This window comes from Bubalus kerabau, chromosome 16 (assembly GCF_029407905.1).
Source record: "Bubalus kerabau isolate K-KA32 ecotype Philippines breed swamp buffalo chromosome 16, PCC_UOA_SB_1v2, whole genome shotgun sequence".
Classification (NCBI taxonomy): Eukaryota; Metazoa; Chordata; class Mammalia; order Artiodactyla; family Bovidae; genus Bubalus; species Bubalus kerabau.
The window spans coordinates 76496065-76715459 of record NC_073639.1 but is presented as its reverse complement, the minus strand read 5'-3'; the positions used below and the strand labels follow the sequence as shown (position 1 = coordinate 76715459).

Here is a 219395-nt window from a genome sequence, read left to right as displayed (position 1 = left end):
CACGACGAAGGAGCAGCACAGTCCTGGCGTGGGGCACGTGGGGCTGGCCGTGGGGGACGGGCAGGCGCAGCTGAAGGGTGTGGTGGGGAGGTCCCAGCTGGGCTTAACCAGCTCAGCTCAAACTAGACGCAGCTGACTCCAGACGCCTAGAAAACAACTCGGGCAAGCTCCTTGTTCAGGCTCCATGGCACCTGGAGGACTCGCACGTCTTAAGCCCACGTGGCTCCGTGTTGGCTGGTGGGACGAACTTGGCTGACTACCTGTGGGCTCAGGTCTCCATCCCGACTCAAGGGTGACAGATATTTCAGTATCGGGTGAAATGCCGACCATTGGCCAAGACTGATTTTTACCCTGTTAATAAACTATCTTTGGGCTTCCCTGCTGGCTCGGCAGTAAAGAATCCGCCTGCCAATGCAGGAGATGCCGATGCAGGGATCACAGGTTCAATCCCCGATCCAGGAAGATCCCACATGCCGTGGAGCAAGTAAGCGCGTGCACCACGAGCCCCGAGCCTGCGCCCTGAGCCTGCGCTTCTCAGCAGGAGACGCCAGGGCAGCGACAGGCAGGTGGAGAAGACCCGGGCAGCAGCCCCCACCGCCAGGAATAGAGAGAGACACTTCCGGAAACGCACGGGAACCTACAATTGTCTCCATAAAATGTAAATGATAAATAGGTCAACAAACTACCTCTATGAGCCTAGTTTGCTAAGTCTCTGGAAAACCGCTGCCGAATGCTGAACTGAGCAAACCCCTCGGCAGCCCCAGAAATGGCTGCGGGTTTGTTTCCTTGTGGAGATGCAGCTGGACTGTGAATAGGTTTTCAATCACCCCATCGTCTTTGTGTTTCTGGGATAAACCCCGTTCGGCAGCGGTGCGCTAACGTTTAGGGTGTGTGGACTGGGGGTGCCGCCAGCCGGGCTGCCCAGCGGTGAGCCCCAGACATCACTCTGGCTTCTCGGGGAAACAAGCGCTGAGACCGGCTTTGGTCGTGCTCCAGAGTGGGAGGGGCCTGAGCTCAGCTTCGCCTGCAGGGCCGGTCTCCTGCTCACTCAAAAACAGAACAAGAAATGAAGAATGAAGTGGGGTGGGGGCCAGGACGGAACCCATGAGGACCCCCTGATATACGCACCGGATTTCTAGGTGATGAGTCCTGTTCTGAAGTATTAAAATGACAGACACGTTACTTCTGTAATCGGCAGAAAAAGCAATTTCCACCTTGAGTGATAAACTGCAGGGCCATAGGTTTTCCCACGGCTCGGGAGTGACACTCTCCTTCCTTCGTATCCAGAGCCAGGAGTGACAGACGGTGGGAGCAGGAGGGCAGCAGCCAGGCCGCCTCCACGCGCCCCTTGATGGTTTGGTGGAGGGTGCCACAGGCAGACCGGAAGGTGACAGGCGGGCAGCGGGCCTGTCCCGGGGAGTGGCGGGCCCCTCCCTGAGCCTGAGATGAGCCACGGCATCTGGGTGCTAGTCAGGGTCAGAGCAAGGCGATAAGAAGCCTGCGTTCAGGCTGGGAGTGGGGAGTTGGGGCCAGGGCGCTGGTTAAGGGAGATGCGTTACACCAGATGTGAAGAGAAGGGGTGATGATCCCCCGACTTTCTCTAGTGAACAGTCCAATGTGGCCTAGTTTTCAACCGAGAAAGGATGAATGGCATCTTGTGGTGCACTGCTGTGACCTGAACCGGTGTCGGGTAAGGCCTGGTCCCAACAGCCACAGTGGCCCCAGCAGGCGGTGACCCACTGGCCGGAGTTCTGTTGTCACTATTGCCCTGATACCTTCCACAGAGTCCTCATTCCTGCAGCCGCCAGCCTCCACTCACAGCCGCATCCGTGTCATACAGTACTTATGATAAAATACAGAAAGCTGTGACGTCACTTTGCCGACAAAGCTCTGTATAGTCAAAGCTCCGGTTTTCCAGTGGTCATGTATGGATGTGAGAGTTGGACCACAAAGAAGACTGACCACCAAAGAATGGATGCTTTTGAACTGTGGTGTTGGAGAAGACTCTTGAGAGTCCCTTGGACTGCAAGGAGATCAAACCAGCCCATTCTAAAGGAGATCAGTCCTGGGTGTTCATTAGAAGGACTGATGCTGAAGCTGAAGATCCAATATTTTGGCCATCTGATGCGAAGAGCCAACTCATTGGAAAAGACTCTGATGTTGGGAAAGATTGAGGACAGGAGGAGAAGGGGATGAAAGGGGATGAAATGGTTGGATGGCATCACCGACTCGATGGACATGAGTTTGAGCAAGCTCTGGGAGTTGGTGATGGACAGGGAGGCCAGCGTACTGCAGTCCATGGGGTTGCAAAGAGTCAGACACAACTGAGCAACTCAAACAGCAACAGATAACATCAATTTTACAGGTTTTTTTTTCTTCTTCTATTTTTTCTACGTGGCTCGCAGGATCTTAGTTCCCTCACCAGGGATCACGATGGAACTGCCTCCCCTGCATTGCATGGCGGATTCTTAACCACTGGACCACCAGGGATTTTTTAAGCTACAAAAATTCCGCATTTGATTGCAAGGGGCGACGCACTCCCTGCCTATGCCGGCGGTACCTGGAGGGCAGAGTGGGTGGACACCCCGGGGCACGCGGCGGGCGCGGCCTCCGCCTGTGCGGGTGGACACGGTCTCCAGGAGGTCTCTGGGGAGGTAACCATAGCAGCGGCTGTGCAGGCCCCGCCCCCGGCCCGGCTGGGCTCGGGCCCCGCCCCCGCCTCAGGCCCCGCCCCAGGTGCTGCCGAGGTCCCCCCGCTAGATGGCGACACCGCCTCGCGGGCGCGCGTCCGGGCGCGGATCCCGCCCTCGCGCGCGCGCCCACCGATCCGCGGGCTGCAGGGCACCTCCTCCGAGAGCCCCCTACCCGGTCCCAGCCCCCAGCCCCCCGCCCCCGGGAAGGCGCGTCAGACGAGGAGACGCCGCGCCCTCCTCCGGGAGGTGCGCGAAGGACACGCGAGCAACCAAAGCGAGCGCCTGAACGCGCGGGCAGGGGCGCAGCGAGCGCCTGGGGCCCGGAGCCGGTCTAGCTCGGCGACCTTCCGGAAAAGGCGCGACTGTGGGGTCAGGGTTAGGGTTAGGGTTAATCCCGGGGAGACAGGCAGGGCTGAAGAGCGGGAGAAGGAAGGGTTTTAGGGCCCTGGACCGTGTTACAGCGGTGGACACGGGTCATCGCTCATTTGCCCATAGCGTATACATCAGTGACCCCGATGGGAACCACGGGCTCTGCGGGATGCTGGCCCGTCGCTACAGGCCCACCAGTGGTAACAAATGTCCCGCTTGGGGGGACGATTTTGATAGTCAGGGTCAAGGGGGAGGAGGTATATGGGAACTCTCTGTCCCTTCTGCTTAATTTTGCTGTGAACCTAAAACTGCTCTAAAAAAATAAAAACTATTTTTTTAGAAAAGTAATTCAAGGTGAGGAGGAAAAAAACTCTGAAAAATGGGTCATGGGAATATGAAGTGGGTTCTGGCTCAATGAAAACTGTAGGATGAAGGCCAAGCTTTGTTTTTCTGTTAAAGCAGGTTCTACCAAGCAGCTTTGACTTCGCAACACGTGCAGCAGGACTCTGGGGTTAACCCAGCAGGGGCCGCTCTTGCCCGTGCACCCCCAAAGTCCTGACCCAACCCAGCCATGTGTTTCCAAGGCTCCCAGACCACCAGCTGCCTCAGGTCCAGTATTCAGCCCAGGTCACAGCTCACCCGGTGAGGCCCTGACCTCCTGACTTCCTTTTCTTTTTCTTTTTTTTGGTGTGGTAAAAGACACACAGCAGGGACTTCACCATCCTAACCCTTTTTAAGTGCATAGCTCAGTAATATTAAGTACACTGCCATGGTTGTGTAGCGGTCAGCACCAGCCATCCTGATAACCCTTCCATCTTGTAAAACCAAAACTCCGTCCCCACGAAAGGCTAAGTGCCCATCCCCCCCTCCCCCAGCCCCTGGCCGCCCCCCCCCTTTCTGTCCCTCTTCGAATCTATTGTAAATACCTCACGTAAGCGGAAGTATATAGTATGTGTTCTTTTGTGATGAGCTGATTTCATTTTCATTTAGCGTGATGCCTTCAGAGTTCACCCTTGTATTATGTGTCAGAATTTCTTTCCTTTTTAAGACTGAGTAATATCCCATTGCATGAATGGACCTTCCTTTGCTATCCATTCATCTGTCGATGGACACGTGGGTCGTTTCAGCATCTTCACTAATGTGAAACTAACCTCTTGACTGACCCAGGTGACTCGGCCCTGTAGCTGGACTCATCCGCCGATGCCCTCACTCACCACGACTGTCCCCATGAGGACCCAGGGTACCTGCCCCACTGGACCCATCGATGTCTCCTCCACCCAGACTCTCTCTTGCAAACCCACACGCCCTCCTGCTTGTCCTCCAAGGGGGCCGCAACCTCTGCAGACACCCTCGCCTGTCTCTCAGACCTCTGCTCTCCTAACCCCACCCGCCAGCTTCACTGCCCTCTTGGGGGGCCCTGCATTCTGTGAGCCCCCCCAAAGGGACCGACCGCTGGGTGTGTTAGGGGCGCCCCTGCCCGTGTCATAGCCTCTCTGTGGCCTTAAGGAGACCTTGGCACCCACGTGGCTTTTTCCATCTGTGGCCACCTCAAACCATCTTCCTAGCAGCTACCAGCTCAATAGATTTAAGCTCAAAACAGACACACAGACAAACAGGCAAAATGGACAGACCATGAAACCAAAAGAAGCAGACACCGGAAATCGAGTCCTCCAAAAAGATCAAATTCTTCCTGTGCTCCCAACAGACGAGGCCCTGGCGCACAGGCCCCGGGGGCTCCCTGGGGCTAACATTAGCTCCCAGGTGCTACCCGGAGGAGTGACCGGGACCCAAAGACAAGGGTCGGGGCTGCAGGACCGCATGGGGAGATGTACTAGACAGTCGGCGAGTGGTTTTATTCCCGCGATGGCGGCAGGAGGAACATTTGCTAACAAGGAATGTCGACCAGGAGAGGTAGCAGCTGGCATTTTCTAGAGCTGGGTGATTGAGGGAGTTGCGAGAACGGACGAGGGGTCTGGCGCGTGCCAGGACAACTTGGCCTTTCAGGATCGGGCTCTGGGCCGATCGCAGTGGGGTGCGACCTTCGACACAGATAAATTCAGCAGTATCGTCCTGTGTCCACCTCCTGGCGTGTAGTGGGCTGAGCGCTTTGGGTACTCCTGTGCGCCTGCGGGGTGTGTGTGTGTGCGTGTGTGCGTGTGTTGCAGGGTCTGTGTCTCTCCCAACACTTCTCTGAGCTGGGGGCTGTTGCGTGCCGCACGCCCGTGCCGCCTCCGTGTCCCGCGCCTGGTGGCACCGCTCAGTCTCTCTGCTGGTCTGGTGGGTAGGTGCAGGTGCGTTTCAGTGCATGTGTCTGTGTGAACGTGTGTGTACACTCGTGTGTGCACGCATGTGCGTGTGTAGCTCAGCCTCCGTGTGGCGTGTGCTCCGGCTAAGGCCTTCTCCAGTCCCACATTCCTCCCGCTCCTTTGTGCTCTGTGCTACAGAAAATATTTGCGTTTCCACGACTCATAATTTTTCCTCCTCAATCGCTACCAGATGTGGGTCCTGTGGTCCCCGTCCCCATGGCAACGGAGGTTCCAGCAGCCGCGGTTCCCTTTTGTGGCGCCTGCCTGCAGGCCCGTGAGGGGGGAGTGGGTGTCGGGCTGGGGGGAGCGGTTCCCGGCAGCTCCCTCCCCAGGCTGCTACCTAGGCCGTCCTGGGGGCTTCCTGGCCCGGGTGCCCCAGGCCACAGCATCTGCCCCCAGGGCGCCCGGTGGCAGGGCTGCTGCAGGAAGCGCTAGAGGCGCCCCTGCTCCATGAGGCGCCGACACAGAGGGGCTCCTGAAATTCAGGGTCTCCGATGCCCAGAGGCTCCGGGGCAGGCCTGGTGGATGTGAGATATGGGGCCCAAGCCCTCTGGTCGCCTCACACCGTGCTGATCCAGGCCAGGGAGTGTTTTATCTGCTGGAGCAGGGGTTGGGGGGTTGGGGAACAACAGGGTGGGCACAGTGAGTGGGGGTGCCCAGCCACTGCTGCCCGACCCACCGCCCTGCCCTCCACCATCCTCCTTGGTCAGTGCCCTGCCCTCGCCGGGCCTCTGCCCCTTCTAGCCAACATTAAGGCTGTGTTCTTCGCCTGGCAGCCAGCATGGCCTGGTGCCGAAAGGAAGGGATGAGGCTGTGGCCAGGCGCGGGGCCATGGCTGGGAGGGTGCCCGGCTGGCTCGAGGGAAGCCACATGCCCAGGGACCGGGAGCCCGCCTTCCACGTGCGGCCCGACCAGGCCAGAGGCGGGGACCACGGCCACAGGAGCCACGCCAGATATCCACCCGTACCATGAGGCGTCTCCACTCAGCTGGCTCGGCCCCTGCACAGGTCACCGACGTGGACCTCCAGGTGGCATCCGGCCAGAGGACCCGAGACTCGCTGGGGGACACCTGAGCCGCCAGCACTGGGCGCACTCCGGCCGGTCCAGGGTCCGCAGGACGGGTGTGGGGAGCTGATGGGCGCGTCTTGGCCGAATCTCCTGACAGAAAGAGCTGGCAGCGGGGGGTGAGGAAGAGGCCTGCCAGGCAGAGGCGGGCGATGGAGGAGCCCAGGTGGGCGGGGCCAGCGCACACCTAGAGAGGTGAGGTTCTGGAGCTCAGGAAGGTCACTTGCAAGGCCCTCCTGAGGGCCACAAGCCCTGAAGACACGGAATACGGGGCCGCAGAAAGAAGGGCAGGCCAGAGAGGGGCCCAGCCGGGGCCAGGCAGTGGGGAGCTGCCTCCAGGCTGCTGCCCCTTCCCCCCAGCTCCCGCGTGCTGCCCCCTCCCCCCAGCTCCCGCGGCCAGCAAGGCTGGCGGCTGAGCCTTTCCGGCTGAGGACAGGGAGCCCATTGAGACGGACAGCGGGGCTCTGTGCACTGCCAGACGTGGCCCAGCTGGAGGCTGTGCCCCTGGCCTGCTGCCCCCTGGCCCCAGCCTCTGACCCGCCCCAGACACACCAAAGAGCTCGGGGCCCCAAGCGTACAGCAGTGGCCGGTGGGGAAGGTGCAGGGCAGGGGTAGCCACACACCAGCTCCTTCCTCGTAACCACCCTATCTGTTCCTGCCCGCCTGCCCGGCACCACCAGCAAGGGGGTGGGCTGAGTGGGTGCCCAACACATTGGATAAAAAGATCAAGGCTGGGCAGACGGACAGGACGCACTTCCCACGTGGTCCTGGGGGACCACACCTGTGCTCCCAGATGCCACTTGGGTCACGGGGTGCCAGGTCTCTTGGGGTGAAGTCCTTGTCAGAGGCCCAGCAGAGAGGAAGCAGGCAGACCATGGTGGGGGGGGAGGCACTTTATTCGGAAAGCTTTGGCCGAGCCCCTGCCAAGAGGAGCCCATCCTGGGGCCCCCGGGGGTGGGGGGTGGGAGCAGCCCTGCCGGGGGCCTATAAATACATCTCCTCAGGCCACTGGAGTCGCCCCTCGGATTCCCAGGCATGTGGGGTGCTGGGAGGCCATCAAAACCAGCTCGACAGCGGAGGGGGCTGGGAAGGACTGGTGGGGGACAGCCAAGCCCCCTGAGGAGCAGAGACCAGCCCTCCTCCCCAGGCTCCTATCAACCAGAGGCCCTGGGGCTCAGCCAGTGGAAGGAGCCTCTGGCCAGGGTCACAGGGAGGGAGCCTGCAGCCAGAGGCGCCAGGCCTTGACCGGAGAGGCATCCAGGGTGGAAGTGCTTCTGGCCCCAGCCAGTGAGAAGGCGGCCCAGCCAAGGCACTCTGGGCCAGTGGGAGGTGTTCTCTAGACAGAGCCCTCCTGCCCCTGGCCTTGGAGAGCCCGGCGGGCAGACAGGAGCCCTCCCCAGGGAGGCCGTGGGAAGGGAGGGGTCAGCGAAGCGCCTGTCAGGCCTCAGCCACCGGGATGTGGCTTCCTGCCGCAGCGAGCACGGTCCTGTCCAGGAGGGCCGCAGGGCCTGAACCAGCGAGACGCAGCCTCCCGCCCGGCGGCTCCAGACTGGGGCCCCCGCGGGAGACGCGGGGGCGCGAGGCGCGGGGTGCCAAGCAGCGCTGCTAAGCGGGGAAGTTGCAGGCCCATGGGGCGCCTTTACTACAGCGTGGGCGCGCCCGCCCTGCCCGGCTCGCCCGCCAGCTCCCGGCTCTTCTTGCGGGGCGGCTTCTGGATGGGGGTTTTCTTTCGAGGGGTGTCGGATCCGGGCGTGCCGGCTGCCGCCTTTTCGGGCCCCAGGGCCTCGGGCGCGGGGGGCGCGCGGGCCGGAGAGGAGGGAGGCGCGGAGCGCTTGGCCTTTTGCGGAGGCGCCGGCTTCTCTCGGGGGCCCTGCATGCCCGGGGGCCCCTCGGCGCGGCCCAGGCTGCGAGTCTTGTCGCGCAGCTCGGCGGCCAGCATGGAGGCGGCCTCGGGCGCGCTGCGCGGGGGCCCGCCAGAGTCCGTGGGCTCTGGGAGGCCCGGGCCTCGGCCCCGAGCCCGAGCCCGAGGCGGGGAGGGTGCCCCGAGGGCCGGCCCCTCCTCCGCCAGCCCGGGGGGCCGCGCCGACGTGTCGCTGGGCGTCCGTTTCCTCTTGCTGGGGCTGGGAGCGGCCTCGGGGCCCGCGGGTGGAGGCGAGGGCGCAGGGGCGGCGGCGGCGGCGGCGGCGGCCCCGGCACCCTGCTTGCCATGGATCCAGGACACCTTGGGTTTGGTGGCGGGGTCGGGTGGTGGCGGCTTCCGACGCTCGGGCGATGGCGAAAGCGACAGGCCTCGGGCCTCGTCTCGGACCCGGGCCGGCCGGGCCTCGCGCCGGGCCACGCGCGCATACAGCGCCCCTCCGGGCCCGTCGCCGCTGGACGCCGATCGCTCGCTGTCGGAGGACGGGGGGAGGGGCGCCGCCTCCTCCGCGGGCGTGGTCACCGGCGCCGCGGCTGGGGCCTCCGAATCCCGGCTCTCGGCAGCCGCCTCTGACCAGGGAAGAGCGGGCCGGTCACCGCCCGCGGGAAAAGCTTGGCCCTCCAGCTTCCAGGCGCAAGCCACCGCCGGCGCCCCCCTCCCGTCCTCTTCCCGCCCTGCTGGTGCTCACGAGTCCTGGCATCCAGACGGGCCTGGCATGCTCCCCGCGCTGACCGCAGACTTGGAGCCCCTGGGCAAGACAAGGGGCTCCTTCCTGGGCCACCGCCCCTCGGCCTCGAACCTCTCCCGCACCCCATTCCTGGCCTCGGGGCCACCATGACCACATCTGACCCTCTATTCCTTATCCTTCCTTAAGAGCAATCAAGACTCAGGCTCACCTGGTCACCTGCCCAGAGTCATTCATGGGGACAGTAGCAGGAGGAGAGGGGCCAGAAGCCCAGAGAGTGAGCCTGCTTCCTGACCTTTGTGAGTCAAGGCTTCCCGTCAAAGTGTGCCTCCAGACCCTGAAGACTCCCTTTCCTGTCTCCTCTTGCCAGCTCCTCCCCCAGCCCAGAAACTTCTCTCTGCCTGGTGTCCCCAGCTGTGAACCCAGCCCTGGCTACCTCCCCAGACCCCCAGCCGAGTCTGGTGCTGGGCAGCCTTAGCTGTATGTCCCCCACCCCCAGCTAACAGCATCACCTGCCCTTCCGCCCTGTCCCTCCGAGCAGAGATCTTTTCAGCGAGAACCCTTTGCTGGGTCAGAGCGAGAGGGGTCCTCACCCCAAGGAGACGAACTCACCCTCATGGGGTACGCAGTACACGGGGCCTTCGTCCGTGGTATCGAAGGAGGAGAAGGAGGCCCGGGAGGACCATGATGGTGAGGGCTGCTCCAGCCCCGAGGGCGGCTCCAGGAAGCTGCAGTTGAGCGTGTTGTCCAGGTCGTGATGGGCCACTGGGGAGGAGGGAGGCACAGCTGTCAGGGGCCCTGCCTTGCCCCAGCCGGGGCCCTCACCAGCCCTCCTGCCACAGTGAGGTAGGGACCCAACCAGCCGTACCCCCAAGACTCTAAGCAGGACAGGCAACTCAACAGGCCTCTCCCAGCAGCCAGGGAGCTGACCGAGGTCAGGCCGAAAGTTACGAAGAGAGGGAGCACCTGGCTGGGAGACACCATCAGGCCCCCCAGGCCATGCTTCAGATCCCGCCCTGCGGCAGTTTCTGAGAGCAAATGCGCAGTGGAGAGGCCACCCTTTGGCTCAGCCCACCTCAGCAGGCTGCCACCCCCAGGCACAGCCTCCACAGATGTAGACCCTGCCAACAGGGAATCCCAGAGGCTGGCCAGCCTGTCCCCCTTGCACAAACAGGAGGTGGGCTCCAGCCCCTACACCGTGTCCATAGACCCCGCCATGCTGAGTGGGCCCAGCGTGGCTTTTCTCAGCTGTCTCCACCTTTACCTCCCAGGAGACTTCATCACCTCGTCCCCTTCATCTTTGGAAACAAGTGGGAAAGACACAGAGAGCTTCCACCCCGGTGTGAATCAGTGCAGACAGAGAAGAGAAAACGGCATGCCCTGCAACCCAGAAGCTGACCCGTCCTGACAGCGGTGGGGGCCCAGGGGTCAGCCTGCCCCCTTTCCAGGGAAGACCCTGGGCACTGCCAGAAGTCTGGGCCGGGGACGGGGGCTTCTTGCGGCAGGGCATTCCCACGCACAGGTCCCGCGTCCACCTGCGGTTCCGCACCAGAACAGACGGTGCGTTCACTCCCGCAGACTGCTGGGCGACGGGACGTCCAGGCCACCATCCCTGCCTTCCTCCCAGGCTCCCCCGTATCCGCGAGCCCTCTTTCCTCGCCCTGGGCGCACCTCCCCTCGCCCCTCCCATGGACAATCAAGGCCCCGCCATTCCTATACTGACCCGGTCACGCCCACTTCCCGCAGCCGCCTGCGTCGGGAGTGTTCCCCGGTCATCCTTACCTACGACCTTGGGCAGCTTCTGCCTGCGGAGCGGGATCCGGGGTAGCTTCATGCTAATACGACTGAAGCGTCCGCACAGGCGCTGCGGCGCCTTCTTCCTCCCCAGCGAGAGCTCCCTGCGGGGGCGGGGCCTCAGCGAAGGGGGCGGGACCGTGCCTTGGCCGGAGGGGCGGGGCAATTCAGCGGGTGCCCACCCATGGGGCGGGGCCGGCGGCGGGGCCTACAGTGGACGCGGGGAAAGGGGCGGGGCCACCGGGCGGGGCGGGGCGGGGCGGCAAGCGGGGCCTGAGCTAACCCGGGCCGGGGCCCACAGTGAACGCGGCCCCTCGGGGCGGGGCCTGAGCGAAGGGGCGGGGCCGGGAAAGGCGCACCTAGCCGCAGACCCAGCGCGACGCGCGCCAGGCTAGGGCCCGGCCGCGAAGCCTCACCCGCGCGCTGGGTCCTTGCCGCGGCAGGCGCAGCAGCAGCCGAGCAGCGAGAGCAGCAGGCCGAGGAGCAGGGCGAGCAGCGCCCCGGCGCCCATCACGCCCTTGCGCTGATTGGTCTCTGTGGGGAGCGCCCGATCAGAGCGGCGGCCAGCGACCGCCGCGCCCCCGCCCGGTGGCCCCTACCCACTCACCCAGGCGGCAGGCACCGGTAACCGGGTCGCACGAGTCTTCGTGGCAGCTGCAGGCCTGGGCGCAGTCCACGCCGTGGAGCCCGGGCGGGCATGTCAGGTTACAGCTGCGGGAGCGCGAGGTCAGGGAGGCGGGCGGGGTCTGGGGGCGCCGCCGAGCTGCTGTCCGAGACGCCTCCAGCGCTCGACCCCGCGGCCGGCCAGCCCCGCGTTCCCTGGCTCCACTCTCTAGGGACTGCGGCCAACCCCACCTCCAGCACGTCCTGGGCGATCAGTGTTTTGGAAATGCATAGGTGCACTCCAGCGCCGGGGAGTCTGGGGGCCCGGCCGAGATCACTGGCCGCGGTGCCCACTTCGGGGGCTGACTCTTCTGTACAGGGAAGAGAGGCTGCCGGACCAGACCCGTGGGTGTACGTGGAGGTCCCTGCTCACTTCATATCATCAGCTCAGGGGAGCCCACTGACCACAGGCTGACCTGGCCGCCAGATCCGGCTTGAACGCCGGCTCCACACCAGGGCAGGAAACTGCCCCCCAAGAGCCCCTGGTCGCTCCCTAGCTGGCTGAGGGCCAAGCCTGGGTCCCACCTGGTCGCCAATACAGCAGCACCTGGGGTCTGGCTGGAGCCCTGTGCCGGATACTGACTCCTCAGACCTCTCGTCCCCGGGCACTCACTGGGGCCCATGGACGCCCGGGCTGCAGAGGCATCGTCCGGACTGGAAGTCGCAGTGGCCGCTCCCGCAGTCGGCACACACGAACGCGCAGTCCTCGCCGTATGTGCCATTGCTGCACTTGGTCTCACACCTCGGAACGCGGGGAGGGGGCGTCAGTGGAAGCAGGGCCAACGACCCTGAAGCCCACAGAGCCCAACGCGGAGGGCGGTCGGGGGAGGGGGGGCGGCGGGGGGCTGCGTGTCTGGGGCGCACGCAGGTCGCTCACCGGTCGCCGATCCAGCCCGCGTTGCAGCGCGTGCACTTGCCGGTCACGTGGTTGCAGGCGTGCCCGTCGCGACACGGCGGGCATCGGCGGCCGCAGCCCTCGCCGTAGAAGCCGGCGGCGCACGGCTGGTCGCATTTGGTGCCGTTCCAGCCGGGCTCGCACGTCAGGCAGCGGCCCTCGGCCACGGTGCACGGCTGCTGACCCTTGCACTGGCCGCATCTGGGGAAGGGACGGGAGGCTAGGCGGGGCCCGGGCCGGCTCACTCCCGCCCCCTCGGCGGCCTGTCCCTCCCTCCCCTCCCTGGGCGGGGCCCGCGCTTACCGGCGGCGGCAGCCCAGGCCGTAGAAGCCGGCGGGGCACGGCTCCCGGCAGTACTTGCCCCTGTAGCCGGGCTCGCACGCGCACGTGCCGTCCACCGGGTGGCAGCGGCCGCGGAAGCACTGGCAATAACGTTCGCAGCGCGCGCCGAACGTGCGCTCCCGGCACTGGCAGCGGCCGCTCTGCTGCTCGCACGGCGACGTGTTGCAGGCGCACTGATTGTTGCAGCTGCGGCCCCACCAGCCCGTGTGGCACAGGCACGCGCCCGTCTGCGGGTCGCAGCGCGACGTGGCGCTGCAGTAGCACGCGCTGGCGCACTGCGGGCCCCACCAGCCGGGCTCGCAGCGACACGCGCCGCTCCGCGGGTGGCACGCGCCGTGCTGGCACTGGCACGCATGCTCGCAGCGTGCGCCCCAGCGCCTCGCGTGACAGGTACACTGGCCCGTCACGTCCTCGCACTGCCCGTGCGGGTGGCAGACGCACAGCTCTTTGCAGTCGGGACCCCAGAACTGGCGCGGGCACTCTGCAGGAGTGGAGACCGGGGCAGGCCCAGGCGCTGGCGAGAGAGCCTGCCAGCTTCCCGCCCGGCGCCCCGCCCCCGAACCAGGCCCCGCCCACTCGCCGCTCCGCCTCCCGGCCAGGCCCCGCCCCTCTGGGACCCTGCCCGCCCCGCTCCGCTCTCACTGGTGTCGCAGTTGGCCCCGAAGTAGCCGTGGCGGCAGCGGCACTCGCCAGGTCGCACGCACACCTCGTTCTCCGAGCACGTGGAGTTGCCTTCGCACACAGCTGCGGACGAGACGGGCCGAGGTGTCCCCAGTCCAGCCGCCGCACTTGTCTCCTCCTCTCTGTGCACCCCCGCCCCCGAACCGGCCCCGATCCCAGGGTGACCCACTCACCGATCCCACACTCGTCCCCCTGCTGCCTCCAGCCGGCGCAGCACGTGAGCTCCTGGGAGCTGCAGGCAGAGAGACTGGCGCCTGAGTCTGAGCCCCTCGCGCTGGGACCCCCCCCCCCCAGCAATCCCCACCCTCCCCTCGGCAGGTGGTTATCGAAGGCGCTGCTATAGGTTCGGGGGACTCGAGTAAGTCACAAATTTCAGCCATCCAGAGCAAACCCTGGGAGGCGGCAGAGCGCAGACAACCCCCAAGAACTCCACAGTTCCCTCTACTTGGGGGTCTTGCCTCTCCTGATCTGTGCCCTCTTCCCCCATCCGCTGGGCCTGAGAAGAGACCCCAGGCGTCTGAGGAGGGGCAGTGGTGAGGTGGGGGTGGGGCAAAAGTCTCTGGGCCTCTAGGACTTGCTCCAGTGAGGTAGCCTAGGGCACCCCGGGGTGGGGCGGAGTCTGGCCCGATGGGTGTCAAGGGCTCAGACCCAGACAGTGCCAGGACTGGCTGGGTCAGGCAGCACATCAGGATGCCCTGTTGGGGCTGAGACAGGCAGCCTCTGAGCGAGGTGGACTTGGTGAGGGGTCTGCTCGGGCAGGGGACACCCAGGGAGTCTGTCCAGGTGAGGAAAGTGCAAGTGAGGGCTGCAGAGCACCAGGGCGAGACTCGGGCTAGAGGAAGGCCACACTGGAATGTCCTCTCTGTGCAATTTCATGAAACCTCAACTTGATTTGGCTTTTCCAAGGAACAGTAGGAGATAAGAACTTCCTAAGTGCCCCATGTTGGGGTGGTGCAGCCTCCGAGCCCTGGCATGATAGGGTGGGCAGACACAGAGGTTCGGTGGCCCTGCCCAAGTGAAGCCATGGCCCCTGGCGAGGGTCATGAGGGCTGAGGTGGGGTGTGCCCACACTGCGGGCAAAGGAGGTCGAGAAGGGACAGACACTCAGAATGCAGGTCTGTGGAGTCTCAGATCCTAAAGTCACACGGCCTCCGTCCAACCTGAGAGCAAAGGAGAGGGTCTTGGGGAGGATGGGAACCCAGAACTGGCCATGTGTTGGTGGAGGATGTGGGAGGGGCCTGATGGCCCTGGTGGGTGGGGTGTCAGGGAAAGGAAAGTTGAGCTGCCCCTTAGCAGGCCCCTCAGAAGATGCCCTCCATGTTCCCAGCTTGAGATGATCACTAAACCCCAGGTGGCACCCAGGACCCCAAGGGAATCCCCTCTCCCGGAAAGGGCTGGATTCTCCTTTGGGCCAAAGATATGGGACCTGGGGAACAAGACCCATAAAACCCCAAACTTCAAGGAATGGGCCAGCTTATTTTCCACAAATGAAACTGGAAACCAGAGACAGGAACACTCAGCAGGGCTGGCTTTTCCTGACTCCCAGCGTCCCCACCCACCCAGCCCAGCCCTGCCCTGGGGCTCCAAGGAGCCCATCTGCGGGGAGACCCATCATCCCCTGCCTCTTCTGCCAGCCTGAGCCCAGGACACTGGATGGAGAGCCTCTGGAGCTGGTCCTTCTGCAGGCGACCCCACCAGAATGGCCTGCTGGGACAGCCTGGGAATACTGCCCACCTTCCGTCCCGGATGGCCTGGCCTCCTCGCTCTGTGACCAGCTTGGGAGCCTGGCCTTAGGGCCACAGGAAGGTGCATCGGATGTCTGGGTCTACCACTTGTTGTGTGACCTTGGGCACAGAACTTAACCTCTCTGAGCACCAGCCGCTATATCTGTACAATGGGTCCCCATAGGTTTGGCAGGAGGATTAACAGAGTGAGATGTCTCCAGCTTTTGGCACCAAAAAAAAAAAAGTCACCCCCCCAAAAAAAAGAAGTCACCCAGGAAATTTCCTGGTAGCTCAGCTGGTAAAGAATTTGCCTGCCGTGCAGGAGACCCCGGCTCAATTCCTGGGTTGGGAAGATCCCCTGAAGGAGGGCATAGCATCCCACACTAGTATTCTTGCCCGGAGAATCCCATGGACAGAGGAGCCTGGCGGGCTGCAGTCCATGGGGTCACAAAGAGTCAGACACGACTGAGCAACTAAGCACAGCTCAAGAACTCACCCAAGGCTGCTGTGTGCACTTCAGCCCATGCTGAATAGGCTCCAGAAAGCTCCCCCAGGGTGGCTGGCACCCAGGCCCCACCCAACAGAGCTAAAAACCCCACCCGCTGGCGGGACAGAGCCCATGTAGAGGACGAGCCTGTGGGACCTCTCCTCCTAAGACGGGAGGCAGAAAAGGCTGGGATGGGCTAGCAGCCCGGCTGCCTCAGATCTAATGCAAGTCAGAGGTCAAGAGAGAGGGCCGGGGACAGGGCAGCTCTGATGCTCGGGCGGGACCCTGTTAGTCCAGGCCCCGCAGCAAGCAGGCGGTGCCCCGCCACAGAGCGCGGTCCCTGTATCTGGAGCTGTGCTGATTCAGACCTCGATCTTGAACCCACCCAAGTGCACTGCCCACTCACTGTGCCAGTGTCTGTCTGGCATAGTGTCTGTGCCAGTGCCCTCTGCCCCCACACCCCCTGGGACTCCACGACGGCCCGGCTCTCCTCCCACCCCGCTATGGGCACCCCCTCCTCTGCGCCCCCTGCTCTGTCCACTCTGGCTCCCTCATGAGGCTCCCCAAGTCCCAGCAAGACACCGGCAATGCCTTGGAGGCCTCCTCCGCGTAAGCCCCCACCCCAAGTTGACTCTATCTCAGGGTAAGGCCTGTCTTTCCAGGCTGAGAGGCTGGGACCCCGTGCCCTCCCAGAGACAATGCACAGAGAAACATCTGGCTAGACTTTCCAAAGTGGATCCAGGAGACAGGCCACTTGTCCCCTGCCCCCCCACCCCCCGCCACCTCATCCTGCCTGCTTCTCTCCCACCTTCTGTCCTCCTGCCCCAGGGTTTCCGGGGCCTCAGTCTTCTCAGGAGCAGGCAGAGCTCCGGTGGTCTCTCCTCCACCATCCCCGTCCAAGCCACCTGGGCCCCTTCCGCACTTCCAGCAGGCCCTCAGCAGGCAGGGCCTGCCCCCGACACCGCCGGGCTCTGCTCCGGGCTCCTCTCCCCCGGCCTCTCTCACTCATCACCTCCGGTTGGGTCTCCCCGCTGAATACCTCCTCCCTAGCTCTTGCCAGATGTCAGATGACTTGTGGTAAGTCTCCCCCCCACACACATGCACACACGCGCGCACACACACGCATGCACACACACATGCATGCGCACACATGGGACAGCTGTGCCCTGGCACTGCCAGGTCAGCACACAGAAAGTCTCTGGGGTTTTACTGACAGAGCTGCTCCCCTCCGTGGTCCTCCTGCCTCCAGGCAGAGGCAACAGCTAGTGGAGCTTTGAAAGGCCCAGCCTTGGGAAGGTCATGGAAGAGATGGTCCAGACCCTGGGGAGGGAGGCGGGGCCCCCAGTGGCGGTGGTTCCTGTTAACCAGCTCCACACGGGACCAGGGCCATCCCCTCTCCCTCCCCTTCACGAGGCGGGTGCACCCCCGACCCTATTTGTCAGGAGCAGAGTCCAGCCCGAAGACCTTAAGCGATGTGCCCGAGGCCACTCGGATGCGGAGGCCTGGGGATCTGAAACCCAGCCCAGGCTCCCGGCAACTGGAACGGGCCATCCAATGGGGAGGTCCGGGGAGGGGGAGCGCGGCCAGCTGGCCCTCGGGTCCCCCCGGTAAGGACCCCCACGGGGAAGGAGGGCTGAAGCGAGGCACAGGCCGGCGGCGATCGCGCCCTCCCCCCTCCAGGCAGCCCCGCCCGCCGCCGCCGCCGCATTCCTGGGGCCGGGGAGGCCCGGGAGGCCCGGGAGGCGGCGGCGGCGTCGATGTGAAGCAGATGGCGGGCCAGGCCGGCCCCCGCCCCGGAGGCGGGGCTGGCAGCGGGGAGGGGTCTGCGCGCCTCGGGATGCGAGCTCGGAAACCCCGCGCGGCCCCTCACAGCCCCTTGTCTGCGGCGACCGCCCTGCCCCCGGACGCGGCCTCCCTGGGCCCTGCGGCCCCGGGCGCCCCGACTGCCGGGGGCCGGTGGCCGCCTCTCCAGCCGCCTGCCCGGCGCCTCCCTCCCGCGCCAGAGCACCCGCACACGCCGGCTCCCCGCCCCCGCACGGAGATGCCCTTGACCTCGCAGTGGCCCCTGACAGGCCGACCGGGCCCCCCGACCCCGGCGCCACCCCCGGCTTCTGGCCCGCGCTCTTGGTCCTCCGTGCGCGGTCCTGGGCCCCGGTTCCCCGGCCCCCACAAGTCCTGTCCTCGCCCGGCCCACACGGGCTTCCCCAGCCGGCTCCTGGGGCACCCGCATCCTCCCTGGGTCCGCATCCTCCCGAGGCCGGCGCCCGCCCTTGTCCTGTTCCCGCTCCCGGCCCACTCTGAGCGCAGGCTCCTCGACGCCCTGCTCCGTGACCACCCTCTTCCCACCCACGTCCGCTCTTCCCAAGACGCCAATCTGTGCTTCCCACTAGCCTGAGACCTCCCCGGCTCCCCCCGCGCAGGGAGGAGGCCGCCGCGGGACTCTCGGCCTCCCTCCCTCCCGGCCCCGGCCACACTCTTCTGCCCGGGCCCTGGCACATGCCCTGCCACGGGCTCGGAATGCGCTTCCCGTCTTTTTACGGCCCTTCCAACCCGGCCCAAGGGTCCTTCTTTTCTGGGTGTGAAATCTCGGGCCCCGTGTGTCTGCCCTCCCGGCGCCCGCTGCCCTCCGCTCTCCTCTCTCCCGGGGTATCCTCGGACGCACCGTCGTGGCCCGGCGCCCGGGCTCGGCCTGGAGCGGAGCCGGCGTCGGGGAGGGCCGCACGAGGGGCCCGCGCGTTCGGCGCAGGGCAGTCCCCGGCGCCCCCTCCCCTGTCTCGGCCCCGGGCGTCCCCTCCGGCCCCCTCCCCCAGCCCGGCCGGCTCCTACCCGGGTGCGCGGCACACGTTGCGGCCGCGCGGGCTCAGCTCCTGGGGCGCCGCGGGGCCGGGCAGCAGCCAGAGCAGCAGCAGCAGCAGCGACGGCCCCCCGGCTCCCCGGCGCCGCGCCGGCCCGGCCCCCCGGGGCCCTGCGCCCTCCATGCGGCGCGGGGCAGGCGCGGGGCGGGCGCGGGCGCGGGTGCGGCCGCTGCGAGAGCGGCCGGAAGCGGAGTGCACGGCCGGGCGGGGGGCGGCAGGAGGGGCGCCGGGCCGGGCAGGAAATTCCACATCGGCTCCCTGATCCCGGGCCAGCCGCGGCCGGCCAGGCGGCAGCGCCCGCCCCGCGCGCCAGACCCCACCCTCCGGCCGCGCCACCGCCCCTCCGCGCGGCCCCCGCCCCCAGGCGGCCGCGCGCAAACTTGGGGCGAACTTGGAAGGGGCCTGCCGGCGGAATCCCCGGCCGCCGCGCCTTTCCCTCCCTCCCCAGACACCCACCCGAGAAGCGGCCCCTGCGCGCTCCCGACGAGGCCCGGCCCCGGGGCGGCGGGAAGAGGGTGGTCGCCAGGCGCTGCGCACCAAAGCCCCCTGGCCAGCGGCGCCTCGGGACCGCAGGTCAAGGCCTCAAGCCGGCCTCTGCTCCCGCGGCGAGGCCCTCCCGCGCCCGGCGATGCGGTCAGCGCCTTCCGAACGGGCACAGTCAAAGCCTGCAGAGACGGCGGCGCCCGATGCTTGAGGCCTTGGATAGGCTGGGTATGGACCAGAGGCCTGGGCGCAGGGGCCCCCGTAGGGACAGACGGGAGCACTGCCCGCAGTAGAACGGCCCCGGGCCGGCTCTGAGAGATCCTGGAGGTAAAGGCAGGTGGCAGAGGCTGCAGGGGCAGCGGTGGGGACAGTCGGGGATGCATCCCCAGCCTGCAAGCCCTTGTCAAGGTGAGAAGGTGCGCGAGGGGCCTGGGAGAGGGATTCTGCTTGAGAGGCCGTTGGTCCCAGAGGGAAAGATCCAGAAGGTGGAGCCAGGCCCAGAGGCCCAAGGCTCCTAAATCCAGAGTGGGGCAGGGGCCGCAGAGAAAGGGTGTGTGTGGGGCCTGGGGACCTGGAGGAAGAGGAGAGCAGAGGGGTCAGGCCTAGCTCCAGGCCCGAGGAGTGGGGAGGGGGGCAGGCCTAGGGAGGAGAGGGCAGGGGGGCAGCCAGCTCCCAGCAGAGCTGGGCTGGGCCTCTGGGGACCTTAGAGCCGGAGGCAGGACCAGGGTAGGGGGTGGGCTATGTGCGGGCTCCCCGAGGAGGGCTCCTGCCTGTCATATGGGGGTCCATCAGGGAGGAGGGGGCCTGGTCAAAGGCCCTGAGAGGCCCGAGGCTGTGGGCACTGCTGGGCTGGCAACAGACAGGGTGGGAGGGAGCCCCGGGGGTTTGGGGCCCCCTCCGTCAGCCCCGCTGGTGCAGGATGGGGGCAGCCGTGGGCAGGGTGGCGGGGAAGTCGCACTCGTGTGGTCACGAACGCAAACACTTCTCTGGGGCAAGTCAACAGGCCAACCACTTCCGGGCAGCCCTGCAGGCCATGGCCGGATCTCCCAGGGCCCCGGCCCCTCCCACGGAACCCCTGTTGGCCGCCCTCTAGGGCGGCCAGCCGAGGTCCGTGCGGCCGCTCTGTCGGCCCTGCTCCTGGCTCTAGAGGCGTCGTCCAGCTGGACTGGGTTCACGGACGGGAACCTCAGACGCCATCACCTCCCTGCCGCCTCCAGCCCGAGCTCCTTCAGGCCCCAGCTCTGTGACGGGCACCTCAGGACTGTCTGAATGCGACTCTCTACCCGCCCCTGGCCGTGTGCCACCTGTGTCTGCTGCCCACAGGACAGGACCGTCCCCAGCCTTGTCTCAGGCCCACCTCGTGCCTGCTGGTGAGTTTCCCGGCCCCACACATGCCCCCGCCGGGAGCCTGGGTACAGGCGGAGTGGGGGACTGTCCGTCTGCCTGGCCTGTGCCAGGTGGATACCAAAATGAGGACGCGCCCATACGACTGGCCAGCACCCAGGCCAGGTGGAGGCTCCCGGAGGAGGCCGACTTTGAAGGGAGAGGGTGCTCTGGAGGCTCGAGTGCAGCCGGAGAGCCTGCCCAGCTGGCAAGGGCTGCTGGGCTGGCTGCTGGCCGTGGGCCAATGCTGCGCTGGTCCGCGGCAGGGCCCGGCTGCGGCCCAGGTCTTAGGAACCCTTCTGGGGCTCATGCCTAACCTGCCCCATGCCCTGGGGGCCTCACAGACCCCCCTCCATCCCCTGCGGATCAGAGGCCTCTCGCAAAGCCAGGCCTTGGTGCCTGGCTGGGGAGACAGCTGCGGCAGGCCCGGACACTCTGAGGGGGGGGAGGTGGACGTCTTAGCCCTTCTCCTTCACAGAAACCTCCGAGGTCTGTAGGGCTTGTGACCCTGGCCTGCAGGGTGGTGGCAGAGACAGATACGGGGGTTCCCATTCCGAGCTCATGGTCCCACACCTCACCCTTGGGAGACAGAGGATGACCCTGGAGAAGTGGCCGTCCTGTCCCATGGGAAAGGACCACCAGGGTCAACGCCGGGCTCGCTGCCTGAAGTGTTAAGCACGTGATGTCATGTGGGGTGAGGCGCAGGGACAGAGGCAAAGACCCAGAGCAGTGGGGTTCTGCAGGGGTGGGTAAAAGGACCCCATAGGAGCAGACGGTGTTCTGCTGCAGGCTGGACAGTGCGGAAAATGGCGTTGGAACCCCCACCTGCGGGTCCCACCCACTCAGGAGGGTCTTTGAAGCTTACCTGGAGGAAATGCAGAGGTCCCTCCACACGACGCGCTCAGACGTAGGAGACAGGCACCCCCCCGAGGCTCTCCCCCCTCCCTCCCCAGGTGCTGGGCTTTCCTTGGCGCCAAGACGGCCACTGGAACGTTGGTTCACAGGAGAGGTTCGCAGCGGGAGATGCTCCAGCCAGGGTCAGCAGACAGGGACAGGTGTCCTGGTGACACCGTCCAGCCGGGGATGGGCTCCCCCCCAGAAGCCACGCCCCCGGAGCTGAGAGTGGAAGTGAGGCCCAGGCCAAAGGAGAGCAACGCGCCTCGTGGGAGGTGCTTTATTTCATTATTAACAACATGGGGCGGGAAGGCCTGGCTGAAAGACCCTGTTATCACAACCAGCCTCGGGCCCCTGGCTGGCTCTCTGCTCCCACTCCCATCCCAGGAGCTGCTGGGCTGGTGATGGGCCCAGCTTGCACCATTCCTGCCCACGGGAGGGGGGGTGTGCCCTGGGCCCCTTGCGGGGGCCCATCCCCAACTCCCTTGAGAGAAGGCGCCCTCTCAGCCCAACAGGGACTGGGACAGCGGGTGGTGCGCCGGTCTCCAGCCACGTCTGCTGAGGAGGAGAGGGCCTGGGGACTTTCAGGGGACCAAGCCCTTCCCAAAGGGTTCCTGCCACAGGTCTGCGAGCCCCCAAAACACCTGCCTACCTGCGGATGGGCGGGGTGGGGGACGCCTGGGATCTCCCCCCCCACTCCTGGGACCCTAGTCCTCGCTGGAGTTGTCGAACTCCTCCCAGTCAGACACACTCATCACCTCGGACGCAAAGTCCGGGTCGGCCTGGCTGCGGTCAGGGGTCCCCCGGGGTGGCTCGAGCAGCAGGGACCGCGGCAGGGTGAGCACGCAGGCGGCCAGGCCTGAGATGGAGTTGTCCAGCTGCGGCCCCTCCTCCCAGGTGTCCTTGCCCGCGTCATAGATGTGCACGTAGCCCGTGCGGCTGCCTCGGTTGTGTGAGCGGCCGCCCAGCACGTAGATCCTGCTGTCGAGCACAGCGATGCCCGGCTCCCCGTGCCCGGCTGGGAGCGGGCAGACGGAGGACCACTGCCCAGATCTGCAGCTGTAGCAGGCCACCTGCAAGGCAAGGTGCGGGCTCTCAGGGAGCTGGGGGACCCCCAGAGGGCAGGCTCCGACCGGCTGCCGCCCTGCGCCACCTCCCTACCCCCTCAGTCGGCCTGTGGCCCCAGGCCTGTGGGTGTCTCCCCTTTGGCCTGGGGGTGCTGGCTCACTCCCCTCCACCGCTGAAGCTGAAACTCAGAAGCCAAGCGCACAGAGCACTGGGGAAGATGCAGATAAAAAGAAGAGACGGGCTTACTGAGTCGTGATGACCATCAACATTCTCTTGGGAAGTACCTGGCGGTCCAGTGGTAAGGACTCGCACTTTCCCTGCTGGGACCCCCAGGTTCAATCCCTGGTCAGGGAGCTAAGATCCCACAAGACACGCGGTGTGGCCAAAAAAGAGAAAAAAAAAATCATCGTCTTCAAAGCTACCCTAAATAGTAAACGTGGGAACCAGGGGAAATGTCCAACCTACTAGTGATCCAAGAATTGCAAAACAACCTCAGGAACAAACCATCAGCTGCTAACGAGCGGCCACTGGGGAAGAAAAGGCGCCGGCCGGGCGCCCACCTGGCCAGTCAGGGCGGCAACGTGCACAGCTGCGCCGAGCCACGCAGACGCCAGGGCTGCCCCTCCTGCTGCAAGGAGGCCTGGCCGCTGGGGGCCCAAGCCGGCCTCTGCGGGCGGGTAAGCGCAGGGACATGGACACGGGCAGACGGGCGACCCTGGATCTTCGTGGGACCCCTAATTGCACAGCCCTTGGAAGCAGCAGGGGATGTGTGAAGGCCCAAGATGGGAGGGGAGCTGCCGGCTTGGAAGAGGAAGGGGCCCGAGCAGCCAGCCCAGAGGCTTCCAGAAGCCAATAAGGGCTTCAGCTCACAGCGGCGAGGAGCAGGACCTGGCCCTACGGCAGGGGCTGAGCTCTGCTGACACCCCGGGAGACAGGACGCTGACCCTCCCTGGGCTCCGCTGAGGAAACACCCCTGGACTGTCGAGCCACAGGCTGTCAGCACACGCTCCTGCGGGTTTATGTCCCCGCGTTTGTGGCGGTCTGTCCCAGCTGCAACAGGAAATGAAACGCTGGAGCCTCGTGGCTCTCAGCGCTGGAGTGTCCCATCCGGGAACATCCAGCTAGGTGGGCTGAGGGCCAGGGAACCTGCATTCCTGCTGAGTTCTCTCCTGATGTGGGTACTGCTGGCCCGGGAGCCACATTTCGAGGACCACGGCTCTCACCTCAGGAGATGACCCAAGATACCCGAAGAGCTCCACGGAGAAAGTGCTGCTTCGAATGTTACCTGAAACGGCCACCACTTGGCCAACCCCAGCATCAGCGGTCTGATAGACTCTGCACAGCCACTGGGTGGGGTGGGGCGGCCCTCAAACGAGAGGGCACACCCACAGGCGCCAGGAGCCGGGCCGGGTGGGTGGACGTGCAGGAGGTCTAGCACTCCAAGCCAGGGGCCAGGTTTCAGGAATTCTTGTCCCCTTTCTCCATTTTCCCAGAGTTCTGCAATGTGGTTATACTAACTTTATAATTAAAGCTTTTACTAATAGTGGAGACAGGTGACACTCTTTTCTGTGACACCCTAGTGGTAGACACGTGCCATTTGTCTCAACCCCGAGTGTGCACCCCCAGAAGTGACCCCAGGCCAGCGAGTTATCCGCTGTAAGGACGCCACCCTGTGGTGGGGGTGCCAACTGCGGGGAGGCGGTGGGCGCGGGGGGGCCACGGGAAACCTAGCTGCTCCGTTCGGCTCTAGGAAACTAGGAAACAGGCACGTGCCCCGCGCCTCCCCCGCACCCCGCTTACCGCCGTGGCCGGCCCCTCACCTGGTGCACGTCTCTCCGGTAGCCCGCGTCATTGTTGCTGCCCCCGATCACGTACAGCTTGTCCAGGAGGGTGGCCATGCCGTGCCAGGCCCGCCGCACCGGGCCGTCGGCCAGCGTGTGCCAGGTGTCGCTCCCCGGCTCGTAGCAGTGGGTCTCCTTCAGGTAGTCCTCCCCGCGGCGGCCGCAGGTGACGTACATCTTCCCGTCCAGCGTGGCGCCCGCGTGGGCGTACACCTGCGGCCGGAGCACCGGCGTGTGCGCGCGCACCAGGAGGCCAGGGGCCCGCCGCGAGGACCCCGACTCCTCCTCGCCGTCTGCCTGCATTCTCCCTGGACGCCCCCTCCGGTCCCCCACCTTCCCCACGGAAGATGATTCCAGGGCCCAGAGGCGATGCTGCGCTTCCCCGAGGGGAGCCGCAACCCCTCTTTCCAAACCGCCGCCCCCCGCAAGCAGACATCTGCACGGGACCCAGAGGAAACCATCAGAGCCCCATCTTCACAGAGGCCTCCCGACCCCCATCCCCGCCAACCCTCCAGGCCTGTTATCAGCTCCTTTTTCTGCTCCGATATGATCCTCCGATTTTAAATATGGTGAATCACACCGCTTAAATTTCAAGTATGGAACCAGTCTTTGTCATCGACTCTGGTCATGAATTTCTTTTGGAAGGAGAGGGGAACTCCCTAATATTAGTTACGAATATTCGCATGTGACTGTGCATGACACACTTGCTCTTTTTGGGGGAGAGGCTGCTGTCTTGTATGGTTTTGGTATCACTTTAATAATCACTTCCTAAGGTGAGATGAGAAGTATTCTCCCTCTTCCATTTGCTGGAAAAAAAGAATCGGTATTTTCTTTAAAAGTTCGGTAAAATTCTCCAGTTAAACTACCTGGGCCTGGACGTCATTTCCTTACCAGGCTCAGGGCCATTCAAATGGTCTGCTTAGTTCCGTGGGGGTTCTAGCTCCTGTTTCTGAGGAACTGGTGTGTTTCACCTCCTTCTGACGGGTTTTAGTAATGCATCCCCCTCCCCCCAGCGCTCTTGATACTTTCAACTGAATTGTTTCTGCTTTCTTCCTCAGGCTTCCTAGAGGTTTGTCCATTTCATTGATCTTGTGAAGACCTGGTTGTTTCAGTGATTTTTCTCTAAGTTTTTCCTTCAACTTTGTTGATTTCTGCTCTGGTGTTTATTCTGTCGCTTCTTCTGCTTGCTTTGGGTTCACTCTGCTCTTATTTTTCTAGATTCTTGAGGGATGAGTTTAGATTACTCATTTGAGATTTTTTTTTCTTCCCTAATGAATGCTTTCAGTGCTACAAATTTCCCTCTCAGCACAGCTTCAGCTGGCATGCCACAAAACTCGACATGTTCTTTTCATTTCCAGTCGGATCAAGGTCCCCAGATCCCTTGCTGGGTTGTCATCTATCTCAACCTTTTGAGTTTTCCAAGATGTACACACACATCCAGAGTTCCAGGTAGTACTGAGCAAGAGGAAGAGGGAAGGACCCTGAGACAGGTGGGAGGTGGGCCCGCCCTGCCATGGGCCCTGTGGAAATCCCGAGGGCCCCTGCAGGGGCTGTACGACCAAGTCTGCAGACCCGCGGCCCCCTGGCCTGGCAGTGTCCCCGAGCCGATCAGAGCTAACCCCGGCCAGCACGGCCCTGCACTCACACATCTCCATCTCCGGTCTGGCCTCCCAAAGCCTGGCTGCCAACCGGCTGTGCCCGGCGGCTCACGTCTGTCATGTCCCTCATGTCCCTCCCACAGCCCACGCCTGGACCACCCACGGGACAGAGCCTGTTCCCTCTCTACACGCGCACTCCCCTTGCTCCGCCTCCTCCTCCCAGCCTGGAAGGTTCTTTCTGTTTCTCCCAATGGCTGCCACCTTTCCTGGACGTGGTCTCACGGACACCTCCCCGCCCCCACACACAGTCCAGCGAGGCCCTCATTGAGCACCGCTGGGCTCGCCCCGAGTCCCTTCCCGAATCTGCGCAGTGACCGAGAGCGCTCTCTCCCGCTAGGCTCGGTCACTGCCACCACTGGATGCCCAGAGCTGCTGAAGGAATAGACCAAAGTGAGGCGCCTTGGCCGCCGGGGAGAAGCGCCGGCTGAAGGCCGAGGCTGCCCCTCCGTGGCCAGGCTGAGAAGCACAGCCTCCCGTCCAGACAAAGAGCCCCTGGAGCCCCTCCCCCCTCCCCTCCGCGGGAGATGGAGTCCGCCAGCGTCCGCTGCTCTCAAGGACCCCGGTCTCTCCCCAGCACAATATGCCCCCTTCTCCTGAACAGGCAGGGAATGCTCTCCAGAAGGGCTTCCTCCCCAAAGTGGCCGAGGAGCGCGGGGCGTGCTTCCCCGTCCTGGGAGGAGCCCTGGGGGGAAGTCCTGGCCTTCTGTGGGGTCACACAGGCTGTGGAGGGGAGCTGGGGGGGGCTGGGCAAGGTGGGGGCAGTGGAGAGGGAGAAGGGGGAGGGGAGGGGAAGGGGGGAGGGGAGGGGAAGCGGGAGGGGAGGGGAGGGGAGGAACAGGGTCAGGGAGGGGAGGGCCCAGGGGCGGGGAGGGGCGCGGAGGGGCGGGGAGGGGAAGGGTCAGGAGGCAGCGTGCCCATCTGGCCAAGGCCTCAGGCAGGACACTGCCATCCTTCCTCTGCTCTGTCCGGTGCCCAGAGGTGCTCACAGACGCTGCGACCCGGGGTGCAGCACAGACCAGCAAGGGCCCCTCTTGCCCTGAGGTCCTGTGTCTGGTTTGGGGGCCAGGGTCTCAGCACCCAAGTCCTTAAGCTCAGAGAGCCACCCCTTTCAAGCATCACCTCTGTAAGATTAACAGGTTATCATGTTCAAGCTAGAACAAAACAAGGTACTGTGCAGGACACACGATTTACAGAAACACAAACAGGAAAAACAGCACTTCTGAAATGTTTCTGGCTTCGTGAAGGGCCTGCCCTCTGGGAGGTCTGAGGCTGTGGGGTCCTGCCTCTCCCGTCCCTCCTGTGCCCCTCTGGACACAGCCCGGCTCACCTCAGTGGAGCCAAGGGGCAGGCAAGGGGAAGGCTTCCGTCCACTGAACTGTAGGGTTACAGCAGCTGCCGGGGGCCAAGGTGAGGAGACCCAGAAGGGGGTGAAACTCGGGAAGGGGCCTCTCCCAACGCCTCTGGGAGCCCCCACCCAAGCTCAGGGCACAGCTCGTGGAGACAAGAGGGCTCTTGTCCTGGGCCTGGCCTGGCCTCCACTCTGTGAACCTGGGAGGGGTCCCTCGGGGGGCTTCCTTACCTCCCTCTTGAGCGGGGCCACGTAGGCCCAGGAGTTGGTGGCGGGGTCGTAGCGCTCCACGGCAGTCAGATCGTTGTGGTAGTCGCGGCCCGCCACCGCATAAATGTAGCCGCCCACGACGCACACGCACAGGTCCGCGTGCTCCTGCTGCAGCGGCTGGATCTGGAACCAGCGGTTGTGCCTCGGGTCGTACCTTGTGGGACAGGGAAGAGCACGTTCGCAGGCCCGTCCCCCAGCACGCCCCCACAGCCTGGAGGGCACAGCTTCCAGACCCTCGCTGACCGCCCCAAGCTGCCCGGTGGCTGTTCCTACAGCACCTCCGTCTCACCGCCTCCCCCCACGCTCCCCACGGCTCTGGCTCGGGGAGGCCCCCGATTATGGTCTCTCGACTGGACACCTGGGCACAACGGCCTCCAGCCAGACACCCCATTTTTAGCCTTTGCCCCAAACACAAGTGAAATGCACTCGGCAGTTGCTTCTTCCCGCCGCGGCCCCTCCCTGCCAGCCAGGAAGACCACATAGAGCCGGGTTGAGTGAATCTGGGCCTCAGCTTTGTTCGCTCGGCTCCGCGCCCAGTGGGGTGATGCTGCCTGCCGAGAGACGCTACCACGAGGGGCCGCGGGGTCGACACGTGTGATGAGGCCCTTAAAGCACTGTGGCCCCCGTCTGTGGTCCTGCGCCCCAGGGAGCCTGGCTCGGGGCAGGTCACACTCGGGCTGCTTAGGAAAGACCAGGCCGAGTGAGGCTGTCAGTGGTGGAGCCCGTCACTCACGGAGTGGACAGCACGGCCCTTGGTGCTGGCACCAGGGCCTCCTTCCGCTGCAAGTCAGTAACAGGCCAAAGGGGGCAGAGCGGCTGTCAGCCTGCGCCCGGGGAGAAGGGCGGGGCCTCGGGGGGGGAGGGCGGGGCCTCGGGGGAGGGCGGGGCCTCGGAGGGAGGGCGGGGCCTCGGGGGGGAGGGCGGGGCCTCGGAAGGGAGGGCCCCTGGTGGCCGCCTTTGAAAACTGAGCTGCCATTGAGAACTGGCCCTGCCAGGTGGAGGCCCAGCCGGGGAGGGTGGGGGGCGAAGGCATAAGGCATGGTTTCCTCTTTTCTGAACTGAGTACCCACTTCCCATCTAACCACAGAGTGTGCCAAGCTCTGGATCTCCCCTGGGTCCTGGGGCAGGGACAGCAGGGGAGGCTGAGGGCCGCTGTGGCTGTCTCCTCCTGGCCCGGGGTCCGTGCGCCGGGTGTGGCTGGCCAGACCTGCCCCTGAGCAAGGTTGGCACCAGCTCACAGCTGCCTGAGGCAGCCAGCAACCTGTGTCTGCCCTGCCGCCTGTCCACTTGTACGGGGGGGAAGCTTCCCAGAGGCCCCAGATGCAGAAACCAGCCTGGAAGCCTCCAGGAGCAGAGGCCGGGGGGCCTGCCCCACTTCCCCTGCTCTGGCCCAAAGGAACAGGCTCGGAAGATCCCAGCCTCACAGACAAAAAGCACAGCCTGCTCCGGACCTTGCGCCCAGCACACGGCTGACAGCAGAGCTGGCGGTGAAGGGACTTGGCCTGATGCGGAGGGGCTTGTGGGCCTGCCCTGCCCCCAGGCTGAGGACTGTGTGCTGGGCGAGCAGGGTGACAGGCAGCCACCTTCCAAGGAGGCTGTGCAGCTAGGAGAGTGGAGCTAAGGGCACAGGAGAGGGAAGCCGGGCCGGGCTGCAAGGGCAGAGGGTGCCAGGGCGGCTGTGCTCCCAGACCCAGACCCCACCTTCCTGCCACGGCACTCTCTGCAGCCCCGCACCCGCCAGATGGTGGGGGTGCCTGGGGGGTGGGGCGTGGGTTTCCCAGGAGAGGAGACAAGAGTGGGAAGATCCAACGCCACGGGGAGCCCCCGGCCCGGGGCCCCTACCTCCAGCAGCGGGACTCAGCGCGGAAGCCCTGCACGTTGTTGTCCCCTCCGATCAGGTACACGAAGTTGTTGAGCACCGCGATGCCCTGGTTGGACATGCGGGGCGCCAGGGATGCGGTGAAGTGCTTCCACTCTCCCAGCAGTGGGTTCAGGTACTTGGCCTGGTCGCTGAGGACGGTGGACGGCGTGGAGTGGATGCCCCCGAAGCCCACGACGCACTGGAAGTCCGAGCGCAGCTCGGTCTGCGGGCCCTGCAGGCTGGGCTGCAGGCTCTCATTCCGGTGGTACATGAGGGCTTCGGCCACGGTGTCCCTCAGTGGGCTGGGCTCCAGCTTGTCGTGCAGCCGCTGCAGGACCTCGGCCTCCATGAGGGGGAAGCGCACGGTCTCCAGGAGCTTGGGCGGCTCGTGCAGCGGGAGCCGGTCGGCCTGCACCTGCTCCGGCGGGTAGTGGTAGAGCAGGGCGCCCTCGTACACCTCCGTCTCGCAGGACACCTCCAGGCGGTTGCTGCTCAGGAGGGCGTAGACCTTCTCCAGGGGCAGCTGGCGGTACTTGTCAGTCCGCGAGAAGGCCACGAAGTTCTTGAGGATGTAGGCGTCTAGCTGCTCGGTCAGGCGGCTCAGGTCGAAGAGCTCGGCCAGCCGGTAGACATCGAGGATGTTGTCCTCGTCCACCCAGGGCGTGAGGAAGTCACAGCAGAAGTGGATGATCTCCGGGATCTGTGGACAGAGCGGGCCGTCAAGCCCAGGCCAGGTGTCCGGGCCTGGTACCCCCATCCCTGGGGCACCTCGGAGGGCCAGCACGTGGGGGACAAGCCACCAATGGTCACTGGCAACACCCACAAACAGGAGGCGGTGGGCTGCGCACTTGGAAGCATCACACCCGGCAAGACTCGCTTTAGAATCAACACTGCAGAGAAACGCAGCGAGTTAAACCCAAAACAGAGCCAGGTGGCAGGGGTGAAGGGAGGGCTCCCCACCTCAGGCCGGAGCCTCACCTGAAGCTGGCAGGCGGCGACCAGTGTCTCCTGGACGTTGCTCAGGCTGAGCTCCAGCTCGGACGTGTAGATGAAGTGCAGGATCTGGCACATGGCGTTGTAGGACACGCCATGGATCAGGACCTCCTCCTGCTCCATCTCCTTCAGCCCCCCAGCGAACATGCCCCTGCGCAGGGAAGACGGGGCACGGCTGGGTGACGCCCACGGGGCTGCCGGAGGGGCAGGCCGAGGCTGGCTCGTACCCTGAGCTGTCCCAGAGGCGCCCACAACTCCTGACCAAGCTTGGGACCATTCTGGAAACCTCCATCTCACACAGCCTAGGACCTGCACGTGTGCCCCCGGGCGCGGGGCCAGCGGGCTTTCTGCTGCGTCCACCCATGTGATTCCCGGGGCTCAGCGGGAGAGATGAACGGGAAACAGCCAACGGCCTCCGCTCAGCACCCCTGCCCCTGCGGCTACTCAGCACCAAGACCCGGTCACGGGGCCGACTCCACAATGAAGCCAAGCGGAAGACCCCCAAGCACGGAGCTAAAGCCGGAGGATGACAGAGGACAGGGCATTGCCGGGTGTGGAATCGCTGTCAAGGACTGAGACGGGGTGTCTGCTGGAGGAGCGGCCAGCCCAAGGGGCCCCTCCCTGAGGAGGCCGTGCAGGCAGCGGGCGCCCAGGCCCAGGGCAAGGATGACCCTGCAGGCTGGCCGCTGTAGGGGAGGGAGCCTGGGCCACATGCTGCTAGGCAGGGTCAGGTCTGGACGGACACCAGGAAACGGAGGCGCCGTTGGGGAACTGATCCCAGGTTTGACCTAGGGACCTCAGACTCCAAGCTCCATGGGGCAGGGTGGAGAGGCTGCAGCAGGGGCAGGAGGCCCAGCAGGCCTGGGGATCCGGAGGGGAGACCCGATCTGGGGCTGACCAAGGGCAGCCGGGACCCAGGGGCAAGAGGGCAGCAGGAGCCCGCCCCAGCCCCTACAGAGCGGGCACCTTTTAACGTCCCGGCTGCGGGGTCAGTCAGGGGCTAGAGGTGGCGGCGGTGGTCAGGGAAGCCTTGGGGCTGAAACGGGACAGCCGCACGCTGCCAGAGTGGCCACGTTCCATTTCAACACACGCACACATGCAGACTCACAAGACTGAGAGGATATGAAAGGGTGCAAGGCTCCGTCCGCCCTCAGCTCCAGCCCCCAGCTGCCCTCCCAGGGCGGCACCATCCCGAGGCAGGGCCCACACCTGGATCCGCACCCAGCTTCGCCTTCACAGGGCATCTTGGAAACAGCCTGGATTATCAGCACCCACAGGGCTGCCCCTGGGCAAAGGTGCCAAAGGACGCAGCCACGCACACTGGGGTCCCCCGGGTTCCTTCTCGTCTCCCGTCATTTTACCCAACAGGCGGCTCTGCCCCAGGAGCTGGTGGGAACGCCAGGACCAGCTCCAGGAGGGCCACTGCTGGGTCAAAGGGTTCCGCGTGCTCGCGCCTGGTGCCTCCGCCACAGCCTGTCACGAAGCCCCACCGGGGGCGGGGGGCCTGCCCTGGACACCCCTAGAAGCAGAGGGAGAGGACGCTGGCTCCAGCCGCCAGGGGGCGAGGGAGAAACCTGGTAGCGGACGGACGGACAGAGGCTTGGGTCGCGGGTTCAGCAGCTGTTTTCCCTTTCTCTTCCAAAGAGTGCAGGTGCTTCGCCCACTTCCTTTTAGACTCTTATCTTGTCAACTTAAAGAAGTTGGAGCCTCTGTGCATCACTGGTGTGAATGTAAATTAGTGCAGCTGCTGCGGAAGACAGTTTGGGGGTTCCTCAAGACATAACAAACAGAATTACAGAATGTTCCAGCAATTCCGCGTCTGAGTGCGTACTCCACAGAACTGAAAGCAGGGCCTCCGAGAGACTTCTGCGCCCCATGCTCACAGCAGCTTTCCTCACGAGAGCCAAGAGATGGGAACAACCGGTGTCCGTCGACAAAACAGGCAAACTGCAGGGCAACAAACCGGAGCGTAATTCAGCCTTGCAAAGGAGGACGACCTGACACCCCCAAGCCCGGAGGAGCCTTGGGGACACGACGTTCGGCCAAAGCAGCAAGTCTTCAAGGACAAGTTTTGCCTGATTCCATTCATGTGAGGTCCCGAGAGCAGTCGTGGAGACAGAAGCACAAGGTGGCCATACAAGGCGGCTGCCTGGGCTGGGAGGAGAGCCATGGGAACTGTTTCACAGCTACAGGACCCTTTTCACAACATGGAATGGTTCCGGAGATTGCACCAGAGTGGATGTAATGAGCACTACTGAGCTGCACGCTGAAAATGCTCACAGTGGTCAAGCTTTAGGTTTTCTAGAAATCACAATTTAAAAAAAAGAGAGAGACATGTTCACCAAGTGTCCAGCAGGCAGGGAATGACCACGTAAGTGGAGGACACAGACAGCACGCTTGCGAGTCCCGCGGACGCAAGAGATCCAAGCAGTCCATCCTCAAGGAGATCAGCCCTCAGTATTCACTCCAAGGACTGATGCTGAAGCTCCAATACTTTGGCCACCTGATGTGAAGAAGTGACTCATCGGAAAAGACCCTGATGCTGGGAAAGGTTGAAGTCGGGAGGACAAGGGGACGACAGGGGATAATATGGCATCACTGACTCGATGCGCATGAGTTTGAGCAAGCTCCGGGACTTGGTGATGGACAGGAGGCCTGGCATGCTGCTGTCCACAGGGTCACCAAGAGTCGGACATGCCTGACAACGGGCAGCACAGACCACAAAGAGACTGCGGGCTCTGCCCGCCGCCGGGAGGCCCCAACCAGACAGCACCGGGCACCACTGGCTGCCTCAGCCCTGAGGAGGCGGGGAGCTCCCTCCAGCCCAGACACCTCCTCCACACGCTTGAGACCAGGTGTGTCCCGGAATCCAAACGTTTCAGCCGGAGAAAACTCTTATCTGCCACACGTATGATGTCGCAACCCTCCATGGGAGCCTAAAACCAACACCTCGAATCCAAGCACCTCAGTATTTCCCAACCAAAAGTATAACAAAAATAAAGAAGTCTCATCTCAGTTCAGGACAGTTTGCATGGTTTAATGAATTTGTGACAAACTTTAGATTTACAAACAAACTGGGGTAAAGCAGAAGAACCCAACTCTCCCCTTCCTCTCAGAGACCAGCTGTCTAGACAGATGGGACAGCTCTCCACCAACAAAGCAGCTCTGGGGGACCTCCGGAGGGTAGGGCCGAGGGTTAGCGACACCCTGGAACCCAACAAAGCAAAACAGAGCAGCTGCGAGGATCAGCGGTTTGGGGCTGAGAAGTCTGAGACGGGCTTCGCAGGAGCCACCGTGTGGAGGCTGAAGATTGGGTGAGTGCGGGGTGGGGGGCAGGGGCACAGCTGCGCGCGCCACGGTTTCCCATCCAGACAGCGACTCAGCGGCGGGCATGGGCGCTGGACACGACTCCGCGCCCCTCGCCTGTCTAGAGAGGCCCATGCACCGGCTCAGGCTGGTAAGCGCCTTGCATCAGAGAGGCTCCCTAACAGGGACCAGCTGCCCTTCTGCGAGCAAGGCCCAGGGACGGGGGTCTGTTGCCCGAGGAGCCCAGGCCTCACGGAGGGTTTCACACTCTGATTCATGAATAACTCAGCTTCCCGTGTTGGCTGATGCCACAGAGCAGACCAGGGGGCTGTCAGCCCCAGCTGCACGTCGCCGAGAGCCTGGCAGACACCCCACAGGATGTCCCCTGTGGGCCCAGCTATGGGCCCACAGACTCCAAAGGCCTTCGCTTCACCCTCGCTCGCATCAGAGACCTTCCCCAGTCTCAATGCGTCATTTCAACCTGAGTTAATAAGCGAAATGAATAATAAAGAAAAAAACCCGCTGAAGCTTGGGAATCATCATTTCACACGTGTTTATCAGAGATAAGTCTGAGCTTTCCCTGGTCCCAGGGGGGGAGGGTGTCAGCCTGCACAGTGACCAGGCCGGAGAAGAGAATGCCTCGCAGCAGAAGCCCGCCCAGGGCCAGCTGCCAAGGGCCGAGAACGGCTCCTGGAGGACGCGGGAGACACAGGAGGCCTCCCTCCCGCAGGCAGGAGAGGCGGCGCCCGCCCCCGGCCTGCAGGAAAAGGGCCGTGACTGGGACAGACGGCCGATGTGGGGAGAAGAGTTCCATGTGGAGGGCTTTCGAGGGTGCGGCCAGGAGGCCCTGAGCCCGGGGGGACCCCAGTGCCGGACCTTCTGGGCTCTGAGGCCTCCCTGAGGGGGCTCCTGGCCACCCTGTCCCGCCTGCTGCCCGGGATCTCAAAGCTTGTGAAGAGTGAACGCCCATGAACCAAAGGGACGCTGCTGTCCCTGGACACACCTGCCCCAAGGCGCCAGCCACCACTGGGTCGCCCTCTCCATACCCTCCTTCCGGAGAACAGGCTGCACTTACACCATAAAGAAACATTTTGCTCCTTAGCTTCTAAACTCCAAAGACGAGAACTACAGCCAAGCCTTGAAGAGACAAGGACCCGACGGGATGGAGCCGGAGCAAAGGGTCTCAGGCCCAGAGCCCTGTTCACCGTGGCGGCAGGGGGGCCGCCCCTCGCCGGGTCAGGTCGGGGTGGAGGCATCCGCTCTGCCCAGTGTGCCCGGTGCCGGGCACGCCTCACGCAGGAGACTGAGAAACTCAGGGGGTCACAGCACCTGCGGTATGAGGAGGCGTGAGTGGGAGGCGGCCGGCCGGGTAAGCGTGTGAACGCGGCTGTGTGGACAATGTGCGTGCAGTGCTGGCCGCCCGCCTCGGTCCTCATGGGAGTCCCCAGAGGAGCCGGGGTGCGAGTGGGCTTCCTGACAGTGTTATAAGAACAGTGCGTGGGGCTGAGATGAAGGCACAAAGCCTTGTAAGGTCTTGAAAAAGGTGGTGGTTACAGAGGCAGTGAGAGCCAGTGTGGCCCAGTGGGAACAACAGGCGTCCAGCTCTTTGGAACACTCTTCTTCTCAACATTTCCACGGGCCTGAACGTTCTTTAAAATGAAATGACGGGGAGCCAGAGTAAAGTAGAAAGAAAATCTGTACCACACCAAGATACTGTCACTTACTGCTGGAAAATTCATTCTGGAAAATACAGTATCGGACACCACCTTTCAAACAAGAACAGAGAACGCGCGCCTACTGACCGGAAGTAGTCGCAGGAGGCGGCCAGCAGGATGCGGTGGGCCTCGAGCTGCTTCCCCTCCACCACCAGGACCACATCGAAGAGGATGCCGCTGTCCCGCAGGGCCAGCAGCCCCCGGAGCAGCGCCTGGGAGTGCTGGGCGCTCCGGTAGGTGCTGCTGACGCAGTGCGGGTGGGAGGGCTGCGTGGGCAACTTGCAGAGACGGGCGAACTCCTGCTCTTCCGCCATCCTGACCACCGCTCCCGACCTCAGCTCCGCGGCTGTCAGCTGGCAAGACATGGGGCGAGCGTTGAGCCCGGGGGGCCGCGCAGGGCTGGCTGCGCTGCTCTGGGGCCTCCCTCGGGTTCACCGGTGCTTTCCCCGGAGGTTCAAGCCTCTAGCACCCTCTTCCCTACCACGGTCCAGACTTGAGGCCTCCTTCCTCCCCACCTGTGTTCCTTCACAACTAAGACCCTCCTTCCCATTTCATCTCCTTTAGCGTCGCTGTGAGACAGAAGGTTCTAGAGATGGACCAACCCATGGGAACCCAGCCGGTGGACCCCCTGTGTGGTGAACCTCAGCGTGAGGCCCCTCAGCCAAGGAAAGGGGACTAAAGACAGCCAGTCCCTCGGGGCATTCTAAAATCCCCAGAGGACAAACACAAGGACCAGCACAGACCAGTTCTCAAGGGCTCTTCCTCTCTCCTATTGCGAAAGAACACTGGGTTCCCAACGCAGGAATGGACGCAAAAGAAAAAAAAAAAGACACCAGGGGCCTCCTAGAAGATCCCGTGATTAGAACTCCATGCTTCCACTGGAAGGAGGGTGGGACAGAGCCCTGGTCGGGGAACTAAGATCCTGAATGCTGAGCCAACCAGAAGTGACTGGGGACAGCTTGCTGCTTCCGTCAAGGGGCAGCCAGTCTGTCCTGCACCAAGCTGGGGGATCAAGCTGTGCACCCTCCAGGACACAGGACCGCCAGCCAGTGGGCCACGTGCTACAGGCCACGAACATCTGCCTTCCCCACCTCACGTTCCTCCACGATCCCCTCCCCTAATGTGCTGCTTCTTCAACCCCCTAGTGGACCTTTGAAAGAAAAAATGAGGAAGAGATTCTACTACAAACAATAAAGTATATGATGAAGCTTAAATTTCCTTCCCACTTAGGTCCCCAACCAGATTATCTCTTGGAGGCCAAGTACTCTATTTCCCCCACCCTTCCGCGCAGCATTGATGCATTTGCAGGCAAAGCTGTAAAACTGAATTCCCCCGTTTTAGTTTAGTTACACCTTCACCTTACACCCCTCCCACAGTCCACTGTATGGGTAATCCTACTTTATTTAACCAGTCCTTTTCAGAGGGATGTTTGGGTTTCCGTCAATTGTTTGCTGGTGCTGAGTTTTGCACTGAAAATCAGAGATGTGCAGTGTCTGTGGCCGCTAAGTGAGGAGCATTTACTGGATACAGAGCTGCTGGTTATCTTAGTTTGACTGAGTAGAGGACCTTTCAATAAATACTGCCAAAGTGCCTTCCATAGAGGGTGTACCAGTTTATTCTCCCACCAGCAAAGTGAGAGAACCAGATTCCAATCAGTGTGTAGGACACCAATAGCGTTTCTTTTTAATCTTTGCTGACTTAACAGATTAAAAAAACAGCATTTTACAGGGTAACTTTGTTTTGGTAACTGACGAAATTTCAAAAAATAAGAAAGTGGAATGCGGCACATCCTTTAGGACTGCCTTCCCAAGCCTGTTTTTCTGAAATAAAGTTTGTTTACCCTGGGAGCTCACTTTCTGGCACCTTCAGCGAAGCCCTTCCTTAGACTCAGTATACCCTCAACCCGTAACGATCCCGGTCATCACGAGCAAGGCCCTGTGTGCAGTCCTGCGCGGGAGGAGAAAGGAGGCTTCATGCCCCAAGCAGGTACAAACTCAAGGACGCTAACACGCATTTCCGTAAACTCATGGATGACAGGGTCGGAACATCTCTTCAGAAATGTCCGACGACACCCTTTACTGAGGAGGCACCCCACTCCTCTGCAGGGCCCCAGTCAGCGTCTGCACGAGGCAAGGTCTGCAACAAAGGGAAAGGGGGGTCCCAGTCCCCGGGGCGGACGGGTGAAGCGCTCCGGGGCGTCGCGGCCGCGGGGCAGGGAGGCGCCCGGGAACAAGGCGCTGGGCCCGCGGCGGGCAGAGAGGCGGCCGGCCCTCGGGGCCGAGGCGTCGCGCTGACAGCATGGCCTCCAGCGCTGTCCGGTTCCATCCGCGCTGCGCGTGCGGGCCGACGCGGGCGGGCCGGGGTCCAAGGTCGCGTCGGGGGAGACGGCGTCCAATCGGCGCCTGTGGCAGGGCAGCCAGCGAAGCGCCAGGAGGCGGCCCCGAAAGACGCGGGGGGCGACAGGCCCGCCCGGGGCCCGCTCGTCGGCGCCCCCGTGGCCCGCCGCGCCCGGGGGTCCCGCCCGCCGCCCCCGCCACGTCAGGCTGCGGCTCGCCTCAGGCCGCCGCCCCCTCTCCGCCTCAGTATGCTCCGGGCCGGCGCCCCCGCCTGCCCGCGACAGCGCCCGCGCGTCCGCTCCGTGCCCGGGGTCCGAACCCGGCCCCGCGCACCGAAACGCCCGCCGGCCCGCGACCGTCGCTCACCTGGCGCCGCCGCAAGCTGAGGCCGCACTCGCGGGGGCGGGGCAGGGAGGGGCGGGGGCCTCGGGCGTCACGTGGTCACGCCGCGCAGGCGCCGTGACGACGCGGGGCGGGGGGCGGGGGGCGGGGCCGGGGCTGAGGAGGGGCGGGGCCACGGCTTGGCCGGGGTTCCGGACAGAGGCGGAGGGCCCGGGCTGCCGAGTCTCCGCGCGGTTCTCGGTTTCCTACCTCCTCTCCCGGCGCGGCAGACCCAGCAAAGAATGAGGACGTGAAGAAATGCGTCTGGCAAGGGGTGGTGCCCTGTAAATCCGTTCTCTCCTTCTTCCCCTCTGTCCGTCCCCCGAGGTCCCCTGAGTCGCCCGCCGCCTGCTGGATGCTGGCGGGGACATAATCACCGCCAGTGTGAACAGGTGTTTTCCTGTTTACCGAGATTCTAGAGTCAATCTAGGAAGTCAAGAAATACCTGGCGTAACAGGCAAACTTGGCCTTGGAGTATAAAATGAAGCAGGGCAAAGGCTAGTACAGTTTTGCCAAGAGAACGCCCTGGTCATAGCAAACACCCTCTTCCAGCAACACAAGAGAAGACTCTACACATGGACATCACCAGATGGTCAATACCGAAATCAGATTGATTATATTCTTTGCAGCCAAACATGGAGAAGCTCTATACAGTCAGCAAAAACAAGACCAGGAGCTGACTGTGGCTCAGATCATGAACTCCTTGTTGCCAAATTCTGACTTAAATTGAAGAAAGTAGGGAAACCACTAGACCATTCAGGTATGACCTAAATCAAATCCCTTATGATTATACAGTGGAAGTTACAAATGGATATAAGGGAATAGATCTGACAAATAGAGTGCCTGCTGAACTATGGATGGAGGTTCGTGACATTGTACAAGAGGCAGGGATCAAGACCATCCCCAAGAAAAAGAAATGCAAAAAGGCAAAATGGTTGTCTGAGGAGGCCTTACAAATAGCTATGAAAAGAAGAGAAGTGAAAAGCAAAGGAGAAAAGAAAATATATACCCGTTTGAATGCAGAGTTTCAAAGACTATAAGGGAGAGATAAGAAAGCCTTCCTCAGTGATCAATGCAAAGAAATAGAGGAAAACAATAGAATGGGAAAGACTAGAGATCTCTTCAAGAAAATTAGAGATACCAAGGGAACATTCATGCAGAGATGGGCTCAATAAAGGACAAAAATGGTATGGACCTAACAGAAGCAGAAGATATTAAGAAGAGGTGGCAAGAATACACAGAGAAACTATACAAAAAAGATCTTCACAATCCAGATAATCACGATAGTGTGATCATTCACTTAGAGCCAAACATCCTGGAATGAGAAATCAAGTGGGTCTTAGGAAGCATCATTACAAACAAAGCTAGTGGAGGTGATGGAATTCCAGCTTAGCTATTTCAAATCCTGAAAGATGATGCTGTGAAAGTGCTGCACTCAATATGCCAGCAAATTTGGAAAACTCAGCAGTGGCCACAGGACTGGAAAAGGTCAGTTTTCATTCCAATCCCAAAGAAGGGGAATGCAAAAGAATGCTCAAACTACCACACAATTGCACGCATCTCACACTCTAGCAAATTAATGCTCAAAATTCTTCAAGCCAGACTTCAACAGTATGTGAACCGTGAATTTCCAGATGTTCAAGCTAGATTTAGAGAAGGCAGAGAAACCAGAGATCAAATTGCCAACATCCATTGCATCATTAAAAAAGCAAGAGAGTTCCAGAAAAACATCTACTTCTGCTTTATTGACTATGCCAAAGCCTTTAACTGTATGGATCACAATAAACTGTGGAAAATTCTTAAAGAGATGGAAATACCAGACTACCTGACCTGCCTCTTGAGAAACCTGTATGCAGGTCAGGAAGGAACAGTTAGAACTGAACATGGAACAACAGACTGGTTCCAAATAGGAAAAGGAGTACGTCAAGGCTGTATATTGTCACCCTGCTTATTTAACTTCTATGCAGAGTACATTGTGAGAAACGCTGGGCTGGAAGAAACACAAGCTGAAATCAAGATTGCTGGGAGAAATATCAATAACCTCAGATATGCAGATGACACCACTTTTATGGCAGAAAGTGAAGAGGAACTTAAGAACCTCTTGATGAAAGTGAAAGAGGAGAGTGAAAAAGTTGGCTTAAAACTCAACATTCAGAGAATGAAGATCATGGCATCTGGTCCCATCACTTCATGGCAAAGAGATGGAGAAACAGTGGAAACAGTGTCAGACTTTATTTTTTGGGGCTCCAAAATCACTGCAGATGGTGACTGCAGCCATGAAATTGAAAGACACTTGCTCTTTGGAAGAAAAGTTATGACCAACCTAGACAGCATATTAAAAAGCAGAGACGTTACTTTGCTAACAAAGGTCCGTCTAGTCAAAGCTATGGTTTTTCTAGTAGTCATGTATGGATGTGAGAGTTGGGAGTATAAAGAAAGCTGATCGCCAAAGAATTGATGCTTTTGAACAGTGGTGTTGGAGAAGACTCTTGAGAGTCCCTTGGACTGCAAGGAGATCAAACCAGTCAACCCTAAAGGAAATCAGTCCTGAATATTCATTGGAAGGACTGATGCTGAAGCTGAAGCTCCAATACTTTGGCCACCTGATACGAAGAAGTGACTCATTGGAAAAGACCCTGATGCTGGGAAAGATTGAAGGCAGGAAGAGAAGGGGGACGACAGAGGATAAGATGGTTGGATGGCATCACCAACTCAATGGACATGAGTTTGAGCAAGCTCTAGGATTTGGTGATGGACAGGGAGGCCTGGCGTGCTGCATTCCATGGGGTTGCAAAGAGTTGGACACGACTGAGCGACTGAAGTGAACTGAGAGTAAATCTGCTTGCCAGCCTGCAGCCGGGTCCCCGCACTCCAACCAGAGGCTCCTGTGTTCCTTTTTCTCCGCCACCCCGCAGAGGACCCCATCCTGCGAGGCTCAAGGGCAAAGGCCGTGTCTGGAGGATGGAGAACTCTGAGGGGAGGACACAGCTGGGATAGCTCAAGGTTGAAAAGATTGGGGTGGGGGGGTGGGCAACTGTGGATGAGGGAGAAAGTAAGCCGAGAAGCACTGTCCTGGCCATGCACCCCACTGTGTGAGGCTCCAAACAAGACGAGTAGACAGGGCCCTCCCAGGAGCCGACATTCTCAGTGGGAGAGGCCATCAGGAGGACTTTTGGGAGGTGGTGGCCACACAGCTGTGTACCAGATGAGGACTTTGTGGGGAGCAGAGACAGCATGCCAGTTTGAAGACTGTGTCCGCAGATCCAGTCTAGCAAGTGATCGACCGGCCACCAGGAATTTCTAAGCATGAAAGGAAACTTGGAGACCAGACCTGGCCCTCCAGCCTGGGTCAGCCTCGGCAGGCAGATGCCAGCTCATGTTGCAGAGACTGGCCTGGAGGGGCAGCAGGGAAGCGGTGGCCTCAGGGGGGCAAGAAGCAAGTTCAGAGGGCAGTGTTGGCCGGAAACCTGGGGAGGAGGCAGGTTCCCCAGTACCTGTAGAGGGGAGTGATGCGTGAGGAAGGGTCAGCCCAAGTCATGGTGGGGGACAGCCGAGCTCCCCTCATCACAAAGAGACCAGAGCAGGAGCAGGTTTAGGGAAAGACAAGGCCCTCCAGGGGCCCAGGATGGTAAGGAGGCCGCAGATGTCCAGCTGAGAGCCTTTCTGGGGGAGTCATGCCCTTCTGGAGGTGGTACACCGAGCCACAACAGGGATGGGGAAAGGAAGGTGAGCGGAGTGCAGAGCACACTGGTTTTCCAAGGGCACCCAGAGGGGTAGGGAGGGGGTGACCGCAGAGGCCCAATGGGGCTGGAAGAGGGAGTCCTCTCCCGAGGGTGGCAGCAGCCAGCCTGCAGTGACTGAGCTGTGAAAGGAGGAGACAGGCCTCTGGTGGTTCTACAGAAGAAGAGAGAGGCTGGAGGAGGACACCTCCCGGGTAGGAGAGAGGAGCCGGCGGGTGGGGAGTGGTAGGGTGAGTGAGGACAGGAGGCCCGGAGCAAGGCGGGGGCGCTGTCCGGGGACTGTGGGGAGAGAACACGCCCCCGTCTTCTCTGAGCTGGAGGGACCGTTATCTGAAAATACAGCCGGCTCGAGTCAGTGGTCCCCGCCACAGAACGTCCGCAGGAGAGGAGGGGCAGAACAGGGGAGGCCTCAGGGAGGGGCGGGCAAGATAACCTGGTGTCCTCCCAGAGACGTGTCAGCTGCCAAGCTATCCCTCTGTTCCCCGAGGGTCCGAGCTCTGTCTGCTCCTCCATGGCTGCACTTCTGCAAGGAGAACAGGGCTGGCGATCAGCAGAGAAAGAACAAGAGGGGGGAGGTGAAGGAGAGAGAGGCCAGGAACACAGACCCTAGGTAGCAGGCTAGTGTAGGCTGAAGTCTCCGCCCAGCGGAAAGGACCTTAAAGGAGAGCGCCACCGTGCTTGTCTGCAGAGCAGTTTGATCAGAGCCATCCTAAACAAGCGAAAAACAGTTGAGACTGGCGAAGACATTGGCAGCAAGTGGCGAAGAGTCTATGAAAAAATTCATCCAGGGAATCCCCTGGAGGCCCAGAGGTTAGGACGTGGTGATTTCACTGGCCAGGAAATTAACGATCCCGCAAGCTGCACGACACAGCCAAAAATAAAAATTTTTAAGCACAAAACAATAAGAAATGATATTGAGTCCATTAAATAAGTGGAAACGAATGTGAGCAGTTAACACTCAAAAGAGGACAAAAACCAGAGAATTCCCTGGAGGTCCAGTGGTTACGACGCCTGGCTTCCAATGCAGGGGGGGCAGTCTCCACCCCTGACTATTAACAGGGCAACAAAGTCCTGGCGCCCCGCAGTCAGGGAAGCCCATGCTCCAAGGGGGACAAGCCCATGTGCCACAACGAAGACCTGACCAAATAAATAAATGGGTATTTTAAAATATATACATCAGAGAAAGTAAAAACAGACCTGCAAATGACGACATACATCAGTGAATGCATTTGTAACGTAACTGAAAATAATTATTCAGAATGCATCAGGAAGTTTCTTTCCCGGCTATTTCTTTGCTCTCGGCTGACCTAGGTCTTGCTCACTGCACAGGCTTTTCTCCAGTTGCGGCGAGCCGGGGCCGCTCTCCGGCTGTGCTGCGGGGCCTCCTCACTGCGCTGGCTTCTCCTGTTGCTGTCCTCTGGGGGACGCAGGCTTTAGCAGCGATGGCGATGGGCTCAGTTGCCCCTCTGCACGTGGGATCTTCCCGGATCCAAACTGGTGTCTCCTACGTTGGCAGGTGGACCTTTAAGCACTCCAGGGACTTTTTTTTTTAAATAAGAACTTTTAAAAGTTAATAATTAGAAAGTCAACCAACCTGAAAAATGATAAAGGGTCTTTACTGGAAGCTCATAGAAGAGGAAGTCCCAGCGGGTATAAACAAAGGAAGTCGAGGTCAGTGACAGTAATACTCAGGAAATGCAAATGTTACCCCTCGCTTTCCCACGCTGGTAAAGAAAATATTATTCTGACACCTGTTGAACAGTAAGAAAGACTATTCAGGAAGACTACTGCCGTCCTTGGGGGCTCTCAGTGGGGAAGGGCTCCGGTTCACCTCTGAGTACAGCAAAGACAGCTAGGGCCAGAGTGAGGGGTTGCTGGCTGGAAGGTTACTACGTGAGATGTCAAGGGTAAGGGCATTCTTGCTGCCCTGGCCTAACGGGATCATCCAGGGTGGGGAATGAGAAACTTTATCAGGTATCAGGGCTGGGTGTACTCCTGGAACCGGTCAGGCAAAGAGCTTCATCTAGGCTAGGCAGCTGGGAACAGGACCCGTGCCAAATGTGCCACTCAGAGTGGTTTGCAAACATGCCTGCAGGGACTTCCCCGGTGGTCCAGTGCCAAACAGTCCACTTCCCAGGGCAAGTGATGCCGCTGAGTGGAGAACTGAGCTCTCACATGGTCAGCGAGGCCCCAGTGGCCCACAGCTAGGACCCGAGGTGGCCAGATACATAGATTTTAATTCGTTTCAAAAAAAAAAAATGCCTGGAAGATCTTGACTCTCCTCCCACCAAGGGGTGAATCCCAATCTTTCTTCCTGTCCTTGAACGTGGCCTGGACTTCACGACTGGTTCTAAGGGACAGAATGAGACATAAGGGAAGTGAGTGATGGTAAAAGGCCTCAAGCCTGGCGTCTGGCTCTGTCTCTGCTCCGTGAGCACCACCCCCCCAACCCCCTCGTAAAGACACTCAGGCAGCCCTGCGGAGAGGCCTGTGTGGACCCCAGACCTCCATCAAAACCGGCCCCCACTAGCCTGCCAGGAGCCAGCTGTCTGGCAATCAGACCCTCCAGCCCAGCCAGGCCGTCTGAGCACGGTGATCCTCGGCGTCCCACAGCTGTTTGGAACCTCACGAGACACTGAGCCAGGGGCTTCCCTCTGGTCCAGTGGCTAAGACTCTGTGCTCCCAATGCAGGGAGCCCAGGTTCGATCCCTGGTCAGAGAACTAGATCTTGCATGCCCCAGCCTAGACCCAGCACAGCCAAATTTAAAAACGAGAGAGAGAGAAAGAGAAAAGAAAAGAAAAAGTCGGAGCCAGAACCCAGCTCAGCCTCTGCTGAATTCCTGGCCCATGGCGGGATGGAGACAATGGATGTTTATGATTGTCATTTTCAGCCACTTGGCTGTGCTGTAACTTGTTACACAGCGTTACATAACTGATACCTAGACCTATTGGTATCAGCTATCGACGTTTAAATAAAGGCACAGCGGCTCTCTGCAAAGCAGCAATGCCAGTTCTGGGTATCAGAGGAACACCCCAGATGAAAGCAAGACAGCGTATGGAGGGTATTCACCACAGCAGGCATGTCTTCAGTTGTGAAAAAGCAGAACCAAAGTGGAAGCGAGACAGGAGGGAAGGGGGCAGGGTAAAACCATGACAAGAATGATACAGCCGTTGAGGATACGACATTAACTGGTTAGAACCAAGTAGGTCCAAGTGGCAAAAGATCTGACTGCCAGTGGATCTTTAGTCTCATTATCTGCTTGTTATAACCGGTTAGCTAACTGACACAGCACTGAGGCCAGGACAGTTCCCAGGCCAATCATAAAAGGCCAGAAAGTAGACAGTAGTCTAATTCCTGGAAATCCCTACCCTTTCACCTGGAGGCCAAGTGTGCTACAGTCCTGGGGGTCGCAAAGAATCAGACACAACTGAGCAACTGAACTGAACTGAACTGAACCCCTTCCCCAGAGGAATTGAAATAACACTCCCACTTAGCCACTGAAATTTGTTGTTGTTGTTCAGTCGCTAGATTGTGTCCAATTCTGCCGCTCAGCATGCCAGGCTTCCCTGTCCTTCATCATTTTCTGGAGCTTGCTCAAACTCAAGTCCATTGAGTGGGTGATGCCATCCAACCATCTCATCCTCTGTCGTCCCCTTCTCCTCCTGTCTTCAGTCTTTCCCAGCATCAGGGTCTTTTCCAGTGAGTCAGCTCTTTGCATCAGGTGGCCAAAGTATTGGAGCTTCAGCTTCAGCATCAGTCCTTCCAAGACTGTTCAGGGTTGATGTCCTTTAAGATGGACTGGTTTGATCTCCTCGCAGTCCAAGGGACTCTGAAGAGTCTTCTCCAACGCCGCAGTTCAAAAGCATCAATTCTTCTGGGCTCAGCCTTCTTTATGGTTCAACTCTCACATCCACGCATGACCACTGGAGACACCACAGCTTTGACTGGACCAGCCAAGTGACGTCTCTGCTTTTCAATATGCTATTTAGCTTGTCACCCAACCTGTGAAAACGAAACACCCCGCAACCCAGGGCCACCTCACTTTCTGAGAGGGACGTGTTCTGCCCACGGAACCTGTTTGTCTGTACACAAACTGGCTTTCACTCTCCTGTGGCTCACTCCTGGATTCTTTCCTGTGTGAGGCCCAGGCTTCTCACTTGGCAGCTCGTCCCAGGGACTCACCTGATTTCTGGGACATGACCATCCACTCACACATGTCCCTTCTCTGGCAACATGTGTCCATAAATAAACTGGTTTGGTACCTGATCTGAAGCAGGTAATTTAGAGGCTGTGATGTAGCAATGACTCTTTTTTTTTTTAAACCGAGTGACCAGGGATACAACCCAGGCCCCAGCAGCAAAGGTACCAAGTCCCAACCAAGGGGCCACCAGGGAATTCCCAATAATAATGTCTTAACTTCACCAAATAGCCAAGTAATCCCGCTTCCCAACTGTTCTCTACATGTCCTTCCTTACTGAATTTTGAAATTTATTGGCATCAAGGTTCAAACAAGGTCCTGGCATTGCAGACAAGTGGGGTACCTCTGTCTGGTCTTCCCAGGTGTGCTAGTGGTAAGGAATCCTCTTGCTACTGCAGGAGACATAAGAGATGTGGGTCGGGAAGATCCCCTGGAGAAGGAAATGGCAACCCACTCCAGTATTCTTGCCTGGAGAATCCCATGGACAGAGGAGCCTGGGGGCTACAGTCCATGGGGACGCAAAGAGTCGGATACGACTGAAGCGACTTAGGATGGGGCACCTCTGAAGTCTATCTTTGTTTATCTGGGTTCCCCTTCACTTGTATTTTTCTTTTTCTTCTTCTTCTTCCTTTTCTTTTTTTTTTAGATAGAAAGTAGATTTATTCGGATTCAGAGAGAAGCACGCCACACAGACAGGTGCGGTCTGTCATTGGGGGAGGCTGTGGCAGCCTGTATTTTTCTTCTTGTTGAGGAAACTGGACCCTTTGTTTTGTAGCCTCACCCTACCTGGCTTTGCAATTCGTAATGTGACAATCACTGCTGGGTACACGACGTGCTTGGGAAAAAAGGTAAAAAAAACCTGTAAAGATTATGTGATATACTCTTAGGGAGAACTGTGCTCAAGAGAGAGCTGGGCACCGTCTGGACCACACTTTTCTGGGCTATCAGATTTCCTTGCCATTGAATGAGTTTACAACGCTGTACATTACAGATGATCACAGTGCAGAATAATTCTTGTCCCTAGATGTGCAAATTCTGCCAGATGGGGGGAGAGCCCATTGATTTCTCTCACTCGCTGTGGGAGAGGTCAGTCTTGTCTATATTTGCATATTCATTTTGAAACGGAGCAGGACCCTGTGGTCCTTGCTCCCCTCCGCCAACCACACACCATGTCGTACACCAGGCTTTTGTCTGAAGAGAACCTTAGTCAAAGAGTGAGTTTAATCAGATAAATGAGAAATGCAGAAACGAAGGCGAACAGTCAAAAGAGACCAAATGATAATACTGTAGTCACTAAGCATAGTCAAGGACCTTTAGCTCTTTCTCAAGGACTGTAGATAATATTCTGAGCCATATCCTGTGAGCTGTCTTACTAAAACCCCAGGTGGAAGAAGTTAACTCCATGATGACCAGACTGTACCCACGACCCAAGCTGCCACAGTTCCTAGAACTGGCCTCAAGGAAATGGTAACAAACTGACCCTGGAACTGAAGATTAACTGGACCTAAAACAATCAAGATGATGCCGGTCAGACTGCCGATGTCCAGTTTGAAGATGACTGTCAGAGCTGACTGCTGCTTCCTGCATGTGGGCCCTGCGTGCACCCCGCTACACTCGTGTCTATAAAAGCTCTTGCCCCACTGGCTGGCCGGGGCTGGGATGGGGGCTGGGGAGTCTGCCTTTGGATAGATGTCTCCACCCTCCCCTGCCAGTTGCCAGCATTTAAAGTAAAGCACATCTTCCTTTCCATCAGCAGGGCCTGCTTATTGGCTTTTGAGCAGTGAGCAGCTGGACCCACACACATCCCAACTAACAATTTCAATACTCCTGAATATTAAACAGCTGCTAAGAAGTTACCAGCTTTCTCATCAATGAGTTAATGAGAGTTGTGGTTTTACCTTTTCCAAAAAATGTTTTAAATTAATTTAAAAAATTAAAAAAATTAATTAACGTATTTTTGGCTGGATCTTCATTGCTGAGCACGGGCTTTCTCCAGCTGTGGCACATGGCTTCCAGATTACGTGGGCTCAGTAGTTGTGGCGCCTGGGTTTAAATGCCCTGTGGCATAGGGGGGAATCTTAGTTCCCCAACCAGGGACCGAACCCACGTCCCCCACATTGAAAGGTGGATCCTTAACCACTGGACCACAGGGAAGTCCCTGAAACCACCTTCTTTTCATCAAGATCACACACCTGCTCTCAGGATGTAATGAAGCTCAAGTTACTTACGTGTCATCACAGAAAGAATTCAGTGAGAGACAAATCGATAGGTGAGAAGCAGGTTTATTTAGAGAGAAACACTCCATGGAAAGAGTGCAGGCCATCTCAGAAGGCGAGAGTCTCCTGCGTTGGTGGGCGGGCTCTTTACCACTGAGCCAGCAAGGAAGCCAAAAAAAAAGCGACTGTACTCCAATAAAAAATAAAGTTTCTACTGTGTTGCTTTTAGAAGCAACAACTGCCCGCCACCTCCACACTCATAAATGATTGCAGGCTCCAAGACAAACACAGAAGAGGAGTTGCATCTGGCAAGTGCTGGCGTGGACATGAGACAGGAGAGAAGGGCACAGGGTGCAACCTTTAAAAGAACAACATAGCCCTTGAGGACAGGACAAAAACTAGTTAGAATTGCCAACGTCCAAGAAGGTAGAAGATTCGACTTCCAGTGGACCTGGGCCTCATTACGCACCCATTGTAATATAATAGCATCTAAATGATGTGCTCACAGGTGCTGAGATTGTTCTGAGGCTGACAGTTCAGTTCAGTTAAGTCGCTCAGTCATGTCCGACTCTTTGTGACCCTATGAACTGCAGCACGCCAGGCTTCCCTGTCCATCACCAACTCCTGGAAGTTACTCGAATTCATGTCCATTGAGTCTGTGATGCCATTCAACCATCCCATCCTCTGTCGTCCCCTTCTCCTCCTCTCCCTGAGGCTGACATCTAAGGCCAAAAAGTGGGTGGTGGCTTGGTTTCCGGAAATCCCCACCCAATCTCCAAAATAGTTGGAATAACCCTCCCATTCATTTGTCTATGAAATTACCCAGCCCTTAAGAAACCACCACATATTTTGGGACTGCTATATTTTATCTATGGAAAGTGTTTCTTTCTAAATAAATCCACTTCTTACCTGTCACTTTGTCTCTTGCTGAATTCCTCCTGCCCAGAGACATAAAGAACCTTAGCTTCATTAAATCCTGAGACCAGGTGTGCAATTCCAATTAAAAGACAGTGGGTTCGAGTCTCTCTAAGGGCTTCCCTAATGCGGGAGACCTGGGTTCGATCCCTGGATCGGGAAGATCCTCTGGAGAAGGAAATGGCAATCCATTCCAGCACTCTTGCCTGGAAAATCCCATGGACAGAGGAGCCTGATAGGCTACAGTCCATGGGGTCGCAAAGAGTCGGACTCGACTGAGCGACTTCACTTTCACTTCAAGTCTCAGTTTGGATTTTGGCCAGGTCCAGTCCCCTATCCGAGGTGTACGGTTTCAGGAGGGGCAGGCCAGCACCAGAGTGAGGAGGGGGACTAGAGGGGTCCCTGTGCAAGGCTGGAAGGGGAGGGCCAGAGCCCCCAGGAGGGTGTGCAAGGCTTTGTAGAGGGAAGCTTCCAGCTCCTGCCTCCTGCAGGGCCCAGCATGGTATCCACCAAATGTGTGGCCAGTGACAGGGTCCAGCTATGGCAAGGTGGTCTCGGGAACCAGCAGAGTAGAGGTTTGGCCCAGCACCTCGGGTGGCTTGGGAAAGGATCCTGCCTCTGGTCAGTTTCAGCTTCCTTTGCCGTTTCCCCGCTAGAGTCCATTCAGGACCTACCTTCCTGTCTCTCCCACTCTCTCCCTGAGGCCAGGAGGTCTGTGGCCATCTCTGCCTCTCTTTCCCTAGTCACCATCCAGACTCTAACCAAGTTGTCATCACCTCTGGACCCCAGATAAACAGATAAGTAGAAATAAAAGTCTGGAGCAAACACCAAAGGGGACAGCACTTAAGTTTATCTTGATAAATTCTTGACAATGTTCTGAGCCTCTTTGTCACAGAGAGCGACAGTACGGACTGGAAAAAAAGTCACTGAATTGGAGATATACAATATACATAACCAGTATTTAATTCATGAATCACTTGGTTTATTGAACACAATTAGCACACAACACGGGTTAGTTGAAGCACACTTTAAAAGTGAGCTATATGATATGTGTATTAGATGTCAGTTTTATTAAATGTGCAAGAGGGACAGAGACAGGGCAATGAACCATTCCAGTCAGCCTGAGGGTGGCCAAGACATGGGCTTTGGGAGCTAAAACTGGGAAGTCCTAGGCGAACCAGCACAAGTTGATCACCGCAAGGACAGAATTTTTTTGTTGACCTGGACACTTGTGGGATCCTAGATCCCCACCAGCAGTCAAACCTGCGCTCTGTCAAGTGAAAGCTTAGAGTCCCAATAGCTGGCCTGGCAGCGAATTCCCAGGACAGAATTTTTAAAAATTATTTTTGAAAGAATGAGAGCAAAAAAGTTTGAAGATGTGACCAGCTGTTCATCACTGCAAGACGTGAAAGCTGAGGACAAGAGGGGGCCCTCTGGGGAAACTGCTCATTGCCTCCTCTCCCAATCCTGTCCCCTACTCCTGCCTGGGGCTCAGGGACACAGAGTGGACACAGCCCCTTCTGGGCCCGGCGCTTAGTAGGCATCGGTAGGTGTCAGTTCATGCTCCATGAAGCCCATCTTAGCCTTCGTGGACCACTTGGGTGCAGGATTTTTGTCACCTGCTTTCCCTCCCCAGGGGCACAGACAAAGCCCCATAGGATCAATCTGGCAGAGATTTCATCCTCCTAAGAGTATCCTCAGGCTTCACCCCCGGGTCCATTCCCGCCTGCCTCCAGCTCCCCCTGCCTCCTCCACTCGGCACATTTGTGTGGCTTTCGTGGGCATCTGGACTGTGTTCTTCACGGACAGCGCTGTTGGGCCAGATGGGAAAGCCTGTGCTGAAAAATGAGCAGTGTGGTTTGGGTTCCTCACATTCCCAAGCCCTAGAAAACAGAGCCATTGGTGGGATATGAAATTCCAAAAGTCTCACGGAGAGAACCAGGGTCTGGTCCGTCTTGGGATGCGGCCGCAGGAAGGGCCGAGCAGATGCTGAAAAATCTTTGATAAACAGTGTCTCCAAAGCATCCGCTCAGATAGCGTGCGGCTTCGCGCCGCCTCCCGGATTGGTGCGGACGCCCTGGGCTCACGGGACCTGCACACAGTAGGGCCACAGGCCAAGCAGGTGAGCCGGAGAGCGGCGGGCTGTGGGGCGCCCGCGGACTCCATTTCCCACAAGCCCGCGCGCGCGCACCCCCCCCCCCCATTTCCCACAATCCCCTCTCCTCTTCCGGCGCGGCCGAGGCGCCGCCGACGGCTTCCGGGTTTGGGCCTGGCTCCGCGACTGAGGCGGCGGCGGCGGCGGAGTGGGGCACGGGAGGTGGGAGCGGGGCACCGGCATGGACGTTTCGGGGCAGGAGACCGACTGGCGGAGCGCCGCCTTCCGGCAGAAGCTGGTTAGCCAAATGTGAGTAGGGGCCGGGGCGGCGGCGCGACCCCCGCCCTCCTCCTCAGCCCCCTCCCCAGCTCTCCTCGCGGCGGGGGGCGGCGCGGCCGGACGGCGGGGTCCAGGGCGCCGGGCCGCGGAGGGGACCGGACCGCGGCCCTCGCCGCCCCCCCCCTCCTCTCCGGGCCGCCGGCTCGCCTTCCTGGGCCGAACTCCTGCAGCGGGCGAGCCCCGGCTTCTGAGTCATCGTCCTGAGCTTTCGCGTTCGCCCTTCGTGTGCTCCGGAGGCGGCGGCCTTCCCCCGCTCCGCGCCCCACTGCGGCCGGAGGAGCCCGGGGCCGCCCGTGGCAACGTCCACAGCGCTGGGCGCCTCGCGCTTCCTCCTCGGAGAAGCGCCTGAGGACGGGAGGCGCGGTGGGGGCGAGAGTCTGCGGGGCACCCCCTCCCCGCCGCGGGCTTCGCCGGAGGGCGACAGGAAGAGGCCGTCAGGAAGCGACCTTCGGTCGGCAGTGGGCGTGAAGAGCTGGGGTTGTTTGCCTCCTGCCCGGTCTCAGCTGCTGACCCCTCGAGGCTTAGGGGCTGCCTGGCGCCCGGGGACTTGGCGCGCCGAGCTCCCGCTTTTCCGCAGTGGCCGCTCGCGGGTTTACTGCTTTCTGCTAGGGCTTGCGGGGCCGGCGGGGATCAGCCCCCGCCCCCGGGGGCCGCGCCGCCGCCTCGGGGCGCAGTTACAGCGCCGGCTTTCTCCTACCGGATTGACAGTTCGCTTGAGCAGGCCAGGAGCAGCCTTGGGGAGTAGGCGACGCAGAAATCGAGCCCCAGAAAGACGAGTCGGAGTGGGAAGGGCCGTCACCGCCAGCTGAGGCTTGGAGAGAGTGAGCCCCCACCGCACAGCGGGGTGGTACTCGTGCTAGGCTGAGTCGTGGAGTTTCAGGAGACGATCGTGCAGCGAGGGCGAACGGGGGCGGCCAGTTAGTGGTGGAAGTGCAGCGCTGGGGAGGTGAGCCTCTGTTTGGCACGGGGCCTGCCTGGAGGTGCTGAGATGCCAGAGTTGGGAAGATCCCTCGATTTCCCCACCCTCTCACCCCAGGCGGATCAAGAACAGAGAGAGGCCAGGAAGGCCATTCCGAGAGTTCTGAGCTCTTGGGGGTCTGGGGACCTGTCGTTTTTCATGCTTGAATTCCCCCCTGCTAGAGCCCTGTCTTTCTCATCGCTCCATAAAATCGTTGAGGAGTGACCTAGTCAGGCAAGCGCTTATAAAGGCCTGCAGGAGACAGTGCTGGAAACTGAAAGAGGAAGACGATCCCAGGGAAAGAGGAGAGCGAGTGCGGTGGATGGCTCTTGCTGACTAACTGGATGGAGGGGGTGGGGTGCAACCCTGTGGAAGGAAGGAAGTGGGGGAAGGCAGGGAAGCCGGCAGTCCAGGGCAGGCAGTGGGGACTGCCGTGGAATGGTCTGGGACGGTTCTGCCCACGTTGCAGACTCAGTGCAGTCTTGAGGCTTGGTCCATATCTGGGCTACTGTAAGAAAGGCCCCCAGGTCAGAGATTTCTCTTGGAGGAAGCCTGGAGTTTGAAGACGGGAGGAATGAATTGTCCCCGAAGGAAGTGGGGCAGGTAGGGGCGTGTCTGAGGGCTGGTGGCCACTAAAGAGGACAGAATGAGTGCTCCTTGAATCAGCCTTCTGCTTCCAGAGAACCTGCGTCCCTTTTTTTTTTTTTTTTTTTTTTTGCCAGATTGGTGCTTAGATATTACTGTTCTGTTGCTGCCTACAATTCGTTTTGTTTAAAAACAACCGAAGTGTATGATTACCCAGCAGTTTCTGTAGCTCAGAGGTCTCAGTGGGCTCAGCTGAGTCTTCTCCCCAGGGTCTCCCAGGGCTGAAATCAAGATGTTGGCAGGTGCCTTTCCTCCTGGAGGCTCTGGGGGTAGAATTTGCTTTCAGGCTGCTTCAGGTTGTTGACAGTTCAGTTCCACACAGCTGGAGGCCTGAGGCGAAATCGGTCGTCACTGGCTGTTAGCCTTGCCAGGGTCAGTCTGTCTTTGTTCCCGGGGGCTGGCTCCATTCCCTCCCACACCCACATGCCCAGCTCCAGCAAGGGTGGGCTCTTCTGCCTCATCCAGAAAAAAATAATTCTCTGCTAGTGGCTCAGAGTAGATTGAGCTTGCCAGGATAATCCAGGATGTTGTCCCCACTTTGAAGTCAATGCCTTGATTAGATCTGGAGAGGCCCTTCTGCCTCGCCTGTGGGTGTGTTCAGGGTTAGGGCCTGGGCACGGTGGGGAGCCCAGGATGAGCAGTTTCGGAAGCTGTCTGCCTCACTCGTGTTGGTGTTCTCAGTTCTCAGATTTTCTGTTTTCTCTCCAGGTTTCACTTTGAAAGCTGTGATTCTTGGTGCCTTGGTTGATGGTGTTCACAGAGTTACAAAAGAAAGGTCAGGACACCTGGCATATTGTTAGTTCTGACTTTCTATAGTGTTTATGCTGGCACTTAAAGTTGGCTGTCTTGGGAAATGGTTTGTTAGTTTGTTGGGTTATTTTTTGGCCCCTGCCACAGGGCATGCAGGATCTTAGTTCCCCAACCAGGGATTGAACCTGTGCTCCCCGCAGTGGAAACCTGGAGTCTTAGCACCTGGACCTCTGGGGTGGTCCCTTGGGAAATGTTTTGAGCCAAAGTAATTTATAGTTGAATGAGGAAAACCAAGTGGACAACTGGGATGTCGCAGAGGGAGGGGAGCACGTGAGCACAGCGCCCTGCCCTCACCCAGCTCTGAGTCGCTCTGGAGAAAACGTGCTCGGAGCATGGGCTGAAGAAGCAGCTCCCGACTCCACTGCGGAAAGCAGCGTTAGTGGGGCTTGTCCAGAGGCCTTGCAGGGACGCCGGGGCAGCCTCTCCTTAGCTCCCACTCCCCGACTTCTGCCTCCCCTCGCTCCCCACTGCCCTGCTGACAACGCCTCAGTGACTGTCCTCAGCGTCAGGACAGAGCTCCAGATGGCCCGGCCTGGCCTCGCCACCTCTCTTGAACCCCCGCTCTTGTCCAGCCTCTCTGGTCTTTCAGCTTCTTGCTCATTCCAAATTCTTTCTTTGTGCTTTCCCTTTAAACAATGTTTCATGGAGTATTTAAAGAATTCCACAACGGGTCGATTCCCCCCGCTGTATTCCTGACTAGCTGCTTCTCTTTATTGATAGGTCTGCTTCAATATCAGATTCTCCAGGTCCTGCCCACCCTGCCTAGAGTGGGTCACGCCTGTAATGTAGCTCTGGCCCTTTGAGTCTCCCGCAAGACTCTGATCCTGTGACAGTGATGCCTGTCGTGTGAAGCGCTTGCTGGTGCAGGAGCAGCGTCGTCCTGGGGGCTGTGTGAGCCGCTGTCTCAACCACTGGCCTGGGCGACCGGCTCAGGTCACTTCAGCACGCACTCTGAAGCTTGGGAGCCCATACTTTCTCCACGTGTCAGCTGAGTGACCTTGGGCACGTCACCTTTCTGCTCATCTCCTCTCGAAGGCAGGAGTCCAGTCTGTCTCACAGGGCTGGCGGGAGGGGAACGGAGGGCTGGGGACTCTCAGTGGTATGTCGCCTGTGGCCCCCACCCCGGGCCCTGGCAGGAGGAGGGGCCAGTGAAGGTGGGGAGGGGGCCGATGGCGCTTACTGGAGCCTCTGGGGAGCGCAGCTGTGAAACTCTCGGTGGGCTCAGATGCGCTGCTTGTGGAGCACCTGCTTTCCCTGCAGGACCGCAAGAGCAGCCCCCCAGGGCCCCCCAGCTGGCCTTCGTGGGCCTTAGACCTGCCTCCTGGGGTCGGTGGGTGAGTGTTGCGCACGCGTGTCCGGTCTGTTGGCTTCTGGAGAACAGGCATGTGTGAGAAGTGAGCAGCGCTGTGAATGTGAGAAAGGGCTGCCTGAAGCATCTCCAGAGACTCGTCTTGAGTTTTGTATTGATCCTCCCACCCTTGAGTACAGCAGGTTGCACCTCAGGCGTGGAGTGATGGACATCCGCTGGGCTGACAGATCCCCGGGAGGAGACAGGGCTGGGGGAGGGCAGCCCTGGTCAGGGCTCCAGTGGGGGGCCAGGGTCAGGGAGGGCGTGCGGAGGGGAGGCACGGGTCGGGAGGCAGCAACAGGGCAGCCACCTCTTCTGCCGCAAGGGACGTGGGGATCCAGGTCTGCAACCCGGGAGGTGCAGAGACCTCAGCCTAGACCGGAAGGAGCGTGCCGAGAGCTGTTCCCCAGAAACAAAACAAGCACAGAAGCCGAAGAGAACAACCAGACAGCAATTGGAAGGGTCTGGAGAGGTCTTCAGGAGGAAGGGAGCGTCCTGAAGCTTGCGCGTCTGGAGCCTGCCTGTGGCTTGTGGTCCCTTCTTTGGGCAGAAACCGCTGAGTCTTGGCTGATGCTTTTCCTGGCTTGGCCCACAGGCCGCAGCAGCCCTGGGCCTCCGTGGTGTGACTGGCCTTGTTCTCCAGCGCGGAGGTTGCTGAGACCCTCACTTTCTTCCTGGCCAGGTGTCATCCACGTGGCTGGGCTGGTGTCTGGGTACAGCCCACTACAGAATGTCTGCGCCTGAGGCCAGGGGCCCTGTTTGGTCACCGTAAGTCCCAGTGAAACAGCCAGAACGTGCTTGGTGAGACGCTGACTTCAGGGTCCTGAGCCTTGGCTCTGCTCCCCTAGACCAGGAGTGAGAGTGGCTGAGGGGACAGGAGCCCTCCGTCACCCCCTCCCTCACCCAGGGTTTTCTCAAGGCAGCTGAAACAGGGGGCATCCCTGCCGCAGTAGTTGGCCTGTTGGCTCACGCACTGGCTCGAGGCAAGCTGCCTTTCCGTCTGAAAGAGTGGTCGCGTCTCTGGGGAAACTGGGGCATGGCAGTTGGCCCACGCCAGGTGCGCCGAGAGCGCTTCGGTGGAGCCACTGCCAGTGGGCAGCCTGTTGGCAGTTTTAGCCACTCCCCTTGGGTCACTGGGTCCCACGGGGTGGCTGACACAGCACCACGAGCCCCGCTGACCTTTGGCCTCACAGGCTGTAGCTCTCACATGGCTTCCTGGCTGGAAATCGTCCAGCTGTTGGTGCCATTCCTGACCTGGTGGCTGTGGCTGGTCCAGGACCCTACGTGGGCATTCTAGGGTGGGAAGGACAGTGACCACTTCGTGGTCACTTCGTGAAGGGCAAGGGGTACTTGCCCCAGAAGAGTATCTCTGAGGGCAGTGATGTCGGTTATGAACCCTAAAGGTCAATTTTTAAAGGAATTCTGATGGCTTTTTAAAAATTCAGAATGGATCATAGAACCGAGTAGTCTAAAGACCCCGCCACACCTGTGTGTTCAGCACTGGGCTTCAAGTGGTCAGCTCTCGCCTCACGGACTCCACCCTCTGTCCCCAGTCACTCTGACACCCGGAATGTTTGGGTGGCAGCCGGTGGACTCAGCTCCGTGCCGGGATTCCTCCTCCACAGTCTGTGCCTGCCTGCCTGCCACCCCTACCGTGCCGGGCTGCCCCAGACCCTCACGGGCGCCCAGCTGTGGACCTGGCTGACGCTTCCTGCTCGCTTCCCTGGCTCAGCACCAGGCCCCGTGCCCCTCGCCCTCCCAGTCGCCCCCCCCCCCCCCGCCCCGGCGCTCTGTGACTGCCTCACCCACAGTTTGCATCTGGGTTGTTGAATGCTTGGCAGCCCTGCTCTGAGCCCCTCCAGGCAGGAGCATCGCGAGCATTCTCAAGTCACAGTTGCTTCCTGCCTCTCCAGGGGTGACCGTGGGTCACCCGGATGGGTGCTCATCTCAGAGTCTGAGAAAGTCACAGCACCACGCATGCGGAATGCAGGCAGGCTGGCGTCCGCACGAGCCGTGGACGTCAGGTGCCGGCTGAGTGTAAGTCGTTACCTTCGGCTGGTTGTCTGAGTGATTTTAATTTTCTTTGTAATTTGTACACGTGGGTACTGTGTAGTTTAATAGTCAACATGTATTTGTTTGCAATCAGAAATCTTTTGAAGGAGAGGTAGACCCCGTGTGCAGGGAGGAGGAGGAGGGCCGCAGTCTCCTCCAGCTGCTGTGAGGTGGCGAGTCGCCCCGTGCTCTGAGTCGGGTGGGCAGCCTCCTTTGCCTGGCCCGGTGCCAGCACAGCCGTCTGAAGGCGGTTCTGCCCTCCCCACCCCTGCTGAGAGGCTTCTGCTTTCCATCTGAAGCTGCCCATTCAGGTTCCCTCCCCACCTCTGCCCCCATGCAGCGGGAGAGCCCCCGCCAGACTCCCCTGCTCCATGCCTCTGGCTGCAGTCATTTCTCCTCTTCCCTGTCGGAGGTCTGGCATCATCCCCACTCCTGACCCCTGGTGGCTCCGCCCACAGTGCTCCTGCTTCCTCCTGAGCTTGTTGGACTCTGATTGGATACATCCTGGCATGAACAGAACAGGTGAACTCTCTTGCGGTTTGACACTCGTGGGTACTTGCTTTGCCTTGCCAGCTGTGTTAGAAGTTTGTGGGGAGCAGGACCTGGTCATACCTCTGCATCGTGTGCACCCGCAGGTGCCTCGTCTCAGGTGAGGGACGTTGGGCGGCTGCATGAGGTGTGTGGAAAGCAGTGTGGAGCCGTGTAGACAGGGGAGTCCAGGCTGTTCCTGGATGCTTCTGCTTAGCAGATAAGCCAAGGAATACCTGGTCTAGGAGACGGGAGGGTAGTTAGCAGCCCAGGCGTGGTTCCCTCGAAACCACAATCCAGAGGGTGGGGGGGCGTGCCCTCCACTTTCATAAGAAGCTCTGCCCGTGAGGACGCCTGGTGGTCTCTTGCTTGGCCCTGTCACTGCCGGGGTGCGAGTCCGCCCCTGGTTGGGGGTCCCTCAAGCTGTGGGGTGGCACCAAAGGCAAACAAGAAGGCGCGCCTCGCTGGCCCAGCGGGGCCGGTCGGTTATGGAGCCGCCTGAATGAGTTGTGTGGGCCTGTCGGTAACGGAGTCTCCAGGCGCAGTAACGCGCTTGGCACAGCGCGTGCTTGGGGAAGACGCTTGAACTTGTTTTTGAGGCTGTTTGTGACGGCAGAGCACTCGGGCGTGTCCTCTCTCTGCTTGCCAGTCCTCAGCGGGCTCTGCTCTGACTTGGTGATGAGCAGCGGGTGCTCCTCCTGACCTGGGGACCAGGGTAAGGGCCAGGGCAGGGTGTGACCCAGTCGCCTCTGCTCAGCCCCTCGGCATCCAGGCCGGGCAGGGCAGGCAGGGGCAGAAGGTGCTGCCCGGGGCGCCTGCTCTCCGAAGCCTGTCCGGACTCCGGGGCTGGGGCAGTGCTCGCCTCATCCCTGCTGACCCGTCCTCCCCTCTTTCCAGCTTTCTCTCCGTCCTCATCAGAGGTGTGGTGCGAGGAAGTGCTCTGGCCGCCTCTGTTGTCAAGTGGAGAAAGGCCCTGTGGGCCGCCGGGGGCCCTTCACAGCCATCGGGTACGGAGAGTCACCCCAGGGAGGACTCGGGGACCCCTGCCCAGGGCTGAGGTTCATTTGGGCACTAAAGCTGAGGGTGGGGCTGGGGCCCAGGGCCCTCCCCAGACTCCTATCATGTGTGTTTGTGTTGAAGTAAGGCCCACCCGCCGCCCAGGCTGCGTCCTGGACAGGCGGCACCCTGTGCTTCAGCTGGTGCGGAACTGGCCCCGCTTTCCTGACTTCCCGGCCACGAACCCCACGCTGTGCACCCCTGGGTCTGGGCTCCACTGAGTGTCACGTGCGCGATACTCGTCCTCGTGTATGGCAGGCGCTTCTTTCTGCCGTTGCTCCGTGGCGCGGCACCATCCCCTGTAACACAACCCCGCCCCCGGGCGGCTTGGCCCTGGCTCCTGGGTGCAGGCTGGCTCTCTGGACTCTGCCTCCAGGTCTGGCCTTCGGATTCTTAGCGCCAGCTGGGGGTTTTCCCAGGTGGCTCCAGTGGCGGTTTCCGAGGAGCGGAGGGAGAGGATATGGGAGCGGGAAGCCCGTCCCAGCAGCGGTGGCCCGTCTTCAGCTCCTGTTTCAGTCAGTGGGGCTGGTGGGCACAGCCCTTCATTCTGTTCAGATAACATTGCAGATGATTTCAGAGCAGCAGAGTGTTTGTCATGCTCTCTCTGCCCAGAGGTGGCTGTTGCTGACATTTTGATCTCTCTCCTTCAGCACTGTTTCTTTGGGCATATGACGTGATGTGTATGCATTTTAAACATGCCAGCACACACACAGCCCCGTGCTTTTGAAGTGGATGATACTCTGAGTTCAGTTTGATTGGTGGCTTTCTCACGACCACAGTCCATGCCTGGGGACTCTGGCTGGGACTTGTGTGTCCGTGGTTCCAGTTCTCACAAGGCTAGACACAGTGGTTCCAAATCGGAAAAGGAGTACGTCAGGGCTGTATGTTGTCACCCTGCTTAGTTAACTTATATGCAGAGTACATCATGCAAAATGCTGAACTAGATGAAGCACAAGCTGGCATCAAGATTGCTGGGAGAAATAGCAATAACCTCAGACATGCGGATGACACCACCCTTATGGCAGAAAGTGAGGAGGAACTTAAGAGCCTCTTGATGAAAGTGAAAGACAGTGGAAAGGCTGGTTTAAAACTCAACATTCAAAAAACTAAGATCATGGCATCCGGTCCCATCACTTAATGGCAAATAGATGGGGAAACAATGGAAACAGTGTCAGACTTTATTTTCTTGGGCTCCAAAATCACTGCAGATGGTGACTGCAGCCATGAAATTAAAACATGCTTCTCCTTGGAAGAAAAGCTATGACCAACCTAGACAGCATATTAAAAAGCAGAGACATTGCCGACAGAGGTCCGTCTAGTCAAGGCTGTGGTTTTTCCAGTGGTCATGTATGGATGTGAGGGTTGGACCATAAAGAAAGCTGAATGCTGAAGAATTGATGCTTTTGAACTGTGGTGTTGGAGAAGACTCTTGAGAGTCCCTTGGACTGCAGGGAGATCCAACCAGTTCATCCTAAAGGAGATCAGTCCTGAATGTTCATTGGAAGTATTGATGCTGAAACTCCAGTACTTTGGCCACCTGATGGGAAGAATTGACTCATTGGAAAACACCCTGATGCTGGGAAAGATTGAAGGTGGGAGGAGAAGGGGGCGACAGAGGATGAGATGGTTGGAGGGCATCACCAACTCGGTGGACATGAGTTTAAGTAAACTCTGGGAGTTGGTGATGGACAGGGACGCCTGGTGTGCTGCTGTCCAGGGGGTCACAAAGAATCGGAGATGACTGAGCCACTGAACTGAACTGAGACACGGCAAGCCTTCTGGTCTGTCTGGGTGGGGAGGGACTGGACCGACTTCTGGTTACTAGAGCAGGTTTTCTGAGGGTTCGTACTTCCCCCGTCCCAGAGGCCCAGGCTCTCTCGGCCACATGGTTGCTCCCTGTGTAAGGGCCCGGAGGACCCCACTGCAGGACGCTGTTGGATGTGAGCCTTCTTCAGTCATCTCTGCAATGTCTTCCTGTGTGCTTGAAATGACCCTATTTGTCTGTCTGGGTGAAGTAGAAAAGGATACTTTATTACCTTGCCAGGCAGAGGGGGCCAGAGTGTGCTCCTGCCTTAAAAGCTGTGTGTCCCCGCCTCCCCGCCGGGAGAGTCTGGTGAGGTTAGAACACTGGTTCTAAGGGCAAGGAGGTCCAGCCAGTCCATCCTAGAGGAGATCGGCCCTGGGTGTTCTTTGGAAGGAATGATGCTAAAGCTGAAACTACAGTACTTTGGCCACCTCATGCGAAGAGCTGACTCATTGGAAAAGACTCTGATGCTGGGAGGGATTGGGGGCAGTAGGAGAAGGGGACGACAGAGGATGAGATGGCTGGATGGCATCACCGACTCGATGGACGTGAGTCTGGGTGAACTCCGGGAGTTGGTGATGGACAGGGAGGCCTGGCGTGCTGATATTCATGGGGTCACAAAGAGTTGGACACGACTGAGCGACTGAACTGAAGGGTGGGGTCTCTGACAGGATGAGGGTGTGAGCAGGCTTGCACCAGATGAGATGACCCTTTTATTTCCTATCTTGTTCAAAGTCCCATGAGGACTTCTCCAACCCTTCACAGAAGTAGGGATCATGGGAGTGCGGTCTCCCCACTACTTGGAGAGCTCACATCATGGGACCAGCGTTTCCCCTCCCTCTCCCTGTCCCTCCTCCCCTGGACCATTTTCAGTCACATCCCAGATACTGTGTGATTCTCACTGCCCAAATCAAGTGTGGATCTCTGGAAGACATGGCTTTGCTCCTCTTGAACACTTCACAAGTCCTGTGAGATAAGCACTTTCGTAAGCTCTTGGCTTGACACAGACCATCCTTACTGGGTGGTTGCCCCGGGGTGGCTGGGACGTACTCAGGGCTGGAACCTGGGGAGCCACCATGGTCCCAGGCCTGGAGCCCCGGGTCAGTGCATGGATGAGTCAGACGTGCGGAATGGAGAGGGTGATGAAGCTTGTGTGGCTCCTCGAGCTCAAATAAGACACATCTTCCCAAGAGCAGCAGTAGCTTCTTTAGGTCTGGTTCTTTCACTGAGCCTCATCCACCTATGAGAAATCTTTCCAGCAGAAACTGGAGAGCTCCGTCAGACCAACAGGGACGTGAGGAGAAAACAGGGAGTCGAGGTTTGGGATGTAGTTTGAGACAGGCTCCCAGCTGCTGTGAGGGCGGGCAGGCATCCTCCAGGCCGGGAGCGTCTGCTCGCAGCTGGTGACTAAGCCAGCTGCGTCTCGTCGTCTCCTGCTGCCAGCGCAGCCCCCTGGGTGCTGGGCCGCACCGGCACGAGTGGTCTCTCCCGCAGGGGGTGCTGTGCGCCGGGCCCTCTCTGGTTGGCACCTCTGACCACACTGGCCGAGGGCTGCGGCCTCAGTGGCCTCTCGGTGCCACGGGGCTGCCTGTCCTTCCCCACCTCGCTCTGGCGGCCTCGGGGCGAGGCCCTCTCAGGGCTGGTGTCCCGCAGGGCCCTGCTGTCGGGGTTCTTGCTCCCTGGAGGCTTCCTCCTCTTGGGCTCAGTGTCTCGGTCCAGCAGCCTCCAGGAAGGGCTCCGGGGAGGCACATCCGTCCCGGTGCACGCGGCCTCCTCGGTGGAGGGGCTCCCCGGGGACTGAGCCGCCCGTCCCGCTGCTGCTTGGGCCCAGGTTGGGAGCCTCTCCTCTCGGAGAGCTTCAGGGCAGCGCGCCTCGCTGCCCAGCTCAGGGCGGCACTGCAAGGAATGCGCCTCCGCTTGCTCCCCGGGGCTCCGTTCCCACCGCTCCGGGTGCGCCTTTCCCCAGGCCCCTACAGCTTTGGCCCTCTTCTTGTCTCTCTCTCCTGTTTCGTGGCTCTGGCCTGCCCTGCGGGAGACATCTTCAGTTTTACCTCTGACCTTTCCCTGCTAACATCTAATAAACTTTGATTTGTAAGAACTTTGTTTTTTTCTTGCCAATGTGACTTTTCTGGTTTTACAGTGTCCTGTTCTTGTTAAATGGATGTGATGTCTTATCTGTTACACTTGGATAATAAAGGTAGTTTCTTGGTGTTTTCTTCTTCCTGCTGAGCTTCTCCAGGGGATCTTGATCTGCCGTGGTAGGTGTGTGGGAGCCCGTGGTCAGCTGCTCACTCTTACAGGGGTCTGTGAGGCAAGTGGAAATTAACCCTGCAGATTCCGTCCCTCTTTCCAGCCTGGGTTTTCAGCTCTTATTTAATTTTACTTTTATTTAAGCGAGGATATTGCAGGGAGTGTGTGTGTTTGGATCATGACTTGGGCTAGCGCCTCCCCCTGCGCGAGGCTGCGCTCCTCTGCAGGCGGGCTCCTCCCCCGAGAGCCGCAGTGCACGCTGGCGCCTGTGTACATGTGCGCTTACTCACTTTTCATTCTGGCTGGTCCCTTCTCCTCCTCCTCTCCACAAAGGTTCACGATTTTTAAAGAATTCTCTGCTTAAGAGAGTACAGCACTCGAAGGGACGAACCAAAGAAAGTTTAGGTCTGTTCTGACTTGACAGTGTGAACCCTGTAGATGTGTGAGTCGGACACAGCACGTTCCCTCTCGGGGCCAGTGCGGTGACTCCTCTCCTCTCTGGAGGCAGGCTCCCGGGCTTCCTTGGCGCCCGATGGCATTTAGGGAGGGCGGACAGTTCTCTGCTGTGCTGGCCCGAGCCGTGCTTCACCAGTCAGCTCCCCGGGCTGTGCTGCGGGTGTGGGGAGCGCGCCCTCGGGCCCTGGCACCCCTCCTTGGACGTCAGGGCAGGGCTTGAACTTCTCTCTCTGATGGGTGGCTGATAAAAATGTGGGAGGAATCTCTTCCGTTGAGGCAGTTCCGAGTGCAGGTTGGAATAGAATTTCCAGACACAGAGCCCCGTATGGGACACCAAATGCTGGGGCAGTCCAAGCGCAGGTAGGAAAAGGATTTCCAGACCTCGAGCACTTCATACGGCAGAACAAAGAGCAGAAGTAACACGGGCACCGTGAGTGCAGTGGGCCGAGAACTCCTGACGGGAGTTTTCCTCTCAAGGGAGAGTCGACAGTTTTCCTGAGTTAACGCCAACTTTTGTAGCCTCAGAACAGAGAAAGTTCCTGCTGGAGGCGGGCGTGATCCTTCCTGCTGGGAGGCGGGCGTGACGTGGGCAGTTGTGGAGCTACAGGGTGCTCACTGGAGTGGGCCTCTGTACCTGCTGGGGAGTCAGGGAGCTTGCTAGTGATGATCAGGGAGGAGGGGGCTTGTGACGATGGGTACGAAGGGGCTCAGGCAGCTTCGGCGTGACCTGGGTTCCGGGCTCCGCTTCTGGGGCCTTGGTGCAAGGCCTCGCCCCTGGGGTCTTGGGGGCAGGCCTCAGCATCCTCCACCTGGCGAGTGCTTCCCACTCTGTGCTGTGTGTGCTGGTGGTGTGCTTCAGAGAGCTTGCCCCTTCCGCTGCGGGCGTGCCACGTCCCCTCTCGTCCTCCACGCAGCTGCGATTTGGATCTTATGCTGGGTGCGGGGTCAGCCGCCAGCCGCAGGCTTCTGTCTTGCAGTGGCTGAAAAAAAGCCTGCACACACAGGCAGCGCTTGGCCAGGTAGCCTGGGAGTGGGGCAGGGCTGCAGAAACCTCCACCCCCGGGAGGTCCGTTGGCCGACGGTGTCATGGTTCCCAAGTTGGGCAAGTTTCCTTTGGGGGCATGAAAGCCTTTGGGTGGGCGGAGGGCATCCGGTCCCCCTGAGGCCAGGAGCTTCACCACGGGCCCCAGAGGGAGGGGTGGGGTGCTGGGAACTCGGCCCCCGTCACACCTGGGGAGGCCACCTTGAGGAGGGGGTGTCAGGACAGAGGAGCGTGGGTGGGAGGTTCCGGCTTCCTTCACACCCTGTGCTTCCTGTGCCTGTGTGCCTGACGGTGCTCCTCCTGTAACCTCAGCGCGGCCCCATGAGCTGGCACGGTCCCGTCCGCCCTCTGCAGGAGGGATGCACAGGGACCTGGAGGTGGTGCCCTGCACAGGGTCACCGGTGGGGGTCTGGGAGGCCAGGGCCCGTGGCCTGAGCACACATCCAGCTCATGTGCAGGCACAGCCGCCCAGGGGCACACAGCGGGCATCCACCTTCTGCTGCAGATGCCAGCGTTGGGGGCGAGGGCTGGACACTGACGGAGTGGAGTTCCCCACTGTGGAGGCCTGGAGGCGGAGGCCACCGCAGAACGGCCCGGGCGTGGTGAGACGTGGGGTGAGAACTGAGCTGAGAAAAGGAGGCCCCCAGGTGTCTCTTCTGGGTGGTGGTGGGCACAGTGCCCAGGCTGCAGGGGTGTGTGTCCCTGCAGGTGGGTTCTGGCCTCCGGCTGGGGGACTCGGGGGCCCGGGTGATGGGTCAGGTCTGGACCAGAGACGAGTGGAGCTCTGCCTGGGCAGAGGGGCGGCCCCCCAGTCCCCCGAGGATGGGTCTGCTCAGTCACCTCTGTCTGAGGTGCTTGGGGTCTCAGAGCCCACTTGTGTGTGGAGCCTGCCCGCGCGCTCTCCCGGCCTGCCGGGGTCTGGCCTTGTGGTCCCGCTGCCTTCCTGTCACCTCTTTCTGAGCCTGGTTGCGTGTCTCTGGTGCGTGGGTCTCCTCCACTCTGGCTGCCTCTCCAGCAGGAACCTGTTGCTGCCTCTGGGCCCGGCGCAGGCTCGGGGAAGCAGGCAGGAGGTGGGAACCCTGACCTCACGTGGAGTGAGTTGCCGGGCAGTGGGGTGGCTCTGTGGCCGTTTACTCTTCTTCACGTGTTAGCACAGATCTGTGTCGGCGTTTAGCACCCTTCCCGGGATGTCTTCCGGTTCGGCAGCTGTGGCCCTGCAGCCCCGCACACTGGCGGTGCCCAGCTGTGGGCGTGTCTGCAGCTGCCAGAAGCCCACGGGACCTGCTGGACCAGGCTTGTCGGATTCCATTGTGGGGGTGAGGGGTTCTTTATCAGCGAGCCCAGCTCTGGGGAGAAAGGCGGGGAGACCCATCCTGCAGGGAAGAAGGTGGCCTGTGAGCAGGGGCCCTGGCGCCCCCTCCTTTCTAACAGGTGCGCACCTGTCCTTGCTGTGTGGGGCTGCGGGGTGTGTCCTGCCACCCAGAGAGGCTCCAGCGTAGCCGTGCACACAGCTGTCGCCTTGCAGGGCGTCGCGTGATGGACACCTGGCTCCGATTCGGTCTCTTGCTGTGTGTGCGTTGGCATCTGTGAGGTCGGCATCTGCCTTGAGCTGGAGGTTGATGAGGTCGGGCTCATGTCCTTGGTCCCCCTGGGAGGACCTGCGTGTGGGAACTTTGCCTTGGGGGGACCAAGGTGAATGGCATGGCGCCTCAGTTCTGCACGGGTCCCCGTGCTCTTGGTGCCGGAATTGGGAGGGGACGCGGGTGTCTGCGGGGCAGGGATTGGAGGCAGCTGCCACTGTGCCATCGACTGTGCTGGTGGTGAGCAGCCCTGGGCTGGCCCCACTGCCCGCCTGAGCCAGGCGGCTGCTCCCTGCCAGGGTGACCGCCCTTCACGGCCCTGCAGCCTTCTCCTGCGCTCCGCTGCCTTTCCTCGCTGTCCTGAGGGCCCCTCCCTCCGTGGCTGCCCTGGGCCTCAGCCAGGTGTGAGGGCGCTGGCCAGGGAGCCTGTGTCAACGTCTCTCCTCCTTTGTATTCCAGCGAAGATGCCATGAGGAAGGCTGGCGTGGCCCACAGCAAATCCAGCAAGGACATGGAGAGCCACGTGTTCCTGAAGGCCAAGACCCGGGTAAGCCCTAGGGACGGTGCGTGGGGGCAGGTGCCAGGCCGCGGGGACAGAGTGGCCGCTCACTGCTGGGTGCTGTCTGTGGGACAGCTGTGGGAGGGCAGTGCATGGGCACCCAGGCTGGCCTGTTGGCACCGTGTCCGTGCCCAGCTCCTGTGAGTCCTGTAGGGTGCTGTTGGGCCTTGGCGGCTCCTGTGGACAGTGCCCCAAGGCAGAAACACTCTGTCCTCAGGCTCAGGCCTGCCCAGGGGTCGGGCCCCGGCAGGTGGGCCCAGAAGGGCTCGCGCCCCTTCTCAGTGATGCAGGAGATGCTCAACGGAGGGCGCAGCCGTGGCGCGGGCGGGACGGGCCACTCCTCTGTGACCTCTCACGGGAATGGGGCTGGCTGGGCGCCACGCGACCCCTCCTGTCATCGTGCGCTCCCCGGGGGCACAGCTGCTGGTCGCAGTGAAGCGGGACACACACACAGAAGGCACTTGTCTGGCCGCCTGGCTCCGCCGAGCGCCTGGCGCCTGAGCGCAGGGCTGCAGCTCTGGGAGCCTCTGTGTCGAGAGTCCAAAGCAGACGGCATTTACGGTCGGGTACTGGTGTGGGTGAACCGGCTGTCGAGACGCACAGAGCTCCGTCGGGGAACCTGGAGCTTGTCTGAGTGTTTAGATGAGGTAAATACTTGCTGAAACGGGAAGGCAGAGCTGACTGGCCTGGGCTTGATCAGCACACACATGTGTGTGTTAGTGAGCACGTGTAGGTGGAGGCTGAGCTGCCCGTGCACGGAGGATGGTAAGCATTTCTTCTTTTATAGCAGCCGTATCGAGCTCTGATTCATACATGGTACGATTCACCCAGGAAAGTCTGTGGTGCAGCCGTCTTTAGGGCTTCTCAGACTTGTGCAACCATCACCGTGATGTGTTTCAGAGGAGTTTCTTTTCTTTCTTTTCCTTTTTTTGATGGCACCGCTTGGCTTGTGGGATGTCACTTCCCTGACCTGGCAGTGAAAGCCCAGAATCCTGACCACTGGGCCCCAGGGGTCTCGCTAGGGCATTTCCTCAGGAAACTCTGTGCCCATTAGCCGCACTCCCCATCCTCCTCAGCCCTAGGCAGCCACCTGCCTGCTCCCTGTTGCTATCGATTTGCCTATCCTGTACTTTTCATAAGAATGCAAGCGTGAAATGCATGCTTCTGTGGCGTCTTAGTAACACATTCTCAGTGTTCATCCACGAGCCGTGTTGTGGCATGCATTCCACTCCTTTTTATTGTCGAATGATGTTCCCCTGCACGCATGTGCCACGTTTCCTTTATCCATCCATCATTGTCAAAGCTATGGTTTTTCCAGTGGTCGTGTATGGATGTGAGAGTTGGACCATAAAGAAGGCTGAGCGCCGAAGAATGGATGCTTTTAAACTGTGGTTTTGGAGAAGGCTCTTGAGAGTCCCTTGGACTGCAAGGAGACCCAACCAGTCAGTTGTAAAGGAAGTCAGTCCTGAGTATTCATTGGAAGGACTGATGCTGAAGCTCCAATACTCTGGCTACCTGATGCGAAGAGCTGACTCATTAGAAAAGACCTTGATGCTGGGAAAGATTGAAGGAGGGCGGAGAAGGGGACAACAGGAGGAGATGGTTGGATGGCATCACTGACTCAGCGCACGTGAGTTTGAGTAAACCCCGGGAGATGGTGAAGGACAGGGGAGTCCATGGGGTCGCAAAGAGTCAGACACAGCTGAGCAACAGTAAATCCATCAGTTGATGTACATCTGGACTGTTTCTGCTTTCTGGCTATTACAGTAACGCTAGTCTGAACATTTATGTGCCAGCTTGCCTGGGGACGTATGTTTTCATTTCTCTTTGGTATATACCTGGGTAAGAAGTTGCTGGATCAGGTGGTAGTTCTGTTTAACCTTTTGAGGAATTGCCAAATTGTTTTCAAAGCAGCTGCACCATTTTACATTCTCGCTGGGGGTGTATTTTGTTCCAGTTTCTCCACTCCTCATCAGCACTTGTTACTGTGTTATTGTAGCCTTCACGGTGAGTGTGAAGTGGTGCCTCGTTGTGGCTTTTAAACATGAATTAATTCCTGGCCGTGCTGGGCCTTCGCTGCTGCTGCCGCCTCTCCTTCGGTGTGGCGAGTCCGGGCGCTCTCTGGCTGTCGTGTGCAGGCCTCTCATCGCGGTGGAGCCTGGGCTCGTGAGCGCGTGGGCTTCAGTGCATGTGGCTCACGGGTTCCAGAGCTCAGGCCCAGTGGTTGCGGCGGCAGGCTTCGCTGCCCTGGGACACCTAGGATCTTAGACCGGGGATGGAACCCGTGTCGCCTGCCCTGGCAGGCATGTTCTTAACCACTGAACCACCAGGTAGCCCCTTCATTGTGGTTTTGATTTGCATTCCCAGATGGCTTACTATGTTTATTGGTCATTTGTATATCATCTTTAGAGAAATGTTTGTTCAGACCCTTTGTCCGTTTTAAAGTTGAGTCATTAGTGTTTCTGTTGAAGAGCTCTTCAAGTTTTGGAGGCGCGTCTCATGTTGAGTGTGTAACGTGCTGGTGTTTGGGGGTGCGATGAGAGCCTTGTGGGGCTTCCTGGACCGTCTCCTTTGGAAGCGCTCCCGTTGCTGTCCAGCACAGGTGGCCGCCTGTTGCTATCTGAGCAGCTGCCCCGAGCCGTGGCCTGGAGCGGCCGTGGTGTGTGTCCTGACTCTGGGTCGGGCGGGGGCGGGGTGGAGTAAACGCCCCTTGCAAGGCCGGGAAGTAGGCACAGCTGCGTGCCCCAGGATGCAGCTGGGGTGGCTCGGGCACACAGCGCCCAGGGGGCTTGCCCAGGCGGTCTCCCACCCGGGGGCCTGCGGTCAGAGCCTGCCATCTTTCCTTCACTTCCTCCCATCTCGCAAAGCAAAAGACATCCAAACACCCAGTTTAACTCTTAACACCTGAATTCCAGCAGGTGGGTCTGCTTGCTGCCTCAGAGAGACTGAGGGAAGCAGAAGCCACAGTGCCCGGGGGTGTGTGGTCGCAGCTGGTGCACTCTGAAGACCGGGGGTGGCCGGGGCGCCAGCCTCAGCGCTGCATGTGTGAAGGGGCTCATCACAGCTGCGTGCGTTGCTGATGTTTGCTTATCGTTTGGTGGTTTATTTATTTTTGTTTTTTTTGAAGTTCAGTAACTTTATTGGACCATCAGCAGTTCTCATCCACCACAGATTTTTGAAAGTGGTGACAGGCACGTAGGTAACCAGCCTGGAGAACTTGTTCGGTGGGTCTCCACCACGTTTTCTGGACAGCTGCACACGGATCGGTGTGGGGCGCTCCGCTCCCCTTTGGCCCACAGCTCTGTTGAGTCTGGTGCTGATACACACGTCAGGGGATCCCCCCCTTCATGGTGAATTTCCTGGTTTCTTGGCGTGCCCCAGGGGCATGCTTCTTGAAATCCACTCCATGGGTGCACTTGTGAATGTTAATAGTGTTTTCTCTGGCTGCCACCTCGTTGATGGCAGACCACCCTTCTTTGTGGGAGTTTTTAGATGAGGCTTGTATGTTAAGCACAGCCCAGCTCTCATGCATGGTGTATAGTCCTGTGCACAAGTAGCGTGTGTCTCTGGTTTGAAGCGTGAGTTCCCATGGCGGGGGCCAAGGTGAAACCCAGGCACCAGAGAGGCCAAGAGCGGTGGACTTGGGAGGCAGCCTGGAGGCTTGTCAGAGGTGGGCCGGGGTGCACAGACGCCCCTCAGGGGCACGTGCAGGGGCGCGGCCTGGGAGAGGGGCGGCGTGCGCACGGCTGACGGGCAGGCCCCGCCTTCTCCAGCCCTGCTTGTGGACCCACAAGCCCGCAGTCAGCCTTTGACTGAACCTGAAGACGTCTTCTGCTGTCCTTGTTTGATCAGGGACAGTTATTGGAGGAGAAAAGGACAACTGTGTACATTGAAAACTGCAAACGGCATGAAAAGATCAGCATTTTCCTCGGAGCAGCTGCTGAGACCTGCTAGAAAGGCCTGGGTGTGGCCAGTGGGTGGCAGGGCCAGAGCCTGCCTCCTGCCCTCTGCTGTCTGGGGTGCCGGCCGGGCCTCCTGCTGCACCCTCCCCGCATCGGCAGGCTTGCTAGGTGCTCGCCGCGGTTTTCGGTGGCTCTGTTTCCATGCTGAGAGGGTGCTTTACAAACACTCCGTGCAGTCCCTGGGACTGTCTCCACTTCAGCCGTGAAGAACTGGGGTGTGGGCCAAGCGGCGTGGGGGACCGGCTTGCTGGCTTTCTCCATTTGAACTTAGGACTCAGTTTAAACTGGGTAAGGAGCCGCTGTCGCTTGTTACGCTGATCGTTCTTTGTACGTCTGAAATATTTTACGCTGTCTAAAGGTAAGATGTGAAATTATGTGAACGGCAACACGACACTTGGCAGAGGCCTGGCTGGGAGCACTGGCCCTGGGGCCTGCGCTGCGCGCTAACGCGGTTTCAGCACAGGAGGAGAGCCCGCACACAGACTTGGTGGAAGCTGCCAGACTGCCCCGCGAGCTCCAGGGCCTGTCCTAGCCGAGCCTGGGAGGGGAGCAGCTGCGTTACTGCGTGGTGATACTGAAGTGGGAACCCAGCCGCGCACCGCCCACAGACGTTAACTCAAAAGGGATGGAACATCTAAGAGGTAAACTGCGAAAGCCCTAGATGCAGGCATGAGTCTTTGTGACCTCGGGCTGGGCAGTGGCTCCTCACACAGCACCCAGCACAGGCGGCACAGCCTCATCAGAGCTGCAGGCTGCAAGCGGACGCGGCGTGTGTGCCTGAGTGCCTCTGGAAACACCACAGCATTGCTAATTGTCTGTACTCCAGTGCAGAATAAAAAAGATTAAAGTCAAAGAAACGTAAAAGCTATTGTGTATCGAAGGACACCGAAGAGGGTAGAGAGGCCTGTGAAGTGGGAGGAAGCACCTGGGAACCATGTATCCAAAGAGGGACTGGAGCCCGCAGTGCATAAAGAACCACAGCTCCACAACAAGAGGCTAAACACCCAACTCAGACGCGGGTGAGGAACGTGGATAGACGCTTCTCTAGAGAAGACAGTCTGATGGCCAAGAAGCTGTGAAAAGATGGCCAGCGTGCCTCGTCATTAGGGAAAAGCAAATCCAAACCACCGTGAACTGAGGCTGCACGTTCGTGGCAGCGGCAATAAAAACGGGTGAACGCTGCCTCTTCACCTGAGGAGCGCTGTGAGAAGTGGGGACCGTCGGGTGTTGCTGGAAGGAGGTCACACTGGCGGCCCTCAGAAGTCAAGCAGGCGCCCCGTGCGCGCAGAGCATGCGCGCAGGTACTGGCAGCACCGCTCACTGCAGCCAGAAATTGGGGCCCACGCGCTGCCTGACCCGTGCGGGCCAGGGTGCGGGCTGGCCACAGGATGGGCTGTGCGGCGGGGTGAAGCATGAACGGGTGGTCCAGCACGGCTGGACCTTGGAAGCATCACGCTGAGTGCAGGGTTGCAGCCGCCAGAGGGCACGCATTGTGCGAGGCGTCAGTATAAAGTGCCCGGAGCAGGCCAGTCTAGAGAGACAGGGTGTTTGCTTCCTGTAGCTTCTGGACAGGTTCCCACACACGGCGGACTCTAGGCTCGTGACTTTGGCTGCAGGGCTCAAGGCTGTCCCCTGGTGGTCATGTTTGCAGCCAGGACTTGATCGGTTTGACCTGTTTGACCTGTTTGCTGCATGTAGACTCTGGGAGCCTGACAGCCTTTTAAAACGTTGCCCTGTCTTCTCTTTTGGCCCAAGCTGACAGGGCTCTGCTGCATGACCTTTGTGGGCCGTGTGTGTGACAGAGCCCCACAGACAGGGCGTCCCCATAGGCCTTTCATCCCCGGTCCCGGCATCTGTGAGCTGACCAGAGGATTCCTCGCGTGCCCCGTCTCCTCGGCCCTGGCAGTCTGTCCAGCCACACCCTCAGCCTTCTCTCCAGAGCACGCACAGTGAACCTCCTGGTTTGCATGTTGGTTTTTGGTGTCTTGGGCAGCCTGGGAATTTTCCAAACCAGGCCCAGGTTCCTTTACGCTCGGCCTTTGTCCCCTGGGTTTCTTTCTTCCCTCTCGCGTCTCTCTGTAGGCCAGCCAGCCCTCCCCCACTCTGTTCACTGCCTCTCGGGTCTGCCTGTCCCACGGCCCGCGGCCCGTGCAGCTAGATGTTCGCCCAGGGGATCCACCTTCCCTGCCGCCCACGCAGCTAGACGTTTGCCCAGGGTGGCAGGGCTTCTCCCTGCTTTCGTTTCCGGTCACGCATTCTGCTTTCCCCCGAGCCCTCCCCAGAAGTACCTGTAACATTTGCCTCTCTCCCAGCGTCCTGTTTCTGATGCCATCTGTGTTCTCGAAGACAACGTGAGCTTTTTCAGCAGCTCCTTCAGTTCCTCTGTGTCCTCAGTGACAGACTGCTTACCACCGTGTTCCCGCCAACAACCTTCCGTGGCCTGGCTCGGTCCTGCCTGCCCCGTGTTTCTTGTGGCCTGGGTGTTGGGCCAGGGGAGCACAGCAGGCAGGGGTCTTGTTAGCAAGAGTACTGGGAGGTGGTGCCTATCGTTGTGTATGTTGTATGTATTTCTGGGTGTCTTGGTATTCCCACAAGGCCACAGTTGGTCAGGAGTTGGGACAGGGACAGCCTGACTTTTTATCAAGTATCCCGTCCACTGACAGCTAACGATCCCATCGTTTTACTGGGCACTGCAAACTGGTGATCATCCTGAATCCCGGCTTTTCTTCTACATTTATTAGGTGGAGTTTTCTTGCCAAGAAATGCTTTCTTTCATCCACTAGGGCTTCTTGGTTGCCTGAAACACAGCCTCTGGGGACTCTCAGGAACCCCTTCCTGTGGAATGGTGGCCCGGGGGTGGAGTGCGGCCGCTCCTCTGCTGCGGTCGTGTCGTGGGCCCCACTGCTGCCCGCAGGCACGCCCCTGCTCCTGGGGCCCCTGTCACGACCCCTAGTCTTTGGTGGCAGGGTCAGCTGTTGCTCTGAGGAGCCCTTGTTCCTGTGGAGGGTAAAATGGTCCTGGCGGCTGGCAGTGTGGGCCTGAGGCTGCTCACTGCTTCTGCGCCTGTTGTGGGAGTCCTGAGGAGGCCTATGGTTTTGAAACGGCAGCAATCTCAAAACCCCGTAATTTCACATTGATATTTCCAGCTACAGGGTTTTGCTTCATTTGAAGCGTGTGTCTGCCCTCCAGTGCGCCTCTCTGGCCTTGTGGTGGCGTTGGCACAACCACTCTTGAAAGGGCTCCAGGGTGAGCAGGGCAGTGTCGCGCTATAGTATTGGCAGCAATGCCAGATGCGGCGACGTGTGGGGTCTTCACAGCTGATGTGTCCTCAACGTGTACCCCTTTCTCTGAGGATGTGTTTGCTTTTTGTTTTTAAGATGATTGGTCTGAAAAACCTTTTCCACGTGATTCGACACCAACTTGTGCCCACTAATGTGTTGGGTTGATTTTCCATGTTTAAAACTTGAACGTGTTCTTTTGTTGTGGCTTTGTCTTCAGTGTGGTAAAAGATGTATATACTTCCAATGTGAAAGCTGGGTAACAAGGGAGTAGGTCTCCTTTCCAGCCCACTTCCTGGTATCTCTGGGGTTTAATTGTTGATTTGCAGCCTTTCCTGTGCAGATATAAAGCAAACACGTGTCTTCGGATTGCCTGAGCCTTACACGGAAGTTCTGACGGTGGAGCATCTCGTGTGTAGCCTTGGGCATTGCACCTGCAGCCTGAGTGTCCTGCTTCTGCCTCCACTTGGTGAGGGGAGGTGTCCTCCTCCCTGGCAGAGATGTGGACGGGCTGCAGGCCGTGTGGGAGCTGCAGGAAGCCACGCTGTGCATCCCTGTCCTCTGTGCCCTGTGGCCCCGCCCCCAGCCCGCTGGCAGCCCGCCCCCCAGGCGTGGGGGACGTGGGTGGGTCTGTGGGTGTGGCTGCGCTGTGCCCGGCCACACCCAGAGCGAGGACGGGGCAAGGGCGGGGGGCTGCGCCTTTTCGCCTTTTCGACGCTGCCCTAGGAAGGGCGCCTTGGAGCAGAAGTGGGCCCGTAACCCGTGTGTCTGCTTGGGGGCCCGGAACTGCCCACCCTGGGGAGGCCAGTCTGTACGGGGGGTCAGGCAGCCGCCCTGGGGGCTGGAGGGGTGGCCCGTCGGCCCGCGAGGGCTTGACCCACAGGCGCGCTCCATGCCGGCCGCACCCTGTGCCCCCTTCTCCCGTCGGGCGGTCGCTCCCCCCTCTGTCCCCTCAGGTCCCCAGAGCCTCCGTGGCCCTAGCCGTGGGCAGCCTCAGTGGGCGCGGACCGCGGTGCCCTCTGCCCACCTGGCTCCAGGCACTCGGTCCTGGCTCTGTGCCAGGGGCTTTGGGGATACACGCCTGGGCCTCCTACTGGTGGCTTTATTTTTACCTGAAGTATGGTTGATTCACACGTGGTTTTTGTCTCTAAGCAAAGTGACTCAGTTACGCACACGTCCGTTCTCCCCGTGTCCGTCTCCGTTACCGTGGCCACAGAGCGTTTAGCACAGCTGCTGGGCTGCGTGCCTCGTTCACACTGTCACAGAGCGCCTGCTGAGCCCTGTCTCCCGGGCCATCCCTTCCCCACCCCCACCCCCTGGCAACCACAGGTCTGTCTGTGGTATGTCTGTGAGTCTGTTTCTACTTCATAGATTAGTTCCTCTGTCATATTTTGGATTCTAGATATAAATGATAGCATATGGGATTTGTTTTTCTCTGTCTGACTTAACTTAGCTCAGTGTGGTCGCCTCTGGGTCCATCCGTGTTGCTGTAGACGGCGCGGTTTCCTCCTCTTCTGGGCTGGCCGTCTGTTGTGTGTGCACCGTGTCCCCTGTGCCGCTCCTCTGCTGATGGGCACTCGGCTGCTCCCCCGTCCTGGCTGCCGTGCACGGTGCTGGTGTGAGTGCCGGGTCGTGCATCTGGTCGAGTCCTGCTCTCCTCTGGCTGTCCAGGGTGGGACTTCTGGGTCGAGTCCTGCTCTCCTCTGGCTGTCCGGGGCGGGACTCCTGGGTCGAATCGTAGTCCTGTTTTTAGTTTTTTTTGAGGACCCTCCACACTGTTCTCCGTGGTAGCTGCACCAGTGTGCGTTCCCATCAGCAGGGTAAGAGGGCTCCCTTTTCTCCACACCCTCTCCAGCATTTGTTGTTTGTGGATTTTTTAATGAACTGGTTGCTTTGTAACCGGCTTCATCTTGATTTGGAAGTAGAAAAAGCTCAGCAGATCCTTTTGAGGTTTCTCCGACCCAGAAGTTGGCCTTACAGAGTCAGCTCTCGACCTGGCCGGCTCCCCGTCCCCGTCTCCTCGCCTTGGCCACCTTGTTTCTGAGCTTCCTTTAGCCCCCACTTTCCTTGCTCCCCACTCGCCACCCTGCTGCCTTTCAGGGGCCAGCCTGCTCAGGTGATTTGGGGACTTCTTTCCTCCCAGAAATTGAGGGGCATCAGGAGGGGGCGTGTTGAGCACCCCTTCCTCGCATCCCACCCCTCACTACCTGCCCTGTGGCCTCCTGGGCCTTTCCCCCCTTTTCCTCTGGTTCCCCAGCTGAGGGCACGCTGTGGCGGTTTGAGACGGATGAGGGCTGGCGTGGTTAGAAGGTGAGTTGTGTGTCGAGTCCTCCGAGACCCCCTTGGCGTGTCGCTTGAGGGCCGTTCCCCGTGCCCTGCGGTGGGTGCCCGTGACTTAGGAGGGGCTTGAGAGAGCAGGCGGGCCGAAGCTCTGCCCTCTGTCTGCCTCGCGGGGTGGTTCAGCTTCTCCGAAAGAAGAGTTTCCTTACAAACATCCCTTTGTTGCCCCCAGGACAAGCTCACAGTAGTGATTTCCCGGAACGCCCAGGAGTGAGTGTCCTTGGTTACAAAGAGGACAGTCCGTGGAAGGCAGGCCCTGCTGGGCAGACGCAGGAACCAGGATTGCCGTGGGCAGGGGCCTTCACCTGCCTCCCTGAGTGGCGCCGCACCCTCTCCCCGACCTTGCAGTGAATTCCGGGGGGGAGGGGGGGCGGGGGCCACCCAGATTTGCATGTAAACGCCGCGTCGGCAGCTCAACAGCAGCAGGCGTGGGAAAAGCGGAAGTGCTTCTCCAAACAGAGCCGAGACTGGAGCGGCCGGCCCTCCCGGGCCTGCTTCCGAGGTGCCCTGTGACGCTGGGCAGGCCCCGCTGCGGAAGGGGGGCTGTCTGAGGCACCCCCCACCCTTGCAGGGTTTACAGCGGGCTGGAGGAGCAGCGGCTTCTGTTGTCTGGGTACCTTCCTGGTTTCTCTTTCTGTCTGCCTTTCTCTGGCCTGCCAAGCTCTGCCGGCCTCTCCCGAGGGATGGATTCCAGAGGAGGCCGAGCTGGATGGATGGACAGACGGCTCAGTCGCCTTCTCTGCCCCCGGGAGGACCTCAGAGGGGCTGGGGTGGGAAGGGGCGTCACTCGCCTCACTTCAGCTCTGAGCTTCAACTGCTTCCTGTTTTTACTTTCAGGACGAATACCTTTCTCTGGTGGCCAGGCTCATTATTCATTTTCGAGATATCCGTAAGTAAAACGTCACATCTCTGGGTGGTGTGGTCACCGTGGGAGGGCTGTTTGGACAATGCCAGCTTTCTGGGAGCTTCTTCACGGCTTTGCACTTGGTCCCGTGTTTCCCAGCCTCCCAGAGCTTCAGCCTGGACCCTGCTGGTGTGGCCCAAGGGAGGTGTTAGTGTCCGGGGGTCTGTGCTGGACTGCTCTCATTGCCTGTCTGTTTGATCTCCCCTCTTCAAGGACTGCTGCTTTGATCTCTAGGCGGTTCCTAAATGCGCAGAGTCCACCCTGGAACACACACTTCTTTCCCTGATATCTGGGGTTTTTTTCTTTGACCCACGGAGGCTGGACCTAACCGTGTTCCCGTCAGGCTGGACGCTTCTGGGGCCAGCTTCCTCAGCACCGCCCGCGTCCTGCCCTGGTGAGGCCTGGCCTGCATCCTGGCTCCTCTCGGGGCCGCTCCAGGCTTCCAGCCACAGTGCCTCCTGCCAGCCCGCCATGTGCGTCCGCAGGAGGCAGCACCTCGCACACAGCCCTGTGGGGCGGCTGCGGCTCCCCCGTCCCTCACCTCAGACGCAGGGAGACGCCAGGGCCCCGAGTCCCTGCAGGGCCCCTGCGTCCTCCCGCACTGACTTCTTAGGCTGACTTCGCTCTCTTTGCCATGCTTGGGGCCGTCCCGTGGTGTTTGGAACAAGAGGAGCCACCGCCAGAAGACTGGGGCCTGAGCTGTCTGTCCTGACAAGGGCTCAGCCTGACGGGCTGCAGGGCCCACTTGGGAGCTGGCCCCGGCACTTCCCTTTTCGGGGGCGCCCACGGCGGCCTCGCCCTGGGGGAGGGTGGAGCTGCTGCAGCCGCTCCCCGCCAGTGCCAGGGCGGGCTGGATCCAGCTTCTAAGCAGGCTTGGACAGACTCAGTTTCCTCATCCAGAAGACGCGATGCCGCCCCAGAGCGGGCTGGAAACAGGGCTCTCAGCCCCCGGCCACCCTCAGCCTCCCGTGTGTCAGCGCTGCCGGGGGCGGGGCACACACGTGCACATGTGTTCACACGCAGACGCTGAGGCCCCGAAGTGTGTTTTGTCTAGTTTCTAGGCAGAGTCGGGTCAGTGTTAGAAAACGAGCTCTGGGCAAATGCTCACTGCACTGACTTAGCGTGGAAATACGTGATTATATAAAACTGCTTACTTTGGTTTATTTTTTCTTCCTTTTAACATAGATAACAAGAAATCTCAAGCATCTGTCAGTGGTAAGAGTTTATTCTTTCTGAAGTTTTTCCCCACCTCGGCGTGGGCGGCAGGGCCGGGATGCTGGGAGCTGTGGGCGGGGTTGCTCTGTGCTGGGAGGAGCAGGTTCCCAGAGGGACGCCAGCCCCCACCCGGCCTCCCCCAACCTCGACGCCGGCGGCAGCGCCCCCGTCCCATCCCTCCCGGCAGACGCCCGTGGCGGCTGGGGCTCGTCTAGGCCGGGGAGCCCCCAGGCGCTAAGTGGTGTGCATGGCGGCGCTTTCAGTGCGGTCGTCTCTGGGAGCGTTTGCTAGAGAATAGCTGTGAATTCACCTTAAGTTACAAAGTTTCTTTGCAAGCTGAGTTGTCATTATTAATTTTATTTTTTAATTGCAAGGTTTTATCACACGGCAGCCCTGTTGATTTAGCCCAGGTCTCCCTGAGCAAGCTGCCAGTGAAGGGGTTTAGCTGACCCCAGGGCCCCAGGCGGGAGTAGCCGGGGGGTGCTGGGGGTGGCAGGGGGCAGGCCGGGGTCAGTGCGCCCGGCCAGAGGGCGTCTGGGTTCTGGTGTTGGACGAGCACCCTGGGGCGCTGGGTTCTGTGGCAGGGTGCTGGCCGGGCCGCTCCACCTGTGGGTGGCCATGGGCTGCTGTGACCGGGCCTCGGCTCCCCCCTAGGTACTGGTTGCTGGCCCAGCATCGCAGGCCTTCCCGCACTTGTTCTCGGGGCTCTTTGCCGAGAGCTGCTCCTCCGTGGGGTCCTGCCCAGGCTTAGCAGAGGTGGGCTTCTGGTGCGCATGGGACTTGTCCCCTCTCTGGGGGGAGACTGGCCCCCAGGCCCTGCTGACTGCAGAAGGGCCCTTGACCCCGTTTTCTCTGGGTGTGCCGCTGTGTCTCGCCCCTGGGAGGGGCCTCCATCCAAGAGTGACGGAGCCCCACGGGCTGGCTCGCCCCAGTTCCAGGCCTGCTGTGGGCTGGGCTCCTACCTGGAGGGGCCCCGGCCACTCAGCGTTTGGGGCACTGAGGGCATCAAGCCTGAGGTGGGAGGAAGTGTGGACTCAGGAAGGCTTCCTGGCCCACGAGCCTGGACCGGGTTGGGGGGCACTGCCCTGAGACACACGCCCTGTACCCCGCAGACCCCATGAATGCGCTGCAGAGCCTGACGGGCGGGCCCGCCGCGGGAGCCGCCGGCCTCGGCCTTCCTACTCGGGGCCCGGGCCAGGCCCTGGGTGGGATGGGCGGCCTGGGGGCCATGGGCCAGCCAATGCCGCTGTCGGGGCAGCCGCCTCCGGGCACCTCTGGGATGGCCCCCCACAACATGGCTGTCGTGTCCACGGCCGCTCCGCAGAGTGAGTACATGGGTGGAGCAGGGGACACCCAGCCTCTGCCTCCGGAGGGTGGGGAGGGCGGGTGGGCAGCCTGGGACCCCAGCCCTGGGGCCGTGCTCTGTCTCAGGGCTCCTCCACCCCACCCCCTCCGGGGGCAGCGGTCTGCTCCAGGACCGGTCCGGCCCCAGGCCTCGGAGGGCGGGGAGAGGGGCTGCACTGTGCTCCTGGCGCCTCTGGGAGTTGCAGAGGAACCGAGCCCGCGTGCCTCCCCCCGCTCCCACCGTAACACCCTGGCCGTGTCACCAGAGCCTCCGCAGGGCCGTGCACTCAGGCCGACTGCACTCACGTGGCCAGTCTCAGGTGCACTCTGGGCGTGCACATGTGTGGCTCGGGGAGGTCTCGTCAGGTGTGGAAGGGAGTCAGCACGCGGAGCCTCCCCTCCAGCCGGCCGTCCTGGCGTCGCCCTTCAGCCCTGAGCCGGGCAGCCGCTCGTCTGTTATTAGCCTCAGTAATCTCTTGCAAGTGTTGCATCAATGGGATCGTGCGATATTTATGTTTTTGAGACTGGCTTTTTCACTTGGCATAGTGCCCTTAGAGCCTCCAGGTTGTGCCTGTCATTCCTCCCTTCTCACTGCTGAGGAAGGTTCTGGGGCCGCGGTCCATTCATTCCCTCAGCCTTGGAGGACAGGCGGGTTGTTTCTGTTTAGGCTGTTAAACTAAAGCCAGTGTGAGCGCTCGCGTACGGGGTGCTCTGTGCCCGCGTGTTTGGCCTCGAGGCCCTCCCGGGAACCCCGTGAGCAGGGCCGCCGTGGCCCCGGTGCGCAGTTCTCTGCCCGTGTCCTCGGTCAGGTCCCCTCACTTCTCCGAGGCCGGCCGCACCCTCACGCCCCCAGCCACCCCCACCCCCAGAGCTTCGTTTTTTCTCCTTACTGAGTCCTGCCTTGTGACACCTGGCTCCCTGCTCGGCTCTTCATCTTGAGCTCCACGTTCCCTCTCGTCAGCACAGGCGCACACGGGGGCTTTCAGAAGGCTGCTCTGCCTCCTTTTCGTGTACTACTCTGGTATACGATTGAATTTCTCTTTATCACGAACTTAGATTTTATAATAAAACACAGTTTTGAATTGGATGAGCTTAGGGTGAGCTGCAGTCTCACTCCCGAGACTGTCGGCCCAGCAGGGAAGTGCTGGTGCCAGCCTGCACCCTCCCTGGCCCGACCTTGGCCACGTCCTGTGTCGGCCCCTGAGGGGCCCGGAGGCCGTTCTGTGGCCTCTGCCCTCGTGTCTCACTGCTGCCCCCGCAGAACCCCCTGTGGCCTCTGGGGCCTGGTCTGCCTGAGGCAGGTGTGTGCCCGAGGGCACTTGCCACCCTTTTTCACACCTCCGAGTGCTGCCGTGGAATTCAGGCTGCTCAGGCCCTAGTGCCATGCCCCCGAGCGTAGGCCCTGGGTCCAAGGTTTGACCAGGGCACCCAAAGGCAGTCCAGAGCCCACTAGGCACCTCCCGGTGGCCTGGGTTAGTGACAGGAAACACCCTGCGACTGTGGGTGAGGCTGGGCTTTTAAACTCTGCGTATTTTTGTTCCTTGAAGAGTTTTATGTTGTGTGTTTGAGACCAACTTTAAAAATCAGCGCTGTTTCTGGCTTTTGGGAATATGGGTGTCTAGGAGCCCTGGCCCCGGATGACTGGGTCCTGGGTGGCCTGTGTTTGGGCTGCGGGGTCCGTCCATGCAGGATGGGTATGGCGCCCTTGGCATCCCCAGCTGTGCTGCAGAGAGGGCTGGACTGGAGGGGAGTCTCCAGGGCAGGCCTGTGGGAATTGCAGATCCAGGTCAGGCGGCGTGCGCGGTCAGCAGGCTTGGAGGGAAGCAGGCTCACCTCCCGGAGGAGCAGAGACAGTAACGAGCTGTGGAGATCTCCAGGGCTGTAGCTTTGTTAGGTGTCAACGCAGGTGCGGAAGGAGGTGGGGTCTGGACTCCCGAGGGGATGAGCGGTGTGACAGTGTGTCGGCAGTGGCCGAGCAGAGGTGACCCGTAAGCACAGAGAGCCTGGAGACGTGAGAGTGACTGGGAGAGGAAGGGGGTGAATACACAGGTTGGTTACAGCCGGAGAAAGAGCTCGTGGACCGGAAGCTGCATTTGAAGGCGTTACCCAGGATGGCGCCTAGAGCACAGGCCTTGGGAGCAGGAGGCTGAGAAGTGGGGGCTGAAGTCAGAAGCGCGGCTGGCATCACAGGGCAGCCCAGAGCAGGGGGCGAGGGGGTGGCGGCCGGGGAGCCCGGGGCTCCACGCAGGTTCCACGGGCACCACACCCCAGCCAACCCGTGCGCCACAGGACACCAGAGGCCAGAAGGCAGTCTTGACAGCCGTCTGTCAAGGTGGGAGCGCTCGGCAGACTCAGGGATGGAGTCACAAGCCCCTTGGGGTGTTAGCGCCCCAGGTGCAGAGCCGCCAGCAGAGCCAAGGAGGCCTCCCTGGAAGGGGGGTGAACACACAGGCATGCTTGCTTTCCCTCACCACCGTCTCTGACCTCTCAGACCATCCTTCCCAAGACACCAGGTCTAAACGGGAGAAGCAGCATCCTCTACACAAGGGCATCCACAGGCGTGAGCTAGGCCCGCGGCTCTCGGCGGCGCTGCCCCTGAGGGCTGTCCGCAGCGCGGGGCGGGTGGGCTGCCACAGCTCGTGCGGGCAGGCTCCTGGCGTCCGACGGGCAGAGACCAGAGGTGGTGCTGGGTGTCTTCCGTGTCCGGGGCGGCCCCCAGCACAGCGTGCTCTGGCCCCGTGTCAGGAGGGGCACGGCTGGGCATCCTTTCTGTAAACAGAGATTGCTTCTGTGCCACGGTCCTCGGAGCTGCCCTCCACAGGTCCCCGGTCTGTGATAGATCGCTGCATCCGGAGCCCAGCGTGGGTGCCTCCTGTAGCCGGGGAGACAGATGCAGAGCAGCAGAGCCGGGGCCCCTGTCGGGCTCCCGAGGCTGCGCCCCGGCCGCTTTTTTGCCCTGCCTCTTCCCGCAGGCCCGCTCTGTGAGCGTCAGACAGGCACCGAGCCAAGCTGAGTCAGCAACGGGGGGCAGCACAGGCCCAGGTCTGTCGTGTGCATGGAAAAACCTCCTTTAAAAAATATTTAGAGAGGAGTCCAAGGTCCTCATATTTAGGGAAGAGGTTTAAATATGGATAAACTTTATACTTTTTAAAATTAACAGTATAATAATTGTAAGAGTCGTTGCTAAAACAATGGAAGTAGTTTGTCAATTCCATATCAATAGGAAAAACTGGAATGAGATGGACACTACAAAAACCCAGACAACATATAAAAATCAACCCAAGCATCCGACAAAATAGAATTCAGAAGAGGAAGAGAATATATATGTCAGTTATATGTCAGTAAAGCTGAAAGAGAGACTTAGAAGGGGAAAGGCAGACATGGATAAGTTGAAAACTATAGGTAATCGCTGTGAATGTGAAGAGAGAGGCTTTCCTGCTGAGGCTGGATGGAAACGAGAGGGGAGGGTACAGCTCCTTAATCCCGACAGGAGACCCCTGAGATACACGCTGCAGAAGACTTCAGACAAAGATGTGGTGGGCCAGTCTCCTCCCAGAGAGTTAACCAGGCAAAAGTGATCCACTGGGAGAACCGAAGGGTGTGGTGGGAAGCGTGCTTAGGACGGGGTCTGCGTGGCCGTGCTCCACACGCCGACACTTTCAGCCGTGCCTGCTGTGTGCTTCATCCAGCATTCACAGTGGCCGTGTCCCTAGAGACGGGCTCACCTTGGCAGCTGCTGAAGGCTGGCACGAGCGCCTGTGGTGTCGGAGCTGCGCCAGGTCGTGACCACGGGGGTGGCCAAACCTCGCCTGGGGAGAAAACAGTGCAGAGCTTAAACTGGACGCTCAGAAGGGCACACATCTTCCTGCGTTAGGATATTGCGGTTTCACACAGTGCCACTGTTGCAGGAAATGGGACAAAGGGACAAAGTGTCTGTGCTCCTCCTCTTCATCTTTACTGAAGTACATATAGTTCACGTTGGGCTTCCTAGGTCGCTCAGTGGTAAAGAATCTGCCTGTCAAGCAGGAGACGCAGGTTCCACCCCCTGGAGCAGTAAGTGGCGACCCACTCCAGTGTTCTTCCCTGGAGAATCCCATAGACAGAGGAGCCTGGAGGGCTACGGTCCATGGGGTCACAAGAGAGTCAGATGGGACTTAGTGACTAAAGAACAACAAAGTTCATGTACCCTTTTTTGCGCACTGGGAGTACAGTGTTCAGGAGATTCATGAAGATTCATGGCTTCAAATTTGAAACATTTTTATCACCTGAAAAGAGACTGCGTCACTGAAAATCTTGTGAATGACTATTCCTTTTTACTTTTTTGGCTGTGCCATGCATCGCGTGGGATCTTACTTCCCCAACCAGAGATCAGACCCACATCCCTTGCAGGAGAAGTGCAGTGTCTTAACCACTGGACCAGGGATGTGTCTGACTGGTGGTTTTTATCAGCATTATTTTTAACCACCATAAAGTGGACACAACCCAGATGTCCATCAGCTGATGGATAGGTAACACAAAATGTGGAGAACCCATATAGTGGAGTACTGTTTGGCCCCAAAGAGAAAGGGAATACGGATCTGAGGCACAGCGTGGGTGAACCTCATAAATGCAGCGCTGAGGGAAAGGAGCCGGTCACAAAAGGCCCCAGTTGTGTCCAGAGCCGGGGGCTCCATCGAGGCAGGAAGCAGATAGGTGGTGCCATACTGGGCCTCCTGGTTGGTGTGTTCCCTCCTGCCCCTTCGTTACGGTAGAGTGGATCCAGTTCCTACAGGGTGAATCCAGTTACTACAGAGTAGATTGGGTTCCTGTAGAGTGGATCAGGTTTCTGTCGACTGGATCACAGTTACTGTGGAGTGGATCAGGTTCCTGTAGAGTGGATCACAGTTACTGAGGAGTGGATTGGGTCCCTGTAGAGTGGATCATAGTTACTGAGGAGTGGATCGGGTTCCTATAGAGTGGGTCAGTTATTTTGGAGTGGATCAGGTTCGTGTAGAGTGGATCACAGTTACTGAGGAATGGATCGGGTCCCTGTAGAGTGGATCAGTTATTTTGGAGTGGATCAGGTTCGTGTAGAGTGGATCACAGTTACTGAGGAATGGATCGGGTCCCTGTAGAGTGGATCACAGTTACTGAGGAGTGGATTGGGTTCCTGTAGAGTGGATCATTGGTTTTGGAGTGGATCATGTTCGTGCAGAGTGGATCACAGTTACTGAGGAATGGATCGGGTCCCTGTAGAGTGGTTCAGTTGTTTTGGAATGGATCAGGTTCATGTAGAGTGGATCACAGTTACTGAGGAGTGGATCGGGTTCCTGTAGAGTGGATCAGTTATTTTGGAGTGGATCAGGTTCCTGTAGAGTGGATTACAGTTACTGAGGAATGGATCGGGTCCCTGTAGAGTGAATCAGTTACTGTGGAGTGGATCAGGTCCCTGTGGAGTGGATCAGGTCCCTCTAGACTGGATCACAGTTACTGAGGAGTGGATCGGGTTCCTGTAGAGTGGATCAGTTGTTTTGGAGTGGATCAGGTTCCTGTAGAGCGGATCACAGTTACTGAGGAGCGGATCAGGTTCCTGTAGAGTGGATCACAGTTACTGAGGAGTGGATCGGGTTCCTGTAGAGTGGATCACAGTTATTGTGGAGTGGATCGGGCCCCTGTAGAGTGGATCACAGTTACTGAGGAGTGGATTGGGTTCCTGTGGAGTGGATCAGTTATTTTGGAGTGGATCAGGTTCCTGTAGAGTGGATCACAGTTACTGAGGAGTGAATCTGGTCCCTGTAGAGTGGATCATTGGTTTTGGAGTGGATCAGGTTCCTTTAGAGTGGATCACAGTTACTGAGGAGTGGATCAGGTTCCTGTAGAGTGGATCAGTTATTTTGGAGTGGATCAGGTTCCTGTAGAGTGGATCACAGTTACTGAGGAGTGGATCGGGTCCCTGTAGAGTGGATCACAGTTACTGTGGAGTGGATTGGGTCCCTGTAGAGTGGATCAGTTGTTTTGGAGTGGACTGGGTCCCTGTAGAGTGGATCACTAGCTTTGTTCATAGTGATGCTTTCTAAGGCCCACTTGACTTCACATTCCAAGATGTCTGGCTCTAGGTCACTACGAACAAAGCTAGTGGAGGTGATGGAATTCCAGTTGAGCTCTTTCAAATCCTGAAAGATGATGCTGTGAAAGTGCTGCACTCAATATGCCAGCAAATTTGGAAAACTCAGTAGTGGCCACAGGACTGGAAAAGGTCAGTTTTCATTCCAATCCCGAAGAAAGGCAATGCCAAAGAATGCTCAAATTACGCACAGTTGCACTCATCTCACACGCTAGTAAAGTAATGTTCAAAATTCTCCAAGCCAGGCTTTAGCAATATGTGAACTGTGAACTTCCTGATGTTAAATCTGGTTTTAGAAAAGGCAGAGGAACCAGAGATCAAATTGCCAACATCTGCTGGATCATGGAAAAAGCAAGAGAGTTCCAGAAAAACATCTATTTCTGCTTTATTGACTATGCCAAAGCCATTGACTGTGTAGATCACAATAAACTGTGGAAAATTCTGCAAGAGATGGGAATACCAGACCACCTGACCTGCCTCTTGAGAAATCTGTATGCAGGTCAGGAAGCAACAGTTAGAACTGGACATGGAACAACAGACTGGTTCCAAATAGGAAAAGGAGTACGTCAAGGCTGTATATTGTCACCCTGCTTATTTAACTTCTATGCAGAGTACATCATAAGAAATGCTGGACTGGAAGAAACACAAGCTGGAATCAAGATTGCCGGGAGAAATATCAATAACCTCAGATATGCAGATGACACCACCCTTATGGCAGAAAGTGAAGAGGAACTCAAAAGCCTCTTGATGAAAGTGAAAGTGGAGAGTGAAAAAGTCGGCTTAAAGCTCAACATTCAGAAAACGAAGATCATGGCATCCGGTCCCATCACTTCATGGGAAATAGATGGGGAAACAGTGGAAACAGTGTCAGACTTTATTTTTTTTGGGCTCCAAAATCACTGCAGATGGTGACTGCAGCCATGAAATTAAAAGACGCTTACTCCTTGGAAGGGAAGTTATGACCAACCTAGATACCATATTGAAAAGCAGAGACATTACTTTGCCAGCGAAGGTCCTTCTAGTCAAGGCTATGGTTTTTCCAGTGGTCATGTATGGATGTGAGAGTTGGACTGTGAAGAAGGCTGAGCGCCAAAGAATTGATGCCTTTGAACTGTGGTGTTGGAGAAGACTCTTGAGAGTCCCTTGGACTGCAAGGACATCCAACCAGTCCATTCTGAAGGAGATCAGCTCTGGGATTTCTTTGGAAGGAATGATGCTAAAGCTGAAACTCCAGTACTTTGGCCACCTCATGCAGAAGAGTTGACTCATTGGAAAAGTCTCTGATGCTGGGAGGGATTGGGGGCAGGAGAAGAAGGGGGCGACAGAGGATGAGATGGCTGGATGGCATCACCGACTCGATGGACGTGAGTCTGGGTGAACTCCGGGAGTTGGTGATGGACAGGGAGGCCTGGCGTGCTGATATTCACGGGGTCACAAAGAGTTGGACACGACTGAGCGACTGAACTGAACCGAAGAGTGGATCACAGTTACTGAGGAGTGGATCGGGTCCCTGTAGAGTGGATTACAGTTACTGAGGAATGGATCGGGTCCCTGTAGAGTGGATCAGTTGTTTTGGAGTGGATCAGGTTCCTGTAGAGTGGATCACACTTACTGAGGAGTGGATCGGGTTCCTGTAGAGTGGATCACAGTTACTGAGGAGTGGATTGGGTCCCTGTAGAGTGAATAACAGTTACTGTGGAGTGGATCGGGTCCCTGTAGAGTGGATCACAGTTACTGAGGAGTAGATCAGGTCCCTGTAGAGTGGATCAGTTGTTTTGGAGTGGATCAGGTTCCTGTAGAGCGGATCACAGTTACTGAGGAGTGGATCGGGTTCCTGTAGAGTGGATCACAGTTATTGTGGAGTGGATCGGGCCCCTGTAGAGTGGATCACAGTTACTGAGGAGTGGATTGGGTTCCTGTGGAGTGGATCAGTTATTTTGGAGTGGATCAGGTTCCTGTAGAGTGGATCACAGTTACTGAGGAGTGAATCTGGTCCCTGTAGAGTGGATCATTGGTTTTGGAGTGGATCAGGTTCCTTTAGAGTGGATCACAGTTACTGAGGAGTGGATCAGGTTCCTGTAGAGTGGATCAGTTATTTTGGAGTGGATCAGGTTCCTGTAGAGTAGATCACAGTTACTGAGGAGTGGATCGGGTCCCTGTAGAGTGGATCACAGTTACTGTGGAGTGGATTGGGTCCCTGTAGAGTGGATCAGTTGTTTTGGAGTGGACTGGGTCCCTGTAGAGTGGATCACTAGCTTTGTTCATAGTGATGCTTTCTAAGGCCCACTTGACTTCACATTCCAAGATGTCTGGCTTTAGGTCACTACAAACAAAGCTAGTGGAGGTGATGGAATTCCAGTTGAGCTCTTTCAAATCCTGAAAGATGATGCTGTGAAAGTGCTGCACTCAATATGCCAGCAAATTTGGAAAACTCAGTAGTGGCCACAGGACTGGAAAAGGTCAGTTTTCATTCCAATCCCGAAGAAAGGCAATGCCAAAGAATGCTCAAATTACGCACAGTTGCACTCATCTCACACGCTAGTAAAGTAATGTTCAAAATTCTCCAAGCCAGGCTTTAGCAATATGTGAACTGTGAACTTCCTGATGTTCAAGCTGGTTTTAGAAAAGGCAGAGGAACCAGAGATCAAATTGCCAACATCTGCTGGATCATGGAAAAAGCAAGAGAGTTCCAGAAAAACATCTATTTCTGCTTTATTGACTATGCCAAAGCCATTGACTGTGTGGATCACAATAAACTGTGGAAAATTCTGCAAGAGATGGGAATACCAGACCACCTGACCTGCCTCTTGAGAAATCTGTATGCAGGTCAGGAAGCAACAGTTAGAACTGGACATGGAACAACAGACTGGTTCCAAATAGGAAAAGGAGTACGTCAAGGCTGTATATTGTCACCCTGCTTATTTAACTTCTATGCAGAGTACATCATAAGAAATGCTGGACTAGAAGAAACACAAGCTGGAATCAAGATTGCCGGGAGAAATATCAATAACTTCAGATATGCAGATGACACCACCTTTATGGCAGAAAGTGAAGAGGAACTCAAAAGCCTCTTGATGAAAGTGAAAGTGGAGAGTGAAAAAGTCGGCTTAAAGCTCAACATTCAGAAAACGAAGATCATGGCATCCGGTCCCATCACTTCATGGGAAATAGATGGGGAAACAGTGGAAACAGTGTCAGACTTTATTTTTTTGGGCTCCAAAATCACTGCAGATGGTGACTGCAGCCATGAAATTAAAAGACGCTTACTCCTTGGACGGAAAGTTATGTCCAACCTAGATAGCATATTCAAAAGCAGAGGCATTACTTTGCCAACAAAGGTTCGTCTAGTCAAGGCTATGGTTTTTCCTGTGGTCATGTATGGATGTGAGAGTTGGACTGTGAAGAAGGCTGAGCGCCAAAGAATTGATGCCTTTGAACTGTGGTGTTGGAGAAGACTCTTGAGAGTCCCTTGGACTGCAAGGACATCCAACCAGTCCATTCTGAAGGAGATCAGCTCTGGGATTTCTTTGGAAGGAATGATGCTAAAGCTGAAACTCCAGTACTTTGGCCACCTCATGCAGAAGAGTTGATTCATTGGAAAAGTCTCTGATGCTGGGAGGGATTGGGGGCAGGAGAAGAAGGGGGCGACAGAGGATGAGATGGCTGGATGGCATCACCGACTCGATGGACGTGAGTCTGGGTGAACTCCGGGAGTTGGTGATGGACAGGGAGGCCTGGCGTGCTGATATTCACGGGGTCACAAAGAGTTGGACACGACTGAGCGACTGAACTGAACTGAGAGTGGATCACAGTTACTGAGGAGTGGATCGGGTCCCTGTAGAGTGGATCAGTTGTTTTGGAGTGGATTGGGTCCCTGTAGAGTGGATCACGGTTACTGAGGAGTGGATCGGGTCCCTGTAGAGTGGATCAGTTGTTTTGGAGTGGATCGGGTTCCTGTAGAGCGGATCACAGTTACTGAGGAGTGGATCAGGTCCCTCTAGAGTGGATCAGTTGTTTTGGAGTGGATCAGGTCCCTGTAGGGTGGATCACGGTTACTGAGGAGTGGATCGGGTCCCTGTAGAGTGGATCACAGTTACTGAGGAGTGGATCGGGTCCCTGTAGAGTGGATCACAGTTACTGAGGAGTGGATCGGGTCCCTGTAGAGTGGATCACGGTTACTGAGGAGTGGATCGGGTCCCTGTAGAGTGGATTAGTTGTTTTGGAGTGGATCGGGTCCCTGTAGAGTGGATCAGTTGATTTGGAGTGGATCGGGTTCCTATAGAGCGGATCACAATTACTGAGGAGTGGATCAGGTCCCTCTAGAGTGGATCAGTTGTTTTGGAGTGGATCAGGTCCCTGTAGGGTGGATCACGGTTACTGAGGAGTGGATCGGGTCCCTGTAGAGTGGATCACAGTTACTGAGGAGTGGATCGGGTCCCTGTAGAGTGGATCACGGTTACTGAGGAGTGGATCGGGTCCCTGTAGAGTGGATCACGGTTACTGAGGAGTGGATCGGGTCCCTGTAGAGTGGATCACGGTTAATGAGGAGTGGATCGGGTCCCTGTAGAGTGGATCACGGTTAATGAGGAGTGGATCGGGTCCCTGTAGAGTGGATCACGGTTACTGAGGAGTGGATCGGGTCCCTGTAGGGTGGATCACGGTTACTGAGGAGTGGATCGGGTCCCTGTAGGGTGGATCACGATTACTGAGGAGTGGATCGGGTCCCTGTAGGGTGGATCACGGTTACTGAGGAGTGGATCGGGTCCCTGTAGAGTGGATCACGGTTACTGAGGAGTGGAACGGGTCCCTGTAGGGTGGATCACGGTTACTGAGGAGTGGATCGGGTCCCTGTAGGGTGGATCACGATTACTGAGGAGTGGATCGGGTCCCTGTAGAGTGGATCACGGTTACTGAGGAGTGGATCGGGTCCCTGTAGGGTGGACTGCAGTTACTGTAGAGTGGGTGTTGGTGCTGAGTCCTGGCCTTGGCACCCGTCCCTCCCGTGCTGGCGGGGGTGCGCCTGCCCCAGCTGCACCCGGGACAAGCGCCGCACCCGTCTGTCTCCAGCCCAGCTGCAGCTCCAGCAGGTGGCGCTGCAGCAGCAGCAGCAGCAGCAGTTCCAGGCGCAGCAGCAGGTGGCGCTGCAGCAGCAGCAGCAGCAGCAGCAGTTTCAGGCGCAGCAGAGCGCCATGCAGCAGCAGTTCCAGGCGGCCGTGCAGCAGCAGCAGCAGCTCCAGCAGCAGCAGCACCTGATCAAGCTGCACCAGCAGAACCAGCAGCAGGTGCCAGCCTCGCGCCCCCGAGCCCGGGTGGGGAGCAGCCAGGGCCAGGGCGGGGGGCTCCCGGATGCAGGCGGCCACGGTGAGGCGACCCTCGACGGGAAGGCTGGCTGGGGCCGCGGGTCCTCTGAGCATGTCCAGGCCTTCTGTCCGCCCTGACCCTGAGAGCTCTGGTGTCTGGACGCCACACTAGTCGTCCCACTAGGGTGGCCGTGTCATAGGAAAAGCTCTTCTCTCGCACGTGGTCTCAGTCAGTGTCCTGACGGGCTAAGCGTGTCCCGCTCCCGCCTGTTGTAGGCTGGGGGAGGGAAGCCCCAAAGGACCCACCCTTGGCCACCTGCTCCCGGCCTGGGCTTGCGCCTCCTTTACCACGGCCCCTCTCCTGCGCTGACAGGGTATCTTCAGGCCCATCTCTCGCCCTCATCCTGAAGCTGGCCCTGTGCCCACTTTCGGGGCCACACAGGCACCCCTGGAAGCACCTCCCGAGGTCTGTGGTCGGCCAAGCGTTGCCCAGCTTCTCTGGGGCTGTACCTACACCTGACCCCTTACCACGCCCTGTGGACCCTTCCCTGGACCCTGCCTTTGTCCCCTCAGGCCTCGGACGGGCCAGCGTCCGTGGCCAGGGCCCTGTGACGCTGGGAGTTCCTCTGCCCCCGGGAGCGCTGCTGGGCCAGGCCACAAGCTGACGGGGTTGCTTATTCTGCCGCAGATGCAGCAGCAGCAGCTGCAGCGCATGGCACAGCTGCAACTGCAGCAGCAGCAGCAGGCCCTCCAGGCCCCGCCGCCCATGCAGCAGCCGGCGCTGCAGCAGCCCCCGCCCCCGCCCTCGCAGGCCCTGCCTCAGCAGCTGCAGCCCCCGCAGCACCACCAGGCCCCGCCGCAGCCCCCGCCGCAGTCACAGCCGCAGCCTTTGGTGTCGCAGGCTCCGGCCCTCCCGGGGCAGATGCTGTACACCCAGCCGCAGCTGAAGCTGGTGAGTAGCCGGAGTTACGCGGCCGGGGCCCTTCTCCCGGTGTCCCCAGGGCTGTGGATGGCAGGCCCTCTTCCAGCGTCAGGACTCACCCTGGCTCCCCCGCCCCGGCCCCCACGTGCCACTCAGCAAAGGAGCGTGCGTCCCACCAGCTGCCGTACCCCGTGGCAATGCCCTTCCTGCCAGGAGGCACCTTGTCGTCCAAGCAGCCTGGCTGATTTGGTGGAGGCCAAGGGCATCGTGAGGTTGTAGGTGAGAAGGTGGATGGCAGCACCTGAGTTCTCACTGCGGCGGAGGCATGCCACCTGCCCGGCCCACGACCACTCGGGCTTCTGTCCTGAGCAGAGGTCGTGACAGTGTTTTTGAGGAAGGCGTAAGATATTATCTTGCCATGCACCTGCCATGCACGTGCAAAAACAGATCCGTGTCTGTAAGTGGGGACACCACAGGGTTAGGGTTAGGGTTAGGCACCGTGCCCGTCGGGGCGTCTGCTGTGTCAGGGGCCGTCTTAACGTGTTTTTCGGCTCGCTCTTGCTTTTTGTCCTTTTCTCTTCGCCCTTCGCTGGGTGAGGTGGTGCACAGTGCACCTGAACCATGAGGTGGACGACGCGGAGGCCCCCAGGCGCAGGCCGCAGGGCTGGCGTCCTGAGCAGGGGCCCGTCAGCAGGAGCCCGCTGGCCTAGGTGCTTCCAAGCAGTCGGGGCTGCGAGCAGGGCTCTCGTGGGCCGTCAGCGCCCTGGGCGTGCCGCAGCAGCGGGTGCAGGTGGCTGTGCGGTGGCCCATTGGGGCAGACTTCTCATTAGAGTCAGGGAGGCAGGGCTCCGCTCTACCGACTCAGAGCCAGGCTGCATGCACACTGCCAGTGAGCCCCAGGTGAGAGTCGACTGGTAGCGGACGTTAGCCGGGTAAGCGGCAGGAGCCCCTCCTTGGCCGGACGCAAGGGCGCCCCGGCCCTGGCCTGGTGGCTGCAGGTCACTCCTCCTCCCTCCGCAGGTCCGGGCTCCGATGGTCGTCCAGCAGCCGCAGGTGCAGCCCCAGGTCCCGCCGCAGACAGCAGTGCCCACGGCCCAGGCCTCGCAGATAGTGGGTCCCGGAGTCCAGGTGAGGGCCCTGCGCCAAGGCTCTGGGGGCATTACCAGTGCCCGTCACCTGTGGACAGCAGGCTTCTGGCTGGATCGGGCCGGTCCCGGGGTCCTCGGGGCAGCTCCGCCGGCATGTCTGGGTTTGAGCTGCACAGGGCACGTGCCATGCTCACCCCACACTGCCCCAGGTCTTCCCTCTTGCCTCCTTCCCCAGCGTGCGATGGGGTGGGGGGCGGGGGCAGCGTGGTCTCTTCGCGCCTCAGCTCTGAGCATGGAGCCGGGTGCCGTTGCTCCAGAGACCAGGAGGTGTCCTCCAGCAGTCAGCCCTGACTTCCAGGACTCACCCCTGGGTGCCCACCCCCTGCACATCAATGTCGATGGATGGAAGGGCCTCCCGGCCTTGCCCAGTAGCGGCCACAGTCTCCTTGGTGTCTGGGGTGGGTGGGGGGCCAGGCCTTGTGACTTCTCCACATGCCCCCTTGCCCCCCAGCCTGCGTCCAGTCCTGGTCTTGGTTCTTCTTGTCTCCTGCCCGCAGCGGCTCAGGAGGGCGTTGACTCAGCAGGTGTGCCGTGGTGAGACCCATGGGCCCACGGGCTTCTGCCCCCGCTGTGGCCATGTCAGCTGAGTGCTGTGTCTGGGCAGGGATGCCGTGTGTCCCTTAGCGTCCAGCCTGGCCCTGTGGCTCGAGTCCGGGGGAGCATGCTGATGGGGTTCCCACAGCCTTTGGAGGGGCTGTGTAACCACCCCCCCTCCTCCTCGGCTCACCCACACATGACCTTGTGTGAAGCTGACTGCCAGCATCACCTCTGCAGCCAGGGCAGGACTGCAGGCCCCGTGTGCCGGCATCGGCCACTTCCTCTGCCACCACTCTGTCCCGGCCTCGTCCATAGGCCTCCTGGGGCTCCCTGCTCTCAGGGTGTGCTCCGTTCCCCTTCCCAGTGGTCACGCTGCCTTCACTTCTGCTGGAGTTTGGTGCAGCCTGCGTGGCACTCGGTCATTTCGAGGGGGGCGTGGATTTGTGACCTGTCCCAGCAGAGTGCAGAGAGCTGATGGCAGAGCTGAGGCGGGGAAGTGGGGTGCAGCAGTGGGGAGGGGCGGGGTCGCCCCTCCTCCCGCAGGGTTTGGAGTTGTGAGGACTGGCCTTCGGGATAGGGGCGTGCCCACAGCCTGCCTGCGATGGAGGCCAGCCTGGGCATCTACGCCCAGGGCTCCCAGGTCTGCCCCCCGGGTAGGGCACTCATGGGGCCTGGGGCCTGGTGGGCTGGCCTCGCTGCACGCTGGTCTAGCAGCGGTGGGTGTGAGAAGACCCCTGGGGGAATCTCTGCTTCCTCAGCCCTTCTTTGCAGCCTCGGTGGTAGCAGTGCACAAGACAGAGACAGGTCTGACCCAACACGAGGAGGTCAGCGTGGGTGGGGGAGGAGGGGCCGAGGGGGCAGGCAGGAAGCCTGGGTGGGGAGCCCGCTTGGCGGCTTTTCTTTCCTCCTCACGTTTCAGCAAAAGTCAGGCTCTCCTGGACTCAGTCCCCAGGTCCACGTCGCCGCTCGTGGCTGTGGACCTTTCCTCTGGAGCGGGTCCTCCCGGCTTCAGTCCCCGTCTGGTTCTCGGGTCTGGAGGGTTTCACTGTTAGCAGTAGTGGGTGGTGCTTCTCGGAGTGACTCCGGGGCACTTAGGGCCTCGGTCGTACCAGCCCCGGCTGGAGCCTGGGACCCAGGTGTCTGAGGACAACCGGGCACCCATCTGAACGCCTGGCTCCGGCGGTAACTCCAGCGAGGAGAGCGTCCTGGGGGCCGCGGACTAGGACACAGGCGCAGACCGCCCCGCCCCTCCGCCAGCCCCGCCCCTCCGCCAGCCCCGCCCCTCCGCCAGCCCCGCCCCTCCGCCAGCCCCGCCCCTCCGCCAGCCCCGCCCCTCCGCCAGCCCCGCCCCTCCGCCAGCCCCGCCCCTCCGCCAGCCCCGCCCCTCCGCCAGCCCCGCCCCTCCGCCAGCCCCGCCCCTCCGCCAGCCCCGCCCCTCCGCCAGCTCCGCCTGCGGGGCGGGTGTTTAGATTCCCAGGCATCAGGCTACCTCCTGGAGCCTGCCTGGGTGGGCTTCGTTTCGTTTCATTCTAACGGTTTTGAGCGCAGGCAGGCTCTCCAGGGACCAGCCTAGGGCCTCAGGCCCCAGACTGAGAGCTCTCATCAGGGCAAGCCAGGCCAGCCTTGATGCCTCCAGGGGTGCAGTTGACGAGGAGGGGGCTGTCAGCTCGTGCTGGGATGCGGTGGGCAGTGGGAGGCTGCAGTCGTCCAGGGAAGGGTGGGCAGAGGCGGAGGGGCCTGGGCCAGGCCGTGCTGGGGGAGCGGGCGGGGAGGGTGGCCTCGGGCAGCCTGGTGAGGTCTGGGCTCCTGTGAGCGCTCCTCCGTCTTCCCTGACTCAACAGCCACCAGGCAGAGTGGCCCTCGGCCGGCATTCGCGGCGCCAGGTGAAGAGTGCAGGCCAGGCCTGCAGAGTGTGGCGGGCGGGCTGGAGGGCGGCTGGGAGCTGCCTCCAGGGAGATGCTCGGCACACAGGAGGTGGCCGCAGTGTTCCGGACGTCCTGAGCGAAGCCAGCAGGGCCTGCGGAAGCGTCCTGTGCGGTGAGGGGCCAGGCTCTGTGCACTCTGCAGGCTCTGCGCGAGGCCGCTCTGGGGGCCCATTCCAGCGCCTGGTGGGCCGCTGTCTGCCCGGCCGGGACTAGCACGTGTCTGGGCAGAAAGTGGTCTGCACATGCTTGCGTTCCTAGTCCTGGGTGTGTGACCGCCTCCGTCGGTGTTCACAGACAGACGTGGAGGCGTCTTAGTGGGAGAGTGGGGCGGGAACCCGCTGCCTCCGCGTGGCAAGGGCTGCAGGGAGAGGGTGACCCTGAGCGCTCTGTGCTCTCCGCTCACGGCAGGGGTTGCTCGGCTGCCAGACGGCAGCTCTGGCCTGGGCACTGACAAGGGAGACGCAGGGCGACAGCATGGCACAGCCCCCGCGCTGCCCTGCCGCCCAGCTTGTCCTTGGGGCCCAAGGGGTCACGGAGGCTTTGGGAGGTCAGCCCACTCACCACTGTCCATGGTCCTCGCTGGCCTCCCCTGCCCCCAGGCTCCCACATGCACAAGGCAGGGGCCTGGCACGTCGTGTCCCCTCAGAAGTCTGTGCTGGCCCAGGGCCAGCAGTCCAGCCCCGCTGCCAGCACGCGGGGCCGTGCGTGGCGGGGCGCACTGCGTGGGTGCTTGAGAGGCGGCGGCAGAGGGGCCGCGGGGTGCGCGGGGTGGCTCAGCAGGCACGCCCTCCCCGCAGGTCAGCCAGAGCGGCCTCACCGTGCTGTCGTCGCCGTCGCCGGGCCAGCAAGTGCACACCCCGCAGTCGATGCCGCCTCCCCCGCAGCCGTCCCCGCAGCCTGGCCCGCCCAGCTCGCAGCCCAACTCCAACGTCAGGTAGGCCCAGCCCACCCACCCCTCCAGCCCGGCCCCGCCCCGCCCCGCCCCCTGCCCGGCTCACCTGCCTCCTCTCTGCCAGCTCCGGCCCCGCCCCGTCCCCCAGCAGCTTCCTGCCCAGCCCCTCGCCACAGCCTTCCCAGAGCCCAGTGACGGCGCGCACCCCGCAGAACTTCAGCGTCCCCTCCCCAGGACCACTGAACACCCCCGGTAAGTGGGGCGCGGGTCGGGCACAGCCACGCCCTCCACGGGCCGGGCTACGCTCACCAGGCCGTGTCCTGCAGTGAACCCCAGCTCTGTCATGAGCCCCGCGGGCTCCAGCCAGGCCGAGGAGCAGCAGTACCTGGACAAGCTGAAGCAGCTGTCCAAGTACATCGAGCCGCTGCGCCGCATGATCAACAAGATCGACAAGAACGAAGGTGGGCCCGCGGGCGGGGCGGGGCGGGGAGGGCGGGGCGGGGCGGGAACCCCGGCCCGTCTGAGGGTCCGCTTCTTCCCCAGACAGGAAAAAGGACCTGAGTAAGATGAAGAGCCTGCTGGACATCCTGACGGACCCCTCCAAGCGGTGAGCCTTGGCGCCCAGCCTGTGGGGACACGGCTGCTCCCATTACTCACAGAGGGTCCCACCCCGTGGCACTAAGGCCCCCTCGCTGGCCTGGCCCCCGACGTGTGGGTGGCCTTGGGCTGGAGACGGGGCCAGTGCCCACGTGCGCAGAGAGGGCGCTGAGCTCACAGGCGCTGGCCGTGGGAGGGACCGGACCATCTGAGAGGGGCTCGAAGGCAGGGCCACGCCCTCACGTCCCTTGCTTCTCCCACGGGCCATGGAGCTGCTGAGGCCAGAGCTCAGCCAGCACCCCCCTGCAGGTGGCCTGGCCTGGGACCCTGCCCTTTCTTGGGGCCTTTGGCTCAGGCTAGGCCCCTTTCTGGAACATCCTCCCTGTTCTGCTCACCTGGGCAGAACGCTGGGCACTGAGGGGCCCTGTGGGAGGTGGACGGCCCTCGGGTCTCAGCGTCATCGGGTGGGGCCAGGGGCCTGGCCTGCATCGTCCCTTGGCCCGTCACGGTGTGCCTTGTCCTGGGCGCGGGGCCGCTCTGCCTCAGACTCTGGGCCTGGGAGCAGTGTGTGGGCTGGCGGGCTCCTGGGCGTGGTGCCGGTGGCCCAGGCCTCAGCCCGCTCCGTCCAGAGGAGGCCAGACTGTCCGTGGCTGGGCAGAGACCTGGGAGCTCTCGGCTCCCCGCCCCCCACACGGAGGGCCAGCCCCGTCGTCCTCCCTCAGGTGCCCGCTGAAGACGCTGCAGAAATGTGAGATCGCCCTGGAGAAGCTTAAGAACGACATGGCGGTGGTGAGTGGGCTGCTGTGCCTGGCGCTGTTCGTAGGGTCGTGGGCATCCCTGGTGGTCAGGGATCACCACGGTCTAACCACGAGCTGGAGCCTGCAGTCTGAGGGGGCGGGGGCCATACCCAGTGCAGTGGGGTGAGGTGAGGATGCGGTGGGAAGCCTCTGGCTGCAGCTCATAGTGCACGGCTCTTGTGGCCCACGGGTCTGGCCGGGCCGCCATGGAGTGTCTGGGCCACTGTGGAGTGTCCGGGCCCGCCCGCCCTGTCTGTGGTGTGGAGCTTGTGGGGAAGCCAGGAAGGCCGTCTGGGCGAGGACGAGGGCCGGGGTCCACGAATGGGCTGCTGACCCCACCGTCCTGCCGCAGCCCACGCCCCCGCCGCCCCCAGTGCCCCCCACCAAGCAGCAGTACCTGTGCCAGCCGCTTCTGGATGCTGTTCTGGCCAACATCCGCTCACCCGTCTTCAACCACTCCCTGTACCGCACGTTCGTGCCGGCCATGACGGCCATCCATGGCCCGCCCATCACGTGCGTACCCACGGGGCTTGGTGGGCGGCCGGGCGAGGCCGTGGCCCGGCCAGGGGGTCAGCATGGCTGCCTCCTCCAGGGCCCCGGTGGTGTCCACCCGAAAGCGGAAGTTTGAAGAGGATGAACGGCAGAGCATCCCCAACGTGCTCCAGGGGGAGGTGGCGCGGCTGGACCCCAAGTTCCTGGTGAACTTAGATCCTTCGCACTGCAGCAACAATGGCGCCGTCCACCTGATATGCAAGCTGGGTGAGCGCTGGGCCTGGGTTGGCGGCCCGCCCGCTCGCCCGGCCCCGCCCGCTCGCCCGGCCCCGCCCGCTCGCCCGGCCCCGCCCGCTCGCCCGGCCCCGCCCTCCTGGGATCTGCCCGCTGTCTTTTGGGCCCACACGCGAGAGCATGCGCACTTGCCTGGGGGCCGGCCCTGAGCCTGCCTGCTCTCATCCCCGCCCCCCACCCCCGGGGATGGAAGCCCCCTCCCTCCTGTCCAGCTGCAGCTCCGCGTCTCTGAGGAGACGGGAAGCGCGGGAGTCAGCGCCTGGGCTCCGCACTGGCCTCTGCAGGGCCTCCAGGCCTGGTGAGCACTGCCGGGTCACGGGTGCCGCCTCGTGTGTTGCAGATGACAAGGATCTCCCCAGCGTGCCGCCGCTGGAGCTCAGCGTGCCCGCCGACTACCCCGCCCAGAGCCCGCTGTGGATCAATCGGCAGTGGCAATACGGTGGGTGACTGGGGGGCAGGCACCCGGCATTCCTCCACGAGCCCCCACCCTCCTGCCCTCTTCGTTGGTGGATGGAGCAGGTGGCCGCGCAGGCCTGCGGGGAGGGGAGGCTCCCTGCCCACCAGAGCCCTGCAGTGCTGAGCAGCCGGCTCAGGGCTGAGGCTGGCCCAGCAGCCCCGTGGGTCTCTGTGAGGCTCCTGAGGACCCATCTGGAGGACAGGCCCCGAGAGCGCCCCATTGGTGGAGATGTTCCTCCCCGGGCTTAGGGCTGGCCTGTAGAGGACCAGGCCCTGAGGGCGGTCCCCAGTCCAGCTGTCCGCTGGTGTACGGGAGCTGGCACCCAGGCCCCGGGCTGGGGAGGGCAGCGGGGTCCTGGCAGAGGCTCACGGCTGCCCTCTCTGCAGACGCCAACCCCTTCCTGCAGTCCGTGCACCAGTGCATGGCCTCGCGGCTGCTGCAGCTCCCTGACAAGCACTCGGTCACGGCCCTGCTCAACACCTGGGCCCAGAGCGTCCACCAGGCCTGCCTCTCAGCCGCATAGCCGCACCGCCGCTGCATGTCCGGCTTCCGCCCTCCAGGGGCCACGGGGCAGCTGGCAGCCTCCTCGGCCCTGTGTCGGACGTTCACAATGCTGGCTTCTTTAGAGAGCCTGGACCTTGGTTAGCTCTTCTGCTTTCCCTCTGCCTTGGGACCAGCTACACGCTTCCACGCGTGGAGAGGCCCCGGCCACACCCCGGCCCTGCGTTTGTGGGCTGCTGTCCCCTGCAGGGCCCATGTCTACTTGGCACCGTGGGGTCCTGCGTGAGCCCTGTATGTGTGTGCCGGAAAGCCTTCACTCGTTTCCCAGGGGGCGTGCAGGGCATAGGAGGCCTTGAAGATGCACGCAGAGCTCCCTGGCCACGATTCAGGCTCAGGGCGGCCACGGGGTGCCCCGGGGTCAGGCGCTGGCTGCAGGGCCCTGCCACCACCAGGGCCTCACACCTCGCCACCCCCTCCCGCCAGGCCTGGAGCCCGCTTGGGTCAGGACGCTGTTCTTGGACCTGGCATTCTGAGAGACTGAGGGCTCCTACCGGGGCGTTGGCCAGCTGGCCCTCGCTGATGAGAGGTTCCCTCTTTTTGTATGTGCATTACCGTGTCTTCTGTGGTTCTTATAATAAATTTATTATTCCTGTGTTTGTCATGAATTTGTCACTGTGTCCCCCCACCGCCCCCCCCCCCAGCCGTGAGCCCGGGGTCCTCTGTCCAGTGTGGGGCGCTGTCGGGGCGGAGCGAGGTCCCCTACTGTGGAGGGGGGACGCCCAGACTCCGTGGGGCTGGGAGGACTGTCCTGCCAGGCAGGGGTCCGAGCCGAAGCTGTCAGTCTGGCAGACAAGGGTGTCCTGCGGCCATTGCCGGGCAGGCCAGCATCCCAGGGAGGACCTTGCCCCGCGGCCATGGCCCCGGCCCTCAGTGGAGGAAGGTGGGCCGGGCAGGGCCGCTCACCAGCTGTCTGTGCCGGTGCACGCAGGACGGTGTCTCGCTCAGGTGCCTGGAAGGCAGCCCCCTGCGCCCTGGGAGGAGCATGCGGGCAGTGTCTGAGCTTGTGTTCTTCCAGGGCAGCGCCAGGTCCTGGCAGGCGGGCTGACTCCTGGCAGGCCCCGCCCACCGCCAGGCGCAGAGCCGGGTGAGGGATGAGGCTCGCGACTGGGAGAAACAAACTTTATTTCCAGTCTTCAACAGGTAGGCTCACGCTCATTTCATAACACATGCATGAGAACGCAGAATAGCGAAATATTGAGGAAGAAAATAAACAGTTCGCAGCCCCGAGACCACGTGCGGTATCCACCATGGGCCTGGTTGATAGGAAGTTGGCTTGGCTTAGGAGTGCGGGGGGTCCGTGGGGCGCAGTCCCGCAGGGTGGTGGCCAGCACAGCACTCAGAGCACAGAGCGGTGCGGCCGCCGGCCCTGCACGGCCTGCAGCCGCCGCTGCCGCTCCGCAAAGCTGGTCTTGAGGCTCTGCTTCAGCGCCGGCAGGATGGCGCGCTCCGCCACGGGCGCCCGGCTCAGGATCAGGCTGGGGGACAGCGGGGGTCACCGCAGGCGCCCTCCCCGCCCCGCAGCCCCCGGGTGCAGAGGCGGCCCGCCTCCCATCCCGGCAGGACTCACCATTTCTTAGAGATGCCCTTGGCGGTGACCTTGGGGAGCTGCGTGGCTCCCAAGTGCAGGGCCTCCTGGTCTCTGGAGAAGGGAGTCGGCCGTGAGCCCCAGATGAGCGGGCCCAACTGTGCCCCTGCAGCCTCCGGGCACACCTACCTTGGGGAGCTGGGCCCAGCCTCCTCGGGGCCGGCCCTGGGCCTCTGGCTCCCTTCCAGGAGTGACTTAAGGTGCTGCAGCTGAAGGCAGGCAGGAGAGGCGCACTGGGTGGGCCGGTGGGGCCCTGGGGCACCCCTCCCCTCACCCCCCTCCCTTTCTCCGCCCCCCCCCACCTCCTGTGCCTGCAGGAGGTTGGCATTCCACAGCTGCCGGATGACGACCTCACACTGCTGTAGCGTGGCGGGCTTGCGCAGGTGCAGGGGCAGGCCCACCGAGGGGGGCGCCTCTGGCACCTGCCTGCCCTTGTGCTGGCTGCCCACCGCCCAAGGGGGCACTGCGTTAGCGCTGTCTGCTGCTTCGTCCCTGGAACAGTCATGAGAGCCGCCAGGGTGGGGGTGGGGGCAGCCTGCCGTGGGCGGTCTCAGCGGCTCTCGGCGGCACCTGCTCCGCATGGGGAGGGGGCGTCCCCGCAGCCTGGCGCCCTTCTGTGCCCGGCATCAAGTGGGGGTCCCAGCCCACCCCGTCCTCCCCTTGCAGCACACACTGAGGGGCGGCTGTGGTCTGAGCTGCCTGGCTGTCCTCAGTGCTGACTGCAAGCCTGGGGTCCAGCATGGGGTGCAGAGAAGCAGGGGCGGGCCCACTGGCCCAGTGGACAGCAGGCGAGCCCCAGGGTGGCCCTGCCCTGGTGTGCCGACCCCGTGCCCTCCAGAGCCCAGCACGGTTCCTGGGGGAGCCCCAACCAGACTCAGGGTTCTCTGGGTGAAAAGCAAGCTAATCTGGAGGCCTGGACGCTTTGCTTCTGTGTTTGAAAGCATGCTGTAGGGGCTGCTGCCAGCCCCTCCTGCAGATTCAGGTCAGTTCGGGGGGCCCACTGGATCCCGGGGAGGGGAAAAGGCAGTGCCCACTGGGTGGGCGAGCCCAGCCTTCAGGAGCTTGCTTCCCGCTGGAGGCTGTTTGAAAGGGTGACGCCATGGGCGGGTTCCAGGCTGTGAACCTGCTGAGTGCACCCGTCCCTCGGGCACAGGGAGCCTTACTTGACAAGCCCCTGCACCCCGAGGGCCTTGTCCACCCTGCCGCCGTGAAGCAGGGTGGCGACTGAGGTCTCCTCCTCCAGGTCGGGCTTCTGGGGGACTTCAGCTTTCCAGTCTTGCTTCTTAGAGGACCAGGGCTGGGGCCTTGCCTTGCCCTGAGAGCCGGCTGCAGGTCAGACCCAGACGGGGCCTTGTCACTGGGCGTCAGTGGGCCACGTGCGCCCGCGGGGCCCCGCCAGTCCCTCGGTAAAGGGGACATGGGAACGGCGTCCTTCTGGGCGGGGTGCTGGGAGGCAGAGAGGCAGGGCGGGGCGAAGCCCGTGGGGGCCTGAACGTCCTGAAGGGGCCGCAGTGCTGAAGGCCAGCTGCCCCATTAGCTGAAGCAGGGAGAGAGCCCTACACGCCCTGCAGAGTGTCCTGTGGGCCTCAGCAGAGCTCGGGGCTGGGGTGGGGGGGGTGGTTGGCCAGCAGCCGTTCCCTGACTGAGCCCATTTTGGGCAAAATGAAAGTGAAGGCAAGATCTGGGCCCAGCCCGCACGAAGCCTGGAGCGTCAGAGGCACCATCAGGCAGGGCGGCTCTCGAGGCCCTCACTCGGCTCCGCGTCGGGCCCCCCACCTGCGTCCCGCCTGCTCCGAGGGCTGAGGGGAGCAGGCGGAGGACCCCCGGGCTCCTGGGTCCCACGTTCTACCGCCTCACACCCCACACTGACGGTCTTGCCGCCAGCCAGCCCTCTGACCTGTCCCCTGGCCTCAGCTCCCTCTTGGGGTTTCAGCTCACAGGCCCCTGGGGACCCTCCTGGGTCCCTTCAGCATCTCCTTAACCCCCGAGTCCACGGGGCCTGGCTGAGGTGCCCCCCTGAGGACCACCGTGGGCGCTCGGTGTGCTGCTCAGCACCCCACACCCGCATCATGCCCGCGGCGCCTGAGGCGCCCTGCTCTACCCCGACCCCGAGCACAGAGGCGTTAGCGCACTCACCCGACACTGTCGTGTTCGAGACGGACTTGTTGGACTGAACGCTGGAGCTCGACGTGCTGCCTGTGGGGCACGCAGGGTCAGCCCACGGTGTCAGGGCCACGCTCCCGTCCCACCCGTTCCTGTGCCCTCTCCACATTTGAGCGAGGCCGCCCCAGACCCTGCCAGTCCCGGAGGGAGCCATGGAAGGGGGCTGCGGGTGGAACCGGGGCCCTGAGTGGGAGCACGGCCTCTCCCCAGGTCCCCTCAGGGCCCTCCAGCACTGCGTGCCCACATCAGCAGTTGGCGGCTATGGGGCCCTGCCAGAGAAGGGTCCCTGCCACCCCACCCTCTGCGTGCCTCCCAGGAAGAGCGCCCTGGGGGCCTTCGAGGCTGGCACCGCTCACCACTCAGACCACCTCCTGATGTAGACCTGGCCTCAGCAGTAGGAGGGGAGGGGAGCCCTGGGTGAGGCTGGGGGACAGGCAAGGTGAGTGGGCTGCAGATGAGGCCGTGGGTGGTTGCCGTGGAGACAGTGGGGTGGCCCGAGGCCTCAGGGACCAGAGCTGGGGCTGTGCTGGGCCGGCCCGTGTTTCAGGGGACGAACGTCTGAGGCGGCAGCGCAAGTGGACGAGCCTCTGGGAGAGTGAGGCTGGGGTCCGTGGGGGCGCGAGGTCGGAGACTGCGTCTCATTCTTCTGTCCACGGCCCCTGCTGTGCTCTGGGGCACAGTCACCCAGCCTGTAGCTGGGAGTCGTCCATGTGTCTGGGCCCCGTCCCCCTGGGCTAATCTGGGGGCTGCTCTTGAGGGCAGGCGCTTTGCACGAGGTACCTGTGGGCCTCAGCCTTACCTTTCTTCTGTGGTTTCTGGTTCATGATGAGCTTGTAGTGGAGATCTGAAAGCAAGCACAGGCTCTGCTTGGGGCCACTCTGAGAGACACAGCTTGGCTGCCCCTGGCCCAGGCCTCCCTGCTGAGCCCCTGAGGAGCCCTGCCCCGTGGACCCAGCCATGGCACCCTCGGGTGGGCTCGGGGTGCCCCTGGCTGCTCCCTGAGCCCCTCCCTGTATCCGTGACGTCTGCGGGGCACCCTCTGCTGGGTGGGCCCAGACTCCAGGGGGGACAGAGCGAGTCAGGTGGCAGGGATCCATCTGGGTGCTTGGCTTGGGAAAATCCATCGACCTGCCTGCGCGGACTCGGGGCGGGGGGTAGTGGGGGCGATGTTTCACTTCGACAAAAGTTTTTCAAAGGAGGCGGCCGGGTTTCCGTTGGGGGTGGTGCGGCGGGCCTGGGGCCTGGGTGGGGGAGTCCCGCGAGGCCGCCTCCCGAGGTGGGCCCGCCGCCCACCTCACCCTTGTTCTCCCGCTTCAGGTGCTCGATCTCCTCGTGGAGCTTGACCAGCGTCTCCGAGTGCTGCTGCTGCAGGAACTGCACGCTCCTCTCCAAGTCCAGCACCCGCTTCTGAGCCTCGTTGAGCCCGAGCGCCGCGCCGTGCTGCGCGGGCTGGGGGACCGCCGGCAGGCGCTGGCGCAGGCGCGACGTGCCCCGGGAGCTCAGGATCCCCGAGCTGCGGGGCCGCTGCCCGGCCGCCACCCCCGTCGCGCTCATGTAGCCGCTGCCGCTGCACGCCCACTCGGTGGCCCGGCTGCCGCGGCCTGGCGTGGCGTCGCCATGGAAACTGGGGGCGCGCGCGCGGCGGGGCGGGCCTTGCTTGGGGGCGGGGCGCCTGGGCGGGGCTTCGGCGGGCCTTGCTTGGGGGCGGGGCGCATGGGCGGGGCTTCGGCGGGCCTTGCTTGGGGGCGGGGCGCCTGGGCGGGGCTTCGGCGGGCCTTGCTTGGGGGCGGGGCGCATGGGCGGGGCTTCGGCGGGGCTGGCTGGGGGCGGGGCCTGGGTGAGACCCTTGACTTCCGGGCGGGTGTCCCGGCCCCGCCCCAGTGGGGTAGCTCGCAATGACACAGGCCGTCCCTTATTTCAGAAAGTTGAAGAGGAACTAAAGAGCCTCTTGAAGGAGAAAGAGGAGAATGAAAAAGTTGGCTTAAAATTCAAAAGGCTAAGATCATGGCATCCAGTCCCGTCACTTCCATGGCAAATAGATGAGGAAAAAGTGGAAACAGTGGCAGACTTTATTTTCTGGGGCTCCAAAACCACTGCGGACTGTGACTCCAGCCATGAAATTAAAGGACTGCTGCTCCTGGAATCAAAGCTATGACAAACCTAGACAGCATACTAAACAGCAGAGACATTATTTTGCTGACAAAGGTGCATAGGGTCAAAGCTATGGTTTTTTCCCGTAGTCATGTATGGATATGAGAGTTGGACCATGAAGAAAGCTGAGCACCAATGAATAGATGCTTTTGAACAGAAGGTGCCGAAAAAGATTCTTGAGAGTCCCTTGGATTGCAAGGAGATCCAACCAGTCAATCCTAAAGGAAATCAACCTTGAATCTTTACTGGAAGTACGGAAGCTGAAGCTGCAATACTCTGGCCACCTGATTCAAAGAGCCAACTCATAGGAAAAGACCCTGATGCTGGGAAAGATTGAAGGCAGGAGGAGAAGGGGGCAACAGAGGATGAAATGGTTGGAGGGCATCACCGACTCGATAGACATGAGTTTGAGCGAGCTCTGGGAGCTGGTGATGGACAGGGAGGCCTGGCGTGCTGCAGTCCATGGGGTCGCAAAGAGTGGACACAACTGAGCGACTGAACAGCACCATTCCTCTGACAAACCATGGAGACTCATCCTCCTTTCCAGGTCTTAATTTAGTTTTGTTCACTGGTTGTGTTTTAATAGTTCATGTTTTAAATAGCTGATACGGTTACAGAATGATACTTTAGATGACACAATTTTGTCTCAAAAATCGAAAAGTAGAATTTCCACGTCCAGTCATCGCAGACCCCTGTGCTTTATGAAGTGTGAACAAAACACATGAAACAGCTGTCCGCAGGCTCCAGAGAAGAACAAAAATCAAACAGAATCTGCAAAAAGGCAGTGCTTGAAGAGCCGTTTTCTCCTGAGGGCTCCTGATCAGCGAGGCCAGAGCAGAAGGCCGCCAGCTTATTGGCTGGAGAGGGTGATGGGTGAAAACTGAGGGGTGCTGGAGAGTTTGGAGCTATGAACTCCCTTCGAGTGCGTGGCTGGCCTGAAATGCAGAAGGTCCCAGGGCAGGACACAGCCAGAGGCCAAAATGGCCAACTCCAGGGGAGACCATGTTTGGAAACAGAGATGCTTTCAGAGAAGACAGAGAAGTTTTTCATTTAAACTCCAAAAGAGTCCCAGCTTGGAAATAAAGGCAGAACTTCAGAAATAAGAGATTTGCATGAAGAGTAAGGACAAAGTCAAACTTCATCTGCCCCTATAAAATGTAAGCCCAGCCTCCACAAGTCCTTGTAGTCTTCCAGTAACTCAACTGCCCAGAGAACAAAAGTCAGAACCCCTCAGAGGAGGAGAGCAGAACCCAGAGTCCCATTGCCACATGACCTGTGATGTCAGAGGTACACTAGTAAAGCCCAGACGTGGTGGGGTCAAGGGGGAGGATTCAGATCCAGTCGACAGAAGCAGATCACAAGCAATTCTAGACAACGGAATTTACAGCAACGTGGTGGCGGCGGTGGCTTACTTGGTCAGTCGTGTCCGACTCTTTGGGGCCCAAATATATACAGAAAAGTACTGTATAATACATGTTTAAAATCTGCAGAAAAAGATAGTTATGGTGATTGAAACCATGGAGAATTTTAAAAACAATTGGGGGGAAATATATATATATATATACACACATATATATTTGTATATATATATATATATATATATATTCTGGTTTTCTGGCCCGCATGCAAGGGACTTGGTTGTCATCCTTTTCACCAACACAAAAAGAGCTGAACAAACTGAGAATCACCAACTGTTCTTAGATCCATCAGAGCACTGAGGTGGGCAAACCGCTGCCCTGTTTTGGAGACAGACGGGCACAGAGAACCACAACTTCACTGTAGCAGAGACCTGCGCAAGAGCAGTGCCAGGTGGGGGCGGGCAGGACAGTCTAAGGTGTAGTTGATGAATTGCTGATCTGGCTCAGTGTGAACAAGGGTGAGAGTTAAAAAAAAAAGGCGGGGGTGGGGGGTGGGGGAGGAGAAGCCTCCAATCTTAAGGGACTCCCAGTACTCCTATTGGAGAAGGCAACGGCAGCCCACTCCAGTGTTCTTGCCTGGAGAATCCTGGGGACGGCGGAGCCTGGTGGGCTGCCGTCTATGGGGTTGCACAGAGTCGGACACGACTGGCGCGACTCAGCAGCAGCAGCAGGGGTGCTCCTGTTGGGTTCTTGCGGGGAAAAGTGGGTGCGGTGGGCCAAGGGCACTCGGTCAGGCTTGCAGGCAGCTACCCATCAGCCAGGCGGAAGTACGTCCTCCTGGGTAGAAAGGATTCAAACAAGACAGACGCCCCCGCGTCCACCCGCCCCTGCCCTGAGCGGGGCGTGGCCGCCGCCCAGGCCGCCTCTGTGCTCACTACTCACGCTGACGCCTGTGGGTCTGGCTCATTGTCCGCTGTGACTTGGAGCTGGTTTTCTGTAACGGGGTCGTGGCAGACGCACTGCTTTGCACCTTGGTTTTTGTTTTCACCGCAGGTCTTGGTGTTCCAGGGAGCCGTCAGTTCCTGTCTTTTTTGTTCTGTAAACTCTGTCTGGCTGTGCTGGGTCTCAGTTGTGTCATTGGAAGCTCAGAGTCTTGGCTCTGGACCACCATGACATCCCCTTGGTGTTTTGTGTTTTTTTTTTTTTGCTACACAACGGTGTCTGGGCTCTTCCTATGTCTGCTCTCCTGGGCCATCCTAACCCTCCTGGGCAAAGTGAAGGACAAGCTGGCTGTGCCAGCGACCGTGCAGGCCAGGGCTGTGCGGTGCAGGAGGCGGCTGTGCCCGCTGCAGCCCCGTGAGATGAGCTTCGGTTAAGAGGGAGAGAACGTGCTCACTCAGGGCCGGCCAGGAAGACAGACTTGGCTTCCGTTCATCATCCTGGCGATTCGTGGGGAATACGTCAGATGGGAAAAGATGGCTGTCTTCTCTAAGGGCAGTGACGAGGAGGCCGCTTTCTTACTGCCGACTCCCCCACAGTCACACGCGCGCCTGGAGGTTCTGTGTGCCATCTCGCTGTGCCCTTCGGCAGGGCCCGTGCCACTGCAGTTCCCGTTCCCCGAACAGGGAGCGCGCCGTGCACGGGAGGCAACAAAAGCCATCGTCGTCGTTTCAGCAGTGCACTGGGGAGGCGCCGTGAAGACGCCCAGGCCTCTGGAGTGTTTTCCCGTCACTGCCCTTTTGTTGTTGTCATATCTGAAAAACCAGTGAGTTCACTTTTCAATTTTCACTCCTGTGTTTTCTCCTAACGGTCCTAGTCTGGGCTTTTTCTTTAAAAATAAGTAATTAGGCTGTGTCAGGTGGTACTTGCTTCATGCAGGAACCACGTTGACTGCAGCGTTTGGCTTGTGCAATCTGAGTTCCCCGACCAGGGGTCGAACCCACGTCCCCAGCATTGCAAGGCGGATTCTTAAAACCACTGGGCCACCAGGGAGGTCCCTTCAGCTGAGCTCTCCCGCGCCAGTCTGTGATCTGAGTCTTGGTCAGGTCCCTTCAATCGTTCAGCCTTAGATTGAAGGACCCTGTCCTAGTCCTTCTCTGGTCATGGACAAACTAATGTATCCAACAGTTTGTGTTTTGATTCCTGGATATGTGTATAATAGGTATAGTAAGTTATTTGTCAAACAAATCTATTTACTGGGCAGCTCCTGTGTACTTGCTCAGCACTGGAGAGAAAACTCTACTCATCCACAGAGAGCAAACGTCCTCATTGGACGGATGGTCAGTCATGAGTACTTATTTATTTAGCATCTCCAAGTGCTCAGCACCACACAAGTGACAAGAAGTGCGTCTTTGCTTTTATCTGTGGACTGTGGTTAGTCCAGAGGGGGCCTCAGTCCAGCCCGGGAGGCAGAGGCGGGGAGGACGGACTGGGGCCAGGGGCATGGGGCTCCACGGGCGGGAGGGAGGGGTTGCAGACCCTCAGAGACACGCCCGCGGGCCCAGCAGCACCCCCGGGCTCCCGGAGAGGAGGGTGGCGGTGGGGCGAGCCGGGCAGGGGGCTCTCGCTGGTCAGGCTGCCCTGAGTGTGGCTGTCTCATTGGAGGTTTCAGATGCATGGACTGAGCTTCCCGGGGACATTCTGTAGGACACGGAAGCTTGGAACAGACAGGAAGGCTTGTGGGAAACAGTTCAGGAAGGACAGTGAGGCCAGCGTTGGCTGCGGGGCTGGGAGGCTGGGGACTCTGAGAGGCGACTGGTGTGGCCAACTTGGGCAGCACTTGGGTGGTGGTGGCCACAAGGTCAAAGTCAGGGTGTTGGGGCTTGGGGTGGGCAGCTGGCATAAACCACCTGAGGCTCTGGATGGGGCTGAGGAAACGTGCAGAACCCCCACCGGGAGCCAGGCCAGCAGCCCCTCAGGGGTCTCCCCTCGCTGTGCCCATCCCCCGGCCCCTCCTGCAGCTCAGCTGCGGCTCCTAAACCCGGGGCCCATCAGCTAGATCCGCGGCGCCTGTGAGTGGCCTCCCCCACTGGCTCACTCCACTTGTTTCTACAGAAACCTGCGTGTCCTCCGAGCAGCTCAGAGCCACGAGGTAGGACACGTACTCAGGTTGTTGATCTGGGAGCTTGGTGGCGGCCGCGCCGTCAGAGCCGAGCTGACCCACAGGCTAAGCCCAAATACCAGGTGCAGTGCCCACGGGCAGGAAGCCACCTGGGCAGGTGTTGGCAGCGAGTAAGGCTTTTACAGGGTGCCGTGCAAGGGATGGGGAGCCTCAGGCCCACTGCGGCATGGCCGCAGTTAGCGTTCTCTTCAGTGATTTCTTTGTGCTGGGTCTTCACTGCGTCATGGGCTCTTCTCTGGTAGTTGGGAGCAGGCTTCTCGTGCTGCGGAGCTCAGGCTCCAGGGAGCTCAGGCCTAGCAGTCGTAGCGCACGGGTTTAGCTGCTCTGCGGCGCGTGCGATCTTCCCAGATCAGGGATGGAACCCGTGACTCCCGAAGCGGCAGGCGGGTTCTTCAGCACTGCGCCGCCAGGGAAGCCTAAGTGAGTGGCCTTTGAAGGGGAAGTGGAGGGGCGGGGCTCCCCCCCTTAGGGCCGGTGCCCCCGGGTCTGGGGCTGTAGCCTGCCCAGGCGGGCTGCCCTGGAAGACGACTCAGGATGCCTGTCAGGAAGCTGTGCCTCCAGGTGCCCGGCGGCCGCTCCTCCCTGATGGGGAGGCCGTGGTTGAGCAGGAGCAGGGCCGGGCGGCGTCAGGGCTCAACTGTAAACCGCCCCGGCACTCGGCTTCCACCTTGGCCTCTTCAGAACCGGGGCCCCTGCTCACCTCCCCGCGCCTCCCCGGCCTTGACGGCAGGCTTTCTCCCCTGGGACCTCAGTCTCCTGGGCTCCACTCCTTCCTGTCCTATTTCCACTCTGTAGCCAGCGCCCCCACACCACCTCAGGGTTCGTGTGACAGCGGGGTCCCCAACGCCCCATCCGCCGGGCCCCGGGGCGAAGCTGCCAAGCACTGTGGGCCCTGGCTGCCCTCTGCACCCCAACCTCCAGGCCTGAGCATCAGTGGCACCCGGCCCTTCAGCCTCAGCGTCCGCTTTGACTTCTGAATCCTGCTCCATGAAGACCCCCCAGGTCCTGGCACAGCTGCGGGTACCACAGTGGGTGGCTGTTCCATAGTTAATGGTGTGTGGGCAAAGGGGGGCGTGGGGGCAAGCAGAGCCCCGGAGAGATAGGGGTCCCCACCCCGGCAGGTGGGCCCACATCCATCAGAGGAAGCCTCGCCAGAGTGTCATCAGGAACCGGTGCGGTGGACGTGGGACCCCAGACATCATCTCAGAGGCTGGTCACAGAGCTGGTGTCCACAGGGACCTGTGGAAACTCGAACTTCCTGTGTCCACAGAAGTTGACTGATGGCACCATGGGACTCAAGACCAAGAGCAGGTTTATTCAGATCCAGGGTCAGTTACAAGTTTGGTTTTTGGTCACAGGCCCCAAAGGCCACTGTTCTGAGTTTACATTAAAACACAAAGCCCAACATTTACAGTTTGAAAACTTAAACAGACAGACACCAAAGGCTTTTAAAAATCTGAGTTGGCAAGTGCCCCCCAGCGCGTCATCTGCAGGACAAAGGGCGTGGGAGGCCGTGAAGGTCTGTGAACGTGCAGCTGGAACGTTTGAACGTTACCCAACACTGTCCAAGCACCTGCTCTGAGCAAAGACAGAAACGGTGCTTCCGACCGCCCCCGGCTGTGGACCAGGGCAGGCAGCCCGCCCGCCTGCAGGGACAAGGCCTGCACACGAGGCAGGCCTGGCCCGTGACCTGGGGGCGTCTGCGTGCCTCTCCTCAGATGCAGATGTGCAGCCCGGACTTGGCAGCAACATTAGCTTTAAAATCCTGAACCAGAGGAGAACCACGATCTAATTTTCTTAAGGCCTGATTCTTCTTGGGAGCCAGAGGCTAGTCTCCTGTTCTGGGGTCTCACTGGCCCCGCCTCCAGGGCCACGAAAGACACACTGCGGGCCCTCCGGGGAGGCCCGACTCCAGAGCTTCACACAGTGGAGAGAAAGGCACCTCCCTGCGGGGCCTCTGGCCGAGGCAGGGAGCCCACCGCACCACCCTCCCCTCAGGGAGGCCCAGGCCCTGCCCAGCAGGCTCTCATCCTGCCGCCGGCCAGGCCGCGGGAAACCAGCCGAAGCAGCACGGAGGTGACGGGCATGGGGTAAGGGGCGGCGGGCAGCCACACTCAGAGCTGGTGCAGCTTGCCGCGCTCGGTGAGCAGCGTCATGGCCACGGCGTAGAGGAGGTAGCCCAGCACGAGGAGCAGGGCGCAGAGCAGAGGCCCCACGCAGAAGAGTGAGGCCACCGAGAAGGCCAGCAGCAGCGACAGCAGCGTCCGGTAGCTGCCCAGGAAGCGCAGGCTGAGCCGCGGGCCCCGCGCGCGGTTGGCAGCGTGGCCCCGCCCCACGGGGCTCAGCAGGCGCCGGCCTGACAGCCCGGGCTCCAAGAGGTGGTAGCGGCAGAAGCTGCCCAGGAAGTCAGCCCGCGAGCACAGCGCCGCCATCTGGCCTGCGAACTGGAGCGGACGGCAGGCTCAGTGGGCGAGGGGCGGGCGGGCGGGCCCCTGCCCACACTCACCCTGCGGTTGGGGGCTGGCGGGAGGCCCTCCCCACACTCACCCTGCGGTTAATGGCGGACGACAGCTGGAAAAGCGCGCGGACCAGGCTGGCGATCTCGTAGCTCCGGATGGGCTGCAGCTCCCAGTCGCCCTGGTACTCGATGTCGAAGCGCCGCAGCCCGCTGATGACCTGGGAACGGAGGGCGCTGAGCGCCCGGCCCCGCCCCTCGCCCCGCCCGCACCCGGGAAAGGCCCCGCCGCGCCCGCGCACCTGGTAGCGGCCCAGGGGCGTGAGGATGAGCCCGTCCTCGCCCACGATGCAGTCCGGCAGCTGCTTCTTCCCGTTCTCATCCTGCGTTGTCCCCAGGGCGAGCGTCAGCTGGGCGAGCTGGGCCTCGCTGAGCTGCGGGGCGGGACGGACAGAGGGTCTCGTTCGACGCCCGGGGAGCCACCCCCCACCCCGACTCGTCATCGCCCCTAGGGCGGGGGTGGGCGGGCGGCGCGTACCCGGAACGCCTGGCACAGGTACTCCAGCGCCTTCTCCAGGTACTCGTCCGTCTTGCGGACGCTGTCCTGCCCCATCTCGTCCAGGTCGTTGCCCGCGTAGGCGCCATTGGTGTCCGCGGGGTAGAAGCCCAGCCAGGAAAGGAAGGGGCGGCCGGCCGCGCTCTCCCCGCACTGGTCTGAGAGGGACTTGGCCGTCTGCTTGGCCTGCGTGATGAGCTGCGCCAGGCGCAGGACCTGCGGGCGGGCGGGCAGGGATCAGCCGGCTCGGCCGCCTGCTGGCGCCCACACGGTGAGTGCTTCCGGCTAAAGCGCACCTTCCAGCAGACGCTGAGTCTGTCATCAGCAAAAACTAGACTCCCCCCGCCAGACGCGGAAGGGCGTGACCGCGGACCACTCACCAGCGCCCGGACCTCGGGCCCGAACATCGGCGTGTACTTGCAGTCCTGGCCCTCCAGGCTGTACACGTGGCTCTTCACCTTGAAGGAGGCGTCGGTGACCGCCGGCGGCCATGACGACAGGAAGCTGCCGCTGAAGGAGGGCGCCGTGAAGGGCCGGTGCTGCCGCTGAGGGACGCCGAGCTCGGGCTCCAAGAACAGCTGCTCGCCTGGAAGGCAGGACGCCAGCCTGGCTGTGGCCCCAGAAGCAGACGGTCCCCCCGGGAGCCCCAGGGCCGCCAGCAGTGGGCACGGCCCAGCGCTCCGGTGCCCTCTGGGTGGGGCCTCACCCCGCTGGATCATCTCAGCCAGGTTGGGCTGAGCAAAGACCTTGGCCACGCGGAACACCATGAGTGCGTTCTTGGGGCTGACGAGGTCTGTGCGCAGTGCGCGGTTCAGGAAGCCCAGGAAGAGCTTGGTGTAGACGAGCAGGTTCTCCTGCACAAAGGGAGCCCTGTGGTGGGGTGAGTGAGGGCTCCTCCAGGCTCTGTCTCCCGCACCTCAAGTGGGGTGAAGGCAGGGGGCAGTGCAGAGGGCTGAGGGCGGGGCCTCACGCAAGAGGCCCTTCCCTGGGCAGGGCGGGCGCGGGGCAGGGCTGAGGGGCTCTGCCTGAGTGCACCGGGCAGGGGTCGGCGGGGGGGAGGGGACGGGAGGCCCCCGCAGCACCTGGGTGGGCTCACCATCTCTCCGACACGCTGCGGGCCTGGCAGTCGCTGCCCGGGGCCTGCCTCTCGGGCGCGTACCTCCAGGGCTGCAGGTAGCTCAGCCACATCTCCAGCACCTGGTGAGGCGGAGGGGCTGGCACTGGGGGAGAGCAGGAAGGGGGCCCTGCGCTCCCATGACCCCGGCCCCTCAGAACAGACCACCTGGCGGGCCTTCCCCCCAGAGGTGAGGCTGGGAGCCCACCCACATGGGCAGCTGGGTTCAGGTCGGGGCTGGCAGAACGACCCCCTCCCTCTCCGCGCGCGGGACGCGGGCGCTGGGCCGGCGCTCACAGCTCTGAAGGACGCGTCCAGGGGCCAGTGGCCAAAGCAGTGCTGCAGGAACAGGTACAGCTTCTGCTGGACGAACCTCGGGACGGCGGCCCTGCGGGGGACGGGGGCGTCACCCCACAGAGCCCAGGCCACGGCCTCCCGCATGCAGCCCCTTCCTCAGAGAACACCCCAGGGGCACAGCACAGGGGACCCACACGGCGCTGCTCTGCCAGCCCCCGCTGGCCGGAGCGTCAGGCCTCGGCTCGCCCCTGCCGGCGTGCGGGGTGGGGGCGCAGAGCTGAGGCCGGGCTCTCCTGCCATGGGCCAGGGGAGCGAGACGGGTCTCCCTGCTGCCCCCACCTCCTTGCCAGGAGGGGTCAGAGGACTGCCCCTGCCCATACCCACCTCTTGAACTCCTCCAGGGGGCTGGCAGCGTGGGAGTGGGCGGAGGGAGAGGCCTGCTCAGGCCGCAGGCTGTTGGCGAACGCGTGCAGGTGCTTCAGCAGCAGCCGTACGACCAGCACGTGCTCCTCCGTGGGCATGAAGGACTCCTGGGGGCCGGGCGGGGGCGTCAGCCAACAGCCCGCAGGTGTGCCGCCGACGCCCAGGTGGCTCCCTGCACTTGGATATCCAGCGCAGCCTGTGAACTGGGCTGCAGGTCCACAAGTGTGGGCGGGTCTGAGACCAAGCGGCTGCTCCCCCGCCCACCCCCAGCCACGGGCTCACCCACGGTGAGCAGCGCTGAGAGGGGCGCAGAAGACCCGGGCCCACAGGCCGCCCCGGCATGGAAACGGCCGCGCAGGCCCCAGCGACCCCCAGGGCGGTATCCCTTCTGCCTTGTCTATCTTTGGGTCTCTACGTGCTGGACCTGCAACATGCCGGACGGAAGGGGATGCCGTAACGGGAATGAAAAACACAGGGCCCCTCCGTGCCGAGCCTGCTCCGGGAGCCCCCGGGCTGGCCCCCCACACATCTCGACCCCCAGCATTTCTGGGCCCATTCCCGCCCTCGGCCGGCACCCACACCGCAGCCTGCGGGCCACCTCCTTGCTGCTCTGTCAGGCACACGGCCTTCTTCAGCACCTCCTGGCCTGAGGCGGTGCCCGCGGGAGCTTGTGGCTGTTGCCCACGCCCTCTGTCTTCAAGACACCCACGGGCTGGCCCCCCACTGCGGATGACCCCACTGCTGCCCGGGAAGGCCTCCCCCGCCCACGGCAGCCCTTCTGGAACCCTCTCTCCCTCCTCTGTGCAGGAGCCAGGCAGGAATGGAGAGTGACATCTCATCCATGCTCAAATTCAACTTCAGGGCTGCAAGGCCCCACTGAGGGCAACGTGGACAGAGCCCCGACAGTGAGCGAGGCCCACACTCCCTGGAGGTCACGCTGGGGAGCAGCGAACCTCGGGAGCCCGCTGGCCCCACCCCCATCCCACTGCCTGTACTCCGACCCTGGCACTCCTGCCTGAGCAGATCGCAGACTCCACAAAGTCGCCACCCACGAGCCCCGAGGCCTCCTGTCCTCGGTCAGCCCCGGTGCCAGGCCTGTGCTCCTAAGGCCGCACGGCTCTCCCCCACAAATCGGGGCTGAGCACACAGCACCACAACCCTTGAGGGCTGGACGCCTGGGCTGGCCTGGAGCTTGGCCAGGCAGCGCCGGTGACCCCAGCCCAGCCACCTGGCTGCAACCCCGAACCCCAGCGGGAGGGTCTGGCTCTGCTCGGAAGGGGCCTCTGCGTCGCCGCGGGGGGTGGGGGGACAGGACGCGCGCGGCCAGTACTTGGTGGGCGTGGAGGGCCTGGAGGCTGGGGTGGGCGGGGCTGTGGAGGGCGCGGCAGACGCTGAGCCGGTAGTGCAGGACCTCCAGCTGGGCGCGGAGAAGCCGGCGGCGGGCAGGGAGAGAGAGAGACAGTGAGAAGGCGCCCCGCAGCCATGACCGTCAACAGCAAGAGCACCCGGCAGGGAGAGCCCGCACCACGCAGCAGGCCCCGCGGCCTTGGGCCAGGCACCAGGCACTGCTCAGCCGGCGGCGGCAGAGGAGGCCTGAGGGTCCCTGGGGCTCCGCGGTCCACCCGCTCCCCGCGCCGCGGCAGCTCGTGTGTCTGTGGCCCAGGGAGCCCGGGCCCCTCCCCAGACACGCCGCTGTCACTGGGGCCCACAGGCCCACGCCTGAAACGTAAACGTGAGAAGCCGATTCTAGACCGAGGCCTCTCCGCCCAGAAGAGAAGAATCAACAATTTACTGGACTTCCTGGGCTATTCCGAAAGGAGGTTCATCAGCGTGTCATGTGATCAATCCCCAGTCAATCCCCAGGAGCTGCGACACGAGGGGAGCCCCAGCCTGGACGCCGTCCACACGGGCTGGACCCCGGGGGCTCGAGGCGGCACACCGCCCACTGGGCCCGTCCTGCACTCCCACCTGGACACCAGCCCCGACCCGCCAGCCCCGCGGACACACAGCCTCCCATCAGGCCCGCGGCCGAGCCCACACCCACCCAGAGGCCTGGATCCGAGGGAGGGGCAGCGAGGCTGGCCCACTGTCTGCCCCCTGCCCCGGACCCCTGCCTACCCGCGCGGCAGCCAGAGCCGCCCCCGCACACGGCCTGCCCGCAGGGGCCCCCCCTCGGCCGCCATGCTTCACCCAGGGGACATGCCAGACACCAGGAGACGACCCAGCCATGCTCTCAGCACGGAGCTGGGAGGCCTGCGGATGCCGCGGGCCCACAGCCTGCAGGAGCTCCATAACAGCGACCCGGGGCCCCTGCAGCCGGCTTTCCACACAACCTGCCTCCCCACACGTTATTTTCCTGCCCCAATAGATGGCAGAGAGCAGAAGGTTTCTGGGCAACTGGCCAGGCCTTCCCACTGCCCCAGCCCTAGTCCCCGGGAGGAGGGCTAGGCCCCCAGGTGACCGGCGGCCCGGAGCCGCAGCTGAAGACTGGGGTGGGCAGGCTCACGGGCTCCTGGGCCAGGTGCGCAGCATCGGGCAGAAGCGGGCGGGGCGGGCGCTGGATGGGAGGCCCAGGGTGGAGCCCGCCCCGCTCGGCGCTCTCACCCCTGGGGCGCCCTGTAGAGCAAACCCCCAGGACGGCAGAGGCCGCGGGGCTGGGGGCCCCGAAGCAGCCCGGAGGACCGCGTCTGCAGCAAGGGCGGGCCCTGCAGCCCGCCTGCCGCAGCAGAGCCCGAGCCCGCCCCGCCCGGGGGCTGCAGGCCTCTGCACACACAGGCGGCCCGACAAGGGAGGGGGCCGCCCGGGGAGGGCAGGGTGCAAGCCCGGCACACCGCACAAGCCGCCCGCCACCCAGCGCCCGGGGAGGCGAGCCCACAACCCGCTCTGAGGCTGGAGCGCAGCGCAAGCAGCGGCGGCAGCACGTACCTTGGCGTGAGGGGACTGCATCTTCTGGTACATCTCCAGAGAGTAATGGTGCAGCCACATCTCCACAAACACCTGCAAGAGAGCACGGGCAGGTCACCAGGTCCCCGGCGGGGGAACCAACAAGCTTTCCACCAAGGCTGCTGGGAAAGCGGGACCCCACTGCAGGACACAGTCAGACCCTCACTCAGCACCATAAATGAGAAACGACTCAGAGGGGATCAAAGGCCTAAAACAGGAGGTAGAACCGCACAACTCAGCGTCTCTCAACGCTGGACGTGACGATGACCTCCTACACGTGACTCCAACAGGTCAGGCAACGAAGAGGAAACCGGGCTGCGCTGAAATTAAAAGCTTTTCTGGGGCTTCCTTGGGGCCCCGCGGCTAAGAATCCGCCTGCCAATGCGAGGAACACAGGCTCAATCCCTGGCCCGGGAGCACCCCACGTACCGCGGGGCACCTGAGCCACACGTGCTGAGCCCACGCGCCGAAAGCTGGCTCCCCCACGAGAGAACCCACAGCCAGATGGCGGCCCTGCGGCCAGCAATGAGGGCCCGGCACGGCCAAGCGAGGGTAACTTCAGTAAGCGTTAGTTTAAAAAACTATCTTTGGTGCATCAGAAGATATGACGCGTAGAGTAAAACAGCAACTCACAGAACGGGGAAAAGGCTGGCCAACCAGGTCTCCGACGATGCTTAACACGCAGCTTATACAGAGACCGCTGGGAAGCCAGTAACAACAAAAGCGCCAACTCAAAACCCGGCAAAGGACTCGAGCAGACACTCCTCCAAGACACACACGTGGCCAACGAGGACGAGAAAGGCAAACAGGCCGGTCACCACGACTAGGACACCGCAGTCAAGAACCAGAGCACACGAGCGTCCTGAGGACGTAGAGCAACTGGAGCCCGTGCGCCCCGCCGGGGGCGAGGAGAAACGGCTCAGCCACCGGGGAAAACAGCACGGCAGGCCTCAAAAGCCCCGCAGAGGGCAAGGCTCAGCAGGACAGTCACAGCAGCTAAGACCGAAGGCAGCCCACGTGTCCGTCAAAGGGACAGACACACGACACATGGCCGCGCGCAGGTCTGCACTCGGCTGCAGACGAAGGGCACGCAGCCACCACGCAGACGAGCCTGCGGCCCCTGCCAAGGGGAGTGAGGGCAGCAAGCCAGAGGCGCTGCGGACGCCCCAACAGAGGTACCGGCGAGGGGTCTGTCACGGGACCAAGCGGGACATGGGTGAGGGGCTGGCGGGATGCGGAGGGACTGCTGTCTGATGACAGACGCTGGGTCTCACGGATGGAAGGTTCTGGAAACTCGTTACGACACTGCGAACACCCTAACGCTACGTGACCATCGCCTTAAAACGTTTCAGACTTACGTTCTACGTTACGCATATTTTACCCCGCTTCCAAAAAACCCCAGAACCCCATCGTGGCCACACTCCAGGTTCTGAACAAGCCGGCTGTGGCGACGCCCGCAGCCCCGGAGTCCAGCCGCGGAGCCAGCGGGCTCTCTGGGGCCAGCTCAGGGCACAGGCGCGGGGCTGCCTGCCACCCACACGGGGGCCCTGCAGGGAGGGACGGGCCTGCTGACCAAGGGGAGGCCCTGTGCCTCAGTGCCCGAGACACGCTGGTGGCCAGAGAGGACAAGCCCGGCCATGGAAACGGAGGCTGGAGAGCCATCGTGTCACCAGGAGAGGAGATTAAAGCTCCACGGACGGGGCGGGGGCAACGCTGCCAGGGACACAGACAACAGCGGGCAGACGCCTTCCCTGCTGTAACACCCCCCTCGCCAGGCGCAGCCTCGGCCCTGCCCGCGGAGTGGGCGGCGCCCGGCACCAGACCGGCTCCCGCAGACGGCCACGCTCACCTGGAGCAGCGTCTCCGACCGCCAGATCTCGTGGGAGGCGGGGTCCGCGTTCACCGACGTCTGGTGGGAGACATGCCGCTTCAGGAGGCTGGTGTGGTGCAAGCCGTAGGATGCGAAGGGCACGGCCGGCGTCCTGGGAGCAGACACAGAGTGCGTTGGGGGCAGGGGACGGGCCACCCAGGGGTGGGAGCAGGCCCAGCCGAGCTGCCTTGCGTGAACACAGGGGAGGAGGCTGCCTTCAGGGCTGCCCCGAGGAGCGAGGCGTGAAGACCTGAGGAGCATCAGCTGGCACTGCCCGTCCACAACGGGCCCAGCCGAGGACCACAAGGGATGCAGACGCCGCCCACTAGGTCCCCCAGGTCCATTACCTGAGACCCAGGCACTTATTCACCTTCCCTGGAGGAGGGCCGCGTCATCCCTCAGCCCAGCCAGCGTCTGACCACGCGGGACACATGAGGAACCAGGGCAAGGGTGCGGCGCACACCCCGCCATCAGGGTTGGGACCCTCTGGACGACGGGGAGACAGCCGCGAATGGAGGCAGGGGGGGCTGGTGAAGCCCGAGGGGGCTGTGGGGCCGGGCTGGCGGGCCCTGCTCTGCAGGAAGGCCGAGGAGACCACGGCTTTCGGAAAACACTCAAGAGTTACGGCGTGACAGCCACGTGTCTTGTAACTTGTTCAAACAGCTCAGGAAAACACACACAGATTCGCAGAATAAAACAACTTGGAAATCATGCAGGTGAGGGCCTATGAAAGTTCCGTTACATGTAACAACTTGTAATGCCTGAAATTATACCTTAGAAGAAGCAAGCCAAATCCGGCCCAGAAGTCCACCTGGCAGCTGAAGCCTGTCTGGGGTTGTGAATGCCCCCCCAAACCCCTGCTCCACGCCCCCTACTCGTCCTGTCCCATCCTCGGGGACCCTACCGCTCGAGTGCGGGGTGACCCAGTACGTGCCAGCAGATGGGGGTGGTGGGGGGACTCCGCGGGAGAGAGCCTGCAGCCCGAGGCCCAGGGCGGGGAACTGTGGGCCCCGCACCGGCGTCTCTGCCCCAGCATCCAGCTCAGCAGAGGCCGCAGCCCAGCACCGCCCCGCCCCGCCCTCCACGGCCAGGACCGTTGGCTGTCCCTAGGTGGGAGCCCCTCGCCAGCTGGTCTCCGACTGGCCTGGACTCGGGTGCCCCATGGGGAGAGGGCGGCCACAGGCGGAACACGGCCCGGGCCCATTACTGAGGCCAAAGAACCTGCCGCTTCAGGGAAGCCCGGGCCAGGGCGGCCGGGCCGTGGAGCCTTAGGCCACGAGAACGCGGACAAGGCTGAGCGCTCTGCACACAGGGCAGCACCACCATCCCGAGGGCGACGCTCCGCCAGGAGGAAGGTGCCCACGGGCACCTCGGGCACTAGCCAGGAGCCTCACCTGGGAGCCGGTGAGGGGCTGGGCCCCCCTGGGCTGGAGGAGAGTGGGGGCACCACGCTGCCTTCTGTGGGCAGGAACCACGCCAGGTACCTATCCACCAGGATGAAGTAGGCGCAGTCGGAGGTGCGGACGTGGAGAGCTCCTGGGGGTGGCTGCAAGCAGAGCCCCGTGAGCGCGGCCACGGACCCCGCCCCCAGGGGCTGCCCCTGCCCGGAAGGCACCCCCTTCAGGAAACCCCCCAGGCCAGCACTCGGGGCGCCCGCCCGCCCCAGCCCATCACCCTCGCTGGGGGAGGGCGAGCTGAAGGGTGAAGGCTGTGGGCTCAGGGGGCATGGGAGGCGGCTGGCCCAGCCTACCTGGACAGGGGCCCTGGGCACCCCCGCCCCACCCCCAGGGGGCTTCAGCCCTCCTTACCTTCTGAGCGATCAGGCTCAAAGCAAAGAAGAACATGTAGTACTCGAAGGGATCTGTGGGCCACGTCAGGGGGCAAACGGCAGGGCAGCCCCCTCCCCGCCCTGTGCCGGCTCCCCCACCCACCGCCTCCCACGGCCGACGAAGGATACTGAGGGCCAGGTACAGGCCAAGGCCCCCGCTGGGGGGCAGCTGCAGCTTGTTGTGGTACAGGGGACTGTCAGGAAGCACGCGCTCCTGGATGGACGCTTTCACGGGCCCCTGCAGACACGGGTGGCCTGGGGAGGCTGCGGCGGAGCCCAGCCCTGACCCCGCCGGGGAACCTCGCTGTCCCCTGCCTGTCGCACGCTCTCCCCACGTCCCCACCAGGCCCGCCGCAGCAGGGCGCATCTCGGCCCAGCCAGGCATGCGATGGATCCCATCTGTTGTGCTTCTGAGCCTCGTGAGCAAGCCTGCCTTTAACTCGCCCCACAGAACTGCAGACTCAATAAAACAAAGCCTCTAGGCACGTGCCCTGGCACTCAGCTGGAGGCCACTGGGCCTTCCCACCGCAGGGTTCAGATCACCTCTGGGAAAAACGTTAACTGGTGAAGTTCCAACGTGAGATGCCTCCTGGGTCAGACACCAGGGTGCTCTGGCCACCGTCCCAACCCTTCAGGCCTGTCCACTGCCGGCACCATGGCCACGAGCCCACCTTCACCGCCACGGCTTACTTACAGGCAGGCAGGAGACAGGAAAGTCAAACTTGTAGTCTTCAGCCTGAAGTTTATACACCAGTTTCATCATTGGGCCTCTGAACACAAACGACAGAAATAGGAAAGTGAACGGCAAACCAGACGGGGCTCCCAGAGAACGTCTGGCCCCGCGCGGGCGAGACGACCTACCCAGGGTCCAGGAACTCCATGGCCACGCTGTGCTCCACGGGGCTGACGCGGCCCTGCAGGCAGCGCAGGTTCCACCCGGGCAGGACGCCATCCAGGCTGCCAAAGATGCTCTCGACCAGCCACGGGAAGACACCGTGCAGCTCCTGCAGAGGCGGGCGCTCAGAGCCGACCCTCCAGGAGGCCCCGCCCGCCTCCCTGCCAGGCCTGCGCCCGGGGCCCGCTCCCCGGTCCTCCAGGAGGCCCCGCCCGCCTCCCTGCCAGGCCTGCGCCCGGGGCCCGCTCCCCGGTCCGGGGCAGCCGTGGTGACGTGGCCGCTGCGTGTCTGGCTCTACCCTGCATGGCGGACCTCTGTGCTGTACGCAGCTCGGGCAGGCGCGGGGAGGGATGCCCGGCCTCCATCTGCCCCACGCTGGCAGCGCCGCCCGTGTGACAACCATAACCGCCTCCAGACACTGCCAACGGCCCCCGCAGGCCCGCAGCTGAGAAACCCCAATCTACGTGCTCTCATGCTTACACATCACAGATGTGAGTTGCACCCGGGGTCAGGCCTCTGCAGGAAACGCTCGGAGGTGGGAGGGGAGCTTGCGGACCCTCCTCTGGGAGCACATGGGACACAGCCCCATAAAAAACAGACAACGGAGCCTTACCTTTGCTGGAAAGTCCTCGATGACTTTAACCAAGTCTTGGCAGCGCTGTGCAAAGGGCTTGTTCATAGAGTCGGCTTTCAGGCTGGCCTAGGAGACAGAGCCAACCAGAGCGCGGTGAGCGCCCTGCTGGAGTCAGACCAGAAGTCCAAGCGACAGGCAGGAGTCACACACGAAAGGCTCGCGTCATCCCGACCAGAAAAGAGAAGGCTCTGTGCGCGTGGATGAAGGTCAGCAGGAAAGGCCAGGCTTCACCCAGGGAACGCAAGGCCCCGGCCATCTCCACACAAGGGTGGGGTCCACAGCGTCTCGGTCAGAGGCGAGACCCCGCTGCGCAGGCTGGAGCTGGATCTGCTGCCTTTCGGGGGGCGCCAGGAAGACCCTGCTCCCAGATCAACACCCACAGGAAAGCGCAGGCCTGGCGTCCCAGCAGAGCAGGGGCCTTCCGACTGTCACCAACAGCAAGGTCATCGGAACCCCTCACCTTCATGCAAAGATTTACGAGACGTGACGATGCAGGTGTCCATTCTTCGCCCTTGTCCCCCCCAGGCGGGGAAACCGGGGACAGACGTTTCTATGACCCGTCTTGTAAATGAGAAAACTGTCTCGGCGGCTGCATAAACCAGCGCCCGCCAGAAGGGGGCAGGCTCGCGCCTGAGGGTCCTAACGGAGTCCTCTGTTCTCCAGCACGTCGCCTCGAAAGCAGGCGCGGCTGAGTTCTCCAGTCCCTCTGCTACAGAACTCCTGTCCTGTGGGCCCTCGGCGGGCAGCGGACACTTACCAGCAGGAAGCTGGGCTGCTGCAGGTGGGGGAACGCCATGGCAGCCTGCCTCGCAGGGTCCGGAGCGGCCGTCGAAGGGGACCGCTGCAGGGACAGAGACAGAAGCTCAACGGCAAGGTTGCCGCAGCACTTCACGAAGCTCAGGCAAGGCCCACGCTCTGCAGGGTGCCGCGCACGCGCAGTCCACAGTGGCCGCTCCAGGGCCAGGACCGTGGGCGTGAGCCTGTGGTAAAGCAGGGCACCGGCCACGTGCCAGGCCTGGTTCTGGCGGCTCAGCATCCGTTCCTCATTTACTCCTCAGGGCCAGGCAGGCAGGATTCTAAGGCCAGCCCTGCCCGAGTCCCGTCTCTGGTTGTTCAAATGCTCTTTGAAAGGGGTTTTACAGACAGGTTAAAGTGTCAAGCGTGAGAACCGTAAGATTCAGAGTAGTCCTGGCTAACAGGCAGCAAGGAAATGGGGACCTTGGTTCCACCCTGCAAAAAGCCGGATCCGCCGGCAACCTGCATAACCCTGGAAGCAGGTTCTTCCTGCACCTGCAGAGGAGAGCAGAGCCGGCCAGCACCTTGAGGTCAGCCTTGAGACGCCCTCTGCTGAGCCAACTGGGCCCTGTGTCCTCAAACACAACCATGAGGTGCCAACGGATGCAGTTTTAAGCTGCAAAGCCTACTAAGCAAGAATAGAAGGCACATCCTCACGATGACCTGTGGGAACGAGGTCAGTGCTGAGGGAAATGGAGGCACAGCCAGGACGCGCCTCCTCACTGCTCTCTAGAGAAAGGCTCTGTCCTCCCCGCGCCCTCTGAGAAGGGAGCGGGGACGGGACAAGCACGCTTTGCCAGCAGAGCCTCTGAACGGCCACTAGAAAATCAGGGACAGCTCTCCAGACTCCCACTCCCTGCGCCTGGGGGCAGAACCCGAAAACACGCAGACCGAGCAGTCACAGCCTCCGCACCCCTCGACGGCCCTCCTGGCACAGCTCTGCCCACGGCCACGCAACAACGCTGCAGGGGCGCCTGGCAGGCAGGCCACGTGGGTGGAGGGGCCGGGAGGGCATCTCTGCCACTGGGCATCACGAACACCGCCCTGAGACCAAGGGTGCTGGACCCCCGCCCCTGGCCCTGTCTGTAGGAGAGCTGAAGTCTGCCCAGGCCCCCTGTGTCACAGAAGAGCCGGCACAAGCAGCTGCTGGTTAGGAAAGTCTGATGCACACTCCTGAGTTGTTCACAGACGCTACAACTGCCAGCAGAGGGGAAGAGCCAGCTGCACAGTGATCACACTACAGTCATGACACGAGGCGCTCCGTCCACAGCCAGCAGTTCCGAGAACCGGCCTCGAGACAATGGGACGGACGCTGCTGCTGCTAAGTCGCTTCAGTCATGTCCGACTCCGCGCGACCCCATAGACGGCAGCCCACCAGGCTCCCCGTCCCTGGGATTCTCCAGGCAAGAACACTGGAGCGGGTTGCCATTTCCTTCTCCAATGCATGAGAGTGAAAAAGGAGAGTGAAGTCGCTCAGTCGTGCCTGACTCTGAGCGACCCCATGGACTGCAGCCCACCAGGCTCCTCCGTCCATGGGATTTTCCAGGCAAGAGTACTGGAGTGGGGTGCCATTGCCTTCTCTGGGACTGACGCTGCTGTTCATTATAACCTACGTCTCTGTGGGCATCAAAATAACTGTAGCTTGCTCTACCTGTATATGTAAACAGGCTAAAACTGTCAGCAAAAAGATGCTACAGACTCACGCCTGCATCTTGCACCCGAGGAACACGGTGCCCTAGGTCCACAGGAAGCGGTTTTGGAAGACAGGCTTCTGCCCCCAGCCCCACAGAAATGGAGCACTGGCCAGGGGATCTGTAAGCAGGCCCTTCACCCTTTCCTGTCTGCCCATTTCTGTCCTGCTCAGACCTTGTAGAAGTGAGGTGACGTGGTGGCATGCAACCTAACTCCTGGCTCAGGGTCTATTGAATGCCCACAAAACCCTGCCTAACTTGTTGATTCTTTTCCTAGATTAAAAAAGAGTAGGAATGAAAAAGAATGACCAGCTCTCTGCCCCCAGGTTCCCTCTGGCAATCCTGCAGATTAGCAGGCAAGACAACAGTTGAAAAACGACCAGGAGACCGCCAGCCTGCAAGAGATGGAAAGTGACGCAGAGCCTGACGTCCTGCCGCAACGATTCTGAGATTCTTTCCCCTTATCCCTTTAAAAACTGTCACTGCGGAGCATAATCTTCAGAATCGGCTCTGGGACACGAGTCTGGCTTCTCCAGCTTTCTGATTAAAACAACCTTTCTTTTCTCCTGACACTTGCCTTTGAAGTATCCGCTATCGAGCTGTGAGTAGTCAAATTTCGGTCCAGCACCACTGAGTCTGCTCAACTCCTAATTAAACTAAATATCGGCTTCAGTTTTAAGAATGACTTAAAACGCTCCAGTCCTGAACGAAGCGGTCCAGAGAACACCGTGCACTACTCAGAAAAGATCAAAGCGGCATAAAACCCTGCACTGCGGGTCGAGGGCAGAGCTCCCGAGATGACGAGGTGAAAGCTGCTCCTTCCCCGGAGAAAGTTGGAAGAGGGCGCGGCTGAGTGAGCCCGAGGCGCCCAACCGGGGAATTTCGGGGAGAGGGCAGAGTCCCGATTCTCCCGCCGCGCCGCCTGCTCTGGGCACCCAGCCTCCGCTTCAGCCCGCCACCTCCGCACCCGCTGCCGTCAGGAGCGCCTTCCGACCCGGCTTCGGGGTCCCTCCTGGAGCCGCAGCCCTGGCGACGCCCATCTCGTCGGGGCCTTCCTCCGGCCGCGCAGCGAGCAAGACGCCCTGCCGTCTGCGGCTCGCCACTACCCGGCGACCCTCGGAAGCCGAGGCTCCGCACGGCCAGCACATCCGGGGCGGGGGCGGGGGCGGGCGTCAGGCCGAGACCCAACCCCGCCCCCACAGCGCTCGCCGGGGAGCCCCAGGCTGTCGGTCCCCCACCGCGCGCAGGAACGTTCACCGGGCACCCGCCAGGGCGAGGCTCGTGAGTGGCGCGGGAAGGCGGCGGGAGGGCGCGGCGCTCGACGCCCCGGTCCCATGCCCGGGGCTCGCTTGGGAACGGAGCCGACTTCCGCGGAGGTTTGGGGCGGCCGCCGGGACGCTGGTCCCGACCGCGCGCGACTCCCACCACTCACCTGAGGAACCCGCAGCGTTGCCCACTTCAGGGAAGGAAGCCGCCATTCGGCGACTAGGCGCCGAAATGTCGTCATCAAGCTGCGCGCGTCGCGTCCCCTTGGCGGACGCGGTGAAAAGCGCGTGCGCAAAGCCAAGCCCCGCCCCCAAACTCCGCCCCGCGGGTTTATGGGAAGCCCGCCTCGGAACGCGCGCGCGCGCGCAGCGGGGACCTGGCGGCAAGGGCCGCGCGTGCGCAAGAGAAGCGGCCTCGCGTTAAGGTTAGGGCCTAGAGGCGCGCCCCCTACCGGGCGGCCGGCGCGAAACAGCCGCGCGCCGGGCCTGGCGGGCATTTATTGGGCGATCGCGGGGCTCTGCGTGCGGGCTTCCTGCGGAGCGCGCGCGGGAGCCCAGTCGCTAAGGCGCGGGTGCTCCGCACTTCCGCCGCCGCCCGGACCCGAGCACCGGACGGCGGGGCCGCTGCGGGGAGCAGGGCCCGCGGCGGGCCGGTAGGGGGCGCGGCGGGGACCGGGCGGCGCGCACCTCCACGGTTCCTCAGATGGCGGCCGCGGGCGCGGGGCCGGGCCCCGGGCCAGGGGCGCCCCCGGGGCTGGAGGCGGCCCTGCAGAAGCTGGCCCTGCGGCGGAAGAAAGTGCTGAGCGCGGAGGAGATGGAGCTGTTCGAGCTGGCGCAGGCTGCGGGCGGCGCCATGGACCCCGACGTGTTCAAGTGAGCGCCCGGGGGAGCCGGGGTCCTCCGGGGCTGCCGGCCGGGGCGAGGAGGGCTCACTGCCGCCGCGTGTGTTCTCGCCAGGATCCTGGTGGACCTGCTGAAGCTGAACGTGGCGCCCCTCGCCGTCTTCCAGATGCTCAAGTCCATGTGCGCTGGGCAGAGGGTGGCGAGCGACTCCCAGGATCCCACGGCCGCGCCCCTGCCCACGCCCAGCGTGCCTGAGACCCGAGGTCAGAGCCGGGCCAGGGCGGCGGGTGGGCATCTCCTGGCACTGGGCGCGTTTGGTCCCTAATGGCCAGACCTTTCTGTTGTTCTTGTCCCAGAATTCGGTGGGCACATCCGATGGCTGGCCCCTTGGGCTCCAATCCCCAGCTTGGACTTTGCCATCAACCACCCTGGAGCGTGCCCGTCCACATGGGGAGGGTGCAGGGTGGGAGGCCCAAAGCCGGCTAGACCTCACTGGGACTCTGCGACCCGTTTCTCCCCAGCTCTGCACTCAGGCCTTTTCCCCACGAAGCTGGGAACAGGCGGCTTTGGATCCTTCCTCCCTGCGGCTGTGGCCTGTACTGAAGTCCTCAGGGAGCAGGGCGGGCAACGGCTTTCCTGTGCTCACTTGTTGGCCCCCCACCCGGTCCAGGTCCTGCTCAGAGTCTGGACAGTGAAGCTTCCCTCTGTGGGCAGCTCCTGGCTGGTAGGGTGCAGAGGTCCTGGGGCGCTGCTCAGTCTGGAGGTCGTGGCTGGGATGAGCAGGGGCTGGTGACCAGGGTGTCACAGTGGAGCTCTAATCCACTTGGTGTGTCCCTTCTCCTCCATATTCCAGACACACTTGAGATGCAGCTGAATCTCCGGGCCAGCTCCTTGGCCAGAAACTTTCTGAGAAGGGGCTTTCGGGGCAGAGAGCAGCTGGGCCCCTGGTTGGGAGCGCCAGGGCCCTGGGCGCCCGCGTCCCTGTCCTGAGGCCCCCTCCTGGGCGCTGCGGTGCAGGCCTCCCCACTGATGCTCCCCGTCTGCTCTCTTTGTCTCTCTCTGACCTCCAGAGGCCTCCTTTCTCTCTGCCCGGAGCCGTAGCCCCCCCGCGAGGCCCTCCTTTTCCTGCGCCCCGCAGCCTGCGGCCTCTCCGGTTCTGCTCCACGGCCCAGCTGCCGCGCACTCGCCTCTCTCTCCGGGGCCCCCCGGTTCCCTCCGGTTCTCTTGCTGCCTGTTCTCTCCTTTTGCAGGTTGCGTTTATTGGTTTATTTCTGGGGGTTGGTACTGTTTCCATGGAAACCACCATAGCCTCCAGAAAGAGCAGCTCTGTGCTGCAGGGGCACGTGCGGGGCTGTCAGCCCCCGAACTGGCTGTCTGGAGCATCAGCCCCCGGGGTCCCCCTTGCCTGGTTCCTGAGCTGGGGATGTGGCCACTCCAGCCCTCGCTCAGTGCCAAGAGCACAGCGGGGCAGATGCGCTCTTCTCCAGCTGCACCTGGCCTGCCGGGCACATCCGCGCGGGGACCATTAGCCAGAGGTGTGGGTCGAGGGTTAAGGGGCACGTGTGCAGCCCGCGTTGCACATTGGGCGTTCAGTGGCTGGTCTGCAGCACCAGTCAAGCCCCTGCTGGGTGCTCCCCACGCCCCCGCCGCCCACTGGTCCTGGCTACCAGACCCCGCCAGCCTGCGCAGCAGGTGGTGGGGCTGCAGTGGTCTCCCCACCTCATCCCACAGCCTGTCACGGATACCTGGCCTCGGCAGCTGGCCGACTCCACAAGGGGCGCTCTCACCACCCAGGAGAAAGTTCTGGGCTTTTCTGGTTTTAGTTTCCACTCAGCGCTGCGGCAGAGCCCGTAGCGGGGGTTAGGGGCTCCCCAGCTTCAGGGACCCCCAAGTCACGATGCAATGGGCCGCTGTTTGGGGGGTTCGCTTCATTAGGGGAGTGAGCCGGCAGTGACTCGTTCAGTGAGGATGACGTGGTTCACTGGCATTACCAATTCCACGGACACAAGCTTGAGCAAACCCCAACACAGCGAAGGACAGGGAGGCCTTGCGGGGTCCGTGGGGTCACGACCTAGTGACTGAGCAACGACAATAAACCGCTGTCTGTCTTGACCCTTAAGAGGGCCCTACAGGAACTGGGCTTTACCCTTGGCTCAGCCTCAATCCTCGTTTAAGTCCATTCCATCTGACCTAATGGCCACATCAGAGGAAGCTGAGCAGGCGTGACGAGCTCTGAGCTCCCAAACGTGCCTTGCTGGGTCCAGCGGACTCGAGGCCTGAGTGGGTCCCCCCACGAGCCCCAGGGCTGTGCGGCTCCTTTAGGTGCCGAGAACCACCCTGAGCTGGATGAAGGGCCCGCTTCCGTCCTGAGGTGGTTTTCCTGACACCTCTGATGACTTAAGGGTGGCATCAGTTTCTTATTTCCGGGTTTATCAGCCTCACTAGATTTAAAGGTGAACGTCACTTTGAGTCCTTTACTTTCCTCTCATCCTTGAGTATCTGGGGCCCTGGTCCTCCTCGGTGGGGGTCAGGAAGCGCACGTCTGCAGGCCCCGGAAGCAGAGCTGCAGAATAAGGCCCGCGCGGCGGCCCACCTGTCGCTCCGGGAGCTGCCCCTGCACCCACTTCAGTGGCGCTCAGGCCCCAGGGTGAAGCTGCAGGCTCCCAGACCCGACTTGGCCTGGCCCAGGCCAGGTGGGGGAGTGTGGCCTCTCCAACTGGGTGACCCTGTGGGGTGGGGGCCATGCACAAACAGGACCAGAAGGCTGGCGTCTGTACCGGGAAGAAGGGCGGTACATTGGCTCATTTTGGTGGCCCCTGGGCAGAGCTGGCCCCGTGTCACCCCACCACATGCTCCAGTCTGCTTCCACTCAGCGCTGGGTGACCATGCCTGCACCTTATTCGAATCGAGTTCACATGGGGAGACCAGCTATCAGGCTTCCAAGCTGGGGCCACTGCAAACGCCCCCCCAGCCCTGTGCCAGGTGGCTCAGACCTACTGCTGTTTGATGGAGAACTTCCAGAGACTCCGGGAAGGGTGGCCCTGTCTCTGCAGGCGTGCCGGTGTCAGGATCAGATCTGGTGCCGTCCATGGCGCAGGCCCCCGCTCCCCACTGCAGGCTGCGGGGCTAGGAACCAGCATGGAGCCCGGGTTCCCGCAGGGGGCAGGCAGTCGCGGCCAGGGGAGAACCCGGGCTGAGGTGCGTCAGCGGGGCGGGCCGGGCCAGGCATGCCGGCCCCCCCAGGTCCTGTAAGCTGATGCCACTGCCAGAACCAGCGCAGCCCAGCCACAGCTGCAGACCTTGCCAGCCGATGGCTGGGGGGAAGTGGTTGGAGCCGCGCTCTGCAGCTGAGCGTGGCTGCCCTGTGGAGCCTCAGGGGAGTCCAGTCTCGGGGCCGGTGGTCCTGGATGTCTGTGGAACACAGAGGGGAGAGGGAGCCCACCAAGAGGAAGCACTTCCAGGACCAGGTCCAGAAGCTGGCCTGACGTGCTTCCTGCATCAGTGGCCTGCCGAGAGCCGGTTGCAGGGTCAACGCGCCGAGCTTGCCTGCGCTGCCCCCGGGCCTCTGCCTGGCTGCTGACGCCTGTGCTCTGCGTCCCTCAGGGAGAAACAAAGGCGGCGGTGCCCTGGGCGGAGGCCCGGCGCTGGCAGAACGCGGCGGCCGGGATGGACCCAGCCAGAGGATGCCCCGCCAGCCCAGCGCCTCCAGGCTGTCCAAGGGGGGCGGGCCAGGGAGGAGCCCCCCGAGGAGCGGCACCTGAGCACCTCCCGGGCAGGCGGCTCCCCGTTCCTATGGCTAATAAACCACTGAAACCCAAGGGTCCATTTCAGGCGTATTCTGTCAGCCGAGTTCAGGCACAAGCGTTTAGACGTGGCTCTGGGTGCCGTCTTTGCCACCCGCCTCCTGGGGCTCTTTGGAGCCAGCAAGGAGCGCGCGTCTCGCGGGCCTCGCGCACTGTCACCGAGGCCCTCCTCGGCAAGCAAGGGCAGCAGTGCTTTGAGCACAGGAGCGCGGTGAGCGACGGCTGCTAACCCTCCGTGCGTCACGCACACCAGAAAAGCAGGTAAGACCCTGCCTCCCGGGGTCCTGAGCAGCCACGTCACCCACAGGTCCAGACCCGGGTTTCCACACTCCACCTCTAGGCCCTTATGCCTTAGGCCACCTGTCCCAACAGAGAAGCCTGGGAAATGGCAAATTCAACTGAAAAACCAGCAGAGGGTCCTCCACACTCCTGCAGATGAGCTCGTCCCAGACACAGGTTTAACTGAAAAAACTTTTAATAGGGAAACATTTCTGTGACGGGTCCCTCGGGGGACCTGGTGTGGGGCTGCGGCTGCGCCCCCTTCAGTACTCCTCCCCTTCCTCGGCCTCCGCCTCCACCGAGTCCACGCCCACCTCCTCGTAATCCTTCTCCAGCGCCGCCAGGTCTTCCCGGGCCTCCGAGAACTCGCCCTCCTCCATGCCCTCCCCCACGTACCAGTGCACGAAGGCGCGCTTGGCGTACATGAGGTCGAACTTGTGGTCCAGGCGGGCCCAGGCCTCGGCGATGGCCGTGGTGTTGCTCAGCATGCACACGGCCCGCTGCACCTTGGCCAGGTCTCCCCCCGGGACCACCGTGGGGGGCTGGTAGTTGATGCCCACCTGCCAGAGAAGGAGAACACGAAGTGGGGAGTGTGGCCTCGGAAATGCATGGACCCACTTTAGATGATGCCCTGTAGGAACGGGTACTGTATTTTTTGGCAGTATCTGCCACTGTTTAATACCCTACACTTTCACTTGCTTTTCAGCCTTCTGCATGACTAAATTATCTTGCCACATACACACTTTTATAATGAGAAAACCTAATACAAACATGGAAAAAGATTCCACGAAAATGGTACACCACTGAGCAAACGGTTGTTAACACGTGAAGTCACACTCAGACTGACAAGTGAGGATTCAACATCAGGGGTGAACTGTCTTCCCTGGGGACAGCAGTGTGACCTCCTGTACCTCCCCAGACTGGCCTCCCCTCTGGCTCAGACTCAGCCAGGACGGGAAGCCTGGGCACAGTGCCAGGCACCCCACAGAGTGCTGCCCAGCTGAGAATGCCTTGGGTGGCAGCCTTCCCTTCCAAAGGTCAAAGTAAGGGCACTGAAAGGAAACTTCCTCAAACCAAGAAGAATGGAAGAAGAAAAGACTTCCCTGGTGGTCCAGATGCTGTGGTTTACTGCAGGGGGGCCAAGGGCTGATATCTGGGCTAGGGACTAAGATCCCCCCTGCCGGGTGACATGGCAAAAAAAATAAAAGCTTTCAACCCCAACCTATAACCTAACCTCAGAGGCCTGCAAACATCTATGGAAGGTGTAATTTTGTGGATATCTCCAGATTGGTGAAACCCGTTACATACACGTTATCCCTGAGAGTCACTTTACATGTGTGAGTTGTACACCCTCAGGTGGTCCGTGTCAAGGTGTCTCGAAGTGGGGCTCACAGAGGCCAGGTGGGTGCAACAACGTGGGTGTGGTCAGAGGCAAGCTCTGATATTTAAAATGGGAAAACGAAGACCCACACATCGCTGCTACTTGTCCTCATTTTCAATCTACAAAGGCCCTGGAGATGGCAACTCCCAGACACTGAAGGGACCCATCAGGGTTTAGACGCGGGATCCAGCACTTTATCTAACGCAGATCGCTTGTGAAAAAGGACTCAACGAGAAGAGGGCGCAGGGTTAACAAGCCCAGGCGTGGCCAGGCACTTAGCCTGGTGATCCGGGGTCTAAAGTGGGACATTCTGGGACTTGGCTTCAAATTCAGGATGCTCCTCTCTGGGCAGACGTTTCACTGTGACACTAAGCACAGTTGGAAGAGCCACTGGATCATCAGTGTGGTTTTGTATGGGAGGCGGCACTCCAAGTCTGGCTTGGAGAAACAGCAGGGAGCCACCCCTGGCCCCACAGAAAGTACTGCGCAATGAATGGAAGATCCTCTACAGAAACAAACGCCGCCTAAGATCCAGTGACAACTGGTCACTGAAGTAATGCGGGATCGAAACCCGTTGTTTCTATCACAGATGAGCCCCCGGACTCTGACCAGGTTCTTGGGGCGAGCAGCGGGGAAACGTGAGGACAGGCAGGCCTGCAGTCTGAGGTCTCTGAAAGCTCCCTCCTTCCGTCGCTGCCCCTGAGGCCGTTAGGTTCTAAAAGCTGTCTCAGCCTCTGTCTCTGAAGTGTAAGATATTAGTAATGTTAGCCCATGAGCATTATGGGTTGGTTGTGAGAAGTAAAGGTACATCAAGTACTGATCGAGATCACGGCGTCCAGCGCACCGATCACTAACCTTGCTGTCCCTGCAGCCCAGCTGCCCTGGAACAGGGGACCCTCTGCGCGGGTCAGCACCCCGCCCCGGGGCCATCCACGGGCAGAAAGCTGCGCACACGCCACCACCCAGCCTACCTTGAACCCGGTCGGGCACCAGTCCACAAACTGGATGGTGCGCTTGGTCTTGATGGTGGCGATGGCCGCGTTGACGTCTTTGGGGACCACGTCCCCCCGGTAGAGCATGCAGCAGGCCATGTACTTGCCGTGGCGAGGGTCACACTTGACCATCTGGTTGGCCGGCTCGAAGCAGGCGTTGGTGATCTCGGCCACGGACAGCTGCTCGTGGTAGGCCTTCTCGGCCGAGATGACCGGGGCGTACGTGGCCAGGGGGAAGTGGATGCGGGGGTAGGGTACCAGGTTGGTCTGGAACTCGGTCAGGTCCACGTTGAGGGCGCCGTCGAAGCGCAGGGAGGCCGTGATGGAGGACACGATCTGCCCGATGAGCCGGTTGAGGTTGGTGTACGTGGGCCGCTCGATGTCCAGGTTGCGCCGGCAGATGTCGTAGATGGCCTCGTTGTCCACCATGAAGGCGCAGTCCGAGTGCTCCAGGGTCGTGTGCGTGGTCAGGATGGAGTTGTAGGGCTCCACCACGGCCGTGGAGACCTGGGGCGCCGGGTAGATGGCGAACTCCAGCTTGGACTTCTTGCCGTAGTCCACCGAGAGCCGCTCCATGAGCAGCGACGCGAAGCCCGAGCCGGTGCCGCCCCCGAAGCTGTGGAAGATGAGGAAGCCCTGCAGCCCCGTGCACAGGTCCGCCTGCGGGAGGGAGAGGCGTGAGCCGGGCCGCACGCGCCGCCGAGAGCCTCCCCTCCCCTCCCCGCCGGGAGCCCCCGGGCCCCCCTCACCAGTTTGCGGATGCGGTCCAGGACCAGGTCGACGATCTCCTTGCCGATGGTGTAGTGGCCACGGGCATAGTTGTTGGCCGCGTCTTCCTTCCCGGTGATCAGCTGCTCCGGGTGGAAGAGCTGCCTGTAGGTCCCCGTGCGCACCTCATCTGCGGGGGACAGCGGCCGGGCTTGGAGGACGCCGGTCCCACCCCCGTGGCCGGCTCTGGGACCCGCCCGTCTGCAGGCCCGCACCGTTCCTCCCTGGCCTGGGGTCAGGTCTCCCAGGAGAGTCTCCAAGACAGATACGCCCCACCTGCCATTTTCGGCTCCGGCGGTCCATCGACCCAGAAGAAGCCTCAGCGTGGCGGGTTCCCAAAGGACGGGAGCGCCCAGGCGGCTCTGCGGGCGCCTCTCGCCCACACCTGCCGCTCCACCCCAGGCGTCACTGGGACGGTCCTGCCACCCTGGACGGACGCCAGCCTGACTGCCCCGCGCACCCCGTGGCCTGGGTCTCCCGGGCTCCGGGGTGACTGTCTTGTCGTCTCCTGGGTGGCCGCTCCCCTCGGAAACTACCTCGGGCTTCTGACCTGGAGGCACCCGGCGAAGGTTCTGGGCGTCCCTTGCCAAGTGGGAGGGTACCTACCGACCACGGTGGGCTCCAGGTCCACGAACACGGCCCTGGGCACGTGCTTGCCGGCCCCGGTCTCACTGAAGAACGTGTTGAAGGAGTCATCCCCGCCGCCGATGGTCTTGTCGCTGGGCATCTGGCCGTCGGGCTGAATGCCATGCTCCAGGCAGTACAGCTCCCAGCAGGCGTTGCCGATCTGGACGCCCGCCTGCCCCACGTGGATGGAGATGCACTCGCGCTGGAAGCAGAGCAACGAGTGAGGCCTGGCAACACGGCCGTGGTCTCTGCGCGGCACGCAGATGTACCTGACTTCTTAAATTAATAGTTCTACTATCTTTTGGTTTGTATCTAATATACAAACCAAAAGATATTAGTATCTATATTTAGTATCTAATATAGATACTATATTAGATAATAGTATCTAATATCTTAGGGTCTTGTCGGACTTTGTCCCACAAGCTTCCCAGGTCAATAGGAGCCCAACATGCTACTGAAGAAGAGCAGAGAAATAGTTCTAGAGAAATGAAAAGGCTGAGCCAAAGCAGAAACAACACCCAGTTGTGGACACGTCTGGTGGTGAAAGGAAAGTCTGATGATGTAAGAACAACAAGGCAGAGGGACCTGGAGTGTTAGGCCCATGAATCAAGGTAAATTGGAAGTGGTCAAAACAGGATTAGCAAGAGTGAACATCCACATTTTAGGAATCAGTGAACTAAAATGAACGGGAATGGGCGAGTTTAATTCAGATGACTATTATATCTACTACTGTGGGGAAAAGTCCCTTAGAAGAAATGGAGCAGCCCTCATAGTCAACAAAAGATTCTGAAATGCAGTACCTGGATGTAATCTCAAAAATGACAGGATGATCTCTGTTCGTTTCCAAGGCAAACCATTCAATATCCCGGTAATCCCAGTGTATGCCTTAATCACTAATGCCGGAGAAGCTGAAGTTGAATGGTTCTATGAAGACCTACAAGACCTTCTAGAACTAACACCCAAAAAAGATGTCCTTTTCATCACGGGACTGGAATGCAAAAGGAGGAAGTCATTTTCTGTCTGAGCACCTGCCTAGCCAGCATGGAGACAGACCTGAACTGTGAACAGGAATACAGTCATTATAAACGTCTTCCCAACACTCAATAAAAAGCAGTAGAAACCTACACAAAATTAGCATCAAGCCATTCTGTTTCCACCCAAGGCTGGATTTACCAACCTGATGTAAGCAATGGCTCAAAAAATCAGACACAGTGTATGAAATAACACTTCTCAGTCATCAGACAACAGGCAGCACAGAACACTGAGTGAGGCCTCTGAGCAGGGAACAAGGCAAGCCCGGCAGAGGTCCCAGCACATCCAGGCTGCAGCTGAGAGAGGAGACCCAAGCAAAGCCCCGGGATCGCCCAGGGTTGAGTAGGGGAGTCCTGTGTTGAGGCCAAGGCAGCTGGAAAGTCTGGTGCTGGAGAAGAGACAGCTGCGCCAAGGGGGCCCGGGGCAGCAGGGAGGCCCAAGGTCCTCACTGTGGCTGCTCAGCACAGCGGGGGAGCAGCTGAGCCCACGCCTGCTGTGGCAGGAAGACGTCCTGAGGCAGAGAGCTCAGGGGGGTGGGGGGCGGTCCTCAGCAATGGGGCCAAGTGAGGCCGACCCTAAAGACTGCCCTGAACCCACCCAAGAAAGCTTAAGAGCAGGACACAGAAGGATCAAACTCTTCCCAGGTATATTTACAGCATCCCAGCAGAAAGCTGAGGAGAAGGCAATGGCACCCCGCTCCAGCACTCTTGCCTGGAAAATCCCATGGATGGAGTCGGACACAACTGAGCAACTTCACTTTCACTTTCACTCTTCACTCTCATGCATTGGAGAAGGAAATGGCAACCCACTCCAGTGTTCTCGCCTGGAGAATCCCAGGGACGGGAAGCTAAGTCGCTTCAGTCGTGTCTGACTCTGTGCGACCCCATAGACGGCAGCCCACCAGGCTCCCCCGTCCCTGGGATTCTCCAGACAAGAACACGGAGTGGGTTGCCATTTCCTTCTCCAATGCATGAGAGTGAAGAGTGAAAGTGAAGTCGCTCAGTCGTGTCAGACTCTTAGCGACCCCATGGACTGCAGCCTACCAGGCTCCTGCATCCATGGGATTTTCCAGGCAAGAGTACTGGAGTGGGTTGCCATTGCCTTCTCCAATATTGACATTAAACCTTGTCAAATTACATACTTGCAAAGATCTTGCATGCCAAACTAAAAAAAAAAAGATCGCACAAGCCCCAGTGAAGATCAAAGATCACTCACGCTGCACCTGAGACCTGAAGCAGCTGAATCAGTATGTGTTAAAAAGCTTGCAACTTGGTATTTTCAAAAGCTGAACAAACTGCAAGCACCTTTCTGGCCATGCCGGTGGCACGTGGGGTCTTAGTTCCCTAACCAGGGATCGAGCTCATGCCTCCTGCATTGGAAGCACGGAGTCCTAACTAATGGACTGCCAAGGAAGTCCCCAAGCACTTCTTAATAAAGGTTTTAATTTTTAAAAATTCAAATAGTACAAAATATATTTTCTGAAACTAGTATTAAATTACAAATCAAGGAACACAAAGATGTCCGCGAAATCCCCAAATATTTGGGAATGGATAACAAGGAAAATGAGAAAGTATTTTGAAAGGAATAAAAGTGAAAACATGACATACAACACTATGGGCAGCGCCCAGAGCAGCGCTCAAAGGTAAGCACGCGCGTGTGTGTGTGCTGCGTGTGTGTGTGCACGCACGCACGTGCTCAGCTGTGTCCAACTCTGCAACCCCATGGACTGCAGCCCGCCAGGCTCTTCTGTCCATGGGGTTCTCCAGGCAAGAATACTGAGCGGGCTGCCATTTCCTTCTGCAGGGGATCTTCCCAACCCAGGGATTAAGCCCGCATCTTCTGCACGTCCTGCACCGGCAGGCAGACTCTTCACCACTGAGCACCAGGGAAGTGTGTGTGTGTGTGTGTGTGTGTGTGTGTGTGTGTGCCTGTAAAATCTGATGGAGGGATCTTCCTGGTGGCCCAGTGGCGACTCCTCCGCCCTGCAAAAGCAGGGGTCCCAGGCTCAGTCCCTGGTCAAGGCACTAGATCCCCCATGCCGCAACTAAAGACCCCAAGTGCCACAACTAAGGCCAGTGCAGTCAGATGAATAAATATTTAAACCAGAAAAGACCTGATGGGGCTCAGGGCAGGCCACCCCAAATATGCTGGCGGCGCACTGAGCACTTCTCATTAGCACCCTTGAGGACCAGGCGCTGGGAGCAGCAGGCTCTGACCTCCTTTGTCCCCGAACGCAGGTGAAAAGCTCCTGTCAGGAGGACGGAGGGCGCTGTGGTCCCTGGAGACAGGAGGTAAGGCTGAGAAAGCTGCAGAAGCAAACTCTGTTACTGCTTCATTATCTTGAGACCCCCAGCAAAAACCCCTTTCTTTCTTCAAATCTTTATAAATAACTGATTCTTTGTCTAAAAAGATATATAAAGAGTCTGCTTTTGTCACTTCTCAGATCCTACACTGACAAAACTTCCATATATATAAAATGAAATTTGATTTTCTCATGTTAATCTGTCTTCTGTCAATCTGATCATAAGACCAACCAGAAGAACCCAGAGAGGAAAATCTTTCCTGCCTTACAAACTCTTCTGGGGCTTCCTAGGTGGTGCTAGTGGTAAAGAACCTGCCTGCCCAAAGCAGGAGACACAAGAGACTCAGATTCCATGCCTGGCTTGTAAAGATCCCCCAGAGGAGGGCATGGCAACCCACTGCAGTATTCCTGCCTGGAGAATTTCATGGACAGAGGAGCCTGGTAGGCTACAGTCTATGGGGTCACACAGAGTCAGTCATGTCTGAAGCAACTTCGCATACACACAGGCTTCTACTTTAATCAACTAGAACAAGAGCAAATATCCAAGTTGTGCAGACAAAAAAGCAAGTATAAGAAGCAACATAACATAAAAAGAAAAAAAAAAAAAAAAAAAAAAAAGGCATTAAAAAGCCAGTATAAGAAAAGAAACTGAACAGAAAAGAGGGGTGAAAAAACCCAGAGTAGAGTCAATGAAACCAGCACCTGGTCGGAGCTAAACAACCAAACTGATGAGCCCCTGGCCAAATGTATCCAGAAAAAGACAAGACTAATTGCCAGTATCAGGAAGGAAAAAGAGGATTTCACGACTGATACAGATGAGATGGACAAATTCCTCACACACACTACTGAAGCTCATTAAAAGGAGAGAATCTGGGGATCCTGGCCGGCCAGTGGTCAGGACTCCGAGCTTCCCCTGCAGGGGAATCCTGGCCGGCCAGTGGTCAGGACTCCGAGCTTCCCCTGCAGGGGGCACAGGTTCAATCCCTGGTTAGGAAACTAGGGTCCTGAAAGCAGTGCAGCGAGGTTGGAAAAAAAAAAAGGCTGAGTGAAGAGAAAATGGCCATCCAAATGGCCATGAGACAGATAATGTTAAACACAGGTATTATTTTCCCATCAATCATGATCATATTCCATTTTTAAACTCCAAGCTCTTAAGAGTGAAGGTCTGGAAGGCTAGAAATTCAGCTTCTGGTCTTGTCCTTAGTAAGTGAAAGAAAAGGGCCCAAATCCTAGCTGATTTTCTAGTTCTTTCTGATTCCAATCAAACTGCAATGCTGAACCAGAAACACATTACTCTCTGAGGCCAGGCAGGTTCTCCAGAAGGTACTCAACTTTGTGATGAGCCTCTAGGACGCAGAAAATAGGATTTTACAAAAATTTCTGCCACTGTAATTCCCATTAAATTAATCTTGAGACATAAACCCTTCTAACACAAAGGGAAGGTATCTGCAATGGCTGAGGCTTTATCGGAGTTCAGTGTAATTTATTTCAGGTTATATTCACACCAACTCATCACCACCTCCCCCTCATCACACGTTTCCGAATTTTGTTGGTTAAACTAAGTACCGTGAACTTGACATTTCAACTTGAGAAAACCCTGTTACACCAACAAATGGCTGAAGAGCTCTTCTTAAAGTGTTAACCATTGTATTTTTCTTATTCAAGATAAAGCCTTTGCTAAAAACAACAGCCCTTAATGCACAAACTCCTAATCCTAAAACATCGTTTTACCCATCAGGTAACAGAGGATACCTTTCCTTTATACTTGGAATAATTCACAGCTAGAAATAAATGTTTTTGAGCAGCTAGATGTTATGGTGTTCAATAGCCAAGAAGAGAAACCTCAAAACCAAGTGTTGCAAAGGGAGAGTGCACAGGCTAGTGTGAGTTATTAATCCAGTTACGAACTTTCTTCAGGTTTGAAAGCTACCACAGGGATGAGAAGAGGAGGATGACATCAGTCTCAGTTAATCGGAAACAAGAGAGACATGAACTGGGCCAGGTAAAGCCCTGCCAGGGCTCATTCTAGCCTCTCCACATAAGGGTGACTGGTCTAGGACACGCAGTGACAGAGCTGTTGGCTGCCTTTCACTGGTGTGCAAATTATTAATGTCATTAATAATTCAACCATTAACTAGAAACCTACGACTTGAGAACAGAAAAATGAACAAATCGAAGGCAGAAGCCTAACCTTGCTGCGGGAAAACAGGAATTCTCATAAATGTGTTGGTGATGAAAGGGAATCTGAAACTATGTCTCATTCACTTCTGGGGCCCCACATACACCAGTGAGAAACACCACAGGCACAGATTCCTCCCCGCAACTCCACGCGTAAAAGACTGGAAAATACCCAAACATCCAGCAATTCAAAACAGGCTCAAGACACGCATCCAGCCCTAAAATACTAGGCAACGACTGGTAAACAAGGACGCAGGTCTTTGCACATGGAGGGACCCCAGCTGTTTGAACACTGAAAAAAAGAGACGCGAGAAAAGGGGAATATAAGCACATCTATTCCTGTGTGCTTGATTTTGCTTTAAATGAACAAAACACCTCACAACCCTAATTGAGGGAGCCACTTCTTTTCAGCACATACGGTCTTCTGTCACTCAGTATCTCAAGGCCTATTTCCGTAACTGCCCTCGTGAGCTCACACACAGACCCATAAGAGCGCTCAGGCACAGACCCCTGGCTTTTGCTTCGAGAAAGAAGAGTCTGGAACGGCGAGGCTGGGAGCCATTTACTGCACTGGCGAAGTGAGCCGCGCCCACCCGTGACCAGCACGCTCCAGACACCGGACCGCCACATGAGCCCGTCCCCCGGCCCCGCCGCCCGTCCCGGCCCGGCCCCCGGCCCCCCCAGCCCGTCCCGGCCCGGCCCCCGGCCCCCCCAGCCCGTCGCCCGTCCCCCCGGCCCCGCCGCCCTCCAGTCCTGTTCCCCAGCCCCTCAGCTGGTCCAGGCCCCGCCGCCGGCCCCGCCGCCCGTCCAGGCCCGTCCCCCGCCCCGCCGTCCTCCAGTCCTGTTCCCCGGCCCCGCCGCCCGTCCAGGCCCGTCCCCCGGCCCCGCTGCCCTCCAGTCCTGTTCCCCAGGCCCCGCCGCCCGTCCAGGCCCGTCCCCCGCCCCGCCGTCCTCCAGGCCCGTCCCCCGCCCCGCCGTCCTCCAGTCCTGTTCCCCAGGCCCCGCCGCCCGTCCAGGCCCGTCCCCCGGCCCCGCTGCCCATCCATGCCCGTCCCCCGCCCCGCCGTCCTCCAGGCCCGTCCCCCGGCCCCGCTGCCCATCCATGCCCGTCCCCCGCCCCGCCGCCCTCCAGTCCTGTTCCCCAGCCCCTCAGCGGGCCCAGGCCTGCCCCCTAGGTCCCTCCGGCCCCTACCATGGTGGTCACCCCCGGGCCACGAGCCTCTTCAACCTCTTCTCAGTCCGACGACACGCGCCCAACTGCCTACGCGCGTCCCCGCACTGCGTGTCCTGATTGGCTCGCCGGCCGCCGGCCGCAGGATGGCCATTGGCTCTGACCGCTCTGGGATCCCGACCCCGGCCAGGACAGCAATGGTGATTGGCCAGTTCTCGCAGGCAAACCCGCTTTTCATTGGTCCTCACTTTGGGCGGGAAGCTGCGCGCTGGCGCCTCCTGAGCCACCGCGAAGGGCGGAGACGGGCCGTTGGTGGGAGGCCTCGGTGGTTCATCTGTAAATTGCGGAGCCGCGCGGGGCGCGAGAAGAAGCAGGGCTGGTCCCTGCGGCGGGTTTGCGGGCCTGGCAGACACGTGGGAACACTCTTCAATTGGCAGCCTGTTGCTGGTGGCACCTGCTGCCGACCAACTGACAGGCTCCGGGAAGGCAGTGCCACGAAGCTGGGCAGGGCACTTCCGCTTTCAGGGACCGGACTTACGCAGGGGTCTCGAAGTATCGCGAGTTTCCCAAGGATCAAAGCAGGGCAGGTGGGTGGGAGGGCGAGGCTAGGCTGGGCAGGGGAACAGGGACGTTGGAAAGTTGCAGTGAAGAAGGGCAGATGGTGGCCAGGCCAGTGGGCCTGGGTACCTGCCAGTGGGGGCGGGTATACCAGCTGGCAGCCGAGGCAGGTTAACTTGGCCATTTTTTACTGGGAAGGTGGGACAGGAGACCTCACAGGTGGCCACTGCAGGAGGCCAGAGAACTACACAGACCTTGGCTGAAGGACACATGGGATTTCCCAGGTTCCTGGAATGGGGGCTGGATACCCTCAGTTCACCACTCTCCCAAAATCCCCCGTTCCTGCTGCTGGTCCGTAGGAGAATCTGTGTTTACCCAAAGAGAAGAGCCCCTTCTCGGCTCTTTTAAGCACAACCCGAATGAGCTGAAATCTTTGAGAAGGCAGGTCCAAAAGGGAGTAAAGTCAAGGGAATATAAGTAAATATAAATTATATATAATAATCTATAGGCATAAATTATATACTAAGCCAGGTGTTGATTGCAGCCATGAAATTAAAAGACGCTTACTCCTTGGAAGGAAAGTTATGGCCAACCTAGATAGCATATTCAAAAGCAGAGACATTACTTTGCCAACAAAGGTCCGTCTAGTCAAGGCTATGGTTTTTCCAGTGGTCATGTATGGACGTGAGAGTTGGACTGTGAAGAAAGCTGAGCACCGAAGAATTGATGCTTTTGAACTGTGGTGTTGGAGAAGACTCTTGAGAGTCCCTTGGACTGAGAGGAGATCCAACCAGTCCATTCTGAAGGAGATCAGTCCTGGGTGTTCATTGGAAGGACTGATGCTGAGGCTGAAACTCCAGTACTTTGGCCACCTCATGTGAAGAGTTGACTCCTTGGAAAAGACTTTGATGCTAGGAGGGATTGGGGGCAGGAGGAGAAGGGGATGATAGAGGATGAGATGGCTGGATGGCATCACTGACTCGATGGACATGAGTTTGAGTGACCTCCGGGAGTTGGTGATGGACAGGGAGGCCTGGCGTGCTGCAATTCATGGGGTCGCAAAGAGTCGGACACGACTGAGCAGCTGAACTGAACTGAACTGAAGCCAGGTGTTGCAGTGGCAAGAAATCCACCTGCCAGTGCAGGAGACGATTTGATCCCTGGGTGGGGAAGATGCTCTGGAGAAGGAAATGACAACCCATTCCAGTATTCTTGCCTGGGAAACCCCATGGACAGAGGAGCCCCGTGGTCTATGATCCAAAGGGTAGCAAAGAGTCAGACATGACTGAGCAACTGAGCACACAAAAACTAAACAAGGTTAAAAGCATAGATGAGGGACTTACTTGATGGTCCAGTGCTTAGGAATCCACCTTCCAATGCAGGGGATCCAAGTTAGATCCCTCGTCAGGGGATTAAGATCCCACAGGCTGCAGGACCACTACTGAGCTCTCACCACAACTGAAGAGCCAGCGTGCTACAACGAAGACCTGGTGGCCAACATTTTTTTTAAGTAGGTAAAAATGCAGATTTCTTACCCTGCCTACCACTGCTAGGTCAACAGAGGCTGAGGTAATATTCACAGTGGCAGAGCAAATGATCTGGGTTTGAGCCACACTCATCACCACCATGGATTCAGTGTGACTAATTTCAGCTCCATTCCTCCCTTGCTTCGAAAGATTTCAGAGACTGTGGCCTGGGAGTTAGAAGGGTGGGGCCACTAGCCAGAGAAAAACAGAAGCCCTTCTCTTCTTCAGGGAGGTCCAACAGGATTGGTGCAAGGAACTTGGGCCAGCTGTGGGCAGAGGGGCTGACCAGAAATGAGGGAGAGTGATCAGCCCTAGTAAGGGCTGGAACAGGTGCCAGTGCCAACGGCAGGGGACAGAAACAAGGAAGACGGACATCCCTGATGGAAAACTAAGATTGTGCAAGCCTCGAGGCTCAGCCCAAAAGGAAAAACAAAAAGGAAGAAGGAAGAGCTGGGAAACCAGTTCATGGGGAGGAGTCATGAGGGTCAGTTTGGAGAGAGAACACGGCACAACACGTTGATGGGCTTTGAATGGTGAACTCTGGGCTAAATGTGGCCCAGGGGAGAATAGCAGACTCAGGGTGGCCAGCATTAGAAAAGAGAGGACAGAAGCTGCAGCAGACAGAAAAGCGGAGAAAAAGATAGCGACGGCGTGGGAAAATGGAAGGTTTCTTTGGCCCCAACTCCTTTGTCCCACTGTTTACCAAAGGAGCATCTCTGTTGGGCAACCAGAGGTTTCATCTGGTTCTCTGGCCACTCAGCCCTTCCTGTCCCTGGAGTTCTTTCTTACAAACAACGGATGCTTTATCTTTTATTTTTATAACAACTTTATTCACATACCATAATACATGCAGAGTCCATCGTTCGAAATGCCGGGCTGGATAAATCACAAGCTGAAATTGAGACTGCCAAGAGAAATATCAACAACCTCAGATATGCAGATAATACCACTCTAATGGCAGAAAGCAAAGAGGAACTAAAGAGCCTCTTGATGAGGGTGAAGGAGGAGAGTGAAAAAGCTGGCTTAAAACTGACTGCAGCCATGAAATTAAAAGACGCTTGCCCCTTGGAAGAAGAGCTATGACAAACCTAGACAGTGTATTAAAATGCAGGCACATCAGTTTGTCGACAAAAGTCCATTTAGTCCAAACTGTGGTTTTTCCAGTAGTTGCGTACAGATTCGAGAATTGGACCATAAAGAAGGTGGAGCACTGAAGAACTGAAGTCTCTTGAGAGTCCCTTGGACTGCAAGGAGATCAAACCAGTGAGTCCTAAAGGAAATCAACCCGGAATAATCATTGGAAGGACTGATGCTGATAGCTGAAGCGCCAATATTTTGGCCACCTGATGTGAGGAGCCAACTCACTGGAAAAGACCCTCATGCTGGGAAAGATTGAAGGCAGGGGGAGAAGGGAGCAACAGAGGATGAGATGGTTGGATAGCATCACCAAATCAATGGAGATGAGTTTGAGCAAACTCCAGGAGTTGGTGAAGGACGGGGAAGCCTGTCGTGCTTCAGTCCATGGGGTCTCAAAGAGTCGGACACAACTTAGTGAATGAACAAATAATACTCTCCAGCTTAAAATGTACAGTTCCATTTTTTTTATATCCATGCAACTGTGCAACCATTGCCACTACATAATTTCAGAATATTTTAATCACCCCAAAAAGAAACGCTGTACCTGGGAAGCAGTCACTTCCCACCCCCTACCCCCAAACCCCCATGGAAACCATTAATCTACTCTCCATCTCTATGGATTCGCCTAGTCCTATAAATAAAATGACACAATATGTGGTCTTTTGTAACTGGTTTTTTTCACTTAGCATAATGCTTTCAAGATTTATCTATGTGGTATCACCACTTCTTTTTTTGGCCATGCCTCACAGCACACATGATTCTAGTTTCCCAGCCAGGGATTGAACCCACACCCCCTGCACTGGGAGCATGGAGTCTTAGCCACTGGACCACTGCGGAAGTCCCACCAACTACTTAATCCTTATAGAAAAGTCATATTCCATTGTATGGATATTTCATATTTTATTGACGCGTCGTCCATTGGATGTTTGTGCTGCTTCTGCTTTTCGGCACTTCTGAGTAACGCTGCTATGAAAACTTACCTGCAAGTCTTTGCACGGACGCGTGTGTTCATTTCTTGGGTATACACGTAGGAGCAGGATGTCTAAGTGACAGCGAAAGTCGCTCAATCGTGTTCCACTCTTTGTGACCCCATGGACTGTACAGTCCATAGAATTCTCCAGGCCAGGATACTGGAGTGGGCAGCCTTTCACTTCCCCAGGGGACCTTCCCAACCAGGGATCAAGCCCAGGTCTCCTGCATTGCTGGCAGATTCTTTACCAGCTGAGCCACCAGGGAAGCCCAAGAATACTGGAGTGGGTAGCCTGTCCCTTCTCCAGCAGATCTTCATGACCCAGGGATCAAACAGGGGTTGCATGCATTGCAGGCAGATTCTTTACCAACTGAGCTATGTCTGGATCACACAATTAAAGGAGGAAACAGAGCAGGCTCCATCTTGGGCTGGACTGTGGACTTTGAACTCTATGCCCAGTATCTATGGAAATGACACACCAGCTGGAAAACCAGAGCACCAGAAGGAATAGCCCCAGGGCTCGTACCTAGACTCTCCACCTAAAAGAATGCCCTAATTATCTGTGCAACTGAATAGAACCATACATTCTATTCTGCTTATTGGGGTATGACCACAGGCCTATTGATAATTGTCCACTGTTATCTACCTAGGCTTAAGGCACATGATCACGGGTTAAGTTTGATTGTATCTTTTCCTTTGTTCAGACTAGTTTCAGGGAATTTGGGGAGGTGGGTTTGGGCACATACACTTAGGGTATATAAGGTTTTCACAAAAACTGGTCGGGGTCCTTGGCTAAGAGGAGATTCTCCCTTGGGCCCGCCGGTGTAATAAGCTCCACCATCTGCATTGTCTTTCTGAGTGAGTTTGTTTCCTGGAACGCGTGGCTACAACACAATAACTTCATGTTTAGCATTTTAAGGAATTGCCCAGTGGTTTTCCAAAGCATTTGCACCAGCTCACCGTTCCCACCAGCAGTGCACGAGGGTCCCAGTCACCCCACATGATCTTCAACAGTCTTACCTGACTTTTGATGACAGATCCTAGGGGTACCGCGTGCTGTGGTTTGCCCTAATAACGAATGACGTTGAGAGTGTTTCCACGTGCTTGTTGGACATCTGTATATCTTCTTTGCAGAAATGTTTTGGGACTTTCCTGGTGGTCCAGTGGTTAAGACTCGGTGCTCCCGATGCAGGGGGCCCAGGTTAGACCCCTGATCAGGGAACTAGATCCCACACGCTGCAACTAAGAAATCACACGCCCCCAAGTAAAGACCCTGCAAGCCGCTGCGCAAATCCCTCGGGCCGCAACAAAGACCCAGAGCAGCCAAATAAACTTGAAATAAAAAAAGCAGGAAATGTCTATTCAGATTCTTTACATGTTTTTAATTGAGTTGTTGAGTTGTGAAAGTTCTTTACATATCCTGGATACAATCTCCTTATCGGATATAGGATTTGCAAAACTCTTTCCCACTTTGTGGATTTCTGTCTTTTCACTTTTTGGGGGGCCGTGCTGCCCACTGGCAGGGTCTTAGTTCTCTGACCAGGGAGGGAGCCCCCACCACACAGTGAGAGCACCAGGTCCTAACGACCAGGCTGCCAAAGAATTCCCTCTCCACTTTCTTGATAGCGTTTGTTTGTTTATTTATCTTTTACTCTTTTTTTAAAAAAATTTTTTTCTTTCTTTTTGATGATATCCTGTGAACACAAAAGTTTTTAACTCTGATGAATTTCAACTCATCTACGTTTTTCTTAGATTGCTTGAACTTTTGGTGTCACGTTGGGGAAGCTGCTCCCTGGAGACCCCACTGGCCCCTTGTTACTGTTCAGTCACGAGGCTGTGTCTGACGCCAGGCTCACAGCACGCCAGGCCTCCCTGCCCCTCACCAGGTCCCGGAGCTTGCCCAAGTTCATGTCCATTGAGTCAGTGATGCCATCCAACCAGCTCATTCCCTGTCACTCTCTTCTCCTTCTGCCTTCAATCTTTCCCAGCATCAGGGTCTTTTCCAATGAGTCGGCTGTTCACATCAGGTGGCCCCTTGGTGGGTGTCTAACCAAAAGATATAACCGAGTCAAAGAGCTAGGGAAGGAAGACTCTGTTACTTGCAGCAAGTGAGGACAGCTCCAAGGCTATCTCCCAGAGCGGTGTCTCTCCCACCAGCAAAATCGAGGCAGACGTAAGTTAAGGGCACATGAGTATTCACAAAGGGGCTTGAGCAGGGAATGCAGCATAGAATGCTGGCAAAGGCGGACAAAGTCCAGACCCTGGTTGGTTGGATCATGAGGGTCAACAGTGTGAACACCATCATTCCTTAGGTTCCAGTTAATCTGGTTATGTTAAGAAACTATATTGAGTTCTCTTGCTTCAGGGTCTTCCTATACCTCCTTCAGGGACCTATCTGTACAAAATCACCACCTAATCCACATTCATGAAGACTTATTCATATGTTTTCCTGTAAAAGTTTGTTGAGAGTTTATAACCCTGTTGTCTCGTGTTGTCTCTTGTCTCCATTTTGTAGGGTCATGCAGCCTGCAGGGGTCTTGGACAGATATCAGCCCATCCCAAGAGGGCATGCCCCAGATAACAGACTCACAGCTAAGTAATCTGAATTCCTGATAAGAACGCCTCCTGATAAGCATTCTCTCCCACCTTCTGGGAACAGACCCCCCCACCCCGTGCGATCCTCAGATAAGCTTGCCAAAGCCCCACTCTTTCTGCTTCGGACCGATCAATCCAGACCCAGCCTGGAAAGCCCAAAGCCCTCCACCCACGTGCTAACTTACTTCAGTCCTGTCCGACTCTGCGACCCCATGGACTGTAGCCCGCCAGGCTCCTCTGTCCATGGGATTCTCCAGGCAAGAATACATGAATGGATTGCTATGCCCTCTTCCAGGGCATCTTTCCGACCTAGGAATCAAACCCCTGTCTCTTATGCGTCCTGCATGGCAAGCAGGGTTTTTCTTTCTTTTTTTTTAACCACTAGCACCACCCTCCACCTGCAGACCCCAGTAAAAGCATCCCGCAGGTCCTGCCATACTTTCTGCCCACACTGTGCCTCAGCTGCCTGGTGCGGCCTGGCAGAGTGCTGGGCACCTCCTCCAGGACCAGTGAGGAGCAGACTTCTCTCTCCGCTCCGTCATGGCCTCTTGATCGCAGATTCGTCATCCAGCACCTTCAGCGCTCCACTTCAGAAAAATTTAACAAAGCGTGTTTTGCATTTCAGCTCTTACATTTAGGTCTTGGGTCCATTTTGAGTTAAGTTTTGTATCCTGTGTGAGGTAGGGGTTCAACTTCATTTATCTACGTGAGGATATCCAGTTGTTCCGGACTATTCTTTGCCCCACTGAGTCGTTTTGGCACCCTTGTCAAAAGTCGACTGGCCATCAGGAGAATGAGAAGACAGACTAGGAGGAAGTATTTGCAAAAGACGTAAAGGACTGTTGCCCCAAATATACAAAGAACCCTAAAAACGCAACAATAAGAACATCAACAACCCAATTTAAGATGGGCAAAAGATCTGAACAGACACCTCACCAAAGAAGAAACACAGATGGCAAATAAGAATATCAAGATGCTCTACATCATATGTCATGAAGGAACTGCAAATTAAAACAACAGGGAGGAACCACTAACACTTACTGTGTGTGGCTTAATCACTCAGGTGTGTCCGACTCTTCGCGACCCCATGGACGGTAGCCCGCCAGGCTCCTCTGTCCATGGAATTCTCCAGGCAAGAATACTGGCGTGGGTAGCCATTCCCTTCTCCAGGGGATCTTCCGGACCCAGGGATGGAACCCGCGTCTCCTGCCTTGTGGGCAGATTCTTTATCGCCTGAACCATGACGCACTTCCTCAGACAGCCGAAATCCGATGTGCTGACGCCAGCCCACGCTGTAACGGCGTGCAGGCCAGGCGCTCCCGCTCTGTGCTGCCGGGGACGCAGACAGAACGGCCACTCTGGAAGACGGTCTCGTGATTCTTCATAAAACTAAACGCACTCTTATCACGTGATTGAGCGGTCCCACTCCTTGATATTTACCCAAAAGAGTTGAAAACTTAACGTCCGCAGAAAAAGCTGCACGCGGGTGTTTATTCATACTTACCAAAACTTGGAAGCAACCAAAATGTTCTTCAGTAGGTGAATGGATAAACTGTTGTACATCCAGACAAGAAATACAACGCAGCACTACAAAGAAATGGGCTATCAAGCCATGAAAAGACATTAGGCACCCCCCTAAAAAAAGGTATAAGACCTTTAAACACATATTACTAAGTGAAACGAGCCAATCTGAAAAGGTTACATACTGTATGGGTCCAACTACATGCCGTTTTGGAAAATGTCCTGTAGAGCTAGTAAAAAGATCAGTGGATAACCTAAAAACATGTCTATCCTGATTTCAGTAACAGTCCTGATGATGCAGCATTGTATTTAGTTTAGAAATAAAGGAAGCATGAGTCCTCAAACTCTGTTCTTGTTCAACACTGTGTTGGCTATTCTAGGCCCCTGCATCTCCATATGAACTTTAGGATCAGTTTGATGATTTCCGCAAAACAGGCAGCTGGGCTCTGAATAGGGATCGCGCTGCATCCACAGGCCCGTCTGGGGAGTGCAGCCATCTTGAGTGCATTAAGTCTTCAGTCCATGAACACGGGCTGTCCTTGCACTTACTTAGGTCTTCTTCGTTTCAGTGATGTTTAGTAGATTTCCAGGTATAAGTCTTGCACGTCTTCTGTTAAATTTACTCTGAGCATGTTTATAAATAAATTTATTCTTTCTGGTGCTACATAAGTAGAATTGTTTTCTTAATTTCATTTCTGGATAGCTCACTGCTCGTGTGTAGTGATGCAATTGATTTTTTAACATGCATCTTCTATCCTGTACTTTTGCTGAACTTGCCTATTAGCTCTAATATTTGTGTGTGTGTGTTCTTTGGGATTTTCTAGTACATAGAGTCATGTCATCTGGGACTACACAGTTTTCCTCCTTCCTATCTGGATTCCTTTTATGTCATTTTCTCACCCAACTGCCATGATTAGACCCTCCAGTAAGATGTTGAAAACGAGAGGCGGGAGTGGACATCTTTATACTCCTGCCAGGAAGGGGAGGCTTTCAGGCTTTCACCACTGAACACAGGAGCGCAGGGATTTTCATAGATGGTCTTCATCAGGTTGAGGCCAGTCCTTCGATTCCTAGTTCCTTGAACATTCTTTTGTTTTTTGAGATGATCATGTGGTTTTGTCCTTTATTAGTATGGTGTACTACATTGATTGATTTTCATATATTAAGTGAACCTTGCATTCCTGGGATAAATCTCACTCCCTTTTTATGCATTCCTGGATTTGATGAACTAGTATTTTGTTGATCAATTTTCTGTCTATATTTTCTCCTTTTTTTTGGCCACAGGACCTTAGTTCCCGGACCAGGGATTGAACCTGTGTCCCTGCAGTGGAAGCTCAGAGTCCTAACACCAGACCACCGGGGAAGTCCCATCTACATTCCTAAGGGAGGTTGGGCTGCACTTCTCTTGTGCTGTCTTTGCTGGGTCTGGTATCAGGGTAGTCCTGGCCTTGCACAATGAGCTGGGAAGTGCTCCCTCTTCTTCCTTGGTTTGTTGGTGCTATATTCTCGCTGCGTTTTCAAGGTGCGCCTCTGTTCACAGGGGTCCCTGCCATATCCTTGGCAGGCTGCAGTTTACTGTCAATCAAGTGTGGCCTTGACTACCCGCTGAGTGTTAGTGCCTACGGGAAGAGCACTCTGGGCACAGAAAAAGTCAGTGCCCTGAAGCACGTGTACCAACTCTCTCAGGGTCATCAGGAAAGCCTCTCGGGACCTCCTGTTATAAAACTGCCCAGCCCTCTGGGTTTGAAATGCATTTTTCTGCGTTTCTGTGGAGGCACTTCAGAACAAAGAATACCTGCTCAGTTCTGGCCACACGGGAACAAGTTAAGGCGGACATCTTTCCTGGAGGAAGTGGGAGCCCATCTGAGAAGCTCCTTAAGACATTATCAGCCCAGGACTTCCCTGATGGTGCAGTGGTTAAGACTGTGCTCCCAATGCAGGGGGCCTGGAGATTTGGTCTGTGGTTTGGAACTAAGATCTCCATGCTGCAAGGCACAGCAGAAAGTAAATAAAAATAATAATTGCTACCATTTTCATTAAAAAAAAAAAAGCAGCCAAACAACAGAAGGGAGCAAGGGGCTGGCTAAGGCAGTGTTCCAAGTGGTATCAGGTTGCGGGGTTGGGGGGGGCCCCACCATCCCGTCAGGAGCCCACTGAGCCAGACAGACTGCAGGGGCCCCTGAAACCCTAATTCCACAAGCCACACAGGAGCCTGAAAACGAGTACCGGAGGAAGTGGCTACCTGTTGTGGCTCGGCTTTGCTCGGATGGATCGTCACCATTCTTCCACGAAGGCGTGAACACCCACACCCGTGTTTTCACTTTCAAAGAAGTGGGACAAAGACGCCCCTCCGTCCCAGGACCGAACACGCCTGTCACGTGATGGGACGTGGGACTGGCCGCGCTTCTCACTGACGTCACCAGTGGGGGGCTGCCCTGGGGCCCCCCAGGGTCCTCCTGGCCTGACACAGGTGCCCCTCGGCTAGAAGCGGCAGCCATTGGCATCTGAGGGGCCTGGGGGTGCCGGGTGCTGGTGGGCTGCAGGTGGTGCCCTGCAGACTGCTTGCTCCTTTGGGACACTCTGCAACCAGAGGCTCAGAACAGCCAGTAGGGCCTCTTGCCAACTCACAGGCCCTCCCAGCCGTGTATGCGGTGGCTTCCCGCCGCCCCACGCTGGCCACTCGGCCAGCCCTGCACCCTCGGCTCACCAGGGCCAGCCTGACTCTGGAGGGCCGAGAGCCCCAGAGTTGGGGGTGGCAGGATCAAGGAGGGAGTCTGCTCCAGCGGAATGCAGGTGGGCTGCAGACCCGTCCCCTGCCTCCAGAACTGCACCCGCTCAGGGGCACCCTGCTGGCCTTGGCCTGGGCTTCCTCCCAGACCCAGGGATGGGGCGCCCCTGGAGCCAGGGTGAGGAAGGGGTGGGCTGCCCGGCTCTGTGTCAGCAAGGTGCGGCCGCGCTGGCTCAGGCGCCCGGGGCTGGGGGCGGGCTCTGCGCGGGGAAGGACCGCAGGGGCGGGCTGGGCGGGCGCAGCGCAGAGTGGCGGCAGCGGCTGCGGCGGCGGCAGGTGGGTGGCAGAGGGGACGGGCTCGGGCTGGGAGGAGGCGAAGGCTCGGGTACCTGAGGAGTGGGCGGTGAGGCTGGCTCCAGGGGCGGCGGCAGCGAGTCGGGGTCGAGGGCGCAGCCAGGAGCCTGGGATCCCCGGCTCGTTTGGGCCGCTGCGCGGCTCCTCGGGCCTGCGGGGCGGAGGAGGGGGATCCGGCGTCTGAGGCCAGGTGGCAGCCCGGGAGACGCCCAGCGCCTGTTCCGGGTGCTGGAGGCCTGGCCCAGCTCCCGGGAAGCCTCGGGTTTCCACCTGGCTCTGGGTTCCCAGGTCCGGAGGCTGGGCTCCCAGTCTGGCTCCCTGGGGCTGCCACCCCCGCCCCACCCCCACCACAACACTCCCAGATTCAGCTCCACTTGGTTCCCTGCCCTGCCCTGGAGGCAGACGGCCCTCCCACCCAGCCCAGCCCAGCCCTCTGGGAGCCCACTGTTGAGGGCACTTGGGACCCAGGCTGCAATCACACTGCCGGCAGGGTAGCCCGTCACTCCTCTCTGGCCCTGGTAGGTGCCTGCAGCTGGCTCCGGGTTCCTCTCTGCTCCTCTCTGCCCACGATGGCTCCGGGACGGCCCTGCGCTGCCGGCCTGGCACGCTTCTGCCAGAAGCTGAAGCGGCAGAAGCCGCTGGAGGACAGCACCATGGAGACGTCGCTGCAGCGCTGCCTGTCCGCGCTGGACTTGACCCTGCTGGGGGTGGGCTCCATGGTGGGCTCCGGCCTCTATGTGCTCACAGGCATCGTGGCCAAGGAGATCACGGGCCCTGCCGTGATCGTGTCCTTCGTCGTGGCCGCCGTGGCCTCCCTGATGGCGGCCCTGTGCTATGCGGAGTTCGGGGCCCGTGTGCCCCGCACGGGCTCTGCCTACCTGTTCACCTACGTGTCCATGGGCGAGCTGTGGGCCTTCCTCATCGGCTGGAATCTCGTGCTTGAGTACGTCATCGCCAGTGCCGCCGTGGCCCGCGCCTGGAGCGGCTACCTGGACGCCATGTTCGACCACCGTATCCAGAACTTCACCGAGACCCACCTGGGTGTCTGGCAGGTGCCCTTCCTGGCCAGAAGTCCAGACTGGCTGGCTGCCGGCATCATCCTTCTGGCCTCCGCCTTCGTCTCCTGCGGGGCCCGCGTCTCTTCCTGGCTCAACCACACCCTGTCGGCCGTCAGCATGATTGTCATCCTCTTCATCATTGTGCTGGGCTTCATCCTCGCCCGGCCCAGCAACTGGGGTGAGGCGGAGGGCGGCTTTGCGCCCTTCGGCTTCTCTGGCGTCATGTCTGGCACGGCGACCTGTTTCTACGCCTTTGTGGGCTTCGACGTCATTGCCGCCTCCAGCGAGGAGGCCCGGGACCCGAAGCGCGCCGTGCCCCTGGCCATCGCCCTGTCGCTCGGGCTGGCGGCCGCTGCCTACATCCTGGTCTCTGCTGTGCTCACCCTCATGATCCCCTGGCACAGTCTGAACCCTAACTCCGCGCTCGCCGACGCCTTCTACCAGCGGGGCTACAGCTGGGCTGGCTACCTCGTGGCGACTGGCTCCATCTGTGGTGAGTGGGGTCCTGCCCTGGTCTCCAGGGGCGGGTTGGCGGGGGGACCACATGTCTCCATCTGGGCTTCAGTTTTACCAGCTATAGCCCAGGGAGGTGCTAATTATTAGACTCCACCCAGACTTGTGGGCAGGGACCCGCTGGCCCTCTTATATGTGGGATGTCGGCCTGGGCACATGCTTCCCGTTCACAGGGACTCAGCCATCACCAGATTGCCCCCTCCCCAGCCTGCAGCCTAGACTGAGGTGTCCCATTCCTGGGCTGGAGGAGGGGTGACCGCCCTGCAGCTTGCAGGCACTCAGGCTCACTCCGAGAACCCAGATAAACTCAGGCGCCTCTGGGGTGCCCGCCTGCTGGGCGCGCTGACCAGCCCTCACCCTCTGCCGCAGCCATGACCACCGTCCAGCTCAGCGGCCTCTTTTGCCTGCCGCGTATCATCTACGCCATGGCCGTCGACGGGCTGTTCTTTGAGATGTTTGCCTACGTGCACCCCCGGACGCAGGTACCTCTGCTGGGCATCCTGGTGTTCGGGGCCCTCACGGCCGTGGTGACGCTGCTGCTGGACCTCGACGCCCTGGTGCAGTTCCTGTCCATTGGCACCCTGCTGGCCTACACCTTTGTGGCCATCAGCGTGCTTGTGCTGCGATTCCAGACAGCCTCTCGGTCCCGCTCGCCCAGCCTGGCCGGCTCTGGCCTGAAGGCCAAGGAGTACAACTCCTTCTCTGACCACTTGGAGCTGGTGGGCGCAGGGCACGGCCCCGAGCCGGGGCGGCTGCGGCCAGCCCTGAGGCCCTACCTGGGCTTCCTGGACAGGGGCAGCCCCGGCGCGGCCGTGCACGGGGCCGTCTGCGGGCTGGTGGTCTCCGCCATCGCCCTGGGCTGCGTGCTGATGCTCGGGCACTCGGTCCTACGCCTCCCACTCTGGGGCTTCCTCTTGCTGCTGCTGTGCAGCGGCATCACATTTCTGCTCAGTCTCCTCGTCCTGGGGGCGCACCAGCAGCAACGCCTGAAGGACACCTTCCAGGTAACCCCCTGCCGCCCCCCGTACCCGCCGTCAGCCCACCACCCCGCGTCCTCTGCCGGGCACGTCCCCGTGTCTGCGGGTGAGCCCCAGGCTCCAGCGCCTCCAGAGGCAGAAACAGGCTTGGAGGCCTGCAGAAGCAGGCCCTGGGCCAGTGGGCCTCTGCAGCCGACCCAGTCCTGCCCTTGCCCCCCCAGATGCCCCTGGTGCCCCTGATTCCAGCTCTGAGCATCGTCCTCAACTTCTGCCTCATGCTGAAGCTGAGCTACCTGACCTGGGTGCGCTTCACCATCTGGCTGCTGATAGGTGAGCAGGGGGCTGGGCTGGGGCCCGGGGCTGCTTCTGGGGGCAGAGTCGGGTGGCGATGGTGAGGAGGGCGAGCGGGGCTGGGGCCTGCTGCTCACGCTCGCACCGCCCTGGCAGGACTCTTGGTGTATTTCGGCTACGGCATCTGGCACAGCAAGGAGAACTGGCGGGAGCCGCCGGGGCTGGTCACCGCCCGCTACGTGGCTTTCCCCGACGGCAGGGTGGAGGAGACGGTGCAGGACCCCGGCCGGGTGCCGGCCCAGGGGCCTGGCAGTCCGTGAGAGCTGCCTGCCCTCCGTTTAGGGCAGCTCGGTGGGCTCGCGGGCCTGCCCACCCGAGGGGGCCCCTGGGACCCACGGACTCTAGTTTAGAGGCCGGTGCTGCACGTCGCCCTTGGAGTGGGCGCGGCCGGCGCTGGGGCGGTGGACTCTTTGCAACCCCTTCCAGCTACTGGGGCGGGTGGGGGGGACGCCCTGTCTCGGGGACCCACAATAGGTATCGCTCGACCAGCCGTGTGGCCGTGTCATGTCTGTGGATCTTGAGGCATCGGGTCCTCACCAGCCCCTGGGAAGGGCTCGCTCGATTGTCAGTGTGAAACAGGGTCGTGAGGGTGGAGTGCTGGGGTTCCACGCGGGGGAGGTGCCGGCCTGGGACATCCCTGGGCTGAGGACTCTCAGGCCACTGCCCTCTGCCCCTCCGAGGGTGCCACAGCCCTCCACGCGCCAGCACAGAGGGGCAGAGTCAGGCTCCCCTCCCCCAGGAGGTGCGCCTGACACAGGTGCCTGGGGCCCGGGGAGGCTGTCTAGAAGGGCAGCAGAGTTCCGGGGTGCCCTTGTCTCCCCAGCTCCCAGAGAGCGTGGCGTGTGCCTGAGGCCCCCCTGGGGAGGCAGAGGCATGCCTGCATGAGCACACGCACCTCCAGACATGTACCCATGGGCACAGAACGTGCAGACCGAGGCCCTAGGCCACTAGGCTCAGACCCTGGTGCCTCCCCGGGCTGGGTGCCCGAGAGCCTGAATCCTCCCCAAGTGCCCTCCAGCTCTCCCCCGACCCCTGGTTCTTGGGAAGGGCCCAGGCCCAGCCCGCACGGCCCGCCGGTCTCCCGGGCGATGCTTTGCCCCCGCAGATACTACCAGCCTCGTCCCTGCCTGTAAGGAGCATGCGAGAAACTGTGGCTTAGGCAGGCTTTACTCCCCGACCTTGCAGCCGTCCGTCAGCGTTGTCTGGACCCACACACAGGCCCACACTCCTCGCCCTGGCCCTGAGGGCCCCCCTACCCCCTCGGACACTGCTCTAAGGATCAAGAGGCAGCTTGAGCCCAGCCTGAGCCTGGCGCTGGCCCTCCACAGCCAGCCCGCATCATTGCCTTGGCCACAGCCAGCATGCCTGGTCGCTGGGCCCCATGAGAAAGAGCCCCAGGCCTCCCACACGAGCACTCCCGAAACTCTGCCATGAGGAATCCAGCAGGCGGGACCCAGACCCAGACCCCGTGAAAACTGCACACCAGACCCTGGCCAGCCTGCCGTGGCCTCTGGGACTTGTCTGGGACATTCCTTCCAGCCTCGGGGCTCTGCTCCCGAAAGGCAGGGCCTCCAGAGAGCCTCTGCTCCAGGCTGGCCCCGGGGGTGACCTTGGGTAGTGGAGAATTCCCCTCCCACCAGTCCTCCCCACCCGCACGGTTCCAGGGTGTGGGCTGGGTGTCTCCAGGGGGTTCAGCCCACCACCGTAGCAGCTCGTCCTTGGTCTTCTGTCGGTCCCAGCCCCCCCAGAGCCTGAGAGCTGCCACGGGGAAGGGCTGGGCCATCTGCCCGCCCCAGTCTGAATTCCAGGAGTGGATCCCAGCAGCAGAGACACTCTGCCTCAGACCCTGGGGCTCCGAGATAGGGGCTCGGGATGGGAGTGCTGACCGAGGAGAGGGCTGGGGTCTGTACAGCCAGAGGAGGGGCTGTGTGGACCACTGGTGCGGGGGCCGCGCTGGGCATCCTGGCCAAGAGCTGGGAGAGGGTTTTCCACACACAGATGCAGCTGGAGCCCCGGGACGGCACCCTGAGGCGTCCTGCCACAGGTCCCTGCGCAGGCAGCTCCGGGGCACTCCCTGCCCCAGGAGGAATCATCCTTCCCCCCCATCTAGTCCTGGGGGCTCCATCCACGAGGGTCCCAAGGCGAGGTCCCTGCCTTCCCAGCCCCGACCCCCACCAGCAGGAAGCAGGCTGTCTAGTGGGGCCACAGCCTCGGTGTCCAGCTCCCGGCGGTGGCCGTGGCCGTCAGGACAGGCGCTGGGCCCCCTCTAAGGCCCCTGGACGGCCGGGCATGGGGGTGCGGGTGCCAGCTCTGTCTGCTCGGGGCGGGCGGTCCTCTTTGGAGCCTTTGCCTGTGGATAATGGCAGCAGACTGGGGCTCGGGCCAAAGCCCCAGACAGGCAGCGCCCAGGCCCCCGCGCAGCGTACCTCCTCGTACTTGGTCCTCCAGTAGAAGTGCGCTTCTCCATCCACGTACAGCAGCAGCAGGTCACAGAGGAAGGTGATCTGGGGGCAGCAGGGCTGAGCTGTGTCCAGACCCACCCCCCAGGCCTTCCCCCGACCAGACCCGACATCGGGGGCCCAGCCGTGCCGGAGCGGGCTGGGCGCATGCTTGCCCACGCTCTCCACACTCACCACGCCCAGCCAGGCTGCTCCTGTGCCCAGAGAGATAAGCGTGGGGATGAGCCCAAATTTCCCTGCCTGAGAGATGGGGTGGAGCCCTGAGCCATGACCGTCCCCGCCGCCCAGCTCCCCACCAACCCTGCCCACCTACCTGCCCAGTGATGTGACCATCACCCCCCGCCCCACCAACCCTGCCAACCTACCCGCCCTGTGACCAGGATGTCGAAACGGATCCCATAGAGCTTGAGCAGGCTGCGGGCCTCCACACCTGAGCTCTCCCACCAATGTGTGGCTGTCCTGGGGGCAGGAGAGAGGCTGGTGGCCTGTTCTGCCCCCTCGCAGCCTCCATCCCCCTCACCCGCTGACCCCACAAACCCCCAGCCCCGCCCAGCATTCCAGAAGGCTGCCTAGGACACGGGGGAAAAGCAAGCTGGGTCCCACCCCTCAGGAGCTCCCTGCCTTCCCAGGGGGTGGGGCAGAAGGGTCCCTAAACAGACACCAGCAGTGGGAGTGGGGGAGCTGGATGCAGGCCCAGGGTTGTGGGGTCCAGAGAGGGCACCTCACTCTCCCCTGGGAAGCAGGGAAGGCTTTCTGCAGGGCCCCTCAGGTTGGCTTTCCAGAGGCCGGGAAGCAGTTTTACACAAAGCACAGGCCGGGGGGCGTTCAGTGCAGCCGGGCCAGGTGAGGCCCAGGTAGCAGTCAAGGCCGTCGCCTCCAGGCCTGGGGGCTGTATGAGCATGTGTGTGGGAGAACATGTGTGTGCGTGTGCATGTACTCGTGTGTGAGCAAGTGTGTGTGCGTGTGCATAGGTACTCATGTGTGAGCATGTGTTCGTGTGTGCTCATATGTGTGAGCATGTACATGTGTGTGCTCTGTGTGTGAGCATGTACATGTGTGCGTGCCTGTGTGTACTCATGTGTGAGCATGTGCTCGTGTGTGCATGTGTGTGTACACATGTGGTGAGGTGGCAGGACAGGATCCCAGGGGGTTCTGCTTGGGACACTCAGACATGGCAGTAAGTGCAGTGCAAGCTTGTTGACCACACCTTGAATTAGAAAATAAAAAGATTCTGGACTGTTACTGACACAGTTCAGGAAACTCAAGTCCTTAGATTCTTTTTCTCAACGGTGACATGGGTGTTCAAGGTACTAATCTTTGAACTCTTCTATAGACTTTGGAACTTTTTAAAATAAAACCTAAAGGAAAAAGTAAAATAAGAAAGCCCCTGTGTAGTGGAGGGAATGCTGGAGGCAGGACTGGGGAGGAAGCCGGGGGCCCTGGCGGCAGAGGGGGTGCAGAGCGGAGGCTGGACGGAGCCTGTGCTGGGGGCCCTGGCGACCACCCCCCACAGCGGGCATCTGGGGCTCTGGGGGCCGGCCGGGGCGGAGGCAGTGGGGCCGCACCTGAAGTTGTAGCTCCGCTCCTGCAGCTGGAAGGAGTACTGGGGCCGGCAGTCACTGCCCCTGCTGTCCAGGTCGCAGTCCCAGCGGACGTGGACACCCACAGCCCCGCCCTGCACATAGCACACACTGCCCCAGCGGCTCTTGGGGCCTCCCCGGCCGCCAGGAGCCGCGCCCACCCCACCAGGGACCCACCAGCAGCGCCAGATCCTCAAAGACCCCTCCGGCTGCGGCCACGAGGTCCCCGATGCGGAACACGGGGCAGGCGGGGCTGGAGTGGGGGTCGTAGCGGCAGAGCTTGAAGTAGGTGGGGTCCTGGGTGTCCAGGGCATTGGACCTGAGGGGGTGGGGGTGAGGCCAGGCAGGCCGGGAGGGTCTTCGGTCTGCCGCCCCCCACCTCCAACCCCCGCTTACTTGGAGAAGTTGAACTTGCTGAAGGTGACGGTGTTTTTGATGAACAGGGTGAAGTTCTCAGCCTGGAGAAGCAGGGGCTTCCTGCAGGGTGGAGGGGGCATGTGAGAGGCAGGCTCCGCGGTCGGGGGGCGGTCGGGGGGTGGGCGCGGGGCCTGGGGGGCTTACACGGGCACAGCACCGCTCTCCACTGGACACCAGCCCCGGATCTCGCAGGTCCTGTGGGTCCCATTGAACACTACGCACTGGCCCGTCTTTATGCCTTGAAAACACGGGACAAACTCCAGGCCCTCGAATCTCCATGGGGCCTGGGCAGGGGTGGGGGGACGGAGGCTGACAGGAAGGACAGACGCACACCACCCAGGGTCCCCTGGGCCGGAGGCCCCCAGCCTGGGGAGGCCCTGCAAAGCGGGCCTGCTTACCATGGCTGTGCGTCCCCGTCTCCCCCTCGGGACAGTCCTGGTCGGCCCAGCAGTTAGCCAGCGGGATGGACGGGTGCTGAGGGCGGAGAGCAGACTGCCAAGGGCCTGGAGGGGCCTCCCTCAGGGACCCTGCCCTGCAGGGCAGGGGGACACGCCCCTTCCTGCCTTAGCCCCTCGGGAATCTCTGAGTTTGGGGGTACCCGAGAGCCAGAGGCTGCAGATAATCACGCAGGCGGCAGCCCCAGCGGGAGACGGGTGCAGGCAGAGTTCCAAGCAAGACTCCTGACCCACTCCTCCTGGGGGGACGGAAGTGACGTGGCCAGGCCCAGCACCTCTGGTCCAGTTCAGAGGACAGAACAGGGGAGGTGACGTGCGGCGAGGAGGGTGAGGGAGTGCCAGGTGGGGCTCTGGGCAGTGACGGAGGGCGAGCCCTGTGGGAGGGCCTGGGAGCACACAGGCTCGCCGCATCCCTGCTTCTCCTGTGAGATGGGCCGCGGCTGCCTGCACGTGGGGACCGGGTTTTGGGGGTCAGCCAGCAGGGGAAGGGGGTGAGCTTTCCAGGGCTCCAGGCCACAGAGGGAGGCATAGTCTCACAGATGCAGGCTTGCAGTTCTGTCCTGGCTGATGCTGGACACCGTTGCCCAGGGCACCCAGCTCAGGGCAGCGCGGGGACACTGGTGATCGGAGGACAGTGTGGGACCACCTGCCCGGCCTTGAGGTCCCCACTGTGTCCCACGTCCGTCCCTCCTCGCCGCCTGGCTGGGCCACCATGGGCATCCCCAGGCCCTGTCCTCCTCCATCTGGTTTCCCGAACGGCCCCACCCGAGGCAGTGAAGATGGAGCTCCCCTCCCCTGAGCCCCCTGCACCGCCGTGCTCCTGTCATCAAGACCAGCTCCTCCACAGAGCTCTTGTGATACCCCCCCACTCCAGTCCACTCGGTGGCTCCACCCCCACTGAGCAGCAGGTGACTCCCAGGATGCTTCGCCCCACATGGGGGGCCTTTACCCACGCAGCCCCCTCTGCCTGCACAAGGCTGACCCCCGTTGAGCCTGGGGTCCAGAGGGAAGCCCTGGCCGAGCCCCCGGGGACTCCCAGCTGCAGCGTCTGTGCCGCCCCAGGACCTGCCTTGGTGGCTGGGCCGCCTGCCCCAGAGCTGCTTGGCGTGTGCGGGTGGGGTTCTGCAGCCCCTGGGAGAGGCCCTGTGGGTTTCTGAAGGATATGGCACTGCTCTTAGGACCCCCCACCAGGACCCCGAGGAGCGGCCCTGAGGAAGGCACGCGGTCAGACCTGATGCGTTACGGCCTGGCCTCCGCCATGTCATGAGAAGAGCCAGAAGCCGGGACATGGAGCAAAGAGGAGTCCCGTGGATTCCAGAAAAGACAGAACCACGGCCCCAGCAAAACTTCTGGACAGTCCACACACTCAACCAAGACTAGACGTCCGTGAGAGTTTGCAAAGGAAAGGACATCGGGTGTTTGCAAGGGAAGATGGGCCCACGGGGCACACGGGACGCCCCAGCAACAGCGGTGGGACCACCGAGCAGGACGCGGGGGCAGCTGACTGCACCTTTCTCTCCAGCCAGCAAGTGACTACATTTTAGCCTTGATGAAAGAAATATGTCATCACAGAGGTAGGCTTCCAAGGCGGTGTCCTGGGTCAGGACTCTTTAAGCGAAACCCACAGCCGGGAAACTGAACCCTTAAAAATGGTTAAGATGGTAATTTTTTTTTTTGAGCTGTTTTATTTTTTAATATAAATTTATTTATTTTAATTGGAGGCTAATTACTTTACAATATTGCATTGGTTTTGCCATACATCAACATGAATCTGCCCCTGGTGTACAGGTGTTCCCCATCCTGAACCGCCCTCCCAAGATGGTAATTTTGATGTTACGTGTATGTTATCACAATTTGAAAAAAAACGGGTAAAAAATCCACAGCTGGAGAGAAGGGTCAGTGGGCTCTGTGACAGAGGTCTGCTCTGGGATGCCTTCAGGTAAGGAGGAAAGATGCAGTTTCTAGGGACGGTGAGATTTTCTGGGCGGCGGGGACCACAGCTGCACGGCACAGGACGCAGAGATCGTGAGCGGCCCTGAGCTCGGCCTGGGCAGCAGTGTGCCGTTTGCTGACAGAAACGGAAGCTGCTCCCGGGACACATTAACAGAAGCTGTGTCTAGAAAAGGGAGGTGATCTTCCAGCTTGCCTCTGGCTATCGGAGTCCACCTGAGGACTGTGCCTGGTTCTGAGGCAGGACCAGAATGTGGAAGGGCCCGGACACTTCATCGGGGACAGACTCTGGAACTGGGGACCCGTGGGAAGCCCTCGGGCAGTCTTACCTCTGGGCACCTGCCCTGGACTTGTCCGGGTGTCGCAAGGAAGTTGGTCACCAAGAAGAACACGTTCTCCCCCTGGAAGAGAAGTGTCAGGGTGGGTCTCTGCTCCCCGCCCCCCACCAGGAGAGGCCAGCAGCTGGCAGCTTGGCTCGTGTGGGGAGGGGCCCTGGATCCATCAAGTCACCAGCCCTGAGCTCCAGGAAAACACCTCCAGTGTGTCAAGGGTCAGAGACAGGAGCTCAGCGGGGCTTGCGACCGTTCCTGAGCCCATGTCTGTCTCCCACGTTCACTTAGATGCTCATCCAGGATTTTCCAAGAGCCCTCTGATTCCAGACACCGCAGATCCAGGTTAGAGGCGAGGTGGATCCCTCACTGCAGACAGGGCCAGGGGCCAGGGGGCCAGAGGGGAGCTCTGTCCGGGTCGACGATGGCTGGTGCCCGCATGTACGCACACCCAGGAAGAGGCATCAGGGGTGGCGGTGGTCAGGATCTTGAGGGGCTCGGTGAGGATGTCCCTGCTGGTCCAGTGGAGAAGAATCTGCCTTGCAATGCAGGGGACTCAGGTTCGATCCCTGGTCCAGGAACTAAGAAAGATTTCCACATGCTACAGAGCAACCGAGCTCACATGCTGCCCACTAGAGAGTCCGCGCACCACAGCGAAAGATCCCGGACGCAACTGAGACCCTACGTGGTGAGATTAATTAAAAAAGGGAACTTAGAGGGGCTTAGTGGACCCCCACGAGAAGGAGGCTTCTGAGGTGGCAGGCGGGGGCTGGGAGGGCCAGCGGAAGGCCTCTGTCAGCCCGACCCAGGGATGGCGCGGGCGGCCATGAGAGCTGTTAGGAAGCGGAATGAACCAGAGGGAGGGGCAGGGAGGTGTCCAGTGGGCCCGACATGGACACTGGGGGACGTCACTGGAGGACGAGAGGCCACGCTGGGGGCGGGAGGCGATTTCCCATCGGATGAGGTGGGCCTGCCCTGGGAGGCAGCTGTGCTCAGGGCGGGGGTCACCAGGGTTAGAATCTGGGCGTCAGCGGGACAGGGGAGGAGACTAAGACAGCGGACAATCTGGGTGACGGGAGGAGGGTCAGGAGGCACAGCGTGGGGTGGGGGCAGAGGAGGAGTGCCCCCATGGCTCTCCCAGCCCACTCTCCAGCTCACGCATTGAGCTCCGAGACACTCCTCCCCTTTCCAGATGCAGACTTTTTGGTTTTTTTCCTTTTCCATTTTGTTCTTTTAATTATTTTTAAACTTGCAGCCCATGGGATCTTCACTGCGGTGTGGGAATCTACAGTCGTGGCAGGCAGGACCTAGTTCTCCAACCAGGGATGATGCCTGGGCCCCTGCTCCGGGAAGGCAGAGTCTTAAGCCCTAGACCACCAGGGAGGCCCCTCCACTGTGGTTTAGTACAGGGTACTGAATGTAGCTTTCTGTGCTATGGGGCAGAGCCTTACTGTTTATCCATTCTGTAATGGTTCACATCTATTGATCCCAAACTCCCCGTCCTTCCCTGCCTCACCACCGCCCCCCAACGCGGCAGCCACAGTCTGTGGTCTATAGCTGTGAGTCCGTGCCGTAGATATGTTCATCTGTGTCATACTCTACATTCCACGTGTAAGTGATATCGTTTGTCTGTGTCTGATAATCTCCGCGTCATCCGTGTAGCTGCAGATAGCATTATTTCATTCTTTTTCTGGCTGAGTAGCATTCCCCTGTGGGCTTCCTGCGGGGCACTAGCCGTAAAGAACCCGTCTGCCAATGTAGGAAATATGAGACAAGGGTTCGATCCCGGGGTCGGGACGATCCCCTGGAAGAGGAAATGGCAACCCACTGCAGTGTTCTTGCCTAGAGAATCCCATGGACAGAGGAGCCCAGTGGGCTACAGTCCGTGGGGTCGCACAGAGCGAGACATGACTGAGCCACCGAGCACGCACAGGCGGCATTCCGCCGTGCCCACCGTGTCGTCTCTACCCACTCCCGGATGCAGGCTTGCTGAACGCGTCCCTCCGGCCTGGGCTCCTGACCATCTCCTCCTCCACTGGAAGGCCACTGCTCTGCGAGGCCCCGCCCCAAGCATGGCCTTGGGCCAGAGCTGGCACCCTGTCCCCCCTGCACACACTCACAGTAGGGGGGTGTGTCAGAGGGGCCAGCGCCCAGCAGCAGTGCCAGGTCACCCACCTGTGGCGGCTTCACGAAGTCAGCCACGTCCCACAGCCGGTTCCCCAGCTCCTCGATCCGGGTCACGGAGACCCCCTTGAGCTTGGTGATGACAGAGACCTGGGGGTCCAGGTCCTGCTCCTGGTAGCCTTTTTTGGTGAGGAGGGCCCACCTGGGGGGGACGGACAGGCAGCGTGGTGTGCCCCCGGGCCGCCTCTCCGCTGCACCCTCCTGGCTCCCAGCCCGGGGCTCAGGGGCCTTGCCTTCTCTCCACCTGGTCTCCCACACCAAACCCCTTGCCCAGGCCGGAGCTCCGGCCATGGGTCAGAGGGCCAGGGCCCTTGCCAGGCACCTGTGAGCTTGGAGACACCCGCCATCCCCTTCACCAGCCAACAGCCTCCCCTGCCCTGTCTAGATCCACTTCCTCCTCAAAGACGCCCCCGACCCAGCTTGAAAGGATGTTCTGTACCAGGGTCCTTAGTGCTCCAGCTCTCACGAGTGTCAGGGACCACCTCCTGCCTGGCCAAGGGCCCCCGGTGTGGGGCGGGGGCCCATCCTGCTGGGTGCCGGAGTCCAGCACGGGGCTGGGAAGAAGGCCCAGGGAAGGATGCAGGGAGGCACCTGAGCACAGGACCTGCTCCGACACGCCCCCAGCCTCTGGATGGACGGAGAGCCTTCCTTCTCCCCACCTCCTGCCCTGCACGCCGACCACCAGCCCAGACCCTGAAGACTCAGCCTCTCGCCCCTCAGCCCAGCCGTGACCCCTCCAGCCAGCACATCCGGGAGCTGTTCTCTTACCCCACCACGTAGACCACGACCCCCAGCTGCAGCAGCCTCTGCAGGGCGCCCACCCGCCAGTTCCGGGTCATCACGTACTTCTCCGTCTTGTAATCCAGAAGCCCCCAGCCCACCCCGGTGCCTGGGGAGCCCATGTTCCCAGCTCCTGCTGGTGGCCAGGCTGCGTGAGTCAGCACAGCAGTGGCAGCCACAGCTGAGCGGGGAGCTGAAGCAGGCGCCAAGCAGGGCCAAGCCAGCAGCTATTAAAGGGACACTCAGGCAGGACTCAGCCTCCACCTCCCAGCCCCTGGGCTCAGGCCCAGCCTCCCCGCTGCTCAGGGCCTCCCATCCACTGCAGACTCTGCCAGCTGGGCCGTGGGCACAGGGAGGAGCAGTCTCCGGCCCGTGCCCTCTAACCCGTCACCTCCGAGAGATGACAGGTGGGACAGGCACTGTGAGAGGGCGGCCTGGGCCAGCTGGAGCCCAGAGGGCAAGGAAAGCCTCAGGAAGGGAGCTGCCCTGTGCAGACCTGAAGCTCAACAAGCAGCGCTGCGGAGGGCGTCCTGGGTAGAGGGAGAAACACAGGCAACTGCTAGGGGGTGAGTGAGCGCTGGACCCACAGGGTGGGAGTGGGGTCCTGGCTGCAGACAGCAGTCAGCCGAGCCCTGCCGGGCCCCCTAGCCCCCTGTGCGACGCCCCCGAGAAGCTGCTCCCGAGTGGAAAGACGACTACGAGGAGGCAAGCCCGCCGCGCGCCGATCAGTCCTGGCTGCGAGCGGGCCAAGGTCAGCGCCCGCTCTTGGCGGCGGCGTCCGCAGCAACCAACAACTTGGAGTCACCTAGGCAACCGCTGCCGGCGAGGCGTCCCTATTGGCTGCAGCGGACAAGCGCCCCATCAGATTGGCCAATGCGCCGGAGGGCCCATCCCATCCCCGGGCCGCGCTCCGCGGCAGTCCCTCGCATCCCCGCTCTGTGGCCGCGACTGCAGAGTGGGCGTAACCATGAGGGGTCCCCTCCAGGAGCCTGGGGAGAAGGAAGGCCAGGAGGAAGGGGCAGCGGCGGTCTGTGGGTGTCCTGCTGGGGTCCCGGAGGCCAAGAAGGGTTCGGACGCGGATTCGGACTCAGACCAGGAGACAGAAGGTGCCTACTGGCAGGGGGTGGGGGCAGGCTGGGGCCGCGTAGGCAGGGGACCCCGTCCGGCAGGAGCGCACCCCTCCGTGGGGCTGGGGGCGGCTCTCGCCCTGTGCCTTCCCCACCATGCTCCTGGCGTCCCATCCTTGGAACAGGCTTCCAGAATGAGGTTAAGAGGCAACCCCCCACACCCCAAACAGCGTAAGAAGGGCTGTCTCACCCGGGCCATCAGAAAAAAAACTAAAGGAATGGAGGTGGGAACTTAGAATTGTTTCAGTTTCCTCCCCCATAAGAGGTTCCCACAGCCCTGTGGTCTGCAATCCGGTGGAAGAGACAGCATACACTGCGGAGTCTGGGGGGTGGGCGGGGAGGGGAGGGCCAGGACCAGCTACACAAGCGGCCGGACTGCACGTGGGGCCGCGGTCCCCGCCAGCACAGGAGGAAACGCCTCCAGAGGGGAGACCAGGCTGGGCAGTGGGGCTGGCCAGGAGGGAGCCACGTGAACCCCATCTCCCATCAGGCGCCTGCAAGCCTGGCGAGCTGGGCAAGGACACCGTCTACCTGAGGTCCTGCCGAGCCTATAGCGTCGTGCCCGCCTCCTGCTTTCTGCGCCAAGGGAGCGCCCCAGAGCTCAGCCTGCGGCACCGTGGCCTGGGGCCCCAGGTACCCCGGGAGGGACCCTCGTGCAGGCTTGGAGGGCGAGGACCTGGGAGGCAGCAGCCTTGGGAGGAGTCCTTTCCTGAGCCCACCCCCCACACTTCCCCAGCCCTGCTCGGGGTCCCAGGCATGTCCCAGCCCCCACACTGAGTGACAGGTGGGATCGGGGTTACAACAGAGTTCAGTACAAGGACTGGGGGGCCTGCAGCTACTGCTAAGTCGCTTCAGTCGTGTCCGACTCTGTGTGACCCCATAGACAGCAGCCCACCAGGCTCCCCCGTCCCTGGGATTCTCCAGGCAAGAACACTGGAGTGGGTTGCCATTTACTTCTCCATGCATGAAAGTGAAAAGTGAAAGTTGTGCCTGACTCTTAGCGACCCCATGGACTGCAGCCTTCCAGGCTCCTCCATCCATGGGATTTGTCAGGCAAGAGTACTGGAGTGGGGTGCCATTGCCTTCTCCAGCGGGGCCTGCAAGACACCCCTGATTTATTGGGTTAAGCTCCTGGGGAGACCGATAAGGAGAAGCTGGCATCCCTGGGCCTGTAGGAATGAACTGAGCAGGCTGAGCCCCTCAGGCAGAGCCCAGGGAGTGCCCTGCCGTGTCTGCGGCCCTGGGAAGGACCAGGCCCCTCAGGTCCCTCTCTGTCCCAGGGGGCCCGGGCTCTGGCCCATGCACTGACCTCCAATTCCTGCATCAAGCGGCTGGACCTTCGGGACAACGGACTCTGTGGGGCTGGTGCAGAGGCCCTGGCAGGCGCTCTGAGCAGAAGCCGCAGTATCTGTGGTAGGTTCTGAGCCTGGGGTGGGGCTGGGCTACCCAACACGGGGCCTTCCCACCCCGCTCCCAGCTGCTGCTGCTGCTGGGGGGCAGGGCTTCATCACAGGGTGGGGAGGGTGGGGTGGGGCCAGGCCCTCTGTGGGGCACCCGGAGTTGTGGGGCCTCCTCCACTGTCTTCAGCCAGCCAGCACCCACTGTGTGTGGTGCCCTCCCAGTGCCTGGATGCAGAGAGGCAGGGGGCAGACGGGCAGGGGCCAGGCAGGGCGAGATGAGAGGGGCTGGATCTAGACACCGTCTCTGCCACGGAAGGGCAGGGAGACCCTGGGCAAGGAGCCAGGCTCGCTGAGCCTCAGTTTTCAACACTCAGCCCTTGGAGACGTGGGGACATACGCTCCGCAGAGCGTCTGCTCACGTAAGACCTCCACACGCGGCCACTTAGGCGTCACTGCCAGTCCCCGGAAACGTGGCAGTGAGGCTTCCACGGGTGGGCCACATGGCTGCCAGGAGTGAATCACCCACCGTGGGGCTGGGTGCATCTACATTACAGCCCCGCAGAGTAGGCGGCGTTAGCCCCCCGACAAAGCTTGTGGATACACGGACTGGGGACAGGGCTCTGGGGAGCTGCCTGGGGCCGCAGGGGACCCAGCTGATGGGGGCACACTCACCACCCACCCCAGGACAGTCCGGCCACTAAGTCCCCCATGCCGGGACAGGCTGGGCAGCTGTGGGGGATGGAAGGGGTGGGGCCTGGCTCTGGAGCCCGTCCCTGAGGACTGGTGCTGGCCCCCAGATGTGGACCTGTCGGAGAACCGCCTGGGAGCGGAGGGAGCCCAGGCCATCTGTGCCGCCCTGGCAGTGAGCCCGGCTGTGCAGAGACTGCAGTTGGCAGGGAACGGCCTGGAAGAGCAGGCAGCCCAGTGCCTGGCTGAGCTCCTGCTGGCCCACACGGGCCTGAAATCCCTGGACCTGAGCTACAACCAGCTGAATGACCAAGCAGGTACCATCCGGCCGCTGGCCAGGGTCACCACGGTGGTGCTCTTGACCGTCTTCCTGGGGCAGGGTGGGCGGAGGTAGGCAGGACCACTCGGAGCAGCCGTGCCCGGCTCCTGTCCCTGCACCCCACCCCCACCCCGGGACTCTCAGTCCATTCCCCAGATACTTCTCTGCCCAGCACTGCCTGTGGGCCTGACAGCCACTAGGGCTCCAACCATAAACTCAACAGAGCCCTTGCCCTCACGGAGGGCTTCCCAGGTGGTGCTAATGATAAAGAACCTGCTTGCCGATGCAGGAGATGTGAGAGACTCGGGTTCAGTCCTTGGGTCAGGGAGACCCCCTGGAGGAGGGCACGGCAATCCACTCCAGTGTTCTTGCGTGGAGAATCCCACGGACAGAGAGCCTGGTGGGCTATAGTCCATGGGGTCGCAGAGAGTCAGACACGACTGAAGCAAATTAGCAAGCATGCCTTCACATGTTAACAGGATTACCCTCCATAATTATTGGTGCTACAAAAGAAAGAAGCAGGGCAGGATTCTAGAGAAGAATGAACTCCCCCCCACTACTTCAGAGAGGTGACCACCGCGGAGGACTCTGTGAGGAGGTGACGTTTAAGCTGAAGTGTGCAGGACGGAGAAGTCAGTCATGGCAAGACCAGAGGGAGAGCATTTCACGCAGAGGAACCATTTCCCAGAGAGACAGACAGACACCAGGGTGGCTGGGCTACTGAGCCCGGAGAGAGGGGCCCGGCGTGGGATGGAGCGGCAGAGGGGCTGCAGGGCCCACATCAAGGCAGGACGTGAGGACGTTGCTCCAAGTGCGGTGGGAGACATCAGTGGGACTCCCCCGTCTCAGCACCTTCTCCCGTGCCCCAGGGCCTCTGCACGGGCTGGCCGCCCTGCCAGGAGCATACACCCAGTCACCTGGGGACCTTCCCTGAAGGTCCAGTGGCTAGGACTCTGCGTTTCCAATGCAGGGGCCCTGGGTTCGATCTTCGGTCAGGGAACCAGATCTCATATGTTTCAACTAAGACCTAGTGCAGACAAATCAAATTTTTAAAAACATTTTTTAAAAATTAAAAAAAAAAATCCCCCGGGACCCTGGGTTAGGAATACGGATTCCGTGGCCTGGGATCTGCTGGGCCTCTGAGCCCTCTTGGGGGGCGTGCCTGTGCACCTGCATTGTGACAGCTGCCCCAGGAGAGTCGCCTGATCCACAAAGTTCAGGAACCACTGCTCTGCCTGCTGAGCCTCAGTGAATGGCGCTGCCTCGCTGTGGGAGAATCAGTCCTAGAGTTCAGCTGTGAGACAGACAGCCTGCCTTCTAAGAAAACTGCTGGGGGAACAGGCAAATTAAAAGAGAAGCTCACTTCAGGCTTTCAACAAAGTAAGTCTAGGTGACCCTTTGGGTCAGCACTAGACAGGCAGTGAGGTCGGAGGGGCTTGGGACTCGAGGCCTTTGAAGGCTGCACGGCACGTGAGGGTCTGTGGGCGGACCCGCCTCCCTGAGGGGTCTCAGCCTCCCCACCTGACCTGAGGCCAGGGTAGCACCAACCTTGTGGGGTGGCTGCGGGGGTCGTGAGGAACACGCACCGGGAGCACAGAAGGCTTATTCACAGCTGTAGGTCCCGCTCACCCTCCCGCTGCTCAGCACAGAAGGGGGTTCCCGCCAAAGCGGGCGCCGCTGCCGCCTGCCTCTCCCAGCCCTGGATGTGTCTGAGACCCTGCGGCTGTCAGACCTGCTGCTGGACACGGGGTGGGGTTCCGGATCTCAGGGAGGCGCCAGGAGTCCTCGCGGCCCTGCAGGGAGCTCTCCAAGGTGCTGCCACGTCTGCGGACCTGGCCGCCGAGCCTTCTGCTTTGTGCTGGGTGCGGCACCATGGAGAGGGGCCAGGCAGGGAGGTTTAAGGATGGACACAGAGCAGACAAGGGGTCCGAGGTGGTCCGACCCGGCCTGGCTGAGTAAGCAAGGCTTCCCGGCCGGGAATGAGGCGCTGTTCCCCAGGTAAAGAAGGGCGTCAGCAGTTGCACATGGGGGTGGGGTGGGGGAGCAGGGGCAGCTGGAACTGAGAACCAGGAGCGGGTCAGACCCACTGAGCCTGGACTCGGCAGAGTCCATCTTACATGTGAAATAGCTCCCGGGTTTCTTACCCACCCAGACCTGCTCTTTCCTTTCCTTTTTTCCCTCTCTTTTTAATATTCACTTATTTATTTGAAGAAGGGCATGGCAACCCGCTCCAGTATTCTTGCCTGGAGAATCCCATGGGCAGAGGAGCCTGGTGGGCTGCAGGCCATGGGGTTGCAGAGAGTCGGACACGACTGAGTGACTTTCACTTCACTACTTATTTCTTTGCTGCACTAGGTCCCAGCTGTGGCACGCAGGCTCTTCAGCTGCAGCACGTGTGACCTAGCTCCCTGACCCAGGATCCGACCTGGGCCCCCTGCCCTGGGAGCCCTGGTCCACACCAGGGAAGTCCTCTCCTTTTCTACCCCGCTGCCTGCCCTCTACCACAGCCACACTGACCTTGTCTCCTCCTGCGTAGACGGCGGCACAAGCCACCCAATGGGCCCCCTGACCTCTGGTTCCCGCCCCCACCCACCATAACCTTGTCTCTCCTTAAAGCATCTCTCTAGTGCCCATCTCTCCTACGTCCCCTCACAGCCTCACCCGGGGGCCCAGCGCCAGGCCTGTGTGCGTTTCCATGAGCCCTGGGTTCCCTGTCCCTCCTTCTCCCCCCACATTCGCTCTCCACGGGTGCATGGGGTGTCCCTTCATCCTCAAGGCTCTCTCCACTTTTCTGGCGTGCACAGCAGAGGCCCTGGCCCACAGCGGGTATCACTATCAGTTCTTGAAGGAATGATCAGAGTGAATAAGAAAGTCTGTCGTGGTATTTCTGAAGGGGAGACGCTTGGACCAGCCCTGGCAGAAAACACAGGACTCATGGAGCTCAACGTGAGCTGGAATCATTTGCGAGGCCTGGGAGCCGTAGCCTTCGCCAGAGGACTGGAGGTACGAGGCCCCGCCCAGCAAGCCCCTCTGGCCTCCTTCAGGGCTGGGTCTCCCAGCCACCAGCCCCCATCTCTTGCAGCTCTTCAGAAATGAGCCTTAGGGACTTCCCTGGCAGTCCAGTGGCTAAGACTATGTGCTCTCACTTCAGGGGGCACAGGTTCAATTCCTGGTTGGGGAACCAGATCCCACATGCCTCATGGTACAGGCAAAAAAAAAAAGAAAAAAAGAAAAGGAAGAAAGGAGGCTTGGATCTGTCCAGCAGCGCTTAGAGGATGTTTCTCCAGGTGACTTCAGTTTCCCTGGCTCTATTTAATGACGACAGTTTGGTCTCCCTGCACCGACTCTCAGGGCGCTGAGTGAGGGATCCACAGCTGGAGACGCATGCCTCCAGAGACGTCACGGACACTCGGGTTGGGGGGACACCATTGGTCCAGTGACGCACACTCACCGCTGGGCAGATGCTTGCCTGAGATGACAGCCCTGGGCCCCGGGACCCCTGCACACCCTCTCACATGCTCTGCCTGTTCCCTGATCCCAACACCTGGGGAATGGGGGGCACAGGGCCCCGTGATGCCCCTGGGGGCAGCTGCCTCTGCAGGATCCTTCTTGGGGAATGGCAGCATGGCCTTGCCCTCCGACAAGGCTGACCGGGGTCCCGCCCCACAAGCTGGGCACCCACGGGCCCCCAACTTCTCCCCATCACAGTCCTCCGGGCACATTTCATCCAACAGTCCTTCACTGGCATCCTCCTTGGGCCCTGGGATGCTCTGTGCCTTGGGGTCCCTGCCTGGGAGGGGTCCCCATCACTGTGTCTCTGGGGCCTGTGGCCCCAGGGCAGACCGCTCACTCTGAGGCTCACCCACATCCGTGCCCACCCTCTACTGGTCACCACTGCCCAAGCCCAGGGCTCTCCCCGGCAACCTCTGTGGTCTTCTACTCCCGGTCCACACTCTGCTCCTCAGCTCTCCTGGGCTCGGAGGCTGGGGCCTGGCTTCCTCCATCGGCACGTGTGGTCCCATGGGGTTGCTCCTTTGTGTCCCAGGCAAACATCTTCCTGAGGGTCCTGGACATCTCGTACAATGGCTGTGGGGATTCTGGAGCCTCCGCGGTGGGGGAGGTGCTCAAGACCAACAACGTGCTGGAGGAGCTCTACATGAGGTGAGAGCAGGGGGCCCCCGTCTCCGCCCCCAGGCCCCCCGCCACCCAGGGACTGGGGATCCTCCCGCTGCTGTTCACCGTCAGGGCTGGAACCTGTCACAGTCCCAGGGCATGCCACTCTGTCCCCCTCACTCAAGTTCATCCTTGCTACGTGAAAGTGTTAGTCCCTCAATCGTGTCTGATGCTTTGTGACCCTATGGACTGTAGTCTGCCAGGCTCCTCTGTCCATGGGATTCTCCAGGCCAGAATACTGGAGTGGGTTGCCATGCCCTCCTCCAGGGGATCTTCCCAACCCAGGGACTGAACCTGGGTCTCCTGCATTGCAGGCAGATTCTTGACTCTCTGAGCCACTAGGGAAGCCCATCCTTTGTACCTGGGGACTCGTAATTCCTACCGTGTGGCTGGGGGGTGGGAGGTGTAACATGTAAACCTCTTCAGCAGAGCTGGTGTGGGCGGTGGTGCTCCACGTACGTGCTCCTCCCTTTCAGGAGGGGTTTGTGCTCTGTCCAGCATGTGGCTGCTGAGGGCCTGCCATGGCTGGGCTGCTCCTCCAAGCCCAGGCAGGGTCCCAGGCTTCCTGGGAAAACCAGAGGGAAGGGAGGAGGTGGGGGTCAGACAGGTCCTGGGCTGTCCGCCATCGGCACAGGCATCTGCTCCATCTACCCATTTTCCCCTCCCGGTGGGGGAAAGCTGGGGTCTGAGAAGATAGAGGGAAGTGGGGCTGGCCTGGAGACAAAGCAGCCAAGAGCAGTGAGGGGGCCTGGAGCAGGAGGTGGGAAGGGGGCTGGGTGGCTGTCATGGGGACAGAGCCAGGGTGCAGGACGTAAGGGAGCACTTGCTGAGCGCTGAGGGCCCGGGAGCAGCAGCCGGTCTCCACTGGGGAGTGGAGTTGGCAGGGAACAACTCTCTAGGCATGTCTGCTGGACCCTGAACACTGGAGACTCCATTGAAGTGTCTACACACTGACTTGCCCGGGGCCCCCGGGGAGTGCTTGGAGGCTGGACCTGGGGGTTGCAGCAGCAGCTCCAGCCGCGGCCCCGGGGCAACGTGGCTCTGCACAGCTGCCTGCAAGGCAGCGCAAGGCACACGCCTTTCTGTTGCAGCAACAACCGCATCTCTGCGGTGGGAGCCCTGAGCCTGGGCCTGGGCCTGCGAGTCAACCAGACACTGAGGATTCTTGCTGTGAGTGCCAGCCTGATGGGGGAGGCCCCGGCACAGACCCACCTGTACCTGCCCACACAGCACCCTCCCTGCCACATCTCAGCCCGGTGCCTGTGGGCACACGGGGGAGGGGGTACCCGGCTTCCTCCTGCAACCTCGTCATCCACTCACCCATCTCTGGCCTGGCCCACAGATTCCTTCGGACTACCCCCAGGCCCACCGGGCTTCCCCTCACCTCCCCCTGGCCTTGCTGGAACCCAGGGGCCATGCAGGTGTTCCTTCTCCAGTGGGGAGGATGTGGCCAACCACTGAGAGCAGAAGGCAGTGAAGGGAGGCCGGAGCAGGCCCTCCAGGACCTCTCTGCCAGCTGCACGTGCTCCGAGGACAGCGCCAGCAGGTCTGGGGACATCATCCCTGCCTGGCCCTCAGGGAGGACAGGAGCCCCCAGCAACACCCACTTCCCCAGCCTGAGGTTCACTCTTGCCCCCGAGTAAAACCCAGACCTCTCTCTAAGCTCTGAGTCTCCATTTCTAGCCACCTGGCGGATGGTACCCTAGATGAGAACAGGCACACGGGATTCTGGGAGTCAAACCTGACCTCACCGTCCCCCCAAAGGGCTGCCTCTAGGTGGGGGCTCCTTCGCATCCTGTCAGCTGGGGCTCAGTGCTGACCCCACCTCGTCCCACACCGTCCCTCCGGGGAGAGGGAAGGGTTGCCCACTGCTCCTCCTCCCCGTCTGCCATCAGGTCATCTTCCTAAACAGGAAACGGTCCCGGCTTTAAATCTCTGTGGAAAACGCCAAGCTTAGTCATCTGCTCATTCACAGCACATGGGCTCTGCGCTCCGCCAGCCCCGCCCTCCTCCCCATCTTGAGCCCCTTCACTCTCAGCCCAGTTCAGTTCAGTCTCTCAGTCGTGTCCGACTCTTTGCGACCCCATGGACTGCAGCATGCCAGGCCTCCCTGTCCATCACCAACTCCCAGAGCTTGCTCAAACCCATGTCCATCGAGTCAGTGATATACCATCCAACCATCTCATCCTCTGTCGTACCCTTCTCCTGCCTTCAATCTTTCCCAGGATCATGGTCTTTTCCAATGACTCAATTCTTTGCATCAGGTGGCAAAAGTATTGGGGTTTCAGCTTCAGCATCAGTCCTTCCAATGAACATGCAGGACTGATCTCCTTTAAGACGGGCTGGTTGGATCTCCTTGCAGTCCAAGGGACTCTCAAGAGTCTTCTCCAACACCACAGTTCAAAAGCATCAATTCTTCGGCACTCAGCTTTCCTCACAGTCCAACTCTCACATCCATACGTGACCACTGGAAAAACCATAGCTTTGACTAGACTTTGCTAGAAAAGTAATGTCTCTGCTTTTTAATATGCTGTCTAGGTTGGTCATAGCTTTTCTTCCAAGGAGCAAGTGTCTTTTAATTTCACGACTGCAGTCGCCATCTGCAATGATTTTGGAGCCCAAGAAAAGAAAGTCTGTCACTCTTTCCATTGTTTCCCCATCTATTTGCCATGAAGTGATGGGACTGGATGACACAATCTTCTTTTTTTGAATGTTGAGTTTTAAGCCACCTTTTTCACTCTCCTCTTTCACTTTCATCAAGAGGATCTGCAGTTCCTCTTCACTTTCTGCCATAAGAGTGGTGTCATCTGCATATCTGAGGTTATTGATATTTCTCCTGGCAATCTTGATTCCAGCTTATGCTTCATCCAGTCCAGCATTTCTCATGATATACTCTGCATATAAGTTAAATAAGCAGGGTGACAATATACAGCCTTACATACTCCTTTCCCAATTTGGAACCAGTCTGTTGTCAAACAAGGAGGGAACACAGCCCCGGCCATCAACAGAAAATTGGATTGAAGATTTACTGAGCATGGCCCCACCCATCAGAACAAAAGAGTTTCCCCCACAATCAGTCTCTCCCATCAGGAAGCTTCCATAAGCCTCTTATCCTTCTCCATCAGAGAGCAGACTGAAAACCACAATCACAGAAAACTAATCAAACTGATAACATGGACCACAGCCTTGTCTAACTCAATGAAACTATGAGCCATGCCATGTAGGGCCACCCAAGATGGACGGGTCATGGTAGAGAGTTCTGACAAGACGTGGTCCACTGGAGAAGGGAACGGCAAACCACTTCAGTGTTCTTGCCTTGAGAACCCCATGAACAGCATGAAAAGACTCAGCCCAAGCTGCTTGCAGTTCCCAGCCATGCGGTACAACCTCTCAACCCTGCTTCGCTCCTGTGGCTTCTTGTTGAAATGCCCAACTCAACCCACCTGGCCTGGAAAGCTCAGCTTGGGTGTTTCGTCCCATCCACCCTTCCCTTCCCATGGAGGGTCAGCGCAGGGGTCTCTGAGCACTCTCCACACTGCACTGTTCTGTTTCCTTTCCTCTCCTCCCTGCAACGGTGAGCTCTTTAAGGGTAGGGTGTGTCTCGTGTGTCTCTTTGATTCCTGACAGAGTGGGCACAGGCTGGGGGTGCAGCCAGTGTCCACTCCCTTCCACTATTCCCGGTTCCAGCACCACCAAAGGCATCAGGTCGCAGGGAGGAGCCTTTTGAGCTGAGATAGTGGGGCCGCCCACTATCTCAGAGCCACATCCACAGAGATGGGGGATCGCTCCTGCTGCCTGGGCTCGGCGTCCCTCACTGAGGGACTTGCGTGCTTCTCAGGTGTCCAGGAATCCCATGCGAAGTGAAGGCTGCTCTGGTGTGCTTAAGTCTGTCCAGGCTAATCCACAGTCTGCACTGGAGCTTCTGGACTTTTCTGTGAGTTTCTCATAAACCTTGTCTCTGACCCTCCCAACAGCCCTGGGAGATATGACTTTCTCCATTTTAGAAAGAAAGAAGTGGGGATTGGAGAGAGTGCCTGGCTCAGGTATACGGTGTGGCCATATCCGAGTTCCAAGCTGGCCACTCTGACTGCGCTCCTGCCCCTGTGCGGGGTGTCATGGTGGTCTCACCTCGGACCCCTGCCTGGGTTCTTCACTGGCAGAGAGAGAACAGGTGGCTCAGAGGCCCATGCTCACTGATGTTTGGATTTGCAGGTTCAGCTCTTGAAAGGCAGCCCCTCCTCCCAGCCGGTAGTGCCCGCGAGTGGATCCTAGTGCTGGAGGTTCGCTTGAGGGGCTGCACGAGAGATGAAGACCCTGTTTCACTCCATTTTGCCTTTAAAAAATTCTTTATTGGCAGTGTGGAGTCTTAGCCACTGGACCACCAGAGAAGTTCCAGTTTTGCCTTTTAACGTAGGAAAAATATCACTCTTTTCTAAGGTGGTTAAACACAAATGAGAGAATCCCCAAATATAAATCATGAAGAGTCTAGTTACAAATCACTGCTCATTATCCCTCTGATTTATTTCAACCCAGGCTTGAGTCAAAGCCTGTTCAGAGATGTGTTTACAGTTTCAATTGTTCAAACTTGGGACGAACTGATGCCCTATGAGGTTCTTTGAGACCTCGTGTGTGTAAAATGGCCAAGTTCTCAGAAAGTGATAACATCCTGCCTGGTGATGGGTTTCTCCTCAGGATATCCAGGTGAACAGAGAGTTTGATGACCTCGCCAGTTCAGTGAAGGTCATTCTTCCAGGGCTTTGCATAAAGACGGCTGCCCGCAGAGTGGAGTACAAAAAAGAACTGCTGGCCCTCTTCACACCATCTGAGTGACTATGTGTTGTGTGACTTTCTTCTCTCTCCCACGGGCCACTTCAACTTCAAGGTGCCTTTCAACTGAGGCCCCATGTCAACCAGGCAGAAGTCCTACAGAGCTGGCCTTCACAGTGACTGAGACATCAGTGTTAGGGTCTTCCGTTGTTCTCATTCAGGTCCCAAATTTGTACTCCTAGAGAAATGAAAACATGTCCACACAAAAACTTGAACATACATGTTCATGGCAGCTGTATCCATGATATCCACAGAATGCAAATACCCACCAAGTGATGAGTGGATAAATACAATGTAGTGTACTTATACAATGGAATATTACTTGGCAATAAAAAAGGATGAAATTTGGGATGATGGAAATGTTCTAAAACTGATTATGGTAATGGTTGCACAATTTCAGTAACATACTACAAGTATTTGAATTGTGTACTTTAAATAGATGAATTGTACGGTATGCAAACTGGGTCTTATACAGTTAAGAAAAAAAGGAAGGAAGTAATGACACGTGCGACAACATGGATGAACCCTACCCTAAGTGAAAGAAGTTTATCATAAAAGACCACTTATTGCACCACTTTAACTGGGTGACTTGTCCAATATGTACATTCTATCTCAGAAAAACTGTTGCTGCTGCTGCTAAACTACTTCAGTCACTTCAGTGTCCGACTCTGTGCGACCCCATAGACGGCAGCCCACCAGGCTCCCCTGTCCCTGGGATTCTCCAGGCAAGAACACTGGAGTGGGTTGCCATTTCCTTCTCCAATGCATCAAAGTAAAAAGGGAAAGTGAAGTCACTCAGTCGTGTCTGACTCCCAGTGACCCCATGGACTGCAGCCCACCAGGATGGACTGCAGCCCACCAGGCTCCTCCGTCCATGGGATTTTCCAGGCAAGAGTGCTGGAGTGGGGTGCTGTTATATATACACATTCTTTGGTCCATATCGTGTGAAAAAATGTATAAATGTGTATACTAGCAGAAAAGCAAAATAAAAAAAGACCCAAAACAAAACAACCCTGGCACATTAACAATGCTTATCTCTAGGTTTTGGCTTTATGGCTTTTATTTCCTTTTTTTTTTTTTGCTTTTTCCACTCTTCACACTCAGTGTTTTACTTTTACAACCAGAAAAATAAGTCGTACTTAAGACCAAGCCGGCAGCACAGGCTTCGAGTCTGCGGCGTTCTCGGCGCCTGAGGAAGGACGGTCCCCCCATACCCACGACGACGTCCTAACCTGAGGCGGTGCTCGGGGCCAGGAGGCGACGGAGGGTAACAGGAGCCAGGCCTGCGGGATGAGGGCCCGTGAAGAGCCCCAGGAGCCTGCTCTCCCTGCTCCCATGCTGGGCAGCACTCCTTTGGCAACCCTCCGCCCTACAGGGCGGTGAGAGGACCTCACAGTCGGAGCGCGGGGCTGGGCCGAGCGCCGCAGGACGGTCCCCTACTTCCCTGTAGGGCCTGCAAATAACCAAGCCAGTCATTACACGACGGCCCAGCGCCCTCCCCAATTAACAAGGAGGCCCCGGGCGGAGAACCTGCGGGGTGCGGCGGAGTAGACCAGAGCAGGCCTGCTGCAAGGTGCGGGCGGGGCGGGGCGGGGCGGGGCGGACGGGGGGCGCGGGGCGGACGGGGGGCGCGGGGCGGGGCGGGGACGAGTTGGAGGAAACCGAATAAGGAGACCGGGCGCGCTCCGCCTCCCGCGCGCGGCCTTCCCGCCAAACCCATGTCCAATCAGAACGCACCACAAACCGAGAGTCCCGTGTGAGTCCATCAGAAGCGGGATTCTAGGCTTCGCCCCGCCCCGCAGCGCTCTGGACCAATGGGCATCGGCGGCGGCGGCGGCGTTGGGTCCTCGACGACGTGGGGGGGCTCGTCCAAGGAGCTCGAGGCTTGGCGTCTGCAGTTGAGCGGCGGCGTCTGCAGTTGAGCGGCGGCGTCTGCAAGAGCGGTTGGTGTTTGTGTACCGGCGGCGGAGGCGGCGGCGGTTGAGCTCATCATGGTACGGATGGACGGAGCGGGAGGACGGGCGGGCCAGGAGGCCTGGGGGCCATGTTCCTGGTAGGGGGGGCTCAGACCGAGGACGCTGGAGAAGCCCCGTGTGGGCCTCTGGTGTGAATCACGCGGCGACCCGAACAGAGGCTGAGAAAGAGAAACTGCGAAGGCAGAGCCGTAGTTCCCGAGAGGATCGACGTCCGAGGGCCTCGGCGGCCAGCGGGCCTTGCCTTGAAGCCCCAGGGCTCAGAGGAGGCAGGCAGTCCCAGGTCCAGCTCGCGGGGAGCGGACAGTGGGCAGCGCCGGGCTCCAGAGGTTGAGGGGGCCTGCTCGGGAAGGAGGTCATCTACCGAGAACCGGGGGCACAGGATTTGGTCTGCGGGAGCTTTGGGAGAGGAAATGGAGCCAGGGACAGGAATATCATTAACCAAACTTCAGTGATCCAGGCGAGGACGGCGGTGCGCTTGCCTTTCTGAGGACAGTGAGGAATGATTTCCCCGAGCGATTCCTTTCATTGTCAGTCAGTCAGGTGGACATGGCCTCTACTGACCACGGAGCTCCCCAGCCGCACATTTGAAGACATTGGGTCACAGAGCTGACCCTGAACACACTGGGGCTGAGCAGGCAAGAGTGACACAGGCGTGCTGTGAAATACAGCCGTTCTGGATTCAAAGCGAACACTGTGCGTTTGAAGACCGTGTGGCTGGGTGGATTTCAAAGGCATTTCCAGGGCTCTGTTAAGAGTCTCTTCTGGAGGAGTGAGTGCTCTGTTACTGGAGGAGGTCTTTCCAGAGCCCAGTGCTTCGCTCCGGAATGAGGTGCAGGGACTGCTGACTCACGTTCATCTCTGACATACGGTGCTTGTGTGATAGAAACAGGACCAAGCTCCTAGGACTGTAAGTTAGAATTTAGGGTGAGTGGCACTCCTCAGATCTCACTTGATCTCCTCTATGTATTTGTTCGGATGATGTGTCTAAAATCATCCAGACGGTTAGGGAATGTAGAGTTACATTCCCAGCAGGAAATCGAGGGCACATTCAAAATATTTAATAGGTACTGTGAGTGCAATCTGTTAGAAGATAGTACTTATAAAGAAGGGGGAAGGGTTTAAGGAAACCACCAGAGGACAGCGCAGTGTCCCAGCACATGCCGTTCTGGGAGCCATTAATCCTAGGCTGCAAGGAGTGAGCAGAGGCAGCGCTTACAAAGAGCCGAGTGGGTGGGTTTCTGACGACTGCTGATTGCCCACAGTCTGTGCCCTTGAAAAGGAACCCAAGACAGCCTGGCCACACCTTCCTCTAACCTCCATCTCTTGCTGCTGACTGACACGGGCTAACGCAACCAGAAGCTAGGGGGTACAAGTCAGCCTGGAACACAGAGCTGGACAGAGAGCAGAGGGTAGACCTAGAGGGGCAGGTGATTAGGTCCTATCCACTTGCCTTTCCCAGCTCCATTACAGCTATCCTTTGGTCAGGACACGATCAAAATTGCTATATTCTTCAGAGAAGTACTGTGACTAGCCATAACATGGAGTTTGTCATTGACATTATATGGCTTGCAAGTTTTAAAGTAACTGATTTACCTATGGTAGCAAACACGCAGGCTTTGGGCTAATTCTGGCGCTGTCAGCTCAGGTACTTTGGAGCAAGCCAGGTTTCACAGGGTTAAAAGGGTCACATAAGGCTCCTTGAAAACAAGGCTTGAGAAAGCCTGAGACGCTCTGAGGCACATACAGCCATTGAGTTAGATCTGCGTGCCGTGCAGAGACCACGGCCGTGTCGCTAGGCCTCACTCGTTGCTCTGCTTCCAGCGCGAGTGCATCTCCATCCACGTGGGGCAGGCGGGCGTCCAGATCGGCAACGCCTGCTGGGAGCTGTACTGCCTGGAGCATGGCATTCAGCCCGACGGCCAGATGCCCAGCGACAAGACCATCGGCGGCGGGGATGACTCCTTCAACACGTTCTTCAGCGAGACCGGGGCCGGCAAGCACGTGCCCAGGGCCGTGTTCGTGGACCTGGAGCCCACCGTGGTCGGTAGGTACCCTCCCACTTGGCAAGGGACGCCCAGAACCTTCGCCAGGTACCTCCAGGTCAGAAGCCCGAGGTAGTTTCCGAGGGGAGCGGCCACCCAGGAGACGACAAGACAGTCACCCCGGAGCCCGGGAGACCCAGGCCACGGGGTGCGCGGGTCAGTCAGGCTGGCATCCGTCCAGGGTGGCAGGACCGTCCCAGTGACGCCTGGGGTGGAGCGGCAGGTGTGGGCGAGAGGCGCCCGCAGAGCCGCCTGGGCGCTCCCGTCCTTTGGGAACCCGCCACGCTGAGGCTTCTTCTGGGTCGATGGACCCCCGGAGCCGAAAATGGCAGGTGGGGCGTATCTGTCTTGGAGACTCTCCTGGGAGACCTGACCCCAGGCCAGGGAGGAACGGTGCGGGCCTGCAGACGGGCGGGTCCCAGAGCCGGCCACGGGGGTGGGACCGGCGTCCTCCAAGCCCGGCCGCTGTCCCCCTGCAGACGAGGTGCGCACGGGGACCTACAGGCAGCTCTTCCACCCGGAGCAGCTGATCACCGGGAAGGAAGACGCGGCCAACAACTATGCCCGTGGCCACTACACCATCGGCAAGGAGATCGTCGACCTGGTCCTGGACCGCATCCGCAAACTGGTGAGGGGGGCCCGGGGGCTCCCGGCGGGGAGGGGAGGGGAGGCTCTCGGCGGCGCGTGCGGCCCGGCTCACGCCTCTCCCTCCCGCAGGCGGACCTGTGCACGGGGCTGCAGGGCTTCCTCATCTTCCACAGCTTCGGGGGCGGCACCGGCTCGGGCTTCGCGTCGCTGCTCATGGAGCGGCTCTCGGTGGACTACGGCAAGAAGTCCAAGCTGGAGTTCGCCATCTACCCGGCGCCCCAGGTCTCCACGGCCGTGGTGGAGCCCTACAACTCCATCCTGACCACGCACACGACCCTGGAGCACTCGGACTGCGCCTTCATGGTGGACAACGAGGCCATCTACGACATCTGCCGGCGCAACCTGGACATCGAGCGGCCCACGTACACCAACCTCAACCGGCTCATCGGGCAGATCGTGTCCTCCATCACGGCCTCCCTGCGCTTCGACGGCGCCCTCAACGTGGACCTGACCGAGTTCCAGACCAACCTGGTACCCTACCCCCGCATCCACTTCCCCCTGGCCACGTACGCCCCGGTCATCTCGGCCGAGAAGGCCTACCACGAGCAGCTGTCCGTGGCCGAGATCACCAACGCCTGCTTCGAGCCGGCCAACCAGATGGTCAAGTGTGACCCTCGCCACGGCAAGTACATGGCCTGCTGCATGCTCTACCGGGGGGACGTGGTCCCCAAAGACGTCAACGCGGCCATCGCCACCATCAAGACCAAGCGCACCATCCAGTTTGTGGACTGGTGCCCGACCGGGTTCAAGGTAGGCTGGGTGGTGGCGTGTGCGCAGCTTTCTGCCCGTGGATGGCCCCGGGGCGGGGTGCTGACCCGCGCAGAGGGTCCCCTGTTCCAGGGCAGCTGGGCTGCAGGGACAGCAAGGTTAGTGATCGGTGTGCTGGACGCCGTGATCTCGATCAGTACTTGATGTACCTTTACTTCTCACAACCAACCCATAATGCTCATGGGCTAACATTACTAATATCTTACACTTCAGAGACAGAGGCTGAGACAGCTTTTAGAACCTAACGGCCTCAGGGGCAGCGACGGAAGGAGGGAGCTTTCAGAGACCTCAGACTGCAGGCCTGCCTGTCCTCACATTTCCCCGCTGCTTGCCCCAAGAACCTGGTCAGAGTCCGGGGGCTCATCTGTGATAGAAACAACGGGTTTCGATCCCGCATTACTTCAGTGACCAGTTGTCACTGGATCTTAGGCGGCGTTTGTTTCTGTAGAGGATCTTCCATTCATTGCGCAGTACTTTCTGTGGGGCCAGGGGTGGCTCCCTGCTGTTTCTCCAAGCCAGACTTGGAGTGCCGCCTCCCATACAAAACCACACTGATGATCCAGTGGCTCTTCCAACTGTGCTTAGTGTCACAGTGAAACGTCTGCCCAGAGAGGAGCATCCTGAATTTGAAGCCAAGTCCCAGAATGTCCCACTTTAGACCCCGGATCACCAGGCTAAGTGCCTGGCCACGCCTGGGCTTGTTAACCCTGCGCCCTCTTCTCGTTGAGTCCTTTTTCACAAGCGACCTGCGTTAGATAAAGTGCTGGATCCCGCGTCTAAACCCTGATGGGTCCCTTCAGTGTCTGGGAGTTGCCATCTCCAGGGCCTTTGTAGATTGAAAATGAGGACAAGTAGCAGCGATGTGTGGGTCTTCGTTTTCCCATTTTAAATATCAGAGCTTGCCTCTGACCACACCCACGTTGTTGCACCCACCTGGCCTCTGTGAGCCCCACTTCAAGACACCTTGACACGGACCACCTGAGGGTGTACAACTCACACATGTAAAGTGACTCTCAGGGATAACGTGTATGTAACGGGTTTCACCAATCTGGAGATATCCACAAAATTACACCTTCCATAGATGTTTGCAGGCCTCTGAGGTTAGGTTATAGGTTGGGGTTGAAAGCTTTTATTTTTTTTGCCATGTCACCCGGCAGGGGGGATCTTAGTCCCTAGCCCAGATATCAGCCCTTGGCCCCCCTGCAGTAAACCACAGCATCTGGACCACCAGGGAAGTCTTTTCTTCTTCCATTCTTCTTGGTTTGAGGAAGTTTCCTTTCAGTGCCCTTACTTTGACCTTTGGAAGGGAAGGCTGCCACCCAAGGCATTCTCAGCTGGGCAGCACTCTGTGGGGTGCCTGGCACTGTGCCCAGGCTTCCCGTCCTGGCTGAGTCTGAGCCAGAGGGGAGGCCAGTCTGGGGAGGTACAGGAGGTCACACTGCTGTCCCCAGGGAAGACAGTTCACCCCTGATGTTGAATCCTCACTTGTCAGTCTGAGTGTGACTTCACGTGTTAACAACCGTTTGCTCAGTGGTGTACCATTTTCGTGGAATCTTTTTCCATGTTTGTATTAGGTTTTCTCATTATAAAAGTGTGTATGTGGCAAGATAATTTAGTCATGCAGAAGGCTGAAAAGCAAGTGAAAGTGTAGGGTATTAAACAGTGGCAGATACTGCCAAAAAATACAGTACCCGTTCCTACAGGGCATCATCTAAAGTGGGTCCATGCATTTCCGAGGCCACACTCCCCACTTCGTGTTCTCCTTCTCTGGCAGGTGGGCATCAACTACCAGCCCCCCACGGTGGTCCCGGGGGGAGACCTGGCCAAGGTGCAGCGGGCCGTGTGCATGCTGAGCAACACCACGGCCATCGCCGAGGCCTGGGCCCGCCTGGACCACAAGTTCGACCTCATGTACGCCAAGCGCGCCTTCGTGCACTGGTACGTGGGGGAGGGCATGGAGGAGGGCGAGTTCTCGGAGGCCCGGGAAGACCTGGCGGCGCTGGAGAAGGATTACGAAGAGGTGGGCGTGGACTCGGTGGAGGCGGAGGCCGAGGAAGGGGAGGAGTACTGAAGGGGGCGCGGCCGGAGCCCCGCATCCTGTCCCCCGACAGCCCCGTGACAGACGTGTTTCCCTATTAAAGTTTGTGTTGAGCATCATCTCTGTATATTGCTTTGGGCCCAACCCCCCGCCAGATACCCGCCTTTCCAAGTGTGCCTAGGGGAGAACCGTCTTCCTCCCGGACAGCAGTGTTGCGGCAGTGCCGCACGTCTGTCTGACTCCGCCTTGCCTCACCTGGCGCGTTAACCCGGAAAGGGGCGGGGGGCGGAACCGGGACGCGCCGTCCTCCTACACACGCCGGGTCAGCGAGCTCCTCGGGGCAGGAAGCGGACCCGAGCGGGTCTTCGGATCGGGGCCCGCATCCTGCGCCCCGGAGGAGCGGCGCTAGTCTCCCCCGGCCCAGGGCAAACCCCTCCCCCGGGGGACGCGTGCGTGCCGGCTCTGACGGCACCACCCCGATCCCGGCGGCCTGGTCGAGGCCGCGGCCCCTTCCCGCCGCTTCCGGGACCCGCCCCTCGGCGAGCGCCGAGCTCTTCCGCGTCTCTATGGTACCGACTTCCGCGGCTAGCCAAACCTCGCGAGACCTCGGCGGCGCCGCAATGGCGAGACCGTGAGTGCCGCAGACAGGAGTCGGGACAGCGGGCTGGGGCTGGACTCGGCGAGGTCGGGCGGGGGAGACTCGCCAGGCCGGGGCCGCCGGAGCGGGGTGGCGGCCTGGGCCCCGGCCGCCGCCGAGACCGAGCTCCCGCCTCTGCCCCAGATGCCGCGTCACTGCTCCGCCGCCGGCTGCTGCACACGGGACACGCGCGAGACGCGCAACCGCGGCATCTCTTTCCACAGGTCAGCGCGCCGGCGCGCGGACAGCCCCTTGCGCATGCGCCCGTCCCGCCGCCGCGCACGCGCTTTCGCGCCGGGGGCGGGGCTCGGGGGGGCCCGGAGCGGGCGGGGGCGGCCCGCGGCCTCAGCCGTAGGCGGCGTTTGCGCTGCGCGATGGTGCCCTGCGGACCTCTACCTCTCCGGGGGCCTCAGCTCCCTGGTCTGCGCGCGGGAAGGGTTCGCCGGAGGTCCAGGGGCGGTATGAGCCGGGCCGCGCCTTCCTATCGCGCTCACGGGCCTGCGGCTCCGCAGGCTTCCCAAGAAGGACAACCCGAGGCGGGGTTTGTGGCTGGCCAACTGCCAGCGCCTGGACCCCAGCGGGCAGGGCCTGTGGGACCCGGCGTCCGAGTACATCTACTTCTGCTCCAAGCACTTCGAGGAGAACTGCTTTGAGCTGGTGGGAATAAGGTGAGCCCCATGACAGCCGGCGGTCGGGAGGGCGTGGACACGGGGTGGGTGGCCGGTGGGGAGGGCCCCGGAGTAGCCGCTCTGGTGCTTCCCACCTCGTAACCTCACCTTCCGCTCCAGACGGACCTGAGCAGCGAGACCGTAGCCCCACTCCTGCCGCACTGGCCACGGCCGGAGCGCGCTCCCTGCAACCCCAGCCCTCCCAGCAAAGGCGCAGAAGAAATCCGTCCTTCTGCCTGCTTCTCCGGTGCTGGTGGGGCCCTTAACTTGGGAAATTCCCTGAACTCATTGTCGGCACGATGCCTCCCATTTCCCACGGAGCCAGGGTGGCAGCCTGCTCTGCGACCTGCAGTGTGGCAGGGCTGTGCTCCGTCTCATCCAGACCACTTTCCCTGCAGTGGGTATCACAGGCTGAAGGAGGGAGCGGTTCCCACCATATTTGAGTCTTTCTCGAAGTTGCGCCGGACCAAGACCAAGGGGCACGGTTACCCGCCCGGCCCCCCAGACGTCAGCCGGCTCCGGCGCTGCAGGAAGCGGTACGTGGTGTCCCACTGTGTATAGCTCCCGAGGGCCCGGCCTTCAGGGTGCTGGCCAGCAGCCTTCCTGGGCGGGGCTGGGAGCCTGTGGAGTGGGTTCAGGGCACCCTGCGCCTGGCCCAGCATGTCAGTCTGTCTGTCTCTTCCTAGCTGTTCTGAGGGCCGAGGGCCCACCACTCCGTTTTCCCCGCCTCCACCTGCCGACCTCGCCTGCTTTCCTGTGGAAGAGGCCTCGGCACCTGCTGCCTTGTCTGCCTCCCCAGCCGGGAGGCTGGAGCCTGGCCTCAGCAGCCCCTTCTCCGACCTCCTGGGGCCCCTGGGAGCCCAGGCAGATGAAGCGGGCTGCAGTGCCCAGCCCTCCCCGGAGCGCCAGCCGTCCCCCCTGGAGCCGCGGCCTGTCTCGCCCTCGGCCTACATGCTGCGCCTCCCGCCGCCCGCCGGCGCCTACATCCAGAACGAGCACAGCTACCAGGTGGGCAGTGCCCTGCTCTGGAAGCGGCGGGCCGAGGCCGCCCTCGACGCCCTCGACAAGGCCCAGCGCCAGCTGCAGGCCTGCAAGCGGCGGGAGCAGCGGCTGCGGCTGCGGCTGACCAAGCTGCAGCAGGAGCGGGCGCGGGAGAAGCGGGCCCAGGCCGATGCCCGGCAGACCCTGAAGGAGCATGTGCAGGACTTCGCCATGCAGCTGAGCAGCAGCATGGCCTGAGGGGCCGTCCAGCAGCGCTCGGCCTGCGGATCCACCTGGAGAGGGAGCTGCCCCTAGCTGTGTCCGCCACAATAAAGGGGATCCCAGAAAGCCCTGCTCTCTGGCTCAGCTGAGGGCTGGGGCCCCACCCCCTGGGTACCATGTCCATCTCCCCTAACTGGCTGTAGCCCCCAGAGGGCTCGGCCCTGCAGTCACGGTGATTCCCAAGCCCCCAGGCCGGCCGAGGTCCACCTCGGGCCATTGCCAAACTTGCTGTCTCCAGGTGAGCACCCCTAGACTAAGGCCGTCCACCCCCCACCACACCCGGGGCTTGTCAGTCAGGCCGGAGGTGTGGCAGGCCCCGTGTTTATCCTGGGGGCACAACCCGAGGCAGGAAACGAGCTTTAAGGCTCAGAAGATACCCCCCCCCCCCAAGTGGCTTCCTGGCAGCCTGGGCACAAGAGCTGTTGTTCCCACAAGGGAGGCAGAATGGTGCCTTACCCACTGGGATGGCCGCAGGACAGAGGATGGGGCGGCCCAGCCCTTCCCAGGCAGGAGCCTCCAGGCAGCCCAGGAGTCAGGCAGCCAGCAAGGGACCAGGAGAGGCCCGAGGCCGTCCTTCGTTCCTCCCCGCAGCCCTCCGTGGGGTGGTGAGTGAACAGAGCCATTCGAGGCTGGCGTGTCCTGAGCCTCGGGCCGCCTGGCCCGGCCTCGGGAGGCCTGCGCGAGGGGCTGTGGGTGCAGATAGCGCTGCGGTGGCTTTAATGGAGGCAAGCCTATTGACAATAAATAGTGGGAACAAGCGGGGACCTGGAACGTCTCTGACTTCTTCTGGGACACCCAGGGCCCCGATGTGCACCTGCGCCGGGGGGTGCCTGGCTGTCCGGAGATGCTGACCCCTCCGGCTGGGAGCTGAGCTCAGAGCTCTTCACACCTCACAATTCATCCGGAGTTGGACTCCACCTGCCCAAGCCCTGGGTGGCAGGACAGGACCCTTACTTACACTGACCTTGATGAGGGTTGGGGGTTGCTGTGCGGCCCACATCAAGGCATCTTGGCAACATGACCCATGGCTTGCCAGGAGGCACAAGCCATGCTGGTTCCCTGCACGACGGTAGGGGACCCAAAGCCAGTTTCCTGACGGGCTCCTTGCCCCTCTGGGCCCTGGCCAGGCCCTTCCTCCTGTGGAGTCCTCACCATTGAGGCCTGGCATCCCACCCTGGGAGAGGCTGCAAGCCAGAGACCTGCTTCACTGTCCGTTTCCTGGGGGACGTGTGTCCTCAGCAATGAGATGGGGGCTTTGGGACACCCCCGTGTCCGCTCAGCTTCCTTCGGGAGGCTCTGGACACTGCACCCCTCAGCTGCAGGCCCAAGTGTGACCGGCACAGTCTGCAGCGGGCAGGGCAGCATCCCTTGGGCCCTCATATGTCGGCCCCCAGCTCTGCACACTGCTTGTCTGAGATGTGGGAGGCCAGCGAGTCGATGATGTCCAGCAGCAGCTGCTGGCTCAGCGAGCGCAGCGTGGGCAGCTTGGAAACCTGCGGAGGCAACCAGAGGCCAGAGGATGGAACCAGGTTCTCCCTTCTGCCCCGGGCCAGGCGACCGCGGTCTTCTGGGGGGGCGAGGAACGGCCAGCGGGTGGACCTCTCCGTCTGGTTATCCCCAGAGCCCACTGCTGCAGGGGGCCAGCCTCCAGCCCCCCGCACCCCACCCGGGCCTGGCTACCGATGGGCGGCGCGGCCTGCGGCAGGGCGGCGCCCGACCTTGGTGAACTGGTGCACGATGATGCGCAGGCAGTGCCGCTTCATGTCCAGGGCCTGCGTCTTGTCCGCCGCCTCCAGGATCTGCAACAGCGGGCTCCCTGAGGCACTGCCCCGGCCGGCCCGCCCGCCCGCCCGCCCCCGCCCAGACCCAGGGCCGCCACCTGTAGCACGTTCTGCACCGTCACGTTCATCTCCAGGTTCTGCTTGCAGTAGGCCTGCAGCCGGTTGTTGTAGAAGCCGTAGTAGTAGGGCGCCGAGAACAGGTAGCTGGGGGCTGGTTAAGGAGCCGCCGGCCAAGGGAGCCTGCCTCCCCTCCACCCTGAGCCCGGGCTGCCCCGCCTCAGGACAGGAGGGGCCCGCCCACCACCAGGACGCGGGGCTCCCATCCAGGCAGGGCAGACCTGCCCTCTGCCTGGGCTCTGAACCACTTGGGGGTCCAGGGCCCAATTCAGGATCCAAAGAACACCCTAGGCTCCTCTCCCAAGGAAAGTCCCCCACGCACCTGCAGACCCATCCTCGCCCTCCGCTGCACCGACCAGCACGGAGCAGACGTGGCTGGGAGCCACGCGTCCTCGGAGCCCCCCATCCCTCCTGGCTGCAGACCCCTCTGAGCTGGACCGACCGAGAGCTCAGGGGAGACGGGGCCACCAGGAATGCTTGGGAAACTGCCCAGCCCCTGGCCGGCGGGGTCCAAGGCTGCCAGGCGTGGCCGGAAGCCCTGAGGCTAGGATGCAGAGAGTCCTCGGGCGGCATGTTGACCTCGCCGTAGTAGATGTAGCGCAGCATAGACTCGAAGGCCTGCCTGCTGGGCACCATCTCCCCGATGGAGATGTTCACCTGGCCGTCCTCGGGCATGAAGGACCGGAACATGGCCTCGAAGTAGCTGCGGGCGGCAGGCAGCCTCAGCAAGGCTGTCGGCGCCCAACCCCGAGCCCACGCGCCACACCCCACCCACCTGGAGCGGGCGGCCAGGATGGCCTTGTGGGCTGGCCGCGGGTGCCCGTCCAGCAGGAGAGTGATGTCGCAGAACTCCGCGCCCGCGCCCTCCAAGTATGCCTTCATGTCCTGGATCAGAGACGTGCCTGGGGGCGTGGAGGGAGACTGCTAGAGGGCTGCTCCTGACTTAGGGCTTGATACCCGCCCCCTGCGCATCTGGCACGTGGCCGCGCCCCCCCAACAAGCCCCTCCCCCCGCTTTGGCCCTTGGGGCTCCGGCCCCCACCCGCAGCCCGGCCTCCTCTCTGACTTGGCCCCCGGAGCCCGCCCCGCCCCTGTGCTGTGTCACCTGGAGCCGGGGCCAGAGGGTGAAGGAGCCTAAGGTCCCTTCCCGGCTCGGTGGGGACAGGACAGGGAGGCACCGAGCATCTGAGGGCCGCGCCCACCCCTCATCAGGCCCCAGACCTGGGCGCACCTGGAAGAAAAGCTGGCCCACTAAAGACAGACCCCAGGCCTGGCGCCCCAGTCAGGGCAGCAGCTGCCAGCAAGGGCCATGTGCCCCCAGAACACCCCCGGAGGTGCAGCCCTGGCGCCCAGCCCACTTGACGGGGCTCCGCCTTGCCCGAGCATGAGTCGCCCGCGGTTGGACCCTGTGCCCAAGGTGCCCTCTGCCCTCAGAAGAGGCGGGCTCCCTACCGATGTCCACCGGCTGGTCGGAGGGGGCGCGGGGCGGCGGCTGCTGCTTCCGCCGCACAATCTCCACGATCAGAGGGGAGGAGAGGCGCTCGAATTCCTTCATCATGATCACCTGGTTGAAGTGCGACTCCTTCACCACAAAGTTCAGGCAGTGCTCCTGCACACACAGGCGGTGGGCCCCGGGTCAGGACCCCCGGGCCGGGGCCGCAGCGGGAGGGGCGGGGGTGGGGGCCGCCGGGGGACCCTGCCGGTACCTTGAGCTGGCCCAGCTGCAGCCGGGCGGCGCTCTCGCACACGACCAGCACGTTCTGCAGGTCCACCGAGGCCTCGATGTATTGGCGACACAGCTGCTCCAGGCGGCAGAGCTGGAAGCCCAGCGCGAGCTTGTACACGTCCATGATGAGCAGCACGTCCTCCACGTGACCTGCGCCCCCAGAGCCCCCGTGAGCCTTGGGCCGCGCGGGAGAACTGGGCCTGGGAGCCGCAGGCCGCCCCGCCTGCCCACCTGGGGTCCACCCACCGGGGCCCGCCCCGCCGCAGCGCGCTGACCTTTCCGCGGGTACTGGATCTTGTCGGTGTAGAGGAACTGCATGAGAACCTCGAATGGCCGCGCCTCCGCTTCGCGGATGGCCACACGCAGCAGGGCCGGCCGGGCCGCTCCTGCAGCAGCCGCGGGGCCCTCCCTGGGCGCCGGGGCCGCCTCCTCCTCCAGTTTCTGTAGGCAGAGGAAGAGGGCTCAGGGCGCCACGGAAGCGGCGGGCGGGCCGGGGCAGGGGTGCCGCGGGGCGCGCGCGCGGCCTCACCCGCGCCTGCGCGATCTTCCTGCGGAGCCAGCGGCTGCGCGCTGTGACGATGGCCACGTGGCCCTGCACGCGCTCCTCCTTCTGCGGGGAGAGGCAGGGCTCGGTGGGGGGCGAGGGCCCGGGGCAGGGGCCGCTGGCGGGCACGGGGAGGGTGGGGGCACCCACCTCGCCCAGCACGAACTCCACGTCGCAGAACTGGCGGCTCTCCCACAGCCGCCCGTAGTCTTCGTGCAGCGTGCACTTGGGGTAGCAGGAGAACTGCGAGCAGAGACCCCGCTGCTGGCCGGCGCGGTGCAGCCCGCCGCTCCCGGCCCATGAGCGCCCCGCCCCCACCCCGGCCTCGGCATCCAGGCTCTCCGCGGCAGGCCACCCCACCTTTCCAGGCTCTCCGCCGCAGGCCACCCCACCTGGAACCTGTACATCTCCCCGCTTCGGATGTTGTTGTCCACCGTGCCCCCGAAGATGTACATGGCGTCCGAGATGACGGCGGCCGCATGGAAGAGTCTTCCGCTGGGCAGCTGCGTGGAGAGGGGTCAGTCGGCGGAGGGGAGAGGAAGGCGGGGGATGTCCAGCGGCGGGGCTGCCTGAGGCCCCGCGCCGGCCAGGCTGTAAACAAGGACGGCACCAGTGGCCTGGAAGAGCGGGGGATCACAGGACAGGAGACCAGACGACCCCCTCCCCAGAAAAACCACGTGTGGGGGAGGTGGGGCCTGTGTGCGCAAAAGGGAAGGATAGACCTTGTGCCCCGCGAGGCGGCGCCAGGCGCCAGGTGCTGCACTCCTGCGGCCCGGCCAGGGGGCGTGGGCTCCGGGCCTCCCCTCACGTGCTGGGTGACCCCCGAGCCTCTGCCTCCTGACCACACCACCGGCTCCAGGGCGTGAGTGGGGGGTGGGGGACCCACGAGGGTGCCGGGCCTCACCTCTGAGGCAGGCAGGGACGGCTGCCTGGAGGTGGTGCTGCCGAAGTCCAGGCCGAACACGTCCCGGGACTTCTTGCAGCCGGCCCGCTCCTCGGAGCCAAGAGCAGGCACCTCCTCGGAAGTAGACGCTCGCTCTGGCATCTCGGCCCCGCCTACCTGGGGGTGATAGGTGCCAGCAGGGGCCCTCAGCAAGGGCTGGGCGGGCGGCGGGAGGCCGCTGCTGGCCCCGCCCAGCATGCAGATGGGTGCTGGGGCCACAGCGTGGGTGTAGGAGGGGCCGGAAAACGGGGGGCTCCCCCGGCATGGCGGAGACGGGATCCAGGCCTCATTCACGCGCACATCCCGGGAACGTGCTCAGCACGGCGCACGCACGGCGCACGCACAGTGCTGCGGCGTGTTACCCCGCAGGTCCTCAGTGGAGGGCAGAGGGCTGGGCCGGCGGTGTCCGGGGCTGAGGGCCCTGGGCATCCCAGCCTCGCTCCTGCTGGCCGCCTGGAGCTCCTGGCTCTGGCCTCAGCCACCCGTGGGCCAGCCGCGCTCACCTCACTATCCGAGCTGGGCTGGATGACCTCCCAGGTCTGGAAGTCCACATCGTAGCAGTGCAGCTCGTTAGGGAGGGTGTTGTCAGCAGCGCCCCCGAACACATAGAGGTGGCGGTCAAAGGCCACCATGGTGTGCCCGTAGCGCCGCTGCGGGGGCGGCGGGGAGCCCCGGAGCAGGTGCTCGGTGGGGATGCGTGTCCACCTGCGAGGCGGGTTCACGCTGCGTGTGACCATCCACGGGGCGGCGGCTCCTGCTGCCCTGCAGCCTCCGCCTGGGCGCTGAGCCCCCCACCCCAGTCCACCCTGGCACCAGCCCTGTCTGGCCCCTCAGGACCACTGTGGGGTCCGTCTCAGCCTCAATCCCCCCCAACAGAGCAGGCAGCAGCGGAGGACTAGGGGGCAGCTGTCTTCACGCTGGGACCCAGAGGAGGGCCATCTAGGCTGCATTAGGGCCCTGCGCCAAGGTGGCCAGCTGCATGTGGGGCCCCTGGGGCAGCCCCCTGGCACGGGTGTGGAGCGCTGACGGGGGCTCCGCCTGCAGGGCACTCACGTCTGGTCCTTGAACTCGAACTGGAAGAGGTTGTTGGTTATCTTGGCCCCACTCTGGCCCGAGAAGACGAACATCCTGTCCCTGCACACGGCCGCGGGGAAGTTGCAGCAGGAGGGCGGGATCTCGCCGCTCTGGGCTACCTGCGTGGTGGAGAGGCCGCTCAGCCCTGCACCCGGCCCGGGCCACTGAGCTGGGGCTACGCTCACCCCGAGGAGTCACAGTCCACATCTGAGCAACAGCTTAAAGCCCCCACGTGAACGGGCCCAGGGTGAACAGTTGGGGTGAAGCCCTCACGACAGGGGCAGCAGGGCAGCGGGCGGACAGACCACCCCGGACCCCAGCAGCGGTCGCCCCCATCGTGCCCGAGGAAGGACGCATTGTCCCCGGCTACGGCAGCCGCAGGCTCGGCGTGGCCGCCTCCCGCCCCACGCCCCTCACCTCCTCCCAGCACGTGAGCTCCCGGTCCTGGAGGCCGATGGTCCACATGTCGTTCAACCTGCATCAGGACAGAGGGGGCGGGACCCCGCAGCTGGGCTGGTGGTCAGGGTGGGCCTGGGCCCGGCCGGGACAGAAGGCCCAGGAGGGAATCTGACCGGGGACTACAGAGCTGCCTCGGGGTGGGGGCTTCGGCTGGGGGCTGCCCCAAGGCCCCCGGGGCCACCACGAAGCCTGCGGCACTCGGGGCTTCTGGAACTGGCTGGGGTCCTTGGTGTTTTTGCAATCAGAACACAGCAATGTCAACGTTCCACAACAGGAAGGCGCCTGCTTCCCCCGCTCTGAGCTCTGAGGACACCAGCTATGGTCTTGAACATCCTTGGCCAGCAGCCCAGACGTGGGGGGCCCACCACGCCTTCAGTCACCCCAGGAGTTTCAGGGGTGCCAGAGCGCCTGTCCCTGGTGGGGGTCCGGCGGGGGGCCTCCACTCAGCAGCTTTCCCCCAGCCCGATCCACACACCCACCCTCCTGAGAAACCCAGCTCCCGCGCCCTCCCTGGGGCAGGAGGGCCGCTCTGTGCCCCGGCGCGTCTCCAGGCCACGGCCTACCTGGCGTTGCCGTCGTAGCCCGCGAAGATCCACAGCTTGTCACTATACACCGTGGCACCGTGGGCCGAGCGGGCGACTGGCAGCCTGGGGCGAGTAGAGGGCAGGGCTGGGGGCACCCTGGGCAGAGCTGAGCCTCACAGCCCCACACAGCCCGGGTCCCAGCCCTGTGAGCCCCACCGCCCTGGGGCGGCCGTGCCCACACCCGCTGACCCAGGCTGCTGGGAATAAGGGACCTGGCAGAGTCTGAGCCCGCAAGGCCAGGGAACTGGACGAGGAGTCACACGTCCAAGGGCACAGAGCCCTCTCCAAGCCCCTGCCTGGTATCGAGGGGGTGCCTGTGAAGCAGGGCCAGAGAAGCGCCATCCGCAGAACACTGGGTCCTCCTACCCTCTGGAGGGATCCAGGGGAGCTAAGAGCCAGGGATGCATAAACGGGGCCAGCTGGCAGGTGACGCAGACTCCCAGCTCAGGCCGCTGCGTGCCCTCTCTTTCAGGCTGCAGGCTCCTCATCTATCTTTTAAAGTCTTCACTGGATTTATCACAACACTGCTTCCGTTTTGTGCTTCCGTCCTTTGGCCGAGGCAAGTGGGATCGTAGCTCCCTGACCAGGGTTCGAACCCACACCCCCTGCCTTGGAAGGCGGAGTCTTAACCCCTGGGCCGTCCCGGAAGGCCCCTTCATCTGTAACCCCACAGAGGCCAGTCCAGGCCGGCCACCCCCCAAGACCCAGCATGGCAGCCCGTACAACCCCAAGGTCTCAGCAGTCTCACCGTCCTTCAATTTTCCACTCTGTCCACTGGCCAGTTGCAAACTTGTATTCAAAGAGGTCGTTTTTGTTCTTCAGGTTCGAGTTGGAGTAAATGTCGCCAGTGTAGCCCCCTGTGAAGAGCAAGGAGCCCCCACAGGCCAAGGGGTCAGTTTAATCTGCAAACCCGGGGGCGGGGGCGGGATCTGTCCTCGGTCAGCGTGTCCCCCAGGACCCCTGCAGCCCATCAGCTCCTGCTCGAGGCTCTGGGGACAGCAGCCGGGCCACAGAGGCAGACGGTGCCCCCCTGGAGACCAGGACGGCCGGGCGAGGGGCCCCCGACCCAGCACATGCGCTGGAGGACAGGGCACAGAGAGGCTGGCCCAGCACAGCCCGGGGCCGAGGCTCAACGGGAGGCGCCTCTCACCGAAGACGAACATGCTGCTCCCGTAGACCACGGCGGAGTGGTGGTAGCGGGGGGCCGGAGGGGTCCCTGTGGTGAAGGCCCTGGGTGGGGGAAGGGGCATCAGGTGTCAGCGGTGGGCAGCCCCATCACCCCCAAACTGCCCTCTACTTTCTTATTATAGAAGCCTTAAAAAAATTGCCAACTAAGGAAAAAACAAAACCAAGCACTAAAACCTAACATGTAATCCCTTTGCCAGAAACCACCGTCCACAGCTTGAGTGTACACCTCCCCACCTTCCCCACAATTATGCCTCTGGGTAATTTTCTGTAATTTCTCTATGACCAACTCCGTGAACACGAATTTGAGCAAACTCCAAGAGATAGTGGGCTTCCTTGGTGGCTCAGCGGTAAAGTATCTGCCTGCAATGCGGCCCAGGAGCCAGCTGCAGGAGACCCAGGTTTGATCCTGGGGTCGGGAAGATGCCCTGGAGGAGGAAATGGCAACCCACTCCAGGCTTCTTGCCTGGAGAGTCCCATGGACAGAGGAGCCTGGCTGCTACAGTCCACGGGGTCACAGAGAGTCGGACACGACTGAAGCAACGTAGCACAAAACCACATCAGGAGACAGTTGAGGACAGGGAAGCCTGGCACGCAGCCTGTGGGACTGCCAAGAGTCAGACTGGACTGAGCATAGTGGGATCACGAGTTGGCATCCTGGCCATTCTGGAACCATCCCCCGCTGCAGCCCCAGGCTGAGCCGTGCTCTGCAGCGCAGGTGTCCATGGGACTTATTCACGGAATTATATACCCATTTATATTGTTTTCCTGGGGCTGCTCCTTTTCAGACTTTTAACCAAAGCAATTTTTAACCATGAATTCAAAGTCTTGAGAGTGATTTTCCAGTTCATCCATAACTCTTAGACACAGGTTACAATCAAGCATGAGAGAAACACCACAAAAACTGAAGTGACCCCAGTGCCAGCTGGGGGTCTGGGCAGGGTGCCGCTGTGAGTCCTGGGCCCAGACATCGTCCTCTGTCAAAGGTGGGGGCGGTGAGACACCCCTGCCCCCGCGGAAGGCAGGGCTCAGAGCTGCTGCAGAGGCTGGCAGCGGACACAGCTCAGGAGGAAGCCCAACACTTCCTAGCCCCAGGATCTTTTCCTCCCCTCAGCTGGGAGCTGCCCCCACCGGGGCTGGACTGGAGCAGAAGGGGACAAACATCCAGAGCTCAGAGAGGGCAGGTGTCTTGCCTAAGACCACACAGCAGGCGAAGGACCCAGGACCTGCAGGCTGCCCACTGCCTGTGCAGGGCCTCCTGGAATGGGATGGGCCCGGGGGAAGGGAGGGTGGGGGGCAGCTGCTGGTTGGCCCCTGTAGTGGCGGAGACCATCCTGGAAGGACCCGTCAGGTCACGGCCCCCCAGTCGGCTCCCACAGCAGCCCCTGGCCTGGGAGATGGACCTGGTGGTGGAACAGCTCTCCTGAAGCAGAGTCTAAGGACCCACAACTGGATCAAACAGATCCCTTAAAATCACAGGATTCGGAAAAACCAATCTCAGCCAATCTCAGCCATAGCCCAGAAAAGAAAGTCAGGAAGTAGAAAGAAGAGAGAAGAAGGCCAGGGGTCACTAAGAGAGGGCTGGGTGCGGTCATCAACTGCTCGAAGCATCTCTAGCTCTGCCTGCACGGGACCTGGACGGGGGTGCTCCGTGTCTGGCCAGGGCGCCCACCTGCACCAGGAGCAGTCCTTCACGTCGAAACGCAGGAGGTCGTTGAGCATCGTCTTCCTGAAAGACAGCGGGGACCGGGGGATGGACACTGAGCCGGGGGTGGGGCAGCTGATTGAGAGGCTCAGCCAGGGCAACCAGCTGATGCTCGGGGGCCCAGAGATGGGACCCCAAAGGGAGCTCCCTGTGGATGCGGGACCCGGGGCCGCCACGGAGGTGGGGCCAGCCTGCCTGGTTCCAGGCACCTTGCGCCTCCCCAGCCACCCCACTCCCGCTCCCAGGCCGCAGCGGGTCAGGGAGGCCTCTTGCCTTCTCTCTCTTCCTGTTGCCTCTTTATCGCAGAGCCAAGGTAATAACCACTTTCAAGATACAATAAAGCACAAAGCAGATCCACAGGCCACCTAACAACACCCCACGTTACCCCCCAACCCTCACGGTAAGAGCAAGAAGGGGGTCCACCCAAGAAGAGCCCAGCACCCCTGCCCGTGGGCCAGGCCTGTGGCCCCGCTCCCTCTGCAGGAAGCAGCCTGGGCGACCACAGGGCCTGAGGCCACGCCCCATGGGCAGAGAAGCAGAGCAGACCGAGGCCCCTCCCTCACCCTGCGCACCCTCTAAGCGGAGGAGCCACCTTTGCGCTGTTTACAAAGTTACAACTCGAACGAGACAAATCCTTCTCTTAGTGTCACATTGCAGAGAAAATGTTTCTGCTTCCGGCTACACATCTGTCACTCAAAGGCTGTGTCCCGGGCACAGGGTGGGGGACTCATCACCCCCGGCCCTGCGCTGGCCACTAGGCCTTTTCTGGCTCAGGGGGTCTCCAGGCTGCAGTAAACCCCTGGGGATGGATGCCTCTTCCTCAGTTCATTCCCGGAAATGACACACATGTATTGAATCGTCAGCCCTGGGCCAGAGCTCCAGCCCTGGCCGAGGAGACAGATGGCAAACATCTGGGTGCTCTGAGGACCAGTGGAGCCCGTAAGAGGCGCAGAAGTGGAGGGGAGGCCACCAGCTAGTCCAGTTGGTCTGAGGGGTGGTGGGGAAGGCCTCAGTCCCAGGAGATTTAGAGGAGGGGCAGGGAGGGTGGGAAGCAGGGAGGCAGTGGGAGGGTCCTCACGTGCAATCAAGACACAGCGAGGCAGAGTGTCCAGTGCCCCACAGGCAAGAGCAGGGGAGCTGTGGACACAGGTGTGCCGGGTCTCACACACTGCCAGGAAGGCGTGCGCCTTCCCCAAAGAGAGGGGGCCATGCTGGGGTTATGAGCCGAGAAGGAACGTGCTCCAGCTGGCTGCGCATGGGCAGAGAGGCTGGAAGCCAGGGGTCATGCCCAGGAGACCCTTCTCCCCAGGGTGCAGGCCCCACGGAGGGATCCTGTGGGACCGCGGCCGCAGCCCGTCAGAGGCCAGGCCTGCCTGAGCTACAGGCCAGTCTGTGGCGGAGAGGGGCGGACAGCTCAAGGGCGGGATCGGTCTGTGCCCACAGCACCCCCGCCCCACGGGGACACCTGTGTCCTGGGCCCTGACAGCCCGGTGCTCACTGACCGTCAGGAGCACCTTTCAAAAGCAAGGCAGAGGCCCACCGCCTTTGACAGAGGAGACCCGGGGGCAGTGGAGGGTTGAAGCCACCTTCTCAAAGCCACCAAGCTGACCTCAACCGAGTCCCGTGTGTCCAGGAGCCCAACTTCAGCCTCACACCCAGGTGGCTCCCAGCCCTCCAGAGCCTCGGGGGGCCATCCCTGGCCTCTCCTGTGTACATCCGGGGTGGACGCGGCAGGGAAGCCCAGCAGACTCCAGGCAGCACAGTTCTGCCACACTGATCCCTCTGCTCCAGACTCTTCATCGTTGGCCTGGCTCACTTCTCTCCAGGGAGGCTGAGCAGACTGCACACCCCTCTCGTGGTGCACAATAAGCCTTCCGGCCTGCTGTGCTGCGCTAGGTGGGGCCCCGCCCTTGCTAAGACAGCTCGGTGCCTCCGGGGAGATGCAGCTCCTGGAGGAACCAGGCCAGCAGCAGGACGCGGCCGCACAGACCAAGGGCCACCTTGGCAGCTGCTTCACGGAAGGAACCAGCCACCACTGAACCGGGAACTGTCGTGGGGTGGAGATGGGCCACCGGGAAAGGCTGTTTGCCAGGCATGTGCAGCGAAATGTAGGGAAACCCTTGTGCAAGTGAGAGATGCGGGAAGGCAGGAAATCTGTGTCCTCCGAACCTTGTCAGCCGCCCACGTGAGGCACGGGGAAGGAGGAGCGCCTGGCCGGGGTACCGGCCAGGGCAGACGTGTCTCCTTCAAGGCTGAGTCCACTCATGCGGAAGGACAGAGCCGGTTCCCTGACCTGAGTGTGTGCTCCCCACAGCTGAGAGAGCCTCACGGATTGGGCAGCCCGGGCCCAGGGCTTAGCTAACACCTGGAAGAGTGTCCGTGGAGCTGCAGAGACCAAGTCCCCACCACCCCACTCCTCCCTTGAAACCCAGACTCACCCGTTGTCTCCACCAAACACATAGATGGCATCTTTATAGGCTACCACTGTGTGCTTGCTGCGCCTGGAGACAGAGAGGGGCAGGCGGCCGTCAGGCCAGGACCCTCCTGGGGGGCACACGCCAACCAGACTCAGCGCGGGGGGCTGTCACCTAAGTCGGATAACAACCCTCCTCCCCAAGATCGGTGGAGACTCCCAAGCTCCAGCAGCACCCCTAAAGGGCTCCGAGCGTGGAGACCCCTGACTCTCCCACCCCACTGCGGAGCCCCGGGGCTCCAACTCCACGCCCACAAACACAACGTGACCGTAGTCCGCAGCCCCGGGCACTGTGCTCGGGGATCCCCCCGGAAGCCCCTTCCCCTAACCCTGATCACCAACCCCCCCGCCCCCCAAATACTACCGCGTCGGGCCCCAGGACAGCGCGGCCCGGCCTCGCCCCTATGCCGCGCCGGAGACCTGCTCGGACACCCCCGTCCCCGGGACCCCCAGCCCCGCCGTACCGGGCCCCCACGAACTCGTCGCAGGGCGGGAGGCGTCGCCAACGATGCACGGTCTCAAAGGGCCCGAAGTTGAGCGTCAGGTACTCGACGCTGTCCGAGCAGCTGTGGTCAAAGTCCACGCTCGGGGCCACCTTGGACCGCGCGCCGCCGGCCAGCGCCCCGGCCCCGATCGGGCCGCCCGAGCCACCCGGTCCCGCCATGCCGAGTCCTCGGCCGATGGGACCCCGGGGCTGTGGGACGCGCGGCCGCCGCCCCGAGCCGCCCCCACGGAACTACATTTCCCGGCGAGCTCTGCGCCGGCCGGCGCCCACACTTCCGGCCTCCGCCGCACACTTCCGAGTTCCGCCGTGCACTTCCGGGTTCAGCGCGCACTTCCGGCCGGCGCCGTCCGCACTCTTGGGCGAGTCTCGGGTGGACTCTACCTGCTGGCCTGCGGGGCGAACTCATGGTGGTCTCCCCAGAAATGTTTTCCGCGGCGCGCGGTACCCCCTCACCCCCCGCTCCAGAGTGCGTGGAGCCGGCAGCTGCCCCGCCCGGCCCTCATGTCCCCGGCGCGGCTCCCGGCATGCTCTGTGCGCGTGGCTCCGTCGCGATTGTCCGCCGCGCCCGGAATCCCGAACGGAAGGGTTCCGGGCTCGCAGCGGCCCCCGTGGTCCCCGTGGCCGTCCCATTCCTGCTGGGTCCCCGGCCCGGCACCCTTCATCTCCGCTCCCCTTGGCCTTCCTTCTCGTTGCGAGGCAGCGTGGCGCAGAGGCTCTGGGTTTTCTACTCTAGGCAGAGCCTCAGCTGCTTCATCTGCGAAATGGGCATTCAGGAAGCTTAGGTTGCCACGAGACCCAGTCCTCGGCCCTAATGTGGTCAGCGCCGCGGAACTGCCAAGCGCGAGCTCCCTCTGCCCTCTGAAGAAGCACCTCCTGTCTCAAACCCTTGGCACACGTGCTGTCGCCTCTACCTGCAGTGCCCCTCCTTCAAAATCCAGACCCAGAACTTTGATCTGCGGGGGCCGGGGGGCCGGGGGGGGGAGCTTCCCTAATCCCCGGGGGGTGCAGAATCAGCTGCTCCCTCCTCGGGGCGCTCCCAGACCAAACTTCCTCAGTGTGACACTTCGGTGGTCTCTGGTCGTGCCTGTGTCCCCCGTGATCTGCTTTCTTCCTCGTGAGAGTTTGCCCAGGTATAGTGGAAGTCACACAGATCTGCAAACGTGTGCGTTTTAATGTTAAGATAACGTCTAGTACGTTGCAGGGTCCCACAGGGGACCAGTCCCAGTAAGTAGAGGAAGAGGCAAGCCCGCCCCCCCCCCCTCCCCGGCAACCATTGCCAGCAGTCCTCAGCACCGGAGGCCTTGGGTGGTGAGCATTTGCTGGAGGCCACCAAAGCCTCTCTGGGGCGGAGTAGGGGGGTGGGGTGGGGTGGGGGGGCGGTGAGCCAGGCAGCCGAAGGCAAGCACTGAGGGCGCTCAGGGTCTGCCGGGGGGTCCTGGGAACTGTAGCTTGGCACTTGCCCCCCGGAGCTTAGCCTCTGACCCTGGCGCCCCAGCGAGCCCGTGCTGTGTGCAAACTCAGGAGCCTTTCCCTGTGAGCCAGGACATGTCACCGGTCCTGTAGGAACGAGAGGAGGTGTGAGGGCAGAGGGCAGCAGGCTCCCCCTGGGCACCAGGAGCAGCGGGCCCCTGAAGGCAGCAGGGAGCTGTGTGTGGCCCTGGTGCCCGGTGGGGAAGTGCCCTTGGGCAGAGGGGGAGACCACCAGGCGCAGGCTCCGGGCTGAGGTGGGAAAGGCTCAGAAGAAGGAGAGGGTGCACGTACTTGCGTGCAGCACAAACAGCCTTCTCAAAGGCAAGAGGGAGAGACAGAGAAGGCCAGGGAAAAGCGTGTCATTCCTGCCTCCTCCCTTGGTTCCCCGTTTCCAGCGTGAGCCCTCCATCCCGTGGCCTCCAGGCTTTCCTCGGCCCTGGGCAGCAGGGTGGGCGTGGGGTGTGGGGGTCTCTGCAGGTCGGCTGAGCCCACAGGTGAGCCCAGTGGCGCCGTGCCAGGATGAGGTTACAGCGGTAACGGCTGCTGCCCGGTGCCCCTCAGACCCCGAACAACCAACCCAGGACTCTGCCAGGGCGTCCCCAGGAGCAGTGCGAATCACATTTGTCCATGGCTGTGGCAGTGGGGTGTCCAGGGCCCCGTGACTGCCCTGGAAGTGGGTCTTGACCCTTCCCTGCAGCGCTGGCCCCGCCCTGGACACGGCCTCCTTCCCTTCTACCCACAAGAGCACAAACAAGCAGCCCGCTCCCAAACCACAACCCTTGTCCCACGTGACACCGTAGCCCTGGGAGCTTCAAGCTGGTTGATGGGGGGACGGGGAGAGCCCCGGGAGGCTGTGGGGGCAGCTCACTGCCATGGGCAGCGTGAACCACGGCCTCCGGGACGTCTGCCCCCTCCCCGGGGCCTCCAGCACCCACACTCACTCCACTTCCCGCTTCCGGATGGTGCGGCCGGAGGCCAGAACCTCAGCCACCTTAGACACGATAGGGTCGTAGTTCATGCTGGCCACGGAGATCACCTCGTCGCCCCTGCAGGGAGAGGTGGCCGAGCCTGAGGACTGGCAGCAGCAGCCCCTGTCCTTGGAGACCCGGATGCAGCTGGGGCCCAGGGAGGCTCCCGCTCGGAACCAAGGGAATGCTCTGACCACCTGGCACCCCCTTGGCCCAGCACAGCTTCTGGTCCCGCGGGACCCCATGAGGCTCCTGCCCAGTGGGGTTCAAGGCCGACACCTGTCCTGGGACCCCGCCCTCTACCTGCTTCACTGTTCTCGGTGTAAAAGTAGGCCGTCAACCCCCATCTCCAAGAGCTGACCTCAGATGAAGTGTCCGCCTCCCGCGGGCCGGCTGTGCCTCACCTCTGTGCCCCTCTCCTGGCCGGTCCCCCGCCTAGCTGGCCCCCCTTGGAGGAGCGCTTCTCCCGGCCAAGTGCCCCCCTCACCCCCGTGGCTCTCACTTGGTGTAAAAAGCCACGAACTTGAGCTCGTCCAGATCCCCTTGGATAATGACGTCGTCGAAGCCTTCTCCGTAACCTGCAGGACGGGCGGAGGGGACGTGGCTTCACCAGGTCCGCGTGCAGCGCCCTTCCCACGATGCCCCCGGGGGACCTGTAAGGGGGTCCTGGTCCCGCCGCCAGCGAGCTCCTGGCTTCCACCTACAGCCGCCGTGGTCCTGCCCCCGAGATGCTCCTAGCCCCGCCCCCAGGATACTCCTCACCCCGCCCCGAGATGTTCCTAGCACCACCCCTCGATGCTCCTGGCCCCGCACCCGGGATGCTCCTGGCCCCGCCCCAGGATGCTCCTAGCCTCGCCCCCAGGATACTCCTCACCCCGCCCCGAGATGTTCCTAGCACCACCCCTCGATGCTCCTGGCTCCGCCCCCGGGATGCACCTAGCCCCGCCCCAGGATACTCCTCACCCCGCCCCGAGATGTTCCTAGCACCACCCCCTGATGCTCCTGGACCCGCCCCTGGGATGCTCTAGCCCCGCCCCCGCACTCGCCACACCTGGGCCCTGCCCTCACCGAGGCCCCTTGGTACCTGCGTAGCGCAGGCTCTTGCCGAACATGGAGGTCCACAGGTAGGGCACCGTGCTGATCTCCGCCTCCTGCGCCAGCATGTTCTGGGCCGCCACGCGCCCTGTGGTTTCCGGGGTCGTGAGCGCTCCGCCCCGAGGCCTTGCCACCCCTCTACTGCCTGCCCGCTCCCCCTCGCTTTCCTGGGACCCCTGATATGTGGGGCAGGGACGGCGACTGCCCACCCCTGCTTGCCAGTGATGGGTGCAGAGGTCACGCGGGGCCCAAAGCTGGCCATTGACGTCCAGTGCCTGGACTGGGTCCGGAAGGGGCCGGCTTCCTGGGGCTGGGGACACCTCACCAGACAGGTCAGGTCTGAGGAGGGAGGCAGGACAATGGGGCACCAGTGTCCAGGGAAGCAAGGACATCAGGCTGATTCAGGGCCTGACACAGAAAGGGGGCGTGGCTCCCGTTTGACTGAGGGGTCCCGTCGGACCCCTGCAGCTGGATGTCTATGACTGTCCCCTGGACCCTCCCGGTTAAACGTTAATTATATGAGCAGTTCAAAAGCTTGGAACTGTGGAGTTGGAGAAGACTCTTGAGAGTCCCTTGGACTGCAAGGAGATCCAACCAGTCCATCCAAAAGGAAATCAGTCCTGAATATTCATGGGAAGGACTGATGTTAAAGCTGAAGCTCCAATACTTTGGCCACCAGGTGGGAAGAACTGACTCATTTGAAAAGACCCTGATGCTGGGAAAGATTGAAGGCGGGAGGAGAAGGGGATGACAGAAGATAAGATGGTTGGATGGCATCACCGACTTGATGGACATGAGTTTGAGCAAGCTCCAGGAGTTGGTGATGGACAGGGAGGCCTGGTGTGCTGCAGTCCATGGGGTCGCAAAGAGTTGGACATGACTGAGTGACTGAACTGAACTGATATGAGCAGTTTGTGTTCCTTCAAACCTAGCACCAACCGCAGACCTTGGACCTGAACAGAGGTTGGCACCAGGAGAGGGGCTTCAGGCTCAGATGACATGAGGGTGAAGGGAATGGAAGAGGGTGCAGGGCGTCTGGCCGTCCGGCCTCTGAGAAGCTAACTGGCTGTACCTGCAGCTGAGGGGCCTGGACCATGTGTGTGCAGTGACCGCCCAAGGGGAGGGGGAGGTGGGTTTCCAGGCCCAGACGGCCACCTCCCAGGGGCCTGCAGGCGGCAGCCAGGTTCACAGAGTCTGTCGGGTGGCCCAAAGGGGATGCAGTGGGGAGCTGGACCGGGTCCTACTAACCGTCCCCCCGGGTGACTGCACGGGTTGGCGAGGACTTCTGAGGAACGTAATGTTTGAGGACAACGGGAAAGGAGAGGCTGGGGCAGGGACAGTGGGCGGGACACTGTGGCGGCGGGACCTGGTGCCCAGAGGATGCTGGAGGGGTCTAGAGAAGGAGGTGGCAGCAAGCCAGCTCCGTCGCCTGTGTGAGGCTGGCCGGACAGGCCACTGCAGAGCCTTGAATGGCAGACCCCGGGAGCAGGACCCAAGGGCAGCAACTGAGGGGCGGGCCTGGGGGGAGGCTGGGCCCGGGGACGGCCTCCCGCCCCCTGCTGCCTCCGGGCTGGTGGTACCCTGGGCGTGAGCCATCTGCCAGTGGGGAATGTTCACTTTGCGGTTGTTCCTCCAGGCCAGAGGGAAGGTGACAGCGTCGCCAGCCGCAAACACACCAGGGACATTGGTCTGCATCATCTGTGGAGGGGAGGGGGTGCAGCTCGTGGGCGGGACAGGCACCCACGCGGGTCCTCCGCCATCCCTCCGGCAGGGGGGTGCAGGGCTCGTGGGCGGGACAGGCACCCACGCGGGTCCTCCGCCATCCCTCCGGCAGGGGGGTGCGGGGCTCATGGGTGGGACAGGCACCCCACTCGGGTCCTCCGCCATCCCTCCGGCAGCTTGCCCACCTGCCCCAGCGGCCCCACCTTGTTGACGGGGATGAAGCCGCGGGAGTCCAGAGTGATGCCGCTCTGCCTCAGGAAGCCCGTGGCAGGCACCGCGCCTGGCGGGACAGGGCCACTGTGTCCACGCCTTCACAGCCCCTCCCCTCTGCGTGGACCCCCAGAGACCCTGGTGTCTCCCATCGGGCCTCAGGTACCACCTCCGAGAAGGTCTCCATGAAGCCCCTGGTGGGGGTGGGCATCCACACCTTCCCCCAGCCCGTGTTACCTCCTCCCCCCACTGGCACCTCAGCTGGAGCAGGGGCCAGCTAGAGCCTCACCTGTGTCCAGGCGGTTACTGGGCAGGGGTCACCAGAAGCATGCCCCGTGCCAGCCCAGGCCAAGCACCGACTCCCCAAGAGCCCTGACTGGTGGGCATGGTCAGACAGGCTGGGCAAAGGGAAGGGACTGGCCCGAGGTCAGTGTCGAGCAAGAGGGGGTGACCCAGCTCCCTGCCGCCGCCCGCTCCCTACTCACCGATGCCCACCACGCAGACGTCGGCCCGCACCACCTTGCTGCTCTTCAGCACGACCTCCTTCAGCTGCGGAGAGTGGCGGGCCGGGTGAGCAGCTCCGGGGCACAGGAGAGGGGACAGAGGGGCCGGGATGGGGGCAGTGGAGGAGGGCCCACCTTGCCCTCCTGGGCCCGCAGCTCCGACACCTCAGTCTGCATGTAGAACTTGACGCGGTTGTTCTCAAACATCTGCCAGTGGGGGTGGGGCGGGGGGTGAGAGCTGAACGGGAGGTACAGGGCAGGCAGGGCCGGCGCGGTGTGTCCCCGGGGCGCTCACCTTCATGAGGGCGTGGCCGACGCGCTCCCCCAGGAACCTCCTGAAGGGTGTCTCCTCCACCTCCACCACCGACACCGAGTGCGCCTTCTCAGTCAGGTAGGCGGCCACCTCCATCCCTGGGGCGGAGGGGGGGTTGCGGCGGGCTGGCACCCTGCACCGCCCCTGCCAGCGCCGCCCTGGGCTCCCCCGGCTGCTCACCCAGGAAGCCGGCCCCCACGACCACGGCGTTGCGGCCCCGGGCCAGCCTCATCACGCGGTTGGCGTCCTCCGGAGTCCGGATGGTGAACACGTTCTCCACGTCTTTGCCTTTGCAGCTCAGGGCCTTGGGGCTGAGACAGGCCAGAATTGGGGAGAGGGGCGGCTCCCAGCTCCCCCCCAGCCCCCCGCCCCGAGCCCGCCCCCTGCCCGGCGGGGGGCGCGGGGCCCCTCCCACCTGCTCCCAGGCGCCAGCAGTAGCTTGCTGTACTCCAGCTTGAAGCCATCCTTGAACACAGCCTTCTTGTTCCTCACGTCCACCGTGACCACCTGAGACCCCCGCGGGGTAGAGCGTGGCCTCCAGGTCCTCCACCGCGCCCCATACCCTCCAGGCCCTCTGGGCAGCTCCACCACCCGCTGAACCTTCCTCCCCGCACCAGAGAGGCCCTCTCACGCTTCAGCCCCACCTCCTCCTCAAAGCCCTCCTGAAGCCCCAGGCCCCACCCCGCTACCCTGGGGCCGGCCCTGTGTGTACTATGATCCCCTCAGGCCTGGGGCATCCCTGGGTGCCTGGGCCCCTGGGCAGAGGGGTGCGGAACACACCCACACCTCCAGGGGCCTCACGCCCGCCCTCCACGGCGCCCAGGAAGCCCTCCCAAGCCTGCTCCCCCGCCTCGTCCGCACCTGGGCCTCGGTGAGCACCTCGATGCCGTGGGCTCGGAAGAACTCCTTGGGCCTCAGGGCCAGCTGCTCCGGCTGTGCGTCCAGCGACTGCCGGGGACGCCGGCTTGAGACGGGGCCAGGCGGCCACCGTCCCCTTGGCAACTGAGGACCGAGGCCCCCACACAGAGGCTCCAGGGCGGAACTCTGCCGACCAGACCTCCTGGGCACCACAGACGGGCCTGGCACGAGCGGAGAGGGCAGCCGCCCGGACCCCCGGGGGGCAGCGAGCAGGGTCCCAGTGGCCCTAACTGTGGGCAGAGGGGCGAGGGTCTGGCCCCGCCCAGCGTCATTCACGCCCCGCCCTGCCCCATTCGCGCCCCGCCCACCTTGCTGAGCTTCGGCCGGTCGTAGGGAAGGTGGCGGTCCAGCGTGCACAGCACGATCCGGTCTGAGAAGCCCTCCTGCCGCAGCGTCTCCGCGCACACCAGACCGGCTGCCCCTGAGCGGAGGGGACGGCGGGGGACGGGTGTCAGGAGCCCCCTCCCCAACCCACCCTGCCCCCCGAGGACCGACCACCAACCTGCGCCCACGATCAGCACGTTGGTGCTGCCGCTGTAGCCGGCGCTTGGCGAGATGCACGTGGCCATCACCTTGGTCCTTCGCTGCAGCTGCAAGGCCTGGGGGCGGCCGGCAAGCTGGGGGCAGCTGGGAGCGGGGGTCACCGCCGTCCCCCCTGTGCCCACCCAGCGGGCCAGGCTCTCCTGCCCCAGTGGTGCCTCTTCCCCACCCGGGAAGCCCTTGGCCGGCCTGCCAGGCTCCCTCCCACCCCAGGGACCCAGAGGCCCTCCCTTCGCCTTTCTCTCTGCCTGAGTCCCCCAGCCCCACAGCCTCACCTGCTTGCTGGCCCGGATGTACACCTTCTCTTTCTCGATCTTCACCTGCAAGGGCTGTGGAGCTCAGGCCCGGGCTTTGGGGTGCTCCGGCCCCTGCACCCCCCGGGGCTCACCCCACTGCACGCCAGGCCCCACCTGGAACTTGTGCAGACTGTCCAGGCCCGGGAAGTCCTCCAGGTCCCCGGTGCTGACGTTGAAGCAGGCGCCGTGCCAGGGGCAGCGGACCCGGCCACGGGACAGCACTCCTGGAGGGGACAGGGCTGGGCCACCAGCAGAGGCCGGGCTCCAAGGGCACCCTGGTCCCGTGCCCACGGCCCCGGAGCCCCCCACCAGCAGATGGGGCCCCTGTGGGCACCCGCACCTCACCTTTCACCAGGGGCGCGCCGTAGTGCGGACACTTGTGGCCCAGGGCGTGAAGCTCCCCGCTGTCCTTCACCAGCAGCGCCTTCCCCCAGCCCAGCTCCACCTCCCGCATCCTGGGGGGACGGCTGCCCTCAGAGGCTAGGGAGCAGCCCCCAGCCCCAGACCAGCAGCAGCCTCCGAGGCAGTGCCCCACCCCCGCCTCCCACGCCCTCCCAGGCTCAGCACCCACTGGCCGTTCTCCAGGTCCTTGACGTGGCAGACGGCGGCCTCCACGCAGTCCTGGGCGCCGGGGTAGGGGTGGGGGGCGGGCAGGCGCTCGTCCGCGTGGAAGTGGCGGGCGGCGCCGTTGCCCTGGTAGGCCCGGGGGCTGCCCTTGCCGCCGGTGGACAGCTCCTCCTTGCCCCGGTCCTTCTCAGGCAGCACCACCTCGATCTTGAGCTCCACTGCGGGCAGGCGCGGTGCGTGTGAGCCTCCAGCCCAGCCCATCCCTCAACCACCCCTCCAGTGGGGGGCAGAGCAGAGGTACTGGGGGGGCCCTGGGCAAGCTCAACGTGATGTCTCGTGCGTTTTTTTCCTCACTAACAAAATGAGCCAGGGGCACCAGCCGTGCCCATTCGCCCTGGACGCAGCCCCTTCTCCAGGAGCCCACGTGTGGGTGAGAATTTGGAGCGTGGCCACCATGGAGGATGGGGGCGGCCTGAGGACGCAGCCCGGGTCACGGTCCCTGAGTCAATCTGGGTAACCGAGGTCGGCAGAGGTTTGAAATTTTTTCAAAATTAAAAGAAAAAAGTGTATATGCTACGTAATTTCAACTGGAGATAGCTGCTCTGGCCAGCTGGAGAACCCCTCATTATTTGCCAGGTGCTGAGTGCAGGGGTCCTTGGCGGTGGACCCCACCTGGGCAGTGTGTGCGGAGGACACAGGCATACCCCCCTCCCGTGGGGCCAACTGGGGGGGACACTTAGTGAGATTATCACTTTCTTTATACTTCTCCACATTTTCCAAATTCCCCACTATGAGCCTCGGGTATTTTTCTAATTAGAAGGGAACAATAAACAGAATTTTCAGCAGTGATAATCCGGCCTCCCGGCCCGCGGCTGCAGGGAGCAGGGCTAAGCACAGGGCGCTGAGCCCTGGCACAGCGTGGGTGCCCCCCGCCCCAACCCTGGGCCCCTGAGCCCGCAGGCCCCTCCCCCAGACCTGACCTCCAGAAACAAAGAGCCCAGGTGGCTCCTCGGGGCCTTAGCCCAAGCAGCGGTCCCCTTGGCCTGGGCCCTTGTCCATTCCTGGCACAACTCAGCCCTGCTGGTCCTCCTAGACACAGCCCAGGGGTCACCTCCACTGGCCGCCCGCCCCCACGCTGCCCTAAGCCCCCAGCCCTGCCCGGCCCCTCATCCCTCCATCCAGCACCCCCCGCCCGCCCCAGCCGAGGTGCAGGCAGGGCTGAACGAGGTTCCCTGAGTCCAGGCGCAGGAAGGGCCCGCCCACACATTGCACCGAAGCTGTTGTGTCAGGTGGGGGCCTCTGGGTGGGCTGAGCTTTTGCCTTCATTTTCCACACTCGATGTAACGGCGATAGAATGTTTTCAGAAGAATTAAAAAGAAAAATACCATGGACTCAGCTGACACCAGTTACGTGAGCTGCAGACCAGAGCTCACAGGAGCAGCCTGGCAGGGGCCCAGAGGACAGCCAAGCCCAGCTGCCTTCATCCTGCGTCCTCCAACAGAAGACCCGAGGCGCTCCATGGCAGGAGCCGCGCGGGACCCTTAGCCCCTGTCAGCGGACGCCCTCACTGTAAAATGGGAAGAGCAGAGCTCACCCCGCTGGGGGCAGCGCAGCTGAAGGAAATAATCCATGCAACTCAGAGCAGATGCCCAATAGGTGAAGCTGCTTGGCAGTGTTTCTTTGCTCAGCTCTGAGCCTCCTGGTGGCCACGGCAAAGAGGGAAAGCCTTTAAGTAGCAGTTGTGCCCTAATGAAAGGAAGGTGACCAGGGGCTCCCTGGTGGTACAGTGGGTAAGAATCTGCCTGCCGATGCCGGGGTTATGGGTTTGATCCCTGGTCTGGGAAGACCCCACATACTGCGGAGCCACTGAGCCCTGCAGCACAGCTGCCGAGCCTGCGAGCCCGCACCACTGAAGCCCTCCCAACGAGAGCCCGTGCTCTGCAACGAGAAGCCGCCACGCTGAGAAGCCCGCACACCGCAATGAAGGGCGGACCCTGCTGGCTGCAGCTAGAGAAAGCCTGGGCAAAGCAATGAAGGCCCAGTGTGACAACCGCAAGAACAAAGGCAGGCGACCAGATGCCGAGAGACCTGCACTTCCTCCCAAGTCCTGAGCTTAGAAAGGACGGGCTAGGAGCACTTCCCGAGAAACACGGGGCTCCCGGAGCCCGGGCTGTGCTGTGACGTGCTCTGAGCCACAGGGGCCCTGGAGGTGGACAGGGAGGACTTCGCCCAAGCCTCTGTGCTCCTTTGGGTCTTCCTGTGGGCTGGGGACCCCCAGAGAACTCTCCTGGCTGGAAGGCTCTCATTCCCATGCACTGAAACCCCAGACCTGCCCTGAGTGGGCCCCGGGGCCCTGAGTTCCTGCCCCCCCTGCCACAGCCCACAGGGAGCCCAGCCCCCCAGAGAGGAAAGAATAGCATCCTGCGAGGGCCTCCCGGGTGCTGGGCCCTGTGCCAAGTGCACCAGCGTGCGTGGGGGCACAGTTATGAGGCCTGTCTCATGGTGAGAACAGAGGCTCAGAGAGGCGACGGCGCCTGCCCGAGGCCACACAGTCTGGAGCAGGCGCCGGATTTGAGCTCAACAGCACTGCCCCTGGCGTGGTAAGAGTGACCCGCCCCTGTCCCGGGGGTCCTGGGGCCGGGGCTCTGAGAGCAGCAGGAGGGCCCCTGTGCCAGGGCATCCAGCCAGCCCAGCAGCCCTACAGGAGCCTGCTCCAGGGCCAGCCAGCACCCTGGGGCCCACTGCCGACGGGCGGGAGTCCCAGTCAAGACAGTCACGTCTTTCGCCCGAGGGCTGGGTTTCCGCAGCTCGGGAGCAGGGGGCCAGATGCAGGGGTCCCTCTGCCCGGCCTGGCACCACCTTGCCCCCAGGTTCCTCCTCAGGCCCAGGGAGAGGAGAAAAGGCTCGCGGGCTTCCAGGTCGTGGAGCCGCCAGCTATCAGGTAAGAGCAGCTGGGCGAGAGGGCAGGGGGCGGAAGTGCTTGGGCCGGGCAGGGTGGGGATGTCCTCCACCAAAGGGGAGTGTGTCCAGAGAGGCCTAGGAGGCAGCCCGAGGTCACACAGTGGTCAGAAGAGATGGCAGGGCTGGACCTGTCCGCTCCACCTCTGAGTGGTCTTGAGAGCTCAGGCTTATTTTTTGGGGGGGTGTGGGTGAGGCTCAGAGAGGTTGCTCGCACGCCATGGGTCACATGGTGGCCGGGGTCTCCCCAGAGCCCCCTTCCTCAGCCCTGAGGGGGACAACCCCCCCCCGCCGCGCATGCCCCCAGCAGCAGGAGGAAACCTCCCCTCCCCTCCCCGAGAAAGGCACCGCCATTGTTCCCACTGCCAGCACCCTGAGCCCCAGATAAAGAGGGCTCCAGCCGCCCCCCCTGCCCACAGTGTTAGCATTCGGCGGCCTCTGGGTCTGACCTACTTCGGAGGCAGAGGGGGAGGGACAGAGGGAGGCGAGAAGGGAAGAGGTACCTGGCTTGGGCTTGGAGAAGCAGCCGCCCATGGCGTGGGGCCTGCAGGCAGGAGGGCGCGCTGAGTGGCAGCTGTGGGAGGCCTACGGTGCCCCCTGGGGCGCTGGGCCCCCCGCGACTCTCAGAGATGCTGGCGCTGCCATCCCAGCGGGAGCTGCCTCCGGGACCTGTGGGGAGAAGGGCAGCTTCGGGACCAGGGCTTGGTTGAGGCTGCGGGTAGAAACGCAGAGAGATAGAGCCTGGGGGCTTCGGAAAGGGGCTGCGCTGGGGCTGGGTCCCCGAAGCATCACAGACCGCACCTCCCTTCCGGCCCCCCAGGCTCAGCACCCTCACTCCCCTCCCCTCTGGCCTGCCTCCCCCTTAGGCCCAGGAAACCCCCTGATTTCTGCGGCCCTCGGAGCGCTACCGCCCGGGAGCCCTGGGGCCCTCCGTTCTCCTGGGCGGCCATCGTGCCTGGGGTCAGACCCGGGTCACCTTGACCAATCAGAGCTTCTCCTCCTGGCGGGGGGCGCATTTAGCACTCCCTGGCCCTGCCCAGACCTCAGCTGGCAGCCCCGGTACCCACCTCCTCCAAGGGCAGCTGCTGCCTCCCGTCCCGGCGCCAGAGTGGACCGAGGCCGGCCGTCTGGGAAGGCAGGGCCAGGGGCAGGGGTCCAGGAGGCGGCCCAGTGTCCACCCCTCCCCCAGCGCGCCGAGGCCAGGAGGGCCGGGGGCGGGGCCGGGGGCAGGCCACCGGTCCCCAGGGAAACACAGCTCCACGTGAACAGAAGTGGGCTGCCCGCCCGGCCCGACGGGGTGGGGGAAATGGAGGCCAGGCACACCGCCCCGCTTCCGCCCCCCTCCCCCACTCTTCCCCCAAGCCTCTGATATTGGGGTTCTGCCCAAAAGCAGATGGAGACACGGGAGGGGGCCAAGGGCTTGCCAGGGTCAAGCAGCAGATAGGGGCATCCAGGTGGCCTCCCACCTAGTGACTTCCAGACAGACAGGGACCCAAGAAGGCCCTGTACTGCCCTGCAAGCCGCGGGGCTGAGGAGGGGTCACCCCATCCTCCAAGAGACCCCCGCGGCCAAGGAGCTCCCAGGACCACAGGGGGGCCTCCTGGAGCATGCAACTTACACGCTGGGCTCGGAGGGCCAGGACGGAGCTGTGGCTGCCTCATCTACACTGGTCTCCCCACTCTTATCCCCCCAGAAGTTCTTCCTGGAGTTTAAGCCGCTGAAGTCCACCTGATCTGGTTCAGATCCCAGCAAGGGCCCCAGAGGGCGCCTGAGAGCAAGGGGCCTGGGAACTGCAGGGAGTCTGGGGGGGGACCATCTACTGCCTGACACCCGTCTCACCGCCCTGGTGGGCCGCCGCAGGAGAGGTGGCACCTGAAGGCCACCCGGGCACACCCTTGCTCTTTCCTCCACTCACCGCCAAGGCAGGTTGGTAAGACGGGGGCTCCACCCGCCCCACCTGCCCCTCCCTGGGCACAGAGGTGCTCCTCCCCAGGCCCTGGCTCAGCCCTGCCCACCTCCCTCCTGCCTGACCTCTGGCCTCACCTGCTGGGCCACCAACACCCCAGAAAAGGGATGACCTCAACTTGCCTCCAGGTGCCTGTGGGGGCTGTCCGCCCCTTCCCAGGTGCCCAGATGTCCAGACCCCTGGGGTCTTGGGTCTGGAGAGAGATTTGCTGGGGACAGAAACCTCCCCAGAGCTACTATGTGCCGGGCTGGCATGGAGGCCCCCTGCCCCCGCGGGTCCAGACACCCCCACCAAGCAAAGCGCCTTGCCAGGACACACCAAGAGGGCACCCCGAGTCTTGGCAGCCTGCAGCCATGTCCACAGGCTGCCCAAGCTGCCAGCAGCTGTCAGTCCCGTAGCCTCTGGGACCCGCGTGTGTCCCCTGAACAGCCCCAGGGCCTCGCTCCCCACTACTGCAGTCTGCCGCCACTGGGGTCCCCTGAGCCCTCCTCACACCCACCCCGAGGGGCACCCCAGCGGCTGGCTTTGTTTTCTGGGGCAGCGTCTGAGCTGTCTGAGCTGCGCCGCCGCGGGCCCTCGAGGTGGGGGGCGCTGTGGCCGCATCTCCCCTCCACGTGCAGCCCGTCCCACCCCCGCTGGGAAGCCCTTTCCAGCCTGCCTCCGGGACCCCCACCGGCCCAGGAAGGGGATCAGCGGACGGAGGGGCCCCCGCGGCCGCGAGCGGGCGGCGAGTCGGGAGCGGAGGCCGAGGAGAGAGGGGCGCCCCCTCCGCGGCGCCGCCCCCAGCCCCGCGGGCTCACCTGAGCTCCGCGCCGGCCTGTGCTCCCGAGCCTCCCCGGCCACGGGCGGGCGGGCGGGCGGGGCGGGGCCGGCGCTGCGGCGACACTGCGGCCGGAGCCGGAGCCAGCGCCAGCCGGTGCCGCGGAAGTGGGGCGGCCCGGGGCAGGCCGCGGGGGCCTCGGCCCCGGACGCCGGCGGGGTCTGGGGCCCTGGCATCCTGGCGACCCCCATGGGGCTCCAGGCTGGCGGCAGGCCGGTCCTTTTTCCTTTCTTTCCTGTCTTGGAACCAGGGGCTCCTGGCAGCGTGGGGGCAGTGGAACCTCCCGCAGAAAGTTCCCAAAGCCAGCCCAATTGACCCCGACACCTCGACGGCTTTGGGGGTTCAGCTCCGTCCCTCCCCCCGCCCCCCACCACGCCTTCCACCTTGTATTGTATGACAGTGTCTCTTTCCCAGCTGTCGTTGCACGTGAAGAAACGCCTGGTCCCTGTAAATCCTGGGGCACCCTGGTTGCGTGTTGCATCGCCTCCTCCAGGAAGCCCTGGCTGGGCAGCCTTTCTCCCCTAGCCTGGAGGTGCTGTTCCTGTTCTGGGGCCTTCTCAGAGTTTCCAGGTGCTGCCCGTCCAGCCTGTGCTGTGATCGGGTAGGGCTGGGGCTCAGCGAACCTGTCCCAGCGGGCGTCCGACCGGTGTCTCCTGGGCCGGCTGGAGTTGAGCCGTCTTATTTGCCATCTCCCCCGTTTCTGGGCCTCCCTGCCCGCCGGTAGGGGTCAGGATGACCAGCCTTCGAGGCAGCCCCTCTTTAAGTCACAGGCAAACACCCAGGGGGGCAGGCATATCTGCCCACATGTTACAGATGGGGGAGCTCAGGGAGGCACCCGAGGGCAGGGGCAGGGCCTGCGAGGGTCACTTCCTCAGGCAGGTGTGGGGCCGGGGGCTGCAGGGCAGGGGGTCACTTCGGTCTCCCCCTCCCTGCTCCTGCCGCAGGAGGGGCCCCGACACGGGCAGATGGTGCTGCGTGGCGGGGTGCCCTGGGCCTCCAACCAGCCTGACCCGACTGCACCCCGTGCTGACCTTGTAGCCCTGTCCCTGCGCCCCGCCCCCCCCCCCCAGCCGGGAAGACACTGTGCCCCCTGGGAGAACAATGACTGTGGCTTCGTGGCCGCTCTTCGCTCTTCCCTCTTCCCAGCAGCCGAGGAGGGACGTTCTCTGGGTCGTCTCCATTGTACAGATGTGAGAGCTGGGGCTCAGGGGGCTTGGGGGCCCCCAGAGCCACACTGCTGGTGAGGGGCGGGGCAGGGGAATGGGGGTGTCTCAGTGCAGGGCTCCCGTCCTGGTCTGTGAGCTCTTTGAGTCGGTGAGCCCTTGGTGCCCCAGGTCCCCAGGAACCAGGGGGTACCTGAAGTGCCCTCCAGCGGGGCTCCTCCAGGACAGCAGACGGGTGCAGCCTGGGACACGGCGGTGCTCAGGGTGGGGCTGGGGGCTGCGAGGAGGCCGAGGACGGGGTGCGGGGGGAATGCCCTGATGTCAGGCGGCGATGACTACATCCTTGTGGAGCAAAAGCGGAGACGGAAGGCAGGCGGGCGGCCTCCCCGAGGGCCCCGGCTTAGAGGTGGTGTGCGTGGACGTGGGGGTCCTCAGGCCGCCCAAGGTCCTCACCTTGCGCCAAGAGGAGATTCGTCCCGGTGGCCTGGACGGCACCCGACGAGGCCCCAGCAGCGAGGGAGGGCCGCCCAGCAGACAGCTCAGAGTCCACAGCGAGCCGCGGGTGAGGGGTGCCACGAGGGGCCTGTCCCGGTCCTCGCCTGGCTGCGCCAAGCCCGCCGTGAAGTGAGGGCGCGGCGCCCCCTGGAGGCCGCCCCGAGGCCCGCGGTGCCCCCCCGGGCCTGAGGCGAATTTCCAGATGGGGAGACCCCCACGTGCCCGCCTGGCCCCGGGGAGCGTGGGGAGGCGCTGCTGCAGCACGGCCAAGCTCTGAGCTGCGGCCGGCGGCCGGAGGACAAGACGCGGGCAGGCCTGGCGCCCCCGGCCTCTTATTCTTACAGAGGCAGAGGCTGGGGGACCTGGGCTGAGCCCACCCCGCAGCCCCGGCCTCACTCCGAGCCCCTGGCTTTCTGGGGTCGCTGCAGCCCGGCCTCCCTGCCCGCATCGCCTGTCGGCCCACACAGTGCGTGTCCCAGAGCCCCCAGGATCCTTGGGGCTCCCCCACCCCAGCCTCAGCGCTCCCCGACTTGCTGGTGTGCCGTGCCTGTCCTGTCTCCAGGCTCCGTGGTGACCAGTTCTGATTCCAGTCCCCATGGAATTTTATGTTTTTTCATTTTTTGTCTTCAAAGATGTTTTCTATTTGTAAATTAAAATTTCAAAAGAGGGAAAAAAAAAACAAAAACCCTCCAACAAACAAAACAAGAACAACGCTGGCAACAACTTCCACATCTCAGACATTCAGATGGACCAGTACAAGCTGCTTCAGTTCAGTCCAGTCGCTCAGGCGTGTGCCGGGAGCCGGCGGGAGGCACTCCACTCATGGCAAAGGTCATGAGGAAGGAGGCTCGGCATACGCAAAGGTGGGACCGAGCCTCAGGAGTCCCCCTGGATATTCTCGAGCATCTACCCCCAAAAAACCAGGGTCTGCCTACTTTATTGCTTTGTGCTCTCACCTCTGACTTTACTGGGGGCTGTCCCCCACCACCATCTCGCTCTCTGACAAAGAGTTAACTTACATAAGCTCCAATTAATAAAGTTCCTGGGCATTAGGAGTGTTTAAATCTAAACCCCTCAGATAGCTCTC

General features: G+C 61.0%; 14 protein-coding genes across 24 annotated transcripts; 6 read left to right on the top strand and 8 right to left on the bottom strand.

Annotated features, from left to right (window-relative positions):
- Positions 1-7077: 7077 nt before the first annotated feature.
- Positions 7078-18654, bottom strand: SCARF2 (scavenger receptor class F member 2). The gene is made up of 11 exons (XM_055550347.1): positions 18449-18654; positions 13585-13643; positions 13373-13474; positions 12692-13211; positions 12371-12589; positions 12107-12235; positions 11438-11541; positions 11247-11364; positions 10819-10934; positions 9649-9801; positions 7078-8920 (listed from the first exon to the last, which is right to left on the bottom strand). Exons 1-11 carry the CDS (start codon positions 18598-18600, stop codon positions 8076-8078), a joined length of 2517 nt encoding a protein of 838 aa, XP_055406322.1. The 5' UTR covers positions 18601-18654; the 3' UTR covers positions 7078-8075.
- Positions 18655-21506: 2852 nt separating this feature from the next.
- Positions 21507-38074, bottom strand: KLHL22 (kelch like family member 22). The gene is made up of 7 exons (XM_055550111.1): positions 38000-38074; positions 35385-35650; positions 30262-30427; positions 29265-29983; positions 27384-27576; positions 24126-24359; positions 21507-22310 (listed from the first exon to the last, which is right to left on the bottom strand). Exons 2-7 carry the CDS (start codon positions 35609-35611, stop codon positions 21945-21947), a joined length of 1905 nt encoding a protein of 634 aa, XP_055406086.1. The 5' UTR covers positions 35612-35650; positions 38000-38074; the 3' UTR covers positions 21507-21944.
- A 13232-nt stretch (positions 38075-51306) lies between these two features.
- Positions 51307-100270, top strand: MED15 (mediator complex subunit 15). Of its 2 annotated transcripts, XM_055549824.1 has the most exons (17): positions 51307-51488; positions 66507-66594; positions 77024-77075; positions 78276-78305; positions 79418-79630; positions 90820-91034; positions 91741-92004; positions 92995-93102; positions 96382-96518; positions 96601-96728; positions 96803-96937; positions 97020-97083; positions 97796-97862; positions 98223-98383; positions 98463-98629; positions 98997-99095; positions 99500-100270. In XM_055549824.1, exons 1-17 carry the CDS (start codon positions 51421-51423, stop codon positions 99634-99636), a joined length of 2133 nt encoding a protein of 710 aa, XP_055405799.1. In that variant the 5' UTR covers positions 51307-51420; the 3' UTR covers positions 99637-100270. The 2 variants fall into 2 exon arrangements, with proteins under 2 accessions (XP_055405799.1, XP_055405800.1); XM_055549825.1 differs by lacking the exon at positions 66507-66594 and having other exon boundaries at positions 51434-51488.
- Positions 100271-101010: 740 nt separating this feature from the next.
- Positions 101011-105219, bottom strand: CCDC74B (coiled-coil domain containing 74B). The gene is made up of 8 exons (XM_055549973.1): positions 104721-105219; positions 104222-104266; positions 103396-103455; positions 102423-102585; positions 101562-101751; positions 101389-101468; positions 101242-101313; positions 101011-101149 (listed from the first exon to the last, which is right to left on the bottom strand). Exons 1-8 carry the CDS (start codon positions 105217-105219, stop codon positions 101011-101013), a joined length of 1248 nt encoding a protein of 415 aa, XP_055405948.1.
- Positions 105220-111346: 6127 nt separating this feature from the next.
- On the bottom strand, positions 111347-127112 carry SMPD4 (sphingomyelin phosphodiesterase 4). 5 transcript variants are annotated; one of them, XM_055549815.1, is made up of 20 exons: positions 126986-127112; positions 123825-123908; positions 123047-123133; positions 122400-122542; positions 122233-122308; positions 121668-121776; positions 121519-121571; positions 121105-121256; positions 119690-119822; positions 117823-117894; positions 116228-116314; positions 114859-115004; positions 114475-114565; positions 114160-114260; positions 113770-113933; positions 113444-113649; positions 113046-113279; positions 112810-112941; positions 112600-112728; positions 111347-112496 (listed from the first exon to the last, which is right to left on the bottom strand). In XM_055549815.1, exons 1-20 carry the CDS (start codon positions 127058-127060, stop codon positions 112167-112169), a joined length of 2604 nt encoding a protein of 867 aa, XP_055405790.1. In that variant the 5' UTR covers positions 127061-127112; the 3' UTR covers positions 111347-112166. The 5 variants fall into 5 exon arrangements, with proteins under 5 accessions (XP_055405790.1, XP_055405786.1, XP_055405791.1 ...); XM_055549811.1 differs by having other exon boundaries at positions 113770-113917; positions 114160-114565; XM_055549816.1 differs by lacking the exon at positions 116228-116314.
- Positions 127113-127181: 69 nt separating this feature from the next.
- LOC129629681 (mitotic-spindle organizing protein 2) lies at positions 127182-131479 on the top strand. 2 transcript variants are annotated; one of them, XM_055549818.1, is made up of 4 exons: positions 127182-127691; positions 127776-127924; positions 128732-128911; positions 131265-131479. In XM_055549818.1, exons 1-4 carry the CDS (start codon positions 127522-127524, stop codon positions 131420-131422), a joined length of 657 nt encoding a protein of 218 aa, XP_055405793.1. In that variant the 5' UTR covers positions 127182-127521; the 3' UTR covers positions 131423-131479. The 2 variants fall into 2 exon arrangements, with proteins under 2 accessions (XP_055405793.1, XP_055405794.1); XM_055549819.1 differs by lacking the exon at positions 128732-128911 and having other exon boundaries at positions 127205-127691.
- A 442-nt stretch (positions 131480-131921) lies between these two features.
- LOC129629680 (tubulin alpha-3 chain) lies at positions 131922-142370 on the bottom strand. The gene is made up of 5 exons (XM_055549817.1): positions 142216-142370; positions 135491-135713; positions 134866-135014; positions 134096-134776; positions 131922-132303 (listed from the first exon to the last, which is right to left on the bottom strand). The coding sequence occupies exons 1-5, from the start codon at positions 142216-142218 to the stop codon at positions 132007-132009; spliced, it is 1353 nt and encodes a 450-aa protein (XP_055405792.1). The 5' UTR covers positions 142219-142370; the 3' UTR covers positions 131922-132006.
- A 5333-nt stretch (positions 142371-147703) lies between these two features.
- Positions 147704-166932, bottom strand: P2RX6 (purinergic receptor P2X 6). 2 transcript variants are annotated; one of them, XR_008703372.1, is made up of 14 exons: positions 166625-166932; positions 165848-165998; positions 163673-163744; positions 161337-161412; positions 161083-161176; positions 160918-160998; positions 160699-160840; positions 160507-160616; positions 159307-159400; positions 159116-159181; positions 158909-158986; positions 154462-158832; positions 150022-153734; positions 147704-149786 (listed from the first exon to the last, which is right to left on the bottom strand). XR_008703372.1 is itself a non-coding variant. In XM_055550090.1 (12 exons), exons 1-12 carry the CDS (start codon positions 166756-166758, stop codon positions 158749-158751), a joined length of 1182 nt encoding a protein of 393 aa, XP_055406065.1. In that variant the 5' UTR covers positions 166759-166932; the 3' UTR covers positions 154295-158748. The 2 variants fall into 2 exon arrangements, 1 of the variants encoding a protein (XP_055406065.1); XM_055550090.1 differs by lacking the exons at positions 147704-149786; positions 150022-153734 and having other exon boundaries at positions 154295-158832.
- Positions 153536-156742, top strand: SLC7A4 (solute carrier family 7 member 4). Its single transcript, XM_055550089.1, has 5 exons — positions 153536-153565; positions 154106-155134; positions 155524-156158; positions 156353-156461; positions 156579-156742. The coding sequence occupies exons 2-5, from the start codon at positions 154153-154155 to the stop codon at positions 156740-156742; spliced, it is 1890 nt and encodes a 629-aa protein (XP_055406064.1). The 5' UTR covers positions 153536-153565; positions 154106-154152.
- A 671-nt stretch (positions 166933-167603) lies between the features above and the next one.
- On the top strand, positions 167604-179172 carry LRRC74B (leucine rich repeat containing 74B). The gene is made up of 9 exons (XM_055549972.1): positions 167604-167742; positions 168254-168396; positions 169044-169176; positions 169961-170167; positions 173063-173172; positions 174215-174330; positions 175434-175512; positions 178181-178276; positions 179035-179172. Exons 1-9 carry the CDS (start codon positions 167604-167606, stop codon positions 179170-179172), a joined length of 1161 nt encoding a protein of 386 aa, XP_055405947.1.
- Positions 179173-181022: 1850 nt separating this feature from the next.
- Positions 181023-186760, top strand: LOC129629674 (tubulin alpha-3 chain). The gene is made up of 5 exons (XM_055549807.1): positions 181023-181163; positions 182967-183189; positions 183667-183815; positions 183905-184585; positions 186378-186760. Exons 1-5 carry the CDS (start codon positions 181161-181163, stop codon positions 186672-186674), a joined length of 1353 nt encoding a protein of 450 aa, XP_055405782.1. The 5' UTR covers positions 181023-181160; the 3' UTR covers positions 186675-186760.
- A 462-nt stretch (positions 186761-187222) lies between these two features.
- Positions 187223-189966, top strand: THAP7 (THAP domain containing 7). Its single transcript, XM_055549808.1, has 5 exons — positions 187223-187272; positions 187423-187502; positions 187791-187946; positions 188345-188482; positions 188633-189966. The coding sequence occupies exons 2-5, from the start codon at positions 187423-187425 to the stop codon at positions 189183-189185; spliced, it is 927 nt and encodes a 308-aa protein (XP_055405783.1). The 5' UTR covers positions 187223-187272; the 3' UTR covers positions 189186-189966.
- Positions 189967-190445: 479 nt separating this feature from the next.
- Positions 190446-202557, bottom strand: LZTR1 (leucine zipper like post translational regulator 1). 2 transcript variants are annotated; one of them, XM_055549803.1, is made up of 21 exons: positions 202264-202557; positions 201765-201827; positions 199294-199350; positions 197587-197666; positions 197185-197293; positions 196416-196499; positions 195811-195868; positions 195373-195512; positions 194823-195024; positions 194281-194436; positions 193769-193879; positions 193527-193619; positions 193362-193442; positions 193108-193273; positions 192813-192982; positions 192559-192670; positions 191883-192009; positions 191661-191810; positions 191089-191194; positions 190928-191008; positions 190446-190702 (listed from the first exon to the last, which is right to left on the bottom strand). In XM_055549803.1, the coding sequence occupies exons 1-21, from the start codon at positions 202461-202463 to the stop codon at positions 190586-190588; spliced, it is 2463 nt and encodes an 820-aa protein (XP_055405778.1). In that variant the 5' UTR covers positions 202464-202557; the 3' UTR covers positions 190446-190585. The 2 variants fall into 2 exon arrangements, with proteins under 2 accessions (XP_055405778.1, XP_055405777.1); XM_055549802.1 differs by having other exon boundaries at positions 192559-192715; positions 202264-202555.
- Positions 202558-203670: 1113 nt separating this feature from the next.
- AIFM3 (apoptosis inducing factor mitochondria associated 3) lies at positions 203671-214398 on the bottom strand. 3 transcript variants are annotated; one of them, XM_055549806.1, is made up of 20 exons: positions 214368-214398; positions 210911-211124; positions 210685-210794; positions 210454-210563; positions 210319-210363; positions 210006-210102; positions 209812-209924; positions 209447-209533; positions 209001-209092; positions 208766-208896; positions 208568-208683; positions 208408-208479; positions 208255-208318; positions 207763-207839; positions 207418-207535; positions 205827-205925; positions 205245-205320; positions 204716-204820; positions 204062-204085; positions 203671-203861 (listed from the first exon to the last, which is right to left on the bottom strand). In XM_055549806.1, the coding sequence occupies exons 1-20, from the start codon at positions 214396-214398 to the stop codon at positions 203822-203824; spliced, it is 1821 nt and encodes a 606-aa protein (XP_055405781.1). In that variant the 3' UTR covers positions 203671-203821. The 3 variants fall into 3 exon arrangements, with proteins under 3 accessions (XP_055405781.1, XP_055405779.1, XP_055405780.1); XM_055549804.1 differs by lacking the exon at positions 204062-204085 and having other exon boundaries at positions 210911-211151; XM_055549805.1 differs by lacking the exon at positions 204062-204085.
- Between the last annotated feature and the right edge of the window lie 4997 nt (positions 214399-219395).

Bases quoted from the DNA above. Each gene is read 5' to 3' on its own strand.
- SCARF2 (XM_055550347.1), bottom strand. From the start codon at position 18,600: ATGGAGGGCGCAGGGCCCCGGGGGGCCGGGCCGGCGCGGCGCCGGGGA. The intron at 12,236-12,370 runs GTGAGCGACCTG...CCGCGTTCCGAG, and splicing joins GCGGGCTGGATCGGCGACCG to GTGTGAGACCAAGTGCAGCA. The intron at 8,921-9,648 runs GTGAGTTCGTCT...TTCCCTGGTCAG, and splicing joins GTACTGCGTACCCCATGAGG to AGGCGGCTGCCGAGAGCCGG.
- KLHL22 (XM_055550111.1), bottom strand. From the start codon at position 35,611: ATGGCGGAAGAGCAGGAGTTCGCCCGTCTCTGCAAGTTGCCCACGCAG. The intron at 27,577-29,264 runs GTAGGGGCCCCG...CTGTCCCACAAG, and splicing joins GCTGAGTCCCGCTGCTGGAG to GTACGACCCGAGGCACAACC. The intron at 24,360-27,383 runs GTAAGGAAGCCC...CTCCGGCCGCAG, and splicing joins TGGCCCCGCTCAAGAGGGAG to GTGTACGCCCACGCGGGCGC.
- MED15 (XM_055549824.1), top strand. From the start codon at position 51,421: ATGGACGTTTCGGGGCAGGAGACCGACTGGCGGAGCGCCGCCTTCCGG. The intron at 78,306-79,417 runs GTAAGAGTTTAT...TGTACCCCGCAG, and splicing joins ATCTCAAGCATCTGTCAGTG to ACCCCATGAATGCGCTGCAG. The intron at 96,938-97,019 runs GTGGGCCCGCGG...CTTCTTCCCCAG, and splicing joins CAAGATCGACAAGAACGAAG to ACAGGAAAAAGGACCTGAGT.
- CCDC74B (XM_055549973.1), bottom strand. From the start codon at position 105,219: ATGCGCCCCGCCCCCAAGCAAGGCCCGCCGAAGCCCCGCCCAGGCGCC. The intron at 102,586-103,395 runs GTGAGTGCGCTA...TCTGACCTGCAG, and splicing joins CTCGAACACGACAGTGTCGG to CCGGCTCTCAGGGCAAGGCA. The intron at 101,752-102,422 runs GTAAGGCTCCCT...TGACTGTTCCAG, and splicing joins GGGGTGCAGGGGCTTGTCAA to GGACGAAGCAGCAGACAGCG.
- SMPD4 (XM_055549811.1), bottom strand. From the start codon at position 127,060: ATGACGACATTTCGGCGCCTAGTCGCCGAATGGCGGCTTCCTTCCCTG. The intron at 121,777-122,232 runs GTAAGTAAGCCG...CCGTGTCTGCAG, and splicing joins TTCCTGTCTCCTGCCTGCCT to GGGCCCGTGAAAGCGTCCAT. The intron at 112,497-112,599 runs GTGAGTGTGGGG...CGTCCGCTCCAG, and splicing joins CGTCCGCCATTAACCGCAGG to TTCGCAGGCCAGATGGCGGC.
- LOC129629681 (XM_055549818.1), top strand. From the start codon at position 127,522: ATGGCGGCCGCGGGCGCGGGGCCGGGCCCCGGGCCAGGGGCGCCCCCG. The intron at 127,692-127,775 runs GTGAGCGCCCGG...TGTTCTCGCCAG, and splicing joins ATGGACCCCGACGTGTTCAA to GATCCTGGTGGACCTGCTGA. The intron at 128,912-131,264 runs GTTGCGTTTATT...TGCGTCCCTCAG, and splicing joins CCTGTTCTCTCCTTTTGCAG to GGAGAAACAAAGGCGGCGGT.
- LOC129629680 (XM_055549817.1), bottom strand. The intron at 135,015-135,490 runs GTAGGTACCCTC...TGTCCCCCGCAG, and splicing joins CCTGGAGCCCACCGTGGTCG to ATGAGGTGCGCACGGGGACC. The intron at 134,777-134,865 runs GTGAGGGGGGCC...TCCCTCCCGCAG, and splicing joins TGGACCGCATCCGCAAACTG to GCGGACCTGTGCACGGGGCT.
- SLC7A4 (XM_055550089.1), top strand. From the start codon at position 154,153: ATGGCTCCGGGACGGCCCTGCGCTGCCGGCCTGGCACGCTTCTGCCAG. The intron at 155,135-155,523 runs GTGAGTGGGGTC...CCTCTGCCGCAG, and splicing joins GGCGACTGGCTCCATCTGTG to CCATGACCACCGTCCAGCTC. The intron at 156,159-156,352 runs GTAACCCCCTGC...TTGCCCCCCCAG, and splicing joins GCCTGAAGGACACCTTCCAG to ATGCCCCTGGTGCCCCTGAT.
- P2RX6 (XM_055550090.1), bottom strand. From the start codon at position 166,758: ATGGGCTCCCCAGGCACCGGGGTGGGCTGGGGGCTTCTGGATTACAAG. The intron at 161,413-163,672 runs GTAAGACTGCCC...CTCCGCCCTCAG, and splicing joins TCCAGGGCAGGTGCCCAGAG to CACCCGTCCATCCCGCTGGC. The intron at 158,987-159,115 runs GTGAGTGTGGAG...TGCTGCCCCCAG, and splicing joins GAGCAGCCTGGCTGGGCGTG to ATCACCTTCCTCTGTGACCT.
- LRRC74B (XM_055549972.1), top strand. From the start codon at position 167,604: ATGAGGGGTCCCCTCCAGGAGCCTGGGGAGAAGGAAGGCCAGGAGGAA. The intron at 167,743-168,253 runs GTGCCTACTGGC...ATCTCCCATCAG, and splicing joins CTCAGACCAGGAGACAGAAG to GCGCCTGCAAGCCTGGCGAG. The intron at 169,177-169,960 runs GTAGGTTCTGAG...GCTGGCCCCCAG, and splicing joins CAGAAGCCGCAGTATCTGTG to ATGTGGACCTGTCGGAGAAC.
- LOC129629674 (XM_055549807.1), top strand. The intron at 183,190-183,666 runs GTAGGTACCCTC...GTCCCCCTGCAG, and splicing joins CCTGGAGCCCACCGTGGTCG to ACGAGGTGCGCACGGGGACC. The intron at 183,816-183,904 runs GTGAGGGGGGCC...TCCCTCCCGCAG, and splicing joins TGGACCGCATCCGCAAACTG to GCGGACCTGTGCACGGGGCT.
- THAP7 (XM_055549808.1), top strand. From the start codon at position 187,423: ATGCCGCGTCACTGCTCCGCCGCCGGCTGCTGCACACGGGACACGCGC. The intron at 187,947-188,344 runs GTGAGCCCCATG...CTTTCCCTGCAG, and splicing joins TTTGAGCTGGTGGGAATAAG to TGGGTATCACAGGCTGAAGG. The intron at 188,483-188,632 runs GTACGTGGTGTC...GTCTCTTCCTAG, and splicing joins CTCCGGCGCTGCAGGAAGCG to CTGTTCTGAGGGCCGAGGGC.
- LZTR1 (XM_055549802.1), bottom strand. From the start codon at position 202,463: ATGGCGGGACCGGGTGGCTCGGGCGGCCCGATCGGGGCCGGGGCGCTG. The intron at 193,620-193,768 runs GTGGGGTGGCCT...CTCTGCTCGCAG, and splicing joins GGGAGATGTACAGGTTCCAG to TTCTCCTGCTACCCCAAGTG. The intron at 191,811-191,882 runs GTGGGTGGGGTG...TGCCGCCCGCAG, and splicing joins ATCCTGGCCGCCCGCTCCAG to CTACTTCGAGGCCATGTTCC.
- AIFM3 (XM_055549804.1), bottom strand. From the start codon at position 214,398: ATGGGCGGCTGCTTCTCCAAGCCCAAGCCAG. The intron at 210,564-210,684 runs GTGAGGTGCGGG...TGTCCCCTCCAG, and splicing joins CGGCGCGCCCCTGGTGAAAG to GAGTGCTGTCCCGTGGCCGG. The intron at 205,321-205,826 runs GTACCAAGGGGC...CCCGTCCTGCAG, and splicing joins CAAGAGCCTGCGCTACGCAG to GTTACGGAGAAGGCTTCGAC.